General features: G+C 41.3%; 11 protein-coding genes and 1 long non-coding RNA gene across 24 annotated transcripts; 6 read left to right on the top strand and 6 right to left on the bottom strand.

The window, feature by feature from the left end:
* Positions 1 to 764: 764 nt before the first annotated feature.
* On the top strand, positions 765 to 5,653 carry adcyap1a (adenylate cyclase activating polypeptide 1a). 4 transcript variants are annotated; one of them, XM_034108303.2, is made up of 7 exons: positions 765 to 994; positions 1,198 to 1,302; positions 1,815 to 1,949; positions 2,442 to 2,546; positions 3,234 to 3,368; positions 3,885 to 4,005; positions 5,205 to 5,653. In XM_034108303.2, exons 2-7 carry the CDS (start codon positions 1,205 to 1,207, stop codon positions 5,211 to 5,213), a joined length of 603 nt encoding a protein of 200 aa, XP_033964194.1. In that variant the 5' UTR covers positions 765 to 994; positions 1,198 to 1,204; the 3' UTR covers positions 5,214 to 5,653. The 4 variants fall into 4 exon arrangements, with proteins under 4 accessions (XP_033964194.1, XP_033964195.1, XP_033964196.1 ...); XM_034108304.2 differs by lacking the exons at positions 2,442 to 2,546; positions 5,205 to 5,653 and having other exon boundaries at positions 3,885 to 4,164; XM_034108306.2 differs by lacking the exons at positions 765 to 994; positions 3,885 to 4,005; positions 5,205 to 5,653 and adding an exon at positions 1,004 to 1,095 and having other exon boundaries at positions 3,234 to 3,577.
* A 39,063-nt stretch (positions 5,654 to 44,716) lies between these two features.
* On the bottom strand, positions 44,717 to 45,997 carry LOC139435880 (transcriptional regulatory protein AlgP-like). Its single transcript, XM_071206915.1, has one exon. It carries the CDS (start codon positions 45,995 to 45,997, stop codon positions 44,717 to 44,719), a length of 1,281 nt encoding a protein of 426 aa, XP_071063016.1.
* A 24,390-nt stretch (positions 45,998 to 70,387) lies between these two features.
* On the top strand, positions 70,388 to 80,807 carry LOC117465529 (uncharacterized). Its single transcript, XR_004554194.2, has 3 exons — positions 70,388 to 70,573; positions 72,810 to 73,066; positions 80,231 to 80,807. It is a non-coding gene; the product is annotated as an uncharacterized lncRNA (long non-coding RNA).
* Positions 80,808 to 89,193: 8,386 nt separating this feature from the next.
* mettl4 (methyltransferase 4, N6-adenosine) lies at positions 89,194 to 96,582 on the bottom strand. The gene is made up of 8 exons (XM_034108400.2): positions 96,163 to 96,582; positions 95,735 to 95,800; positions 95,204 to 95,573; positions 94,966 to 95,035; positions 94,439 to 94,613; positions 94,249 to 94,355; positions 94,075 to 94,166; positions 89,194 to 90,240 (listed from the first exon to the last, which is right to left on the bottom strand). The coding sequence occupies exons 1-8, from the start codon at positions 96,421 to 96,423 to the stop codon at positions 89,999 to 90,001; spliced, it is 1,383 nt and encodes a 460-aa protein (XP_033964291.1). The 5' UTR covers positions 96,424 to 96,582; the 3' UTR covers positions 89,194 to 89,998.
* A 96-nt stretch (positions 96,583 to 96,678) lies between these two features.
* On the top strand, positions 96,679 to 124,162 carry smchd1 (structural maintenance of chromosomes flexible hinge domain containing 1). Its single transcript, XM_034108399.2, has 47 exons — positions 96,679 to 96,981; positions 97,683 to 97,758; positions 97,973 to 98,131; positions 98,222 to 98,304; positions 98,445 to 98,578; positions 98,706 to 98,820; positions 99,181 to 99,300; positions 99,435 to 99,601; positions 99,703 to 99,796; positions 99,870 to 100,077; positions 100,157 to 100,277; positions 105,703 to 105,883; positions 110,909 to 111,106; positions 111,184 to 111,297; positions 111,402 to 111,508; positions 111,678 to 111,760; positions 111,846 to 111,971; positions 112,470 to 112,538; positions 112,654 to 112,773; positions 112,865 to 113,009; positions 113,267 to 113,372; positions 113,588 to 113,660; positions 113,955 to 114,094; positions 114,223 to 114,351; positions 114,453 to 114,677; positions 114,815 to 114,957; positions 115,256 to 115,341; positions 115,433 to 115,551; positions 117,617 to 117,778; positions 118,344 to 118,472; positions 118,594 to 118,673; positions 118,814 to 118,971; positions 119,055 to 119,167; positions 119,260 to 119,321; positions 119,507 to 119,594; positions 119,775 to 119,906; positions 120,023 to 120,178; positions 120,268 to 120,394; positions 120,531 to 120,650; positions 120,924 to 121,003; positions 121,123 to 121,245; positions 121,409 to 121,590; positions 122,610 to 122,716; positions 123,179 to 123,249; positions 123,334 to 123,502; positions 123,592 to 123,750; positions 123,855 to 124,162. The coding sequence occupies exons 1-47, from the start codon at positions 96,850 to 96,852 to the stop codon at positions 123,968 to 123,970; spliced, it is 5,907 nt and encodes a 1,968-aa protein (XP_033964290.1). The 5' UTR covers positions 96,679 to 96,849; the 3' UTR covers positions 123,971 to 124,162.
* Positions 124,163 to 124,718: 556 nt separating this feature from the next.
* Positions 124,719 to 134,429, top strand: emilin2b (elastin microfibril interfacer 2b). The gene is made up of 9 exons (XM_034108655.2): positions 124,719 to 125,008; positions 125,162 to 125,287; positions 126,314 to 126,495; positions 126,597 to 128,210; positions 132,674 to 132,859; positions 133,544 to 133,585; positions 133,669 to 133,707; positions 133,785 to 133,901; positions 134,094 to 134,429. Exons 1-9 carry the CDS (start codon positions 124,881 to 124,883, stop codon positions 134,426 to 134,428), a joined length of 2,769 nt encoding a protein of 922 aa, XP_033964546.1. The 5' UTR covers positions 124,719 to 124,880; the 3' UTR covers position 134,429.
* Positions 134,430 to 135,686: 1,257 nt separating this feature from the next.
* LOC117465688 (phosphatidate phosphatase LPIN2-like) lies at positions 135,687 to 150,417 on the bottom strand. 3 transcript variants are annotated; one of them, XM_034108654.2, is made up of 21 exons: positions 150,319 to 150,417; positions 142,373 to 142,573; positions 141,516 to 141,611; positions 141,127 to 141,407; positions 140,937 to 141,053; positions 140,665 to 140,791; positions 139,531 to 139,963; positions 139,080 to 139,185; positions 138,802 to 138,989; positions 138,223 to 138,316; positions 138,077 to 138,146; positions 137,910 to 137,990; positions 137,745 to 137,821; positions 137,485 to 137,544; positions 137,251 to 137,407; positions 136,900 to 137,048; positions 136,680 to 136,766; positions 136,448 to 136,600; positions 136,127 to 136,241; positions 135,925 to 136,028; positions 135,687 to 135,831 (listed from the first exon to the last, which is right to left on the bottom strand). In XM_034108654.2, the coding sequence occupies exons 2-21, from the start codon at positions 142,562 to 142,564 to the stop codon at positions 135,687 to 135,689; spliced, it is 2,832 nt and encodes a 943-aa protein (XP_033964545.1). In that variant the 5' UTR covers positions 142,565 to 142,573; positions 150,319 to 150,417. The 3 variants fall into 3 exon arrangements, with proteins under 3 accessions (XP_033964545.1, XP_033964542.1, XP_033964544.1); XM_034108651.2 differs by lacking the exon at positions 150,319 to 150,417 and adding an exon at positions 146,861 to 146,888; XM_034108653.2 differs by lacking the exon at positions 137,485 to 137,544 and having other exon boundaries at positions 150,319 to 150,393.
* Positions 150,418 to 151,708: 1,291 nt separating this feature from the next.
* On the bottom strand, positions 151,709 to 176,892 carry myom1b (myomesin 1b). 6 transcript variants are annotated; one of them, XM_034108586.2, is made up of 41 exons: positions 176,784 to 176,891; positions 176,138 to 176,351; positions 174,453 to 174,587; positions 174,179 to 174,353; positions 173,032 to 173,189; positions 172,745 to 172,837; positions 170,359 to 170,447; positions 169,951 to 169,992; positions 169,290 to 169,304; positions 168,567 to 168,728; positions 167,853 to 168,014; positions 166,683 to 166,824; positions 165,958 to 166,157; positions 165,552 to 165,605; positions 165,334 to 165,458; positions 165,080 to 165,263; positions 164,825 to 164,999; positions 164,618 to 164,739; positions 162,964 to 162,981; positions 160,812 to 161,008; positions 160,596 to 160,722; positions 160,169 to 160,353; positions 159,966 to 160,080; positions 159,733 to 159,889; positions 159,545 to 159,651; positions 159,408 to 159,452; positions 159,172 to 159,308; positions 158,937 to 159,081; positions 158,411 to 158,470; positions 157,657 to 157,724; positions 157,454 to 157,567; positions 156,532 to 156,619; positions 156,414 to 156,452; positions 156,210 to 156,315; positions 155,823 to 155,986; positions 155,618 to 155,654; positions 155,420 to 155,442; positions 155,083 to 155,138; positions 154,776 to 154,991; positions 152,324 to 152,465; positions 151,709 to 152,239 (listed from the first exon to the last, which is right to left on the bottom strand). In XM_034108586.2, the coding sequence occupies exons 2-41, from the start codon at positions 176,290 to 176,292 to the stop codon at positions 152,208 to 152,210; spliced, it is 4,566 nt and encodes a 1,521-aa protein (XP_033964477.1). In that variant the 5' UTR covers positions 176,293 to 176,351; positions 176,784 to 176,891; the 3' UTR covers positions 151,709 to 152,207. The 6 variants fall into 6 exon arrangements, with proteins under 6 accessions (XP_033964477.1, XP_033964479.1, XP_033964478.1 ...); XM_034108588.2 differs by lacking the exon at positions 162,964 to 162,981; XM_034108587.2 differs by lacking the exon at positions 169,290 to 169,304.
* Positions 176,893 to 176,958: 66 nt separating this feature from the next.
* On the top strand, positions 176,959 to 183,057 carry myl12.1 (myosin, light chain 12, genome duplicate 1). Of its 3 annotated transcripts, XM_034108593.1 has the most exons (5): positions 176,959 to 177,048; positions 177,543 to 177,662; positions 181,632 to 181,836; positions 182,031 to 182,192; positions 182,512 to 183,057. In XM_034108593.1, exons 2-5 carry the CDS (start codon positions 177,618 to 177,620, stop codon positions 182,682 to 182,684), a joined length of 585 nt encoding a protein of 194 aa, XP_033964484.1. In that variant the 5' UTR covers positions 176,959 to 177,048; positions 177,543 to 177,617; the 3' UTR covers positions 182,685 to 183,057. The 3 variants fall into 3 exon arrangements, with proteins under 3 accessions (XP_033964484.1, XP_033964486.1, XP_033964485.1); XM_034108595.2 differs by lacking the exon at positions 176,959 to 177,048 and having other exon boundaries at positions 177,637 to 177,658; XM_034108594.2 differs by lacking the exons at positions 176,959 to 177,048; positions 177,543 to 177,662 and adding an exon at positions 180,080 to 180,183.
* Positions 183,058 to 184,312: 1,255 nt separating this feature from the next.
* Positions 184,313 to 188,025, top strand: fastkd3 (FAST kinase domains 3). The gene is made up of 7 exons (XM_034108767.2): positions 184,313 to 184,414; positions 185,049 to 186,514; positions 186,664 to 186,749; positions 187,046 to 187,220; positions 187,303 to 187,372; positions 187,475 to 187,589; positions 187,782 to 188,025. The coding sequence occupies exons 2-7, from the start codon at positions 185,071 to 185,073 to the stop codon at positions 187,878 to 187,880; spliced, it is 1,989 nt and encodes a 662-aa protein (XP_033964658.1). The 5' UTR covers positions 184,313 to 184,414; positions 185,049 to 185,070; the 3' UTR covers positions 187,881 to 188,025.
* A 5-nt stretch (positions 188,026 to 188,030) lies between these two features.
* Positions 188,031 to 191,481, bottom strand: chmp5b (charged multivesicular body protein 5b). Its single transcript, XM_034108768.2, has 8 exons — positions 191,315 to 191,481; positions 190,591 to 190,695; positions 189,506 to 189,552; positions 189,313 to 189,406; positions 189,144 to 189,215; positions 188,869 to 188,977; positions 188,456 to 188,571; positions 188,031 to 188,370 (listed from the first exon to the last, which is right to left on the bottom strand). The coding sequence occupies exons 1-8, from the start codon at positions 191,381 to 191,383 to the stop codon at positions 188,320 to 188,322; spliced, it is 663 nt and encodes a 220-aa protein (XP_033964659.1). The 5' UTR covers positions 191,384 to 191,481; the 3' UTR covers positions 188,031 to 188,319.
* A 2,012-nt stretch (positions 191,482 to 193,493) lies between these two features.
* On the bottom strand, positions 193,494 to 197,792 carry LOC117465505 (delta-type opioid receptor-like). The gene is made up of 4 exons (XM_034108336.2): positions 197,636 to 197,792; positions 197,232 to 197,484; positions 195,109 to 195,461; positions 193,494 to 194,836 (listed from the first exon to the last, which is right to left on the bottom strand). Exons 2-4 carry the CDS (start codon positions 197,474 to 197,476, stop codon positions 194,307 to 194,309), a joined length of 1,128 nt encoding a protein of 375 aa, XP_033964227.1. The 5' UTR covers positions 197,477 to 197,484; positions 197,636 to 197,792; the 3' UTR covers positions 193,494 to 194,306.
* Between the last annotated feature and the right edge of the window lie 90,566 nt (positions 197,793 to 288,358).

Below are 288,358 nucleotides of genomic sequence, written 5' to 3'. Positions count from 1 at the left end.
ATCATAAAGCTAATACAAACATGTTTTGGAAGTACATGGTCTTCGCATGACTGTGATATGTATTTGATCCCTGGGGATAAATAGGGAATAGAGCCTGGGATAAGACAACCCCAGAATGAATCAGAAGCTCATTAATAAAAGTTGGAACAAGATGACTCAGATTCAAGTATCTGGTTATCATGCTGATTCTGACCTCTGACCTTTACAAATACCAAGAACAATTATAAACAGACCGAGATCTCAAAGCAGCAAGTGTCATATTTCAGCACTGGACAGCTCCACAATGCAAAAGTTACAAATATAATATAAACAGCTTTTTCTATAAAGTCCAATACAAAAAAAGCATGCCGAAATGTTGTGATTTTGAATATTAAAACTGTATTAGATGAATGTATTAACTGATAACCTCTGAACAATACTTTAGTCATTGTTTGTGAAACTGACTTTAACAGAAGTAGAGGTGAAACATGTGAACAATGACCCAAAATGTATCTGTAAATGAAGTGAACTCTTTGATGCCTTGAATTCCCTTTTTAATTAATGATAATGTTTGAATCCAGGATCCATTTCTTTTTTATGACTTGGCTCGGGGTCTTTCATTGACGCCGGAGAAGGATGCACTCCAATGGGACGGGGGTTGGGGGGGGATGGGCGATGACGCATCCGCACACCTCCCCTCTCCATCTCCACCCCACCCAACCCCACCTACGTGACAAGTGAAAAAGGCATGCCTTTCCGATTCATGAATAAAAAACCAAGGGGGAGTTAAGTTTATAGAACGCAGGAAAGTTCTCCGCAGACAAATGTTTGGCGCTCTCCATGACCGAGTACACGTAGAAATTCCCGAGAACTGAGCTGCGGGCTGCACACTCGGAACAAGCACAAGACCGGAGAGACGCTTCACTGGGGGAATAGAGGAAGAGGAGAGGAAGGGGGAGAAAGAGAGAGAGATCTTATCTCACTCTCCAACTTGAGGTTCAGCGGATCGCAACTGGTAAGAGGAGCCATTTTGTGGGCTTTTACGCAGCGTAAAAGCAACGAGTGTGTGTGGAAAAAGTCAGGTGCGGCTGGATTTGTGCTTTTAAAACTAACTAGGTGTGGTTTTAAAGTAGCACTAACCTTAATGCATTCAATAATTGTTCCCATGAGTAGATGATTTTACACTTGTTCATTCACTTTATGTTTTTTCTTTTGCAGCAGGACAATGTCTAGTAAAGCGACTTTAGCCTTACTCATCTATGGAATCATAATGCATTACAGCGTCCACTGCTCACCTGTGGGGCTTAGCTTTCCAAGCGTTAGGTACGTACACCTCTATTTGTCTTTCAAGTGGCACTTTCCAGATGTTTATTACAATTTCTTGGCTTTGAAATGAGGTAATTGTTGCCCTGAGCAGCAGGGCGCTGGCTAAAGACCTGTTAGTTATGGATGCGGCTATAATAGCCTTTTGGATTACTGGATAACATCATCTGACAGCCGATCCATAATGCGTGGAAACATTCACCAGGGAGCCTCGTTGATGTGATTTAGGCTGCTGAGGAAGTGAAGCAGTGTCTCAATTTGTCCTGAAGCATTAATCGACCAATTTATGGGATGAGATAATGAATAGAAAACGATTTTTTGGAGAAGAAAAAAGCTCCTGATTTTAAGAGGAAATGCCTTTTTGAATATAAAAATAGATGTTAATGGAAAGTGTGACATGTCTGGAGGATAATTAAAGAACATATGACATAAAAAAAAGTCTGGGAAAAACAAGTTTAACTATGAATGTTTATTACTGAAGTAGAATTTAATAACATTTCTCGTTTTTTCAGACTTGACAGTGAGGTGTATGATGAGGATGGGAACTCTTTACCGTCCCTGGATTACGACAGAGAGCAGATGGAGGTGAGGAGCCCTCCGTCTGCGGCGGACGACGTCTTCACTTTGTATTTCCCACCAGAGAAAAGGTGACTATTTATCCCCATTTTACACAAAAAGTATTTTTCTTTGTTTCATCCATGTTGAACGTTTCATTACCGTAGTCCTATTTCTGTCCACTTATGTTGTGTTCTATGTGAATCAATGTAACGTATCGTCGAAATGTTGTCAGTAACACAATGATTATTATTTGTTTATCCCTTTGCCAAATTAGGGTTTAAACTAAAATTCCTAATTGGACTAAAATCGACCCGATTCTTTTTTTTTTTGCAGGATTTTTTTTTTAAATGAAATATTTTACCCAAATTGCAGGTTCCTCCAAATGTCAATGCAACTTAATCTGGATACAGAGATAACCTTAAAAAGTAAAATAATATAAACCATACTGATGAGCTCAAGGCCCACTATTCAATTATTATAATAGTGTTAAGATTAGATGTTCTTACAGTACAGCTACTTGAAATTGTTGCCTCTCTCGCTGGGTGTGTGGTGATTTTACTGTGTGGCTATCTATCATCCAGAACGGAAAGGCATGCAGACGGCATGTTTAATAAAGCCTACAGGAAAGCGCTGGGTCAGTTATCAGCCAGGAAATATCTGCATTCTCTGATGGCAAAACGTGTAGGGTAAGAACATCTTTTGTCACCTCTTTTTTTATACTGTTTCATGTCTTGTGTGCGTTTTTTTGCTTTTCTTTGGATTGCCCCTTTAAATCCTCGCTGTTACATGTACTGTATATGTCTGTGGTCCCATTATTTCCCAGCATGCAGCTAAATAATCCTCTGAATCAGACTTAGTAATGCAATTAGAGCTCAAACAGGCTGATTTGGAAAGTGTCGTTTTCTGCTGTGTTGTAAAGGCACAAGAATGAACCCGCACAGGTTTACATTTATTTCCATATGAATCATTTATAGTCCCAGTGGTTCCCGATGGAAGAGGGAGGAGGGTGGGGGGGGGCAATCACTCAAGCCTTATGAGCAGGCCTATCACATCGTATTGCAGGTCGAATATATATTGTCTTGGGACAGTTAAACAAAGTGAGGATATTTCTGATGCTTTGTTGGATGCAAATATTCAAAATGCAAGCACATACATGATACATCCCTGTGTGTCCTCCAAAATCGGATTATTCCTGTAAAAGAAGGACACACATATTTGTTTGCACATCTCCACAAGCTGACAAAATCAGATTATTTCATTATTTGCCCTCTAAAATGGTGACACACGCTCTTCACCTCGGCTCCACATGCAGTGTAGGGGTCGTGGGAGTATAATCAACGTGATGATAGTGAAACCTCTTGTCTCTCACACAGCGGGGGGAAAACGCTGGACGACAGCTCAGAGCCTCTGTCCAAGCGACACTCAGACGGGATCTTCACAGACAGCTACAGCCGCTACCGGAAGCAAATGGCAGTCAAGAAATACCTGGCAGCAGTCCTGGGGAAAAGGTATAGACAGAGAGTTAGAAACAAAGGACGTCGGTCGGTTTATTTGTAGCATCCTCACTCTCCCCTCCTGAAAAAAACAAAGAAAAAACTTAAGTGTGCAGCCCCACATGAAGTCATTTTGAGATCTGAACAATCAGTGGATCGCTTTTGTGTTCTTAAACATGTATTTATGTATGAAGTAAGCCATTAAAATGAATATTTTGATAATATATTGTTTTCTATTATGTACTTACAGCACTAAGGACACACATTACTACTTTGTGGACCAATTTTTTGTTCATTCTAAAACAAAAAAAGAATAGCCTCTATTTATGTATTCATTGATTTAGTTTTTTTAGACCTAATTTTGAGGGGAGACAATTGTTCCCGTGACCATGTGCTCCGAACAGCCCCTGTCTTTTAAACGTTTAGAGATATATGATTGAGGAAAATAAATAGTTTAAAAGACAATCAATGTATTGAATGCTGCTTTTTGTAAAGTGACATTAAGAGTTTAGTTGTCTTTATTCACAACAGCCTTGAAGACATAGGTTTTCACCCAATCCTACAAGACATAGACTTTGATGCCCTCCCGGACGGGGATGAGCTTGAGGCTTTTTTGGGAGACTGGCTGAAACAGTTCTCTCCCGAATTTCCGGTGAGTTTCAGGCTCTTTCCCCGAGGCCGTAATCCTTGCAGGGGCTTCTCATGTCCCTTCCTTTTTCACCTTTAACCCCTCAAACATTCTTCCGCCTCATTTGTGCTCCTGTCTCTCTAGAGTCTCACAGATGTGCAACGCTTAACCATCCCACAATGTGGAGGGACTTTGCTTAGACTGATTGATCAAAAGTTACAGATGTATGGAACAAAGATGAGGATTCTTTCAGTAGACCTGGGTTAAACCAGATGTGAGCCCTGCTGGCACTTTACACTTTTAAGATTTCCCTTTTCTCAATTCAAAATGGGACAATTTCAAATCTGAGATGAGGACCAGAGTACTTTTGAGGTTTTCTTTCTTCCGCACTATTTACAGAGTGAGATCACACCTTTGACTCATGTACATTGCCAATCCTGTGTTTCTGCTGAAGATTCTCTCTCGGTCCATATAATAAGTATCACTAAATCAGGCACATTTAAAAAAAGCATTACAAAAAAGAAGACATGATACTTGTTACATGGTCACTCATTCATCGATTTGCCCTTGAGAGACATACGAGGCAGTTTGAACTTTCTGGGTCTATTGTGCTTCCTTTTCTGTCATGTGAGCCAATGTAAACAAAAGAAGAAAAAAAAGAAACAGTAGATTGCATGATTAAAGTAATTGCACTAGCCACTGCATCTGTGCAGCCGACTCCAACTGGATGGTTTTGCTTGCTTTCTGACTACTGCAAACATACATACCTGTCATTTCTCGATGTCGTTTTGTGTTCCGTTCTCACATTTCTACACAAGCTGTATGTCGAACTTGAAGAATCATCTGAATGTACTTACTGCTGGCAAGAATCACTCAGTCAAATGTCATGATTTATCATTCCGTTACTAAACCAACTGATGTTTGAAATTGTAATATACAATTTGAAGTGGTCTTTTTCTGTAGAACGCCACAAAGGCTGCCGTGATCGACACAATTAGATTCAAAGAAAGGAGAAAGACATCGAGGAAATAAAGAAAGCAACGATCAAGAACATGCTTATTTAGAAAAGTTGAGGGAGAACAGTTTGTAAAATCTGCAGGATAAGACTCACACATCCCCCCCGTCTTTATACTTCTTACCATATTTGTGAGGAAGGGCAGGGTAAAGCTATTAGATCTGTGTTTACTGTATCAATCTTTCTTTAATTTTGCATTCTCCTCTAGGCTTTGTGACGCAGGAAGCAGTTTGAGGCTGTGGTGCCTTGCATCGACTTTAAAATCGCCATTGAATCACAGATGGCTATTTAGTGGCCCTACAATGCTGCACATCATCAGCTTGCATTTCACTCTTTTTTGTTGTTTTTGTGTTGCACAGACGTTTGATAGCATCTTTAGAAGCCTCCAGCTTTAGACAACAAGCGTCCTCGCTTGCACTGCTTTCTTTTGCACTAGATGTAGATTTTTGTGAACATAAAGGGAAGAATCAGTTTCCCGCTCTCCATGAAACGTTATAGTATGATAATGAAAGCGCCAATAGCCTTACAAAAATGAAATAATCTTCAAAGATATATATATATATATTGTTAGAAAGTGAATATTAGATTACTTACTTCAAATGGCGATCTGCAAGGGTCAATAAATGTCTAAAAAAATAAAGTGTTGTAAGATTTGTATGAATAAATTTTTGTAAACAACAAAAAATCCGTCTAATTTTTGAAGCCAATATCACCATCAGTCTGTAAGGTTGGACACATTTGGGAGGTTGAAAATGAGTAATAAAACCCAAACGTATTATATTACAATGATGAACATAGACCCTGCCTCAACAGGTCTGACAGGAAGTTCATAAGAAAGGAAAGATGAACAAAACCAGCTTGTGGAAGTCACAGACGGGGGAAAAAATCAAAAAGACCCCATACCATTAGACAAAGCACATACATGCTCACACACACTTAATTCATGCTGAAATACCCAAAATAAAAAAGTGTCAATCACTTTTTGGTCCTCTTCAGTGTGGGAGTTGAATGTTGTGGCTATGTGGATGATCAATAACTACAAGATGGTGAAAAGAAGACCAAAAGATCCACATTTCTGCCCGAATCTCACGGTGACTCAGTGGCTTTTGGCGGAGGAACGGTGCGACCAGTTGGCTGCGTGTGCACCCCCTTTCGGGACAGCATGAGTAAGGAGACGTGGGAAGGATCACCCGGCTCGCTCCACACTCTGCCTCGCTGCACTTTACACCTCTCCGGGACTTCAGCAGTCACCACCAAAGGCCTGCAGTACTGGTGGAACAGTTGGCCGCTCTCAACACTGGTACATTCACTTTGATGCCAAAAAACAATGTTCACGCGTGAAGCAAACCGAGCTCAACCACGCAGAGACATGAGGGGACTGGATCCCCATGTAATGCCATATCTACCTTTTTATGTGCAGTACATGAAATGATGTAGGGTTGCAGCTACTATGGGAAAAGACATCTCTCCACATCACAAAATACACCTAATGAAGTTTAATTCACTCATGGTTATACAAGAGTTGTATCAGATTTCATTTGAAGGTTTTAAGATGAGCTGTGCAGGCTGTGGTGCAGTGGCTCGACCAATTAGTCCATTTATAGATGACTTAAAGAAAACGGTGTTATGATAAAAGATCATAAATAATCAATTAAGAAGCAAAACATCCTCAATTTTTCTTGAATGAATATAGTTTAGTAGTTTAATCCAATGATAAAGTTTAATATCTTTGAATTTGGGTTCACATTTCCGGGATTAAGATTTTTACATTTTGTTGACCCTTTATTGACATAATTGATAAATACATTGAAAAATATCTCAACATTTAATCGATATTAAGAAATAATTGCTAAATGCAGTCCTACATGATGTTCATACATAAAATACAGCAACAGTAGAAGACGGTGACATAACAACTGCACCCTTTGTCTTCTATGTTTGCACCTCAGTACACCGGAGGGCAGGTCTAATGAAGTCTGAGTGCCTTCCTAAAGCAAGAAGAGGCTTCTTGCACATTGTGGCTTTAGCCTTCAAAGGGTTTCCCTTTACAATCCCTGAGGTGCAGGAGAACACCTAATGAGATGCAAATTAAGTTTTGAAAAACAAACGGGTATTTACAAAAATGAATATTAGATTACTACTTCAAATGGCGATCTGCAAGGGTCAATAAATGTCTAAAAAAATAAGGTGTTGTAAGATTTGTATGAATAACTTTTTGTAAACAACAAAAAATCCGTCTAATTTTTGAAGCCAATATCACCATCAGTCTGTAAGGTTGGACACATTTGGGAGGTTGAAAATGAGTAATAAAACCCAAACGTATTATATTACAATGATGAACATAGCCTCAACAGGTCTGACAGGAAGTTCATAAGAAAGGAAAGATGAACAAAACCAGCTTGTGGAAGTTTTCACTTTCACAAACGTATTATATTACAATTATGAACACACATGAGCTCAGAGAGAACAGGTCTGACACAAACCTAGGTTATCTGCTCATAGAGAGCATCAGCCTCAGAACAAACCTTAAAGCTTATATTGATTTTCAACCTTAGGCAGGAGCAGAATGGTAAATACGCACATTAAGGGGAAAATGCTATATAATCGCTGTTATTTAATAATGAAACATGATGTAACCCATCAGTCTCCCTCCTGTTGAGACCCAAGGGGAGTCCCACCGTGGGTGCAGCAGGTGGCATTTGCACTTGTGTCAATCCAAATTACATCCAATTGCCTCAAATATACCCCTCCTATCTAATATTATCTGATAATAAGTCACCACAGAGGATTGCAGGCGTGTCTGCACCTCCCTGCTCTCAGGACATGCCCTGAAATATCTTTAAAGGGCTTCAATTACATCCTCACTTTGAGTGGGAGCAGTTGCAGCATCACACTGCGTTGTGCGGTCGTCTATATATGGGATGTCAGACTCAGCCATCACAAAGTCTGCCGTGTCTTCCCCCCCGCTCCCCTGCACGCGTAATAGCCCCCTCTCAGACGTGATGACAGGGCTTTGATTTTGTGGCCCTGGTCTCAGAGGAGTGTAGGGAGAACATGATCAATGGGAGTGATCTGATTCCTCCGGCCCGTGCCAGACCCTTTCTTAACCCGGATAACACAATCAGCCAGTGTTGCCTGGCAACTGGTCCCAGGAGGATGCGTTAGGAGCGGACGGGGCGGCGTGGCCTTCCCGGGCACCCAAAGATCACCCTGGATATTTCACTCAAATTGCTTCAGTCTCAGCTATGTTGTCTTTTACTGGCTAGGCTGCTATTTATGCTCAGGAAAACAGAGGGTGAGTAATAGGTAGTGATTCATGAAAGTGCACAGACATAACGAAAGAACACAGACACAAACACTTCAGCCAATGTTTTCATAAAATTAGTCACACAGCACAGCGAGAGCCAAGAAATGTGTGACTGACTAAGAAGTGCTAAAGGTAAAAAGTATTCTACGATTATGGAAGAAACATTAATTGTACATATGAGCAAGACATTGAAAGTGGATCAAGAAAATGTAAAGGAAGACTTTGACAATTGAGATTACGAAATGAAGTTTGGCAAACTGCAGTGCATTAACCCAAAGATGTAGTCAAAACAGACAAACATTTGAAAATGAAATGCTAAAAATGCACTCTTAATAGTTGCGGTTCTGGTTCAGTATCAAGGGACAACCAAACGTTTTAAAAATGGCTGCAGAGGAAGCCACAGCTGTTGTAGTTGCGCCACTAAAATCGCTGTATGGTTCCATCCGGTTACAATTGTCAACAAACGCCCTATAGCAAGATTTTGAGGGCCAAAGAAGTCAAAGTATCCAGTGTTTACAAGAAAAAGCTACAACAATATTAGTCTGCAGCCATGCTAGCAGCTCTGTGTGGCTGTACATAGCCACATGTGCTTTAAGCTAAATGCTAACATCAGCATGCTAACGTGCTTACAGTAGCATTGCTAATATTCTGATGTTTAGCAGCTTTAAGTTTACCATGAACTATCTTAGTTTAGCCTAGCTAAGCAAAGATAAAATAATAAATTATACTAGGAAGATGATATAAAGTGTATGGTGTCATTTTTCACACTGTTTCTATTTCAGTCAAATCTTACTTTGATGTTGTCGAACAGCCTGAAATACTCAGACTGTCTTTCTTACACGATCGACTCGTACTCAACTCCACAATCCAAACCCGGAGCTTCAACCCAGGATCCCCCTGCTCCTCTGGGGGCCGTGTGAGTGACAGCTTTCTGGAGGGGGAATCCACATGAAACCCTTTCATCAGTGCCGCCTCCTGGGCCCAGCTTGACTGACTGCAGCACGGTGCAAAAGTTCAGCCATTATGAAAAGCTTTTGCTGTGGTGAAGTGTGTCATTGTTTTAATGTCAGACCTCTAGCTAAGGATCATTTTTCATGTGAGTGGACAGAATCTGACTTTCGGTCCTTCATCCTCAACCCGTCGAGGGTCTTTTTGTTTTCATGTGTGTAAACAGGATCTGAGGTATTGGGTTTGAGGTTTCAAGAAATGTATTTTTGTATTGGGATTCTAGAATTCATACTCATAAGAGAACAATTAGAACAATCCTACTCATGTTAAGGTGAGTCTGTGAAACATTATTCGCTAAATTAATCATAATTTGCATGATTGCTAAACATTTCTCAACAATTGATTCTTAGCAACTCAATAAAGTATGACTCTTACACTTTAGAAAGTACACCATTACTCCCTCTTCCACCAAATGAATAGCAATAAAGCAACTTACTGTCACAGTGAGGAAAAGAAGGCAGGACCCAAATGCAAGACAAAACAGGGGAGGCAGGCATTGGAGTACAACAAAACGCGAGCTTTAATTTATAAAAAGCTGAGACACAGGGGCGGCAGGTGAAATCAATAAGACAATCAAGCAAGCACATGAGGCAAAACACAGGAAGGAAGACAAGTCAAGACACAAGGAGAACGGAATTTCAAAATAAAACAGGAAACTTTAAACACACATTACTGAAATCATGAAACTTACTTAGAATTTTTGAGAAACATGTTATCTTATTAGTGGTAGTATTAAACTAAACCTATTGTATTAGCCTTTCTTTTCTTTTTTTCTGTATTCATGCCATTAAAAAACTAAGGAATTTAGCAAAACACATGCATTACATTCAATTAAATGAGGATTTCCAGTGAAAACTTCTTATAAATAACTTTTATGTCAGAAACATCTTCAAATGCTAATGATATATTGTAGTTATAGACAATACACTTTGAAGGTTTCAGCCCAAAAACACAAAGATATACAGTTTAACATAAAATAAAAGTCAGTATATCCCCCTATTTCTCCACTTATAATTTATGATAATTATGTATGATTACATTAGCCATATTTTTCTGTCTATTGACTAATCAGTTAGGGGACTAATCATTGCAGCTCGTTACCAATACTATCTTAACTTTAATTTATTTACAGACACGGTGCATATTTAAATAACATCTCTTAGCAGTTTTACATATTGTAAATGGTTTATATCGGTAATAGACCACATGACTTGTGGATATGTGACATTTGATAAAGGCCAAGCAGCTGGCGATTTGTTTGCAGTAGTCTCATGTTTGTGTGTGTGTGTGTGTGTGTGTGTGTGTGTGTGTGTGTGTGGGTGTGTGTGTGTGTGGTGTGCGTGTGCGTGCCCGTTTTGTATCTCTGCTCGGTGAGTCTTCAGGGAGTAGGAGAGCTGACAACATTTCACACATTGTTAAGTGATTAGAATTTCTGCTTTTCCGCCACCTTTGCTAGCTTAAGGCACAACGTTTTTTCATTATCAATATATTTATAAGAAGCTGCCTTAACAAATAAAAAAATCTACCCGCAGCACACACCAATGCCATTTCTTATGTTCCATGTCCACCTTCCTTCTCTCGGTGGACACGTACTTGAGAGCCCAATTAGAATTCTCCCGGCTCAGACGTCATGGCAGTCTGGGTTCAGAGGCCAGAGGTAAGGGAGCATGTACCTGGATTTGGACTGAGCGCTGTACTCATTATTGGGCTGTCAGCTGACCCCTGATGTCATCTTTCTCTCATCATTAGAGATACAAGGTCTCCAAGGCTAAACTGAGCACACACACCGACACACAGGGCACAGCGCCATTAATATGCATCTACTGACATCACACTATCGATCCAGCCATTAGCACACCGTATTACCTCATCAAGTCATCACTGAGAAAGGACACTGGCTGTAACTTTGCAAGCATACAGCATGAAGAAGGTCACAGACACTTTGGGAGATATGGCAGATATGTACAAAATTAAATCGCACACTTCTCTGCACATTACAGGGTGCCCACTCTTTTAGGAGGTCATAGATCTGGAGAACAAGGCTTTGCTTGTTTTGGGAGTTTTCATATGGAGACGTTCATCATTCATCTGACACCAATGAGACGGTGGTGATAAATCAGTTGAGCAGCTTGCTCTCTAAATCATGCTAAAGATAGAGCTAATTCATCTCACTTTTGCTGACGTGGATACACCAGTCTTCTGTTGTTTCGAAAGGCACAACACAAGCAGAGATAAATCAAATGCTACCTACCAGAATAGTGCATTCAGTCATCTCTTAAAAAAAGAGCATCTCACTTCTCCAGACTTTTTCTTTTGTTTTTTTTGCAGCATACTGAAAAACTAATATTTATTTCATTTATTTATGCCAAAGTATTTATTAAGAAAAGGATGTAAGGGAAAGAAAGGTGTGTTACTTTGTGGAAAAGCTTTAGCTTCTAGACAAAATCTATCAGCAGTGATTTTTCCAATCTCAACTGTTCTAACATCATAAATGTCCTAACAATGTGTAAGACAACGATACATTAAAACTAATTGTTTTTGAATGATCTTAGATCAAAGTTAGTCATCCTTCGAAGCAAAACCATTCATTTAGCTTTTTTTTTTAATTTAAACCTGATTTAAAACGTTTTTTGGCCACTTGGGCGCATCGCATCAAGCTGTTAACTCAACGCTGACACCTTGTAAAGATCTTATTATCAACCTGATGTCCGTTTTGACAGTTTCGAGTCCAATTTTAGCTCTGTTTTTGGTCTCCACCTACTCCTGAGGAAAATATCTGACTGTTAAATTGCTGAATGCTCCACAATTTAAACAAACTAGTCTTTAAAATCATCTGCTTGCTTGGCTTCTTTCTTTTCTCAAAACTTGAATTCTGTCATTCTCTTAAGACTAAAGGGTCCATTCATTCCTCATGTTTCACTGACATTTAAAAAAGGCTCCTGTTATTCATCTTCATTGGAGACTTCCTCAATCAGTCTTCACAATGACCAAAGTGAGTGGCGACATAACATGATTTCATGGATTCTTTTAACCCTTATAAGTGGCTAAGTAATAGCCCACAGACAAACATTTGATAAATAAGAAAGGTAATTACATATGACTCAAGATCAAACATATTTCTAAATGAGCTGTATGACCATTACATTCTGCTTTGTGGAAGAAATTAATTTCCTGTCCTACATGATTAGACTGCTTAAGCAAGTCTAATCCTGTTAAGCAAATGAGTCATTCAGACCTCTTTTGATTTGACACCGCTGTGCAGTGATGATTCTGAATATAGTATGCAAATGTTTCATGTTGGTGCGTGCCCCTGAAATACCAGCATGCCCTGGATTTATTTAACAAGTCATTGGGTTAATGATCAAAAATAGCTGCCTGTTAGTTTCTTAGATATTGGGCTAAGTTGCACCTTGACCGCTAATCAGCGAGTAACTAGCTTTTGTCATTAAAGCGTGCATAATTACACTGGTGGATAACCTTTGAATGCTTCATAAAGCAACTTTGTAGTCAGCCACACTTCTGAATGAGTTTTCCATCATTCATCTCCTCCTCTGCCTGTTTCATATGTATCTTTAATATCTCCAGTTACAAAAATAGAGCCTCTATCTTTAGCTGTTCACAGTTCATCTTAGCAGACAGTGACTGCTCCTGAAATAAAGTCTCTTGTCTCCTCAGATTCCTCCTGAGGTAGTGCTGACGGGTAAAAGTGTTGATGAAGCAGCAGGGAGTGAAAGACTGAATAACCTGAACACTGGAAAGCATCATCATTTCCCACTGATAAATAATGGCAAAATAAGACATTACAAATGGGATAGAAACACACACGCACAAGCAACTCAGCAGTTGCAGACTTTAAAGATGTAAGGATGGGAAAAGTTGTATTCCGTTCATAAAATACATTCTTTCCTTGAAGCTTACGGTGTTAAAAAATGCATGATGTTCCTTTATTTGTCCCCTGCATGCGCTGAAAAATCACCACAGAGCAACACACAAGCCTTTATGTCACTATCAGCACCATTACTGTCTGACAGGGAGCTGCAAAAGCTCTGAGCTTATTAAAAAAGACTGAGCACGCCATGTCCGCTGACAGCCCTGAATCCTTTAGTAAATCCTTTTTCTTGAGTGTTTGAGAACACCTTGTGGAGGGCCAACACCCCTGGGTGTCATCCTATGCACTTTCTGTTCTTCCTGCTCCATTTGAACCCTTCTAATGATGTCATATATTTGTTCAATTGCATCATCAAGTGCCACAGTGACTTAGAGAAACTCACCAAAGAGCCGTTTCCAAGACATAGGATCACTATGTGAAAAGGTGAAATAAAATATCACGGGAAGAAAATGTGGTAATCTAACAGTCTCTTGTTGTCACTAGGTCAGGTTCAAGGCTGTTACTTTCATTAAGAAGCCTTCCCTGTTGTCTAGAAACAGGATAGAGTGAACAACAATTTATTAAAATTCTATTCTAATATTGATTTGTCTCTGGAGGAGCTTCTTTTCCCACTAAATAAAATGCTTTTATAACTAAAAGTTGACTGAATTTGCCAGAATGAAGAATATGTATCCTACTACCCAGTTTGAACGACGACACTGGTAACATCTGCTGGTCACACTGTGGCAAATGGCAATGGCTCCTGACCATTAAATCTAATTTAACGCATCAGCTTCACCTCAGTTTATTAACGTGTCAGTTCATGAGACCAGCTAATGGCATCCGTTGCTTATTTTATGTTCAGTTTGTGACACGGATCATCCACTGATTAATACACCTTGTACGTTTATATACACCAACATCACCTTTTTGATTGTCAGCCGTGACAGGATTGGACAGGGAACAAATGGTAGTGCAAATAAAGACTCATGTTATCAGTCAAAAAGGATTGGGAACAAAACAAAGCCTTCCTTGGCTGGATCGCTAACTGGTGTACCGGTTCTTCAGAAACAGACGGGGAACTTCCTGCTCTCAAAGTTGGGTTTTTTCTCCCTTGTTGTGGAGATCATTGGCAGGTGTGTTTCTCTCCACACTTACTTCTGATTGGTAGAGGGTGGAGCCAAAGTGTGGATGTCCCTCAGCCCCTTAATCATTTAAAGAGGACAGAGTATGCTCACATTCAGGTTCATTTTCATGGCCTTTCCAGACCATTTATATGAACATAAACCTATGAAACACACTCCAGGGAAAAGGGAAAACCCCCAAAAGCCCTTAAACTCCTGATGATTGCATTCAGTTATTCAAAATATTATTCACATTGGGTATTGCTAGAATGTAGAGAGAGGGGAAGGGGGGCTGCAGCCTTTTAGAAAAAGAAATATGACAATTTTCTAATAAAAGGAACCCTGTATAAGTTATCTCTTTTCATATTGAAAAGTATTTCACATATGGAGCCGGAAAAAGACTTGCACTGTCAATCATCTGCTACACATTCTGCGTGTTGGTCATCATGTGGTGTACTTCCTCAAATCTCCTCTCGAAACGTACGGTTGTCCATGATCCGAGAAGTGGAGGAGTTATTAAGAGTGCTCGTTATGGTTCTTGGGGAGACATTTTCATTTGTTCACAGTGATGCCCTTCTGGTGACAGTGAGGCATGGCGCGCTCACCTCACCCTGAGTTTCATCAAGGGTATACGGTCAAGCAAACGTCTACCTGCAGGAGGAACCCCCCCCCACCCGCTGTCAGTATGACCCTTAGAGTAAATGACACCGCATTACAAAGGCTCAAAAGGAATGATGGAAAAGACTGCAATGAAAGTCTCAGTAAGCTTATTCAGTCAGGAGCCTTTCTTCATGCTAATTGAGAGGCTGCATCACAAGGATGAGTATTTTCCTCTTTTCTCTCCTCTCTGTTTTGTAGGACTTGCTCATTATTGGTCCATTCAATGCAAAGGGGGTTATAGTGTCAAATGAGATGTGTCTCACCATTACAAGAAGTAATTGGGCTCTCTCTGTAATTTAGTATCAGCCAGCGCTACAAGGCTTTATGGTGAATAATTGCTCCTGTCTGACTCACTACTGTTATGGGTAACATGAGAACGGAGCGCCTGCAGCTGAGAGGACGATTATCCACAATCCATAGGCTCTGCAATGTCTTGTTTGGAACTAAATATCCTTTTTTCTTTCTGTTACAGAAATGCTGTTATTTTGCTGCTTGCAGAAATATATGAAATGATATGAGTAACTTATGAAAGGATTTATGCTTCTCTCTAATTCTGCCTGGATATTATCTCCCAATAAAACTTGATTTAAAAGTTCACTTCTGGCGAGTTTATATTTATGAAACGTTGGTGATAAACAATGACACCGATTGATTCCATAATCTTTTTTACTGCTTATAATTTCTTCATAAAACAAGGTTACAGCACTGTGGATAATACTAGCGCACAGACTTTTTAATAATCCAGTACTGTGGTGCTTTTTCTTCCCACAGAGCCCACTTGAGTAACCTCACTGTATACCGATGAGCAGATGAGAGACGTTCCATTCATTTGAAAATGTGAATCTATCTGTCCATCCATCCAGTTTATATGTGAAAGAAAGGTTATAATCACACTTTTTTTCTTCTCCTAAAGCCTTATTCATGTTTTTTTGGACAGGTATTTAATATATTAGAAATGTTGGCATCAGGAAAATCACTCATTTATTTAGCATAACTTTATATAACTTTACATAACTTTTTTATTCCAACAAAAATGATCCCAAAAGGACCAACATGTGTTATTTGACCAATACATGAGACACTTAAGGATGGTAGGACAGCCTCGTTTGTCCGTGCCATTAGAAGTGATCACTTATTGAGGTAAATCTGTATAAATCACAGCACAAGTGTTTTAAAGCGTGTCAGGATTCTGCACCTCACCTGGCTGCGGGCCACAGAGGGAACGGTGGTTTATAAATGTCTTTGTCTCTGATCAGAGTCCTTCACTGTCTGCTAGAGATTTCCTGGTTTTACATGCCTCACAAATTTTTAGCTGAGGGGTAGAAGTTGAATAAAAATGTCATAACTGAGTTAGCCATAAAAAATGTCCCGTCCTTATAACGCGCGCCCTTCTCTATGCGATATCATTTGGCAGGTTTGTCACAACGAGCTTCACCTCTGGTATGACATTGCTGCATCTCAGAAGCAGAAAACTTGATTTGGGGCAGCAGCTAGATGTGATATTTGGAAAAGTCTAAATTATATTTAGAATTTTAAGTCCGTGATAAGTGTGTTATGTTTGCGTCCTGCTATATTAATCCCCATGCAATACAAATGAAGTGCAAGCATCCTTGCAACTTTGAGACACCAAAACTGTTTCAAATCAGAGGTTAAATGTTAGCACCACACACTGTTTGCATGGCAGCTCATTTTTGTGTTTGACACCTGTGATTGACAGATTTGGCAGGCTCCTCAGTGCTTTTTTTTTTAATGCTAGCCATGGGGCATGAAGCACACACTTGAGACAATCATTTCCTCATTTTTTTCTTCTAATTTGTTATGTTCCAAAACCTGCTTAAAATGTGTGAATCCGAGGGGCTCAAATTATTTGCAAATAACAGATTTGCTAATTGTGTATTTGCAACTTTGAATTAGGCTCCAGTGTGTTCTCGGGGGTAATAAACTGAAATTATGTTAATAGAAGTCTCTCTCTGATTTTCAATATCAGCTAATTGGGCAAAACTATCGCCTTAATAATGTTGAACAACTCCAGTAACCATGAACAAATTAACAGTTTAAACATTTCCTACTTTTGATTAGAAAATGATAATTAAATAAATAACGTGTTATATGTTGAGTGGCATGATTAAATAAACAATGCTTGTGCATTACAAATGCAAATCCAGAGAGGCTGTACATCTTCCCATGTCTGTTCATCTCTGTGACATTTTTGCGAGCAACATATCTGTTCACACGCTTGATGTATTAACGGTTGCCCCTGGCGATGCCTTGATATCACCTGCTGTATGGATCAGGTGCTTGCAGAGCCGGATGTGCTATGGTGAATTTCCCTGATGAAGATGAAGGAGGGAAGAGGGTGAGTGTTTGAGAGGGGCCATGACAATGAGAGGGGCTGGGTAATTTACTCATGTCCATTCATTACCTTCATTCAAGTAAAAGGGGCAGACACATGCTCAATGTCTGATTTATTCCGTCAATCAAGGCATGGATAGGACCGTCAATTACACTCATTCCTCCAATCAGATTCCCCAGTCCATTCTTGCTGCTCTGGAGATAATGTAGGCAGGATTCTGCATTTCATCCGTCTGTTGAATCGATGACAAGATAACTTTAACATGCCAAATAGAAATTATCATAATCTCTATTTCTGACTTCTCGTATGTGTGCTTTAGAAGTGAGCTTTCATCACTTTGGTCAGGCAGTATTATTAAGTAGGCCTATGTCCGGCCCACTTCATACCATAATCAGGTTAAGTACTCGTCTAGACGAGTAACAGCTGATGATGTGTTTCTGGTTCAATCAGACTGCAGCAAAATTGTTTCCTACTTACAAGTTTTGGGATGTTAGAGAGAAATAAAATAGAGTATAGACTAGAGTCATGCTAGCAGGTCTGTAACACTGTATGCAGAGTGGTGATTTTACACGAATGTCAGCATGCAAAATAAATGACAATTGGCTTGTTTGAGACGCGTTGCGGCTCGCCTCGAAAGTAGACGAGAATAGCCGATCGCAGCCGGGGGAGGTCTCAAAAAGCTCGCCTGAAGTCGGACAGCTCGGAGTCGGCTTCGTCTTCTTCTTCTTCTTCTCTCGGTTTTTTGGCAGATTGCAAACAACTTTAAGGTGCATACCGGCCACCTCCGGAGTCGGCTTGACTCGGTTTGCATTTATAAAGAATGCACACATGTGTTTAATCGTTAATGTCAGATATGTACTAAGTAAATACATTTGTTCCTGCTCAAGATTAGATTCAACTTTATTGTTATTGCACATATTACAGGTAGGCTACTGAGACAACAAAATGCAGTTTAGCTTCTAACCAGGTGCAACAAGCAGTGAATTGAAAAGTAATGTACACAATTCACAGAATAAAATATAGAATGAATTGAATGATGAATAAACAGTGAGGGGTATGAATACACTAGATATCAGCATGTGAGCAGTATGAACAGTGTGTATGAATATGCTAATATATATAAAGTATGAAAACGGTAAGCAGTGCAAGTATAGTATAAAATATATATATTAATTTCATGATGATAAACATTGTAGAACAATGATGAAAAATGGGAATGGATGTGGCGACGTAAAACTGACACAAAACAACAATAAACTTTTGCCGAGCCAATTGGAGAGTTTCATCAGCAGCACGGGGTAAAAACCACCAACGAGCGCTCAGCTCGAGATACCAGCGAGTCGTTTCCCATCAAGCATTTCGCTTCCGCAGCCCGTGGAGAGGAACTGCGCCGTCTCGCCGCGCCTCGTTCTCAAGGCTGCGGGCGTCTTTGTCCCGCGAGATCTCAACATCTCATGTAGGCGAGCCTCCAGAGCAAGTCGGACAAAATGACTAACCATCATGCAACGCACTAGCAAGACGTTGATCGCAACTGCGCAGGTCTCGCTTGTCTCAAACAAGCCTCCTATAATGCTGAACTAGCAAATGTTAGCATGCTAACGCACTAAACAATGTATAATGTTCACCCCCTTTTTTAGTGTGTTAGCATGCTAACATTAGCTAGTTAGGACTCAAGACAAATAATTGCGGAGATGTATGAGAATATCATTATCTCTTGACATTTCTGATCATCAAACAAAGTGTTGAAACTTTCAATTCTTTCACACACAGTGACGTCACAAGCTACCCACAATGCAACACGCGCCATCTATATATTATATAAATACGCCATTTTCCTGGAGGTGCAAATATCCTGGAAGTGCAAATATAAACAGCTAGCTAACGTAGCCAGGCAGAGCGCACTAGGTTTTTTTTCTGAATTAACGACCGAAGAAATCGCTGCATGTCTTCGGATTACATCTCTGGACTTGAGGGGTGTGCTCTAGGTCGTTACCAGCGTAAACTAGAGCTGTGTGGGTTGTCGGATTGCCCTTACAGACTGCCTGCAGATGTATGGAAAAACGACCCTCGAAAGTGGCCTTCGTCGATTTTAGCTGCATCTACGTCTAATTTCTGGAAACACCAGGTGAATACCCCACTTGTCACAATAATATTATCATGCCATTGCATATATGTGGTATTTTAGAGTTGACTAGATATTGATTAAGGCAATAGACTATGATATTCAGTACAGGAAGCTTAGCAACACCTAGACGGTGTACGGCTGCCTGCTTGCACCTCGCGTAAAACGGCGGATACCGGAAGTACGGTGTCGCAATCGGCCCAATACCCGTATGTGTGTGTGAAAGAATTAGAATCTGATAGTGGCGAGTACAAGTGAGGGCATCATCTGTTACAATTCACATTGAAGGGGAACATTTATTTCCATCCAATAATAGATTATATTTACCTCAAAACCACAACATTGCTTGTGCTAGAGGTAAAGTATGGAGATAACCAAAGTTATGAGGGTACATCCTCTGGAGACTATGAATATCTGAACAAAATGTAAGTGAAATCAATCCAATCGTTTTTGATGTGTGTTGCTTTCAATGTCCTTTTAATGTAAGTCAACACAATACTAGGAATAATATGTTATTCTTATTTTAAAACATTATTCACACATTATACATAGAGTACAATGGTGCTGCTGAGGTCTGGCCTGGAGGCTGCGCCGGGTGTCAGGCGGGGGAGGGGGAGATTGATTGGAATTAAGGCTCTGTTGGTGGAAGCCCCGGCAGTGACAACCACGGGAGGCTAATTGGTCTCTGCCATTTAGCACATTGTCGGTCGAGGTGAATGGACACATTTCCCCATGTGCTTTGACTTGCAGGTTTGCTTAAAAGATCAGTGAGCAGCGTGAGGGGAGAACATATTTCCATACATTCAAATAAGTGCAGTTACAGCCAACTGAGCCCCACTCACCTCAAACCAATTTAAAAAACAAGGACAAACACAGAAATACAGATTTCTCGTATGTGAAAACCCAGGTTAACCTCACTGTATGCTTGAAAATATGTGAACAAAATATATACAAATATGAACCTGCAAATGTGCATAAGAGGGCCCCTTTAACTTATAAATAAATATTGTGAACAATATTTTTTTTGTATTACACCAAGGACCTTTAACAAAATGTATCCAACTGTGTTATCTGCAAGAATGATGAGGTGTTTTATTCATTTTACTTTAGAAATTCTAATTTTCCATCTTATTTTTTTGCAGCAGGTATTAGTCAATCACCTTTCGAATGTACAATTTGTGCTACTGTAGGATGTTTTATAATCTCTGTAAACCAGCATGAACATTCTTTCATAATGTACATTTGAGAGCTGTTGGGTTTGACCTGCTGGCATTTCTGGAGGCAGAGCATCACAGATCAACAGTCCCCTGCTGGGCGACAAGGGTCTCACTGAATCGTGTGTACTGTGTGTTTGTGTGGACTGTAGTTTCCCTCATTGTCACCATCTTCTACCACCGAGCCTGTCATCCTCAATCAGCTCACTGTGCCTGAGATCATTAAAGGCTTGGAAACTGCGAAAAGCCATATAGAGCCAAAGATCAGGAAACAATCTGTGTGTAATGATGCTGCTGTACATGTCAAGTCAAAGAGTGTAAGAAGAATTGCAGATTTTCTCCACATTCAACTTAGATTTAACAATGCAAAGCCTCTCCTGGTCAATAACCTCAACCCTCTAGTTACTGCTGAGCAGCTAAACACTCGGAATATAAATACATGATATGCTAAAATAAGCTGCCTTTATAATTGTAATATGACCGATATATTCTCTCCTGCACATTTGTTGCTTCTCACACTCAAGACACGTAACGTGATGCCCACTCCTCTTCATGTCCTCAGAAACTTGTTGTAAAACACAGAGAAAGCACGACCTGAACACATAGGGTTAAATAGAGGAGTAAAGGAATACATGGCTATTGGTGCATCGGCAGACTTTTATCATTTTATTTTAGTAAGTTAATTGCTGGCCACCGGAATACTAGTGGGAGCTGCTGCTAAGTGTACAGTGGATAGAGAAATACACAGCAGAGAGAAACAAAGTGTAGAGCAAAGACATTTTTACATAAGGCATGAAGTGAATATATGTTCTTTTTCTTCCCTAACCAGAGTTGGTGATTGACACTTCCTCTGCTAAAGCCCCTCTTACATGTGGGGTTCCCCAAGGCTCGATTCTGGGCCCCCATCCTTTTTCTACTGTACATACTGCCCCTAGGTTCAATTCTCACAAAACACAACCATCCCCTTCCATTGTTACGCCAATGATGTACAGATCGATCTGCCTCTCAATTCAAATGTCAACTCATTACAGCCGTTGATGACTGCTTAACAGAGATAAAATCCTGGCTGAGCAAACATTTCCTCAACCTCAACGAGAGCAAGACCGAGGTAATCTTTTTTGGACCCCACCTCCAGCCTCCCTGGTTGAAAGGCGCTCCCTCATCCTCCCTTCTGTCATGAACCTTGGAGTGACCTTCAATTAGCGCTTTTTAAATTGATAAGCAGGTCAGCACCGTAGTCAAGACCTGCTTTTTTTTTTTTTTAAATATGACTATTGGCCAAGACCAAGTCGTTTTTTAATCTTTTTAAAGACCTAGAAAGGGTTATTAATGCCTTTGTTACCTCGAGGTTAGACTACTGCAAAGCTCTGTATGTGGGTATGGACCAGGCCTCAATTAGACGCCTGCAGCTAGTGCAGAACGCAGCTGCACGTCTTCTCATTGGCCATAACAAGCGTGACCACATCACCCCAATTCTGGCCTCACTACACTGGCTTCCAATTCTGCTCCAAATTGATTTTAAACTCCTTTATTTGTTTTCAAAGCCCTAAATGGGCTGGCTCCGGCTTATTTAGCGAACTCATCCATCGCTACACCCCAGCCAGAGCTTTGAGGTCGGCTGACCAGCTGCTGCTGATAGTGCCCAAGGCCAGGCTCAAAACCCGAGGGCACCGAGCCTTCGCAGCAGCTGGCCCTATGCTCTGGAACTCTCTGCCCCTCCATGTGAGGTCGGCCCAGACCCTAGGGTTTTTTTAAATCTACACTTAAAATTAACTTATTCTCTCTGGCCTTCTAGTCAGAGCAGAGCCCGACTCCTGACATTTCCCTGTGTGTGATTTTTATTTTTGCTGTTGTAATTTGTTGTCTTCTGTTTGCTATTGTAGTAAAGTGTTTTTATTGCATGTACAGCACTTTGGCTCGACCAAAAATCGTTTTTAAAATGTGCTATATAAATAAAACTTGATTTGATTTGATTTGACACTGTCACGTTAAGAGAAAAGCAGGGTGGACCTTAGTTCAGGATATCTTGGCATAAAAATGCTTTTAATAGTACTCAACCCAGCAGAAAAGAACAGGGTAGGGCAATTAAAAACAGAAGGAAAACTCTCCATAGGGCAATAAACAAGGATTTGACCAAAAAAGAAGAAGAAATGAAATACATGCAAGACTAATCACAAGGACAAGACACAGCTGGGGAGGGAAGACAAAGCACAAAGACACCAGGTGAACATAATCAGGTAATCAACAGGAGTGAAAATACAGAGACAGTATACGTAAAAACAGACATCACACAGGGGGAGAACAACTTTCAAAATAAAACAGGAAACAACAAAGATCATGACAGAAACAGTGGAAAGAGGTTTATTGTTCTTCTGTTGTGGTTGAATAAAGTGTGATTTACATTGCATTTTTCAGCAGCTTTGGAGTCTACAATTTTAGTAGCATTTTAATTGAAAAATGCAGTTTATCTCAGGATAAACCCCCACCATTGTTCTGCCATATATCCAATGACGAAACATTTTTTCTTGAGGTACAACTGATTCCATTCATTTTTTTAAATGGCCGGAGGATGCATTCAGTCTCACTTCGTGAAGAGGAATAGATGTCAGGCTTTTCTCTCAGAGACAAAAGTTCAAACGTCACCAGGCCCGCCCCTCCCCTCCCTACACGCAGATCACGCAGACTGCGTGGGGCCTCACCTCGCGGAGGGGGCCCTGGCGCGTGCTCCCTGGCGCGTGCTCCCCGGCGCGTGTTCCCCCCGTCGACGCTCGCGACACCGAGGGACTCATCGCATAACTTTGCGTGGGGCCACAAGTTGGCCAGGGGTGGCCCTGAACGTCACTATGAACGTATTACGTATTTTCTTTGTTCTCTAAAGCCTTGAGAAAAAAAATGCTCATCCACAAGCTTTGCCATGCATCATACTGCTGTACAATTTGAAACCATTTAATTATAAAATTCAGTTTGGTCAAACAGTCATGAACGACAAAAAAAAAAGGTCATGATGTGCATATTGGAATATTTGTATTCTTACAATAAACGCATCTTTCTTTTTATCGTTTGCAATCACATTAAAATATATCAAAAACATTCCACTTGTGACATATTATTTCCTTGGTCAAGCATTTTGTTTCATTGAACCACATTTTCAACTCATTAGCAGCTTGCTAATTCAACCAGCTGCTTATGCTTGCATTAAGCGTAGCACAATGACCTCATGGGAGAATAGGAGACCAGTCCGGCTCTGGAGCTGTTGTTACTTATGGATGAACACCAATTAGTTACATTATTTCCATTTAAGCCAGCTATGTGAAGATGTATGGTAATAAACCACACATCAGACTATAAGACAACACATGCTTTCAATCTTTAAGAAATTCACAATATACTATAATAACGGTTTTGATATCCTTGCCATCTTTCACACTGGCTAACCTCTTCCTCCATTAGTTTCAACACCTTTCAAAGAACACATGACAAGCAACCAATTAGCGAAGTTTGCAATGATTTCCATCCAGTCTAAAAAGAAACGAAGACAGTCAATTAACATGCATTTACCGATGTAATCACTGCATCATCCCGCTAAACCCACACACGTTCATCCATTCAGTCAAGGCCGGCCGCTCTCTATTGATCTGAGCATTGAAGAATGTTGTGCCTTATAGGACAGCACTTTCACTGTTATTCGTCTCCGCTGAATGGATGTATCGGAGCAACAAACTATTGAAAAACCCTGATGTGAAATAAAGTGAAAAGGTGTGTTTAGGAGTTGAAGTATTTGTGTCTTTATCCGTAATTGGATGGCTTGACGACTTCACACGTAACTTGTGTAAAGCAAGTTTTGTCTGGCTTACCATATATATATATAATCTTAATGTGACTTGTTGTGTGTTTGTTCTACCATATAACCAACTGAAAGGGAAAAAAAGTGTCATGTATGTGAGACACACTGAAATCAAGAGAGCTAGTTCTAGTGAAGCTAGCTTGTGAGATAGCCGTGGCAAATGCTAACCAGTTATTGATTCCCAGTGCCACCCCCCTCTAGCTGGTATATGTGCTTAAATCATCTCTGTTTTGGTGAACTGACATCATGTTGAGTCTGTCTGCTAATAGTCACAATGAGAAAGTAATTAAATATTGAATATTTATGCAGTATAAAAACCATACTGCTGCTATGTTAGCTAGTTAGCGCTCCACCTTTGAGTCTATCTTCATGCAGATATATGTTTTCTCTTTTCTCTCTTAATGCAGATGATTTGTTTTTCTTCTGTCCAAAATGTAAGCACAACATAGAAACAAATGAGCACAACAAATGTGGATAAACTAAAGGGAAAAGTGGAAAACAAATACATTTGATACTCCACTTAACTTGAGTCGACTACACACAACACCATGTAGGAGAAAATAGAATTTAAGAGGTAATTGATGTGAGCAGGAGGGAGTGATTACAGAGAAAAATTGGTGGCATCTAGAGTCTTTAAATTAAATTCAGATCAGATCAGAGATGGAGCTCAGGTGTGTTTAATGATGATTAAAAAGCTACACCTGAGCTCTCTGATCAAGGCCTGCAGAGCTGCAGTGAATTACCACACTTAATTTGATCATGCTGGAATCTGATCAACAATAACACCAGGTTAATAAATCCTGTTATTTCCAAAGGGACAGTATTTATAATAAGATATTAAGTATAAATACAAGAGTTGCTGTCGATATCACACCTCAGATTAGTTTAGAAAATTCAAAACTTCTGTTTCTATGGCTACTAATATTCTTCGTGCTCATAATAATACATTCATTGTGAAACGAGGGGTTTGAATACTACAGATATAATGTACCGAGCACAGCTGAATGGAAATCATACAAAGCTGGACAAACATTATTTATCTCAAATCAATAGAAACACAAGGTCAGCCTTTTGTTGGAAGTTGTGAATGAAAAAGTCGATGTGTCTGTAGCGTGGTATTTGGAAACAAGGCTCCCAACAGATTTGAATGGTTGACTGAAGGACATCACACAGGAACAGACCTCCAGGTGCATTGTGATGGACAGGAGGACACAAACTCAGACGTAGACAGGTGATGGTCCATACAGTAAAGTACTGTTTCAGCGAGGGGCCTTTGATGCTTCCTGTGCCACAGCTGACATCACTGTATTTTAGTGACAAGCAGTGCATGAGGTCAAAGGCTTTGATGCAGCATGAACACAGTGCAGTCTGTGAGAGATATCAGGAAATCACAATGTAAACCTAAAATAAATCTGAAAAGAAGAATTCCCAGGGGAGTTAGAAGATGATTTCCTGGAAAGACAATATGTGTTCTCTTTATTTCTTCTAAAGAAAATACATGATGTGAGCTCTACACTTTCACATTTGATAAAATAAGAGGTCACACGTGAAGATAATGTTATCTTTGGAGATTGTAAGCATGTTGTCCATGCCTCAGCACGTATCTTGATTAGAACAACTAGAGATTCTAAAACAGTCAACAAACTTGATTAATTAATTGTGCCACTTTATGCAACATGTGTGGTATGAAAACGCACAAAATGTATGGTTTATGGTTCATTGATAATTCTGCCCTCAAAAATAATTTGTTAGTTTTTTTAAATTAGATTTTTCATTTCATTTTAGAGCTGTTCAATTGGAATTAGGTGCTAATGAACAGGCTGCATGTTAGTGCTGTCACAATGAACCTGTTATGTATGCTACTGAGATGAATGTCTCCAAGAAACACACAAGCCTCCCTCAGCATCACCTGGGAGTATTGACGTGTTTCCATAGAAACCACTTCCCACTGAAATGAAAACATTTCTGAGAAAAGACATTAAGAAAATCCTCACAGATCTAACACAAAGAGAATTTATAACACGAGGACCAAGAAGGTTCAAGGACTCCTACTCTTTTAATTGACTGAAGAGATAAAAACGTTATTGAGACCCTTTGGTCAACATCATCCCCTTTGACACCATCCTCCGCTCATCACCAGCATAATTTCTCTCACATATGTTCTTGTTTTTAATCTATGGTTGTCAAAGTTTACACTTTATCACAGGCTGTTAGAATATGACCACACTATTTTTGGATCACCTGAGTTGGATTTTCATCTTGAGGTGAGGTGCCTGTTAGGAACTAATTTAAAGTTTACCATCTAGTAACATAACAGAAAATAAAAACACAAAGCACTGCAACTCAGCCAATCATTACTTTATGAAATGTTATGCGTCATTCATTTTCATAACTTTCCTTTCCATTACTTTGACATTGTTTAATGAAATCTGCTTGCAGTTTACTTCAGAAGGGTTGAGATTGGCTGAAAGTTAAAAGTGGCGATGACAACACTTCATGCATTAACAGTGAGGTCATGAAATAAAAAGTGGCAGGAAATATAAATATAAAGTCATTACATTTGACCTAAAGTCCCTGGTGTGTATCTGTGAAGTTACCCTAGTGTATTTTATGATAAGGTCACACACCAAATTTGGCATTAGGCGTAGGGTACTTAATAAAGAAAGTGTGCTTTGATATTAAGGAGATGATATAAAGGATGTCCAAAACACCTTTTCTACATAATTTTGTCCCAATTGCATGGATATATTTGAAGTCAGAAGGGGGTCAAAATTATCATTGAAGGTCTTAACAGCTATTACTCTTGACAAAGGCCAAATACACAAAAGGTCTTATATATCTTCACAGATCTTTGAAGCATGTCCTGAACTCCCCAGCCTCGGAAAATACTTCGGGGTTAATATGCCTACATTCAGCAGTAAAACGAGACCCACTCTTTGTTTTTAGAACAAATATGACTCCCACCACTGCATTTGTGGAAGTGTTCCCATTGTGCCATGAGCCATGTTGTTTTACTCTCCTCACCTTTCATGCGGCAGCTTAATTGCAGGAAAACAAAAGGGTTGTCTCTGAACAGGCTGTCATCGAGGTGGTTATTGTACACTGTTCACGGTGTTCTGTGTCCCTGTTTATTTCTCACCTATCATCCTGAAAAGGCTATGCTAATTAAATTCAGGGTTGGTGAGTTGGTCACAATTGACAAAGCAAAACTATCTTCTCTCAAAAAAGCTAAAAATACTTCAAACTTTTCCTTTATTTGTCAAATATAAGAAAGGCCTTATAGTGATAAGTAACATGCACGTCACGTTCAGCCACATCATGTATAACTAACTTAATGTCCTTGTACCAATCTCTTCTCTTACTCCCTGTTCAAACTTGTGATCTAAAGCCAATAATGTGACCCGCACCTGAATATTTTATACTTGTTTGTGCTTCCTCCTCGAGAACGCCCATTGTGCATTATTCATGGGGCGAACTCCCCATTGATTCAGCTGCTGTTTAATCTCAGCGGTGGCGCGATATTTTCCCACGTCAAAGTCACTGTCACCCCTCCCTCGGCATCAGCTGTCACAACAAATTACCTGCTCCACCCTTCGTCAGCTGAGGTGAGTTCAGGGGTACAGATTAGGCACTTTTCTCGCTTGGGGTCCAGAGAAACCTTTGCAACTGAGTGCACCTAATAGTCCGCTCTCTGGTGCGCACCAGACCACAGTTTGTTACATTGTTTCATTTTTCAGAAGGTTCGGTTTGCGTTCACACGGCAAAACTCAAACTGACTATAAACTTTAAACACAAGTCATGTGCACGGAAATGCTGTTCAACAATTGGTCAGACATTCAGGGGGTAAAAACGCAAATCCCGGCAATTTCTACCGGAGCCTCCGCCATGGAGCATCGGCACTTTTGGCAGGTTATTCTCATGCTGCTGTTAATCTGGAGATCAACAGACACTAGCGGCCCGCGTATATGATTATATAAATCAGACAACGTCCGTTAAAAAACATTATAGCACATATAGAGAGACGTTCTGCAGTAAGGAGGGGCGTTTCACCGACGACAGGTGTTCTTACTGACACATGCATTTCCAAACATTTGGATACCTACCTATGTTGCAAATGTATTATATTTTCAATTTTCACACGGCATCTATTGCACGTCTGTCCGTCTTGGGAGATGGATCCCTCCTCTGTTCTCCCTGAGGTTTCTCCCATGATGTTCCCCTTTAAACTGTGGGTTTTCTTCGGAAGTTTTTCCTTGTACGATGTGAGGGTCTAAGGACAGAGGGTGTCGTATTGTCATACTGATATTCTGTACAAACTGTGAAGTCCACTGAGACAAGTGTAAAATTTGTGATATTGGGTTATATAAATAAACATTCATTCATTACTTTTATGTAGGCCTAGTTGACGGAGAATTTTTACTTAACCAAACAACCGCGGATGTCTTGAAAGAGTCTTTCGCTCAAGATTTTGAAGATATCCGCGTTCTTGTGACACGTAAATACTACGCTTCCTATGTTTTGGTGCGGACTGCGTTCACACCAGGGCTGCAGTCGGATAGTTTAAAAATCAGCTCCTAAGTTCTAACCCTATCGTCTATTCCTTGACCTCTGAGTGAAACGTCACGGGGTTAAGGGATAGTGGATAGGAGAATTTAAAAGGACTTAGGAGAAGAGACTGCGGTACTTTAGAGAATCCGAATGCACTTTCACTATCCGACGTGTTTATGATGCGCCAGCGGACGTCATTGTGTGCGTCTGCTGCTGTGGGGAAACTATGGAAACCACAATTTTCTATACAGCGGACGACAACATGGATGTTTAATAAGAACGAGGGACTACTGTAAACTCATCTAGAGACTCTGCACCGTGCTCTGATGCTGCTGCGTTGCTTTATGAACGTGGACAACAGAGAAACATATTCTTCAGGACCAAAGTTGGAATTGAAATAAAAAAGGAAAGTGAAACTGCTCGTCACCCTCTCCCTCCGGTCCACATTAATACAAATGATCCCAATACGTATGATTGTATGAACTAAAGATCTTAAAATCAATACAGATGTATTTATTATAAACGTTAGTCCTTAACATCTATCACTGTGTATATCACCATTCAAACATCTTTTAAAAGTTGAACAAACCCCACACAGCTCAGTGAAGACTGAAATGTTGACTTTATTTGATCATTTCAGTAAAAACTAAGGTTCATATTTCTCTCTTTGATTATAATACTGATGAACGTTCAAAACAAAGCACTTTGGCAACTTACCACCTATGTTTTAAAAAGCTTAATAAGCACCGTAACTTTCATGATATAATTTCTCCGTCATAATCGTTTTTTTCCGTGAACGGCCGACTGTTGAGTGACGGCAAATGCTGCGGCTGCAAGGCATTGTGGGGCAGCATTTTCGCTTCTCCTGCCGGTTAGGGAAGTCCAGTGGTTCCTAAGCTAAAGGAGGTTATACAGGAAGTTTGAAACCTCCTTTCCTATCATTCTCATCATTCTAGAGTATTCGAACGGCACTTATCATGGCTGCCACTGAGGGACTTCCGGGTCATTTCACTCCTTTAGGAAGGTTCCTAAGCTAAATGGACTATTCGACTTCAACCCGGCAATGAACCGCTCCAGAGTTCACTGGCAAGCGCTCCGAGACCACCTATTTTAGCGGACCAGAGTCCGGTTGTTTAGTTCACTTAAGAGGTCTCAGATTGTGTTCACACCGACCCAAATGAACCGCACCAAGCGACTAAACGCACCAGGGTTCGATTCAAACGGACTATACAAGGCAGGTGTGAACGCACCCAGAGTTTGAGTTTGAGAAGGAAATTGACACTTTTTTTTCTGTGACTCATAATGCCTTCAGTCTTTATTGTAAGGGCAACGTTTGGGATAAAAATGTTTTGCACCATTTCTGTGTTGGAAATAGGTTTGTTTTATGTAATATATTTTGAATTTTTTTATCTAAATTCTTACATTTTTAATCCAGGGTTGGATGACAAACAGGTGCTCTGAGGTAAAAGTATTAGGGTCCCTGAAGTCCATGGGTTTTCAGTAATTGTATTGATGACAAAATAATAATGTTTTGATAATATGATATGTGACGACCCCTCCCCCCTTCTGCCTGGCTGTGCTCCCTGCCTTGTAGGGATGTGCATCTCCATCACTGAGGCCGATGCGATGCGCATCTCGATACGTTGCCACGATACGATACATTAACGATACATTTGAAACACCAGGCGATGCGATACGATACGATTCACCCCTGTTGCGATACAGTTCGATACGATTTGATTCAACATTATGCGATTCAGTGCGATACGATGCGATTCAACACTATGCAAAAATAATGATACTTCAATATGGTGCGACAGAGGATTTTTGTTTTATTCCTTATATGCAGCAAATCATACATTAACAAAAAAGTGCTTTACATATTTGGTACTGCACATCCCATCATGCCGTTTATTTTTTTACCTTTAAAAGCTCTCCAGAGTACTGTACAATTGTATAACACCTTACAGTTAAACAATGTAAGGATGCATTGCTCATGATTAACAATGTGCAAATAACAGCTACCATAGTGCAATGCCATACAGCTGCCAGCCTGATGTGCTAACTCACCAGTGAGCAGAAAGCAGTGGGTTCTATAACAATAAAGAATACAAATAACCTTTCTCAAACAGATATTTCGTAACTGCTTACAGTAAGGAAGACATTTAAATTATGATTGGCCTTCACAGGCTGCTGTAAACTAAACACCACTCTCTCTGACAGAACACCTCACTGAGTGATTTAACTCATAGTCTAACTTTCAGGTTTCTGTTTTCAGCCGCAGACCCCATGTCGCCTCTTTATGTGCGTCGCTAAGTTCCTCATACTACTTGTGTACTTTAAAGTGGCTCGGCATCTTTAACAATTTGCGAGCGATTTTTCAAGTTGACCGTCTGTAGTATATAGTGCCGCGCACATATACCATCAGGACGTTACTGATGGGGTGCGGCTGCGGAGTGATACTGTGTGTATGCAAGCCCGCATCTAGGACGGATCTACTGTATGTATCATGGCTGTAGACCTGTTAAGTAATAAAGATACCTCATACAAAGGTCTACGGATACCTTATTACTCTCCATGACCTGCGGTCAACTATATAGCATAAAGGATTATTACACCGTCTTTCTTGAACAATCCGAAATGTTGCCAAACGTTTGATTTGTAGGTATTTTTCGGTGCGCTGTGTTTCTCTTTCTCCTCAACTTCCATGTGTGTTGATAACTGAGACTCTCCGTCGTGGCGAAGCAAATATCAAAGATCGTCTCTGCTGAGCGTTGACAAGATGAGGGGATTTTATATGAATGAATCGTTTTTTTACCGATGCAAAGACGCTACACAATCGATGCATCGCGAGTTCAACCCAAACTGTAGCCGATGTGCACTCTTTCAACCGGTGCACTCGCATCTTGAACGTTTATGCCGGTGCACCGATGCGAATCGGTGAATCTTAACATCTCTACTGCCTTGCTGTCTTCTGGCAGGTACTGGGAGTGTCGTCCTGTTTGTGCCCGCCCATCTAGAGGCGGAGCCACCAGAAGATATAAAGGTTTCCCAGCTGCAAGGATCAATCTCTGATTCAGATCCTGGCATGCTGCAGCAACCTCAGCCTACAGCCTGTGTTAGGTTTGATGCACCCTCCAACATGCTACAACACCCTTCCACACACTCACACACTGCTCACACTACTGACAGTCTGATTCTTACCACATTATACATCAGAGGTGTTCTTCAACAATCTGTATTAACAAATATATATTTGGCATTAAACTCTGTGTGGCCTCCCTGTTTGTTCCAGCCTTTGGAAGGTTGTAACAAGTGGGGGCTCGTCCGAGATCACTTCCGGTGCTGGATAAAGGACATGGTGACCTATTTCAATCAGGGAGTGTTCACACAGCTGGTTGGTTGACTCTGAGTTTTGTAGGGGAAAATAGGTCAGGTTGATCTTACTGTCTAAGTAACTGGTCTTACTCACAGTTGTGTTTCTGTCCAAGGCAAGCTATGTTTTCCGGTATTGCTGTTTTGTGTTAAAGGCTGTCAAATGTTTGGAACCCTTATTCCTGTTAGGTATAAGCAATGAGAGACACAATCTGTCTCCATTGAACCTTTTTTTGTTTTTGTTTGTTATTTTTGTGTAGTAAGTGGCTCGGGTGCACTCAATGACTGCCTAGGTGATTTTCAATTGCTGAGAATTAACCGGGTCACTGGGCTTTTGTGCTTAAAATCCTACCACAATTCTACACGAAGACTAGGGGTGAGTGAGTCAGTAAGCATTTGGTAAGGCAGTTAGCCAGAGGAGTGGGGTCTCCATATGTAAAACTGTCTTTCACTATCAGTTACTGCTGGAAAAACCTTGCCTTGGTCGGTAAACAGTTAAATGGCTTCTATTGAAGATTTTGTTGAGTCCCCAAATGAGGATTTGTTGGGTACTTATAAAAAAGATCAGCTTTTGAGAGTGGCTGACCATTACGGTCTTGAACTTCCCAAAAAGTTGAATAAAGAGGAGTTGTTGGTAGAAATAAAGGCACAGTTAGTGGAAAAAAGTATTTTGTCTGTCTTTCTGGGGCCTACCTCCCAACAGTCAATTGAGTCAGGTAATGTTTCAGGTGTGGCTCCAGTCCTGTCTGGACTTGGGGTTGGACTGTCATTTAAAGAACAGAAGGAGCTTCTCATGCTACACTTGGAACGTGATGTGGAGATAGAAAAGTTGAGACAAAATGCCCGTCTTCAGGAAGCAGAGATCGCTCAAGTTCAGGTTAGACAAAAACTAGACTTGGAGCGCTACAGATTGGAGCTGATGAGTGAAGGTAAGCTTCCAGCTGAGACCAGGAGAGCTGCAGAGACTGCAAATCAAGCATTTGATATTGCTGTTAATTTGAGGATAGTTCCGAGGTTCAACGAAAAGGACCCAGACATTTTCTTTGTGTTATTTGAGCGTCTAGCTGAGGCACGAGACTGGTCTGATGTTGAGCGCACCCTTCTGCTGCAGTGTGTCTTCACTGGAAAGGCCCAGGAGGCTTTCGCTGCCATGACTGCTGAAGACAGTAGCAATTACCAGTTGGTGAAAGCTGCTGTACTTCAGGCATTTGAGTTAGTACCTGAAGCATATCGACAGCGTTTTAGGTTACTCAGAAAAGAGAAGCAGTCACATATGGAGTTTGCTCGTGATTTAACCACTAGTTTCAACCGTTGGTGTGTTTCCTCACAGGTAAAAACTCTGGAAGATCTGCAGGAGCTTATCTTGCTTGAGCAATTCAAAGGTACCTTGCCTGACCGTGTTGTTACCTACATTAATGAGCAGAAAGTAAACTTAGTTTCAGAGGCAGCCAAGCTGGCAGATGAGTTTACTCTGACCCATAAGGTGTTTTTTGGCGACAGCCGTAGTCGTGGAGATGCGGGATACAAAGAGAGTAGTGCGGGGGCTCACTTCAGTAAAGGTGTTTCAGAAGGAAAAGATAAGTTTCCAGCTAGGATTGACCATGGGAATCGGGGTAAGTTTGACCCCAATCGTGTCTGTAATTACTGTTTTAATAAAGGACACTGGAGAAACGATTGTCCTGAGTGGAAGAGAAAGTCCAGGCCTGGGCCTGTGTCGGCAAAAGCGTCTGGGGCTGTAGCATCGTTACGTGCAGTAGAAAGGGAAAATGTCATTGTGGCTGTGCGGAAACACACTCAGTCCTCCTTATCTGAATCGGTAATTCAGGCTCTTGTCAGTGAACATGAGGAGATAGACCTTGGTTATAAAGCTTTTGTGTCTGATGGTTTTGTTTCACTGGTCGGGAGTAAAGAGAAAGTACCGGTAAAGATATTAAGGGACTCAGGGGCGTTGGACTCGTTTATTGTTGGTTCTGTGTTACCTTTCTCTCCTAAAACAGACACCGGTTCCAGTGTTGAGGTCCGGGGGATGGGATTAACCGTCTTCTCTGCTCCACAGCATAAACTAACATTAGTCTCCAGTCTGCTGCAAGGGGAAGTGGTCATGGGAGTGCGTCCTTCTCTGCCTATGGGGGGCATACAGATCATCTTGGGAAATGACCTGGCTGGTGATCGGGTATGGCCTGAGTCTCCAATCTCCCAGGTAGAAGGTGCCAAGTTCCCCAAAACCACTTCTGTGATGCCTGCCAGCGGCGCAGTAACACGTGCTGCCAGCCGTATTGTTTGTGACCTTACAAAAGATAAGAAAAAACAAACTGTATTTCCTGTGCCTACCTTTCCTTTGCCTTTGTCTTGTAGTGACCTTGGGAAAGAGCAAAAGAACGATCCCACCCTGCAGGCTCTGTACAGCCAAGTTCTACCGGATGAGGAGTTCAGAAGTGCAGCCCGTGGTTATTTTCTCCAGGACGGTTTGTTGGTGAGAAAGTGGGTTCCCCAGGGAGATTGTTTTATGGGTGAGGAAGTTGTGCAAGTTGTGTTACCCAGTAAGTTAAGACTCACTGTGCTTCAGACTGCTCATGACGGCATTGCAGGTCATCTCGGTGTGAAGAAAACATATAATCGGGTTGGCCGTTATTTTTACTGGCCACTTCTGAAGAAAGACATTGCTGCTTTCATTAAAACTTGCAACACTTGTCAGTTGACTGGCAAACCGAATCAGGTCATTAAACCTGCACCTCTGTATCCAATTCCAGTTGTTGGTAATCCATTTGAGCATCTGATTGTAGATTGTGTTGGACCATTACCACGCTCCAAAGCAGGGAACAACTTTTTGCTTACAGTCATGTGTCAGGCTACACGTTATCCTGCTGCCTATCCCCTTAGGAATATCACCACCAGGTCAGTTGTAAAAGCGCTGACACAATTTATAACTATTTTTGGTCTCCCGAAGATCATCCAGTCAGATCAGGGGACTAACTTCACTTCAAAGTTGTTTGCCGAGGTGTTACAGCAGTTGAATATCAAACATTCACAGTCAAGTGCCTATCATCCTCAGAGCCAGGGAGCACTTGAGAGGTTCCACCAATCCTTGAAGTCTCTCCTCCGTTCATATTGTACGGAGTTGGAAGGTGACTGGGAAGAAGGGTTACCCTGGTTGATGCTGGCGGCAAGGGAGGTTTCACAGGGGAGTTTGGGCTTTAGCCCTAATGACCTGGTTTTTGGTCACAATGTAAGGGGCCCGTTGGCCACCCTACACGAGGATTGGCAAGCCAAGAAAGCCCCGTCAAGTTTGATAGACTATGTCCATGGTTTCAAACACCGCTTGTATCGGGCTAATCAAATGGCAAGAGAAAAGCTACAGTCTGCTCAAACTAAAATGAAAAGCCTCTATGATCGACGTGCAGAACTTTGTGAGTTGAGTCCTGGGGATCAGGTTTTAGCACTGCTGCCTGTAGTTGGCTCCCCGTTTCAGGCCAAGTTCTCTGGCCCTTATACAGTGTCCAAGAAGTTGTCAGACCTCAACTATTTGATAGCGACCCCTGACCGGAAGAAGTCGGTGCAGTTTTGCCATATAAACTTGCTAAAACCGTATTTTTCCCGTAAACCTGTGCCAGGTGTGGTTTGTTCTGTTTCCTCAGATGCTGCAGTGGGTCACCCGTCACCATCTCTGGATGTGGGGGCAGGGGTTAAGGTTGAAGAGGAGTATTCCCCAGATGATGGTCTGTTGAGAGGACGGCTTAAGAATTCGGAGTCACTGGCTAATCTGGGTGGAATGCTGGGTCATTTAACCGAACCGCGGCGCACAGAGTTGGTCGATCTAGTTAAAAACTACCCCTGCCTGTTTGGAGACACTCCATCTCGCCTTATAGAACACGATATTGAGGTGGGTGATGCTAAACCGGTACGACAGCGTTTTTACCGCATGTCTCCGGACAAACGAGAGCATTTAGAGGCAGAAGTTAAGTATATGCTGGAGAATAACATTGCTGAGCCGTGTGCTTCTAGTTGGTCTTCTCCTTGTTTGCTGGTTACGAAACCAGATGGTACATTTAGACCATGTACTGATCTCCGCAAGGTGAATTTAGTGACCAAACCTGACTCGTTTCCACTCCCTCGCATGGAGGACTGTGTGGACCAGGTCGGTTCTGCTAAGTTTGTCAGTAAATTTGACCTGCTAAAGGGTTACTGGCAGGTCCCGTTAACGGCAAGAGCTAGGGAGATCGCCTCATTTATCACGTCCAGTGGGTTGTACTCATACACCGTAATGCCATTTGGGTTACGAAATGCCCCGGCCACGTTTCAACACCTGATGAACCAGGTGGTGTCAGGTCTTGCTGGCTGTGCTGTGTATCTGGATGATGTTGTGGTATACAGTGACACTTGGGAGGAACATCTCCAACACATTAATGCACTGTTTGAACGTCTTGCCTGGGCTTGTCTGACCGTTAACTTGGCAAAGTGTGAGTTTGCTAAGGCAACGGTCACCTACCTGGGTAAAGTAGTTGGCCAAGGACAGGTTAAGCCAGTGAGGGCAAAGGTGCTGGCAATTGACCGGTTCCCTGTTCCCACAACCAGAAAATAACTCTCTCGTTTTCTGGGCATGGTGGGGTACTATCGTGGGTTCTGTCTATTTCTCTACGGTGGTTGCGCCCCTCACCTCTCTTCTCAGTCCTAAGGTCAAGTTTGAATGGTCTCCTCGATGTCAACAGGCTTTTGAGGCTGCGAAAACTGTGTTGTGCTCGGCTCCTGTCCTAGCAGCACCCCAGATGGACCAGCCCTTCATTCTTCATGTGGATGCTAGTAAGGTTGGAGCTGGGGCTGTACTCGCGCAGGTTGATGAGAGCGGCTCCGAATGCCCGGTAAGTTTCTTCTCTAATAAATGTAACTCTCATCAATTAAACTATTCTATCATTGAAAAGGAGGCACTGGCACTCATCTGGGCGTTAAAGCATTTTGAGGTGTATGTTGGGAGTGGAGTTGGGCCCTTGGTGGTCTATACAGATCATAACCCCCTAACCTTTCTGCACTCGCTCCAGAATCCAAATCAACGCCTTATGCGTTGGTGTCTCCAGCCTTTTCATCTGGACATTAGGCATGTCAAAGGTGTGGATAATACAGTGGCTGATGCCATGTCCAGGGCTATAACCTCCTAGGTTAACTAGTGTTTTTCTCCCTGCAGGGGTGTCTGTTTTTTCTGTTTTGCCCTCTCTTAAAATGCTTCTTAGGTACCAAAGTTGCTGAGGGGTTGAGCAAGAGGCTACAGATGTGCTTGCAGGTTGTACGAACATTTGAAGGTTAACTTTAGTTGTGTCTATTGTGTTTGGTGGTTGTGTTTTTGTGCCTCAGGTTGGAGGATCCTAGTGGGTCCTCCATTTTAAGGGAGGGGGTGTGACGACCCCTCCCCCCTTCTGCCTGGCTGTGCTCCCTGCCTTGCTGTCTTCTGGCAGGTACTGGGAGTGTCGTCCTGTTTGTGCCCGCCCATCTAGAGGTGGAGCCACCAGAAGATATAAAGGTTTCCCAGCTGCAAGGATCAATCTCTGATTCAGATCCTGGCATGCTGCAGCAACCTCAGCCTACAGCCTGTGTTAGGTTTGATGCACCCTCCAACATGCTACAACACCCTTCCACACACTCACACACTGCTCACACTACTGACAGTCTGATTCTTACCACATTATACATCAGAGGTGTTCTTCAACAATCTGTTAAATAAATATATATTTGGCATTAAACTCTGTGTGGCCTCCCTGTTTGTTCCAGCCTTTGGAAGGTTGTAACAGATAATAAAAAAAAAAAACTGAAATGGCGAAAGTTACCTATTTTTTATAGGTTAAACCACCCAGCTGCACATCATAGTTAAACTTGAAAAGACAAACTACACAGTGTGGTTCTCTACTACACCAACAGTTGTGAATATTTTCTCTGAATAAACTGCATGAACAATGCTTTGTCTGAGACTTAAATATGATAACTTGCATGTTTCACTTATCTGACTCATTTATTCTGAAAGGAATCGATAACATTTTCCTTGCTCTAACCGCTATGGTCTGACATTGACCACAGCACCAGGCTGCTGATGGACTTGTGAGCGTCATTAGCTGCGTGAGTACTCCCTTGCTGCCTTGTTGAGCCAACCCTTAACCTTTTGGGGGTCATTATAGTCAAATACAGAGTAATTATGATCTTATAGCTAGTGTCTGGTATGAAATATTCAAGGACCCGAAGCTTTGCCAATTAGCCAAGCTGTAGGCGGTCCATGATGCTGCTATGACTGGATATGTTACCACTACTGTCATGGCCAACAGCTAGGGGGTTGTCAGTGTCCCTGTCGGGGGGGAAAGAGCACTGAGGGCAAACAGTCTCAAGTTTCTCAAAGGTGCTGTGATTTACTTCAATCCTTAAAACAAAATGGAGGATTAGACGTTTAAGGGTCACGAAACAAAAACAAGTTTAAGACAAGCTTCCACACAAGTCTGCAATTTAATCATCAAATACATGTTACATATAATTTTTAATTCTACATTATTAGATGTTTTGGTCAATTGTTTTAGGGGCAGCACAACAAGCTCCTAACACAGAAGGATCCACCTTGAACTAATAAAATAAAAATAATCCATCTTTAAAATGTAGCCTTGGCTATGTATTAGGGCTGTCAGTCGATTAAAATATTTAATCGCGATTAATCGCATGATTGTCCATAGTTAATCGCGATTAATCGCAAATTAATCGCACATTTTTTATCTGTTCTAAATGTACCTTAGAGGAATATTTTTCAAGTTTTTAATACTCTTATCAACATATGAGTGGACAAATATGCTTTATGCTAATGTTTATTATCATTTGAACAATGACAAATATTCTCATGAATATTAAACACAACAACCTGGAACCTCTCTCATACAATACAAATTGTGTGAGAGTGTGATCGTTGGAGCTATGTGCAACTCAAGGCATATGCTCGAACGGGAGCTGCCTGGACGCTGCAATCATGTTCCTGCAATCATGAGTGTGCTGGGTTCTCGTACAATGTCCCGCTGTCTGCTTCCTGCATCAAGTCAAGTGCTTGGCGCAGTTGTGTGGATAGGGCGCTCCTCTGTTTTCATTTAAACAGCTCCTTATATCCGTTAGCGCAGCTAGCTAGCACCCGATGCTAACAACAACAATGGCCGCGTTCACACTGCGGTACGGTAATGCACGTAAGGTCTCTCTCTCGCTCGCTCTGGCCACACACAAACACACACCCTCCCGGTCCTCCCGATGGCCAGTCGGTGCCTGCCGGTGAGCGTGGAAGTGTGGTCTGCCACAAGCGGGCGGCAGGAGCGGGGCTGTCAGCATCAGCTTGTAGACGATATTTTAAACTCGATGCGCTCTGAAACTAAGGGGCGGCCGAGGAAAAAAAAATACACATGCGTTAATCGCGTTAAAATAATTAGTGGCGTTAATTTTTTTTTGCGTTAACTTGACAGCCCTACTATGTATAAAAAAAGGTTTGTATACAAAAAAAGGTTCAGCCATGTGGAAAACAACTACTTTAGAAGACAGCTTTGAGGAGCAAGATCTTGGCTAATGTTTAAAGTGTCCTGTTTTATTTTGTAAAAACACTCGTTTCACTTCCTGTTTTTGTGTTTTCCCGCCTTTTTCTCTTCTCTTTTATTCACCTGTGTCTAATCACCATGCAGCCCTTGTGCATACCTGCTGCAGCTGTGTCTTGTTAATGTGATTAGTTCTGTGTGCATATATACCTGTGAGTTCCCTATTGTTCTCTATCAGTATGGTCAGGTGTCTTTGTTACCTGCTGTGGTCAGTTTATGTGTGGTCATCCCTGTGTAGTTCCCTATATGTTCCCTCAAGGATTTCCTGCCTGTGTCCCTTGTGGTAACCTGGTTAGCTTTCCCTTTGTTTTGCGTTAGCTTATCCTGCTTCACAAGTTTTATACTCCTTTGTTTTGTACACCCGGCTCCCTTTTTTTCTGCGTTTAAGTCCAACAATTGATCGAATATGGCAACATCAAGTCACATTGACGTAAGTAACCTCACAAAATGTTCCTCAAAAGTAAAGATTGCATAGAAAAGCTAAGGTAACAGAAGCTAGTCTGCCCATGACTGTAAGGGTGTTTAGTTTAAAGAGAGATTATTGCATTAGAAAACTGATTCACTAATCAAGATACTTTACAATGTTGGCATGGATTATAGATCATTTTAATAGGGACGAAATGATTTTATGTCTACTTTAGCCGTTATTTATCTCGTTATAAATCTCTAAAGTTGCCTCAATGTTATGGCAGATAGTATAACAATGAATGTATCTAAATTGATATGTTGTTGCTAAAAACTATGTTGATAAGAACAGTGAGATTGAGCAACAGCTGTAAAAGTACCACCACTGGGGTCCCTTGTCACACTTTGACAGTCATTTCAACCATTGCTAATATAAAATATTGTTTTTCCACATCTGATAAAGTTGTATGCTCATCCAGTTGATAAAATAAGCAAACATATCCACAAAGTTTATTGGGTTTTCAATGATACTCAAACAAGCCACACATGCCCCATGTTGATAATTTATGCCAAACAGGAAATTTGAAAGTGTCTCATGTTTGCCTATTATTCTGTTGACCTAAATTAAGCAGGTCAACAGTGTTTGCTTAACAGCTGTAATTTAACTGTAATTGCTGCTATTAGTGTCACAATGAAACGCAGTATGCTGAACCACGAACAAGGGTTAAATACTGCATTAGTGTTTGTCAAAAGGTCAAAGGTGACTTCTGTCTCTTTATTGTAAAGTTGATGTTTCTGATTGGACAACACATTTGTCCTCATGTCTGTTTGCCAGTGCAGTAGGCTCAGAAGACTGAAGAACGGGGTACCGCAGGGGTCTGTTCTCTCGCCGATGCTGTTCAATATTTACATCCACGACCTACCTGATACAACATCCAGAAAGTATGGCTACGCAGACGATCTTGCCATCATGCTGAGCCGACCAACGTGGAAGGCTATGGAAGAGGGTCTTAACGAAGACATGGGCACACTAGTAGCATACCTCCGAAGGTGGCGCCTACAGCTCAGCGTCGGGAAAACAGTCGCAGCGGCATACCACCTTAGCACCAGAGAAGCCAAGAGGGAACTTGAGGTGCGCGTCGACAACAAATGTCTGGAGGTCCAGCAAGCCCCGAAGTATCTTGGAGAGCGTCTGGATCGGACATTGTCCTTTAAAAAACACCTGGAAGAAGTCAAGGCCAAGGTGACATCCAGGGTCGCGCTGATCCGCCGCCTCGCTGGAACAACCTGGGGAGCCTCCGCTAAGACGCTGTGAATATCCACTCAAGCCCTGGTCTTCTCTGTAGCGGAATACTGCGCCCCAGTCTGGAGCAGAAGCCCTCATGCGAAAAAGGTCGACGTGGCTATCAATACCTCCTTCAGAATAATAACTGGATGCTTAAAGCCTACCCCTGTGTCCCTCTTGCCAGTCCTCGCGGGAATAGCACCGGCCGGCCTCCGACGGGAGGCTGCCACCCTCGCCCTGGCCAGGAAGGCACAAAAGTATGACTGGCACATCCTGCACCACACCACAATAACTCCAGCACCTCCAAACAGACTCAAGTCCCGCCACCCCTACAACATAGCAGCTCAAGAGATGCTCAACTCCACCTCTGAGGACATCTCCAGAGATGCATGGTTGGCAGCAGCTTGGAAGCAGGAGTGGGAATCAGCCGGGCCCTCCCGAATCCACCGTTACATCTGGGACCCAGGAGATGGCACCATTGGAGGAGACGACCTACCGCGCCGGCAGTGGACCACTCTGAACCGTCTACGAACTGCGGTCGGTCGCTTTAAAACCTCGATGAAGACGTGGGGCTTGGCGGACAGTGCGGCATGCGAGTGCGGTGACCCTGAGCAGACCGCTGTCCATATAATCACCATCTGCCCCTTATATAGACCACCCTCGGAAGCCAGCCTCTTCGACCTAGGACCAGAGATGCGGGCATGGCTACACGACACCGAGTTGGACATCTAACGTTATACGAAAGAAGAAGATGTCTGTTTATTTTGGATTCAGATGCTTTTTCTGTCCCATCATTACAAGACAATTCCAGAATCTCCATGCGTCATTCACACCCAAATATAGTTTACACAAAATACATCTTATTAAAAAAAGAGTATCCTGTCAATGTAGCCTCCGGTATTTACGCAGATGAAAGAGCTTTATGACAGAAATGTCAATATATACTACATATTTCATCTGTTTGACGTGACCACTGAATAGTCATGTAGTGGGTATAAGCTCTCTGGAGTAAAATGAACGACCAAATTAGCAGTTTGATTTCCATATCAAAAGATTGTAGCTTCACGGTTTAGGATTCGGGCGGGGATGAAAACGGTTGCAAAAAGTACAGGGAAACAGAAAGAAGCATTGCTTGTCTTGTTTCCGGGTGGTTTAGAGTGTGAATATGATGTGATGACATTTATTTAAACTCGTTGTTTTCACTTCAGCATGTGACATCCTGTAATATTGGGCTTATGGCAATGAAACAGGTTTTATATTAAGATGAATACATTAGGGATTCTCTGAATAGACATGCATACAATTATTTCCTCACATCAGTTAGGATGTTTAAGGCATGTTTCATTCTTTATGAAATAAACAGTAGCTGTGCCTACTTGGGGGGGGAAGGTGTTTGTTGTGGCTTTATCCATGATTTTGTAGTTTTACAATGAGTGCCACATCACATTGCCTCTGCCATTGTTGTCTCACTACTACATGTAAAATGAACTCTTTAGATGTCCATTCAATAGAGAATTTAATATCCGTCACTTTAAATGGTTATCAACTGAGCTCAGCTCAATATAATGGCATGTGGTCACTTAGTGAAGGCTTCATAAATGCCTAATAAGTGGGGTCATGAGACAATAGAGTCACAGTATTGATTTATTTAGTCTTTCTGGCTGAGTGATGTTCAGACGCTGTCCAAACAGTAATTTGTTTGTCTAACACTGCTCGCTAAAAATTACTGGGAATTCAATAAGTATTGATTTCATATTCAAGTGTATAATCATTTCCAAAACTGTCATTGAGAGTGGCTACTAATTTACACATTGTCAGTACTTAAAAATCTGCAAATTCTCTCGGCAATGCTTTAATTGGATTTCCTCAACTTGGATTTATTTGGAATAGTTTAAAGATTCAATGTTTAATCTGCTACTTTTAGTGCTTGTGATCTTCTCTCCTTTCATCTCTTCCTCCTTTTGTTTTTTTAGTACCACCCTACGGAGCACTTGGAATCCATTAGTTTGAAACTTTAACCTCAAAATCCAATTGAACTGATAGAAATGTATAGAAGATGCAAGAATTCCCAAATCCTTCGATCTTGCGTTAATTCAAGATAAAATGTTTATTTTAAAGAAATTAATTATGTACAAATTAAATTAAATATTTATAAAAACATAAGAAATTTGCAAAAATGTCACATAATGTTAACAGTTTAATTGTTCGAAATCAAACTTTATTTATTGACACAAATAGCATCACAAAAAATAAAAAGGTAAATTAATTTAAGTGGACCTATTTTTATTTTTAGGGAGAACAGAATATATACGGTACCAGTACTTACGACCACATTGTGGCAACAGCATACACCTAACCCACACAATGTAAGTGTAGAAGTCTTGAGGCGTGGACCGGTAAAATACACGTGAAATTTGGTGACGATTGGGACATTGTCATTGACCATTATCTGAAGTCTGGTGCTCTGAATATGTCAGTTGGAGTTATGACAGCATCGTGTTCCATGACACAGGTGTTTTATATTTGAGCTAACAACGTGTCCAGAGATCAAAGGTTTCCATGGTGATCAGTGAGAGGAGAGCATTTTCATTGTTCTGAATGAGATAAAGCTCTTACTTGTGAACGTTTTGTTGAAGAACCGTAACAGATATCGGTGAAATTTCAGAGCGTGAAGCATGTCAAGGACCTTGAGTATCTGAAGTGTGCTTTTTGTGTACTTTCGGGTTAATAATGTGGCCTTTTTGGCAGATTAACTAAAGGTATGCGGCTGCTGTGGTGGGGAAAGGTGAGGCTGAATTTACAATGGGCATTAATGGAGACATATTTAACGTTTTTGTCACTTCATGCCCTCAAGAGGCATTTTGTTTAATTATTTTGCTTAATTTTTTTTATCTTTCAAACTACGAGATGTTTTCCTACGTTTGTCATGAAAAATATTATCTCAGGAATGTAGGGTTTGGGAATTACAGTGGGGCAAAAAAGTATTTAGTCAGCCACCAATTGTGCAAGTTCTCCCACTTAAAAAGATGAGAGAGGCCTGTAATTTTCATCAGCCCTCTGTGCTCCGGCAGCAGCTTTGAGAATACTGGAAACACCGGTATTCTTTGTGGCAGTGAAAGGAAGGACAGCCTGAGTGGGTTTGGTTCTGCGTTTTGCCTGAGGAGTGCTGCTGTTTGCAGGTCTGTTGGCTGGAGACGCAGGTGGGGATCGTCCAAAAGGCTGTTTGTTTTGGGCCAGGGACAGAACCGAAGCTACAGGTTTCTTGGTGGGAGTAGATTTTGCAGGAACTTTGGTCTGTGACACCTTGGGGTCTGCTGCCTTGGTTGTTGTGGGACATTTGGAGGCAGTGTTGAGCTTTACGGGGGCTGTGGGTCGAGGGTTTTTCTTGGCATCAGCGGCTGTCGTAGCTGCTAGAGGTTTATTTGCGACTGTAGCAGAAGTTGGGCGACTGACATCTTTCTTAGCAGCGACAGTTCTGGGCGGTTGTGCTGCGGTGGTCCTGCCAGTAGGGGGGGCTGTGTTGACTCTAGAGGCAGCGGTTCTGGCAGCTGCAGTGGTGGGGAGCTTCAGTGCAGCTGTTGTGGGCCTGGATGTGGTGGATGCAGGTCGAGATGTTGAGGGAGCTGTAGTCGGCCTTGTTGTCTTTGAAACTACAGAGGCGACTGGTTTTGTTGTTGCACCAACAGCTTTTGACGTGGTTGAAGTGCTGGGTTTTGAGGCAGTGGAGGCCGCCGCTCTGCTGGCAGGAGCTGTGGTCTTGGGTCTCGCTGCAGTCTCAGCTACTGGTCTCTTCTTAGGAACGCCATTCACGGTGGTTGGTTTGGTGCCATTTGTTGCTGTGGACGCAGCAGCGGAGGTAGTCCTAGCTGGTCCTACAGGCTTCTTGTCTGGGGTTCTAGATAGGGTCTTGATCGTGGAGGAAGCTGCTGCCCCCACAGGTCGTTTAGGTCCGCCCCCCGCTGCTGATGCTGCTTTAGTTGTAGTTGCCGTTTTCTTGGCTGCAGCTGCAGAGACATTCGCAGAGGACTTGACTTCGTTCACAGTGCGGTGCGAGGAAGTGCCCGGCCTTGATCCAGAGGGTCCTGCAGATTTGGCTGCGGGCTGTGTTTTGGTTGAAACACATTTTGGTTTGACTTTGGAGTCTGCTGCCACTGGCTTGCCATTGCCCTTGGGGATGGTCTCAGGGGCTACATCAATGGCCGCTTCCTCTGGTTGCGATGGGGCTTCCTCGGTTGTGTTGTCCTGCAATGAGGAGGGCTCTGCTACTGCTGCATCTTCAGTGGGCTCCGTGGGCTCCATGGTATCCCCATCCGGTTTCATTTTCCCCCCTCCTAAAAAAAAAAAGGTGTGGACGCTGGGGTTGCTGCTTACAAAGTCCAGGGGCCCAGACACTTTTTGATTGGTCACTTTCTCTCACACTGAGATATCCTTCCTACCGCCGGCTCTGTCGTTGAAGAAGAAACAAACAGTCCCAGCCTTTCGGTCCAGCTCTGAGGTTGAAATGCACTAAATATATATGTCGACAGAGCCGTACATTTCGCGACTAACAATAACCCCGCGCAGTCAGGAGCCGAGCGTCCCTCTCCGTGTCCTTCTCTCCACGTTTGAGCAGCGGCAGGCTAGGATTGCAATTGTGAAGCTGACCGTTGAGCGGCCCGACCAAGCAAGGAGAAAGAGGCAGATAATTCAAATATAAGCCGGTGTGGGCATTTATTACTCACAAACATGACACAGCCTCAATCTGCTGTTCACATGAGCACAGCCACCAGGATCTCACACACACTACCTTCCCCTAACAGCCAGGGAAACAGAGCCTAAATACCCACACACACTAATCAGCAACTAGACACAGGTGAGGGGGGAGGAGACAACACAGGGCCCCAGGTGCACACAATCCAGCAACAGACATAATGGGAGGGGAAACACTTTTCAAACAGAAACATATAACTGAACAGAAGTACACACCCAACTAAACGCAGTCAGCACTTGTACAATTAATGCCACTTAACGCTATGATGTCTACACCCCCCACATATTATTTGCACCCGGATTATTCTTAACCGCTGTCATTATACACCAGCATAAACACTTTCGGCGCTCTCGCTAACTCCCCTATCTTGTCAGGCGGAGCCGAGGACATTTCAATTAATACGGTTTAATCCTTTAATAAATACTCTCTAAATAATTAGTATAAATTATATAAAATGTGCAAATATGCCATGCCAAACGGTACTGTGCAATCGCGCTCATAAAGTGCAAAACTGTTCACCAAAGTGCTGAGTTACCAGGTCCGAAGCCGTCAGTTCACAGTGACGAAGTTACCTTCGTCACATTTCCTTACCCCTCTCCCCAGGAAGCACAGTGTCTTAAAAGTCTCGGCTTCGGGACAACCAGTCAGCCACCCGCTTTCAATGCCGCCGCCACCTCCAGCGGGGCCGCTGAAGCCAGTGAAGCCGTTGTCAAACATGTCGTGCTGCCACTTATCCGGAAGCTGTTTTGGCCTGTTGTAAGGCGTTGGTCTGCCTCTAGCACGACCCAGGTTCTGTCGACTCTTCGTGGGTCCGGGTCCGCCTCCTCGGCCTGCAAACGCTGCTCCTCCTGCTTGTCTCTCGTCTCCTCCTGCTTGTCTTGCGTCTCCTGCTGCTTCAGCAGCCGTGGCCCCCTGGTCAGTTCCAGGCATAGCCACCCCCAGCCGCGGTTCCTCTCTTTCGTCCCTCTCTTTGGTCCCTCTTCTTTCCTCTCGTAATTTTCACCTCCTCGCTTGGTCAATCCCACTTCTGACACCAATTGTGATATACCTAGCTCTTTGGTCTTGGCCATAGTGGAGTTTGGAGTGTGACTGTTTGAGGTTGTGAACGGGTGTCTTTTATACTGATAACGAGTTCAAACAGGTGCCATTAATACAGTTAACAAGTGGATGACAGAGGAGGCTCTTAAAGAAGAAGTTACAGGTCTGTGAGAGCCAGAAATCTTTGTTTGTAGGTGACCAAATACTTATTTTACCGAGGAATTTACCAATTAATTCATTAAAAAATGTGATTTCCTGGATTCTTTCCCCTCATTCTGTCTCTCATAGTTGAAGTGTACCTATGAAAATTACAGGCCTCGTGTTTTTAAGTGGGAGAACTTGCACAATTGGTGGCTGACTAAATACTTTTTTGCCACACTGTATGGCAGGTTTAAAAGAAAATATGAAGGCAAAATTAAATCTGTCCTCCACTCTATGTATCACGCACTCTAAAATCTGAAGGCCTCTTTACCAAGGTCTGAACAATGTTTAATATCTCTAAAAGTAAGAATCAGATTTAAAAGTTGTTACACGAATAATGTCAGAAAGATGTGTAACATTTTAAAGTTGGAATGAGGTTTCTGAGTGAAAGTATGAAGGAACAGTTAGCAGTTGGAGAAGGAGCAGAACAGTTGAAGTTGCATGAAGATTGTTGAAGTCTGAAGAGCTAATCCATTGACACGTTCAATTCCATTATTTAGTTGTTGTTTTTTATAAATGGACTGTACTTATAAATCTCTATCAGGTATCAGACACCTCAAAGCTCTACACTCACTCAGACACACTCCCTCACAGCCACAGTCAACATTTCATCCAAGCTGCTAAAAAATTGTGGGGCTTAACTCCTCAACATTTTGAGCTGAAGAGAGGAAATATGATTTATTGACAGAAACATGAAGTTCCTCACCTCAATAGAGCAAACCAACAACAGAACATTGAGATATGCCTAGTGTGATGTGCTTTTAAATCAACAACACAAACATTTAAAACCTCACTTTAGTGACATTGGTAAAATCCTGCAAAAATGTTTTCCCTATCAGTGTTTTACTAACACAGACTTTATTTATCTTGAAGTAGGAACATTTCTCAACCCATAAATGGACATTAAACACGTGAATCAAAACTCACATTTTAAAATCACCTAATTTTGGTATGGAAAATCCAAAAAAAAATCACTAAAGCTTATAAAAAGTACAATATTTACCTGTGAGTTAATGTGATTTAGAAAAGTTTAAAGATGCATAAGATGTAAATGCTCGAGTACTTTTATTTTTACACTTAAGTATATCACTCAGTAAACGAAGGAAAAATATAATATCATGATTTATAGTCAGGGCTCTAGATTATAAAATAATTAATGATTGTGTGCTGAAACGGCTGTATGATCACAGATTGTGGGTTTAACGGGTGTCTTAAAGAGCCTGTGACACGAGTTTCCCCCATCATCCAAACCCATCAATTTGAGTAAATATTGTCCCCTTGAAAACCGTTACTGAACTGATTTTGGATATTTGTACTTTGATAACCATTAATCTGCCCTTCAATGTTGACCATATTCTGGATCTTCTCAGGGATTCTTCAAATCCCGCCAAATTATGTGTGACGTCATTGCGGGCACAGCGCTCCAGCTGCACCGTTCAGGATCCCAGCATCTGCATGTAAACGCACGATGGCGCACACAGCAGCAAGCTCAGACAGCTCAGACAGTTTAATTTTGAACGAGAGCTCATATGAGGCTGAAGGATCGGTTTAGGTTTTATCTGTTAGTGTCACAAAGTGAATAAAGTCAGTATGTTAGACAGTGCGTCGGATGGTTAAACCTTTTATATACCTGTTGTGTCACGATTCTCAGGTTATGTCACGTTTGTAGTTTTGTCTGTGTTGGTGTTTTTCTTGTCTTTGGGTTTCCTGTCTTATTGTGTAAAGTGTTCACCCCCGTTTCCTGCCTGTCTGCTTTCTGTCTGTTTCCCTCCCTGATTACCCGATTGTGTTCACCTGTTGTCCTTGTGTTTCTCCTCCCCTGTCCAGCTGTGTCTTGTTCTGTGATTACCCTTCTGTGTATTTAATCTAGTCTTCCCCTGTGTTCCATGTCGGTTCATTGTTTCCCCTCCATGTTATTCCACGGTCTGTGTTCCTTGTGCTGCTTTGGATATTTTGGATTCTGCCTTGTTTTTGCCACAGCTTTATTATTTAATAAAGCTCGCTTTTCGTTATTCTGCATTTGAGTCCTACCTGCTTCACCCATTCGTAACAGAATGAACCGACCAAATTTGGACTCAGCAGATTTTAATGTTTTGGCCCCACAGGCTTGTCTTGGGTACTCTCTGGAGTACATTTTTTACACCTGGAAGAATGCCTCATCTAGACGGGGTAAAGAGGCTGCTTTGAAGGAGGCACGCCGGGAGGTTGCTCGCAAGCCCTGGCTCAGGAGCTTGTTGCCTGAGTGGCTACAAGCCTTTACAAGTAGCCCTGAAGAATTGTCACAAGCTTATAACCCTTTCCTGGGATCCGACTACTGTCCTGTTGAAGGTCCACAGAGTCTCCAAAAAGCCTCTAGGAGACGCAGGGCCAGGATTCCAGCCCGTGCTCCAACAGCCATGATCCCGGCTTCAGTTCCGGTTTCCACAGCCATGGATCCATGCACCAGTACCGGCCCGCAGAGCTATGTTTCCTTGCTCGATTTCCTGGCCCACACAGCCATGGTCCAGGCCTCTGTTCCGGTTCCAGCGGCTCCAGTTCCAACCTCAGACCTTTTCTCAGGAACCTGTCTGGCGTTTGGAGGTCCACGGAGCCTCCAAAAGGTCTCTGGAAGATGCAAGGCCAGGATTCCAGCCCGTACTCCAGCGGCTCCGGCTCCAGTGCCGGTCCCAGCAGCCATGGTTCCGGCCCCAGTTCTGGCCCCAGCGGCCATGGTTCCGGCCCTGGTTCCGGCCTCAGCAACCATAGTTACAGCCCCAGTCCTGGTCCCAGCTGCCATAGTCCCTCCTCAGGTCACTTACCTAGTCCCTTCTCTAGTCCCTTCTCTAGTCCCTTCTCCAGTCACTTCTCTAGTCCCTACTCAAGTCCCTTCCCAAGTCCCTTCCCGAGTCCCTTCTCTAGTCCCTTCTCTAGTCCCTTCTCTAGTCCCATCTCCAGTCCCCTCTCCAGTCACCTCTCTAGTCCCTACTCAAGTCCCGCCTCTAGTCAATTCCCTAGTCCCATCTCTAGTCCCTCCTCTAGTCACTTCTCGAGTCCCCTCTCCAGTCCCCTCTCGAGTTCCCTCTCGAGGTCCCTCCTCTAGTCCCTCCTTTAGTCCCTGCTCTAGTCCCTCCTCTAGTCCCCTCTCTAGTCCCTCCTCGAGTCCCCTCTCTAGTTCCCCTCTCAAGTCCCCTCTCGAGTCCCCTCCTCTAGTTCCTCCTCTAGTCCCTCCTCTTGTTCCTCCTCTATTCTCTCCTCTAGTCCCCTCTGGAGTTCCGTCTCTAGTTCCCCTCTCGAGTCACATCTCAAGCCCCTACCCAATGTCCTGGTCTGTTGGAGGTTCCGCTGGGGGTCCTGCCAATCCTATGTCCTGTGCCGTTGGAGGCCCCGCCGACTACTCTCCTGCCGGGGGTCCTGCCAACCCTTTGTCCCGTCCCGTTGGAGGTCCCTCCGTCTGCTCTCCTGCCGGGGGTCCTGCCAACCCTTTGTCCTGTGCCGTTGGAGGCCCCGCCGACTGCTCTTCTGCCGGGGGTCCTGCCAGCTCCTTGTCCTGTCCCGTTGGAGGCCCCGCCGACTGCTCTTCTGCCGGGGGTCCTGCCAGCTCCTTGTCCTGTCCCGTTGGAGGTCCCGCCGACTGCTCTCCTGCCGGGGGTCCTGCCAATCCTATGTCCTGTTCCTCTGGGGGTCCCGCCGACAACTCTTCTGCCGGGGGTCCTGCCAACCCCTTGTCCTGTTCCGTTGGAGGCCCCACCATCACCTGTCTCACCGGGGGTCCTGCCAACTACTGGTCCTCTTCCGTGGGGGATCCTGCCGAAGCCTGTCCCACCACCGGTTCCTGTTCGGCCGACACCGGGTCCTGCCCGGCCTCCGGAGCTGTCTGGTCTTCGCCCTCGAGCCCGGCCCCCTGAGAGCCGCGGTCTTCTCCCTCGAGCCCGGCCCCCTGAGTGCCGCGGTCTTCGTCCTCGGGCCCGGCCCCCTGACTCTTCCTGCCACTGCTTTTGCCCTCATGCACGGCCCCCTGAGTTTGCCCGCAGTGGCCTTCGCCCCTTTTTGAACTTTGCCTTGCCCCCAGGCCGTCCACCCGAGACCCCCTCCTTGGTCTCTGCCTTGCTCCCGGGCCTTCCGCCCGAGACCCCCTCCTTGGTCTCTGCCTTTCCCCCGGGCCGTCCGCCCGAGACCCGTCCTCCAGACCCCCTCCACCCACCCTTTCTTGGCCCTAGTTATGTGTCCTCCCTCCGGTCCCCCTCCACCCACCCTGCTGGACCTTTTTTTGGGATGTCTGGGATCCGTCCCTTGAGGGGGGGGTTCTGTCACGATTCTCAGGTTATGTCACGTTTGTAGTTTTGTCTGTGTTGGTGTTTTTCTTGTCTTTGGGTTTCCTGTCTTATTGTGTAAAGTGTTCACCCCCATTTCCTGCCTGTCTGCTTTCTGTCTGTTTCCCTCCCTGATTACCCGATTGTGTTCACCTGTTGTCCTTGTGTTTCTCCTCCCCTGTCCAGCTGTGTCTTGTTCTGTGATTACCCTTCTGTGTATTTAATCTAGTCTTCCCCTGTGTTCCATGTCGGTTCATTGTTTCCCCTCCATGTTATTCCACGGTCTGTGTTCCTTGTGCTGCTTTGGATATTTTGGATTCTGCCTTGTTTTTGCCACAGCTTTATTATTTAATAAAGCTCGCTTTTCGTTATTCTGCATTTGAGTCCTACCTGCTTCACCCATTCGTAACATGTTGTATGTTACATATAGTGTTGTGATTTTAATGTTGTGCGGTATATAGCGATGAACTCTTTTTATTTGCATGCTTGTTTAACCTCAAAGAACTGTCACAACAAAGACACAGACATTGCTGATTGACACACCGGCACCCAGTGAAAATCAGCGATCTCATTCGCCAGTTGCCAAATCCACACCCCCATAAATACGCCGACTACCTGCTAGACGGCAGCTATTCTTCTCTTGACAGTTGCTGTCTCACCTCGCCGCAGATCGGACCGGATCGGATCCCTCCTGCTCCCCCTCACCTCACAGCAAATCGGACCGGATCGGATCCCTCCTGCTCCCCCTCACCTCACAGCAAATCGGACCGGATCGGATCCCTCCTGCTCCTCCTCACCTCGCCGCAGATCGGACCGGACCCTTCCTGCTCCTCGCAAAGAACGGACCCCTGCAGTTCCTCTTCCTGTCGGCTGGACCAGACCCTCCTCTAACCATCGGATTCAATGCTCAAACAAACTCCGGATAAAGGGAAGTGGCTATTTCTCCTGCTTTTGGGCGTCTAGTTTTACGTCACGAAAGTTACATTGTTGTCCCCTCCCCTGAGTCTCCTTTTGTTGTTTACCGAAGGCTCCGCGACCAGAGGCTGACGGACAGAGTGCGGCGGGCCGGCAACGTGAACATCCTGGCACTGGATTTCCTGGAAGGGACTTGAACCTTGCACTTCTGCCTGGCAAAAAACCGGAGTGGAGTTCGGTTCCAAGCGGACAGGACTTTCAGAATTTTATAAACCCCTGCTTGAACTGTAATTCTTAAGTAACTGGTTTTATATTTATTGAACATTATTTTAACCTTACGTTATTTTAAGTATTTACCAAAGGAGTGTTTTTAAAGTAACTTTGTATAAATAAACCATTTTACACCTATTGTGCTGTCCTTCTCACTGTATTGGTGTGGCCGGGAATCCGAATCTTTTAATATACATTTGATGTTAACAGGCCTCACTAGGCTGTTACATTAGAAGTTTAGGAATTAGTTGCGTCAATATGGGAGATAATACGGTCATGTAGCCAGTGGTGGAATGGGACTAAAAATCAGCCCGGGACTCTCGACCGGCCCACTTCGGTACCGCTAGTAAATTGTCAAAGGGGGGAGTGGGGGATGTGCTAGTGACTTATCCGACCGGCCCACTTCGTTACCTTCGCAGTGGCAGTCCGCCACTGCACCCAGCCCAGCCCACGTAAACAGTCAACGGGGGAGCCTCGCTGTGGGGAAACGGTGGACCTAGTGTCCCGATCGGAGTGGGAATAATAATAATCATAATCCGTGCATTTTATCCATTCATTTCCCCAACATTGTGGTAAAAAAAACACACGTTTAATCCATGTTGGTGTACTACAACTACAAAAAGTTCGTTTTCTCATCAGGAAATGCAGACCGGCTCAATCAAATGATTTTTAATCATCATCCTCACGATCATTTAATGTATCATATGTTCGCCGAATGGACATGAAAGCACAAATAAATGTAGTTTACAACTTGAGTTTACAACTACAAAAATAATCGATTTGTTTTTATATCACATCCGACGGGAGGAAATTCAGCAGCTCTCACTACCGATTTTTAATCCTAATTTAATCATCATCTTCACCACGATCATTTATGTTTATGTTCGCCGAATTGACATGAAAGCACTGACAAATATGAATATACTGTAGTCAACTTCATTAAAACGTTAACATGCCTAAACTCAGTAATTCACCATTTCTACGCATGACAACACACTTTGTCCGTGTTTGGCTCTCTCGCTGTCGTCGCACAGTGAAGCATTCCCGCATTGACGTCACTTCCGGCTTGAAAAATGATTCGAAGGAATTTCCCCGCGATGTTCGAAATTATTGATATTTATCGGAACGGTATCGCACCTTCTTTTTTAAGCTGACGGTTCTAGATTACTAGTAGCCCAATATTTCATTGCACAACAGCTGTTGGGAGGCTGTCACAGGCTCTTTAAGGGCCGCCTCGTTATCGAACCTGTCAAGTTTTGACCATGTTCACTAGATATGAGAATATCGTGTTTCGTGGCGAGCATTGTGTCACCATTTCTACGGTATATGATGAGACCTCAGATTTGACGTTGAGCTGTTCAGGGTCAGAGCGTTAACAATCATGTGACATTTGGTTCTGTTTGGAGCAGTATTTTCTTCAGTCAGCAGTGAGAATATTATTCATGTTACAGTTGCTCTGTGACTGCTCTTAGTGTTATCAAATCACATAATCAATTATTCTGAGCGTGGAAGGGGGAAGCGTCCATGAATGCACCACAGGCGGTGGAGATAAAAAAAAAACATCCAGAAAAACAAAACAAAAGACAACTGGTCACAACAGTTTTCCTGCCACACAAACAATGCCCTCACATGTGACAAAAAAAGTCCTCTCCTGCTGATGTTCAGGTGCACAGGAAATATTGGTAAGTATTTTTTCCAGAGTAATTACTATTTTGCTCTGAATTAGTGATATTTAATCATTTTGGAGTGTATTTATTACTCATAGCTTCTAGAGTGCGATCAAAAATGCAGAGTCAATTATATTGGAGTCAAACCATGACCACGCTGTAACGGAGGTGATCTCTGGGGCCATAGATCTCGGTCTCAGTTACGGATTATATAGCTTCATTATTGGCGATGTATATTACTGTGTTCCACCCTAAAACATTGCACAGGAAGCATGTGAATCTATGTAATATATGCATCTATTTGTTACGATCTGTCTATGTTTTAGTTTGTCTGTCTCTGTTTCCTGTTTTAGTTTTGAAAAGTGTTCCCGCTCCCGTCTTGTCTGTTGCTGGTGATTGTGTTCACCTGGTGCCCTGTGTTTCTCCTCCCTCCTCACCGGTGTCTTGTTGGTTTGATTAGTCCTGTGTGCATTTAGGTTCTGTTTTCCTGTTAGTGTGTGTGTGTGTGTGTGTGTGTGTGTGTGTGTGTGTGTGTGTGTGTGTGTGTGTGTGTGTGTGTGTGTGTGTGTGTGTGGTGTGTGTGTGTGTGTGTGTGTGTGTGTGTGTGTGTGTGTGTGTGGTGTGTGTGTGTGTGTGTGTGTGTGTGTGTGTGTGTGTGTGTGTGTGAGGTCCTTGTTGCTGGTGGCTGTGTTCACGTGAGACAGTAATATTGAGGCTGTGTATCATGAACCACAGCGATGAATAACTGCCCACACCGGGTTGTATTTGAACTCACTGCCTCCTTGCTTGGTCGGGCCGCTCAATGGTCAGCTTCACACACGCCCACTCATGTTCTTTAAGCACTTTGGTTTATTGACCTTTTTTATTGTAAAGATCATTATGGTTTATTTAATCTATTCTGAGTAAAATGACCTTCTATTGGAGTGAAATGACGTCCAATTGGGAGTAAAATGACCTTCTAGTTGGAGTGAAATGATGTCCAATTGGGAGTAAAATTACCTTCTAGTTGGAGTGAAATGATGTCCAATTGGGAGTAAAATTACCTTCTAGTTGGAGTGAAATGACGTCCAATTGGGAGTAAAATTACCTTCTAGTTGGAGTGAAATGACGTCCAATTGGGAGTAAAATGACCTTCTAGTTGGAGTGAAATGACGTCCAATTGGGAGTAAAATTACCTTCTATTGGAGTGAAATGACGTCCAATTGGGAGTAAAATGACCTTCTAGTTGGAGTGAAATGACGTCCAATTGGGAGTAAAATTACCTTCTAGTTGGAGTGAAATGACGTCCAATTGGGAGTAAAATTACCTTCTAGTTGGAGTGAAATGACGTCCAATTGGGAGTAAAATTACCTTCTAGTTGGAGTGAAATGATGTCCAATTGGGAGTAAAATTACCTTCTAGTTGGAGTGAAATGACGTCCAATTGGGAGTAAAATTACCTTCTAGTTGGAGTGAAATGACGTCCAATTGGGAGTAAAATGACCTTCTAGTTGGAGTGAAATGACGTTCGATTGGGACTAAAATGACCTATGAGTAAAATGGCAGTGGAGTTGTTTTTAATATACACTACATAGAGTAAATAACCATTAAGCAGAGTCAAATCTAAGCACATAATAGAGTAAAATGAACTCTAAAAATACAATTCTGAACAAAGAGTACATTTTACTCTAGGTTGGGACCAAATGTAATATTTTTTAGAGTAACATTTTCTTCAATTTGAGTAAATTTTACTCAGAGAAATGTACTGTGATATCAGTATGTAGTGTCTCTACTTTAAAGAGCCCTCTCCTGCTGATGTTCAGGTGTATATCAGTATGTAGTGTCTGTACTTTAAAGAGTCCTCTCCTGCTGATGCTTCGGTAGCACTTGCAAGACCAAGTGCTACCGAGGTGTCCCTGAGCAAGGCACCGTTCCCCACAATGCTCCCCGGGCGCCGTTCAAAATGGCAGCACACTGCTCCTAACACTAGGATGGGTCAAATGCAGAGAAACAATTTCCCCACGGGGATTAATAAAGTATATCAAATCAAATCAAAATCAAATCAAATATATCAGTATGTAGTGTCTCTACTTTAAAGAGTCCTCTCCTGCTGATGTTCAGGTGTATATCAGTATGTGTCTCTACTTTAAAGAGTCCTCTCCCGCTGATGTTCAGGTGTATATCAGTATGTAGTGTCTCTACTTTAAAGAGTCCTCTCCTGCTGATGTTCAGGTGTATATCAGTATGTAGTGTCTGTACTTTAAAGAGTCCTCTCCTGCTGATGTTCAGGTGTATATCAGTATGTAGTGTCTGTACTTTAAAGAGTCCTCTCCTGCTGATGTTCAGGTGTATATCAGTATGTAGTGTCTGTACTTTAAAGAGTCCTCTCCTGCTGATGTTCAGGTGTATATCAGTATTTAGTGTCTCTACTTTAAAGAGTCCTCTCCCGCTGATGTTCAGGTGTATATCAATATGTAGTGGCTCTACTTTAAAGAGTCCTCTCCTGCTGATGTTCAGGTGTATATCAGTATGTAGTGTCTCTACTGGGACATGTCTCCATGCTTTAATGTTCAAAAAGCTCTTTGTTTTTCTCATACTGCCTGTGCTGCAGCACCTCTTTTCACCCTCTGTCTGAAACCATGCCACTTACATATATGTAAATATCATGATGTAATGTAGTGTATGTGCGTGTTCTTCTCCTTGTGTTTGGTGCTCTTTTGTAACGTATTCTCTTCTCACCCTCATCTCTACAGATCAGTAGAGAACTATTCAAATTCAAATGAATAAAAAATGAAATAAATGAGGGGATGATTTAAAAAAAAAAGAAGCTTGAAAGTTAAATTAAATAATGTAATAATAATTCCTCAATGTGTATCATTATCAGAAATACTGTACTTATCCCGAGGGAAATTAAATGTTCTGACAGATAAAGTTGGGGTAGGTAATTCACTTCAGAAACACCTTTTGTTATATTCCATGGAATGCTCTTAACATCCCGATAGCAATGAATACATTAAATGCTTTGACAATAAATACATTTACAAAAATATAATCTGTGGAAGCCGTGGCACTGTAAAAAGCACTACCAATCATCTGAGCCGGCCCGGCTAAAATAACTGGATGGCCTACCTGCCTGTCAGCCTTCCAACTGTGCACAAACTTATCTCGTGCCCTCATTGGTCATGTTCGTGTGTATTGGAGGAGGAGTAAGGAAGGGGCAGATTTTTTCCAGCTGCATAGTTTCAAATTCTAGCGCACTCGAGCTGGTTTCTCAATTATTACCTACCCTACCTTTTTAAAAGGTGAATAAAAAAAATACATAAGAAAAATACAAGTTAAAGTAAAATATTCAATAATAAGTTGAAATAAGAATACAATTAGGAAATGTATTCAAACCTTGATTTACTGAGAGTACATTTGTTTGCTATAATTTAAGACTGTTGCACCATTAAGGCACTTTAATGTAAATTAAGTCATACTGTTATAATTAATAATTCTGTTAATATTATTTATAATGACATTTATTCCTTTCATAGCCGATCTAATATCTGAGCTACTGCTCATAAACTTTATAGTGCCACACTATACCCATATTTATTATTCTATTAAGAGTTCATTGATTTGAACCATATCCCAAGACACGAGATCATTTAGAGTCTCCATCATCACATCTCACTGTCAAGCTAAACGCATCATAATCACTTCTCACATTAAACATATTGCCTTTGGTGTTTGGCCTCATGGGAGATTTCCTTTCTCCCTGCACGCTGCGGCCGCGAAGCATATTTGTGTGTGTGCAAAGTATCAGACCGGTCATTGATTGGTGACACGTTGTGGATGCAGAGGACACAGTCAGGCCAAAGGATAAGAAGCTGAGCTATAGTCTGAGCACAGGCTGTCAGTGACCTTATAGCAGGAAACCTGCCGAGAAAGTGAAGCAGCCTCTGCAGCGCTTTGTTCAAGACCTTGATAGTGGCTGAGAGGCTGGGGGGGGGGAACTTTAGTTTGTTTTCCATGTCAGGTAGCACCCAGGGACACGCCTGGTTGTTTATAATTGCACTCTCCACCTTGGCTTTAATTACTTTACTGTGTAGCTCATTGTGCTTCTTTGTCGCTTCATCTTTTAGCAAGTTATTGGATTAAAAGATATGCTAATGTTTTCGTGTGGTTTGAAATAAAACCCTGCGTACTTTTCTCAGCCTCATGAATAAAAACACACTAAATGGCCTAGTTGTCCCTCAGATAGGGACAATGGTGATGCTTTTCAAGATGCCGTAGCCATGGGAGTGTATCGGCTTCACTACTTTGCTGTCTTGTAATTGCTCACACCTCATATTTAGATTTCCACACATTGACATATGTTGCAGTCTGTGTATGTCTCTGAACAACCTCTTCACTGTGCTCTTCAAACACGGACCATCTCAAATTTCATAATCCCACTGTCTGCATGTATGAGCATGCCCCGGTCAAACCTGAGAGAGCCAGCGGGCGGCAGATCTCGCTGATTGTTCACACAAGTAAAAAGCAAAAGCAATTTAGTTTTTGATAATGTGGAACGTGATGAATGAAGTGTGTTGAGAAACAAGAAACATTGAGTGTCAGTGAGTATGAAGACATTGTGCTGGGGAGTACACTAGATACAAGACGGTACACTTTTTATTTGTAGTTGATTTCTTTGAGGGAAGCTATTTCATGTAACACTATTTTGTGCTAAACCAAAGTTTGCAATATTGTATTTTGTAGTCTTGTGTATTTATAGAGCATGATTTAATGAGCTGAAATCCATAACTTGCTCCAGGGCGTTGCCCTAAATATACTGAAGTCCTCTCTGATAAGAATCAAAGAGAAATAAAAACAGAGAGAAATCAATGTTGGCCAAGCTTTGAGAACAGCGAGACAGAGCTGTGGTTCATTCAGCATCAATTTGATTTGACAAGAAGAAAAGCAAAACTTGACAGAGCAAATGAAGGTCATTTACAATTCTATTGAAGCGCCGTTCGAATCCTTGCATATTTCTGCTTGTAGCTTTCTGGAGAACGGCTCATCCAAACAACACTCAACATTGAGTTTCCTTCGGTCCTCAGCAATACATCAGCTGCCAAGTATAACGTAAATGGGATGTATTGTTTTGAAAAAATGAAGGAAATGAATACATACAGAAAGAGACTTCTCCAATTTCAGCTATAGCTTGATTACCTGCACATGCACATGACATGCATTATAATTTTGAGGAGTTTGTCGCTTCAGGAAAAAGAGCACCTTTTTAACAAAATCTGCATTTTAAAAATGTTAAAGCATTTACGGTGGCCCTGAAGTGCAAGTCGAAAACAGCATTTCAGGAAACACCACAGCATTTCACAAAACGCCGCAGCATTTCACAAAACACTACAGCATTTCACAAAACGCCGCAGCATTTCAGAAAACGCTACAGTTGAGCCTTCCTCCGTGAGGTGAGGCCCTGTGACGAAGGTAACTTCGCCACGGCTTCGGGCTGGGTAATCTTGCACATGGGGATTTGCACAGTACAGTCAAACATTGCCTATTTGCACATTGTATACTGTTTATTGATGTAGTGAGTATTAAATGATTCAACTGTATTAAATTGTGATGTCGTCTGGCAGACGCTGGTCGGGCTCTCGGCTCCACCTGGAAAGAAAGGGGAGTTATAGCAAGAGCGCCAAAAGTGTTGCTTTGTGTAGATTGACAGCGGTTGAGATTATGTGCAAGGGATATGTTTATTGTGTAAAGGTCACGATATATAAGGTGCATTAATGGTACAGGTTACTCCTATAACAGTCAACATCATAACACTCACCTCCGCCTGCTCTCCCGTCTCCGGTCCCAAGGTCCGTCATCGTAAAAGGTCCCCGGGGAAACAGCGGGTCCTTTTTATCGTTCCGGATGGGATTAAAGGAGCAGGTTGGAGGCGGGGGTGATTTGTTATCAGGTACATTTGGCGTGTTAGTTTATAACGGGTTTTCTTTTCATACCGTAATTAAATATAATGTAAGTAAAGGATGTTTGTCATTCTCCACTAAAGGTGTTTTGTGAATAACTACGGTCCTTATCTGAGCTGACCATCTCTGCACATGCCAGCCCTTTTGGATGGTACGGTCCGATGGGTGAGGCTATAAAGGGTGGCATGTTGGGCTCATTTGGGGAGGAATAGTGTGGGAGACAGTCATTGGGGAATATTGATGTGGGCGACCAGGCACCAAATGATGAATAAATACCTACACCGCTCAAGTGACATCGTTCACAAGTGGTGAACGAAGTCACTTGAGCGGCCCGACCAAGTAAGGAGACAGAGGCAGAACGTCTTGATACAACCCGGTGTAGGTATTTATTCATCATTTGGTGCCTGGTCGCCCACATCAATATTCCCCCAATGACTGTCTCCCACACTATTCCTCCCCAAATGAGCCCAACATGCCACCCTTTATAGCCTCACCCATCGGACCGTACCATCCAAAAGGGGTGGCATGTGCAGAGATGGTCAGCTCAGATAAGGACCGTAGTTATTCACAAAACACCTTTAGTGGAGAATGACAAACATCCTTTACTTACATTATATTTAATTACGGTATGAAAAGAGAACCCGTTATAAACTAACACGCCAAATGTACCTGATAACAAATCACCCCCGCCTCTAACCTGCTCCTTTAACCCCATCCGGAACGATAAAAAGGACCCGCTGTTTCCCCGGGGACCCTTTACGATGACGGACCTTGGGACCGGAGACGGGAGAGCAGGCGGAGGTGAGTGTTATGATGTTGACTGTTATAGGAGTAACCTGTACCATTAATGTACCTTATATATCGTGACCTTTACACACTAAACATATCCCTTGCACATAATCTCAACCGCTGTCAATCTACACAAACCAACACTTTTGGCGCTCTTGCTATAACTCCCCTTTCTTTCCAGGTGGAGCCGAGAGCCCGACCAGCGTCTGCCAGACGACATCACAATTTAATACAGTTGAATCATGTAATACCCACTACATCAATAAACAGTATAAAATGTGCAAATAGGCAATGTTTGACTGTACTGTGCAAATCCTCATGTGCAAGATAGATTACCCAGCCCGAAGCCGTGGCGAAGTTACCTTCGTCACATTTCCTTCCCCCTCTCCCCAGGAAGCACAGTGTCCTAACCGTTTTGGCTTCGGGACAACCAGTCAGCTACCAGGTTTGACTTCCCCGGCCGGTACCTGACCGTAAAGTTATACGGCTGCAAGGCAAGGTACCACCCGGCGATACGCATGTTTGCGTCCTTCATCTTGTGAAGCCATTGAAGTGCACGATGGTCTGTCTCCAGGATGAACTGCCGTCCGAGAAGGTAGTACCTCAGGGAGTCGATGGCCCACTTCATCGCCAGGCACTCCTTTTCAATGGTCGAGTACCTTGTCTCCCTGTCCAACAGCTTCCGACTGAGGAAGACCACCGGTTTCAGCTCCCCATCCACTTCCTGTAGCAATACCGCTCCAAGGCCTACCCCTGAGGCATCTGTCTGAACGGTGAATAGCTGTTCAAAGTCTGGTGAGTGAAGGACTGACTCAGTGGTAATGGCTTGCTTCAGATCCTTGAAAGCTCTGTCACAGTCCTCGTTCCAGCGGACTTTGGCTGGCACCGAGGCCTTGGTGAGGTTGGTCAACACCACTGCTCTTTCTGACAGCTGAGGGATGAACTTCCGGTACCAATTGACTAACCCCAAGAAGGACTTTACCTTCTTCTTTGTGGTTGGCACGGGGTAGGTGGTAATCGCTTCGATCTTACTCAGTTGTGGGCGGATGACACCTCCCCAATGACGTAGCCCAGGTACTCCACCTCTTCCTTGGCAAAGGCGCATTTACGGGGGTTGATGGTCAGTCCAGCAGCTTGGATCGCATGGAGGACCTGTTGTAGGTGTTCCCTGTGTTCTTCCCATGTTTGGCTGAAGATCACGACATCGTCCAAGTAAGCTGCGGAAAATGTTGCAAACTCCCGCAGTACTTGGTCCATGAGCCTCTGGAAGGTCGCAGGGGCACCATGCAGTCCAAAGGGCATTACCCGGAACTGGAACAGTCTAAACGAGGTAGTAAAGGCCGTCAGCAGCTTGGCCTCAGGTGCCAGTGCCACCTGCCAGTACCCCTTGGTGAGGTCCAATGTGGTGATGAACTTTGCTCGTCCCACCCTCTCTAACAACTCGTCGATTCTTGGCATGGGGTATGGGTCAAACTTCGAGATGCTGTTAAGATATCTGAAGTCAATGCAAAATCGTAAGGAGCCATCTTTCTTTGGTACAAGCACCACTGGACTGCACCACTCACTGGTTGACACTTCGATGATCCCCAGCTCTAACATCAGCTTTATCTCCTTCTTCAGGGCCAGCACCAACCGTTCAGGGATACGGTAGCTTTTATTTCGGCTGGGAGCAGTCTCCCTGAGGTAGATGTTGTGCTGGACCAGATTGGTGAAACCAGGCTGCTCGGTGAAAAGCTCTGGATCCAATAGCTCATTGATTTCTTCTTGCTGGACCGATGGGAGATGTGTTACATCCAATAGACCTGGTTCAGGTAGGTCCGTGGGGAAAAACTGCTCCTCCACCTCCTATTCCCCCACTGGCTGTATGAAAAAGTGTTGCGATGCGGTGTCTGGTGGATCTTGGAATCCTTTTAGCAGGTTGATATGAAACGTCTGGTGCTTCTTGGTTCTGTCCGGCATATGGATTTCATAGTTGACTGTTCCGACCTGTCTGGTGACCTCATATGGGCCCTGCCATCTAGCCAGCAGCTTGCTCTCACTGGAAGGTAACAGCAACAGCACCTTCTGACCAGGTTGAAACACTCTTTCTCTGGCCTTCTGGTCATACCAGGTTCTCTGCATCTTTTAGGCATTTATCAGGTTCCCCTTGGCCAGGGCTGCCATTTTCTCCAACCGCTCCCTCATCTTGACCACGTAGGATACAATGTTTTCACCGGCAGGCTTCGGATTCTCCCAGTGGTCTTTAAGCAGATCCAGGGGACCTCTCACCTCACGTCCATACAGCAGTTCAAAAGGTGAGAACCCGGTTGAGGATTGTGGCACCTCCCGGTAGGCGAAGAGGAGGTATGGCAACCACTGGTCCCAGTCGGCACCTGTCTCTGAAACAAACTTGCGCAGCATGCTCTTCAAGGTCTGGTTGTATCGCTCGACAAGGCCGTCCGTTTGGGGATGATAAGGGGTGGTCTTAATGCCCTTTACTCCTAGCAGCTGATACACCTACTTCAGTAACTTGGAGAGGAAGTTTGTGCCGCAGTCAGTAAGTATCTCTCTGGCTATGCCTACCCTAGAGAATAACTGTAGTAGGCAATTCGCCACATACCTGGCTTTAACAGATCTCAGGGGAAACACTTCGGGGTAGCGGGTAGCATAGTCACAAATTACCAGTATGTAGCGGTTACCCGCTGCACTTCTCTCTAAAGGCCCAACTACATCCATACCTATTCTTTCAAATGGAGTTTCAATGAGGGGCAAGGGCTGTAACGGGGCTTTAGCTACCCTTTGCCTAGATGTAATCTGGCAGGTCTCACAGGCCTGGCAAAACTGGGACAGCTGGGTGTACATGCCTGTGAGACCTGCCTTCATACCGTAATTAAATATAATGTAAGTAAAGGATGTTTGTCATTCTCCACTAAAGGTGTTTTGTGAATAACTACGGTCGTTATCTGAGCTGACCATCTCTGCACATGCCACCCCTTTTGGATGGTACGGTCCGATGGGTGAGGCTATAAAGGGTGGCATGTTGGGCTCATTTGGGGAGGAATAGTGTGGGAGACAGTCATTGGGGAATATTGATGTGGGCGACCAGGCACCAAATGATGAATAAATACCTACACCGGGTTGTATCAAGACGTTCTGCCTCTGTCTCCTTACTTGGTCGGGCCGCTCAAGTGACATCGTTCACAGGCCCCCTCCACGAGGTGAGGGCGTGAGACCCCATCCAGTCTGCGTGATCTGCATGTAGGGAGGGGTGGTCCTGTTCTATACTATATCTATATTATGTTAATAGTTACATTTAGGTGCACAATGCTGTCTCTTGCAAGCTCTTTTATCAAACGACGTAAATATGACGCTATATGTATAAAAACAAAACAAAACGTACCTTCTTATATCTTTCTCCACTCTCTCTGAACTTTCTTTCTTCCGATTGCCATCACTCTTGTTCGTTCTCTCTTTGTCTGGTCATACATCAATCTGTTCCACGTAGCGCGCCCCCTAGAGGCCCGGAGCACTTCCGGAATGTTTTTTCTTGTATGTGTTTTGGGAAATGTATGTGCTTTGGGCCGTTGTTCCGCGTTTGCACCTGCCGGCCACCGTACTATTTGCTTACGCTAATGCTTCAATTAAGTTATGTTATACTTTTTAAACTCTAGTTATGGACAATGCATCAAATTGTCTTTGGAATTATTAAGACAAACTGTAATTTAAAATGAAATTATTTGGGTATGAAACAATATATTCAAATATTTTATGTAAGATTTCATATTTCCAGAAACTACCATATATTTCCCCTCGTAAAGAAGATATTGCATAATCCTCACTTTCCTCAAATACTAGTTTGCTCTATGGTCATGTTCAAACAACTATTCTATGAAACATGCACGCTTCCCTCTCATCCTGTTTGATGTAGAGATGCTGCTCTGTTCCTCTGCCTTGTTAGCTTAACATGTGTTTAATTGCTGGTATCACCGTCACACTCCTGCCGTTGTTTGCTCTCTCTCCATGTGCTTGTGAGTAGGTGGAAAACGCAAATGTCACCATCGATGTAAACTGCGCACACACAGAGCCTTATACATATATATGCTGTGAAAGCGCCCACTTACAGCCAATGTTTGGATAGAAAAGACAGACTGGTTATTTTATTTCACGATAACTTGGATAGACGACACACACCTTTCAGCCCTAGACGTGTTTCAAGCACCTTTCACCTTCTGATTTGTTGTGAGGTTTATAGTCCTGGTGTGTCAACACATACAGAGGCAAGGATGCACCTATGGGAGCAGAGAGGATATGGGATTAATAAAACGGGCGTTGACCTGCAGCTAGGGATTTTGAAACATGTGAAATGAGAAAGGACGCAACTTGACTCGTGGGAGAAGCAGGTCTCCACAAGCAGAGAACAAGAACACATTACTCAGTCTTTGTCAGGAGCAATTTAAGTTTATATTTATTATATTCTTTCCTCTACTTTTTAGATTCATACTCAAGCTTTTTCCTATATTACACTAAACTGGCAGCATCTTTTTCTCAGTGTTGGCCTCCTGTCTACAGTATGCTTGAAACTCTATGGATATCTTGAAGTTTCCCATCTTACTTCACACATGTACTCCACCTCCTCTCAAACCTTCTGCTTCGATACGCCCACGTCTCTTTTAGTAGTCATCTTGCCACCTTCTTTATCTCTCTTTCGCAGCTTTGAATCAACATCATCAACAACATTTTTGTCGAAGTGACTTAATTCTTGATGCACACTTTATTCAGTTCACTTCGCTAATGAGTTGTTGTTGATTCACATGATTTGAGCATTGATAATGTTGCTGACAACTGCATTGTGTGTGCTGAGGCTACATTAGAGCGTTAATTAACTAAGCTTTCACTCGTGCTCTGGTTCTCCTTGCAGTTTGATTTGTCTGTCATAGAGTGGTGATTCCTCCCTGCTCTCTGTGCCATTTGTGTGATACAGAGTTATCAATCAGATCTAGTGTGAGTCAGTACAAGTTGCTTTTATTATATTGTATGCTTTTATTGACTGCATCATTGGAATTTAAGACTCCATTTAAGGTAACAACCGCAATGCTACTTTTTTTGTTCTGTTCTTTTCCTCACCCTGGCATGGGGGTGTATTGATTAATTGTTGCTTAGCGACAATTTGTCATAGCCATCTGGGTTGCTAACAACCCAGTCAGTGTCATATGTCCAATCAAAGCCTGGACCAAGTCAATTAATTTAAAATGATTAGATTAAATATCAGGTCCATAGTCTGAGATGTCAAGAAAGTGTAAACCAGAGGCAATTATTACATCACAATTTGCACCAATCAGCAACGACACAGAATCATGACACTCATTATGGTTTGCGATGATCCCTCTCTTTCTGCCAAAGAGTTTTCCACCTGTTTTATTATTTGTCCCAGCCTTATTAGTTTCACCTGTACCCTGTCAGCCCTGCACTCATCTGGACTTTTGTACAAGTATTTTCTGTTGTGTCCTGCATTTGTGTGCAACCCGCTTTGCATGACACCAATGCTGCTACAAACTTATAGCTACAGTAAGAACAATCTCATCTCTGTGAATAAAGATGCACTTTGACACTAAGTACTTGCTTCCTTTCCCAAGGCTTTCAGCAACAGCCTTCTCAAAAGGTAATGCTCATGCAACATTCCAGGAATAAAGTGGAAACTACACAGACTAGACTAGAGCATACCATTGCTATAAAATGAACATTAGTACACCCTTGCCTTGTCCTTTTTTCCCTGTAAATCCCTCTGACAGTGGGTCACTCTTTCTCTCTCCATTCTACTCTTATGATTGCAATCAGTTTCCCTACGTAATCTCTCTCTCCTCCCTAGAGATACCGAGCAGATAGAGCAATATGTATCTCCATCCCTGTGTACATGTTAGCAGCATCTGTTCCATCTCTGCTGGTTTATTAGTTAATGAATAAACAAACAGTCACCTGATTTGTCTTGGCTGTGTAAACTGGAGGACAAATATGGCAACCCATGAGACACTTGTTATCATCGCTCTACAGTGAAGTGTTAAAAGTATCCAAAATACTCAGGAAAGTTGTTTCTCAGAGGAGCTGAAAATAAGTTGGTTTGACAGTGTAGGGCGTTACATTTGGTCAATAGAAGTTTTATATTTTCAGCAACAAAGATGCTGCCTGTAGGGTTACATCCCATTTAAAACATCTGCATATATGCTTATGTAAATATTTCTTATTAACTTCATTTGGTTTTTGGAGAAGTTTCTTTTAAACACATTTTAGGGATTCCACATACATTACAATTATTTAAGTCTGCTTTGTTGCAGCTTCAATTATAGGGTATTCTACCAAAGAAATAATGGCATCATCATGTGTTTTAGAGTGAAGTCAAAGACCCCACAATCTTTTTCATTCTATTGATCTACATTGAGCGACTGATATTCTGGTGTTTGAATATCATCCAAATTGTCTGTAGATTATTTTGTAAATCTAGTTTATTGTTGTCCTGAATTATCTTATATAAGCTTCGTCTTCCACTGAATCCAGGCGGGGGTGTTTCACTGTTCTAGCAGCTTTGTCTAGTTAATAGATGGTCATTAAAATCCAATTGCTATATTACTGTTTTTTTTGTTTTCTGTATGTAACGAGCACAATTCAAATGTATTCTGTGACTGAGTGTGTGATTCAATGCTATTGTCTCTGTGGACCTTTTAAAGTGTTTTGGCCAAAAACTCTAATTAGTGTCAGATTTCCACTGTAGATTAATTTACTCCTTTTTCTTCTCTCCCCACACACAGCAGGCTCTCTCTAATGAGGCCTGTCTAAGTCTGGAGGAGGAGAGAAGAGAAGAAGTACAGGTGGCAGTTCTCTAATTATGTCCCCAGTGGATGACTACATTACCCAGGTACCCCAGGCCTCTGACAGGTGGGTGGGTGGATTGGAGCTGGACCATCACTGGGATAGATGACAATCTTAATGAATCATTTCCTCAGTTATTTCCTTACAGAAGGGAGTGGGCCAATATTTCCATCCATTACATTAGTTTAATACAGTTGGTTTTCTCCAAATAATTAAAATCACAAATCTGTATTACCTTTCAAATTGTCTCAAAAGCAGCATTTTGTTAACTGTGATAGAACCCTCTTCAAAAGAGATCAGCAGGGTTGCTGCTTTTTTCCCACCAAAGAAAAGCACAAGCACTATTCCTATATTGCTTTAGTTCAAACAGGCAACTGAGGGCTAACACTATTAGCTGTTAGCTTAGTCCCAAGTGTTACTAAAGAACCACCTGATACTCTGTAACTAGTTTTTCTAATGTTAAAAAAGTGCAAAAAACCCAAATTAGCTACCTCCTAGAACCTTCTCAGAAATGAAAAAGTGATTACAATATACTTTTCCTGTTTCAAAAAATATAGTTTTCATGTTTCACTTGTTAAATAAAAACTCACTGACTTATGTCAATGTGTATTTTCCACAGCTGGATTGGAAACCCTAAGCATGTCCTCATCCCTGGACTCTCCCCTTGTTTGAATAAACAGTAATGTCACTTAGAAACGGTCACGGGAGCAGGCCGAAGCCTCCTTGGCAGTGATTTGTGTGGAGGGAGTCAGGTCCCATCTGTTCCTGTCCACGGGGGATGTTGGGTTCGCCAGCCAGTCTCCACCACCACACTCCCCCCTCACATCTCCACTCCTCCTTCACACCCAGAGAGAGGATAATTAGAACAGGGAGAGGGTGCACCGCACATCACCGGGCAGCATGCGTGTCTGAGCTCCCGCCTCGTCGCGTCTCGTCCCCTCACCCACCCCTGTCATATAGACTAAGGGCCTCAGCTGGTCACATGATATAAAATCTACCAAGGTATTCTTCAAACGCAGATAGGCTGTTTCGACTTGTGTCCCACTGACTGTTGCTTCAGTGCTTCTTACTTTTCAATCTATTACCATAGCTTTTAAAGGGTCAATCTGCACGTTACAAAAATGCATATGGCTAATGTCATCTTTCACTTTCTACCCGAGGATAATCATATTAGGTTAGGAAATATATTGTATCTCTGCCTTTAATCTTAAATGGAAATTCAAAGTATTATACATTTAAAAGAGGATTTTTATTACAATTTATTTTTACTAAAGCAGGGAATCCTGAAAGATATTGGGTGAACACAATATGAAAATCTTGTCTCATAGGTTGGATGACTTGTTGCATTTGTCAATGTTGTGGGCACCACAAATACAATTGTTGGCTCCTCTATTGTCAACCCTGAGCCTGTTTTTCAGGTCTCAGGCTCGAAAATGACATTCCCAGAACAAATGACCATATCTTCCCTTCTAAAAGGGTTACATTAATAATCTTTGTTCTCAAAGTAATGATAAACCTGTGAGTTGGATGTAGAAAAGTCAAAATCAATATAGATGTTTTTTTTTTTTAAAGAAAATTCAGATTGAACATAGTAAAAAACAGTAAATTATAGTGTCCGTCCAACAATTATTTTTTACTTATAGTGAAAACTACCCTTGGATGATGGGTTAGTAGACTAAAAGCTTTAGGAATATAGTACAACATATAATAAGTACCCTGTATCAAGAATGATGCAAAACAAGTGAAATTTGACCTTTTTTAGAGAGATTTAGCAAAAGAAACTCACTTCTGGGGTCATTTGGGAGGATTTTCCATATCTCTGGCCCCCCTTGGTCGATTTTGACGAATGAAATCTCTTTATAACCGCTAGAGCCAATGGAATCGAGGGAAAGTTCTACACACACAAACACGTTACCAAATAAGGAGTGAGAGTGACGCGTTGCCAAACCCGGAAGCTGCATACACTCTGTTGGATACCATTAGCAGCTAACTTTTTTCTCCGATTTTTACATACAAATGGAATTATGGATTATAAATATCTTTTTCAAAGCGACAGACACATTATTAACCTATGGATTAACCGATTCAGCCGCGTTTTTTCTCGTTTTAATGCCATTGAACACGTATTTTGATCAGATAGACAGCTACAGTGAGACGATCTCCCGTAAAAGCTCCGTAAAGGTACGTGTTGTGATGTCTGTGTTTGCTTCCCCTGACACAAGTTCAGATCGCTCAGTGATGATACTATACCTATATAATCTGTGGCATCTGCATCTCAGCTATAATCGGATATATATTGCATGTGCAGTTACGATAAGTAATAAGGGTATCTTTATCTTGAGTTCTGTGCCAAAGTCAGTTTGCATTTTTTCGCTCGGGTCATTTAGAGGCTTCCTATGAGACTTGTGTTTTGTTTTGGTAAAAATGGTTCATATCTTCAGTTAGCTGAGATTCTTCCCGTTAATCTGGTGCTACACATTAATAGTTTCATAAATGTTAAGAAGCCCTGAGACACAGTCTCGGAAAAAAACGTTGGGGGGCCTCCCTGTAGGGGGGCTTAACAGGATATTATATAAGAGCATATGCATTAGAGATCAAAAAGAGCAAATGTATTAGAGATCAATAATATAATATAGAGATCCCAATAACCTGGTATTATTGGGCCACAACCTGAATAGCTCAATACAGCGTAAAGGTAGGCGAGAAGTCAAGACTCTGGCATTTGAAGAAATGTTGCTGCATCTGTTTTTCATGGTTTCCATTTCAATATGCAAAGTAATCTTGTGCTGCATCTTTTGGGCATTATAAATTGGGTGGTTACGATGCGAAATTTGGTTTGGATGTCAGTATAAACACTTTGCAAAGAAGGAACTTTGTTCTCTGCACTGTATGTATTTTGGAACCCTACTCCTACCCTATTCAGTGGTACAAATGCAATAAGGCCAAAACCCAGCTTGAAATATCTCATTGAGACATTCATAAAAAGGAGAATCTGGCAAAGGATGCAGCTCTTAAGTGTAGTTTTTCTGTTATTTGTATCCTCTGCTCAGAGCAAGATGTCAAATCAACTTCTCTTCAAGTGTCATCAGAATCAATACAAATAAATTCAATCGGTTTCTCCCCTGACAGCAGCTTGGACGAGCCTTTCTGTAAACAGTAACGCTGTGAGTTATGTCTCGCCCCTCCATGATGACGTCTTTCATTACCTCCCTGCACCTCTCGGCCCGCAGAGCTCTGACAAATGTTAATTCTTTATTCTGAGCAAAGTCATTTATTTCTGCTTGTTGAAAACCAACGCATTGTCTGGCACGACTACAGCCTGCATTGATCCAGTCAGAGACCAGGGGCTTAACATTTCACGACTAAACAGTGTGACCAGATGTTCCAGTGAACACCTCACATTTGCAGTGTAACAGATGAGCTCCGGCATCACACTCTCTGCCGGCCATGCTGAGACGCACCCACACAAGCGGAGGAAAAACTCCTAATGGGCTCTCGCTGTCTGAAAATGAAACTCCCAACACTTCGCCTGAAGAACACAATGTACTGAGATTTGCATGTGTTCCCTTCACACGTCTTCTGAATACTCAATAATGGTTTATTGTCATTCTTTTCACCCTCTGCAATATTAGTGTTACAGGAATAAGGCCAATCACCATGCCACATTTTTCAATATCTCTGGCTAGTTCATTTAGGGAAGACTGAAGAGTGTGTGAAAGGAGGGTTTGTTTATTGGAACCAGGTCAGACTTTCATTAGGATATTGATTCAGACAGAGAATGGACTCAGGTCAGCCTGGCAGACTTTTCTCAGGATATTATTTCACAAAAGAAACCCCAGTGAAACAGATCAGAGCAGAATTAGAGTATTCATTTTCACTTTTTTCTCAAATAATAATAAATCAGCGTCATCCACCACCCACACTGATTTATTTCAAAGCCATTTTTCATGGCAAGATATATGTCTATTTGGCCTGTTGTGTACTTTTGTATATGTCCTTAGTCAATTTTTAATACAGTAAATAATTTGCACTGTGTAAATGCTCAGTATTAAATGGTGAGTCATTTTTAAATGGGATTCACATTATACGAACAGAAAAGTCAGTCTTTAAAAAGACATGCAAAAGCCTCCTTGTGAGATGTTATTGTGCTTCCCGCTCCACAATATTAATAAGACCATTCTGTTGAAAGTGTTTATGTAAATGCAGTAATACAGGTGCTGTTGAAAAATATTATTGTTCACTATCCCTTTGTCTTTTTTAAGGTGATGAAGTTCATGAAAACTGAGTCAGTGTGAATGAGGTGTAAATTTGCTTTTTCTGCTAGTGTGATAACTGCTCAGGGTTAATTCATTTACACTCATTCACTCCCCCTGCATCTACCTACACGCCTACTCCCCTACACACACATACAATGAAGGATGGAAAAAAGCCCAGAGGTCAGAGGGGCGTTGGAGACTCAGAGGAAAGGAAGCTTTGAGTCACTCTCCACCTCCAGTCTTTCTACATCCTGCTGCTCATTCCTACCTGATGGGGACACCTGACTGTTTGATGTGTGTGACAGCAGAACAGAGAACATCACACCCTGCCGTTCTGATCTGGACTAATCGTGGAACCACCGCCACGCTCTCCTGCCGGTCTGCATCCTGTCACCTGCTGGGGAAAAGGTCAAACCAGGTAACATCACAGGTCACAAGGCAGGTAACTCACAAGTATTTCTACCATCCCAAACAAACATGGTTGCAGCAACACTCCGCCCACTTTCGTCTCCCTTCTCAGTGCATGTTTCAAATCCACGCCTTCGCATGGAGCTGGATGGTGCAGGCTTGAAGCCAAGATGGCAGTTATACATGTAAAGTGGTGGGCAGTGGTACATTTCAGAAAATTATAAAAAGGATTTTATGTAGGGAGGAAATGCAAGGTAGGACTTTTAAAAGGTAAACTATACTTAGTAGAAAGAAGTATCCAATGCAAAAAAACAATCATTAACTACAACTGAAAAATAGAATAGTATCTAACATGTACAAAATGAGGCACGAAGGAACACAACATAGAAAGATATGAAATACTAGTAAAGTGTAAGACATGCTGTTTTCATACACGGTTCGTAACTGTGCCTGCAAATCAGACAATTGTCCACAAGTAACACCATTCAGGTGCTTATCAAAATAATGCAACCACTTGAAGTACTTTAATCTAACCATAACCCTTTACTAAAAATCAACTTGGTCTGCTTTTATCCTTCTCTCTGAAACGCCGTTAATCATTTACTATTGTACTCCATTGTCTTTGGTGTCGTCATAAATGTTCTCTTATCAGACACTATTGTTACGCTGATCAAGTAGATGCTCTTGTTTTGCATCAACTTTTAAATGCAGGCTCTATTGTTAAATAAAATATGATACCTTTTTTTAACCTCGTTTGTGACAAAGGAAATATAGGTTGAGCTGTCTGATAACACGCTACAAAGTCCTCACCAGCTAGCTCTGATCTACCAGCCAGTCAACAACAATACATTGTTGCTATCTCACGACACAGATAATGAACAGAATAGGATATTAAACAAATATGTGGATAATAATATGTTTTACTTTGAACAAACTTGATATGGCAGCATCCTTTCACTATCTGAAACCACCGAAGTATCTACAGCCATGCTAGCAGCTTTGTGAAGTTGCAACATAGCACAGTGGTCCTTTGAGCTACACGCTAACGTCAGTTTGCTAACATGCTCTTAGCTGGCTAGCCGGTATGTTAACATTGTTTACTATAAAGGTTTAGTGTGTTTGTAGCTGTCAATAAACAAAACTACATTTTCAGCATGGCTTAAAAATAGATGTATTTAAATGTTAACTCAGAGATTGCAATACCTGCATAAATGAGGCTACTTTACCAACAAAGCGCTACAAGAACATCCCAAAACAAAGGCTGCAAAATTACGTTTTAATATAAATCATAAAAGGTCGCTAATCTTTGGATGAAAAGTCATGGCTAAATCTCTGAGCTCTTTGAAAGGGGAGTGTGAAGGCATGTGGTTAAAAGCAAAGGCGGGAGCTGGGTGATGGCAAAGATGAGACTCCAGCATGGTCAAGGCTATGTTCCCAGAGGAAAAGGTACGAGAGGTTTAATTCACAGAGCCTTCTCACGACAGAGAAGGGAATAGGAGCAATATGAGCTGGAGAAAATGTGACGCACACATATTGCCTGACCTCACAGGAGCAGTTTTGCATAGAAATTTACAGGCTTTTGCTGAAGTGTTCATTTGTATTGATCCTGGTTTGTCCGTATGAAATATCACCTATAATTGTTTCGATTCAAGAGGTAAAAAGAGGAAGGGTCTGCTGCATTAATATCAGCCTATTACTCTTTGAAAATAATTATCTCACTCAAGAAAAATCTTAAATGACTAACCACACTTCAGTCATAAAAGTCCATTGTTGGATGAATTCATAACGAACGCAACATAAGCAAACATATTTGCTGTGTAATAAAGTTATATTACATTTTATATTGCTATCAAACAACAAGGCTTATCCATGTCTGTGTGATCATCTCCACTGAAGTCAGTTTAATGATCTCCTCTGCTCTCTTGTTGTTGTGACCCGTCTGTCAAAATTCAATTAATTTGCTAGAGCTTATTCGCCTGTCAGTGCATGGCATTTTAATAAAGCTGAAGGGCTTTGATAAGACCTCGCTTTAATTGACGGGGACCAAGCGATAAAGCTGGCTTTATTTATTTCCTCTTTTAGTTTTTTCTCTTACAGTCGAGAATTCTCCAGTGCAAATTAGTCGGTGAAATGAGGATGTGCTCTTGATGCCCTCCTGATATTGGTTTCAGCAAGTGCTCTTAGTTGAACTACACTCTGGGAATAGGACAGTGGCATCCCAGCGCTGGGACTTGCGTATGTTCCGTCTTTTCCAGGCAGGTATTCTGAGCTGACACGTCTCTTTTCCATCAAAGCAGCACATCTGGCCCTCCTGGAGCTGGACTCAAATGTCACCCACAGCCCCCTACAGAGTGATGCCAGCCCTGCGTCGGGTTACACCACCACATATTGAGGTGTTTGAGTGTCATTCTTGTGTTGCTGCCCACTGTGATGCCAATGGGATACTAACTTCCTCGGTGTCCCTTATAAGACAATATAACATTTACACATTTTGTCATAATTCAAACAGGTTTTCTTGTCCATTTTCTGCCAAGCTTCAGTTTTGATTCCTACTAGTGTCACAAAAGAAAGAACTGCACACATACTACCACCGAAGCCTTGTAATTATGTCGACCAATTACTGTGCCTCATTATTCTGAGAGCTAATCAGACGGCAACACATTTCTTGTGATTTCAATCGCTTTCAAGGCGATGTTGCTTAAAATATGATATGTGACTATATGAAATTATTAGTTTGTGATTAGATGTGTAAGAAAACATTTTAAAGTGGAGCTAGTTTGACCTGCTTTATAATTAAAGGGGCCGTCTACAGGTTTTACAAATGAGGGCTAAGTTTACTACAGACTAAAAGTCAGGATTTCTTAGCCTCTGCTGCTTCAAATCTAATTACTGTTTTTGAAGCCGTCTCTTGAGACCTAGCTTTATTATGGGTTGCATCACTTTGAGTCTATCTTGCCTGAAACTGACAGATAAAGATTTTATATTTCACAGAACTTCTGTCAAAAAAAGGGAATATTCTCAATTCAGAATTGTCTAAAATGTTTCACAACTATTTAATTAACTTTGAACCGTTGTGTTCTCAAGCAAGGTTGGTAATTGCCCCGGGACAAAAATACACACAAGCCGCTTGATCCCCTCAATGTTTCATTCAACTCTGCACTCTGTCTTTCCTCCTGCCCACAGAGGCTTGATTGAGTAGTTCTGAGACTGGCCTTGACAGGTTAAGTAGGGCACGAGACGCGGCTCACTGCAGGTCTCGGCCCGCTGCTAGCTCACATTATTTACCAGATACATCTGTTTGAAGACTTTTTTTAAAGGCCGATAAGTCAAGTTGTCGCTGGCACTTTTCCCCAGGTAGAGACTCATTTTGTACACAGAAGATCAAGGAGGACTTTGGGTTTGGCTGCAGCATTTGCAAATGGTAGCTTGTTCTTTCGTGCCCAAATAGACTCTGGCGTGTCTGCATAATGACTGCCACATTTGAAGATTCATGATAATTCAACATATTATGAAATCCCACACAGGGATGTGGTTTTCCCCCCAGGCTAATCGTCTAATCGTTTGATGCAGAGTGCTCTTGCCTTGTTTAGACATCTATCGAATAGAAAACTGTAATATGCTTTTATTTCCAAAGCAGATAATGCTGCAACCTGTATAATGCATGTGTTCATATCATTTCAATATTTGTGACTTTTTAGACTATGACTAGAGGCAGACTTTTTATTGGCGCCGTTTAATTTGTATAATAAATAGGCACAAGTCAAAAGATATTCAGCAAAGTTTTTTTAGCTCAAGATAATGAGGCATTTTATTCGATCAAGGAAATTCAATTGTTTTCCCATGGAATGAGAATATCTGACGTAGTACACAGTTAAATGTATTTACTCTACATGTCTACATTTTGATCCTGCTGGCTGTTAAACTTATTTAATTGAAAAATAGTAACATTAAAAGTTGACCGTTTTTCTCTTCCGGTAGTAACATAAAAATGCAAACTCTGTACTCAAATACTGTCAGTACATGAGTTAGAACATGTATTAACTAATAAAGGAAGGAGATTAATTTTGAGAGAAATAAAACCACCTGGAGGTGTAGTGGGAATTTAGACCGGAATAAATATCCATGATAAATTCTCAAATAACACAAATATTGCCAATAATCTAACGTAAGTAATGCAAATTCTAAAATCCCTACAAGAGCCAAAGCAGTAATGACTTTCTAACAATCGTGTGAGCTACCAAAGGCTTTCAGTTGGAGGCTCTTTGCCTCCATTTTTATTCCAAGTATCAAACTGAACCGATGACGTTGAATGAAGCTCATGTAGAAACTATTAATATTTGTTAAAGCAGACTTTAGTGCAACATCCCCACCTAAAGCCAATGTTTTACTTGACTGAATGACAGATGTCAGACATATCTCCTGCTTGTCTGTCTCCCTCTAGCTTTCAGGGACGTGGATGTTCATCTAATAATCATGAGCATAGGTCGAAGGTTGAGTCATTTTTTTCTCATTTATCCCTCCTATAAGGACTCTTCAGCTCATTGAAAGACAAGTGGACACATTCTAATGACATTTCTCATCCAATAGATTGATGGAAAAGACAATGGCTTGTGTCTTAATTCCCTCCACATTTTTAAGGATACTTGTTTATTTAAAAAAGAAACCTTGCATGTATTGACTAAATGTTTACCTCAGGGTGTTTCTAACATTACAATCAATATGTTAGGGGTGTCCTATTTTCTTTATCAACTCATTTCTGCTAATGCCCTTATATTTTTTTGCGTGATGTGGTTTCATGCATGAAAATAAATTGGGGAAATTGAACTTTTTCTGTTGCGATGAAAACTGCTGGCAATGAGAAAATTCAGTCCATGTTTATTCAACTGAGTCAACACCAGTCCGACTCATCTGATTATTTCTGTAAACTATTTAGCACAAACCAAGTCATTCAATAATGTGATCGCCACAAGCTTTGATTATTCAGAATTGGTTATTGTTTTTATGTAAATAAGGGATTGTGTTATTCAAAATGTCTATTGGCATCTGGTTGAATTTCATATCCAGTATTAATTTCTTCTGGCAATTCTTAGACAAATCAATGGGTTTATATTTGGTGGTTACATTTATAACTTCATGTCCCTTGACACATGCTTTGGTGCACAAAATCCCCCAAATTAAAGTAAAACATATAAATTAGATATTTGTCCTCCAGATCAACATGGATAAGCATTTTTTTTTTAATGTCAGGGCCCGACCATGGTGAAGAAACAGGATATTAGCTGTGGTCTTCCATGTTAAAGCTGCTGTTGTGTTGACCTGTCCATCCATCCCAACGTCCTTCCTCTGTGCTCTTTGTGGCTCAATAACAATGTCACAATACGTCCTGCTATAATCCCAGTGGACAACTGTACTACGTCACTGGAGGGTTTTCCACTTCACAGTAAATGTATGACGTTTTCAGGCTCTTGCTGAAACGACTGTTGGACCCATCGGTGGGACAGTCGTAGTTGTTTTTTGTTTCTGAGGGTCACTTTTTCAAGAGAAAAAAAGGGGCAGGAATATTTATTTATCCTTTTGCTCTCTCCCTGCCCTTAGCCCTTCTATTGCAGTCAGTTCCCATGTAAGACCCTCCTCCCTAAAATAGAGCAGCAGAGCCCTTGAGAGCGGATGCTGAAGTGACGGCATGTCATCTCTGTCCCATATCAGTGACTCACTGAGGCCTGTGTGCCCCGGCCTGTCACCGGCCTGTCGCTCTCTCTTGCTGGGCCAGTTGGCGGCACGATGTTTCACCACCTCAGTGTTGTTAACGCCAGCTCATAACAATCCTCCCTGTATGCAGATTTTCACAAGAGGAAGCACCTCTAAAACACCATTCTCTCATGACAGCATCTCTTGAACAGAAGTGTTTAACCTCTGCATAAAACAGAAAGACTGCAGCACCTCAAGGAAATGTGTTCATGCTTGTTACAATAGCTGGCCTGAGTCATTTTGACTGCTGGATGATTTGGTTTACAGCCACAGTGTACCCCTTATCCCTGAGGGTAGAGTAATTACAAATGTCCAAGAAATGGATTCCGCTAAACTCCCGGAAACAGTATGTAATTTCATTCGAGGACGCATACTTACTGCCCGATTTGCAAGTCGTCAGGAGCATAGGGAATGAGGAGGAATGTGACATATTTTCGGCTTTGGCATTAAGTAAAACCAAACCGAAGAGCTTTATGTGGCATGACATGTGCTGCGGGGCATCCGGTCCCCAATACAGAGCAAAAATGTATGATTGTAGCTTGTGGGCTAATAAAACCCACAAGTTAGGGTGTGGGTGGCTGTATTTCTTTGTTACTGACTTATAATGATGCAAATGTTTAAAAACACAGAGGGACACTATGTTATAGCCTCCGGGCTTTTGTGCAAAAGAGAACAAGTCAAATAAAGTCCATTGTATGATTAGTCTTCAGTATAGCTGAACCTTAAGACCTTTATTGACAAGAAAGACACAGAGACAGGAAGCACATTTCCATTGTTATGCAGATGATACTCAACTATATTTACCCATCAAGCCTGATGAATCCAATCATCTAAATAAAATGCAAGACTATCTCAAGGACTTCAAAATGTGGATGACCTTAAACTTTTTGATGTTAAACACGACCAAAACTGAAGTTATTGTACTTTGTGTTCGGGCGGCAGACAGCCTATCCGTTTTTAAGAGTTCTTAAGACCTTCCTTTTTGGTAAAGCTTATAGTTGATAAAAAAAATCTAATAAGAGTGCATTGACATAGACACGTTGTGCCTCTTCACCTATACATTTGAGTTCTTACTCTTTTTCCTTACTGATGGTATGCCATTTGGTTGTGTGTGTAGACGGTGGAAGCAGGGAGAGGCATATACGTGCCTTGATCCCTGCCGAGTCGACGCACAACTGTTGATTGGTGTCAGTGCTAAAAAACACTTTTTAGGAGCAATGCGCTCATGGTATAGATGTGGCGCACACATCTTAATTCCTAACCCTTTCCCTCACCCTATCCTAAGAGAGTGCATGTAAGTAGACACGTTAGTTTAGTTGCTATAGGCTTAGACTGTCGGGGGACACCTTACTTCTTCCTTCTCTCTGTCTGTACCTGTGTACTCTCATGTTCCGAATAACCCAGCTTCCCCCAAATGTCTTTTTAGTGTCTATCTACGCCAGGATCCTGAGTCGAGGCTAATCCTGTTGCTGTGGTCCTGCATCCTGGATCCTCGATCCTGAGTCCTGGACTTCGAGTCGTGGCTGGACCTTTATATATACAGTCTATGGGCTGAACCTGTCACTGAGGTCCTGCCTGACTCTCATCAACTACTTCCCTGATCGCTCCCACAGGATTGTTGACATCCTCGTGGATTCATCTTCTTATTACAGACACATGCATTTCCAAACATTTGGTCTACTTGGCTGTAAAATGTATTATCTCTTCGATTTACACACGGCATCTATTGCACGTCTGTCCGTCCTGGGAGAGGGATCCCTCCTCTGTTGCTATCCCTCAGGTTTCTCCCATGTTCCCCTTTAAACTGTGGGGTTTTTCTCTGGAAATGTTTCCTTGTACGATGTGAGGGTGTAAGGACAGAGGGTGTCGTATTCTCATATTGATATTCTGTACAAACTGTGAAGTCCACTGAGACAAATGTAACATTTGTGATATTGGGCTATATAAATAAACATTGATTGATTGATTGATGTAGTTTTGACTTTATTTATTGTAGGGCTAGTAATGTGAGTCAGACTGAGGTCCCTTTGTTGTAATGCCAATTAAGTTAATTAGTTTGCTGTATGTGATATGTTTTAAGCTAAAACATAAAAGACCAGGCACTCAAATTACAGAGGCGTATAACAGAGGAAACAGATTAGTGAGAGTTTGACTTCTCATGATCAATTAAACGTTAGCTATAAGTTAACATTTTGAAAACATGCATGTCTGCCACACTCAGTCTGCCACCACAGGCTAGCTTTTCTGTTGCCTGAACTTTATAATGGGTCAGTTTCCATCACAAGCACTCAGCGTTAAAGGTGAAATTCATTAGTCTTTTGTGAAATACCTTCTAACCTCGTTTGATAAAGGTCGACGACAGGACTGACCAAACTAAAAAGATAAACTCTCCCGAATGTTAAAAGTATATCTGAAAAGGGTGGTGGTTATTATGACAGCAGATGATATAAAATGTTGTGAATATATGTCAGAATTATTCTAAAAGGGGTATATAAATACTTCATGGCTATAATATACTTTTTTCTATTTCAGGCTTCTTTATATTTTTTTCAAGTATACTTTCACTTTTCTAATGTAGGAATAAAGGAGAAAATGTACAATTTACTTAACATTTTAAAGCCCAGAATATGCATTAAGGTTTTTTTAAAAACATCTTTGCTATTGAATATGTAAAAAGTGCTCAAAAGGTAGTCTTTTCTCTCTGTCTGCTACAAATGCATAGTTAACACTTTTAAAAAGAAGTCAAATCAACAGCATGCAATACTTTGTCGAGGGATATTTGCCACACATAACAAGAACAAATACATTCTCAAAATCCCTGGGTTGTTCACAATATTGTACAGTTTGCTTAAAAAAGCCCTTTTGAACAAATACAAAATCCACAGAGCTCTATATTACTTCCTTTTCATCACTTCTCCTGCAGTCAGCTCAATACAAACAATCAGAATACTAAGAGAGTCTCAGTCAATACTCAACAAAGGTTATCCATCGGATGCTTTAATGAAGCCCGATCCATACTGCTGTATGAGCAGCCCTACTGCTGCCTTTGTTTACACAGGAATGTATTGAATTTAAGCTATTTTTATTCCTCTCAAATGTATTTGCATTTGTGATTAAAAAATTACACACCACTTAATAAATGTACATAATGTATATGTCATTGATCTCACCTCTACTTCCCTGAGTCTTTGTATTCCTTAAAGGTCGGGAAACCGGCTCGAGATACACTTTTTGTTATATTCCATGGAATGCTCTTAACATCCGATAGCAATGAATATCTTAAGTGCTTTGACAAAAAATCCATAAAAAAATCTGTGGAAGCCGTAATACTGTAAACAGCACGACCAATAATTTTAGCCGGCCCGGCTAAAATAACTGGATGGCCTGCCTGCCTGTCAGCCTTCCATCTGTGCACACACTTATCTCGTGCCCTCATTGGTCATGTGCGCGTTCGTGTGTGTTGGAGGAGGGGCTCTGTAAGGAAGTGGCAGATTTGTTCTGGCTGTGTATTTTCAAATTTTAGCGCACTCGAGCTGGTTTCTCCAAAATTACCTACCTTACTCACCTAGGTCAAGGTCAAGAAAAATAGAGGTTGTTATTGCTGTACTGCAATTGGTTGGAGTTTAGGCAATGCACCCCACTGGGACTGTGATTGATGGAAAACCCTCTGAATAACTAGGTAGGTGGCTCTAACCGGCAGCGTACTGCTGCACTGCAGCCTCCTTTAAACAAACACACATCTTAAACTCACAGATTTACTCTCTTTCACATTCTTCCAGTGCCACAATGACAGACAGATATCCTGTAAATATGGCATTGCACAAACAGTCTACACAAATGTGTGAAATAATCTAGGTGTAGCTTTACCTGCTGTTTATTAAGCTGTACACATTGTTGCATGTCGAGCATTCACTAGCCAGGTTTCAGTCCAAATGTAGGCACACTTTACTACATTTAAAAATAAATGTACTAAAAACAATGCCAATTAAATGCTCTTAATGTGCTTGAGAGGCGAAGGACCCATTGTCATGTTATACCCTGCGTCATACTACGCTTTGTTTTTAACTCCACTGACCTTTGATAGGTGGACAGATGGAGTGACATTCTCCAGCTCAAATTGCCTTGTTCCAGAAACTAGTGATGATTCATGAACCGCAGAACAATTCACTGAGTATAAGACAATCGTGGCTTTTATGTTATCTGTGGAATTCTTCGCAAAAGCCAAAGCCTAAAGGAGATATCAGTATAGGTGTGACCAAGCAGAGAAAAATCATTTAAATATATATATACAAAAAAAAGATAAAACAGCTATGTAAACCAATAATAGTTGTCAAATTATCAAAATCCCAAAGAAAAAAACACTAGCGGATGCAGATTATTATCATCTGATATTTAAGAAGTGTTACATTTGAAATGGCAGAAAGTCTTGTTGCAATTTCCAGATATTAAAAGAGGTCCCTTGAGTTTCTCTGGTAATTATCATTAGTAGCAGTTAAGTGAATACTGTTCAAACAATACCTGTGTTTGTGTTTTATATTGATTTCTCTGTTTTATCCTTTCAACAATACCTGTGTTTGTGTTTTATATTGATTTCTCTGTTTTATCCTTTCATAAATGTGAGGACTAAAATGGCTATAAACAAGGGCTGGTTGGAGTAAACAGGGTTTTATTGCTCTGTGGGGGAGGTGTAGGTATGCAGACAGGGTGCTGGGTGGATGAGAGTATATTCTGCTTAAGATCTCTAGCATGTCATGTTTCAGGGAAGTCTACATATCTTGAATAGTATATGTGTGGGTTTAATTACTTTGTATTAATAATAAGCAGTCTGTGTAACCAGAAGTTGGAGATATGAGAGATGAAATCTTTGTGTTATCTTTGTGAGCAAGACCCAACTGTGGTCTCTGGAATGTGGGGGGATGTGTGTGTGGAGGCTGCAGAAATATGAGACAGTGAATGCCAGAGGTGTTTGTTTGAGATGACCGGAAAAGACGACCCGTTAAACTCCACCCCTTCCTGTTGGTGTTGGTATGAAAGAAGCTGTTCAGCCTTTTGTTCGCTCTCTCTTCTCGCGCTGCCCAGACCGGAGGGTCTTGCAGCACGTGAACCAGGGCAGGAGTAGGCATATTCCTTACATTACGGATATGATATGATATGGCTTTGTATGGTATGGTAATGTATTATATTGTATTGCATTATTACCTTTTATAATTAAAACAGATTATTGTTTAACCCTTGTCCTGGTTGTTTTGAGTGTTCCTTCTTTTAAAGCAAACTCATAGGAACGGCGCGGAGAAGTGCTATCTACTCCTTCACGGATCACACAAAAATACAGTTTTAGCCTGTAGTTCTAATTGCTCTAATGCCATTTCACAAAGGGATTCTTGGCTGCAGTCTGGATTAAACAGCAGCCTTTGGCATTTGTTTCATTAGCATAGATTCATTTTTCTCCACAAGAATTCAAAACTTCCATAATTATTTTCACTCCTCTGACTATGGAGCACCCATCGGCAGTGCATCTGATGTGATGCAACATGACCCATTGCAGATCATATTTTCCAAAAGCTTTCTGAGCAAAACAATAACACATGTCCACTGCAAAGTAAGCAAAAAGGGGTATTGGTATTTACTGAGGAATAGCAGGGTTTTACCTTTTAAAGGTTTCCCATTCACAAATCCACCTACTATAGCAGCTACTCTACGCCTGTGTTGACGGTTATAAATGCATAAAACAGATACAAATAAAGAAATGAGAGCTGTCATGAATCTCTATGTGTAACAAAGCCAAAAGATTTGTATATCTTGCACTAAGTGATTTCCTGCTGCTGCTATCCACCTGTCAGCCATTCTGACACCTTAGCTACTAACATCCCTCACTGTATCTCCTTCAGTAGCTGTTTTGGACTGGCTGCTCAAGTTTGAATGTTCAAACAGTCCTTTCTCTTTCTCCTTGACACATTTTCACTGACTCACTGACACATGCTGCTTGTTGACAGACAGATCTTTACATGAGAGACATGAGGTATCCTGTGAATGAATATGGATGGAGCCTTCCATCTGTCCATCTTCCATTAGGCCTCAAATGCTGACACTGAAGACATGAAGCAGGGAAAAGGTTGGAAAGAATCAGAAAATGGGCTTGGTGGGAATGAGGCTGTAATATTTCCCAGGAAGGCCAGGGGAAAAGCAGTCAAGGAACAGATGCAGTTGCATTTTCGTAAAGCCGAATGGGGAGGTGCAACATTTATAATAATGGCTTTCTGTCAATATGCGGAGAGCGAGGGTCAAAATAAACAACTTACGGGAAAGGGGTTTTGTTGAGACAGATTTTACAGGTATATGTATATATTTATATTGGAGTGGAAGCATATCCTAGCATGCACTGGGCAGAGGGGAGTTATACTCTGGACAGCAGGTTGTAGGTAAGAAGACAACATGTACTGAAGCTCACATTCAGACCAGAGGGCAATTAGGAGTCTTCATTCCACCTGACATGCACATCTCTGGATGTGTGGCGGGAGGAGAGCAGCATGAAGCCAAACCATCACAGTGACAGAGAGCTCTAATTAACCTAAATCAAATGTAACATGTAAAATAAACATTTCAAAACAGCACACATGGAAAGAAAATACTGAAACAAACTGCTGAGCAACATGTGTTTTGGTTGTATCTGATGCAGTGTTTATGCTTACTGTATTGATTTTGGCTGGCAGTGGTTTGAAGCAGTTTATTGTCCCCTGTGGTAGCCTTACATCTTTATACATTATTTAAACTTGGTGTGACAATCGTCTGCATGAATAGGTTCAGTTGCATCTGAAAGAAGTATAATTGTTTTTTGTTTTATTTATTGTATTCACCACTCAGGGTCATACAACTTGCGTGTCCAATATTTTGTAGCTCTGTTTTGGGCACCACCAGCCCTTCTGCAGCTCATTTTGTATTGCTGCAGTTGGGAGGTGGACACAATGCAAAATAAAAAAGGGGCTGCTTTGATCGGTTAGATGGTTTACTTAACCTTTCCTAACTTGTGAAAAACCGAAGGCGAGGTAAAACGGTAAAAATATTCTAACCACATACTGTAGTCACTCAACTGTATGTAGACTTTTATTTAAGTTGTCTAAAATACTTTTTGCTTACATATTTGTCCAATATTTTGCTTAGCTTTCATGTTGCCCATTCCTGTCTACCAAAACTGAGACGTGCCTTCTATAAAATACTGACTATTGATAAGTATTTCATACAACCCCAATATCAAAAATCCCTGACCCTCTAATAAAGAAAATCTAATATAATTTATTCAAGTGTTTTATTAATCACTTTAATTTTCAATCACTTTACTGGTGAGTTTCCATTGTTTCCCACATAAGTCCCTAACCCTAACCCTAATGTGGCATTTCAGCATAAAAACCCTTTTTAGAGAAAAAGTGTAAGCTGTTCTTGTGAAATCATGCTCTACCGCTTGCCTCGATTTAGCTCTGGAACATATCTCATATCTCTCCTCTCTTCATATGTATTTTTAATGACAGCCAGATATATCGTGTCCCTTGGGTGACTTTGAAACATTTCATAAAGTACATGGTACTACGTTAAATCAGATTATGTTACCAGAGTCTACACCTTCATGAATACATTGAAGACATTCTGGCCAGGATTTGCTTTGATTCATATCAGCTCAAATTTGGAAGTAAATTAATTCTTTCAGGAAATTATCATTTAAATGTGCATCAGAAAGGAAACCAAAGCTCTCCACGCTGACTGTGAAAGGGATTGTGTCTAATATTTAATAATATTAGGATTTCTGCAGATGAATAATGAAGTGCAAGTCAGAGTCTTATTTTGCTGCACCTTGAAGAAGGGAAAGTAATAAGAGACCAGTGACTTAGAAATATCCCCTGGTGATGTTTCTTTTAACCACAAAAAGCTCTTCGTTAGAAATGTAAGAGCATACTGGAGCTGCTATCGTAAACATCAGAGTTGGTGGTTATGAATGTACACCTTGGGAATCGTTTCTACGTCAGCAGCACGCTCAACTTCAGATTTCACATTCTCTCTGAAGAGGCTCACTGATCAAACTACTAAGTGTTCTTCGTTGTAGTTTTATCGTATGCGTTTCTTGCAAAGGCGGCAAAGAGGACAGGGCCAAGGAACGGAGACAGACGATGACAAGCAGCACCTCTTAGGAAATAATTATCTCTGTCTTCCCACCACAGCCTCCTGTGGGAGATCGAGCCATGATGGCTGCCAGTTTGCTGCACGGCTGTTTCCAAACCAAAGGCTTTGTTTGTCCCTCTGCGAGTGGAGTTGTTGACAAAGCTTCTGAGTGTTTACAGCAAGATTTTCACCAACAATCTCATACTCACAATGACATGGGAAATATGTCTGGCAGTTTACCATTGGCAATATGAGATAATCTCTTGTGACGGCTTATACACTGGAGGGACAAAATCATTCATTATGCCTCTTAAGTGCAACAGAAAGAATGTCTGATCTGATCAAAGCAAGAAGATATGACATATCATTTCCCTCAGTCATCTTGAAAAATGTATTTAAATATATTACTTAGTACCCAACCATAAAATGAGATCGTAAAAATGAATAGTCTACTACTTAACCTATGAAAATAGTTATATGCAGCGGTAGAAAATAAGGTAGTATATTTAACGTATACCGTAACGTAATTGGCACTATAAATGGTTTATACATTTATTATAGAGTTATACATTTCAGAGGGAGGTTTTGAACTTTTACTCAACTGCATATTTTATTCGACATGTTTACTTTTGAAAATTGAATGAATATGTCATGAAAAACATTCGAGTGTACAACATGCAATGCATTAAAGATTAAACCAGTAGTTTAACTTTAACATGTCAAACTTTTTGACATGTGGCCTTTTGTAAAAAATGGTGGTTCATACCTCCTAAAGTGACATTTCCCCTCTTAATTCCACAAATGCAACCAAAAAAGGAAACTATTAGAGACCAAATACTTAATTTTCTTACAGCCTATTCAGATATATCTAGTAATTATCTACTATTTATAATGATTGATTTGACTTGTGTCTATTATCATCCTTCAGGAGGGGTGAGGTGTGGGCTGACCTGGTGATGTTCTTAGTGGTTCCCGTTGAGAATAATTGTACAGCACATAAATGAAACTGATGATTGAAGGAAATCTGACCTATGAATGCTCTTAGTCATCCAGCAGCAATATGACAATTGAGGTGCCCCTGCTCCTGGTGAACAACCTCATTTAGCAGAGTGGGAGGGGGAGCTGGAGGAAGGCGGGGTGACTACGTCTTCGCTCATGGTGCTTCTTCGTTTGACAGGACGCTCTCCATCTGCTGGCGCCTGGAAGAGGGATGATGACCGGCCGCAGTGACATCACTCTGTAATACGCTGTAGGCTTTTAGGGAGAGTTGCGTAGTTGGAGATGATGCTTATTGAGGAAAAAACAGCAAGCAAGGAGACGAAAGCGTTGAATATTTGGGACGGTGACAGTGTGATAGGGTAGAGTTGAGGTGACTTTGATTTTGTTCCATCATTTAGATGTCTCAAGAGGAGAGCGGCCATATTGACTTCTTCATGACACAACTGACAGCAATAGTGTTTAATATTAGCAGATGAAGTGTTGCAGAAGTTTGTAGGCAATACAGAGCAACACAACGCATGCAGGCAACTTTCTGTGCGTCAAATGCCAAGGTTGATAATTAATTCATGGTATGTTCAATAAATGGACTGTTTCTGAGAAATGTTCAAGGGTGAGCGATGCCAGTTGTTTTCATTTGCCTCTCGTTTCCGTGGGAACACAGACAATGACAAGAAATCCTTGGTGACCTGATTGGCAATGTTGAGTACCTTTTGCCTCCATCAGCGCCTCGCAAAACACCTCTCATCTCATTTCTTTCTTCTCTTTTTTACGCATTGTACGCTTTAACGTGCAAATTAAGCACAGGGGATCTACTTTGCTGCTGCGTACAGAGGATAGCACTGCACATTAGGATTAAGGCTAATTTAAATGATAACATGTTACATGATAACATGTTGCATGGAGAAGACCACAAGCATATTAAATGATAAATACAAACAAAATGTGGATTCAAAAAGACATCCTTAAACCGAGACAGTGCTTACGTGGTAACAATACAGCTTCTATGACAACTGATAAATGAACCCTCTGCAGACCAAGGCCATCAGGTGTGGCTGAAAGCTAGTGGACCTTTTGATATCCGTTTTTTTTAATAAATAGAACATAAATATAGCTAGGCACAATAAACAGTATTTTAGGAATTAAAGCATTATAAAAGCTGATTTCATCCAATCCATCTTTAATCACTCATTATTTTATCATAACATCTATTTCTTCCACTGTAATCTTTTCTAAAAACCTTATTACTACAGGTTGAAAACAACTGGACCACCCTCACCTTTTGCACTTAACCAGCTGTTGTTTTTAGTTTAAATGTATGTTTTGTTTAAGACAGAGTGTATGACAAGTCAATGTGTAGATCATTCACTATAGCTATGATATGTACTATGCAGCAGTGGCCGTACAGTAAATCATTCTCATCTGCTTTAAAGAAAGACATGCTTGTCACAAAACAACACCATCATCTCTTCGGGGAGCAGACTCATTAAAGATTCCTCAGAAGACGGTACGTTAATGGCTGATGGTTAGAAATGTGAAACAAGGAGAGTGTCTTTCATTGGAAGTAGAGCAAATTCATGGATATAAATCCTTACGGATACAGCACTTCTTTTAAGTAAACACTTTGAATTAAAGTTCTGTTTAGAGACAGTTGCATACAAAATGAATTCAGTATGCATTCAGGGTGGGAAAACATTCTGAAATACAGTTCATAAAGCATACAATGTGTACAAATATAAATACTTTGATCATCCTTAAGACACATATTGTATGAAGGATTACTCAAAAGGAAAAACAACAAGCTTGAGTGTCAATTCAGTGTTGGAAGTTCTAAACATAGCTGCATGGAAATGCACTTTCATCTCCAAATGCATCATCAGCCCTGGGATCACTACCTTCAAAAATGTACCAAGAGCCCCCATAAAAAGAAATCAAAGGTCCGACATGCATGAGAAGTACAGATCAAAGAAACTGGTAAAGAAGTGTTTTGGCATTGAATCTTTATTTAAAAACCCACTAAAATACTGATGGTACACGTGCTGAGGGTCGGTCATTTGTCCACAGATTCTGCAGATGAGCTTAACCGTTGTGTGACTGTCGGATTGTCCGTACAGTCTTCTGCTGCTTCCTCTTCTAGGACGCCTGCGCCGTCATCTGTCGGCGTCAGAGTGAAATAGCTTGTGTGTTGAAATTTGAGCACTTCGTTACCCCAGCTGGTCCATCCAGGTAGAAGACTTCTGGCAAACAACTCCAAGCACTTGGCTTCAGCTCCAAGGTAGGGCTTCAACACCTCTACAGAGAGAAATGAGGAAGAGGAATTAATGTGGCATGTTTGAATAAACTCGGGTGCAAACATAAGTCGATTTTTAGTATTTATAAAACAGTAAGCAACCCCCCCCAAAAAGAGTTATGCCTTTGGTTTGCTAAGTCATGGCTAAAAACAAGATTTAAGTAGCTCTTAAAAGAATAGATATTTGTTCACTACTGTCAAATTAAACTTTAAATAAAACACAGTTTTCATTAAGGTAAGGCATGTGATCAACAGAAGATGCTGAAGATAGCCAAGCCCTAATCTTTCCAAAAAGAAATTCACATTGTGTGTGTATCCGGAGGATCAAAAAGGGTAAGGCAGATGCTATTTACACCCAGGTGTCAGTAGCTAACAGTGCTATTTACACCAGGGTGTCCGTAGCTAACAGTGCTATTTGCACCCGGGTGTCCGTAGCTAACAGTGCTATTTACACCAGGGTGTCCGTAGCTAACAGTGCTATTTACACCCGGGTGTCCATAGCTAACAGTGCTATTTGCACCCGGGTGTCCGTAGCTAACAGTGCTATTTACACCAGGGTGTCCGTAGCTAACAGTGCTATTTACACCTGGGCTACACATTAGATACTGTTTTGGATGTATAGGTATTTATGGAAATGTTTCTTTGGGGAAAAAGGGCTAAATAATAACCAGCCTGAGAACACATTTGAAATTCAATTATTTATCAATTTATCGACAAGTAGCTAACATTGTGGCTTTCAGGGCCATGGGACCTGAGGCAGTTATCTTGAGATGAAACATTCAGATAAGTTTACTGCACTGCATTCATTTCTTAAGGAGACACTTTGCTCCATAATCGGCAGAGGACAACACTGTCAACAGCCCAGCTCCTTCACACACCTTTATATGTGGAGAAAGGCAGAGACCTTGAGTCTATAACAGATGATATTATAGGGCCAGCACACCTGACAGATACTTTTCACATCCTCTGCCTCGGTGCTACTCTGTCTGCTCTTGTGCATGCTCAAACCACCCTACCCTGACACTCGCCTCAGCCAACACTCAGTGAGTTAATGACCTCAAAAGCCTGATACCCAAACCCATCCAGCCTGCACAATGTGGTGTCCTGCCTCCCGTTTCCTTTGCACGTCAGAGAGACAGAGTCACAGAGGAAAGGCCAAACATGCAGCTCTCCAACTAACTCAACCTTAACCGGTGACTCAGCTCTCAAAGTTGAACAGGGAATAAACGGTCTAATTATCATCTTAACTCTGAAATGGAACAATGTATAACACTTCTGCAGAGAGGCCTAAGGCAAAGGAAGATGTAACTTAACTACACTTGACAAGAACCCTGCCTTACAGGGTCTTCGTATTCCCCCTAAATGTAATTCAACCCTGACAAACTAAGAGCAAACTAATGTCGCACAGGACACCAGTTCAATTACAGTATCGTTATTTATTCCACACTTTCAAATATCAATTTTCTCGAAACACTGCTAATCTGAGTTGTTTAATAATCTTATAAATATGGCAATACATTATAAACATAGTTGGAATATTTTAGTCTATCTTTCTTATGAACTGTTTTCAAGATATCATCTATGAATTCGACTCGCATCACAGATGTGGAGTCCCACAGGGTCTTGTGTTTTGCCCCATCTTAATCTTCTTTAAATTATTTCTAATTGTACAGTTTATATCCCAAAATAACATACAATCCCACTTTTGCACTGTTGCCTCCAGTCCACACTTGTACACCATATTATACATCCATGGTATACACCCAATAAAATAACACATGTTTCTCTCTTTATCATTCACTGCCAAAAAAAACTGATTACAAGTATTTTACTTATTGGTCGGTTTTATGAATATAAAACTGTACGAACAAACCCAAAACACGATGCCGCTCCTTAACGAACCAAAGTGATTCCAACCAAAATAAAAAAATAAACCTGCAATATGACCTCTGCTTAAAAGTGAAGATGTAAAGTGGTAGAGCTGACCAAGGAAATAACTATTACAGCTGCCAATGAAACACATTGATACATAGCTCAATATGATGGATCGTATTCTAGTCAACACTGATGCAGCCCTAACAAATGGCGAAGTGCCTCTTCCTGACAGCCAATTAACCACTAATTATATTACGTTGGGGAGGGAGCTTTTTTCACAATTGCTATGGGGTCCTAATTAATAGGGGCTTGTTGTACAGAGAAATGCAAGCACATTTCTTTCCTGCCGCTTGACCATCTGGCTTGGATGTGTTGTATCAGTAATAGTGTTCCATATCTCTCCATAGCAACCAAATATGTCAGTGATCTGAGCCCTATATGAGAGGGGAGGGGTTTCTCAACGCTGCAGACTCCAGGGTTGTGGCTTCACACCAGAGGCTGCCCACTGGCTCTAGCACACAGGACATGCTCAACAAAATTGCAGAATAATTACAAGGACGGTAGCTTGAGATGAGAGTAAGAAAGTAAAGGCTGATTAATGCCAAAGGTCTTGGAACATATTTTTGAAATTTCAACCAGTTGCATAATTCATTGCATGAGTAAACAAAATTAAAAAAACTTCAAGCCCTGAGGTGTTTAATGATCAAGTGAAATAGTTAAATAAATAAACAGCTTTATTAGCAGCTCTGCAAGAGTTGGGTCAGGCCCTTCTAATATTTCTGACAACCTGCAATTACAATTGTTTTCACTCACAGCATTGAGCCACGCCCAACAACAACAACAACAACAACAACAACAACAACAACAACAACAACAACAGAGCTTTCAGATTTAAAACCGATTCAAATGAGGTGCACCACAGTAACAGATGCTGCTTTTTCTTTCTGGGAATGTAATAGTACACATTTGTTTAAAATGTTTACTTTTGTATTTAATTGTTAGTGCCATTACATTTGCAGCTGTGCACATCTAAATAAAGATGTCTGGATTACAACTCAAAAAACGAAAACAGCAAATAAAGAAAATAATTAAACCTGTTCTGATTAAACCTGCTGTGAGTGTTAGGCATGAACTAAGAATCACAGGAGATAGAACAGAATGTGTGTGCTAATCCACTTAATCTCTATGCTATCACAGCTCCACTATGGCATGATTATGATTGAAATAAAAATGTTTAGCAATATCGAGCCACTTCCATGAGGTGGAGGCTTTCTGAGTGTCTGAAAGGACGCCGGTGAACACAAGCTGTGTTTTGCACTCCATACTACACAATAAATCGCATTCCCCTGAGAGGGAGGGACATGACGTCAAGCCTCTTATTCATAGATCCTGCATATTCATTGTCAAGGTTTTACATTGATGCAAAGTAGCAAGGGTCCGTGTTGGAAGTCAAGTCTTCTTCCAGAACACATTTGATTAAAACGTGCTTATCTGACAAATCAAACCGGTCACGAGTTACCTTATTGTGAGAGGATTCATGCATGTTATTTTTGAGAGGTTATCTCTCAACATAATTCATAAAGAAATTGCCTATGTTGGAAAAGCAACTTATACATTTAAAAGTGTGATTTTCCACTTATAAAATGACAATACTTATGAACACATTACTTTAGTGGTTTGGTTTCTCGTATAACAAAACAGTGTAGAAGTGTCGTGTTCCAACATGGAAACAAATGAAGTTTGCGTACATTTCAACCATGCAAACCTAAACAACTGACTCCGTTTTAGTGCCTTAGCTTTTTCTTATGTTATAGGAGACTCTTATCATTGGATTTATCAAGAAAGATAACAATCTCTGATGTTGCAGCATTGCCCTCTAGTGGCACAGTAAAACACATACATGTAACAGTGCTGTATTTCTTGGACATGCCAAGCATTCAGAAACATGCTGGAATATTTACCTGAGAGTGAGGGCTTCTGGGAATGGAGAGCTGATGGGATGCTGACAATCAATCGCTGATCCTCCACAGGAACCTCTGATGCCTCTGAAGAGCTGAAAAAACAACATTTTATCATTGAATTGTTATAGCATAAATGGTATGTAAAGTGACACAGACAAGTCACACATATTTTACCGTGTTTCGTTATCTGAAGAGGCACGAAATCGTCCCAGCACCAGCACTTCATATGGCTTCTTATGATGAGAATCCAGTGGAAACACAAACTCTCCAGATGTGGTCACCTAAGGAAAAAAAACAACTGAAAACATCTGGAATCTCTCCAATAGCTCAGATGTTTATGATTGAGACATACAAGTTTCTGTACCTTGATCCAGAGCCATTCAGCCACAACTTCTACCCCCCAGTGTGGAAACAGCTCATCACGGACAAACCGCAGGTGGCTGGGCCTGTTTGTGACCCAGGTGACCACTAAACAGTTTGGGGAGGCCAGTAAGGGTATAGGCATCCGTTTTAGCTGGGATGAGGGCAAACAACTGTATCTTTATTGAGAAAATAAGGTAAAAACAATTATAATGTTATTATATGTAATGCAAACCCTTCTCTACTTTATTCTTAAAAAGGTCCTGACTGTCACATTATATACTGTAATATCACTTTTTAAATGGATACAACTCAGGGATCTTCAGTAAACATTTCTTCATTTGAAGGGGTTATAAGCAAGGATACTGGGAGCAACATTACTAGGGGTAATGTATATAGCTTTTGAATATACTGTCTTATTTTAATTGTATACAGTTAATTTTTCCGACATTTTCCCGAACCCTTTAGCCTGTTTTTGTGCTGTTGTAATCACTAGAAAAACTTATTTTCACACTTCAAATGTCAAATTACCTGCGACTTCTTTTGACAGACTTGTTTTCCCACGGTGGATCCATCACTATTAAGTCAAACCTTCTTCCATCTGTGTGAGAAACAATGTAAAAAAACATGTATCTCTTTTTTTGTATCTATAAGGAAAGCAGTTACCACAATCCTGCAGTGATGACACCTGTAATACATTTTGTCAAAGCTTTTCCAGATGGTCTGACTAATATTTACAAAATGTTTTACTTCCTTAGATTGTACTCACAGTGGACTAGGGGTTGTATTTTTGTGAAATCAGAAAGCAGAAAGGCTGTGTGTGGTGGTATTACATACTCCTCTCCCATCAGTGTGACCACTGTTGCCCAGTCTTCCCTATTCTCTGTGACCCGAGAGAACAAATCCACATGTGACGTACTGCCATCTGCAGTAACAAGTGGCTGAGCACACTCCTCCTGCTGCTGCTCGTCGTCCACTAGAGGAAGCTCTTTGGCCATTTCACAGAGAGCGGCAAGGCTGCACTCCTGAGAGGGAAGAGGCTCCTTCACCGTGTCTGTTGTTGAAGTGCCATTAAGATATCCCAGAGATCGGGCAGAATCCACCAAGGACTTGGTTCCCTCCAGAACGACAGACCTGATCTGCATCAGCAAACTTTATATTATTGTGTATGAAATACAACTTTTAATTCTCAGTGATGAAAAGATATTTAATACAATTTTGAGGTACTTTTGTTTTTGTCATTTCATTTTCTTTCACAGGTGCAGCCAAGACTTAAGTTAGAAAAAGAGATTCAACCTACCTTCTTATGGAAAGCCTGTGAATCAATTTCCCCCTGGTTGAGTTCACTGTGTTTTCTTTTCCTCTTCTGAAAGTTAAATAAATTACAATTTATGTATTTTTCTTCACACAAAGCAGATACACTTTTTTTTTCAGGGAGAATGTTAGATTTAAAAAAAAAAAAAACACACACACTTACATATAACAGTAGCCTATGTGTCTCTGATTGCTTTACTACGTTTAAAAAAAGTTTAATGGGAGTTATTACAACTCTGATTCCTGAAGAGACCTCATACACTAATTTCTCAGTTTGTAATACAGTGTAATACAACAGCCATGCATCAAATACAAATTCAAAAAACCTATTTTATAGTCTGCTCATGTTGGTGATTGTAAATCGGTGGGTAACCAGCAGTTGTCGCTGTATAGATGTTTGAGCCCCTGATTTACCTTCGTTGGTTTGTCTGTTTTCTGCAACGTTTCTATGTTTCCTCCATCAGCAGCAACACTAGCAATCGCATCCAAATGGCCTTTTAAGATCTGAAAACACTGCCCTTTGAAACGGCAATTCACATGTGACTTCTGATTATTTTCTCTTACACGGATGCATTGCAAATATCCCTTATCAATGAGGGAGCGTGCATCCAAAACACAGCCCTGCGTGTTTACCAGCACCACGGACATCATCAAATCTGTGGCTTTATCTGGCATCAACGCATCACAAATGTTACAAGTAGCTCGCTGTGTCGCGGTGCAGCAGCCATGTCCCGCCCAACAAAAAAAACACAAACCGTATCCACACAACGGGGTTTCTCTGAAAATGATACCGAAGGCAGAGCGCCTTTTACAACTTAGCGCTGTGTTTCTGTTTCCATTTCGCGGAAGTAGATGCTGTGTCCAATGAGCTTCCGTACAAGCGAACGTGCGTGAACTGCACGCGAACTAACTACGAAGAGAGGGCATAGTGTGTTTGAAGCTGAAGGCTGGGAGAGCTGCATAACATGCAGTTCAATCGCCGAGGGTATTTGTAAAAAGTCTGGGACGACTGCAAACTGCATGGCACATGTAGCTTAGCTAGCTAGTGAACGTGAGCTCCTATACATTGAGGTTAAGAAGGTGTTTCTCTCTCCAGCCTTCATGGAAGGAGGAAAAGTACGCAGAAGGATTCGTATTTACGACTGCCGCTCCAAAAATGGGGAGAAAGTTAACCAGGAAATACTGGAAACGAGTGGTTTGGACTTCAAAGGCTTTATTAAACTTCTGCACCGGGTAACGTACATTTTATTTACCTGTGTTAGAGCTCACACGTGACTTCAACAGGATACCTAATATTCATGGTCAGTTGGTGTTGATCTCCTACCACCAGTGGCCTAAGGGTGGCCACTGGGGCTAACGAAAATCTTGGGGTGGCACACCAAAACCAGCAATTGAATTGTTCTAAAAGTATAGACTGAAAACAATGGCAAAGAGAATCATCTACCGATATACTTTGGTTTCTTATTTTACATTTTCTGATACTATTCATCTGAAGTGAATATAATATGGATAGTTAACATTTAACTTCAAACAACATTTAAAATAACCTTTTTTTGTGTTATGTATACGGGTCATTCTACTGAATTGATGCAAAGTTAGGTTGGAACAGTTTTGAAATGTTGTATGTTTTTTCCCCAAAACTTTGTCAAACATTTTTTATGAAAAGTAGATAAACTATCATTCATCATTATAGAGGAGACAATTAAACAAATATTTTTGAAATGTTGTGGAAAATTGTTAATAGTTTTGAAATGTTTTTTCCCCAAAACTTTGTCCATATATATGTTTTACCATATCTAAATTACACATATCTAGTTAAATAACCGTACATTTTTATATCGTATTTTCAGACTGTATTGGAATGTTCTTCCTCTAATAAATCAGTGACGCAACAAAGAAACAAATTAACACTCACTTTTGATATTCCTTAACAGACATTTGGGATCCGTTCAAATGAAACATTTGTGTTGGCCACAACAGACAGAGCAGTCCTGGATTCTAAAATATTTGGTGAGTAAAAAAAACATTTTTTATGAAAAGTAGATAAACTATCATTCATCATTATAGAGGAGACAATTAAACAAATATTTTCGAAATGTTGTGGAAAATTGTTAATATTTTTCTGACTTTGTTCTGAATTTGTTTTCAGTTTTGAAACTTGACCGTTCATGTAAGAATTTATATATCAGTCTACATAGTACAGATACATTATCTTTTATTGCAGACGAGCTTCAGGATGACAGCACCCTCCACTTGTTGAAACAGAAGCACCAAGCTCTGGCTGCGGCGACAGAAGAGAACATCAACTTTACTCCTCACTATGATACGCTGATACAGAGTGGCACCTATGAGTACTGGGCTAGCAGGGGACAGAACCCATTGCGTAAGTTCTTAAATAATCAAAGTAGAATGCATGAAAGGGACATAATCTGCATATACTTATTGCCTGCTACTTCTTCTTGCATTTTCCCAGCATACTCACTTGCTGAGCTGATCGACAACGCTCTTTCAGCCACAGCTAAAAACCAAGGAGTGAGGAAGATAGAAATACGCATGGTTGGTTCTGAATTTGCAAATCCTTAAATGACCAAATACTTCGCCTTATTCTTTTGCATCTTGGTTAACCATTCATGTCATTTCCATAAAGAGTTCAAAGTCGTTGTCTTTCTTTACTGATGTCGGACCTCTCTCTACAGATGTTTGATGACACTCTCGGGAAACCTGCAGTGATTGTTTTCGATAACGGATGCGGGATGACCTCTAAACAGCTCAAAAACTGGGCTGTGTACAGACTCTCTAAGTTTACCAGGGATGTCGGCTCCTATGGAAGGTTTGTTTGCTCTACCTTCTTCACTTTCTAGCTTTAAATCAGTCATGTAATTTCAACGTAAGCTTTCAATATTGTACCTTTTTAGTTTAACATGCCCAGAGTTTGATTATAATTATTTTTTTCACAGTGAGGGTGAAGGATATGTTCGGCCTGATCCTGTCCCTCGCAGTCTCAACAGTGATATATCCTTCTTTGGAGTTGGAGGAAAACAGGCTGTTTTCCACATTGGAGACTCAGTCAGGGTTAGTCTTCAGTGAATATAGTTTCAAATGAAGCAATACCAGACACTTAAACAAACACTACCATAAGAAGGAACACTAATGTATCACTCACACTCTTTTTCTTTACTTTTTGGTTTCTAAAACCTTTACAACACTGAGGAATGATCATTTGTGTCTTCTGCCTAGACACTAGAGATATTGCTATATTTATACATGTAATGTGCATTGACATCTAAATAAACAGTGAAATAAAATAGATAATAAATAAATACGGCATTCAAGTTTTCTACCAGGAATGTGTGCCAGCATGTATTTGTAACGGGTCTCACTGTTGTGAGTGAGCAGAAACTAATGATAGATTGGTTTTGTTCGGTGTTTTAGATGATCAGTAAACCATATGGCTCCCCGGATGTTCATGAGATGGTTATTTCCAAACAAGACTTTGAGAAAAAGGTGAAGAACAAAGAGGATGTTTACAGTGGGATCATTCGAAACAGGAAGGTAAGTACTCTGATTGAATGAAGTCGGTGCTCGCTTGTAACTTCAATAACAATGTTATCGAGCTTTTTTGAAGCTCTTTGTGTTAAAGTCTCTGCTATTTATCCTCTGTTTGATATCTCAACCCCCTCATGCAGCCCGGCGACTTTTCACATGTGAAAACAAATGATGAGCGCTTCCTTCATAACCTCATCCTAGAGGAATCCGGCAAGGAAAAGTTCACGGCTGTGGTCATTACAGGAGTCTTTCCTGATCACATCGCTTTTCTAAAACAGGATATCAAAGTGTGGACGAGACAGCTGGCGTAAGTTCATTTACCCGCAACATTTGATATTAACTTAAAACTCTTAACAGGTCCAATGTTTTCAGCTTTAACTCATAAAAAATGTTTTGACCATGTTTCAGTGAAGTATACCACTACTACATTCATGGAGTCAATGGAAAGGAAATGAGAGACAGCTCCGCAGACTCGGATTGTCACCCTGAAATAAAAATCATGGTGAGGTTCCACATTCTGCTGATGCTTTTAATTGAGTCTTTCTCTGCTAATATTCATTATCTCTTTCGAACAGATCAGTTTACGTGACAAGCCTCCCGTTGTGATGGATCTTAGAGAGGTGGAAAACGACATTCAGACTATGTACATAAAATCAGCTGTGGACACGTTTGAGTTTAAGGCCACCACTGCACAAGATGGCGGCACAGTGGATGGACTCATTCGGTATCATCCCTTCCTGTATGACAGGGAGACTTACCCTGAGGACCCTAATGCTGTGCAAGGTATTCAAACTCTTGAATATGACAATTTAGAGCTTTGGATCAAAACTGTGAATTTCAATGTTTGTCTTTTGTCCATCAGCCCCTGATGATGAAGATGATGGTGATAATGAGCCTGGAGTCCTGCATCAGGAAAGAAGGAAAAGGCCGATATTTGACTGTTTCTGGAACGGACGGCTCATACCTTACACCACAGTGTCTGAGTAAGTACTTCAACTATTTTAGCTTATGTTAGTGCAAGAAAATGTACACAGTCTATGGAATGGGCTCATTTGTTTTTTTGCAAAATTCCGATGAGGACATTTATAATAATGAGACCGGAACTTTGGTCAGAATGTACATAATATAAGCCGGTTAATTGTTTTTCAAAGTAAAAGAAGATTAAAGGATACCCAAATTCTAATTAGGGATGCTCAGATCAGGGTTTTTGGCCCGATACCGATCATAGGGTGGGTGGGGGCAAGTTTTATTGATAGAGCACATTTAAATACGATTTTTGGTCGAGCCAAAGTGCTGTACATGTAATAAAAGCCCACTACTAAAATATAAGAAAGAAATATAAAAACAAAGCATAGGGAAATGTCAGGTGTCATACTCAGCTCTGACTAAAAGGCCAGAGAGAAGAAGTGTGTCTTCAGTGGAGATTCAAAAACCCCTAGGGTCTGGGCAGACTGTTCCAGAGCCTGGGGCCAGCTGCTGCGAAGGCTCGGTCCCCTCTGGTTTTGAGCCTGGTCTTGGGCACTATCAGCAGCAGCTGGTCAGCAGACCTTGAAGCTCTGGCAGGGGTGTGGCGATGGAGGAATTCAGCTATATAAGCCGGAGCCAGCCCATTTAGGGCTTTGAAAACAAATAAAAGGAGTTTAAAATCTATTTGAAACCGAATTGGAAGCCAGTGTAGTGTGGCCAGAATTGGGGTGATATGGTCACGCTTTTTATGGCCAGTCAGAAGACGTGCAGCTGCGTTCTGGACTAGCTGCAGGCGTCTAATTGAGGCCTGGTCCATACCCACATACAGAGCTTTGTAGTAGTCCAGTCTCGAGGTAACAAAGGCATTAATAACCCTTTCTAGGTCTTTAAAAGATAAAAACGACTTGGTCTTGCCCAATAGTCTTATTTTAAAAAGCAGGTTTTGACTACGGAGCTGACCTGCTCATCAAATTTAAAAGCGCTATCGAAGGTCACTCCAAGGTTCATAACAGAGGGGAGGATGTTTTTATTGAGAGAGTATCAACCGGAGAGGCTGGGGTCCATAAAAGATGACCTCTGTCTTGCTCTCGTTGAGGTTGTCCAGGATTTGATCTCTGTCAAGCAGCCCATCAACGGCTGTAGTGAGTTATTGACGTTTGATTTGAGAGGCTTTGGGGATCTTCCATTTAAAGTGTTCTATTGTGAATTGTGTAGCAGTTTCCGTTTGCCGGTAATTACCGGACTATGACCGGTAATATATGCTGATGTGTAAGACTAATTTAATGGAGCTCATTTTTATTTTGCTTCAGTTTATAATTGTAACAGATCGAAAAGTTCAGATTCATTTTTCAATAAATGATGCACTTCCACAAACAACATCATTATTACATTCAAACAAACTACTTATACTAGATGAAGTATATTATTCAAAAGTTTACATTAACTTTGGTTAATAACACGGGAGAAATAAACGGAGCCTCTCTTGTTGCATATAGCTTAGGGGTGTAACGGTATCCGTATTCGTCCCGTACCGTCACGGTTCGGCACATGCAGTCACACGGCAATACGTCTTTTTTTACGAGTGGGAAAAAAGTCCGTCACTCAGGGTAGTATTACACTATATATAATCCAGGGGGCGGTATTGCGCCTAAAAGCCAGCCGCCCGTAAATAACAAATGAAGAACAAGAACAAAACAAACACAATACATGAAGAAGAAAAGTTAGTAGCTACGGCGAGTTCACACAACACACAGGAGCTAGAAGACCCACCTGCTTCTTTTAAATCAGCTGTGTGGGAACATTTCGGGTTCCCTTTGGACTACAACAATGATGGGGTGCGAGTTGTGGATTGGACGAGGACGGTGTGTCGGCGTTGTTCGACAGCGGTGCGGTATGCTAGTGGTAACACGTCAAACATGCTCAATCACATCCGAGTCAGTCTCAGTCCCCAGCGAGGGTTTCCTCGACGGCAGGTGACATAGTTACCGCCAACAGATCTGCCCTCACTACTGACAACGTAGACAAACTCATCTTTTTGAAGAAAAACTTGAAAATAGAGTAAACCTTGAGTACCTTTATTTAGGCATAATGGCCTCACACACTCACAAGTTAATTACACATGTTAGACATTGCTCCTAAAGGTACAGATTTTATTTTGTTTTATATTTATTTTATATTTTGACATCAGAAGATGTTATACAGTTCTGTATTGCCTTTTATTGATTGTGATTGAAACACTTTCTTATTATTTATTTTAATATTTTCAAGACATTCTTTTTAGTTGTACAGCTTATTTAACCTTTTTGTTTGACATCAGCCATTATAAATAATATGGCCATCTGAGTGTGTGTGTTACTGTTTGTGGTTTGTTTTTAACTGTGTAATATAGTTAATGATTCCAAAAGTTAGAGTTCCTTATTTTCATACCAAAAGTTGTAATACTGTTAAAAATAAATAACAGCAAAAAAAATTATGCATTTGGGACTTTTCTTTGCTTTTCCTTGTTGTGCCGAACCCGTACCGAACCGTGACCCCCAAACCGAGGTACGAACCGAACCGTGACTTCTGTGAACCGTTACACCCCTAATATAGCTATTTTATTGTCTTTTTCGGACACCTTGAAAAACTGCCAGACCGCTGAAGCCATTTTGCCCTACGTTTTTAAGACCTTTGACCAACAATGTCACCTGTTACAGGTGACATTGTTGGTCAAAGGTCTTAAAAAGTTCATTAAAAATTATTTTTGTATTGTTCCACTGTCTGGCAGTAAATACCCTCCAAGTGCTAATACCACAACTTATGAAGATTAATGTTTTGCATATACAACAGGTGAGCAGAATTCATCAGGTTGCCATGGTCAAAGTTTAGTTCTCTAGAAAGAAAATCCCGAGTACCTTTCATTTCATTAAGGCCAATTAAATATATAATTGGATTTATTGTAAAGAGGCATGTTTTACTAAACTACAGTCATTATGAGTGAAACAGAATGATTAAGTAAAATATGAAATGAAAACTGTAATTATGTAGTTAAATATTTACCTTGATTAAAAGTGATGTATAGATTCTGTGTAGGTGTAAGGTGAAGCAGAGTACCAGAGGCTAATGAATCATCAATTGGAATGCAGTTAATGGCTTTGGGAGAAGCAAGGGTGAAACATGCATCCATAAATTCTCTAAGAGCAGGACACTTTCAGCATGGCGATCACTTAGAGGTGTTTTGAAGTCGAAGGAAAACAGAGTAAGAAGCCCCTCAGATGTCATCTTATAATAATGCATTCTATTTTTTATTAGAGCGCTTTGAGCACCTGCAAAAGCACTTAAATCCCCTTAGCTATCATCTAAACATCCCCACCATAAAACCATAAAATCCCTTTGTCCTTGTACCATTTTCATATCCCCCTTTTACACTTCCTTTGGCCCTCCTGCAATGTAAATCCTTAACATACACTGAACAAAAATATAAATGCAACACTTTTGTTTTTGCTCCCATTTTTCACGAGATGAACTCAAAGATCTAAAACATTTTCTATATACACAAAATAACCATTTCTCTCAAATATTGTTCACAAATCTGAAAAGATCTGTGATAGTGAGCACTTCTCTTTTGCCGAGATAATCCATCCCACCTCACAGGTGTGGCATATCAAGATGCTCATTAGACAGCATGATTATTGCACAGGTGTGCCTTAGGCTGGCCACAATAAAAGGCCACTCTAAAATGTTCAGTTTTATCACACAGCACAATGCCACAGATGTCGCAAGTTTTGAGGGAGCGTGCAATTGGCATGCTGACAGCAGTAATGTCCACCAGAGCTGTTGTCCGTGAATTGAATGTTCATTTCTCTACCATAACCCGTCTCCAAAGGCGTTTCAGAGACTTTGGCAGTACATCCAACCGGCCTCACAACCGCAGACCACGTGTAATCACACCAGCCCAGGACCTCCACATCCAGCATGTTCACCTCCAAGATCGTCTGAGACCAGCCACTCGGACAGCTGCTGCAACAATCGGTTTGCATAACCAAAGAATTTCTGCACAAACTGTCAGAAACCGTCTCAGGGAAGCTCATCTGCATGCTCGTCGTCCTCATCGGGGTCTCGACCTGACTCCGGTTCGTCGTTGTAACCGACTTGAGTGGGCAAATGCTCACATTCGATGTCGTCTGGCACGTTGGAGAGGTGTTCTCTTCACGGCTGAATCCCGGTTTTCACTGTTCAGGGCAGATGGCAGACAGCGTGTGTGGCGTCGTGTGGGTGAGCGGTTTTCTTATGTCAATGTTGTGAATCGAGTGGCCCGTGGTGGTGGTGGGGTAATGGTATGGGCAGGCGTATGTTATGGACGACGAACACAGGTGCATTTTATTGATGGCATTGTGAATGCACAGAGATACCGTGACGAGATCCTGAGGCCCATTGTTGTGCCATTCATCCACAACCATCACCTCATGTTGCAGCATGATAATGCACGGCCCCATGTTGCAAGGATCTGTACACAATTCCTGGAGGCTGAAAACATCCCAGTTCTTGCATGGCCAGCATACTCACCAGACATGTCACCCATTGAGCATGTTTGGGATGCTCTGGATGGATATACAACAGCGTGTTCCAGTTCCTGCCAATATCCAGCAACTTGGCACAGCCATTGAAGAGGAGTGGACCAACATTCCACAGGCCACAATCAACAACCTGATCAACTCTATGCGAAGGAGATGTGTTGCACTGCGTGAGGCAAATGGTGGTCACACCAGATACTGACTGGTTTTCAGACCCCCCCAATAAAGCAAAACTGCACGTTTCAGAGTGGCCTTTTATTGTGGCCAGCCTAAGGCACACCTGTGCAATAATTATGCTGTCTAATCAGCATCTTGATATATCCACCTGTGAGGTGGGATGGATTATCTCGGCAAAGGAGAAGTGCTCACTATCACAGATTTTTTCAGATTTGTGAACAATATTTGAGAGAAATGGTTATTTTGTGTATATAGAAAATGTTTTAGATCTTTGAGTTCATCTCATGAAAAATGGGAGCAAAAACAAAAGTGTTGCATTTATATTTTTGTTCAGTGTATGTCTCTGTTAAACACATACAAGACTAAAAATACAATGTTAACAGTGTAAAAGGCAATCAGAGTATAAGACAATATGTTTTAAATTATTGTATGATCATTTGACACAACGGGACACTGTTCTGGAAACTAGCTGTACCATATGCTCTGTATGTGATGACTTCTTTCATTCTTTCAAGCATAATAAATACACGTATCCTGATATTGAAGCTCAAGCCGGTGACTATATTTTTCTAACAGTCATATCAAACTCTAAAATCTTTCACACAATGAAGCTCTTTAATTGACTGTCAGTTATAAATCTGAAACAATCTGAAGACTTATTTATTTGACACTGCTGGTCTGCTTACATTGGTGCTATCCATGTGTTTTACAGGTTTGACTGGTGTGCTCAGAGTAAAGGAGTAAAGGAGCTTGCAGAGTGTTACAGTCGGATTTCAGGGGTGCTCTTCTCTGACGACAGATTCCCAGTCAGCACCAACAAGCTCACCTTCATGGAACTGGAGCTGAAACTGAAGCACAGGGACACTTTCTTCACACGCATTGTTAAGGGACAGGTAGTCATTAGAAACTTTATTTTTTTGTTACAAAACTTTACAGCCCTACATTCAACATTTGTACTTTTTTAGCACCAGTTTAAGATGTGGATATATATTATTATATGTTAGTGCATAATAGTTAGTAGGGGTGCAACAACTAATCGACTTAATCGATAGACATTTAAAAAATATATGTCATGTATTATTGCTACATAAACATTATATCGCAGTCTGAGTGTCCAACTCGTTTCTAATATGCAAAAAGACGCGCAGAGGCGCGGGAAGGTATTTTGAGTGGAGGTGCTGGACTCCAGTGAACACTATTACGGGCACTATAGAGCACGCACAAAAGCAATCCCCACATGCAAACACACAGTGCACCCACGACTGTTACAATGAAGGCTCGATAATCAGCTCACGGCATATAGGCAAGGGTAAATTGCTATTATTTACGAGTGGGGAGCGGACCTCAAGTCCTCTAGGGGGGTCCGGGGGGATGCTCCCCCGGGAAGATTTGTTTTAAATATTGAAACTGCATCAATCTGGTGCACTTTAAGAGCAACATTAAGAGATCTATGGATACATCTCTCAACACCCAGATGAAAAACAACTGTAAGCAGATGTTCTTTTTCTTTATGGATATTTTACAAATCACTCCCCTTTCAAACTGTATTCTTGTTTTACTGCCATATAGTATTTCATAACTGTTTTTCCTTTATTCTCTCATTTGTTTAATAACTATAATGATCATATGAAGGTGTGCCGTGGAAATAATCTTTTGAATAATTTGTGACCAAACCGTTTGAGACCCACTGAGATAACTTAGACTAAAGTTAACTATTCTAAACACTCAGAGTCCTTTAGCTCACCTGAGTCTCTCAGTCTGACAGGAGAGGACTCTCCTCCAGCTGGTTGTGGAACCAACAGCAACAGCTCCGTATGTCCGTTAGTGCAGCTAGCTAACCAGATGCTAACAACACGGTCCCTGCTGCTGTCATCGGTCCCTCTCTCTCTCCCCCTCTCCCACACACACTAAATGCGCTATGTCCGCGCACACACACACACACACACACACGAACAGAGCCGAGTTTGAATGACACAAGCACCCTTTTATTTCCATGCAACTCTCTGATTGGTCTGGTGTCGTGGCTCTGTTGCATTCACTGAACACGGGAAATTACAGTCCTGCCGTCCTCTCGAGTGTCATGATGAGGCTCACGTAAAACACGGTTAATGTATCATATTATTGAGGTAGAAGTCTCCGGTACTACAGCTGCAGCGCCCTCAGCACCCCCCTTCCCGTGCCCATGAATGCGTCTATGATATATTTTCCATCTTTCCAATCCAGAAGAGAGATCTCTCTCCGTCTGTGTGCGAGGGGGCGGGGCGGTTTACACACACGCGGCTGCTACATGCAATAGAGTCTGGCTGCAGACCGCAGCAAGGAGGCGGATCCTATAGGGGCGGATCCTATAGTGAACGACGGGAGCCGGCTCTCGCCCGCGAACGAGCCGTTTTTGTTTTTGCTGAGGGATCTAGATCGGCATGAAGGCACATTATGCAATGTGCAATGTGGACATTATCCTGCTTATTACACATGGCCACATTCTCAACAAAGTAACGACATGACTCCCAATAATAATTGAAATGCTTTTATGGATTTAGAAAAGATTTTATTGATTTTAGTCCGTTGTTACTGTTTGAACTAACGTAACAACGGCAGGAACTGCTTCTATAGTGTTTTTGAGGAGCTTTTTGATTACAGATTTGAAAACATCGTTGCTTGCTTTAAAAGTAGCACAATTCATTATGTCAAACCTTGGAAAGTATCTAGATATACCTGCCCTAATGCCAAAAGTAACTGGCAACTGAATATGTGTCGCCGTTTGATGTCTATGTCTGGACCGCTGCTTAAAAAGGAGGGTTTCTGCCCCATTACTTCTCTTCTTACTTCTATAAGAATAAAACACGGAGGACGGAGATCTCTTTTTGTCCCCCTCTTCTCCCCGCTGCAGCCTAGCAGCTGATCTCAAAGCACGCTCCCCTCTCCTGCAGGGAGAAAAACTATATTTATATACTTTATATAGGTTCATACAGTAGCCCCTTTTTTAAAATAGTTTTTATAGGTGTTGCTATCTGTTTTGTGTAGCGTGGTTCTATAAGCAAGTCAATGCATTCATTGGGTGGTATCAGAGAGTTACACGGGTCTGTAAATGCAATGAAAACAATTGGCCACAGCAAATAATTGATATTAAACATGTAATTTTTACTTTTGAATACTTCAGTACAAAGGATGTATTGAATAATTTAAGTGATGTGTACACATATAAATCATTAGTCAAAACAGGGCTACATTTGATTTAATTAAAAGGTATAATATGTGGTAAACTGAAGAGCCCTTTGGGGACCGAAAGAGCCGGCTCTTCTTGGTGAGCCGAGCCAAATGATCCGGCTCACCAAGAAGAGCCGGAATTCCCATCACTAGAACGAATGACTTCTTCTGCAAGGATTTATAAAAGCAGCTGGAATCCCTTAAATTGCATTACTGCCACCGACAGTATGTATTTCTGCTGAGTGTCATTATTCTATTGGATAAAAAAAGTTAGGAAACGCCCCTATACGATCCGCCCCTATACGATCCGCCTCCTTGCTGCGGTCTGCAGCCAGACCCATCTCGCTACACGCAGCAACACATGGCGGGGAGAACGCGATCCGAGGTGTGGTTAAACTTTACCCGTCTCGATGTGGAAAATGCTCGTAACCAAAAGCACAAGAAGAGTTTAGCATGTAAGGGCGGTAACACGAGCAATTTGTCTAAACATTTAGCAAAAGCGCACCACATTCAGACGGAGGAATGCACCGGGTTCCACTGTCTTTCTAGTAGCTCTGTAGCCCCATCCACGAGTAACGTTTCCACGTCAGGTGTTATGTATGCTAGCAGCAACACACAGAGTTAACTACATTATACAAACACGGGTTAATGATGAGAGGTAACTGAGTTATTTAGTTTGTTACAGTTTCAGCTATTCTGTTTACAGTTCTGTCATCAGATTATTTAATACGATTTGTTAAAACACTGTTGTTTCTTTTGATGTGAAATATTATTTATAAGCAATGTTAATTTTGTGTTTAGTTAATTTAATAATATATGCATTTTTGAATCAAATATTCATCTTTATTGTCTTCATTGTTAGTTTCCACATGCCTAAAACAACCTTAAGCTACATCTAAAAGTTAATGGCGTTTGAGAAATTGTGCAAGGCATAATAGTCCGAATAGTCGATTAATCGTTTCATTAATCGATAGATTAATCGATTATCAAATTAATCGTTTGTTGCAGCCCTACTAGCAATAGATATCATATTAACCCTCTATGGCATACTGTTGTCCTCAGGCAACAAACCACTTTTTTCGACCTCACACTGGCCCTCTAAATATATATTTTTTTTTTTAAATATACACTATGTCACCTGACATGCTGGTGACCAATAAAATGAGGGAATTATATGGGTGTGGAGCAGTCCTTTCTGCAAGCAAAGCTGCAGGGGACTCAGGGCCACCACTTGGTAAGATACATTTCACTTTTTAACATATTAGAAATGTACACAACTTAAAATAAAAAATACATGCATGTGTGAATACGTAAAGAAGTATATTTGATTGTTTAAAGACTTATTATGTATGTATTTATTAATTAGCTAAAACTATGTTTTTTTTTCCGTTGCCTCAGGGTAACACTGTGCCACTTGGACCACTTTTTTCCAGGCAATATCATACAAGTGTGCAAATGTGCTCAGCTGTAAAATGATAAACCTAATCAATGTTTTTACTTTACCATCTACTGATATGGACAGGAAATGGACACCAACGCATGTTATGGGCAGAAGGGACACGATCAGGCTGTTAGGGCTATTCCGTCTGACAATGAGGACAGTGAAGGTCAAGATAGGGTTAGGCACACAGACAAACACACACACAGACACACACATAGACACACACAGAAACACACACACGCACAGACATACATACACACACACAGACACACACACACACACACACACACACACACACACACGCACAGACACACACAGACACACACACACACACAGACAGACAGACAGACAGACAGACAGACAGAGACACACACACACACACATACAAACACACACAGAGACATACAAACACATACACACAGAGACACACACACAGATATACACACACACATACAACCACATACACACAGATACAAACACATACACACACACACACACACACACACACACACAGAGAAATACACACACACAGCCACATACACACACACAGATATACACACACATACAGACACACACACACACACACACACACACACACACACACACACACACACACACACACACAGAGACACACACATACAAACACACACAAACACAGAGACATACACAACACACACACACACACACACACACACATGCAGACACACACACACACACACAGAAACACACACACAGACACACACACACACAACCACATACACACAGATACATACACACAGACACACACAGATATACACACACACATGCATACAACCACATACACACACACACACACACACATACAAACACATACACACAGACACACACACACAATAGAGATACAAACAACACACCACCCACATACAGACGCGCACACATACACCACACACACACACACACACACAAAGAAAACCTTTTGAATTCATATGAGTTTTTTTTCATTTCTTCTGAATTGTATAAATCCTTGGTGCTTCAATTCACTCGTAGCACATTGTTGCCCTGAGGCAACAAACCAACCCCTGTTTGAGCGGTGAGGGGTGGTCACATTTTATAATTGATATAATATCAGGGACCCCTAAGCTCCTAAAACACATGGTGAAATATCTTTTTCCTCCCAAAATAAAAAGTCATGCCATAGAGGGTTAACATTGATCAGGTTACTTGTCAATACAGAATGGAGAATAACCCGAAAGTACAACAACCGGGTATTGCTTTATTTCCATGTCCACAGAAACAAAGAGGTAACATTCAGAAGGACTTCACGCAGTGGCTAAAGAACTGCCACGAGAAGTGGGACAAGCAAGTGAAGTTCCTTAACTTCAAGAAGACCATCACACGAACTGAATTGCCTGTTAAGAGAATGCAGTATCCCTGGGCGACATTCACCTCCATCGAATGGGACGGCAAAATATACTCAAAAGGCCAACTTGTAAGCTTTTGCTTTTACATGTGTACTTTTGGGTTATTCTCCATTCTGTATTGATGCCCACGTACTTCTTCATACAGGTGAAGTCTCAGAAAACGCAGCCCATTCTCTATGGCAGCGTGGTGCGTTTCTTGCTGTATGGACAACATGAAGAAGATGTCTTTGCCACAGGGGGAGAGGTGGAAATTTGTATGGTAAGAAGACAATTATTACTAATCTTTATCTCAGTCTTAGTACTTTAAGGATTCAATAAAGGACAAATCTGAGGCTGATATCAACCAACAAATATGTTTCCTAGGAACCCAAAGCATTTCACGACAAGATCAAGACCATACCCATTTCCAAGATTGACAAGAACACCACTTCCGAAGCCATCCAGAGAAACATTGACAATGACCTAGCCAAGTGAGTACGCAGATAGGGGAAATGCTCTTATACTGCTAGCATAGTCAATATTTACACCCTTTACAGAGCTCAATCCTCTCTAATATCCCACTTTCTAACATCTCCTGACTAGTTGTGGTACTTAATTCTTGAGGACATTTTATCAGCTAATGGTATTTGTTTGTGCCAGGCTTCCAGAGTGTCTGAGCGTGAGCTGGCCTGAAGGAGACCCCTGGCTAGAGGGTGGCGCTCGCCCAGCTGGGACTCCATTAGGTAAACTGTTGCATTTTCTGTGTACAACACCAGGTCAAATAATACAATTGTCCTTTTTTCTAAACGTTGTTTTGCATAATTTCAGGGCCACTCAGCATCAACATAATGAACAAGAAAGGAGAGTCTATATCCCAGATGCCAGCAGTTGGCCAGGGAGCCGGGAAAAGACTCATTATTGATCTCAAAGTCTTTCAGCATGGTAATAAGCCTGGTAAGCAGTAATGAAGTAAGAGAAAACCAAACAGTGATCAAACTATTAAAGAGTAGATCATTATGGGTGTAAACGGAAGGAATCTGTTATTTTATGATATTTAAAAACTATATTATAAAACTTTCATTCAAAGAGATACACGCTTGATGTGGAATCATCATAACTACAGGAGTTTTGTTTTTATGTTTACCTGATTCCTTACAGAGCTGCTACAAATAGTAATTATGATTACATTATGGATTATCCTGTCATTTGTACATACTTGATTATATTATCTTTTTAAAATGTTCTCAAAGCTAAAGTTGGTACATTGAAATTTGATACATTGAAATTAAAAGTCTGCTAACCAAAAGTATTCCATCTACCGCCCGAAAAAAGCAGCTATTTGAAAATGCAATACTAGCCAGCTGTACTTTGTTCTAGTTGTTTCTAATTCTTTGCTGTTTAGATTTTTGGTGCACAGCTTAAACTAAACTCTATTTATCTTTTCATTTGCAGGTCAAAAAAAAGAAGTCTTAAGTCATGCTACCCCTACTTCAGCAAAGTTTTTCTGGTTCAAAAAGATTGGTACGTTCCATTTTATTTGTCAGTTACATAATTATTGGTTTGAATTTTGAATGTCCAGAAGTATTTGTCTCCGGAAAGATCATGTATCAAGTTGCAAACATTTCACCCTTGGCAGAGATGCTGACCGGCCTGGGGGAGTATACTCTGATACTGAGGACTCTTATCAACGAGAACAAGGCCGACAGCTTTGGGGGCACAGAGCTCCCAAGCTACAAACTCAACTTCACCATCAAAGGTTTGAAACACAAGGAAACTTTAGCTTCTCATAATCATTAACCATTCTGAATGCCATAATCACGCATGTCCATTGTCTCCACCCTTCTCAGAGGGAAAGGCTGAGAGTTTTGTTATTGGTACAATGAGCTCCAGTCTTCGCGTGGGAATGCCCTTCGACATTCCACTGCAGATAAAGGACGGTTACGACCACCCCACAGTGCCTCCTCCGGATCTCAAACCTATACTCAAATGCAGGTGGGTCCCTTCACCCTAGTTTTGATTTGTTTCCTTTGTCTTTTGCCGTGGACAGCTTCCTTAGAAGACCCCCTTTTATTCTAATTGAATGAAACGCTGCTTAGACATGGCTTTACTTATTTAACTGATTTAAATTTGTATATATTTCAGTGTCATAGGTTTATCTTAAATGTGATCATGTCTTTAATTTGCAAGATGTTGGATGTGCTGGCCCCTTTAACAACATTTTACTTATTATTATTATTATTATTACTTAGTGGCCTGACTTCACTCAATTTCGACAAAACGGAAAGCAGTGGGACGACGTTGTACATCAGACGTGTCAAAGCAAGTGGAAGTGTCTTGAACTACCTACAACCAAAGGTTAGAAAAACAAGATGTTCTTAACTCAGAAGAAATTGGTTTGCTGGAACTAAAGGTTGTTTCAAGGGAAAAGCAAACTCGTAAAATATATCACTTTTCAGCCCTGTAGACAAAACTACAATATTTGACACAAAGTGCTACTGCTTGATACCCAAGAAAAGATCCCACTGCTTCTTAACCTCTGTTATTTCATTTCCATCCTGTTTATGCCGCAGACATATGATCTGAGAGTGACCCTGCCGGGCTTGACGCAAAACACAGAGACTATCAAGTTCAGTCTTCTTCCTGGTAAGACGGTTTGTGCTGCGAGAAATTATGATCGATAATCATTTTCTATTCGTAGCTTTTTCGTTGCTGGTGTCATTACATTTCAAACAATCAACTTATTGCCTTCTGAATATTACCGGGGGGGTTGGTAGAGATTTCAGACGTAAATCAGGTGCGGTTTAACTGGTTTGCTACGAACATTTAGATAATAATCAAACCACCATGTTGTCAGCAGTCCTCCTCGTCTTTTTCTCCTTGTCAATGAAATATTCCTCGTGATAGTTGATAAAAAAAAAAAACTGGGCTTTTTTTCAGGTACTGCACACTCCATCCACGTGACACCAGAAGACAAACCAATCAAAGTAGATAATGGAAAACCTATCTTGTTTAATATTGAGATCCACGATGAGGCAGGAAACATCACAGCTAACTCCAAACAGATCGTTCGATGCGAGGTATGGGGGTGTGAATGCCAGGAATGAATCTCTATAAAAACGGTCATGTTTTCTTATTTGTGGGCCTGCTCTATTTACTTCCCCTAATATAATCTGAACATAAATAAACAGTTGTATCTGGCCCTTAGGTTCAGGGGTATCCGGGAGTGGCTACTGACTGCAGCAGCTCAGGAGCCGGACAGCTCATGATAAAGCCCGTAAACTTGAAAATAATTAAGGGACAACCAGAAAAGCTCCATGTTCAATTTGAGATGCCCGTAAGTTTAAAAACTCCACAACAAAGATTTCTGCTTTGTAGAAAAATCCATAATGTAATCTTTATCACGATGTCTCAATCCCTTCTCGGTTTTCCAACAAGAGTCAGAAGAAAATCAAGCCGGTGGTGAGGGAGCTGGAGGTGGTGCCGAGCAAAAGAGTCTGCCGCATGGAGATCTGCAGCAAGGACGATGAGAACTTGGTTCTCACGGACAACGAAAAGATACTCTGGCTGGCTGGAGGCCTGATGGAAAACCTCTTCTACAAACTGTACGATGAGGCTGATAGAGACGTTCCCCTTACGGCTGAAATAGCCTCCAAGATAAAGGTGTGTTCCTCTCCTGTTGGTTTTGTAAATGGTGTGGGGATAAATAAATAAAAAGCAACCATGCTCACTCGTTGTTTTTCTGAACATTTCCTAGCTTGTTACTGACTTTTTCTTTGTTCATTATGACTGTGTTTAAGGTTAACTGGACAGGCGATGTAAATCTGAGAGATTTGGTCCAGGGGAAGCTGCCGGACCTAAAGGTGCCCTATCAGGTGCAGGAGGAGCGCTTCTTCCAGGTGTCCTACCAAGACCAGAATGTGTCAGTCTCCTTCCACATCAAGTAAGGCACATCTTCTCTCTACACTGTGATTATGTGATGCAAACTGAGAAGCATAGTTTGTTTTTAGAAATATGCTTGATTGCTTTCTTGTCAGGAGTTAGCTGAGAAGACTGATACCTTCATGTCTGTGTAATAAGTATGAATGGCGTTTATTAGCTTAGCTTAAAGACTGATTTTTTCATCCAACTCTCCTGCATTAAGCATATTTGCCCTAATTGTCTAACATTTATTTTGATATCTAGACGTGTATGTATAGACGTATGTTTCAAATCCACATCCCTGCTTGTTTTGTTTGTAGACCGCAGCCTGATGAACCAAACCGGCTGAAAGCAACTCTACTGAAAAGCACAGTGAAGCTCGGGGAAGTCATACCAGGAAACATCAGTTAGTGTGAACATTATCAACAATACATCTGATTTATTAGGATATGTTTGACAGCTTCATGATACACATCTTTTTTTCTTTTCTTTTACAGGCTTGGAGCTTGTGGACCAGTATGATAATGTAACAAAGACGCTTTCCTCCGACTCTAAGAACCACATGGCAGTGAAAGCTGAGGGTCTGGACGAATCGGCCATCACCTTCAAATGGCAGGTAGGAAAAAAAGACTCTCAACCTTACGGAGGACTTGGGCGACAGAAATGAAGCCCTGAATTGAAACATTGTCTTTCACCCATGCTGTCTTCACTATCTTAGCTTTCCCCAACATTTATCAGGCTAAGGCTGCGGCCACACGAAAACGGCTAAACGCATAGGATTAACGCAATCGCAAAAAAGCTTCCGTCCACACGCAATAGTTATCCGGATAGTGTCTGCCCACACGAGACCGCTCCGTTTAGCTCCAACCGCTGGAGAAGCTGCAGTACATATTCCGAGCCTGTACGTGGCGCTGTAACTTCCTCCACAAAAGCAGCGAAGAAGCATGGTTGTCATGGTTGCCCTTCTGTTTATTCTCCGCGGTGAATAAACCGGGCAGAGTTTTTCGCCAGTCAACGTGTATTAAAGTTTAAATCTTCCGACAAAATGATAAAAGTGCCGGTCAAAGGTCTTCTTTGTTATTTATTGAGCTTTAAAACAAATGAATAACGACTCTATATAATATAATAATAAAATACACGGAGCCTCTCTTTTTCCTCCCTCTCTTCGGACAGCGCCAGTGTCTGTCTCATGCAGCATCTGATCCAGTAATGAGTGACCCGGCCGACAGTAAAAATAAACATATTTATAACTAGTTTAGGTAGTTTGAGAGGTAATTAAAATGATGCTAAGGGTGATGATCTGACTTGAAGTGTGTGTTTTGCTGCAGCGGAAGGAGCTGCAGGTGAGCAGAGCTGCGTGTCTCCGTCCTGTCAGATTAGACTTCACTCGCGTTTAGGTCCATATCGAGAGAAAGATAAATAATCTGAATTCAGTGTGCAGTTTACTTTGACACGGGGGTGAGCAGCAGAGGTGGGGAGAGGCGGGGCTATTGCCTCATCATTATCAGAAAATGATCGTATAGGGCGTACACACGGAGTCGTTGGACCCCCCAGAGCGTTGCGTATGCCGTTCTATCCACCTTGGGACCCGTTATCGTTTCCTCAGTCGTTTAGTGCCGTATTCGGTCGTCCTTGTGTGGCCGAACGGTCTATATGACACTAAACAGTAACGCAAACGACCGTTTTCGTCCTGGCCGCAGCCTAAGCTCTTCCTCCTACATCCTGTGACTCACCATGGGGGGAAGCCCTATCTCTCCATGGGGGGGGAAGCCCTATCTCTCCATCCATGACACCATAACAAAACTAAACAGAGGCTATACTGTATGCATGAGCAAGCAAGGTTATCAACTTGGCACTGATAAGGAGCACCTCCTAAACCAGCAGCATTCCTGACGCATTGAGGTGTCCTTATTATTATTATTATACTACAATACTGCCTATCTTTGATTTATTGCCATGACATCTCCATACCTTGTGAATTTATGGGCGGTGCAAGGGCTGTGTTGTTAAATGCCACCTGATGAGTATTTCCTTCTTATATATATACACTATGGCATGCACTCATTCAAAAGCATGTTCTTTTCTTGTAAGAGATACAGCAACTCATTTGATAATGAGTTGTTGGGCAGCTATAAATAACTGGAATGGTTATGCTGATGTATTACTACCACAGGGCAATAGTGTGCATTGTATCCCACTACATTTGTCCTTTGGCTACTTTTCTTTGATTTAGATTGAATGATCTATACAAGATGTAAAACAAAGAAAAGCAGTAACTTCAAGACACCATTGTTGCCCATTTGCTTTGAAAATTATTTAAAGCGATTCATTCTTTATTACAGTAGTGATATTAATGAATTAATTTAGTTAGATATTGATACATTTTCTGTCAATTTCAATTAATCTTAATTCAACTCCTTGAACGAATAAATACTCTGTAACAATGCTATCGTGACGAAGGCCATTCGACCTAATGGGTACATTTACTTTTGATCCAACTTTATTGTATTTTTTTCTAAGTTACAGTTCATATAATCCAAAAAATGTATTACTCTTTATTTCTAGATTGTGTTTCCAATACTTTCACTCAAGTAAATGATCTGGATACTTCCATAACTGTGTAGATATACTGATAATAACTGATGAATTAACCCTCACTCTCTCATGTGTGTTGAAATCAGGAGAGCAGCAGTTCTGTTCTGGTGATGGGGGTGCAGTTCAGGTCGGGGACTCTTGGCCCCAGAGAGATCTGCTTCACCTACGAGAAATATGAGGAGCGCGTCATCGTAAAAGTGACCGCTGGAGTCCCGGCACAGCTTAAACTAGTCAGTGGGCCAGTGCAGGTAAGACAGGAAGTTACTGGAGAGAGGCATTCAGATCCTTATCACCACTTCCCTGGTTACAGCTCAATAGATTGGTGCAGTCATGACGCGTTGTTGTTCTGAGTATAGTATAGTATTGTAGAAAATAAGATCTGTGGCGGACAGGTTTATGCTACTAAATTCCTTTTTTTAATTTAGTAGGATAGTCTCCACATATTAAATAATATAAAAGTTGAATCGTAAATACATTTGCCAAAAGAAAATGCTACAAACGAACTAAATCACAGTTGCATGATTTTGCGTCGCCACCGCTAAGCAAGTGTTTTTGATGTATTAGAAATAAACATAACACTCTCCTGAGCTTGATTTTAAGACCTAATTTGGGAATCTAAACAAAAACACAATCAAAACATTTTTGACTTTGAGACAAGGGAGCCCCGAAGTGCTAACAATGCTAGCTGGTTAACGACTCATTCCTGCACCACTCTATAATAACGTTTAAAAGAGAACCCCTTTGACCCGGTTACCTCAGTGTTATATTTACAGCACCAACTATCTGTCTGAGCTCCTCTTTTGTGCCCATCAGCCTCTGCAGGTGTTGAATGACCAAGGCATCGACGCACCGTTTGTTGTCCAGCTGTGTGACGAGTGGGGGAACCCCTGCTCGGACCAGAGGGTGGTGGTTCAATTGAAGTCGTCACCACAGGCACTGAAGGTTAGCTTTACAAGCAAATACCAACACGTAATATTGGCTTTGTTCCATTTCAACTTTCCAGCAATGGCCAGGAACTTACTTCTGATTTGTACAGACATTTAATGAGATCTTGTTTCTTTAGGTGAAGTCATCTGTTGTTTCACAACCTGTGAACGTGGAAGGGAAAGCCTCTTTCACTGTTACCAGTTTGAGCGGACCAAAGTGAGCGCCATTGTTTTTTTTATTATCATAATGCAAAAAATGTCCCAAATCAAAGGTTGTCATCCACATTTCCAGTAGTGTAAACATGACGTATTCCACAAGTTACTAGTTTAAGTGTTGTTACTCTGTTGGTCCACTAGGGGGTACTATCAGCTGGATTTTAAAGGGTCCCTCGACCGCAAACCCATCCCTGGTCCCTCAGTGAATATCACCATCACTCCTGATCCCAACAAACCTGTGAGCCTGTCCGTGGTGTACGACAACAATGCAACGTTTCCTGCAGGAGGCGTCTTCCCAGGTCTGCATCCCTATTGTTTCTCTATTTTCTCTCCATCTTGTTTAGCATCTCTTAGCAAACTAAGCAGCTGTGTGTCTCTTTAGTCTTCTCTGTGACGGTGGTGTCTGATGAAGGAAGCCCCATTACCACCAATCCTGCTGCTGCGTCCATGCTGCTGTGGAAGGGAGTGCAATCAGGAAGAATTCCACCAAAAACGGTAAGTGGCCGACTAATCATGGGGAATGTCTCTGACTTTCATTTGCTTAAAGTACATCCTGAACTGTTGCGTTATATTCTTCTCTTGTCCAGGCCACTGAGCTGAAATGCAGTAAACCCATGGAGAACCAGAAGAACGACCGTTTTTACTTTAGGTAAAATGCTTTTATCTGCTTATGTATTTCTCTGAGTTGTTGCAATATTTTAAAAGGAAAAGTTAGATGATGACTGAGATAGCACTCTTGTTTTTATACGATTTAAAAGCATCCAGTTAACTTAGCACAAACCGCTAGCCAGGATCCGTCCAAGAAAGTTAACCTTTGTATTTCTTTCGCTACAGAGATAAAGAGATCCCAGAACAAGTTGGAAAACACACGGTCCAGTTTTCTCTACGACTGGAAGGAGCTAAATTCCTGTGCAGTGAACAGGTTGGTGGAGCCTAGAATCTGGATACATCACAGCACTTTTCACACACCCAGCATTAATCTGAAATACACGACATAATGTTATCTCTCATGTCTGTTTAACAGGAGAGTGTTTGTTCAGGTGAGTAGATCATAATCCTGACTCATTGAAAATAATGACTCGGCACTGTTTCCTCTCTGTAGATCACTATAAATGTGGTGGCCAATCAACCTGTCAAACTGGGACCCGCCTCTCAGCCACCCACCCCAGTTGTTTCCTACAGTAAGGCTTTAGCCAACCGAACCTTGGTGGAGAATATGACTCTGAGGATAATGGTGAGATTTCATCCTCAGAAGGATGTCTACTTTATTGCGAAAGAACAAACACATTTCCCTTTAGATACATTAAGATAAGTGACTGTTTATCAGATGGTTTCTTTGTCTGATTCCAGGATTCTTCTGGAAACCCAACGGGGGAAGACCTTAACGGGAAGGTGGTCATTTCTATAAAGAACTGCAGCGGAGACGGCAACAAAACCATCCCTCTGTTTGAAGGCAAAACCACATTTTTGGAAATTAGCTTGGAAGAAGGAAAGGCACATGTCGGCGTGAGTAACCATTTGCCATAGTGCACACCACAACCTTTATTTTGGATCGGCGCCATGATGCACATTGTTGTTTGATTTATTCTGCGCAGAGGCTGGCTCTCACGGAGAACAGCCCCGGGGAGAATGGAAGTGCATACACCCTCCTCTTCACACCTGAAGGGCCGATGGTTCCCCCCACCCTGGCCCCCTTTGAGCTGCCCTTCCACTTCTACAATGGTATGATCCGGGGCTAATATTGGTGCATGAGATATGACTCAGATTTCACAAATAATGTTTTAGTTATGTCCAACTTTAGTCTGAATTCTTTCTGTGATTTTAACCACAATCATCTTCCTTTATCTCTCTGTTTCAGATGCAGACAACCAACGGAAAATGTCTGAGCTGTCCAAGAAGAAAGATGATCTCACCACTGCTGTTCATGCAGATAAAGAGTTATTTAACACTTATGGACAACTCCTTAGTGTGCTGACCTGTAAGGCTATATTACATATTTTGTATTTGTTCCATCTATGTTTTGTTCTACACAGACACGTGTTTAGAGTTGGGTTTAAATCACATTTCAGTCAGACAACTCACGTGTTTATTTGAAATGTTTATGAGAAGCAGCTTTTTTAACGTTTGGTATTACGGACACACTATAACTGGTACCAAGAGAGTATAGAGTTAAACATTCCGCGCCTTTTCTTTTGTGTCTACCCATTTATATTTGAAATTGTCCATAATTGCAAGTGCTTCTTCCTCACAGCTCATCACATCGCTGCAAGTCACAAAGAGACTTCGATTAGAAAGGAGCTTCACAGGAGGAACATGGAAACAGCACAAACCGTATGTGTACCATTTGAACTCGAGACACACGTCTTTTCTGTACATGTTGAAATTAGGATCTCATCTATACACATAATAAAGAACTGACATTAACATATCTTCCGTTTGTTTTGTTGTAGATTCCACATTTTGACAGACTCATAACTGAGAAGCGTGCTGAACTTGAAAAGATAATGAAAACACGCAGAAGAGTTTGCTCCCTCCAGGATCACTACAAGGGGCAGCAGGATGTTTTGGGAATGGTAATATCATCGGGAAGAAGGAATTCTGTTGGATTAGCAGCTTTTGAACCCCAGTTTAATTTCCCTCGATGCACATATGTCCAATCAATGCTTCTGCTAAATATGTGTACCAGAGAAAACGTGTCAGCGCTGTGTGTTCAACCCTCTCCCTCTCTGAATGCAGGTCGGCCACCTGGCCTTCGTGCAGGACGATCATGCTGCGTGGGTTATCTCCTGGCACATCCAGGGGGACATGGACTGTGTCATCACCAAAACCACTGAAGCAGCGAAGAGGATCTATGACGACACCAGGGGCCGGCAGCAGGTCATGGCCCTCGACAGTGTTTTTGTGCACCCTGGCAACAGGTAAACAATCTGGGTCCATGATAGATTCCTTTTTAAATAGTGTTTTGTGAGCGCAAGCTGTATTTGTGCCCACACACTTCAATGCGATTCATTTCATTATTGCGTGAATTTCCTGGTGAGATTACTGTTCGTCCTTGATTATAGTCTTTCATTGTTAAGCTTTCTCCTTCCCCCAAGCCTTACAAAAACAGTCATTTAAAGATCTTGTGGCACCTCTTTCTTGAACAAATAGCCAATAAGGACAGCTTCTGTGAAGTTTAGGCAATTATATTTATACACTTCAATATTAGGAAACCACAAATTAGCCTTAAGGGCCTTAACAATTGGATAAGGAAAATGTCCTCCAGGAAGAACCACAGGAAGGACTTCCCTCCCAAGACGAACATTCATGCGGCATAGTAACCAAACAAGAAACATTACAGGATGAAAAAAACCAATTATAAATAAATTGTAAACACATATGAGGTCCTGCTTTCGTTCATCAGATAACATACTGCACAGTTAAATGTAAAGAAATCCAGCATATCAAAACTCTGAAACTAGGGGCAATTAAAGTAAGAAAATTAGAAAATACATCTGCCTCCAGTTTTGATTGTCCGAAACGAGAATTTATTATGTTTTTTTTCATTTTGGTTAAATGATAATGGTGACTAATTATTATAAATAAGACAGCTACTTAAAGAATCACACCAGTGGTGTTGCATAGTTTGAAAAAGCTATTTTCAGAAAACCATACTCCATATGTATCGTATTGTCTAACCGGGAATCTCAAACCCAAAAATATTTAATACATGTTTTGATTATTTTGGGGGAAAAGCAGCAACTGCAACTATTCCAGTCCTCTTTGTTTGAGTCATTACACCAATCATGTATCATAATAAACTGAATATCTTTGAGTTTTGGAAATGTTTCCACCTCAGGGATTCTTCGGGAAATCAATCAAAAAACACTTGTATGGTCCTTTTATAACAATTCTTAGAACCTCTCGGTCTCTTTACTAAGTTATGAATTTCTTACAGACCGTTGCCGCACATGGGGAGTGGCTGCATGCTCTTTGATCCCCCTGGAAACCCGGTCTACGCCAGAGACCTGCTGCTGTACACCGAAGACCGGGACCGTGACATGGGTGAGCGGCCTCCAATGGATGCTCACTGTGACTCTGCCTAGTTATTGCAGATCCAGCCCAGGTTTTCTGTGGGTTTCCGGAGACTTCCCAGGTCTTTTTGGTTTGCTGTTGTTGGGGTATTTCCTTCATGCCCCCATTACTCCTGCTGGGTAAATGGTTCCACCTGGGACCTCACAGGAGTGGAGGTGTTTCCTCACCGTCACTGGAGCAGAAAGTGGGCCTCTTGTGCCACATTAAAAAAACAATTTAGGGATTTTCTGCATTTAAAAAAAAAAAAAGTTGCTTCGAATATTTATGGGACATATTTACGTTGATTGCAAAATACATGTATCAGTAGCAATTTCAAATAATGTATTCTGCTTTAATGTCTCTGATTGTGAAAGTTTTACTCGGAAAGCAGGAAAACAGGAATGTTTTAGATTTGTCGGTTTTGACGGTTTCCTGTTTGCCTTTCCTTTGCAGCTTTTAAAAACATCCTCGGAGAGACAATTCTGATTGATGACCTGGACTCTGCTAACAACTACAGAAAGGCGGTGAGTGATGCTGAGGGTGAAGCCGTGCCACTACATCCAGCGGCCTGTGTTTTATTTCCCCCACTTAACTGCCTTTACTTACAGGTGGTGCAGAAAAAGAAGCCATGTCCCACCATCCTGACCAGGCAGGGGGACAGGGTCAGCTCCAGGGGCAAGTTTGGAGGAAGAAATAACAAAGCCCCACCAATCGACACATTAAAAGTGTTTGGAGCCCCCCTCCCACAGCATTACTTTTTACTTAAGGACCACATAGGTGACATCTCTCAGAATCATATTTCATAGTTCCTTTTTGGTGTTCTTATAAGTGCAATTGTGCCTAAATTCTCTCGTTTTGTTCTGTAGACCTGCTCACTCAACAACGCTCAGCTCTGGAGAAGGTGGATCAGGCAGCGAAGGATCGTGACCTTCACTTAAATGACATGAAGTCTCCTGAAATGCTGAGAAAGGCGCAAGAAATGGAGGAGAGAAAGAAGCAGCTGGAAGAGATTGAGAGACAACTCGGTATGTTTGTTGATCTGGGAGTAAGGGCAGCGAATACATCGATACAAATATGTTCATTTTTCATTTTCAAGTTCATTTTTAACGAGTCTGTTTTCTACGTCTAGTGTCGACCCCAGGCAGACCATTGAAACGGGCTCTTGATAACGCTGGAGAGCCGTCCGGCATCAATCCCAAGAGATCGAGCAGAGATCCACGCCTGAAGTCCACAATTCCAACCTGATATTTTGAAAGCAAACCTCTTTGGCGTAATGTTGTGTTCTTGTGAAGTTGTTTTTATGTTCCCTTTGTACAGATTTGTTCTTTTTGTACACTGTTTTATTTAAAGACTTATGATGGTATGTCAAGCCATGACGTTTCGCTCAAAGATCGTTTATATTCTTTCTATTAAAAAAGAAAAGAAAGTAAGATATCACTTTCCTTGTCATTATTACTACTCAATAACCTCAGTGAAACTTAAAATATGTTCTTAGTTTTAGGGATATGTGCTGACAGATGCGCACATTTTACGCACGGGATAATTACGGTGACTTTTTATAAGGAAGACAATCATTATCTGAATGTAGTCCTCCGGAAAGTATGCAGTCCTATGACATTGTGTTTTTAGATGCCGAAAGGTGTGTGTGTGTGTGTGTGTGTGTGTGTGTGTGTGTGTGTGTGTGTGTGTGTGTGTGTGTGTGTGTGTGTGTGTGTGTGTGTGTGTGTGTGTGTGTGTGTGTGTGTGTGTGTGTGTGTGTGTGTGTGTGTGTGTGTGTGTGTGTGTGTGTGTGTGTGTGTGTGTGTGTGTGTGTGTGTGTGTGTGTGTGTGTGTGTGTGTGTGTGTGTGTGTGTGTGTGTGTGTGTGTGTGTGTGTGTGTGTGTGTGTGTGTGTGTGTGTGTGTGTGTGTGTGTGTGTGTGTGTGTGTGTGTGTGGAAGGGTGGGTGGAAGGAAGGAAACGGAAAAAGTGTTCGGTCTGTATTGGAGGGGGTCCTGAAACGTCACATCCAAGGACGCTGGAAGGAGGTTGTAAACTGCACAATGCAGAAAGGGAACAGCCGGCGGTGCCTTCACTGGTCATTGGAACACAGACCTTCACTGCTGATTACAATCTCAAATACTACTTTTGAGTCTCCCGAAGGGAAACATTTTAACAATGAAGCGCGGAATCTGTGGACTTTTTCACTTTTTAATAACGTTTCCTCTCGTCGGTGGAACACCATTCCAACATAACATGTTCCAGGGGAAATCATATTCTGGCTCTGGAACGCGCCAAAGAAATAAGTAAGTAATTCATGTGTGTGTGTTTAAAATATAAACGTCTACTCATTGATTGGGTCATGTATCATCAAGTAACTCTTATTGGAAAGTAAGCAATGCCGTGAATACGCACCGCAGTTTTTACGCATTGAACGTTAACTGGTGCATTTTCTGCAGAAACTGGTGCGCCTACGTTGTGCACAAGAACGTGAGCTGTTCCGTCGTGGGAGGCACGGAGAGTTTCGTGCAGCCCGAACTTTTGCCGTGTCCTCCGGAGCTGCCAAACTGTGAGCAACAAGTGATGTAAGTTCCCAGAATTGCACTGGGTAGAGGGCGAATATTATGTTCTACTGTTAGTATTTTATCAATGTGTGGTTTCTATTATCAACAGCGTGGAGTGAAGCACTGACAACATGACTGCGATGTAAATAACCATTTCAGAGATGAATCTGATCTTAAAGTAAAAGTGTTACTACAGATATTCCAAGTATCCAAATATTCTTAGAGTACAACACGTGAATGTACTCTTGAAAACAAGTAGGCCTACTTATGGAGCAAATGGCTGTGATTAAAAATATATATCTACCAGATTTGAATGAGCAAGACATTAATGTGTAAGCATCACCAGTGCAGCAGCAGGATCTATTTCAGCTACTTTATGTAATTCTAGTTTGCTTTTTTATGAAGTTATTTCAAGACTTAATGTGCTATTTAACCAAATGCATGTAACGGAGTAGAAGTACAGCATAACATGGACATTTCAAGTAATTTACAAGTAACTCAAAATGATACTTAAATACCAATAATGAGTAAATGTAGCCTACTTATATTGTTCTACTCGATTACACTGCACTTGTTTTCTATTGTTGCTTCATTGAAATGGCTCTCTAATATAAATGACAATCATCCTTAGAAGTATCTTTAAAACATGATTAAGAAACCAAAAGGTAATTCAGGCATCCGTGTTGAATCTTCATGAATGGCAAAGATGGGCAGACATTCCTCTGACTTTGTTTTGCTTCAGTGTTTACTAAGCAACAAACACACTTGTGAAATAGTTAATCACCCAGTGGCAGGACTGTGTGGTTAACAGTGAAAAGGCTAAGCCGCTTCCTGCCATATGCTTGTTTAATTATTGTTTTTATGTGACTGGTGTTTATCTACTGTTAATTTGTCAACAAACAGTGCTGTGATTCCAAGTTTCCATTGTGTTCCTGAAAAGAGTTGCGCAAAGTCGGACCATCTGGACTGAATTGTGTCTATTCATTATTAGAACAGACCAATGTTCAGCAGGAATTGTGAATTGTTGGATGTTTTTAATGCTTTCAGATATCGGACACAGTTCAGGCCCATGTATAAGATTGCATACAAGACTTTAACAGAGCTGGAGTGGAGGTGCTGCCCGGGTTACCAGGGCCATGACTGCATGGAGGTGAAGGATCTGAAGCGGCTCCAAGTAGAGCGTATGCCTCCTTCCCCCTTTGCCTCTGGACATATTCCAGTCCCAGAAGGTGAGAAATCTACCATGAATATATGTGAAACAAATGTATACAGCTTGAAAAATGTTAAAAAAAAGCATTAATATACCTGTTTCCCATCCCTCCGTCTGAAGCTCCAGATCAGCGGACAGAGAATCAGGGGAACCATCCATGGGGAGGGGAGGGGCAGTTTGGAGGTCAGACAGGTCAAAGGCCACAGTCGGGTCATGGAGGATCTCAAAGCGAGCAACACCTGGAGGAGGAGGTGCAGCGGCTATCCCAGATGGTCCTCGACATGCAGGCAAGAATGACTGACATGTCTTCCAATCTGAGACTGGATTTTCAAGAGGACGCCAGTAAAATGCTGGCTACGCTGCTGAATAACTTCAGACAGCCCTCCAGCGCGAGAGGGGCAGAGAGCCACATCGCTCAGGTGCAGGACTTCTCTTTTGGGAGTGAGACAACGCAGATGGACGAGGTCATGAACAAGATCAGCCAGGTCACAGACGATCTGGAGTCCAAGAGCAATGCCCTGGACAACCTGCTGGGTCGCGTCAACAGCCATGACGGACAGATTCATCTGTTAATGGAGGCTGCCCAGAACCAGCTGCCCACACCCGCTCCTGCTCGTCCAACCAGTGGTGCTGACCTGCGGGCCTACCTGGACGAGAAGATCAGCGCTCTGAGAGAGGAGTTAATGGAAGGCATGGACATCAAAATAGCAGACATGAAGAACGCCTGCGACTATAAAATCACATCGGTTCAGGAGCAGTGTGAGGGAACGGAAACAAACTATCTCAGCCTGGCCGAGCTCATGGAGTCAAAGGAAGCTGACCTCCGGAAGGAGATCCAGGACCTTAAGACCCAGCTTATTGGTCCAGGAAATGCAGACACCGGTCTTGTGGACATCCATCTGAACTCATCTGAGAAAACTTCAGCGTCCCAATGTCTTTCCGTTGAGGTGAAGCTGAAGCAAGAACAGGCAGAGGCCATCAAAGACCTGAGGGACACTCTGGAGGATAAGCTTTTCTCCATGGAAGAAAGACTCGCCACCATGTTGGCAAATACCAGCACAAACTCTCCATCTGGGGGTCTTTTAAATGTTGTAGAAAACATTCAACAAGACTTCCAGAGCTGCAGAACTGCTGTAGATGCTGTGGAATCAAGTCTAAAGGCTCACATCGATGGAGCCATGGAGGGCCAACTCCCCAACATTGAGCACGTCCACAGCGAGTTAAGCTATCTTAAAGGACGTGTAGGGATTTTGGAGGACTCTCTATCAGATGTAGTCAACCAGCAGTTTCAAGCGTCTCTGATCCTCAACTCCACCTGGGGTCAAGTAAAAACAGGGGCTGAGCAGGAGGCCAAGGACCTCCTGGAGCAGCATCAAGAGCTGAGAACCCATCTGGACGAGCTTCGCAGGGAGGTGAACGCTGGGGCCGACCGCTGCAAGGGACAAACTGAAGATGTCGGGCAGGAGATTGCACGCATTGACAGCCGCATAGTTAGTGTGGAGAGTTTATGTGGCAAGCTGGATCCCATGTCCTCTAGCCTCCAGAGGATCAAAGAGGCCCTGAATAAACACGTCACTGGGTTGTGGACTTGTGTCAAACATCTGAATGGTACGGTCAGCGCTCATGCCCGAGATATTGGAGGACTGAGGGGAACCTGTGAGAACATCCAGAACCAAATCTCTAATGCAGCCACGGACCTACAGGTGCTAACCAACAGCAATACTGGGAAGACAGGTAAGCGGCTATGCTAACACAAACATAATTGCCTTCGGGTTTGGATGATTATCTGAATCCCTCAGAAATTAAACACACTATTCCTCAGGTTCATATATTCAAGGGATTTTCTTCAACAGTCGTCATCGTCTGTATTCTACTAGCTTATGTTGGCTAATGCTAGCTAGCCAGCTTTCCATTTCTTGTTGCTTTTTTATATTGTTACAATACAGAACTGATACCGTTAATAACTTTTCCCTGGTTGTGCTACTGTATTTTCCATTATACTGTAAATGTTTTGGCTCGGCAAAAGTTTCATAATCCCGCTTTCACAAATTGTTTTTCTTGTTTCATTTAAGTCGAATTTGTTACCCACAGGAGTTTAAACAGCAGAAGCTTGAGATCAATCAGATAGCTGTCATATTTCCCCGACCTATTGGATCATTGCTTGGACTGTAGTCCATTTGTTCTGTCCTTTTATTGGAGAGGCTTGGTGTGTGAGTGGGAGGAAGTTGGATTTTCCTTAAACCATGTTCTCAGTTGAAACTGCCAGGATTGATTGGAGACACATGGTTGATTTAATAGACCCCGCGTGTGTTGAGCAATGCCTTGGCATAAAGAAATATTGCTTGCTTGGCTTTTTTTTGTGTGCATCAAAGTGTTCTTTTATGTGTCCATAAACGCTATTAAGCTCTTAAGCTATGTAGCTTATCAGTTTACTGGATACTATTGTAAGACTTTGGTTGGTGTAAGCATATTTTGAGAGTATGTTCATATTGCTGCATATGCTGCATATTTGTGATATGAGTGTGCTCATTAATGGTGCCGATGAGACCCAGCTGGACTCCTCGGACTCTCACAGTTGTAAAGTGAACTAGAAGCACGGCCTTAATATTTACGAGCCAACTCTCTTGCTCTGGGACCGGCTAGTTTTTCAGTCCCTGGTTTATGGCGCAGGTGATGCAGCACACGATCCCCTCCAGGTTCTCCCGCGATGTGGGCTGGAATAAAATAGTCCTGGTTCTTGTTCTTGTTCCAGTCCAAGCCAGACCAGAGGATTTGCATCATGATATTTTTTGTATGTCTTGAATCATCTCTATGGCTGCCAGTTTTCTCATTTGTGCCAATGTGATTATTGCCACTCCACCCCGTGCTTGTTGTCATAATATGGCGTTTGATTCATCATGCTGTCATTGGGAAGTTTTGCAAGTGGGAGCACAGTTATTCACGATTTCCACTGATGCTCAGCGGGGTCACCGGGGCCATTCTGAACACTGGCTCTGTGAAAAAATGTTGGCTCCTTGTTTGTCTTTGCCCTGCTAGCTGCCTCATCCTAGTGCCCTCCACCCCAGCTTATCTGCAGAGTGGAAAAAGCTGCTTGGAGGAGACCATAATAGAGAGCCCTCTGCTCAGCTTATCACAGGGAGCCTTTATATCAGAGCCAAGAGCTTCTGAGTGCTACTGGTTCCACATTATATCACCCATATCCTCTTTTTACTCTGTCTCTTCAGTGTGCAGTTTTTTAAAACTTGTTTAGCTTACATGGCTGAGTTCCTTTTCTGTTGAAATAAACAGTGGAAACCCTAAAAGCTGCACCGGGGGTCCCAGGGGCCATTTGTCAATGTGAGGGCCATGATCTCATAGCAGTTGTTAACTCTAAATGAGAGGGTCAGGAAGGGGAAGAAGACAGATGCCAGGGATTTTGTCATTCCTAAAATGATTTTTGTAGCTTTCTGCGCCAATTATGAAGCTGTAGCTTAAATTTATAATAGCTCGTTGACACAAAATGACAGAAATACATACGGTTTTTCCAAAAATCCCATTTCTTTATTCAACAATTGGGCGTCCAGTGTATGTGCATAACAGTTACTGCATTCTGTGGAAATCTAAACTATCAATAATTGTGCTGACATGAGATCAATCAATCCATCCATCCATCTTCTCCCGCTTATCCGTGGTCGGGTCGCGGGGGTAGCAGTTCCAGCAGAGAGCCCCAAACTTTCTTTTCCCTGGCGACATCAACCAGCTCTGACTGGGGGATCCCAAGGCGCTCCCAGGCCAGCGAAGAGATATAATCCCTCCACCTGGTCCTAGGTCTACCCCTTGGTCTCTTCCCAGCTGGACGTGCCTGGAACACCTCCCTAGGGAGGCGCCCAGGTGGCATCCTAACTAGGTGCCCGAACCACCTCATCTGGCTCCTTTCGACGCGAAGGAGGAGCGGCTCAACTCCGAGTCCCTCCCTGATGACCGAACTTCTCACCTTATCCCTAAGGGAGACACCAGCCACCCTGCGGAGAAAACCCATCTCGGCCGCTTGTATCCGCGATCTCGTTCTTTCGGTCATGACCCATCCTTCATGACCATAGGTGAGGGTAGGAACGAAAATGGCCCGGTAGACAGAGAGCTTTGCCTTCTGGCTCAGCTCCCTTTTCGTCACAACGGTGCGGGAAAGCGAGCAGTACCGCTCCCGCTGGTCCGATTCTCCGGCCCATCTCACGCTCCATTGTTCCCTCACTCGAGAACAAGACCCCGAGATACTTGAACTCCTTCACTTGGGGTAAGGACTCATTCCCTACTTGGAGTGGACAGTCCATCGGTTTCCTGCTGAGAACCATGGCCTCAGATTTGGAGGTGCTGATCCTCATCCCAGCCGCTTCACACTCGGTTGCGAACCGATCCAGTGAGTGCTGAAGGTCGCAGACCGATGAAGCCATTAGAACCACATCATCTGCAAAAAGCAGTGGTGCAGTTCGGTGGACTAAGGATTGCACCACTGCTTTTTGCAGAGATCAATCCATGGCATGGTAAAAATGCTGTAATAGAAACTGATACCACCTTCAACAAGGCACCCTTTATACTCTTTAAAGTTGTAGCTAATAGTTTTTTTTAATAATAAATACATTGGTTATAATCCATTAATTAATTTCACCTGAATATTTTGCAATGTTTCCCCCCTTAAAGGTAAATGGTCCTTTAGTGTCCACCAAAACGTATAAGCTATTTAAATGGATAATTTAGGTATCCTAGTGAAGGAGAATAAACAAAGGGATTTTTCACAACCTGGTAACCCAACATAGTTTTTTCAATCTTTAGATTTTTTGAAATATGACTTAAACCATGTCTTATTATTAGAAAGTTGTACCAGATTTTTTTTAAACAAGGTCCACTTAAAAGCTTTTTTGGCTTTAGCCACATTTCCATGATAACTCCCCTTATGTCTTTAGCTGTATATTGTATACTTTATAAATAAATGATGTGTCACTTCACCAGTTCATTATATGTGAAATGTCTATCTTTCCTTCCGTAGAGCACATCCCTCTCTGTTTATCAAGGCGTCCTGTAGTCACCCAAAGCATCGTAGCGCTGCATGCTTTCCTGTGAGAGATTGGGGGGGGGGGCTCTGGTCGGCGTTGTGACATGATAACCCCATGAACCCAAAACAAGATGGGGCTCGACTAAGCCCTCCAGAAGTTCAATAAAGCTTTGTTGTTGCAATCTCCTCTGTGACTTCTGGATGCCGATCTAGATTTATTGATTCTTAAACCTGAGTCTTGAGGGTGTTTTGGTGACTCATAAAGTCAACACCCACAAATTGCCTTGCAGTCATAATTAGGTGGTATGTAATGTGGAAAGTGGCCATTCTTGGGACACAAGGGGGTTGGAACTATTGATGGGGGGGGGGTTAAGTGACTAACAGAGCGAGGTTTTCCCATGCCTCTTTGCTGGGAGTGTGTGTCTTTTCAGACGAGCCAGCTGCTTGTGTTTATAGCCCACCTCTTTCATCATGACAAACACTCTGGCGTACGGACATACATCCTGTGTGCCTGTTTTATCCTCCTGCTCTGAAATCGGTTTTCAATCCTGACATTAAAAGACTCCATGGTTATCAAACCATGCACATGTGCGGACACGCAGACTTACCCCCCCCACACACACCGGTCCCTCTCCACATGCTGTGTTATACAGGCTAAGACCCTTCTTCTCCCCGGGCCGAGGGGGCAGGCTGTCTGGGGATTGAACATGTGGCCGTGTCTTGGTATGCCTTTTATTGGAGTCTGTTGTCTGGTGGTGGCCCAGAGTGCGTGCCCCCCAGCCAGTGTTGTGATGTGTTGATAAACTGCAGTATATACTATATATATATATTGACAGTGCCACCCAAAATAAACAAGAGAAGTCCTCAAGTAAATGCCGTTATTTAAAAAAAGTAGGGTTGTGTTAAAGGTGGACATTTATTCTCCAACCTTTTTGACCTCCTTGGCACAAATGAATGTGTAATATAACCTAAAAAACCTGCACCGACCATTAGTCAGCCCGAAATAAGACTGACACTTTTATGTCTCAGGTCAGCAGGCTTAAAACAGCAAACTGTTGTTTTCTTTGCCATTTGCCTCTCTGGCTCTTCATTTAAATGTGAATGGCCTCCACCTTTGGCCTGCGTCTCTCTGACCTGCAGCCTCATCAATCTCTGCATCTGTCTCCTTCAGGTATTCATGTTTCAGTGGAGGACCCAGGGCTTCCCCAGGGTGCAGGTAAGAGCCTCACGGGGCCGCTGGAGCCCCCTGTGATGGAGACCGGGGAGGCGGGACCTCCAGGGAAGATGACCTCGTCCAAGCTGCCCAAGGGAACGGACGGCAGCATGATGCCTGTCCTGGGCTTCGCTGGCGCTCCAGGTCAGACACTCACACTGATTCTTTACATTACATTGCATTTAGCTGAGGCTTTTATCCAAAGCGACTTACAATAAGTGCATTCGACCAGGAAGACACAACCTTGAAGAAAACAGAATCATATAAGTACATCAGGTTTCATAGAGCCAAGTATTTCAAGTGCTACTCAACAGGCTATAGATAAGCCAGCCCTTTATTAGTATATAAGTGCTTTGTTAATAATTCTATCGCTCGAGGTGGAGTCGAAAGAGATGAGTTTTCAGTCTGCGCCGGAAGGTGTGTAAGCTTTCTGCTGTCCTGATTTCAATGGGGAGCTCATTCCACCATTTTGAAGCCAGGATAGCAAACCCACGTGTTTTTGCTGATGGGAACTTGAGTCCCCCTCGCAGCGAGGGTGCAGCTAGCTGTTTGGCTGATGCAGAGCGGAGTGCACGCGCTGGGGTGTACGGTTTAACCATGTCCTGGATGTAGGAAGGGCCAGCTCCATTCGCAGCATGGTACGCAAGTACCAGTGTCTTAAAGTGGATTCTAGCAGTTACTGGAAGCCAGTGGAGGGAGCGGAGGAGCGGCGTGGTGTGGGAACATTTAGGAAGGTTGAAGACCAGACGAGCCGCTGCATTCTGGATGAGCTTCTGCATGTTTCCAAGGATTATTCCACGTGTCTCATCTTTGTGTTTTATTTCACAGCCCCCCCTGACCCCATTAAGACAAGAAAGCCACTCATCTTAGGTAAATACCTGTTAGACTTTTTTCTGTGCTGCATAATTACTCAACAGTTTCGAGTGGATGACATGTTTTCTCTTTCTCCACAGATGTTAACATGCCACGCCAGAAACCTGCCTCTTCTTCAGGTCAGAATTGATTAAATATTCAGGTTACACCCGCTGTGAGGGTAACGGCTGTTAGTTCATGTTCTTCCTGTGTTCAGATGAGAGGGCGTCGTTCTCCGCCGGGCTGACTCTGCAGCCGTTCCAGGGAGAGAAGGGGATCATTAGATTCGACAAGGTGCTGCTCAACGATGGTGGACACTATGACGCTCACACAGGTAACAGTGACTACACTCTCACAACCCAAACAAAGACACACAAAGCTACATTTGACACAAGTTTATAATTTAAAATGTCTGATTATTGGTTAATTAGTTTGGACTACATTTTTCATGGGAATCCATCAAACTGTTGGTGAAATATTTGTATCTGAAGTGGTGGACATAAAAATGATCGTGTGTTGTTCTCAGGAATCTTCACAGCGCCCACTGACGGCCGCTACCTGGTGACGGCCGTGCTGGCGGCGCAGCGAGGGGAGAGGGTGGAGGCGGTCCTCTCCGTGTCCAACCGCAGCGTCCAGAAGTTAGACTCCACCGGCTTCCTGTCCGGAGCGGCTTCACCTCTGTCACATGACCAGTGTCCCTGCAGCAGCTCCACCTCCCTGAGCCTGGTGCTGCCGCTGAGGAGAGGAGACCGAGCGGGAGTCGTCATGACGGCGGGGAAACTCGCCATCTCCGCCTCCTCTGAGATCCTGTCATCTTTCAGCGCCACGCTCCTTTACCCCAGCAGCCCCCCCAAACGGTAGCCATGCCTTCTTTAAAGACACCTCATCATATCATGGACGTATTAATGGTGATTTTCTATTATCAGGGACACTCTAAAAGAGGTTACAAATAGTCTCAATAAAGGAGATTATTTCTATCCTAAGTACTAATATATAGAGCATTTACACTGCATTTTTTTGTTATATTTGTTTCTTTCTAACACATTTTATTCCCGTCCACCTCAGTTTCTTAATCTTTAAAAACATGTAAAAATGAAATTCCCGTTGATCAGATTTGTTCATACTTACTTAGGAAATCTATTAAAGTGTTTGTTGTCAGAAACAACCTGTAACTTCCTAAACCGGCTAAGATTGTCAAAAATGTGCACAAAGGCTTTTTTCTTCAAATATAGCTTGTGCTTTTATTAGAGCACTGTCATTTGATTTAACATTTAATACAGCGTTCACAATATACACTACTTTAACTAACTGTCAAAGCAAACGGTTGAATGTATTTGTCCACTTGTTTTTCTTCAGTCATTTAAAACATTCTTTGTGCTCTCATTGCCGCATCATCTGCAGAAAACACATCAGCACGTGCGCTACGTCTCCAGTATAGTGTGTGTTCTCTTCACACAGAGTTCTGCACTTTCATAGAAAGAAAACGTCCCCTTTCAGCTGTTACTGAGCGTGAAAAGAGGCATAACATTAATATACTGCAGTTTTACCATGGCAACAGCACCAGCAGCAGATTAGCAAATATACCTCATACCAATATATCAGCGTCTACAGTTCATAAAGACTTCCTTTTTTTAATTACAGCAATGCAATTATTAACTAAATAATTTCACAGTTTTCTTTAAAGCGTTGTGCAAAGTTAGTAAGCAGAGATATAAGGACACTAAAGAGTGAGTAAGGCCTTACAAGGGATGCAAATATAGCTGCTATAAATATAACCTTGGATGTTTTATGATCGCCCTCAAGTCATGGAAAGAGAGAAGTATTTGTTTCATACTGAACAGTGGCCAGTTTAAACACCTCCACTGCCAGAATCAGTGCTTAGGTCATATCTACCGACACTAACAAAAAACGATTTGAACGGCGAGACTCATGTTTTGGCTTTTGTATGCGCCAAAAGCCTCAAATACACCTCTTAATTTAGATGTGATGTATGAACACGGAGTACATTCATATCCCAAACTCTTTCACTAAAGTGGAATGTGACAATATCAAGCTATTCCAGAATGTCTTATATTCGAAGCCATTCCTCCTTCATTTCAAACATGAACCCCAGATTGAGTCAAAGCAGCTCCTCTACACACACCTCGGGGACGGGCTGCCTCCAGAAGCAGAAGGAGCTGAACTCGGGGCAGCTGAAGGTGGCGCTATGCTGGGAGCTGCGGAGAGGGAACACGTGCTCCACCAGCTCGCTCAGACGGCTGTATCTGGGAAATGAAAAGCGGCGATGGGAACAGTAAGCGTTGTCCGAGGGAATGTGCCGAGACACAAACAAACTCCATTGATGCCTCCGTACTCACGATGTTTTATTGCCTTTGGCTTGCTCCAGGATTAGCTCTCCTTTGGGATTCACTGTGAATATCCGACACACGGGCACGCCCACTTGCTTGTAGGCAAACACGTCCTTCGATACAGGAGGAAGAGACAATAAGTCTAACTGAACTGAAGAAGTGAAGATAAAACCCCGAACTTGAAATGATACAACAAACATGTTACACTTACGCTTTCTCTGTTTCCAAAGGCTGCGTAGAAGGGATGTGTGCTTGGGAGGAACAGGTTCTTGATGTCTGTGAGGCATTGGATCTTGAACTTTTCCGGCTTTTTTTCTATGACCTCTCTATCAAAAGAATACCAAATAAATAAAGATGAAATGTCACGGCTGACGTTACAGAAACACAGAAAACTCATTTATCACAATTCATAGTCTACACGTTTTCAAAATGAACATAAAAACGGTGTAAATACATTAAATTCACTCTTTAGCTGCTCAAATTCATTTCTTGGTCGATGAAATGCTGTTGAATAAACGCTGAGGTCTCTCACCTGTGGAAGGCAGAGAAGAGGCTGCTGGGGGAGAGCATGAGGGGCCCCTGAGGCAGGAGGGTCCCTCTGTCGTTCACCCAGTGCAGATACCCTCTCGTCATGTCAGCCATGCCGATCGCTCGGGCCGAACAGTACAGGAACTTGTATCCGTTCCTGTAGCACGAGGATATTTATTAGCCCATCTACTTATTGACATATTTGAACAGTAAGTATTAATCCATGTATATCTTACTCGTGCACGGAGTTGTAGAGCTTAGCGATGCCTTGATGAGTCCAGTCTTTCCCGAGCTGAGGCAGAATGTGACCAAACACGTCTGATCTGAGGGGAGATGGGGAGCAGTGGAGTAAATACACCAGGAAGAACTCTCTTTTGAATATTGCGAATGAGGAGGAATAAGCCTGAGAATAAACTATCAAATGACGAAGAGATGGATATTTGGACGTTCTCGTACTTGGTGATGGTGCCGTCGATGTCAGAGATGATGACCTTGTCGTCCCAGTTCCACAGGTAGATGGTGCCCTCGCAGCGACATGTCCCCTGGTACTGAGTGGTTATGCTGAAGGTGACATCATTAGGGCCCTCCCTTAGCTTCAGGCTGGCCTGCGGGAAATAGAAAACCACATAAAGGAAGATTATACACCTGGAAGAATTGGGGTTTACTACTGATCGTACACCAACGATATAAAAGATGTCCTCATCCCTCTTTTGTTCACTGAGCTTTAATACACACACTCGGATAAATAGCAGACTGATGACTGTCTTTGTCTAAATTGAGCCTCGCGACCAGTATCAGTGATCTTACTATCTGGTCAGAGGACAGGCGGAGGGACTTCTTGTAGGAGTGACAAGGCGCCGGGGTCGGGCCTTCTGTCTGCACATGCTCAGTAGGTGTCGGAGCGGTTGTCATAGCGCTCAGCTCTTCAGTCTCATCGTCGCTGGACCTCTCTGCTGCTTTCTGCCTGCAGACGCAAACACAATTTCATGGACAAAAAGCCACATTTATGATTCTGTGGTTAACAAGAAATCCCTGCAGTACCGTTTCCAGTCACCAGAGGGCAGTAGAACTCTTCTGCCTCTATCTCTGCTTTGTTGTCCACTAAATATGCAGAATCATGCACAAAACAACATAACAATGTGAATTACAGCTGCCCAATTCAAAACAGCATTTAAGTTCTTCCTCCTGAATGCATGTTTATGAGTCAGAAAATGACTAACAGGCTAATTCTGCCTTTGTGGTGCATGTTTACCCAACAGTGCTGTGTTGGTGTGTGACTGCACTGCTTGATGCTGACTCACTGTGTTGCTGGGGCCTGGAGAGGGGCAGTCTCTCCCGGTAGGGACTCTTGTGTCTCTAGCTTGGTCTCTGATGATGACTGAAGAAAGAAGACACATTATTACATTTGTTCCTCATTTGACAGGAGTAATTCCTAAGTTACAAAACAGTGAGGGATTCCCCCTGACCTTCACGCTGCTCTTTCTCCAGAACCACCACCGTCCAGACTTTTTGGGCATTTTCTCCTTCACCCAGGCCTCCTCTGTAGCCTGCCATTCAGAGAAACGGTTCATGTGTAAATACATGTCTTATGTGCAGATACTATTCACAGTAAGAGGACACTAAAACAGGATACCTTAGGCAAGCTCTTCTGAAAAGCCTGCATGCTGAGTATCAACGGTGCTGCCAGGGTCCAGTTGTAGTACCTGAGGGAAAAAGGGTTTCATTAACTGTGATGTTATTAGGTATTAATGAGTTATTAAATTACCCTTAACAACTCACCTGTTTCCAATTTTAACCACCAAATTGGGATTGTCAATTATCGCTGGATCCTCTGCAAACTCATTATAGGTGATGATGTGCTCCATGAATTTCTCTGCAATAAATGGAACGTATAAGCCTCATTATAAATGATAGTTCCTATTTCGATATGCATGCACCAAAATATGTAGTGCACCATACTCATCTAACACTTTAAAATGTTTTAACGGTTCATTTGTCACAAAATTAGGATTAGTGGTGTTCTCCTAACGCGCAAAACAAACTAATGTGGTAAATAAGGATTTGAGAAAATAAATGTCTAAATACAGGTAAAAGAATTAAGTGTATACACGTCACATGTACACCTATGCAATCCCAGGGAAGTATTTCAAGGCTAGCAGTTAATAAATGTTTATTTCTTCCATTTGCAAATTACAAAAATAGCCTTTAACTTTCTGGGATATAGTTCAATCAGCTGCTGCTTCCAAAATCTACTTTCCACTCTGTAAATAGGACCTCCTGTTCCCACTGGAATTCTAACCAAGATGAAGTAGTTAACATGTGTTATCAGTTTGGATTTGATAATTGATTACAAGGTACCTTTAGGGATCTCAGAGTTCTCTGCGACGCCTCCACACAGCGACAGCGTGACGTCGGGCAGGTCGGCAGCGGAGTCGGACAGACACTCGGTGCCGCTGTCTGCCGCGCCGCTGCCCACAGACTGGGGGGACTGGGACCCAGAGCGCCGGCCCCTCTCCACCCAGAGCTTAGGAACCTGCTCAGAGTCACTGCAAAGACACACATGGTCCAATTGATTTCACACCGTAAGAAACTCTGAGTGGGATAAATAGCTGCTTCCGTTTTATGCTTCTGTGTACCTTTTTGGGAAGTAGCGGGCTACGACATCAGGTTCAAGTGCAATCAGGTCGTCCAGGTAAATATCTTCAGGGCCCTGGTGTTGGCTCCTCTTGCTCACACCTTTTTCTAGAAAGCAAAGACGAGACATTTCAGATTAGTTTTCCCTTTCACTTCCTTTTCTTTAACTTGTGCGTGTGAATGTAAACTCCACGCAACTACAAACCACTTCCTTCCTGTCAACATCCACTCAAGTGCATGTAGAGAACCTTCATGTTGTCTGGAGAGCTCAAGATTTTCCCACAGCATTTAAGACACATAATGCAAATATATATGTTTAAATGTCTATTAAGAATAATAAAGACCTATTTGAAATACCCTTAAAACGTCCTTGCTGCAGAATGAAGACATTCTGTAATTGCCTTAGATTAGGAGCATAGTGTACAGAAATAGAGTTATAAAAGTGTGTGCTACCTCTCCTCTTGGCCGGGGAGTCGCTGGGTTTAGATCTTGAATCGGGACAAACAGCTGCTGAGTCTGCAGCCACGCTGCCCCGGCAGCTCGGCGGCGAAGACTTCCACCTTATTGCGTGGGCTGCCTTTGGGCTGAGGTCAGATTTGGGGGGACACGCCCCCGAGGTAAAACTGCTGGACATTAAATCTGAAAGGTCTGTTTTGTGGCTGGTCATGTTTGTGTTTCCCGACAGAGCTTCGTGGCGCTGAGCGGAGCAGCTGCACTGATCAGGTTTGATGGTGCGGGGCTCTGGCTTCACGATACTGCAAATGGGATCTGTTCTCTCTTCTTCCCTTTCCTCCATGGCTTCAGTGCTCAAGATAACCCTGAAGTGTGTGTTCTCAGAGGGAGTGATGGTCAGCATCCTTGGCTCTGATTTGTCCTTTTTGTTGACCTAGAAAAGAAAGCACAAGATAAAGCTTAAATATACACAAATGCATTTCCAAAAATCCTTTCTGATTAGCCAAATATGTGTAAATGAAGACATGATGTATTATTGTCTCCCAAAGTTTAGTCGTCCTAGGCTCGGGTTGCAGTGGAATAGTCCATTTAGCTTAGGAACCTTCCTGACGGAGTGAAATGACCCGGAAGTCCCTCAGTGGCAGCCATGATATGTGCCGTTCGAATTCTCTGGATGAAAGGAAAGGAGGTTTCAAACTTCCTTTATAACCTCCTTTAGCTTAGGAACCACTGGACCTCCCTTTGCGAAAGGAGAGGAGAAAGTGCTGTCCCACAATGCCTTGCAGCCGCAGCGTTTGCCGTCACTCAACAGTCGGCCGTTCACGGAAACAACCGATTATGACCGAGAAATGATATCATGAAAGTTACGGTGCTTATTAAGCATTTTAAAACGTATGTGGTAAGTTGCCAAAGTGCTTTGTTCTGAACGTTCATCAGTATTATAATCAAAAAGAGAAATATGAACGTTAGTTTTTACTGAAATGATCAAATAAAGTCAACATCTCACAGTCTTTACTGAGCTGGGTGGGGTTTGTTCAACTTTTAAAAGATGTTTGAACTTTGGTCATGAAGAATATGTTTCTCTGTTGTCCACGTTCATAACGCATAAAACAGCAACCCAGGTCTTTGCCTTACCCTGGTGGATTCTGGGAACTCTCCCCATGTCCACTGCATGTGGGACTCGGCCCTGAGAATGCTCTCTTCCGGCTTCAGCATCAGCTCCGAGTCACTCTTGTGCGATACGGGCTCCGACATCTCCCCGCTGTAAGCAAACAACATTTCCACCGAGTCAGCTGCAAAGGCTTTGTGGGAGAGATGTGTTTTCACTCGGCATGTTATGATAAAGTGGATTGTGTCTTTATGCTTGTATGAACAATGTAAATATGGGCAGAGTGGGGGGTGCGTACGTAGTGCGAGGGGACCAGTCGGCGTCAGAGAAGGGGTAGCTGTCCCATTCCAGGGCGGTGAGGGGGGAAGGCTGCCGGTGGTCCATGTTCTCCTTCATCACGGAGAGGGAAGATGGCCTGAAGGCAGGAAACGATGACGTCAACAAAGGTTTACATAACATCACAAAGTGATATTAAACTGTCTGCTTACCATCCGCTGTGTGTGTGCTCCTCCTCATCTGAACTGAGCTCGCACAGCTCCGGCTCCCCTCCTGCAGGTGGGCTTTGCTCCTCCCTACGTGGCTCCGCTTTGTGCTTCCTCCTGCGCTTCCTCTTCTTCTTCCCGGTTGTGTTGGTGCAGGGTTGGAGGTTTCCAGAGGTGGAGTCTTCTGGACTCGGAGGCGGAATGTTCTCACATCTGGGCTCTCTGCTCCTCAACAGATGCTCTTCTGAGGGGATGGGTGAGGTCACCAGGTGAGCTGGAACTATCTCCTAAAAAAGAAGTGTGTTCTTACACAACCATGCTTTGAGCTAATGCTAACATGAAGGAATGATTTACTTTAACGTCATTTTTTGTATCATGATCTGTTCAGAACTCACGTTGTGCTGCTCTGTTTCTCGGACAAAAAAAGCCTCTCCGTTGTCTCCCAGCTTCATGTGCAGCTCGACAGGTTCCCCATTGATTTCTATATCAATCTGCAGAATCAGACACATTTGTGTAAGTGAATGTGTAGCTCACCGCGTTGTCCTCATCTGGCCTCAGCAGAGAAGGTTTGCTTTCAGCTCCAAATGCATGGGAAACACAGCTTATGCATATAAAAACAAACTGCCACAAGGAAGAATTAGAGCTAAGCCAGAGAGAAAACAACAGCTTGTAAGAAGGCCACAAGCTGTAATCCATGTATGGACTGAGTGTAACTCAGACTTGGCCTGGCTGAGTTGAACAGAAAAGCAAAAATGCGGACATTTCATGAAGCTAATCCCTAACCTCCTTTTTTCTCCGTCAACAAAAGTGTACTTCCTGCACTCAGTGTCCTGCAGCAAGAAAAGACCCCTCTGTAAGACCCTTATCTTGAATGGGATGATTCTCTAGGTGCTGGGAATAAGAGTCTGTCTATCCCACCGTAGCCCTTCGCTGACACAGAGTCTGAGAATAAAGAGTGAGGAACATCTCTTGTTGTGAGGAGTGGAATGGATGTTATGAGCTTCAGAGGGAAGGAGAGAAACATACAATGAACATATACAACATGTTGCTGGATGTGTCAAAGGATGAGTATGTATTCTCTAGTTGTGGCTGAAAATATTTGTGGTAAACTTGAAAAAAATGGCCTTAATGCTTGCTGAGATGTTGCATTAACAAACGGTATCGTAACAGTTTTTTTTTTAATCCGAGGGGATGTTTGGCCACGTTTTTAGAAATGACCTTACTGTTGTGACATACAAATTGGAGCACTCACTACTTTCTCCCTGGAGCGCAAGACCCCCAGTTTTCCGAAGCGAACGTGGAAAGGGGAGCACTGGAAGGTCCCATCGGGCTGTCGGACCACCACCACGTCGATGCAGCCCGACAGCGTGGCCTGATTGATCCCCTTATACAGCTCCTTCACTGTGACCAGCACCTGCCCCGCCAGCTGCCCCACGTAGTTCATGGTGTCCACCTGTCAGCAAACACACTCATTATCATTCATCATTCAATTAGTATCAGAAAGAAAACACTCGCTGCTTCCTTGTTGCATCTTACTAGGTCAGTGTCCCAGAAGTAAGTCTCCTGTTGATCAGAGACGTCTTCAAAGGAAATGCTGGTCTCTAAACACAGCGGCTCTGTCCCATTTTCCTCAGAAGAGTCCTGAGCTGAAGGAGACTTAATCATGGAGGATACAGGAGAGTGTGTGTTTCTGTCTCTCCAACACAGTCACACTACAATCCCAATTTCTTCCTGTTTTAACTTACATGTGACTAGTATTACTATTTTAGCACTTTACTGTTTAGTGTTCCCCGTTTTGAATGCGCCTGCTTTATCGTGAATGTCACTGTGTCATTATGTGTGTTTATGTTCGTTTCAACCTATTTTACAATGTGAGCCGAACAGCAACGGTGCCGCAGTGTGTTTCAGTATTTAGGACAATTGTTTACACCGACAAAATCAGAGCTGCATACCAGCTAGATCAGGGATGGGCAACTTTGATGGTGGTGGGGGCCACATCATTGATATACTGGCCACCAGGGGGCCGCAGATTCACTTGGAACACACACACACAGAAATGCCATGTGTTGTAATTATTAACACATATACTAAGTCTGACATCTTCATTGACATTTTACAATCAAAGGGAACATCCCCAAAAACTGGGAACATCCTCTAAGCTCACTAAACAAATATCAGTTCACAGAAATGTTATTTCATTTTTACAAGTGGCATGTTTGTATTGAACAGGTTATTAAACAGTGGAATAAAACTATTTTAAACTATTGGAAAGCACGGAAAATGTGTGTGTATTGAGATTAACCATTAGATGACATACACATGAAGTCATGAAGACTAACCCAGACATTAGTTGTCTAACTTGAACCTAAAACACTTGTAGCCAGTCTCTGCATTCCCCTTATTCCACAATAAGGGGAATGTCAACACAGACACCTGTCAGCCCGCACTCTGCTGTTCCTCAGCACCACTCCCCCTCCCTCCCGCTGAAATTATGAATGAAAAGCGTAGTAATCGATAACACGGCAGGGTCCGTGACAGTTTGTTTTCATCTGATTTCAAATAAACAAAGTCTTGGTTTTAAGAATATTAAACTTGTTTCGCCAAATTCAGATGATAAAAACAACTGTTAAGCTTGTAAAGGCATAATTACAAGAGGCAACTTAACGTCAGAGCAGGAATAACAACAGCCGGTGTTTCTTGTGAGGGTTTCCCCGGGAAACAAACACAATACACACAAATGCGTCACAGATTATTTCGCGGTATTTGAAATCATCTACGCAGCTCGCGACGTAACTAGGAGTCTAGTGGACGGTATCAGTACTACAAGTAAAAAAAGAAAATATATATTTTTTTAAATTTTTTTTTATTAATTACATTGTTTATAAATTAATCTGAGGGCCGCAAAAAGAGCAGGTGGGGGCCGCATGCGGCCCGCGGGCCGCCATTTGCCCATCCCTGAGCTAGATGGACTTGACCACAAGTGAACCAACTCAACTCTATTGCTCCTAAGATATAGTCGTTAAAAATATGCTCTGCTCAGAAATAGCTATGAAATACTGCATCTCGTCTTATCCTGATAATCACTTCACAATCCGGTGACAGCTACATCTGTCGGGTTGGGCAACATGGTGATAAATACCATCATAGTGAGATCAGTGTAATCAATTCATCTTCATTTGAAATGCACTTAATTCAATGGATAAGCCTACATCAAGAATTCCCATGCTATTCAATGAGATTTTGAAAAAATGTCATTTATAGCATGAGATAAGGTCAAAAAATAAATATATTTTGTTATTTAGCCATGTGAATATTCATTATATTATTTAACCATTATCGGCATCCCCAATGGAATGGTAGGGTTGAAATGTGGGTCCAGATTAAGGCAGTTGCAGATGTAAGGATGGTCTCAGGGTCAGGTTTACCAGAGAGGTGCTTCTTATGAACACAAACAAGCTCTCAATGACGACGCTGAAGTTGGCTTCCGATTCAGAGCATCCGATTCGGCAGTTAAGGGGAAAGTTAAGGGACATTTAATTTACAGCGCTGAGCGAACAATCCTCCGTGTTTGAACCTCTTAAATCGCTGCATAGCCGATTTATTTGGACTGGATTATCCCAGAGAGTCTAAAGATTCTTTATAACCCAGTTTGAGATTTGTGAAACCTTTATTCTATTTGTGAAAATACAAACAAGGGAGACTTTAGTGCTTTTTTTTCACATGTAGACCACATTAGACCAGGTCCTGATCTGAAACCACTAGACCTACACTCATGAAATCTGGACTGGATTATCCCAGAGAGTCTAAAGATTCTTTATAACAGTTTCAGATTTGTGAAACCTTTATTCTATTTGTGAAAATACAAACACAGGTGGAAGGCTGAGGTTGCTGCAGCAGGCCAGGATCAGGATCAGAAAGTGAACCTCCCAGCTGGGCAAGCCTTTATGCCTTCTTGAGGCTCCGCCTCTAGATGGGCGGGCACACACAGGACGACACTCCTAAGAGGCTTCTCAATACTCAAATTTCCCCTCCTCGACTCCTCGACTCCTCGGTCCTCCGGTAGTGACCCGGAAATGAATTTCAGCGCGCCATTTTGAAGGACGTCTCATTTCTCTAAATGCACACCGAGGACCGAGGATCGAGCGTCGAGGAGGCTCTCTGGAGGAGCTATAACCGAGGATACACTGATGGTTCCTCCACGGCTCCTCCGCGGATGCATTTCCGGGAACGGTGGAGGCGTGACGCACGGCCGGACTTATCTCAGCCAATGACAGCTCTGCATGCATCCCCTGGATATTATTTTAGAAACTGCTCTCATCGCAACGCGATGTTTACAGTGAGAACAGCTGTGAGGCCCTGCAGAAAGCAGAGCAGTGTGTAAAATAAATATCACTCAGTATAACAGACCTACTCTCTTTATTTGCTTTAGTTTAGTAGATATATACAAACAAAGAGTCGATATTTTTCTAAAACCATTTAGTGCTTCACATAATAAAATACACAACGGCTGTAGCCTGATTATGCTTTAGGAGCTGTAGGTGTGTGTGGTACAGTGTGTGTGTGTGTGTGTGTGTGTGTGTGTGTGTGTGTGTGTGTGTGTGTGTGTGTGTGTGTGTGTGTGTGTGTGTGTGTGTGTGTGTGTGTGTGTGTGTGTGTGTGTGTGTGTGTGTGTGTGTGTGTGTGTGGTACAGTGTGTAGGTGTGTGTGTGTGGTACAGTGTGTGCGCAGATGCGGCGGACAGACAGGTCTTAGTTGGTTTGGTGTCCTCTGCTTACTTTTAATACTTGCAAATACAACTTTTGGCCCGTAATTTCAATTCCCCATTTCAGCGACCAGAGAGAGGGGGGGGATATATCCAGTCTCTGATTGTGTTACGTTATTATGAGAGTGCTCTCATACTTTAAATTGCATATATTTATATAAATATATTTGTGTGTGTGTGTCCGCATCTGTAGCCTGTTATTGTCTCATTATACCGCACTCTCAATTAATTCAAGGTAAATATGTGGGGGAACAATGTTCAGCTGATCTAACAGAGATTATAAAATATGACAAAACACTCGACAGCTGATGCAGCTGTTGCCACGTAATAATGAACGGACGTCGCTTTAATATGACCGCTCAGAGGAGAGGAGTTCTCATTTCTTTAAACGTCTGCTGCTTCCCCTCCTCTCTCCTCGGTTCCCCTCCTCGGTCCTCCGCTCGCATCTCCTGTGGGCGGGACTAAGTCTCGAGGAGGGGAGTCGAGGAGGGGAGTCGAGGAGGGGAAATGTGAGTATTGAGAAGCCTCTCTAGTACCTGCCAGAGGACAGCAAGGCAGGGAGCACAGACAGGCAGAAGGGGGGAGGGGTCGTCACAACATGTTCTTTTGTTTTGTTTTATTGTTCTGTCTTTTTATTTATTTAAGTATTCCAGTAATGTATGTTGCATGTTTTAATTTGATTGTATTTACTTGTTTAAATGAAATTAGTTTTAGGTTCACTTATCAAATCTGTCCAGGGACAACAGATGAAAAATAGCCTCTTGGCTAACTCTGGCAAATGTACAGGAATGTTAATTAATGTGCACTGTCCCTGTTAAACAAATGAATACATTTTTTAAAATAAGTGTATGCTCCTCATTTAAGTGATAATTCTTTATCTACAAAGTTTTCGTATCTTAAATGCTGTTTCATAGCAAACAAAAAAATGAAAGAGATGTTAAAGGAATTCAGGTTCATGAGATAAATAAAAAGGCTAACCTTCAGTCTTTCATCCACTTTGAACAGCTTCTGCTGCTTTGTCCTAAAGCAAAATATGAATAGCAATTCTTTTTCTGAGAGAGAAGACAGTGAACCAACTTTCTCATACCATTGTTACCAAAGTGTTATTTTCTAATCTTGTAATGTTTTTCACATTCCAAGCAATCCTAGTACTCAAGATGACATACTGTAATTAGGCAAACAAAGCTTGTTGCTTAAAGTAAACTTGAACAATGCTAGTTATAGACTATATTTAATTTCCTGTTGAAATGTTTTGCCTGCAACTGTAAATATATTACTGTAAGTTTATATAAGTATACCTACTTATCTGTTGAATTTTTATTTGCAAAAAAAAATGATAATACATTTGAGAAGTAAATACTTTATTCTTCCTTAATTAGCTGTCCATACTTACCTGATTTGAGGAGTGTAGGTATAGTGGTTTCAGATCAGGACCTGGTCTAATTTGGTCTACATGTAAAAAAAAAAAGCACTGAAATCTCCCTTGTTTGTATTTTCACAAATAGAATAAAGGTTTCACAAATCTGAAACTGTGTTATAAAGAATCTTTAGCCTCTCTGGGATAATCCAGTCCAGATTTGATGAGTGTAGGTCTAGTGGTTTTAGATCAGGACCTGGTCTAATGTGGTCAGGATGCGAAAAAAGCACTGAAATCTCCCTTGTTTGTATTTTCACAAATAGAATAAAGGTTTCACAAATCTGAAACTGTGTTATAAAGAATCTTTAGCCTCTCTAGGATAATCCAGTCCAAATAAATCGGCTATGCAGCGATTTAAGAGGTTCAAACACGGAAGATTGTTCGCTCAGCGCTGTAAATTAAATGTCCCTTAACTTTCCCCTTAACTGCCGAATCAGATGCTCTGAATTGGAAGCCAACTTCAGCGTCGTCTCTCAATGGCTATGCTAACATCTATACAGCATTCAAAATATGTTCTAAATAGTCATTAATTGTGTAAGCATGCTAACATTTGTTAATTGGAACAATAGGTGAGGCTGGTGGGAGTTTTTAAGAGAATAAAAAACATTATTAAATGTTTATCTCAAATCTATCCAATAGTTGCCAAGACATTTCACTCAAAACCATCATTGGCTCGAATAGAAAAGTCATAGGATCTCCAGAGTTAGGGTACATCTTCTGGAGGTCATGAATGTCTGAGCAAAATGTCCAATCTATCTGCTGAGATATGGGATCATCAAGGTCAGTAGGCTTTATCCTCTGGGGACCATGCATATCTGGTAATCCATCCAGTCTTGACCAAATAACTATACAATATTGACATTTTCATCAATTAAATATGATTCAGAGCTGTAACTGAATGACTTTATAACTAAGCAAGGTTACAGCCAGCATCCGGAGTGTTATGCCCCGAGTTGATAATAGTGTCAGAGTGTACACTGTGTTCCTGCAGTGGCTATCCCCTCGGTGAACCACAGCACATTGTACAGTGAAAGTGCTCATTTATTGGACAAAGCAGAAGAGTCTAGATGAGAGTCATCGGCCGTGATAGCAACGTTGCACAACTGATCTCTCTGGTGAGCTGACTACAAACCGTCTGCATGATGTACACACAACACATTTAGTTAGACTCCCACAGCTCGTCATGTACAGTAGAACCCTCTACTGAGGCACTTCAAGCCTGAAGATGTAGATGAGTCTGCCATTTGTCTGTCTGGTTTACATTTGCTAAAATTAGACGTACTTACCAAACTTTCCATGATTCAGTTTTATACATTATTGATCAATTCATTGCTTGGTCTCTAAAATGTAAAAGACTAAAATAGTTTGAAATTGGATCTTCTGTATAACCCACCTTGATATGATGAAATTGCTTGTGTGTCCAACATAAATAAGTAATTCAGTTTATTATTAGAGGGGGAAAAACTACGATAAACCAGTAAAAAAACATTAGTACAAATATTGAAATATTTTTAAGCAAAGGTGATGGTAACAGACTTTTCTGTTAATCAACTTGTTTAATTCCAAAACCGCTGATGAAAACTGGTAAAAATATATATCCTGTGTCTTAGTTTCATTCCCAGGAATCAAATGTACTAAACTTCTCACTAAGACAATAATCAAGTCATCTTCATGCATACATCACAATTAGAATAACAATGACCAAACCCCTAAAGCAGGGGTGTCAAACTCAAGGCCCGGGGGCCAAATCCGGCCCGCGAATTCTACTTTTTTTCAAAATGTCACTTCTTTTTTTTCGGCTTTTCTTTTTAAATCATTTTGTGACATTCTCACTGAAGAGACTTGCAATTATTTGCCGTAGACTTCTGCTTTCAGGCGTAGTTAATTATGTAGTTATTATCCTATCCGATAGGGTAATATAATACATTATTTTATATATATTAAATATTTATGTATGTATTTTTTATATAGTCTTAAAGTTACAACCGGCCCTTTGAGTGCAACCATAATGCTGATGTGGCCCGTGATGAAATTGAGTTTGACACCCCTGCCCTAAAGGTTTGTTTTGTGCTTCAATACAAAATGCCCTGTACTCGATGAGGACAGATCCAGCACAACCAGATCTCTCTCTGGGCACTCTGGGAAGACCTTAAGACGTGTTAATCCTGTTTACAAGATTAGGACCAATGTAGATATCCCTGTCAGAGCATGTTTGTCCTGCTCACTGTGTCCCAAGTGTCCGTAACTCTGAGTCAGCCAGTGCTGTTTGGACCAGCATTGTGTCACATTGTTTTGACTCATACACTGTAACTGTTAATAATGAAACTAAAGCTGTAAACTATTATAATTGTTTCGATTTGATGTGCACTTCAAGGAAGAAAAGGCATCGGTTAAAATAGCCTTAACCTCAGTTTACAATGACTTTCACCTCTCGATTGAGATAGTCTATAGGCTAATACAATGCACTGATATAAAGGCCTATTATACAAATCAGGATCCTTATCTCTTTATCACCTTTTTAGAGAATGCTCTTAAAAGCAATCACATGATAACTCCTTAATACCATCAGCCATGCATTGAATGTAAAACCTATGATAAAAAGTTAGCAACCTCATAATGTGAATGATATTTCCAAAAATATAGTCCCATTTGTTCACCTGGACAGATGTTCAGTCTTCAGGTAGGCTATACAAAATATGCTTATGTTTAGGGACAGCTAGGAATGGTACATTTAACAAAACATCTATAGACAACATGTTACACAGTAGTAGTTTTATTTTTTACTAAGCACAAAGGGTGTCGTTGTCAGTTGTTATCGCTACTATCCGCTATCATAACATTTTATTCCGGATACTCAGTATTACACCGGCTCATTGGTTACATAAATGCTGCTTAAAAATCGGTTTCAAGGACTGCGCTGCAACATTAACCAACATTTATTCACTTCCTGTCTCGTTTTATTTTTTAAAGCTGTTAAATTCGGTTATACGAGAAAGAGTTGCTATATAAATTATCCTACCTTCGCGGAGACAGTTCCTCCGCCGGTGAGTTTCTGATGCTGCAGCTGCTGTGTGAAGAGGCTGACCACAGCACGTGACCCTTCAATTTCCAGGCTGCACGTGACACCAACGCAAGAGGACGTTTGATTAGTTTAAATACTGAGGTAAATTATGAGATTATTTTTTATTAAAATGTAATTAAATGTAAGTGTGTCTTAACACCCAATAAAATAACTACACCATGGACTAAAGCTATATTGTGTTTACAGTTTATAGTTGCTTTGCTGCTCTTAAGGGCAGTGTAGTGTAGGCTACGTCTGTAAAATACGTTTCTTGGTTTCTGTTTCCTTTTTACGTTACCTCTGATAAACTTTTGTTGATGTAATCTCATGTATTTCCAAGGTTTCACTTCCTGTTAAAATGTCAAAGACAAACTGGTGTCTTCAATTTGTATTAAGATTGGGTTTAGCTTGCATATCGTGAAGCATGTGCTTCATATTTCCATGTAAGGCAATGCATTCAAAATGTCAGCACATTTAATAATACAACTTGATTGAGTACAAAAACATGAGTCCTCATTTGGTGCAGATGAGGTAGAATCTAAAAAGACCTCAACCAAATTGTTAAATTAAAAAAAGGATACATCTACTACAAGAACATATTTAACCTGTTTAAACTGATTGAAGAGTTGATGCAGATTCACTATGCTACAATTTATTCATGCAGGTGAATGAAGTGCTGCATAGTATTGGGACCTAAAGAAAGGGCAGTGTGAAATCAGCTGTCTTATTATTATAAGTTCAGAGGAACAATGAAGTACCATCTAATAGTTCTGGAGGGGAAGTAGAATGTTTCAGTTCCCCATATACATGTCTGCTGAGTCAGATAACTGGATGGTTACACAGGAATTTCCTAAATTGGGGACCTTGCCACATAAAAGTTAGGATACTTTTGCATACAATACAGGTCTTGACTCTTGTCAAGTTTAAGCAACTATAAAGTTAGATCTTTTAGAACTTTTTGATTTATCTATGCTTTTTTTGTTGCAATTTCTCTCAATTGTGTCAGTTAGCAATATGTATTGCTATTATCTGCTTTTTTCTAATCTCAATAATAATCAATAACAAAGTACTCTGGCAAGAAAATTATTTTTGAATAAATATCAGAATGTTGTATTTAATAACCGATGCAAGTTCCCCTCACTGCACCATTGTCTTCACGAGACCTCTTTAGCACATGTTGATTTGAATTATTTCTGCCCTGTTTAACCCCAAGAATTTCCCATGTTGGCTTTGTTCTTACTCCCTACTAGAGGGCCTCACGTTTGCATAAGCCTCCACACTGCCTGTATATTGTATATCTACAAGTCTTCCGGCACGGTATACTAATAAGGATGATCATTTAAACTAATACATGTGTGAATGGAATCTTTATTCAAGCTAAAATTAAGAAACAGAAACAGAAGACATATATCGAAATCTAAAGCAGACAATCCATAAAAACATTGTTCTGTTGAGTGTTATTATTAGTGCATCATAAAAAAGCAATATTCTAAAAGATACTTAATTTTTTAAACTATTGTGTAATTATTATTCATATTTTAAAAGAGAAAATGTAATGTCTAAGTGAGGATAACTGCACATCAATAAAGCACAAAATCCCACATCAAACTTGTAATATATATATGTATATGAGAGTATAATAAATACTTTCTTCACTGCTCAGTGTTTTCTGGCTGTTTTTCAGACACTGGTCCGGGCTCCTCCACTTTGCCTGCAGGCTTCACGGAGGCTTCTGATTGGTCAGAAGTCAAAGGCTGGTCAGCAACTTTTTCCTTTGCATCTATTGTTTGTTTTGAATCTGTAGCTTTGGGTTTAACTGCAACCTTCTCCTCGTCTGTGTCTCCAACCTATTCCATTGGAACTTTCCTAGCTACAGATTCTGCAAAAGAACATTCATTCATTCATTATTGACAAAATTATGCCATCCTGTAATGTTTCAGCCATATTTCTTTTAAGCTCTCACCCTTCCGCTTTGGGGTTTTCGTTCCAGTGACTGTGGTGTTCATCTTCTCCTTTGGGGTGTTTGGGCCAAACACTACATTTCCGTCTGCATCAGTCCAGTATGACGTCACCCCCAGGTCAGGTGTTCCATCTGTGGTCTCCACCTGAGAGGAGAGAACTGGAGTCAGACGTCGCCATGTATTAAAAAGACCTGCTCTAACCAGAAATAACCATCACAGCAGCCGAAGAATGAAGTCCTCTACTCACCCAGGACGCTCAGTGAGGTCAGACCTATACATGACTGCCTGTGACCTGGATACTCTTGACTCCAAACATTCATAATCTATCCAAATGTATATTCACCTGATGAAAAAATGATATCTAAAAACACATGGAATGATATTGCTTCATGTCGAGTGCATTCCGATTCTTCAGATAATTTTGGCCCACTTTCTAATAAGAACCTTCATCAGTATTATTTCTTCTTCAATGTTTAAAATGATGTCTAAATAAGACAACACTTAGTACTTGGCATACAATAGTCCTGTTTGACATTTTGAGATATATAGTTTCTTGATGAGAAGATCGATATCAATATCAAATAAATTACAGGAGAAGTTAAACTTAGAATAAGGACTACTAAGTAGTGGGAATAACGTTAGGTTACTTGTGTAACCCCGGTCGTTAGAGTAGCACGAGTGAGATGTCTCACTACGAGATGCGCCTTCCTGCGTATACCATAGTAAGACATCGAAAAGAATGCTATGAATGAGAACTAGATTTGTTTTGTAAAAAAAAAAAGATTGTCCCACCAGCATCTCAAAAGCTCACTGAATATCATGTTAGGTGGTTTGAATAATCCATTTCTTGCTAAATGAATGTACATATAATATCCTGCATTATATTTTGTTATTGGAAATTTCCACATGTATATTTTTTTACTTTTAAAAGCTATTTTATTTCTACTTCAGAAATATTTTGGATTGTTTATTTTGTGTCTTTTCTCTTACCTTGCCTTGTTTTTTATGCTGCTGCAATGCAAACATTTTCCCAAATTGGGATCAATAAAGTACGTATCCATCTTATCTATCTAGTCCATACATACACTTTTACAGGGTTACGTCCTCATGTGAAAAACCTGAATACTGTATCAAGTATAAAAAGTCTTCTGTATGAGGGTACTGATGCTGGTGACCAGACAACGCGTTGAAACAACATTAGTTTTCTCTCAATTACTTTCAGAACAGCTTGATTTTTTCCTGCTCCCTAAAAGTGTTTTTGATTTTTGTTTCAGGGCATCATTAATGGAGCACACATTGATTTCAGTAGAGGGATGGGTTTTTCTCCATGCTGGTGGTATATCGTCGAGGAGTCCAAGTCTACAGATATCGTGACTGGGAGTGAAAAATGTAAGAGTGAACTGAAATGAGAGAGTGAAGGGTGAAGGGTGTAGGCTTCAAACCAAAGTGAGACAACTCAAAGAGGAAGTGGGGAAGTACATGCTCATTTTTATTAGTCTAATCAGGAAAGGAAGAAGTTATGCAATATCCATTGTTAATGAACAGTGATCCAACAGTCTTCATTATAGTGGCATCGTTATCATCACAATAAAGGAGGCATCAAAATCATTAATGTGAAGGGATATCATAACAATGGTGAATTACATAAATAACAATATGAGAGTGGGCAAACATACAGTGTTCACTACTAACAGGGAGACAATGGACGTGATGTCATGAGCACAACATTCAAATGATTGTGTATTATTTCAAAACAGCGCTAAATGTGATTAAATGACACGATGCATGTTTAAACCCATTTGCAACAAATTAGTTTACTACTGTTTAATTTGACCAATCATTTGAGTCTCAGAATCCTTTCTACATTGTCATACAATTAAACTAAATTCTAATATGATATAATGCATTGCTTCCTGAAAGACAAGCTGTTAAAACTGTTGCTTGGCAGTAAAATAAGACCTAATTTGTAGCAAATGGGATAAAACATGTAATAATATTTAGCTTTTTAACACATGATTTAATTTCCTTGACTTTACGTTGCATCCCATCAGCACAACATCTCTTAAACTTAAATATTTGGCATTATTTTGTCAAGTAATGTTTCATAAGTAATATGAATGCAAACATTTGGCTCCCTGCATGCCACAACTTTACACAAAGAAAAACTAAAATTGCACCAGTAACATTTTTGAGTGGACATGATGTTAGATTTGTTATTGTTGACCAAATGTGTATTTTTATGATTTTAACTCATCACCGCACTCTTTCTTAACTTCTGTTGACATTTCATTTCAGACTCAGCACCTTTAAATGCTATATTCTACAACACATCCACTTTTGTTTCTCTTTTTTAACTGTTTCCAGTGTTTTTTTCATTTATACATATTTACGACAATATTTGGACCGCCTTTATTTTTTCTTGCTGGTCGCCTCTTCAGAGATGAAGACACTTACGGTGAAGTCCCCGCTCTCCGTGCCGTACTTGTTCTTCACCAGGATGCTGTACTTGCCAGAGTCCGAGATGTTGACGCCGGTGATGGTGAAGCTGGCGAACTTGCCTGACTCGAACTTGAGAATGCAGTGTTCGTCGGACGTGATCTCCCTGTCGTTCTTCAGCCAGGTGACCTCTGGCACGGGGTCGCCCGAAATGTTGCAGGTGAGATTGAGGGCCTGGATGGAGGATAGCAAGCACACGTACAATTATGCAGTAATACTAAAATGGTCTAATTTCTTGCTCATATTATTAGTTTAAACAGATTACCTTGCCCTCCTGTATAGTGACCACATCAGGCAGGCCTCCTGCTACTCGAGCACGACCTGAAAGAAACAATGTTAACCTCAATAAGGTAGTAGTCAACCACCATGTTGCACATTACATATATTAATATTTATCCTAATATACAGTGTGGATGTTACATTGCTTAAAACATTATCAGTGGAAGCTTAATAATGCAATTCAAAGGACTCAGAGTTGTATGATCTGTCAGAATTCGATCTCCACTTCCCAGTATTCTAAACAATAGACAGGTCTTCTTGATATTCAATCACTACCTCATCCAGGCTTAACACGTTACACAAACAAGGCCAAACACACTTACTTCTCTCTGCAATAGCAGCAGCTCTGATGAGGTAATAAAAAGAAAGAGGAAACAACAAATTAGATGAGAGAATCAGAACTGAAAGTGAGAGCTTAATCTGGTTTCTAAAAACACTGTAGGTTTAAATATACAAAATGTGGTTTTCATGCATGTTGTGATTACAAAAATATGATAGCTATTTAGGAAAACGTAACTTACTTGAGTCTCTGGAATTCTGCAAAAGCATCGTCAAATGCTGCAAAACAAAACATATGGATTATAGTCAAGGATACACGAAATACAAAACAAGAATAATAGAAAGAACGACACAAAGGCTATTATACTTCCCAAATGTAAAACATTGGTATTAAAAACAAGTGTATAATCATGTGACTTGGAGTTTTAAATATGTTGGTGGTCTTACCTTGACCAGACAGCTCCACGGTCCTCCTCAAGCCACCTTTCCCATCGTTAAACTCAATGGCATATTTGCCCATGTCTTTCTCTGAGGGCTCTGAGATCTGCAGCCACAGCTGCTCCCCCACCACTCCACTCTTAATGCGGTCAGAGAAGGAGATGGCCGAATCCCTGTCAGACAGAGGTGCAGACACATGAGGTGGGCTAACCACTGACACATTTGACCATGGTTAAAAGGGCACAAGGCTTTAGAAAGTATTAGGACTAGCCATTTTACTGCCAGGTGTAATTATTAATCATTCTTAAATAAATAAGCATCATTGAATATCTTATAGTGTGTACATTTTATGAAATGTGTACATGCTTATATAGTTGTTTTAGAGTCATGACCTACTTGTAGTGCCATGTCACTTGGAGTAAATCGTTATAGTAGCTGACAAAGGTGTAGAGTCGGATGCCATTTTCTGTGCTTGTGATCTTCAGCGGAGTGGAGGAATTGGCTGCAATTAGAATATTATTTTTGGGGGTGAAATTTAAAATCGAAAATGAATAAGGAACCAAAAGGTTGAATTTCTGTAAAATAAATGTATCTTCTTACCGATGAAACTGAAAACTTCATTCATCAGGTCTTTGAAACCTTAAAGAGAACAACATTTGATCATGCTAAGTTTTGCTACAGTCAGATTGCTTAGGTCAGTTTGTGACTTAAAAGTTACCTTTATCGGTCAAATTCAACGTGGAAGTGTCCTTCCCTCTGTCGTCCTTCAGAACAACCTCATACACACCAGAGTCTTTCTTGGAAATCTGATAAAAAGAGGAGGAGCGTTAAATTCAGTTATAACAACGCTGAACAAAGAATTTCATTTGTATTCATCTGAAAAGGCAAGCTTTTCTCTTCTGCTAGGGGTGCTGCAGAAACAGATATATGACGCAAAAGCAAAAAAGCGGACGAACAAACAAACAAACAAACAAACAAACATGTATAAATAAATTAAGCATTCTCAGGCAGAACGGCAAAACCAGAAGTGGCCGTTGGCCCGTGACGACAATAGATAACTGTTCCCAACTTTAAGTCTTCTCCAGATTATGTCTGCTTTGTCTGCAGGGGAGTCCCGCTGAAATGGGACACATGTGACAACACGTTTAAATGTTAGACCACCAGGAGGGATGTTGATAATAGGACAGGCGTTTAGAGACAAGACAGTTGGATGGGAATGAGTTCTGAGATGGAAAAGAGGATTTGATGACATTTGAGAGAAATGAGAATGGAAGAAGAAGAAGACAAAACAGTTAGAGGAAGAGAGTGATAACAGACATTGTGTGAAATGGCATTAAAATATATTTTTCAGATTCATTTTAAATGCTGGTTATTTATATCCAAACGTTTTAGTGTAATTAGTAAATGAAATGTCCCTTAATTGTTCATTGTATTTATTTCCAACCTGTTCTTGTGGACCAACATTGGGGAGAATCCATATATCTTTGAGGCATGACATAAACAGAGCTGTGCAATGATTTCACGATTAACATTCATATATGCAAATGAATTCAGTGACAAATATACAGTACAGAAATACACATAAATACACAGAAAATGTCACATGTCTTCATACAGGTTTCCTTCCTCATATTCTCTACCTGAGCAATTTCCAGTTTCAGAACTCCCTCTGTGAATCCCAGATTCTCGTCTGCTTTAATCTCGTGTCCATCTTTGTACCACAGCGCAGAGGTGTCCTTCTTCATGTTTCCAACCTGAAATACAAAAATAGGATTTGATTAAATTAAACTAGTAGCTTTTTAAACGAGTAAGCATGAAAAAGAAGTTTAAAGTTCTTTATTACCTTGCATTTCAGAACAACGCAGCACTCTGGTGTCACCTCATAACCCAAATACTCGATGAAGTGAGGACCTGGAAGAAAGAGGTCAGTTAAAAATGAACAGTGATTACCATAGAGCTGAAACGTTTAACTGAAAGATCGATTAGTTGACCAACAGGAAATCAACTTTTAAGGCTAAAATTAAAAAAATTAGCTTGTTCCAATGTTGAAGGCAAGTGAGTTTTTTGCATAATAAATGCATAACCTAAATCTGTTTTATATCCTGTGTTGTTATCAATGTATAAGGAATACATTAGCAAAGACTTACTATTAAAAAGAAGGTAGAATTATCCAACTGAACTGTAGATAACAGGCCATTTGAGTTACTATGCTTGCCCATTAAAGAAGAAACTACTAAGTGTGTGTGAGGGTGGAGAAATTAGCAATGATAAGGGGGTTGTAAAATGTGAATACAGGAAACCAATTTATAAAAGATCCTAGTCTAAAAAGGAGGTTGAGGTGACCTCTTCCTGTTTGATGATTATAAAACTTTGCAGGCGAGGGATGAAAGAAGATAGGAAATGACCTTGGGTGAAAGTGCCCTGTTGTTGGCTACATCAAGTGTGTGTTATTTCAAAGCTTTCTTGTGTAATAGCACCTCCATGTGAGTGAAATTGCAATTACACATGATACCATTTAAATCAATAACCAATCAGAAACATCTCTTTTCATTACTAAAAAATCAGCAATATCCCATTATTTTCAATCGTGAGTGTACCTTGCTTTCTGACCCATTCTTTCATCTGGAACTCTGATTCCTTCTGCAGCTCCTTGAACACTGCAAATAAAAAGGGTTTACAATATTAACATTCAGCTTGAAACACTTAATCTAACCATAGTATCGAACCAGGTGATATACATGTTAGGTTGCTGTTAGTTTATAGGATTACAAAATCAATGTTGCCAGATTGAACTGACACAATTATTTTCATTTATATAGATTTTGGTGTCAACATTTGAAAATATCAGTTTTATCATGGCAGATCTTCTGTTGTAAATGTTATAATAATGGAAAATATATAATAGAAATTAGAAAATAATAGTATTTTACACAATACCACATTAGAAATAAAAGTTCACTCACATACTGTAAGCAGAATCTTGTATTTCAATGCCAAAAACCACTTGATTGCCATGAATATTAGCCTCTAATGTCATCTGAACTATACAAAAATCTCACGACCCCTAGATTATTGGATATGCGATAGAATCATCTCAATATTTTTTTGATTAACTGGTCATACCGTCTCCTATCAGTACCAAACTGGACTGGTTGGTAGCCTTTCCATCCTGCAATTTGAAGGTGAAGGTGCCCTCATCAGCTGGAGTCAGAGAGTCCATGATCATCTCAATCACGCCGGTGTTCTTGTCAAAGTTGACCTTGTATTTCTATAATAAGAAACACCTATTAACCTTTATCATCTAAATAAATAACACAAAAAGCATAATTGTTATCATGAATACAAACTGTTTACTGACATCCCCCTGAGAGATAAGGTTATCATTGAAGATGTAATCGACTTTGCCGTTAGCTGACATCTTGTCCGCCTGCAGCCAAAAGCGAACTTTGCCCTTCTCCAACAGCTCCACAGCCAACTCTGACTTCAGGGGAATAACTATTTTGGAGAAAGAGTGAGGGCCAGCTCAACATTTAAAAAAAGTCTGGTTCATGACATACTTAGAAAACATCTGTGATTATATGCTGATACACTCACCGGGGAATTTGTGGTCATGACTGACCTCCAGCAGCCTCTTCAACTCTGACAAATATATGAAAAAGAGATCCATTAGTAGAGGAAACAGAGCAGAAAGCTAATTGTATTTCATATATTCTGTGTTATTTTTAACTCACCTTCCTCAGAGAGAGTGTAGCTGGATGAAGCACCATCAGTGTGGGTGACAATACATGAGTAAATACCAATGTCCTCCTCCGCAGGAGTATTGAAAATAGTTTTGGATCTACAAAACAACAAAAGGGTAAGAAATACTGAGTGATGTTCTGTTTATCAAAGAGTCTCTTCTTAAAATAAGTCAGCTTACTTGTTTCCCTTGGTCTCTATTGTCAGGCGGGATGTGTCTGCTATTTCCTCGTAATTCTTGGACCACACAAATTTGGAGTCTTGGGTTGTGTCACAGCATTCGAAATTCATGGATATGATACCGTCATCGTCAACATCCACTACGATCTCCTTAGTGCCTGAAAACCCAAAGACGCTGGTGTTACAGCTTGAAATGATGACCTCATCACCAGCATCACAAAAAGTTTCCCCTACCTGGTTTAGTGACAGCTATGACCGGCTCTGTTTCCTCTGAGGTTTGTCCAACACCAGCTTTATTCTGAGCGCGTACACGGAACACAAAATTCCCCCCTTCCTTCAGATTCTTAATCTGCAAAATGAAAGAAAGAAATCAGATTACACAACAGCTGCTGCCACACATGTAACTGGAGAAAATAACTCAGCCGGACAATGGGGACCTTGAAGAACGTCTTCTCTGTGGCCTTAGTGTTGACTCCTTTCCACGCCTCCACTGGTGCGTCTGCTTCCTTGATGTCGATGTAAAACCCGTTGACCGGATCACGGCCCTGGTATACAGGTGGTTTCCAAAGCAACACCAGAGAGTCGCTACGCACCTCTCTTACCTGCAGGTCATGAGGAGGCCCTAAGGTCCAAAACAGGAAGTAAGAAACACACCAAAGCTTCAAAATCTGAAGGTCAGTTGGTCTGATTACATGTGTACACAGAAAAAGGAATACTACTTTTTGCTCCATGTTCTTCCTTGATTTTATATGAACATGTTAACAACCGATTGTCATCCTCAAGTAAAAGTGAGGATAAGAACACATTTATCAAGTATAGTGACAGAGATTAGATAACTTTTTACAAACAGTAGGTCAAACCAACCTGGCACGGCGATGGTCCACTCCTCGCACAGGAAGGTGTCACTGGGCAGTGAAGGGATGCCGACACCTGCCATGTTGGCTGCCCGCACCTGGAACTGATACTTCCTCTTCTCCTTCAGATCAGACACCTTTAGACAAAGAGACATGAAGACAGACCCTTAGTTATAAGAGCCTTTTCAAATTGGAACCTATTGGTTTTATGAATTTAATAACTCACCCTGTAGGCTCTCTCGCTGATCGACCTGATGTTGGCCTCGTGCCACTTCCCTGTCACGCCATCGATGACCTCACGGTAATCCACGAAGTATCCGGTGATGTCAGCACCGCCGATGAATGTTGGCTGTTTCCAGGACAGCACCATGGAGTCAAATACACACTCCAGGACAGTGATGCCATAGGGTGGAGTAGGGGAGGCTGAGATGATAGAAAACATAAATTCACACCATAACGCCTCCCAAGGGGGAACTGGGTGAAGTAATGGGAAACTGAAACAATGAGGTGATACTTTTAATTTTCAAATGTATTTTTACACCTCCGTCCAGCTGCATTCAAATTAATTGGAATTCATTAATAATCCTTTGAAATGCTTGTAGCCTAAAAATGCATTTCATGAGTTTATTGTAGCTTTGTCAATGCTGATAAGCTTCAGTGTCCCATGACTGAAAACTGTTCCATTTACAGCACGTATTGACTACATTTAAATTATCTTTATTCCATCGCCAAAATTCTACTGAAGTCATTGAAGTGTTTATTACTTAGTTTAAATACAATAGTATGAGTACCTGCTGTAACAGAATATTTTCCAACCCACAACACAATTGCACCTTTAACCTTTTTGAAAAGGCTTCTGTATTAAGGTGTGCTTAGAAGAACTGTGTCAGATTTTAGAAAATACACTTCTTTGCTTTGGAAGTTAGATTGAAAGGTCTACATGCTAACCAGGATAGCTAGCTTACCTTAGCATGACAACTGGAACATTTAAAACGTTAAACCTTGCTAAAGCTCACTATAATGTTGTAACTTGTTTGTTAAATTTAAATTAAATAAAAATGTGACAACCAGACATCCAGGAAGTCACAACACCGGGCTAATGAGACGCCCGTATCCTGTCTTGCTAATGCTATGCTAACCGAACCATGTTTAGCATCATATTTTACAGACAGATGTGTAATTCTTCTTCTTGTCTACCTCTTGTCAAAAAGAACTATATATAATGGGTTGGATAGTTATACAGTACAATTTGTGGTATGAAAATTCCGACATTTGACACAGTGATTTCTGGGACTGTGAGCTAAGGGTCTGCCCAAAATCAATAATTTGTAACTTGGGGATAACAAGATGGCTTTTCGACACAAATAGTCACTTTAACTTGATACTCTTTCCTATTAAGGGATGTTTAGTAAAATGTCTGAGACGTGGACTTCAAAAGGAAAGGAGAACAGTTATACCAAAAAGGTCTTAAGTCACAAGTGTGGTGCTCTTGTGTTGGTTGGATGACCCACTTTTCAAGTACAGGGTGTGATTAGTCGGCTCCTGCCATGACATAGTGCTCTGAGTACTGAATGTGATGGCAGGTCCCGAGGTGCCGGGTGACCGATGTTGAGCCTCCCAGTGAGGAGGTTGTGGGAAAGTGGTGGACTTAAAACTATTGACAAGCGGGACTGTGTTGAGTTAAAGTTGGGTGTGTTATACAGCAACTTACCTTAAAAAGAAGAATACCAGTAGAGAACTTTACCAACTGTTTAGTGATTCATATATATCAAAATCAGATACATTTAGAACATTGCAAAACTGTTTTCATAAGGGGAAATCTTACTTTTATACAATACATGATGAAGTCATATTTCTAAGAATGCTAAGAGGGGGGATTTGCATTTTGTGTTTTTCTTTTGGATTTGAAAGAAAGATGTCCATCTGTGACCAGTGCTCACCTTCCAACTCTCTCCGGGGCCTTGCAGTCTCCAGATTAGCAGAAGCATCTACAGGGAACTTACGTGCTTGTTTGGCCTCAGGCTCATTGACTGTCTTTACAGCCTGATCCTGAACCTCAGCAGTGACAGGTTCTAATTGTGCAGTTAGTGAGTCAGAAACTGAGTCTGACACAGACTCTGAGACCAGGTCTTTTGCCAGGTCAGGGGCCCAGGACACACTGCCTTTCTTGCCCCCCTTGTGTTTATTTTCGACGGGGTCAGGCTGTGTGAGTGCTGAGCTATCTGGCCCAGCCCCCTGCCTGGCCTTCGTGTCAGCCTGAGCTTTATTGCACTTAGTGTAAAGGGGGGACTGGACATTTTCATGCGTGCCCGTCCAGCGTGGCCTGTGCTCAGTTAGTTGGCCAGCGTTACCCCCCGGACCCATCTCCGACAACACACCATGAGGGATGCCGCCCCCTACAGGAGTTAGCAGAGAAAAGCAAAAGAGGCTTTTTAAAGAAACAGGCACAAGATCTGTTCACAAGTCAAGTCGAGAAGACTAGCAGAAACATAAACAGTTCTCTCTATCAGCCTAAAAATACAGTGAAATGTCTTCATCTGACTGGGAGTGAAAAATGAAGACAAGATGGCCAACAAGTGACATCCATGTGAGGAGGTGACAAGACTTTATTTTTGGATTATGAGAGCATGCAGGTGTTTGAAAAAGACCAGGCAATGACTGTTTGCGTGCAGGCTTTATAGCAACCCTCTATGAAAAACACTGTAGACTTCCATTAAAAAGTTGATATGAAGTATTGTATTTGTTTTTAGCTTTGAGCTGTTCCTTATCTATGTATAACATGTACTTTAATTGTACTGTGAGTTACGTTTTTAAGAAGTAGTAAAGGGGGCAGTAGTTTAACAGCCCATTCAATTCTTTGTATTTAAACAAAGTAGAAATCATTGTGTTTCCTAAAAACATTACCAATATGTCTGCCTGAAGAGAAACACACTTTGTGTACTAAGTGAGTGTGTTTCATGAGGGAAAACAGTTGCTCAGTTAAAAGTTTGCCAGTGAATGAGCAACATCCAAAGGCTGGAAGTTATTTTGGTTGAAATGCCAAGAGTTTTTAGGGACCACATGCAGGAGATAAGGACGATTATAACAGCAGCAGAATTGGTATGTTATCCTATTCCATGTTATTGTTTATCTTGTCTTTACAAAATTATTGCTTTAAAGAATGATGGTGTCCAAGTTGAGGATATTTTTGGGGGGATTTATAGATTATTGTATACGGTGTTATTACTATATATATGATTTTGCAGAAATGTGCTGTACGTAACTTATAAATGAAAAAATACTGTTATTTTAGCCATAGCGTTTTTGTTTGGCGTTCAAATTCAGGCACCAATTGATCAGAGCAATTCCACTGCCAGTTTAGTTGCGATATGAGAGGTTTAAACATACACAGACACACATTAAGGGGCTCGATGGAGCGGGGAGGTGTGTGTGACGGTACCTTTAGCACCATGTGGGGTTGCCGACACGCCTTGTGCCCAGGAAAAGTGAGGGAAATGGTGGGTGGTGGTGGTGTGTGACGTTGGGCTGGTTTGTAACAACCACTGAGTTGGATCAGAATGACCCAAAATAGAGGAAGTCTACAAGTCCTGACCCGCCTCAGGCTGTGCAGGGAGGAGGAGGAAGAGGAGGAGGAGGAGGAGGGAGGGTGTATGTGACTGGACATGGTGGTGGGTAGGTGGGGCACATACCAGTGCAGAACAACGTGATAGGTTGACAGGGTGGAACCATGGTGGAGAAAGTGTGGGAGTGTAGATGCTGATGGTATAACAAACTGAAGACATCATGTACAAATGCAAACTCTTGCATCTTTTATAACTTTAAGAAATGTCCTAATATAATATATCCTAACATAATTTTTTTTACAACCAATACAATTTAAAAAACATACTTCAAACCGCAATACCAAAGGCTGACTTTTAAACAATATTAAAACGCTTTTCTATAGGTGGATTTTTCCTAAAACCACACATCTAAAAAACAGGATGACCTATATTTTGTACTTTGTTCTTACTCCTGTAAAGTTGTACTTACCAATAGCAGCCTTCACCTCCACAGGCTCAGACTCTGGGGAGAACTGGCTGAGCCCTGCTGCGTTCACTGCCCTCACCCTGAACACGTATTTCTCTCCCGTCGTCAGACCATGGCAGATGAACCTGTGAATGTGTTTTAAATATGATAATGGCATTGTTTTTATATACAAACTGCTCTATATGATTAACAGGAAAGGAGTTGTTTTACCTGGTAACATTAACAGGCTTGTTGTTGCATGGCGCCCACTCATTGCTGTCCAAAACGCTCGCCTCAATGTAGTATCCAACCAACTCCTTAGCTTCACAGGATGCTTGCCAAGACACAACAACGGATGTGTCTGTGTTTCTGATAGGGACAACTTTGCTTGGGGCAGATGGGATATCTGTGGGCCAGAATGCATGGTGTAATTAACTGTAAATGGGACATAATGCTATGATGATGCCTGCATTTGTGTTTTCTAACCAAGCTTGTCTCCAACAGTTGAGGCCTCCGTTGGATCAGATGGCTCGCCGACACCAGCAGCGTTGCAGCAGCGGACGCGGAAGCTGTAGGAATTCCCCTCAGCAAGATCAAACAGGGCAAAGCGAGGAGACTTGACGGGGATCTCAGTGTTCACCCTCTGCCAGGTGTCTGAGCCCGCAACACACTGAAGCAAAGATACGAAGTGTGAGTTTTTCCTTAATAAGTCACAAATAGGAAAATGGTCAATAACTTACTTTTTCCACATAGTACATGACACCCTCAAGGCCTTTGTCTCCAGGGGGCTTCCAGCTCAGCACCACATAGTTCTTGGTGGCCTCTGTCACCTGCAGCTCAAGAGGTCTGCCAGGAACAATGCCCTCTGAAGGTCAAGAGATAAAGTATGAGTCCCTGAAGACACCATTTAAATGAGCAAACTTGATTTAATCAGCAATTGTCAAAATAAGTGTCCTACCTGCAGGCTCCTCCTCTGTGACAATGATTTGGCCAGTCCAAGGAGCAGAGGCACCTGATCAAAATCATGAAAAGTTATGAAATTATTATATTTTTTATGAAAAAATAAAAAAGGTTCCAATTTGAAATCATAAGGTGTTTCTGAGCAGAATGTGATCATACTGTAGGTAGTGGCAGTGGAAAAAGCTTTTTAACATAAAAAAAAAAAAAACATTTGGAAAAAGAAACAAAATGTCTAAATAATATTCTGGAACAATAGGAAAACATAAAATAGAGTCTATATCGGCCAATAGCATTGTACCTGACTCATGTTGTACTATCTTACTTGAATGACTTTGTAAAGCTCTTTAAATATGGATAAGAGATAGGCTGTATTCTAGCTGACAGACATTAAAAGGCCGCAGTACCTCTAATGCGGGCGCGGTCAGAGGGGTCCATGGCAGCCACCGGCTCAGAGACCCTGGACGGGTGGCTCATGCCATTCTGGTTGACGGCACGCACACGGAACATGTAGGAGCGGCCCTCCACCAGACCGGTGACGGGGAAACGGGCAAACTTAACCGGAGTGTCATTGCATTGGACCCAGTGGGTGGTTCCAACCTCACATCTAAACACAAATTACAATAGGTTATAATAAACATCCGTTTTTAACAAAATGTTCCTAAGTAATTACTGACTCCCAGATTTTTGGAGAATGTGTGCAAAGGATTGAGTGCAGCTGTTTGATTTTAAAATACCAGTCAGTGACATTCTTGCTATTGTATTTATATAAAGGTTATTTTCAGTAATAAGTAGTGCATCTGGGATTGGTATCTGTTGGTTTCATACCAGACTTTTCAAATAGTACTTAAATACATTATTATTATCTTTTCCCTCAGATTTTCATTTAAAAATGTTTTTTAAATGTTTTCAATATACATTATGTTTTGTAATTTGCAAAGCAAGCCACTGAAGCTGCTTCATTAAAACGAAGACGAATTAAGACGAATCACAAACAGAAAAAAGTGTAATGTCACAGACAATTATGTTCAAACTGTTGTTCTCCCATTCTCTTAAATCTTTGAGGTTTGTTTTCCAGATTACCACTCCTGTGAGACACTTTACTGAAATGTCTAGCACCATATTGACCTACCTGTCCACAAAGTAGCCCAAAATAGAGTCTCCCCCATCGACAGCTGGCTGCTTCCAGGTGACGATGATGTAATCCTTGTTGGCATCCAGGCAGCGCACATCCAGAGGGGCTCCAGGAGCTCTTTCAACCTCAGCTTCAGAATCTAACACATCCAGAAACACCAACAATAAAATAACGGTATGCGTACTTTCTTTTGTTTTACACACTATTCTTTTTCATATTTCTTTATCTTTCATTTCAAGTGTTGTCTATAATTGATTGCTTCTACTGGTGGGTTTAAAATGAGCTGTGTGACGTATGTTGAACGGTTTGGGCTCAGCCCTTGATGCCAGGAATGTTTCTGGTCCTCACTTTAAACACAAGCCAAGAGCAATCAGCGAGAGGAGGACAGAATTAGCTGTACCCCCCCCCCCCCCCCCCCCCCCCCCCCCGGAATGAAAGGGGATAAGAGTGATGACTCTTAAAGAAACATATGGGCTAATGCCAGGCCACCCAAGAGTTGCATCATTAAGTGGGAGCAAATATCAATTCAGTAAGTGTGTATCCATGCAGCTTAAAAGACAAAGTTTGTTCGCTCACAAAGAGAAACACAGATCAATAAGGACACTGGGCAGCCTATTGTTTCTCGTCTAGCAGATATTTACAGTATCTTTTTGCGCCAGGGTCATTCCATAGCTCTCTGAGAATAGCCCAACGGCAGCCAGGCTCATATAGCGTTTTGTTATGGAGACTGTACCTGGTCTCCTTTTTCCCCCTGGGCAACTCTGAGTCAACAACAGGGTCTATTTTCTAGCTTGTTCACACTCAGCGTGTAGGAGCTGAAGCTGTAAAGGTCAGATTGTCTCTGAAGGCACCAAAGATAAGCTTCCCTGACCACCTTCCACAGTATTCAAACCCATGCCAAAGAGTTTCCACTGTGTGTTGTCGCTATAAAGATATCCTTTAAAACCAGTCACTCAAATTTGACTATTAAATGTAGTGTTTTTATCAGCTGCCAGAGGACAAGCTGTTGCTTTGACCTTGACCTGATGACATAATAACGCAATAACAAGCTGCATTTAGCTTTGGTTGACTATAATGGTGGTGAAAATGTCTGTGCAAAGACATGTTATGCACTCATTATTTTGGGATATTTATTTCTTACGGATAAGTTACGGATGGCATACCCACCTCTGACAAAGACGTAGGCGGAGTAGGTTTCATATCCAGACTTGGTGATGACACGCAGGGTGTAGAGCCCCTCGTCCTCTTTGTTCAGGTGTGTGAGGGTCATTGTGGCGTGATCTCCACTCCAGTGCATGTTGTACCATTTAGAAGGAGACAGAAGGACATCTGGGAAAATACAATAGAAGGTGGTTGAGTAACATGTGATAAAAATATAATCCTCTTCAAAAAATAATATACAAACCAGGGACATTCACCAAAATCTTAATTTATTCAAAATCACTACTCATTCCATAGTGTAAGGTAAGGAGTAGTGCTGAAAAGTATATTTACCCAGGTACTTTACTTTAGTACTATAATTTCCTATATTCTGCTATTCTATACTTCAAGATATCTTCAATTCATAGAGAAATAATTCACTATTTTCTGCCCTCAGTTAATAAAAAAAACCTTAGTTACTCTGTTGATTCCGATCCCTAATAAAAATTATAATCAATAAACAAATGATGATGCGATATTAAATGCTAAGATAAGAAACACAATCATTCAAATGATCTTCATATTTTCATTCTGAAATAATTCTGCCAAATGCTTGTACTTTTGGTAAAATAAGTATTTATTGATGCCAATACTTTTGTACTTTTTTTCAAAGAAAATTATATGAGTGATCAATGGTTTGGGGCGGCTAAGTAAATCCATATTTTGAATTCATCTTCTTACCGTCTCTGTACCACTGGATCTCTGGCTGGTAGCGGTGCAGGGCAGGGGAAATGATGACTGTACATCCAAGACTAATGGTCTCACCCTCTCTTCCAAACGTCACACCAAATGTATCAACAATGTGAGTCTTGAAGTTTACGCCGTACTCACACACGGGGCCATCTGCAAACAGAGCAAGATACAGCAGCTTTAGTCAGAGCTTAAACTGGCATTAATGTGCAAACACTTTGCACACGTCACTCATTGTACAAAGAGTTGAACTAGCGTTCAATTCAAGTGGAAGAACAAAACATTCACTACGGAAGAACATTATCACATCAAAAATCATATCCAAATAACAAACAATAAGCTAGATCGACATTTTTCAGCCAGACAGGTAGGGAAGAGAACACGTGACATATGTGTAGGGATAAAGAACAACATCAAATACGAGCTAAAAGAGTGACTATGAAACAGAACAGTGCTCCCAAAAAGTGGATGTTTTCGTCATTATCATGCATTAAACAGTGAAGCACATCAAACTTGTGAAAACCCTGGTTGAAAACCCTTTTTAAAATAATGGACGCATAAGCTTGCAAGGTTGCATACTTTAACTAGGTGTCAACTCTGAAATGCTGAAAAATCTGTAGATTTTTCCATACATGGAGTACTGTGAGCACCATGTACACAGACAAGTGGTCATGCAGAGACCAAACAGTGACAGTGATCACATGACCCTGTTACCTTCAGTACTGCCCCCTGTATTATTGCCGCAGCATCAAGGAAACAGAACAGTTGTTAGTGCAGTAGTGCACAGCCCCCAACCCCCACACTCTTCACTGTATATCATTGTGTACAGTATAAGCAGATAACCAGAAAGAGTAAAGTCAATAATATAAAAAAAAAATCAAATGACAAATAAATGCATAATTACCATTATTACTATCGTTTTCATTATTACACTATTGTTTTCTTTGTTCACTCTCATTCACTTTTCTTACATCAGCATTGGGCAGATATTTTCAGCATCTTAAAGTAAGCAGCTGTACGGTACATGCGCACAGCAGACAGACACAGTTAGCAAATAGCTGGTGAAAATAATCAAACATCTTTCTCAAGAACTGTTGAAGACAAAAACAGAGCTAAAAGGAGAGTACATTTTATGACATATATTCATCAGGTTGGCAGAAAAGCAAATGCTAACGTAGCTCAGAGTCTGCTAGAGGTATAAATTAACGCAATATGCTAACAAATGAGCTAAAAACAGCTGAACAAGACAAAGTATGTTTATGCTGTGTTTTTATCTTGTTCTTCTACTCCGTAGTGGTCGTACATCAATGAATGCAACATGAATTCCACAATTTAACATACAATATATACAAATACACAGTAAATTCACACTTACGTCTAGGGGATGGCAGGGACTCATCCATATCACCTTTGAACCCTATGGAGAAAAGCAGTTGTTACCATTAAAGCGAACACATAGTGTGCACAGTATTATACTGTCAAGATATCAACATATGAGATTATACACCATGACATTTGCCACGTTTCACTGGCTTAGGCCTCTCATTAATAGAAACTTACAAGTCAAAGTATATTTGGTTCCTACTTTTAAGAGATGTTGCAGTTAATACATCGGTATATGCAGAAGAAGCCTTTACATTTGGCAACTTTACTTATTTACTGATTAACTGATGTACAATGAGCAATAATTACTGGCTTTTCTTGTTCTTTTAACACATTTTGTGGAGCTTGTTCATGATAGGTGAATTGGGGTGTGATGATTGTCTGACTTTCTGAAACCTACTCTTAACAACGACAGAGGCAAATGAAGACAGCTCTCCCTTGGAGTTCATGGCAGAGACACGATACTGGGCCGTGTCATCGAAATCACATCTGAAAGAGGAGAGCATCAGGTAATCAATTCCCATCATAAGCAGAATCTACTGTACTGTGCCCTTCCCCCGTGTCAACCTCAGCCCTCCCAAACATGTAAATAATACCAAGTATGTGAGCCCTGGCTGTAAGCGTTCCATATCTCCTGAATACTTTGGTTATAAATAGGCACCACTGCTGATGTCATGTGCACCAGGTGGTGAGGGTCTCACATGAAAGTATCTGCAGCCGACATATTCTACTAAAATGGAAAAAATATCATCTCATTTGTTTCTCCTTGTGATTTTGAATGTGTTAAAATGGTCTTTGATCTTAGAGTATGGTGAAGTACATGTAAAAGAAAAGTACTTTGACTGGATACATTTAACAAGTCCAAACTCAATCCTATCCTTAATTCATGTTGACAGTGTAGATTGGCATTACAGTTACATACATTGATCCAATTACATGTCAAATATATGAATCAAACCCCACTTGATTGTTAGCTAGTTGGTAGCTAAGCTAAGTGCTTAAGATGGCAGACAGCAGTAAATATGAATCTAAACATCTAATTGTCCCTCACATAATAGGAGGAACTGCTTACATTCCATGTTTTTCTATAGTCTATGGTATATTGCTAGATAATTGTACTGGCAGGAAAGTGAAAGGGCCCAGGATGCAATTTTTCCCTTAGTCTGCGGAAAAGTACGGTGGCCCTGAAGTGCAAGACACCACAGCATTTCACAAAACACCACAGCATTTCACATTGGACGGAAAGGGTATTCCTTAGGGAGAACACTTCTTGTTTGTGATTGGACGGAGCCAGCCAGAGAAGCACTGCTGTGATTGGTTGTTTTTTGCTGCCAGTCAAGAAATGACGTTTCGTGATTGGCCCAACGCATCAGCCGTTAGCTGTTAGCACACACTCAGAGCTCACAGCTCCTCATATCTGTTCAGAAACTGGACAAAAGTTAAACATATACAAAACACAGACTGTCTATGTCATGGCGAATACAGTCGCTGCTTTATTTATGTCTGTATGACGTTGTTGTGAGTGTGGACGGAGCAGCTACAGGTTAGTTTAGCCTGATCGATCTGATTCCGATTTACATGGAGATATGCCCCGCCCCCTCTCCAGCGTCTTGTTTGAATGACAGGAGTAAACACAGAATTAATGCTTTATTAATTCATGGTTTTTAAGGGGCGTATCTCCATGTACATTCTATGGTAGATACCAACTACAACTAAATGAACATATTTGACCGTGATTTAATTGTAATACACGTTTCAAAGTGATGCCGAAGTAACTACATACTGATAACGGTTAGTAAAAACCATGAATTAACGCTTTGACAAGACGGCAGGCGAAAAGCTTTTAAAATGCGTGTTTTCTGAATGGAATCGGATCCATCAGGCTAAACTAACCTGTAGCTGCTCCGTCCACACTCACAACAACATCATACAGACATAATTAAAGCAGCGACTGTATTCGCCATGACACAGACAGTCTGTGGTTTGTACATGTTTAACTTTTGACCAGTTTCTGAACAGATATGAGGAGCTCTGAGTGTGTGCTAACAGCTAACGGCTGATGTGTTGTTGGCAATCACGAAGCGTCATTTCTTGACTGGCAGCAAAAACAACCAATCACAGCAGTGCTTCTCTGTCTGGCTCTGTCCAATCACAAACAAGAAGTGTTCTCCCTAGGAATACCCTTTCCGTCCAATGTGAAATGCTGTGGCGTTTTGTTATGCTGTAGCGTTTTGTGAAATGCTGTGGCGTTCTCTGAAATGCTGCGGCGTTTTCTGAAATGCTGTGGCGTTTTCTTAAATGCTGCGGCGTTTTCTGAAATGCTGTGGCGTTTTTTTAAATGCTGCGCCATTTTCTTAAATGCTGCGGCGTTTTCTGAAATGCTGTGGCGTTTTCTTAAATGCTGCGGCGTTTTCTTAAATGCTGCGGCGTTTGTTTTCTTAAATGCTGCGGCGTTTTCTGAAATGCTGCGGTGTTTTCTTAAATGCTGTGGCGTTTTCTTAAATGCTGCGGCGTTTTCTTAAATGCTGCGGCGTTTTCTGAAATGCTGTGGCGTTTTCTTAAATGCTGCGGCGTTTCAGGGCCAACGTAGAAAAGCATAGCTAATACTGTAGCTAGCTAATTACAAGTCAAAATAACATAAAAGTCTATAAGTCTACACAAGCTAAGATGTATGCAAAGTCTAACACATTTGGCAATGTTTCATTTATATTTACAAAACCTGTTACAGTGTTGAATGTTTTTGGGAAGATTTTATTTGTAGTAGTTGTAGGGGAAGCTACACCTACCTGTTGATCTCCAGTGAGTGCATGTTGTATTTGCTCTCAAGTTTGTACTTGTCACCATGGCCAACAGAGTCGATGGCAACATTGTTTTTGTACCTTTTAGTAGGAGGCAGCAAACATGAAAGAAAACAGGCCAGAGGAAAAAGAAAGAACTTGAAAATGACACATATAATAGATAAAGCCATCTAAATTAGATGAGTACAAGCACAGATGAATAGGCAGGCGAGAAGGGGACAGAAAGGATAGATTTAAAGATATAATATTGGTTATTATGTATGTCTGTGACCTACCAGACGACCCGGGGGTCCGGCCAGCCTCTGACAGTGCAGTACAGCCGCACACACTGCTTCTCCCACACAGTGTGGGAGCGCGGTTTAATCACAAACTCCGGGGTATGCATCAGGCTGTCTTCGTTCATACGCTTAAAGTGTACCCCGTGTTCATGGATCTATAAACAGAAAAAATCACTCAGGACAATTGAACTTTAAACTTAAAAAATATATAGTATATTTCACCAGGTATTCACAATCCACAGTTGAAGCAAAAACAAAGGAAATTAATTCAGCAACATCCCTTTTTTTCCCCATGCAAGACGTTTGTACTTTTAAACTTGAAACGTGTTGTGAGTGTGTGTCGTTCATTACGTTCTGAGAATAGCTAGGGTTCTTGAGGCATCGTCTAGTTGAGCGTCCAGTAACCAGTCAACACATAAAATGACAACACCACTGGGACACTGCCTCCCTATGTCTCAAGAAACAGGATCCCCTAAAGAATGTGTCACCTATAGTAACGCTATCTGGCAGTGAAGACAGATTAATACAGTGAAGCGGTCACTGTGGATTTGATGATGCTTAATGAATGGTTGGATCCCACTTCACATGATAATCACCCTGGGACAATAATAACTTCCTTGTGTAAGGAGTAGTAACAAACACCAAAGGCACTTAGGTGTCACTAAGTAGTACTGAAATGATTTCTGCTCAGTGATGCAACCATGCAGCTAACCTCATTTTGTAATGTAGCCTGATATTATTCTATGATTGGAGAACATATATTTGTAATATTATGAAGGAGGATAGTCTAATCTGAAGATGTCAGATGGTAGAAAAGCTTTCTGTATTTCAGCAATCATATATTGAAACGTTTAAAAATGGACCTGTCCACATTAGGTTTCAAAAAACCCAATACTGCTGTTGGACAGCAGAGTGACAAAATGCAAGAAAGAAACATGTAACTGCGACAAAGGGTTGAAAGAACACAATGATCAAGATCTACTAAATGATTTACATTAAGTGACAGGAAGAGTAGCCTTCACAATCATGTCGCTCATATTTTGTGATATAAAAATGATAAGCAGTTAGTTATTTCTATTGTTGAAAGAGTATATCACCTCCTGTACAAGCTCTAAAAAGCTACATTTAGAATTCCCCCACTGACCCTTTTATTTAGAGAGATGCGCTCGGCCGTCTCTCGAATGGCCTCCCTCCTGGAGGTCTGCTCTGACCTCTCCATCTCCATGCCACTGGTGAACAAATCCCTGCGCGCCATGTACTCAGAAGAGTCCCGCACCCTTGCTTCCTCTCTACTCGAAAACCCAGTCCCAAACTCTTGACTAGGAGTTTGTAGAGAAGGTCCAGGAATGGGGAGTTAGGCATAACTGTAAAAAATTGTCTCCAAACACTCTTGTAGTATACTTTGAAGAGATTATTACCTGCCCCTGAAGATAGGCACTACGTAGCCGATGATTTGGTGGTCCTTATCCACAGCCAAGTAAGTTGGCTTGGCCCTCTTGAGTATAGGGCTCAGTCTGCTCGCTTCCAGCCCATAATGCGTAGACACGTTAAGTCTGTGACATTTAGAAAACCGTCAGCCTGGCCAGACAATGCAACTAATAAGATTACATCAAAATGTGGGGATGAAGCCATGAGGGGGGTCAATTAGTGGTAGATGAAGGTTCAGTGGGTAGTGAAAAGGTTTAGTTGTATTATTTGTATGTGTCCAGAATAATTACATTTTTAGAATCAACAAATGGCATCTGATGCAAAGGACAACATGAGTACCACTGTTGTATTTATTATAATAACTAAAAGACGCCAAATCGAATAATCATGTATCATACTATTTGCTTTCTAAGGCTACAGTTCGGGAAGGAATGACAAGTGGAGCGATGAAAGAAAAGACGGTTTAGATTTGAGGTCAGACGCCACACAGTTTGTCTGTGGAAACAGTATCTGCAGCACTCAGAGTTGGGGGTGGGGGCTAAGGGAATGAGATAACAAGAGCTTGATAAGCAGGGGGACCAGATTGGTGACAGGGCTACTGCTCTCTTTTTCCATCTGGGACACTTTTCCTTCAGCTCTGTACACTTTCTAAATGCAGTATCTTTGCCAGGACGACATTGGACAGTGGACAACCACTCGGACTGTTAAATCATCACCACATCATAATCCTCCTCTCATCAGCACAGATTTGGTGGCTGGTGTAAAGGCAAATATCTGATGGTGTAAATCAAGCCTAAGCCCCCTGACCTGTTCACACTCTCCAGGCCAGTGTATTTAAACATAAGCCACTGTAAAAAATGGGACCCCCATAAGCAGGGTGTTTTGTAAATCCTTAAATATGAAAGAAGAGCCCCTTCCCAGGTACAGAGAATCCATCTCATAAAACAGCTTTAAATCAGTGACTTGACACCGCCATCATTCTTTTTCAGTACATTTGACCCAGCATATTCACCGCAATAACACCAATGCATTCTACAATGTCCACTAAAGAACAACTTTACTCGTGTCTTTTGGTAAGTCACTTCGTTTTTAATATATAATGCATGTAAATTATATGAGATTTTAAAGATAGACTGACAATCTGTCATTTGTTACTTTCCCTCCCGCATGGTATGTACAGGTCAAGATTCTATTTCAGTCTATGCCATATACCATAACTCAACCTTTGCACAACATACATAGCATTTCCGTCCAGTTTCTCTAACCAACAGTCTGTCCCTGATTGGAGCAAAAATGTAATAAACCACATATCCAAAAATCATTTGAGTTATTTAGGAATAGATGTGTTACAGATAAGAGTTCATGAGCAGGCAGAAAAGCAAACAGGTCCTTTATTAGTCATCATGCAAGGAGCTTCATGCTGGATTCAAAGATGCTTTTAGGGAGCAAAGATCCTTTGGTGTGTGTGTGAAGGTTGATCAAGGAGAATCAGAAGAGGGAAGGATGGTTACTTTGGTGTCAATATGGGAGTGAAGCGGGACATATGATCTCATAGCTGTGACCGGGAAGTGATCCAACAAGGTTGATGGAGATGAACTTTAGGTTGGGTGTTAAGGGGAGCTTTCTGTGACAAGAAGTGGATTGATGAAGGTATGATCCTCTTCCTCCTTCTTACCCACTGCTCCTGCTGGTGGCAGCGGAGGTGCTGCTGCCAGCCGTGTACCTGTTGCTGGCCTGGTACTGGCTCAGTTTGGACACTGTCTCCTTGCTCCTGTAGTCACGGTCATAGTGGAGGTGGTGCTTCTGGTAGAACGGTAAAGATCCAGACATGTTGCAGGCCGCTCCTGGTGTTAGCCGCGAGCTTCCGAGTTTCTTGCTGCCTACTTTGTCTGTTTGGTTAGTTAGTATTCAAGAGCAGGTGGATTTACCATCATTATAAACTGTAGGTCAATGACTTTCATTTAGCGTTACATACTTTGGTCGAAATCAGTAATTGGCTTTACTGTGCTTATGGAAAACAAATTACTTTGCCAAACTAAATAATAATAATATGGAGAAGTTGGCAATCCCAATGATGCCATTTCATATTTCTAACAATATTGTTGCTAAAAAAAGCATAATATTGTCTTGACCAAAAACAGGAAGAACTAAAGGGGTTATACTTTTAAACATCCTTAAAATTGCAAATGTAAACCTAATCAGCTAGCTAGACAACATATAAGGTTCAGGCTTCAGGCATTTTCTCAGCATGCTATGACAAACATGCATCAATTACAACCTCACTTATCAGGCCTCCTCCCTGCATATCTGTTGCCACTTACCCTCGAAAAAATCCCTTAAACTCCAAGTTATAGAGGAAAAGATGGTCAAAATCCAAAGCTCGATATCCCAGCAAAACTACAGGTAGGTGCGTTCAGGGCTGCGGTCTACACAACAAAAATAATGTTGTCCCTTTCCAGAATGTCCAAGCAGCAGTCACAACCTTTTATGGTGAGGGTGGAGATAAATATAGCTGAGAGCAGAGTGTTGGGGGACACATTTATGGCTGCAGGTCTCTGCTGATGAACATTACTGTCTGATTTGCAGGTAAACAGGCTTACTCTTGTATTTTGTCTAATCTTTTGATATGAATGTTTGCCTCTTATCCTGTCTATGTATACAATACTATCCTAACTCCTGTATTTATGAGTTAATGTACAGATTTGATATGCCTTACTGTATACTTTGTTTGTTTCTATGTCACAGCCTTATGCAGAAGTAAGCAAATAAATGTGATGGAGTCAACCGGGTGTTAATATGACAAAGCCTACTTTAAATTAAAGTTAGGATACAAAAGCACCTCACGATGCAGATTTCCCAAAGGCGCAGTGACCCCCAGATTTCAAAAGTGACCATTTTAAATGTATGAACTAATATTTATTATTATTTGTTTACATTTGAAGATCTTGCTTGCTCTCAGCCCACAGTATGCCATCACTGCTTAATCTCCAGTATCTTTTGTCTTGACTTGTTACCACAGCAGTCTAACTTTAGCTGCTGCATGCTATTGTTAAAGTCTCTTTTGTCACTCTCACTTTCAGACCCACTCTCCTTTGTGGAAGCTCACAAGCGTCCCCTCCTGTTCCCTCGTCTCATCAGAGCCTCCTTAAGGAGAGATGGATAACTCAATGATTGTTGATGGAAACACTCTCCTGGTGCAAGTATGACTCATTCAGGACTCTTTTGTTGAAAGTCAGTTTATTAGAGGCCATTTGGCAGGCAGATTCAATTTAGCTGCCAGCCACAGATGTTTGGACATTGTTCTTGGAATTGACCACAACACTATAGGTTTCCATGGCAAAAATATCATGTCAGTGAACACCTCTGAGACCTTTGAGTTGAACACGCAAGCTTTTTGGCCGTTACCCACCACTATCCCACATGATAAAACAGTGAGCATTCCAACATGCCTACAATGTTTTGGCAACAATCTAAAGTGTAAACCCAAAAAAGAGATTAACACTGAGAAGAACAATACTCTTGAGAATATATCAAAATTCATTCAAATTCATTTTGATATATTCTACAATTGTATTATACTGTATGTCAGAAGCCGTTAATAATTTGCCAACATGAATGATTTGAATCGAACTTTATGATAAGCTAAGCTAGCCATCTGCTGACTATGGCCCTCATTTTTAAAATACTAACAGTGGTATTGTTTTTTGATCAAACTATTTGCACTGAAATGCAATTTTCTATTATACATGTTTGTGTTATATATGTTATTATCTTCCTAGGAACGTAACCAGTGTGATGATCATACCTTAAGCAAACAAAAGTCACACTGAGCATATTACAGTATGTGTGTAACAATAATGTTCACTTGATTTTATTACATATATTTATATCATAAAGTCTGTGTAGAACCCTGACATACTGTACCTACCTATTAGTGAATATTATTGATATCAAAGAATAGAACACATTCTTTCTGTAGGTTCTATCATAAGCAGCATGACCTTTAGTGTAATCTGGTTGATACTGCTTGACTAAGAATGCACAAGAATAAAAACGTTTACTAATTATTAAAATGATTAATTGTATCACATTTTAACTACCATGGTTAATAACATTGAGTTCATCTGTATACTTGAATGCAATACATAATACAACCACCCTGTAGACTTTAAGCCTATCATGTTCAGTTTGTTGAGATATCAGAAATGTGATGAATTTAAAAAATGACAGCAGATTGTGGTTAAGTTGTATTATGTGACATTTTATTGATAGATGCTCATATATGTGAACTGTGTACTGTATGTGAAGTACATTAATGTTAGCACCATGCCACTTGGTTCAGCTGTCAGGAAATTCCAACCCTGTGGACATCTCATGGGATCTATTAAGGGTATTTGTATGCTCTGCTTAGTATGGCCCCCACACATTAAAAGCTACTTGAATGTCTGAGATAACAGTTGTAGGCATAAACAAATTCAATTGAATAGCTAACACAATATTAGGTAACCAACTCAAGAAACTGTTTATAATATCAGTGAGCGAAGGAATGGTTTTCTATAAAGCTAGCACACTCTAGTGGTTGGTGGTGACACGACATATACAGTATACAGTGTTTAGACTGCTCCTTTGAAAGAGAAGGGATCCAACAGTGAGGTCAAGTTTTTAAATAAATGAACTACAATTGTAACCATCATTACGAATAGTCGTATTTTTAATGCACATGATCAGTGATTTTGTTATTAACTTTGAAAGTGATATGTCAACGGGATAAAAGGCTGGCATGGCTTGTTTTAACCAGTGAGTCAACAGATTAACATATTTCCTTTGAGTCCCTGCAGTACTAAGCCTCCCTTTTTGCAGCTATGACCGGGGGTACCAACTGTTGTCTGGCACAAGCTGGGAGTCAGAATCTATTATTATCCATCCTGTCAAAAATGTTTCTCTTCATTGTTTTGGTTTGAGCATATGAACTTCTTCTCATTTTTACTTGCTTTCACATTACTTCCTCAGGTTAAAGTTCAATTGAGGTTAACATTGTTTTTATCCAAGAAAAACTTGGCTGAGAAGGCTACAAAAAGATAATGCAGCACCTTGTAACATATGCAGGTATTTTAGTTTTCCAAATGACCATAAAAGAGCAAAAGCAACACAAAAAAGCCTACTATGTATCTTGAAAACAGTGTCAACTAAATAGGGAAAAATGAACTATATATATGTTTTTAATCTGATACATCTAATAACACAGACATTTAATTTGATGCTAAATAATCATTTACTGTTATGTTTGCCTTTTTTCCTTGTGGGAATCCTTCAAGTTGTCCCTTGCCTTAAATTGCAGGAAGGACGATGTATTCGTTCTTCCCTTAAAAGGGCATATCCAGGAATGTCAAGGCAGGCAAGGGAGTGTTTGTGGAAGTTACACAAACACTCTGTCGGGGGGTGTGATGTCATACTTTGTATTTTATTACCACTAAGAATTAAACATTATCATCTGCTTTCTGATCAAGTTAAGCATTATCTATCCATTTATTATGTATACACCGAAACAATCTATTAATTGGTTTTCAAGATAATAATAATATTAGTAACATCATTTACAAGTCCCCCTATTTTATACAGTTGGTTTGCTCTAAATACCCAACAATATTATCAGGAAGTGAAGAGGGCGGTGGTTGAGAAAAGAGCAGCATCGGGCTAGCAGAAGTTTCGGATTGTTGTCAGGTAAGTTTGTGTTCTAGCCTTTTTTTCAGCTGACAATAGTTACTTTATGAATAATTTGATATTAAGATACCACACACCTGGTAGAAATATAAAAAGCGTATATCTGAATAACGTGCTATCGTGTCCCGTTTGATTGCATCAAAAAATACGGCTAACTGTTAGCTGCTCGGATACTGAGTGACTAGACAGCGACTGTTTAGATCCCGAATTAGTATTGTTAAGTATTGTATTGTTAAGTGAATTGTTAACCTGGAAAATGTTATGCATCTTCCATGTGAACATAGGTAACTTCCGCAACTGAATGATGAGTGTTTGTAGTGTGCTATCGTTCACAGCCTTGTGCACAGTATAGTTCGTTTATCGTTTATCATTTTATGTGACCCAAGCTAGGCCGCAAGCCATTAAGACTGTACACGTAATTCCCCAGGAGTAGTGATTAGGTCCGGTATTAAAAACGAATTAAGGATCAAGTTAGTTTTGTTGAAGTTAAACGTTGTAATGTACGGTTTGTCAAGTGCGCAGTACAAACTAAAACCGATGTCACCATAACGTTAGCTCATTTTTCAAGCCAGTCCGTATTTTTACGGTGTTCATAACCTGATGAGTGCTTTGAAATAAATATAAACATTTACATTTGGACTTTCTTTACTCGGAAAGGCTTTTTTTTAAAGCCTAATTGACGCTTATTTCCTGTCGTCATCCTCCCGGTCTTTGAATGTTCTGCTTTCTTTGCTAACGTGTCGCTTTCTGAACTTGTAATGGGAGATGTATACACAAAATAAAGTGTTTTTTGGCAGGTCAATTGATAACTTCCAGAGAACATTTTTATGACATTTAGAACTATAACTGAACGTTACTGGAGCCATATATTTAAAACGTACTAGTTTCATAGAGAAGTTGTAGCCATTTAACTATATTGCCAATATCCAATTATAATGCCAAGCAAGGCTTTATACAACTCCTGTTCAAGCTGGTCGATCCACTTTCCTTATGTCAACATAAAGATGTAAATGTAGGACAGTTTCAGTGTTCATCTCAGACATGTCCTGATAAGGGCATTTGTCCTCACATCACTAATTATCCTGCCCTCAGTGAAGCCAGTGAGCTGATCAACATAGAAAGATAAGTGAACATTTCCATTTATAGCTCCACGAAGGACACCGCACTGGGGAATTGCTGCCAGAGAATTAAACACCTTGCCAAATCGTTGTAAAGGCAAACTCATATAGTAACAGGACAAAACATTTCATGAACTTGTCTTCCAACGAGTCATCTTTTCTCTGACTGTGCTAGAGAAAAGATGACTCGATGGAACAGCTACATTTTCCTATGTACATTGCTCTGTCCATAGTGTTTTTAAATGATACTGATATTTATGGTTGCCTCCTTAAATAATAAAGTCCAATTGCTGAATGCATAATCTAATATGTATATATTTATTCTCACAGGTAAACAAAAAAACAGTCAACATGTCTAGCAAAAGAGCAAAGGGAAAGACCACGAAGAAGCGCCCTCAGCGCGCGACTTCCAATGTCTTCGCCATGTTTGACCAGTCTCAGATTCAGGAGTTCAAGGAGGCCTTCAACATGATCGACCAGAACCGTGATGGGTTTGTGGACAAAGAGGACCTCCACGACATGCTGGCATCACTGGGTGAGTAGTAGATTACTAACATCCTAATAGCGTGCGGGTGTGCACCTACATGGGTGCACACCCTAAATGGCACCTAAACTAGTTCTACAGGCTGACATTTTTTATTTCGCAGTTGTTATTGTCACTTGTACTTAAAACACATTCTGTATTAAAACCCTTTAGCCTAAGTGCAATATACCTGTGTATTTCTACAGGGAAAAATCCAACTGATGAGTACCTGGAGGCCATGATGATGGAAGCTCCTGGACCCATTAACTTCACCATGTTCCTCACCATGTTTGGGGAGAAGCTCAATGGCACAGACCCTGAGGATGTGATCAGAAATGCCTTTGCTTGTTTCGATGAGGAGGGAGCAGGTACATTCTTCTGACAGTAATTTTTTTTTTGAACGACAGAAAATAATCCTGGTTTGACCTAGTGAAAGTGTAGCTGGTTTTCTATCTGCATTTTAAAGACAAACGTGGCTCTAAAGAACCTTTTTTTTTGTTATGATCTTTTTGGAAGTTTAGTTTTGTTCCAATTCTCCCCTACACCTTTTTTAAATGTCAAGTGTGTTTTTGAAAAACCCTGCCCAAAGCAATCCAGTTTTGTTAAGATAATGGTTTCTTAAAGATGGTAATGCTTTAATTGCAAGTTTATTCATGTCCTTATCTGATCCGACTGTTTTCCCCTCAGGTTCCATCTCGGAAGATTACCTCAGAGATCTGCTCACAACAATGGGTGACCGATTTACAGACGAGGAGGTGGACGAGCTCTTCAGGGAGGCCCCCATCGACAAGAAGAGCAACTTCAACTACGTGGAGTTCACACGCATCCTAAAGCACGGCGCCAAGGATAAGGACGATTAAAGAGCCAGCAGATTCCTCTTCACCCTTTTTGCCTCTTTCTCCAGCTAGATCACCGTGCTGCATGTCTCAACTCTCCAGTATAAACCCTATTTACCACCAAAGCAATAAATATCCAATCTTGTTTGTTGTGAACTTCCAGTTTTGCCAAATGTACACATCTCTAATGAGAAGATAAATCTAAGAGGCTGTAAAATGTTTTTCCTGTCATGTAAAGATGTGAAGTGGCAGCGCCTTGGAAGCTCTAAGGGAAATGTCTTTGCAGTTCATATGATCAGGTTTAGATGAATTTTTACATTTTATAATATAAACTTTTTAAATAAAGCCCTCTATCAAGTTGTACTGTTTCCCTTCTATAAATGACAACTGAATTACATATTGCATTATTCTGTCTTTATTTTTCCTGTGGCATAATTAAAATGCCTTTCAAGTCTTGACAGGTCGACTTTCTTCTCACTAAATTCATTCAACATGTTCCGACTAGCATTGGCTGAATTCTTTCTGAAAAATGCCAAATGATCACAACACACACTCGAAAAACCTTGGGTTCATTTGGGTTAATTAATAACAATGGAGAGAGATGTTGCCCACATAAAATACCATGTATTTATTTTTGCATTTTTTCAACATGCTGTACTATGTATGTCAACGACATAACACGCCTGGTTTCTAAACACTAACGTGCCTTATTCCCACATAAAATACCATGTTTTTTGTGTGCATTTTTTCCTTTTATTCGACATAAGATAAGCTGGACCAACGGCAACAGGGTAAAGATGAAAACCAGGACAGCACAGATTCACACAGATTAATACAATTTAAAAAAAAAAAAAAAAAACCTGAAATAAGAAAATAATTCAAATTAACATATATAGTGGATATGTGTTTTTTGTTATATAATCGACAAACTATGCAATGTCGTTTTTTTTAAAGCAAGTATGACTTTTTCATTTTTTTCGAAATGCCAAAATGTTTTCATTATCATTTTTTTAAAAAACATACTAGCCATTATATTTCAACAAACTAAACTGGGACTTTTTTAATGATATTCTTTCCTATTACCATTTTATATATTTTTCCATGCTACAAAATGGCTTTTTTCAAAATGTAGGACTTGCTATACTGTGACTTTTTTTTTAAATTCCTTGATACACTATTCTATGATCAATTATAGATCTTGAAAATATACTGTGAGGTTTTTTTAAATACTATACTATGCCTTTTCTTAATCCTCTTCGGTATCTCTTCAAATTGATATTTTTACAAATGTATTGGCACCATGATTGGCACACTTTACTTTTACAATCTGTTTTTGTGTTTTGTCCTCCGGTTAATCATACAGTATATATCTGAGTCATAGACTGTATATCTGAATGAACATTTCCAGCATGATTTTACGTGTCATGGTGCTGCCTTCTAATGCTGTCGGTTCAGACAGGATTTACAAGACAAATAATAATGTCCATCAAAATTGGAAAGGTTTATAAAATGTTCATGTTGTGGCACCTGCCTCACCCTTTGTTCTGCTACAGAAACACTACCTAACTTTTTTTAGCAATATTTCTGGTAACTTTACATTACCGCATGAAATGCGTTCAGCCCGAGTCATAACAATCATCAAAGGCAGAAAAACGAGGTGCCCTGAACGCCTCATAGCTCTTACGGAACCACGTTACGACAGCATCTTGGCTGACACTGGTGCTGTGAGCCTGTACCTTCGTATGAATGTCCAGGTATACTTTTTGGCGTTTTCACCTCTTCATGTAGTGTTTTATTTAATACCGTAAGCTAAAGTGTCAACCTTCGTACAGGGCAACTCATAAACTCTAGTTAGGAAGCTAGCAGCTAAGTAGCTAACGTTAGCTAACAGATACGTCAAGGTTGATCTTTTGTAAGTTGACAGCAGAGTAACGACGAAGGGATCTAAGTTCTGCCTGCAGAATGTTCTCTGAATTACTTACATATTGTGTGTGTGTGTGTGTGTGTGTGTGTGTGTGTGTGTGTGTGTGTGTGTGTGTGTGTGTGTGTGTGTGTGTGTGTGTGTGTGTGTGTGTGTGTGTGTGTGTGTGTGTGTGTGTGTGTGTGTGTGTGTGTGTGTGTGTGTGTGTGTGTGTGTGTGTGTGTGTGTGTGTGTGTGTGTGTGTGTGTGTGTGTGTGTGTGTGTGTGTGTGTGTGTGTGTGTGTGTGTGTGTGTGTGTGTGTGTGTGTGTGTGTGTGTGTGTGTGTGTGTGTGTGTGTGTGTGTGTGTGTGTGTGTGTGTGTGTGTGTGTGTGTGTGTGTGTGTGTGTGTGTGTGTGTGTGTGTGTGTGTGTGTGTGAGAGACCAATGCAATCCTGGAAAAAAGATTTCTTGTGTTTCTTTTTTCAGTTGGGTCTGAAGATTCCTGATCATGGCCCTGAAGCTGATCCAGAGATTTCCGCTGCTCGGGCAGTTCGGGATTCTCCGTTACCCTCCGGTTGGACCTGTGCTCAGCTCCAGGCTGCTGAGGACCAGGAGTGAAGGCCAGTCCTCATGTGTAGGCTACGTGTTCACCTCATCCAGCAGCAAGAAGCTCCAATCGGACTATGGGATAAGAAACCTGACCACCATCGTCAAGGAGCCACCCTTCTTCGCCAGCAGCTCTGTGGGTCTCCACAAAGACTCATTCCCTCAGTTCCGTCTGACCCGGCTGCACCAACCCACCGCTGCAGAGAATCAGGCCTTCCAGCAGCGCCTCACAAACTGCTCCTCATCCCGGCAGGTTTTCAAACTGCTGCGCTCCGTGGAGATCATGTCTGACACCATGGCTGCTGAAGCACTTCACCGTGTGGCCGACCTGGAGCAGGAAGGTGCCTCCCTGAAGGACCCCACGGTGCTGGAGAACGACACCATCCGAGCCCTGTGCTTCCAGCTGGAGCAGGACTCTGGGTGGCTGACGGATGCTGGGATAGTATCCACACTCTTGGCTGGCACTCGCCTCTTCTTGGACCCTTGGAGCACGCTGATGGTGCGGCTGGTGTCTGAAAGCCAGGAGAGGCTGGACAGAGGGCAGATGAGCGTGAGGCAGCTGTGTAGCCTGGGCCAGGCCATGCTGGCTATAGGGGGGTCCAGCTGTGTGATGCTGGAGCAGGTGATGAAGCAAATCCAGAAGCAGAAGCCTGCCGATTGGAGCCTTGAAGATCTCATCGCTGCTTATATGTTGATGCAAGGTGGCGTGGGTCAGGATGGGAAATACCATCACCTGCTGAACGCAATGCACACCCACGCCATGAAAGTGACCTATTGCATGGACCCTTCTGCTGTCAGCGGGCTGCTTGGTGCTCTGGTGTCCCTGAACCAGATGCAGGCCATGCCTCTTGTCATCAGTCTATGCAAGCAGTCCGTCCGCCATGTCCCCCACTTCACAGACGATGAACTCACCGCTGTGCTCGGGGCCCTAATGCACTTTGGTCACAGCGATCATTACTTTGTGGAGGCAATGGAGAGGTATGTTCCCCGAATGGCCTTCACCTCCCACCCTGAGACAGTAACCAAGGTGATGCAGTTCTTTGGCCGGAGGAACATCCTGTCAGTGACTGTGGTTGACGCCATTGCAGAGAGCTTTGTGTACCGAGCGGACGACTACAGCACCAGCCAGGTGACGAGGCAGATCATGGCTCTCGGGAAACTCGGCTACCTTCCTCCCAACGCAGGAGATGTGTTCAGGAAAGTTGAGACCATCCTGCGTACACGCTTGTCGCACTTTCAGCCCCGAACGCTGCTCAACCTGCTCCACTCCTGCACCCTGGTGGAGAGGTTCCCTGTTAATTTTGTCCCCAAAGTTTTCAACAATTTCTTTCTACAGGAACTGCAAGGTAAAACATCCTGTCAAAGACCAGCAACCCAACCTCTATGTTATTCAACCTATCTCATGTTGCAGGTTTTATGTTTGTCCCGTAATCAATCTATAATTTGGCCATTATCGTTCAAACAATAGACTAACATAGATTGTACTGTGTTTCAGAGCAGAGCACGGGACTGGATCAGATCGCCATGGCACAGCTGACCCAGCTCTACATGACTTTGAAGCTGGAGTGTCCTAACTACAAGGTAAACATGTTTCAACAGTTAGATAAGTTAAAGATGAGGCCAGTTCAAAAGAATGCCCCAAACCTGAATACACACCCTCTTACTTAACATGCCATCAGTATGTAAGGCTCAGTGCACATCAGTTATCCGTGACTAAACCCTGAACATGTGACTTTTCCAGGGACGAAAACAAAAAGAATACAACCTCTAATTCAGAACAAAATCTACTACAAATGGACATGGGGTGGATTTAGTTGTAAAGTAATAACAAAATGGTTTCCATCTGTGAAACAAGACACTTTCTGTCCTCTTCTCAGGGTCCCAGGCTCCACCCCAACTACTGGGTCAAGTCTTTCCTCACATCCGGACGCTCTCTGGAAACGCCAGTGGACGTACAGCTGTACAACTCTGTGACAAATGGACTGGTGGATTTGCTCGGCGCTCGGTCATACTTTGGATCCAAAGTTCTGACACCGTACTGCTACACACTGGGTAACACAACATCTGTTAGATCCTACGTCCCTCATAAGATTCGTTCCAGGGGCTAACATCAACTACTTCTTTGTTTTTGAAGATGTGGAGATAAAACTTGATGAAGAGGGGTATGTGCTGCCTGCCAGTCATAATGATGACGTCCACAAAAGGTCAGTCGTTTATTATTGAGAGGTTGCTACGCTAAATAGAAAATGATTCTGATGTTCATCGTTTAAAACACATTGCACTGTTTCTTTTCATGGATGTTACAGGATAGCTCTTTGTATCGACGGACAAAAGAGGTTTGCTACAAACAAGAGGCAACTACTTGGAAAAGAGGCTATCAAGCAGAGACACCTGAGGCTTCTGGGATATGAAGTTGTTCAGGTTAGACCTTCATCTTACATATTCTTAAGTGATTCAGCAGTTTTTTTTCTCTGCCTGATTTTCATCCCTTTAATGAATTATTCCAACATCGGTCAAACAATACAAGTATCTCAGGACTTATCACTGTTCAACCATGTCATTTTGTTTCTCTTGTCCGAATGAAATGACTGAAAACGTTTATTTTCTTCCTAGGTTCCTTACTATGAGTTTGAACAACTGCAAACTAAGAGCAGTGCCATGGAGTATCTGCACCAAAAAGTCTTCCCTCACACGTACAGGATGAGCTGGTGATGATGTCACTCAGTATGCTGTGGTTGTCTTTTATTTTTTAGTCCTTTCTTCTATAAAGGAATTTGTATTTATTTTTTCAAATGTATAGTGTTTTTATTATGCACTTTCACAAAATGTATTTAACAATTAAATGACTTTTAAATGACTTGGTTGTAGTCTTTGAAAAATATAATTTATTTTGTTCTTGGCAACAAACGCTGCAGAAACTGTACAAAGTTAAGAGAATCCAATTTCACTTCAGATACATACGATATGAGCTCACTCAAAATAATAATCACAACTTTTAATTAAAGATGCCTGACTTGACATTAGTTTCCAAAATGCATTCAACAGAAGATGCTTGGGTTTATGATTATGCATTATAAGGCTAGGAGTGTCAGTTGGATACATACAAAAGGCTATGATACATGTAAAAGTAGCACGAGCATCCTGAATGCTCTTATGTAGCAGGAATCTGAGGAAGGCCGAACTCGTCCACCAGGACACCATCCTGAAACAGAAGAAGAAAGCCTATTAATGAAAAGTCAGACAGTAGACGCATCAGAAGACCTGTTCATATTATCAAACTGAAGTACCCTGTTGACAGACTTGTCGCCGGGCATGCCCTCTGGGATGGAAGGAGCCGTGGAAGCCTCGTCCAGGTAGGAGCTGTCCTCGTCCATCAGGAGCTCATCTCCCAACGCGTCCAGCTCTGTGGACACACACAGTTCAACATTACAAAACAGCAGCCACCTTCACCTCATAGAAAGGAAGGGCGACAAACATTTATTAAAAAAAAATCTATGGGTAATGAGCTATTAATCATTATGGACAAAGTACAATCCCCAATGTTGGGTCTAGACTAGACGCCCTGGATATGATAGAGAGGCATAGATGACTTAAAGTACTACTGGATATTATCACAAATGCTTACATCTTCATAATCTGTACACTACAAGTTATTTCATATATTTAAATGAAATCAGGGATAAAGAACTGTTTTACTGACCTGCTTCCAAGTCGTCCTCATCGATGTCAGGTGTGCCGTAGCTTCTGCCCATCGCCTCCTGGATTTCATTGGCGTCCTCCATCATGTCTCCGAGTTCATCTTGCAGATCCTGAATAAATCAATAAAAAGTGTTGTCGTCAGCACTGACAGATTCTATTGGACGTAATGTATGACACCCTATTATATGCTGATATCACTTGTGCTGGTTATAGCTGACACTTGATGGCAAATATGGCTCTCACTTTACATTTAATATATATTTTAGAAACAAATACCTCAATCTGATCAATTTTCACATGCTTGTAGGCTTTCTTCATGTCTTTGAGGCCGACTTTCATGGCATCAACCTGAAAGGAAAAAGCACATGTTAACACAAAGAGCCATTTCCATCTGTAATTATGATTCTATGTGTGAAGACGTCCAGTCGAAAATGAACTCGCTTACTGTGGTTTTAGTGTCTTTAAGGGTCTGGATTGAGTAGTTTGTCTGCTCCATGTTGAACGACTGCTGCATGAGGTTATCTCTCTGGCCCTCGTACCTGGAAGACAACATAATTACATAAATTAGACTTTCACATCAGTTGATGTTAAGAATAACTCTGGTTGATAAGGAAAATATTGGAAATTAGAGCACTTACATTCGCTTCTGCTTCAGAACTCTCAGAGCCTTTTGCTTGACCATGTTCTGTTCAATGAGAAAATGAGTGAGTATATTTCACAAAGGATATCAACACCAAACATTAACTGGACAACAGTCAGAGTAAGTTGTATTGATTCAATTATTGATCATATAGTTTCTGATTTAAATAAACATCTGCAACACAACAACAACGTTCTGATACAGCCAGATTTTACATTTAAGAAGTGTGAATTCCTTATTAAAAAAAACAGACTTTTGTAGAAAATATGTTTACATTTCTTGTAGTACGGTAATGGAAACAGACATTCTGTCACAATCTGAAAACGCATCTGTTCCGAGTGTACTTTGGCAATTCAATTATTGTAAAAATAATAATAATAATAATAATAATAATAAAGAAAATACATTTATATATATATATATATATATGCCGGCAGTGGCACAGTCAGTCGGGGCTTGGACTGTGAGCCGTAGTTCAAGTCCCCGAACAGACCTAAATATGGAGTGTGGACTGCTCGCCAGTTCACCTCCTGGGCCCTGCCGTGGTGCCCTTGAGCAAGGCACCGGACAACCCCCTTCCTCCCACTCCCATTGCTCCCCGGGCGCTGTACAATAGCTGCCCACTGCTCCTACAACTAGACTCCTGGTACTAGGATGGGTTAAATGCAGAGGCCACATTTCACTGTGTGCTCTGCATGTGTGACCATGAACCACTTGGTTGAAGATAATATATATGCACTTTGCTTGTTGTTCGGAGTTTGAATCTCTTTGGTTTTTCCACTTATTGTAAGTCGCTTTGGATAAAAGCGTCGGCTAAATGTAATGTTATAGAAATACAAGATCTGTATTCAGTGATCCAGTACAGCATCGAAATAGTGTCTTTTATAATAGCCAACTGTCCATGTACACACACGTTTTGAGCTCTGCCTTTCATAGCATATGTCTGTTATAAGAAAAACACAAATATAGGAATACATGTGTGTGAATGCTCACTTTATACAAACATTAGAATATAATTTGGTCCTAGCTGTCAGCATCCTAAATACTTTTTGTGTTACAGCATCGTTGGAAAATGAATCTCACCTTTGAGGGCCCGTCTCTCATCTTCTTCATCTGGTCCTTGTACTTCACTAACTCAGCATCTAGTCTGGCAATCTTCTTGTCAGTGGACTCCGTCCGAGAATCAACCTTCAAATAATAAAACACATGATAAGTACATCCACTTTTAATGAATTACAGGATGCTAATCTTAAAAGCCAATAGCCAGGTCTAACTAACTGTTACATTGGAAAGAGGGCTTTTACATTAAGTGCACTCCACACAAGCTGAATTGAGGCTGACAGAGTGATAACCAGCAAATCCATTTACCTGCTATTGGCTAAAAATAGCTCTGCCCAGACATATAACCTGTACAACTGGTTGATGTCAGCCATTTCATTCAGAGAGATACATGGTTTCGGTTGAATGCCACTTAAATGGCTCAAATTCCTGCTCAGAATACAATATGCTGATACATTGCGTTAACAGATACATCGATTGTTTCGTTAAAAACCCTTGATTATCGACCACACATTGTGTGTGGGTATACACACCAAGTGGGATTATACTTACTTTCATCAGTAAAGCCACAACTATTAACCATTAGGCTCGTTTATAATGACATAATGACAGTACATATGGCACACTTAGGCCTGTTTACTGCTCATAAAAGTGAGCTAGCCGTTAGCTTAGCCAGCCGAGAGGGGAACCATCTTTGTTTACTTTGTTCGAGACAGCGTCTATAAAGTTATTTATGGATTATACTTACACTCCCTATGCAGTCCGTAAGGTTCGGTGGTGGACCCTTGGGCGTTCCTCTTCCAAAAAGTCGGTTCATTTTGGCAACAAATTAAGGCTTTTATCTTCGTTAGCTCGCTGTCACCGTCCGCCGTCCAGCTGAGGGAAAACACCAAAACACCCGGAAGAGACTGTGGGATGACGTCAGAGAAGTCACATGATCATTGCTCACTCAGTCCATAGATGTATAAATCTCAGTCACACCCTACAAACAGCAGATTGTCTTTTGTTCGTGTTTAGATTATTTGTTATGTATGTTTGTCCCTAAACAATATTGTGTAACTTATATATTTTTTGGCATTTAGAACATAATGTGATATTTAAATCACATATCTAAACACTCAATCGTAAATACAATAACACATAGGGATGGGGTTTCAATGACTTTCCCCCTTCCACTGCACCTGAATGAAGTATGTAACAAAAAGAAAGGTGACAATTTAAATAAAGAACAATATAGAAACTCCAAATAAGGTTTTTAAGGAAAAACATTCAACATTTCAGGTTTTGTTGTGCTTGAATGTTGCATATGTCTAAAAATGTGATCACAAAACAGCACCTCTGGAGTCATCAATAATGTACACATTGCAAAGAGAAGCTGGTTTGTTAATAGCACTTATGTAAAATTATAATGTCAAGTAGTGTGTATGAAACTATCAATCAGAGCAGAATTGGTTTCTATTGATTACTCTACATACATTTTAGTAATGGCATGTTGTATCCTCTGGAGGGAACTGTGGTCATACAGTAACACCCAGAATATACACCTGCAGGAGGATCGTCGACCTCACACTGAAACTCTGCGAGGGGAAAAAAAGGGAAAAACTGCTCTTCATGTTCGTTTTTATATAAGGTATTCAAATAAATGATGCAATGCAAACATAGAAGGACGTTCCAGCAGCCTCTAAGGCAGGGGTCTCAAACTGAAGGCCCGGGGGCCAAATCCGGCCCGCGACTATGTGGCCCCGCAAGAGGTTGCAAAGAATATAATACGTTTATTATACGGTTACATGCCACTTTACAGAAGCAGGTTGCCCATAAACTACATGTCCTACAATGCATCTCGTTTTGTGACATGCGCACTGAAGAGACTTGCAATTATTTGCCCTGGACTTCTGCTTTCAGACGTAGTTAATTACTAAGTTATTATCCTATCCTATAATAATCCAATTCACAGGCAATAATGTAACATAATACATTATTTTATATATATATATTTATATAGTTACAACCGGCCCTTTGAGTGCAACCTTTATGCGAATGTGGCCCGCGATGAAATTGAGTTTGACACCCCTGCTCTAAGGAGAGCGTCACCCACTACCAAGACTTCACATATGAAAACTGACAAGAAAAAAGAATCAATGTGTTTTTTTTTTTTTAAACTTAATTTACTATTGAGCAAGTCACACACAGAACGATTTGATCGATATGTCTTCTGATGGATGACAGATGACAATGACAATATACAGCAGCAGCTAATTTAAACAGTAAGCACAGAGAATGAAAAGAAAACAAATGTTTTGGTCACAGTGGAGTTTCTTATAATAATGTCTCTTATTAAGTTGTCAAAAAACACAACTTCTGTGCTTTATCTATTGTAATGCCGTCATACATAAACATGTGTTAACAAACCAATAAAGTTCTGGATTATGGAAATAAGAATGACTCAGAATGGGAGTGAAGTGTATCACTGAAATCCATTAATACTTACTGACCTAATGAGATAGATGACTTAATACCATGAGTAATCATATGTTTATATAATACAGAGTATATTTGCAGTACATTCAAAAGGACATCATTGCACAGGCGTCAAGCACAGGCTGCAGATGTTGCTTTACTATCTTAGCAATGATCATTGACATGCCACATATACAGTATTTCTTAATTGAGTCAAAGCTCTTTTGTTATCCATACAGAATAATGTATACATATGTACAGCTCATAAGAGAAAAACGTGTTTGAACAGCTATGTTGTTAGATTGCCCAGATGAGAACATTACTAGATTGTGGTTGTCATGGTAAAAGCCACACAAAACACACATGACTTAATATATACCATAAATCAAACAGCTTATCAATCTGGAAACAACACCAGAGTGAAAGCTGATAGAGAGCCCTCTGTCAAATTGTAAAAGCACATTCAAGTCCAGGATTTCAAACTTTATTCGTCGATAAAACCTCTGCTGCTTTGATGCGGCAGAGGTTTTTGTTTAACTCCCAGTGACTTCAAAGTCCAACATGAATCAATTATTTCACATTGTGGTCATTCAGAACATTTCACAGAGGTGAAAAGGTTTTTGACACATATCTGCTGTCAGTGATTCATGAAGCTAACATGTTAACTGCATTTCTTTAAAAGCAGTGGCTGTTTGACCCCATTCAGTTATCATTACTAAAATAATTTATCGCCGCTACAACCGTGTTATCCTGGACTATTAAAGGCACATTTGGCTATAGAAATACAGGAGGGAATGATAGAAATAGATTGAATTTGAGAAACGCATAAACAAAATGCGACTTAATGATCATAAAACATTAAAACACTGATGTCAAGGAGCCAATGTTGTTACAGTCTTTTTTCTGATTCGTCCATTGAATGAGTAATGAATGCTGGCTACATGCAATATTTTTCAGGATGTGCCATATGGTTTAGGGATGCCCATTCACAGCAATATTTAAAGTATATATTATTAATGAGTTTCTGATACTGTGTGATACTAAGTGAACAATCTATGTAACAACTCCCATGAGGGTAAAGCAAATCAAAATGGAGTACAATTTATCATGTAAAACCTTCCACTGCTTTCTGAAGTTATATCATGTGAATATTGGCACTGGTCAATGTCCAAGTGATGATGAAAAAAAAGTCAAAACTACATGGCTGATGTGACATGGGTTATGCCAAGGTCATGTGAGTCTTCTTTTCCAATGTGGGAAATTGAAGACAGTTCCACGGCTAGTCATGCCGGCTTTCTAGTCCCATCGGTGTTCTCCAACGGAACAGCGGCCTCCCGCACGCTGCTTGCAATCTTCTTGCTCCCCGACACCTTCTCCCCCTTCAGTTTGGCCGAGAGGCAGAAGTCTTTGAAGCAGCGTTTAAAGTTCTCATCTAGAAAGGCATACAGGACAGGGTTCAGGCTACTGTTAGTGTAGCCCAGAGCCACACAGAAGAAGTAGGCGGCCATGATGGCGGTGGTCTCAGGTACGCCCACCAGCGCCTTAACCAGGACGAAAATGTGAATGGGCGTCCAGCAGACCACGAACACAGCCACCACGACCACCACCAGACGCGTGATCCTCCGCAGGTTGCGATCTTTATCCCTGGAGCCGGACAACATTCGGACGCTCTTCAGCCTCAGGACCATGAGGGAGTAGCACACAGTGATGATGAGCACAGGCACCACGAAGGCAAAGACAAACACACAGATCTTCATCAGTGTGTCCCAGTACATGTACGGCTCTGGGAACTGCAAGGAACACTCCGTTATTCCTGCAAGAAAAAGGGAAAGAGAAGATATGAATTAAGCAATGAAGTGACACTTCACCATAAATACAATTCCACTCTGCTGTCAGCGGTTATGCTAATCTTCACCCATATGGGAACATCTTGCACTCAGCCCTGCTTTTTTCTTTTCAGGAAGTGCGAGGCATGATGTGTGGCTAATGGAAAACTCTTCACTGCCAAATGGATAGAATATATTATATTATATATTTTAATTAAGTCAGTAATGTTATTCAGTGTGCGTGAAAGCACTTCCTCACCACTCTTGGTCTGGGTGCCACCGAGGATAAAAGCAGGTATCCCCGCAGCCGAGGACAGGATCCAGATGCACACGTTGATCATCTTGGCTTTGATTGGAGTGCGGAAATCCAGAGCTTTCACAGGGTGGCACACAGCCACGTAGCGATCCACACTCATCATGGTGAGGGTGAAGATACTGGTGAACATGTTGTAGTAGTCGATGGAGATGAACACTTTGCAAACCACCTCACCAAAGGGCCAGGTGTTCAACAGGTAGTCCGTGCTCTGGAAGGGCATGGTGGTGGTGATGAGGGCATCAGCCAGAGCTAGATTGAAAATGTAAATGTTGGTCGCTGTCTTCATCTTCGTGTACCTGTTAAAAATGCAGAGCACAAGGTTGTCCTATGATGACCAGAGCGTACCTCCCACTGAATACTATATAAATATGGTTGGCCCTGAAGACCTTCCTTCTTGGCTTGTTATGAATCCGTAATGTAATATTTCTGACTCACACTTTATTGTTATGTATAGTATGCTGCTCGCAGGTCATTTATGGTCAACTTGTTTTCAGTTCATTTAATAATTATAGCATTAAAGCAGTATGTGATGACTGTTTAAACTTTAATTTTGTAATCGTGGTTGCGCCTATGGATACAATGACTCATTGAGATTAAAATAAGGTCCTTCACAATTGCATTTTCTAATGCATGGTGATTTTGAATGGCCTACATACACGTTTTGTTTATATTAATTGCGTTATTACATACAGCATGTTTACTGAAAATCAAACTTAAAGTATTTGTATCCATTGGTAAAGTGAAGTCCTTGAATGAAGCCATTAATGGTGATTTTTCAGGGTAGACGATGTACTTTAAAACAAAAAAACGAAATACTGGGAAAGTTGAATTATATGGTTTTTTTCAGCAAATCAACTTCTCAATGCGAATACTTATATTCTGTGACTGGAAACAACACTGAATAGAGCTGTGAGGGTGAAACACAACATAAACCAAAACAATGAGCTGAAAGGCACTACAACGTAACCCCTTTAATTTGAAGGCTAGTTGTTTTAAACATTTTCTTGCAAACGTATTGATCAGATGCTTTAACACTACCATTTAAAGCCATAAAAGGGTGCACTGACTTGTCAAGTACTTCTACTTATGGCTTATTGCTCAACGTTTCCGTAACATTCGGCCTGTTGGCCTTGTGAGTGTTTAAATGAGGGCAATTCCAGATGTTGTTTACACTAAATCAACATAAAACCTTTTTACTGCCTCTTCATCGTCCTCCACGGAGCAACTCAACCGTAGAATCGTACAGTCCTTTCTGTAACTGAAGTGATAAACTTGGCATGCGTTGCAATCAATCTGATTTGAGGTAATTGTTGTCTAGCATTCTGGGTGCCACTACTGCATTTCACATTTCATCAGTGGAGATTGGTTGGCTCCCATAGACAATAAATAACAACCAATGAGGTGCGAGCAAGCTATCGGCCTGATAAAGCACCACAGGTTTCAACTATGGTTAGTATCATATCCACAAGACTGGGAACATTTTACAGAATATTGTTGTATTTTACAGCTTGAGGGTTGATACTGCATATTCAGAATATGGGTCGGTTGGAAGGAGGCACAATCATTTATATTGCGTTCCACATTTGAATGAGAGAATGTCTTAATCTTTCTTTGACAACATACAGCTTCTGTTTTTACCTTATGCATATGTATATTTAAATGTGTTAGATCATAGCCATTTAACTTGCCCTTTGGATGAGCTGTATAAATGGGCTTTTAGCAGAGTACCTTTAGAATCATGGCACTTAATAGAACGATGACAAAGACCAGATGTCCTTGAGGTCACTGTGAAAGCCCAAGGGTTGGTGCCATGCCTTCTCCACAAGTAATAACATTTACAGTGACTGCAGAGGAACACATTCTTTAGCATGGACCTCTGTTGTTTTCAGTATTTTCCAAAAATACATGGCATAATTAAGCTTCATGTATGTGCCAGAATAAAAGTCCCTGTCAAATATCATGTAGGTATAACATACAGCTCTAACCTTAATATTCCTAATGTAATCTTCTATAAACGTATTGTGAGATATATTTATTGTATGGATTTTATTTTAAAACGTTCTTACCTGATGATCACATACATGACCAGGCAGTTGCCCAACAAGCTGACCACAAACACCACGGAGTAGACCGCAGTGATGATGGGGATTATGGGGGACATGTGTTCCGCCTCCCAGCTATCATTGCGGGTCAAATTGCGGCTCTCGGAGTATCCGGACACCCAGGCTGAAGAATTCACCGGACAGTCGTCCAGCAGCGTGGAGAGGCACTTATTCTCTTCTTTGAATATTTCAACAGGAGTGCTTTCCATCTCGACACCTTTTTTGTTTTAGAAAAAAGCTTCAAAATAAGACTTTCGATTGGAAAACATGCTCATATGGGCAGTACAATGATATTGCGCTCAACAACGGGGTTACACTAGCTGCACATATATAAAATCACTGGAGTTCAAAGCTCGCAGGTTACTCACCTTGGTCGTCCCGGATTGTCGGACACAGAATATAAAATAATTCAAAAACGTATTCAGCCTAGGTTGTTTTGTTGCCTTGGTGGAGGATACGGCTCATCAAAGTTTGTGGATGGTTATGCGCTATGCGCGCCTGGAGAGGAACAGCAGCGGCTTTGCGGACACTCATGCACACACGCACTGAATGAGAGGCGGCGCGCAGTCAGTCAGACACACACACAAAATATGAGATGACAGAGCGATGACAATAACCTGCAGGCAGCCACACAGCCTCCTACAATCTTATGTCCAAAACTGTTAATCATTAACACATCCTTGTCAAGAAATAAAAAATGCATCAATTGTATTGGTTTGTTTTTCATATTTTAAGGGAATTTGGCCAATTAGCTAAATGTCACTCAGTGTAAACAGACATTGGAGCAGCTGAGGGGGAAACAGAGGGGAGGGGATGCAGGAGGAAGGACATGATGTTACATTCAGCTGGGGTTATTCACTGTGCACCATACTGCACATTTCAGTACAGAGAGGGTCAGGAGAGGAAGAGGATGACTAAGGTGCCCGAAGTTTTCAAACAACCAACTAAATGACAAAAAGGTGGGACGCAGCTCTCAGAATGCTGCTGTTCTTTTTTTTACATTGCTTCACTTGATAACAGCTTTTATTGAACACATACATTTTGTTAGATAGAAAATAGCTTTAATTACCTGTGAACAATGCTGCTTTACACGATAGCCCCACAGTCTGATTTATAGATCTCCTTCCCAAAGAATCCCCTGCAGTATGGCTGCTAGGAAAGAAGAAGCTCTTCTTTATCCCACAATACTGGCATCACAGGCTGTTAAGACTGAGTGTTATTTTAGTCAGTGAAGTGTGTTGGACGACAGATTGCACAACTGTGTGAGGTGCATCTGTCTCACTGTGATGCTGTGTCTAACCCTCGAAAACATACCGCTTTATTCGCTTGAAGTCTACAGACAACAACATACTTCTGCTAAAGGTTTAAGCTTCCTCTATAAGCAATGGTATCCATAGGCTTAATATATATAGGCTGTTGGCACTAAAATAAATAAAGACAAGATACAAATACTGTAGATCAACATATACAACCAATATTGTTATTGCATAACCAACATTTCATGCTTTTTTGCTGTAATAACATGCTTTATCGCCACATTTGGTTGCAAGTCAGTTTGTGTCAAAATCAGGATTTACTCATACATTTTCATGTGGGCTTTTGTCATCAGAAAAAAACCCACATCTATATATTTTAGACATACAGCAGTGGTTTTGTCGGACCCAAAGAAGTACAGCAAATGTACAAAAAATACAAGGGTTACATCGTTTACTGTATACTTTATTTGTAAGTGGAAATCTCTGTGTAAAGGTGATTGATTTCAACTGAAAGCCAGGATTGTTTTTATTACTTTTGTCCGGTTTATATCTTGTCCTATTTAAGAAGACGATAGATTTTTTTTATATTACTGTAGATCATTTTCTCCGGTTGTTTCAAAGATAGCAAACGTCAGGGCTTCAGGGGTTATATGAAACAATCAGATTAAAATAAGAAACGTACGCACATTTACATTCGATGCATGATTAGGGCAATGCTTTGTGTCAATGTTATGCAACAGTCATTTACATTGGATCTCAATGTGACTCATCCTCAGCATGTCAAAGGCAAAGTAATCAATCTGCTACTGAGGATGTGAAAATGTCTCATTTCCTGATTCCTCAAGGCCCCTCTGGAGAGATGGATCTGTGAGCTTTTGTTAGCAATTATGGTGAACATATGGAGAAAAACACTGAAAAGTCAAAAGTTATTACTGCAGACTCAGAGAGAATATCATTTAAACAGTTTCGCTGTAGTAATGAATGAGCTCAATTCTGCTCCGAGTGTTAGCTTTTATTACATAACTGTAGTCAGAAATCTCTGCAATGAGGTCGATTAGTGGGAGTTATTCCTAGGGAAATGGAAAAGAATCCACAGATATATATTTTCTTATCTACTCACACTAAGAGTTCTTCAATTTGTGAAATGGCACCTTTCATTTTAAAACCAGTGAACATTACACATTTTGAATTAAAGTGTCAATATTTTTTTGTGAAGCTTGTGAAAGTTCAGTTGTACGTGTCTCGAACCTAACTCTAACAAAATCAATTTATTTTGCTGTTTCCTAAAGCTAAGAAACTAGAACTAATATTTGAAAGTGATGGATGTTAATTAGACACCTTCATTATGTGGCAGCTCAATATTTGCTTCCTCTTGCTAATTACTAGCCATTTTAGTGAGTACTTCATTTTTCTTCTATTAACTGGCTATTATATCCCTAGCGGTCTCACCGACTCTAAGGAATCGAAACCATGAGTCATGAATACATTTTATTGCAATTAAATCACCAGAGTGCAGGAACCTCTCTTGACTCCGGACTTTTCCTCCTGTTCACCTGCACGAACCTGAAGGTGACCAGTCTTCACTCAAGTTTTATATCTCTCCTGGTTGGAGATTCACTGACTGTAGCTACAGTTCAGTTATAGACGTGTAAGTTCGAAAAACACTGACTGAACTGTCTTGGGGCTCTGAAGAAAAAGGTGAATTCTTGAAAAAGGAGGGAAAAAATCTTCCCCAGCACTTGGTCAAAGCAGAGCTACAGCATCCCCCGTGTTCTGTGAGGAGGAAAACATAATCTGGGATACTTACCATGTGCCTGCTGGGCAAGGGTGATAGAAATAACTTGGTCGAAAAATCGAAAAACATGCCAGAAGAGAAGTCAGATGAAAACAGCCCCTGTCGAGAGAGAATACATAAAAAGGGATAATATTAGGTGTTACAGAATTATGTTTAGCATGCTCAGTGTCTTAGTTTTGCTTGCATGCTAGCGTAATCTGATTATCGCTTAACTCAGAATACAACTGGATGATAACACTGTTATTGCACATTTTACTTACATTTCTCATGTATATGTATTTATTTATGATGTTGTAAAATGGCCAAATATGAAAAAAAGACCCTTATTTCCCTCTGGGATAAATAAAGTATTCTGATTTCCGATTTGTTAATCAGGGGATCACTGACATATGCCATCCCTATCTGCTCAACTAGCATGGCAATACAAACATATACACATGTGAATTTCATTTGTAAGACTTAGTCAATGTTGCTGTAGAAGTACTTCTTTGCTTAGGCTCTTGATCTCTGCTGTAATAATCCAAACAAATCCAGTTCAAGCTCTGCATTGGCAAACATCTCTGGACTCAAATTGGCCCTGACCTCTGACCCCTGTTGCAGAGAAGCAAGCTCAAGAACATCTTACTTCAGAAATCAATACACCATCACATTAATACTCAAACTAGATCCCATCTTTCCTTCACAATTGAGTTTAGAGACAATTCTGTCCTTGTAAGTATTTCATCGGCAGTGAGGGATTAAACAAATACAGAGGGTTACTTGTAATGCCTGTGTCTGTGATCACCAACAAACAGCATCAGAAATTATTATTTGTGTTATTTTGATCAAATCAAATCAAGTTTTATTTATATAGCACATTTATAAGCGATTTTTGGTCGAGCCAAAGTGCTGTACATATAATAAAAATAGCCTACAGTAGAGACACTTTACAGCAAATACAACAGCACAGATTGTGCAGAATATCAGTATGAGAAAAACGACACCCTCTGTCCTTAGACCCTCACATCGTACAAGGAAAAACTTCCAGAGAAAAAACCTTGGATTTGTAACTCCTCCTTTCACAAATGTTTTGATGCGTTGGTCGGTAAACATTTTCACATATCCCTCAATGATTCCAATCTGAAATAAACACACAGATAAGTAAATTATGACCATCTTTATCTCTTTCCTTGTTTCTTCCAAAACTTTATTGAACCAATGTCGAGATTTAGGACTTTACTGAGGGTCATTTCTGCCCAGTGAGGTGTTAAGCAAATGAATCTATGAAAAAGGTGATGGTTTACAGATTATCAGAAGTGTGATGACAGTGGTATTGACTTAATTAAGATGGACTTTTATTAATCCCTTGTGGGGAAATTGTTTCTCTGCATTTGACCCATCCTAGTGTTAGGAGCAGTGTGCTGCCATTTTAAACGGTGCCCAGGGAGCAGTGTGGGGAACGGTGCCTTGCTCAGGGACACCTCGGTAGCACTTGGTCTTGCCGGGACTTGAACTGGTGACCTTCCAGTCCAAGCCAAGTCCCTATCGACTTCGCCACCACCGCCCCAGTACCCAATGAACCATTAGGTGCTTATTCTATGGATTTAAATGCAATCTTTAAAGGTTATCTGGTCAGAACAGTAGAAGTGATGATGGGTCAATGAATCCACTTCAGTCATTGACATTTCACTCGTATATTATTAGTGTTTTTTTAATATATCCTTATGTGCATGTAGTTACTGCGTCAATATAGAACTTGTATAGATATGCTTCAGTCTTTCCTTGTAAAGAAAGGGCAACTGATTGGTTGAATAACAAGTGTCAAAATAGCCAAAAGAATGTTATATGAGCTAATCTAGGATATAATGAATGCTTTTGAGGTTTCCCTGTCAGAAAAAGGGAATTGTTTTCTTTTCCAGGAAGAGACCAACTGCGTCAAAAAGATATGTACCCATCTCTATCCAAATAGCTAATTTGCAGCAAAACAGCTCAAAATTATAGATATTTATAGCCTGAGTACAGAGCCTCCATTATGTAGAAATTGCATTAATCTAGTTTTGACGTGCGGGATTATTGAGCTAAGTGTTTACTTATTTGCAACACAGATGATGACATTCAGTTTGCTCATAATTTGCTGTTTTTGGGGTGAAAACGTGTAGGGGGCCAGCTCTCACAGCTTTTGTCTGAACTCACAAAGCATGAAAGGACAGATGGAAGCCATAAATTGTTTTGTTCGCCCGCGCAGAGATGGGAGCGGGTCAAAGAGTAATTACTGTATGTAAGAAAAGTGTGTATTATTTTGGCCCTGATGCTCACTCTTAATGTTTAGTCTAAAAGGATTTCTCAGACAGACAAATACAAGTCTGAAGCCCATTTCCACAAAGAGAGAAAAGTGCAAAGGAGAATGGAAAGTCTGGTTCTTTTCTGATCTCTTGGAGCCATTACTGTGCACTCAGGCCCCAAATCAACGTCATTTTGGTTTAAACATAAAATCCTATCGTAAAAATGAAGAAAAAAGAGGACATAATGAATTCATTTAGAATTTACCTTGTTTAGTCCTTGGGTTCCTTTTTTTCTAAATCTTCTCAGCTTTAAATAGCTAATTGTTTTTGATGCCTCGTAAACAAACCAGCTCTCCATGTGTATTGTACTGTGTGGTATGAGTTAGCACTATGCTTCCCTTGATACTGAGAGGCAGAGATGGAACATGTGTAGGTTCAGAGGAGAGAGCAGCTATTTCAGGCTGGAGGTTTTCCCTCAGGATTCACACGGTGAGGGAAATTGAGCGTGTTGTTATGCTGTTCAGTAGTTCCTCTCTGCATGGAATAGGTAGTAAAGCATTTTTGTGTTATTTACTTACTTCGGGGAATGGAAGATTACTTTTTTCCAATAACACACACATGCTCACCAAGAAGAGCCCTGATGTTATGAAATGTATCTTGCAAGCTTTGTCCTTCAATCAGAGCTATTCATTTAATGCTTCCACCACATGGATGTATGGAGGGGATAGGAAAGCAATTTGCTGCCACAAACCTTGTTTTATTATGGCTTATTTTTTATGTCCAAACTCCTTTTTACTTTAGAATGGACAAAGAAATCTGTCAAAGTCAGATTTTTTATTGTGTTGTCAGGGATGTAGCTAGACTTTTTGAAATACTGAGTCCTACTTACAAAACAAAAAATGTTTCACATTCCAAAATAATCATCGATATTAATAACAAAACCACACATGCTTTAACAAGGTTGTGGGGAAAGAAATGATCCCTCTCTTACCTTTCACAATAAAACCCCTGGACATAATTACTACATAACTGCTTAGCAAAACACTTCTTCTAAGTGGAAACTCAACAGAATAGCTTGCTTTCCCATGGTAACAGTAATTGTGAAAGTTATTATTGGAAAAATCTTGAGTTGCAGTCTTAAAATACTGAGGATGTGACTTTAGTGTTGTCCGTAAAATCCATATCCCTTAAGAAATAAATAGACTAGATGCTCCTCATTTCACAATCAAAGCCAGTTGTGATTAATGAAGCCTCTATAACTAAGGAATACGTTATAATATTGTATATTAAAGGTCACTTATTATGCAAAATACACTTTTTCATGTTTTTTATTTGGAGATTTGGAAAGTTTGGAAAGTTTCACAAAAATGTATTCTCTCTCTTTTTGTCCTGATCCATTTATATAAAAACCTGTCTGAAATGAGCTGATCAGATTTTCGCCACTTTGTGATATCAATGTTTTTGGGGTATAGTGCCACCATTAGCCAAGAACTAACCAAGGTAACACCCGCCCACCTTATCACCTGAATCTCCTCCTAGAGCACCATTGTGTGTTTGTAAACCAATCATCTTGCAGAGGGGCGTGGCCAGCAGCAGCCCATTTGCATTTAAAGCTCCAGACACAGATTCAGTACTTTTGGAACAGGGCTAAAACAGAGGGGTTTATGGGATGCTACAATGCATGATCTGTTTGGTATTTCGAACCAAACACTTCAGAGACATGTTTTGTATATATCTGAGACCTATAATATATTGTTGAAAAGAGTATAATAGGGGACCTTTAACATTAGAATATACATTTATCATTAGACAGAGAGATAGATCAAAACGTTATTGGTGTGAAAAAGCCCCTTAGGGAATTTTGCAATATTGGGATAAATAAAGTTAATTTGACATCACAATGTTATTGATTGCTTTCCAAAAGGGATATGAATGCAACAAAAGTGCCCCCAAGCTCATCCATACTGTAGTTGTTTATGAGCTCCATTTTGAGTGTGGAGCCAGCGGGGCACACCGTGTTTGATCTACCACCCGAGGAGCAGCCGATCATTTCTAAAAATGCTGACCGGGCGCAGTGAGCGAGCGGGACGTTTACAATCAATGGCCGAGTGAGTGGACCGCACACAGAGGGTCCTCTACATCAAACACATGGGAGGGAGAAAGTTGGAGAATTTAGAGGTTGATGTGGAGAAAAAGTTGGAGGAAGAGGCAGGAGTGATGGAGAGCATGGAAAACAACCAGATGAGGAAAGTAAGGGCACAAAATAATCATTACTCACAATCTACTGTATGTGTCCTTTTGTAAACTCATCATTTGTCAGTAAATTCATCACATACTGTCATTAATAAGCTGTTTCTCATGGAAAAACTGTTTGAAAAACACACTCTCACTCCCTAAGCGTCGAGGAGCGACGCTTGGTCAGGGTCCCGTGGCGTCCAGTTGTGACGCTCCTAGGCTCCTTCAGCTTCATAATCGGACGCAAAGAGCTTTCAACTGATTGCAATGTATTCCCATCGGCGGTGGTATTTGACGCTCAGGGAAGCACCGCATTCATTTATGTCGGCAGCTCTTAAAGGCAATGTGAGCGTCCATTCCCATTGGATAACGGAGAATTTTACACCCGGAAGTAAGTATTCTCCTTACTGTCGAATGTGTCGATTGATTTGACAGTGATATCTCCAGTACTCATCAACTCAAAATCACCAGATTACCTTTGTTAATTAAATGACATTGATATAAATATGCAGTTCGTTATGTCAACAAACATACAGAGATATTGAGAGCGGACTCTATGGCTGAAAAGCTCCTTCATAATGATGTGACTGGCTTCTGGAAGGAGGTGAGAGCTCTGAACAGGGCCAGTACATCGTTACCATGTACCATAGAGGGAGTATGGCTTCTGGAAGGAGGTGAGAGCTCTGAACAGGGCCAGTACGTCGTTACCGTGTACCATAGAGGGAGTATCTGGAGCCGATAACATAGCTGAGTTGTGGAGGCAGCATTACTCTACTATACTTAATTGTGTTAAAAGTGACCCCTACAAAGTCGGTAATGTTGTGAAAAGTGACACAGTGGGAATCACAGCTAAAGAGGTTTATCGAGCAATTGCACAGCGAGCTGATAACAAAGCATGCGGCTCTGACCGAATCACTGCAGAGCACCTTAAACTGGCAAGCCCGAAGGTTGCAGTTCTTCTTGCCATTTGTTTTACCGGCCTCATGACTCATGGTATGTTGCCAGACTCCATGTTGACTGTTACTTTGGTCCCTGTCATTAAGGACAAAGCGGGCAAGGTAGGGAGCTTGGATAACGATAGACCAATTGCTCTAGCCAGTGTGTTATCCAAAGTCCTGGAAAGAATTTTGGTAGATTGACTATGTTCTTATTTATGTACCTCAGATAACCAGTTTGGCTTCAAGGCTAAGCATGGTACTGAGCTATGCATCTATGCTTTGAAGGAAATGGTAGAAACATATAGAAGACAGAATTCCACTGTTCTGATTGGTTTCATTGATGCCTCTAAGGCTTTTGACCGAGTTAACCATCATAAACTGTTTTTAAAATTGAGACAAAGAGGTGTGCCTAACAGTATAATTAAGATCCTGGCTTATTGGTATGCCAACCAGAGCATGCGGATCAAATGCGGAATGCAGTCTCAGCGCCATTTGGTGTTGGTAATGGAGTCCGCCAGGGGGGGCTCCTCTCACCGAGCCTTTTTAATATCTATATGAATGATCTATCAGATGATTTAAGTGTCTGTAAAACAGGGTGTGTGATTGGTAATGTGATTGTAAACCATCTTTATGTATGCTGATGATCTGGCAATTGTTTCTCCTAGCAGTGCTGGTTTTCAACAGTTGCTAAATGTTTGTTCTGATTACGGAGTCAAATTTGACGTTAAATACAATGCTAAGAAGAGCGCTGTAATGATCTGCAGAGCAAAAGGAGATAAGAACCTTTGTTTTCCAAAATTCTACCTGTCAGGACAGGTGCTGTCTGTTTGCTGTAACACTAAGTATCTGCTGTCTGTTTGCTGTAACACGAAGTATCTGGGACACATCATCACAGATGAAATGGCTGATGATGATGACATGTATAGACAGCGGCGTGTCTTATATACGCAAGCCAACATGTTGGCTAGAAAATTCTCTTGGTGTTCAGATAAGGTTAAGGTGAACCTCTTTAGAGCTTATTGCACTCCTCTCTATACTGCCCCCTTGTGGGTCAAGTATAAGAAGGCGAGCCTCCGGAAGCTCCAGGTTGCATATAATGACTTAAAAAACCAAGGTGGTACAGTGCAAGTGAAATGTTCTGTAATGCACGAGTCAACACGTTCCATGCTCTTTTGAGAAATCTGATGTACAAATTCATCTGTCGATTGAATGTTTCTCATAACTCTGTCATTATGCTGCTGTCAAATCCGTGTTTCAGTGCATGCTGTACGATACCAGTCACCTCTGTGGAAACATTGGTATAACTGCCTTTTTTAATTTATATTTGAGTGTTGTATGTTTTGTAATAATGGACCAAGAGTCTCTTTAAATAAAGATGATGATGATGATGATGATGATGATGATGATGATGATGATGATGATGATGATGATGATGATGATGATGATGATGATGATGATGATGATGATGATGATGATGATAGGTTTGAATTGTGTACAATGCTTTTGTGTGTTTCCCCTTCAATTCTGAGAAACAACTTGTTTTCTCTGAAATGTGGAGCGCCAAAGAGACTACACTACCCACAATCCCCAGCTATTGTTGTTAGGAAGTGAGAGTGTGTTGTTTGACAAGCATAATATTCATTATTTCTCTGTATACTTTTATATGATGTCACATCATACTCAACATTCATTTATTTAATTTGTCCTTATCTTAACCATAGTTATCCCTAAACATAAAGGACATTTCAGATTTCTTTCAAAATGCTGATTTTTGTTGTAGAAGTTAAATAAAACAAATGTGCCTATATTCTTGAGGAGGCAAACCCTAACCCACGTATATTCCGATATATTGCAGACATACTTTTTGATTTACTTTGGGAGTTTGTTTGCATCAAGTTTACCCATGCTGTCCTAATGCCAACTTTGTTTTTATTTAATAAAAATCAGGAGATGGATGACAAACCCACTGGAGCCTGATATTACACAGAGATAACACACTGTGGAAATCTCACAGCATTGGACGTGCGCTCAGTACAGAATGATTTGTCCCTTGGTCTAAAAACTTGTTTAGCTCCAGCGGGCAGTGTGGAATCTCCCTGCAGTGCAGTCACAGCTATGTTTACTATGTGTTTCACAAATAAAAAAACACATATACTCACAGAACCTGTATGCATTATTCAAAAAGTAATCCTCACATATTCCACATAAGCTCCACCAACAGTCAGCAGGGGAACCGGGGACTTTTTGATGGATGCGACTTAATGAGGAGTGAGAGCTGTCAATAGACACGATCAATAGGTATGTTTCTCAGCAGTATTTTCCACCTTGATTTAGAACCATGCAGTGCTACCCCCCCAGGAATACATACATTCATACCCAGCAAGCAGCCTTGAGTTCTATGAAACGGAATACATAAGTGGACGTACAGTATGTAATTCATACCAAAGCCAATGCAACATAGTGAAAGCTAAAATACCCAGCTGATATTCCCAGTTACTCCAATTCATATTTGAGGTATTAGGTGAGGAAGTGTTAGCGTAGCGCTCCAACCTTCTTGGTAACTGATAACTGACAATGGGCAATGGCAACAGGTTCCCATCATGGCACCAAAGTGAGAGTCACACTCAAATGTAACATGTCGCTATACGGCACTGTGATCTAAGACTTCCCCCACACAGTTATTGAGTCATAGATGTACGTTTGCATTGGGATAGATTCAGAGTTTGGTTTCTCATAGCATAAACACAAACATCTGAGGAATGGATTCACCAGTTTGTTTATCTGCTCTATCCTAATGTGAAATTGATGGCATTTCCAGGTGCCATCCTTACTAGCTTTACAGAGCGTTAATGCCAAGTGGCAACCTGGGGTATTAGGAGTGAAGTGCGTTAAATGGACATTCCTTCTAATGGCCTCTGCACTGGTTGTAAAAAGAAGTCAGATTATAAGTAACTCTATAATAAAAGGACCCAACCTCTCACTTGATTTAAAACCTCAGTAACAATTTTAAACATGGTCTCGATTGCTAGTTTCAACTCTTCTATTTTACTGTATTTCACTGAGAAGGAAAAACTAGCTGGCATCTACGCTTATAGCTCCTGTTGCCAATAGACTCGACTTTTTCGGAATGTTATTTCAACAGATGATGAGCGGTATTGCAAGTTTCTGCACAATCATCGTTATAAATGTAGAAATCTCACCAGATTTGTCTTTCTTTCATGGCTACAGATGCAATTACGATTACAATACGATGTCAAGTGTCTAGATTATCAACATGCACAGCAAGCATAGGAGAGTCAAAAACCTTCCTAAAGATAACATTATTTCTTGAACAAATGCCTGCCAACAGTTTTGAGCTAGCTCTATGTGAATTAGTGGAACACATGGTGTTGTTCTGCGCTTGGCATCAGGTGTATCCGCTCCATGTTTGTGACTTTGATGACAATGTCAGTTATGGGAACAGTTAAAAGCAGTGAAAACAACATTCAGCTATTATAGGATGCTTCCCCCACACTACAGATAAATAAACCATCGCTTTTTTCCGAGAAAGAGAGACACTATCAGGTTCTCTGGAACGGATCAATATTTTATCAGCAGATTATTAGGCTCTTTATATGTTAGCACCCTCAGCTGACTCTCCTTTTGTAAATCAATTATCATCATTATTATTATTGCGCACAGTATCGAGAAAAGAAAGGCATAGGATTACTCAAAATGGCCGCAAAACGTACTCTTTTCAATCTTGCTTTCCAAGCTTATTTTGTAATTACTTTAGTTGAATGAAATAATCAAAAACATTTGTGTAATTCTGAATTGGTTTACAGTATTTAAAATGTTTGAACATGCAACATTCATACGTACAATAAGCCTTTAAAAGACAGATGACAAATGGCTACAAGGAACAATCTGCTCGATTGTTTTAGCTCATAGAGAAAATGTAAAAATTATAATAAAAAAAGCTTTTATTAAAATATGTTTTATTACTCGGAGCAGACTAAAGACACATCACTGCCGTCTATATTATACTTGTTCGACAAATTATAAATAATGCATGGTGCTTTCAGATAAGGCTTGTAAAATAGTAGTAGGTATGAAAAGACATACAACTGTTTATTGTAGCTCCCCTGATGACACTCATTGGACTTTTAATGAAAACACTCAAGAAGTGCATCCTTGACCTCAAATACTGGATGTCCCAGATTCTGAACCACCTGCAGCTAAACACTGATAAGATTGAGGTAATTATTATAATTGGACCTGGCACACATAACGCAAATACATGCAAGTGCATACAGTTGTTGTGCCATTTTTCAGTAGAGCTGTTGGTTAAAAACTACACTGCCACAGATGTTCTAAAGTCTGATATGAAGAGCTTTTGGCCGCATCAGCTGACACTCCGCGGATATCAAACAAAATACTATAGGGCGTGATTCAGAAGACTAATACAATAGGAACTGTGGTGCACTATTTCTTTTAGAGCTGTCGAACACATTGAAATTGCTTCACTAACTTTCATTTTGGTTTATAATGTGAAGGGGTCACAAAACGTCTTCATACACCTTTAGGGAAATACTGCCCAAATTCCCTACTTTTGCAACCCTTTTCGTTTCCACTGTTCCAATACACATGAGTTACAGTTCACACGTGCATGCCACTCAGATGTATATTGTAGTATATTTAGAATGCATGCTTCATCAGAGCCCCCCCCCCCCCTCGTCTGCAGGGGGGTGCACACAGTCACTTTCACCAGACAGATGGAGGTATGTGGTGTGCTGGGTGTGGAGTGAATCACTTTCTCAGTTTCCATGACTTCCATAGGCAGCACTCGGAGTGCGGGGTGAACTTTAGAAATGATTGAAATAATTCCTAATTCAAAATAACTTTTAGGGAGCACATGAAGAAAAGTATGAACCCTGTATGAATAAATAATCCACTAGCTGTCATATGTCTGAGCTAAATAAGAGTCATAAATCAATTTTAAACAAATATTAAAATGAGATTAGCAGGGATTATTATGGCTGCACTCACTAATTACTGCTTTAAAATGCGCCTGCTTAATAATGAAAGCTTTATTACACATGCCTTAAAACCTCTTAAGCCCCACGGACCCTTCGGCGGGTCCGAAACCACAACATCTGCAAGCAACAGTGTCTGAGGGCTTCTTAAGATTTAATAAACTATGAATGTTTCATATCCATGTAACGGGAAGAAACTCAGCTAACTGATGAAACACAAGGCTAACGCTGAGTCTCTGAATTAGCCCCGAGCGAAAAAATGCTAGCACAGAAAACACGGTATAACACCCTTATTACTAGGGATGCACGATAATTATCGGCCCGATAATTATCGGTCCGATATTAGGAATTATGACGTCATCCCGATAAACCGATAACAGTATTAATAGCCCCGATAATATACAATATATTTTTTGGGTAAAAAAAAAGAAAAAAATCCTGCGGTGTGGGTGGATTGGGATGAGGGGCGCTTGTTTTTCACTCGGCTCCTCCCGTTTTGCCAGTACTGTGGTGTTAGTGGTTTAGGAAGAGGGGAGTTCTTCACAAATCCAGCACTCCCTAATACTTCGAACCTGATCAGTCACCTGAAACATCGCCATCGCTACGATGGTGTGTTAAAAGCGTACGAAGACAATAATACTGTGTGTGTGTGTGTGTGTGTGTGTGTGTGTGTGTGTGTGTGTGTGTGTGTGTGTGTGTGTGTGTGTGTGTCTGCGCGCGCGCTGGAGCTATGTGCAACTCAAGGCATATGCTCGAACCGGAGCTGCCTGGACGCTGCAATCATGTTGCTGAGTGTGCTGACTTTTCGTACAATGTCCCGCTGTCTGGCTTCCTGCATAAAGTCAAGTGCTCGGCGCAGTTGTGTGGATAGAGCGCTCCTCTGTTTTCATTTAAACAGCTCCTTATATCCGTTAGCGCAGCTAGCTAGCACCAGATGCTAACAACAACAATGCACGTAAGGTCTCTCTCTTGCTCGCTCGGACCACACGTACACACACCCTCCCGGTCCTCCAGATGGCCAGTCGGTGCCTGCCGGTGAGCGTGGAAGTGTGGTCTGCCACAAGCGGGCGGCAGGAGCGGGGCTGTCAGCATCAGCTTCTAGATGGTATTTTTTTTTTTTTTTTTTTTTTTTTAGAAATCTTTTTATTGGCTTTTTGACAGACATCACAATGGCAATACAGTAGGTATGCATGTATAGAAGACGGTCTGTAGGAAAATTAAATAGTTACCTCAATGGTCAATGTATTAGGGAGATAAGGAAAAGGGGAAGTGAAGGTCTCTCCCCCCCCCCACCGGGTTCACTCACACCTCATCAGCATCAGGGTTGATTGTAAGGTCATTGATTAGCAGTAGTAAGGGAGTCCAGGTCTTATGAAAGAGTGTCAGGGATCCTTGTAGTGAAAATCGTATCTTTTCAAGATTAATACACTGTAATAGTTCCTGTATCCACCTGTCATGTGTGGGTGGGGAGACGTGCTTCCACTTAAGAAGAATGGAACGCCTGGCCAGCAGGGTTGTGAAGGCGATGACCCGCTGAGTCGTGGTGGGCATGTTCTGTGTTGGGGGGACGCCGAACAAGGCAGTTAGAGGATTACGGGGTATGGGTGTGTTAAGGGCCTGCTCAAGGGTTTTGAAAATACTAGACCAGAAGGCATTCAGGCTGGGGCATGACCAAAACATATGTGTGTGATTGGCAGGAGATTGCTTGCATCTGTTACAGGCATCGCTTCTAAGAGGAAATATTTTGGCTAGTTTAGCATTGGTAAAGTGAGCCCTGTGGAGCACCTTACACTGCATTAGACCATGCCTAGCACAGATAGATGAGGTTTGCACCAAACGAAGAATGTCCCTCCACTTACTGTCAGATATGTCTAAACCCAACTCACCCTCCCAGGACTCTTTTATAGATGTAGTAGAGGCTAGGTGAAAGGAGGCAAGTTTTCCATAAATAGTAGATACCAGCCTTTTTTGGTCACAATCAAGGGTGAGAAACTGGTCAATTCCTGACTCAGGGGGGCGGTTGGGAAAATGGGGAAATTGCTTTTGAGCAAAATGCCTAATTTGGAAGAAGCGGAAAAGATGACTGTTTGGCAGGTGATATTTGGCTGACAAGGATGCAAAGTCAGAGAAAACCCCATCCTTGTAAAGATTACTGATTGTGACAAGCCCGTTGGCAGCCCACATTCGGAAGGTGGGGTCCGAGCAGGATGGAGAGAATGAGTGATTATTTAAAATCGGAGCTTGGATTGAGGCTCTGTGTAAGCCATGTTGCCTTCTGAATTGAAGCCAAATCTTAATAGTACTGGTAACAATTGGGTTGACTGAGATTTTGTGCGTCATTACGGGAAGTTGGGAGCAAATCACAGAGTGTAAGGAGCTAGAGGAGGAGGAGATCTCCATGTGAACCCATGGTGGGCTGGAGTTAGGAGTCTTGGGGCCAGTCCAGTAAAGGAGTCGGTTAATATTAGAGGCCCAGTAGTAGTGACGGAAGTTCGGGAGTGCCAAGCCGCCCTCCGACTTGGGGAGCTGAAGAATTGATTTTTTAAGACGGGCGGGTTTGTCATCCCAAATGAACGCATTTAGTTGACTATCAAGACTGGTGAAAAAAGCTTTATTGATGCAAATTGGGATATGCTGGAAGAGATATAAGAACTTCGGCAGAATTACCATTTTAATAAGATTGACACGGCCAACAAGGGATAAGGGAAGGGAAGACCACCTAGATAGATCCGATTTGCATTTAGCTAAGAGTGGTTGAAATTTTTTGGGAAACAGATCTTTAAAGGAGCTGGTGATGGATATCCCCAAGTATCTGAAGCTGTCTGATGCAATATTAAAGGGAAAAGCGGTTGGGGGGAATGTCTTCGCCAGTTGGTTTACAAAAAATAGTTCGCTCTTTTGGAGATTTAATTTGTAGCCTGATAAACGACCAAACTGCTCAAGGATTGACAATATAGGAGGGAGAGAGGACACAGGATTGGAGACGTATAGGAGAAGGTCATCCGCGTAAAGGGAAAGTTTATGAACTATACCATGGCGAGTGATGCCCTCAAACCCATTGTGGCCTCTGAGCCATATAGCTAGAGGCTCGATGGCTAAATTAAACAATAGGGGAGAAAGCGGGCAGCCCTGGCGTGTCCCACGTTGGAGAGGGAAGGCAGATGATTGAATGCCATTTGTGTTTACCGATGCAGAAGGGGAGGCGTATAAAAGTTTAATCCAAGAAATACATTTGGAGTCAAAGCCACATTTTTCTAAAATGAAGAACAAGTAGCTCCACTCAACCCTATCAAAAGCTTTTTCCGCATCGAGTGAAACTATGACTTCGGGGACATTGGACGGGGGCGAGAAAATAACATTAAGTAGCCTCCTGGTATTGAAGAAAGAGTGTCTCCCTATCATAAAGCCTGTTTGGTCAAGCGGAACTATAGAAGGTATCACGAGTTGGAGGCGGACGGACAAAATCTTAGCCAGTATTTTACAATCAACATTTAGGAGGGAAATTGGTCTGTAGCTGCCACAAAGTGTAGGATCTTTATCCTTCTTCAATAGTAGAGAGATGGATGCCATGGATAGGGTTTGAGGTAATCTGCCTTCTTTAAGGGAATCATTATACATCCTTGGTAGAATTGGGGCCAAAAGAAACGAATACGCTTTGTAGAATTCGACTGTGAAGCCGTCCGGACCAGGGGATTTCCCATTTTGCATAGATTTGATGGCTTCCTGTATCTCTAAAGTGGAAATGGGGTGTTAACTACGTCAATTTGGGGGAAAGTTAAGGAGTCAAGAGGATTTGGGTTTATTGTGCCAATTATGGGGCATTCAGAAGTGTACAAATTATTATAAAATTCAAAGAAAGACTTGTTTATTTCAATCGGGTCAGAGACTAAATTGCCTTCGGGCGACTTTACTTTGGGGATTAATCTGGAGGCGTTAACTGCCCGAGCCTGTTGAGCCAGGAGCCGCCCAGCCTTGTCCCCCTGTTCAAAAAAGCGCTGCTTAGTTTGCCTCAGTTGTCTCTCCGCTACGCTCGTCATTAAAAGGTCATGTTCCGAATGTAATAATATGCGCTTTTTATATAAGGTCGGTGAGGGGGAGGAGGAATACGTTTCATCAATTCGGAGAAGTTCTTCCAAAATTGCAGACAGCCGAACCCTTTCATCCTTTCTTAGTTTGGAAACATACGAAATAACCTGCCCACGAACATAGGCTTTGAGAGCCTCCCACACTGTTCCACAACTTACATCAGCAGTGTCATTAATTTCGATATATAAACGAATCTGTGAATTAACAAAGTCCTTAAACTTGTCATCTGACAGCAGGTGGGAACTAAACCTCCACAACTTAGCGGGAGTAACACTAAGAGGGAAGTGGATGTCAATTGATACAGGGGCGTGATCTGAGGTGGCTATAGGATGGTATTGACACGCGCTGGCAAGGTGTAGCAAGCTGTCATCGAGCAGAAAAAAATCTATTCGCGAGAATGTGTGGTGGACGTGTGAGAAAAAAGAGAAAGCCTTACTTTGAGGGTTTTTAAATCTCCAAGGGTCTGAGATTCCTAATTGTGCTGCATAATTTGAGACTACATTAGCGGATTTTGAGAGAGTGCCAAGCTTAAGGGATGACCTGTCGAAGTGCACATCTTGAATCAAGTTAAAATCTCCACCCATGATTATGCGGTGATTGTCTGCGTTCGGGATTTTAGCAAAAAGGTTCATAAAGAATTGGTCATCATCCCAGTTGGGTGCGTAAACGGAAACCAAAATTACAGGCATGCCCTGCAAGACACCTGAAACTATGACGTAGCGGCCATTATTGTCGAGAATAGTATTTGTTGGTACGAACATCACACTCTTGTGAATAATAATGGCAGCACCTCTGGCTCTACTAGAAAATCTTGAGTGGAAGTAATGGCCCATCCACGCCCGCTTGATGCAAAGGGTGTCAGACGTTTTAAGGTGTGTTTCTTTTAAAAATATAATGTCCCCTTTAAGATGTTGCAGTCGAGTCAAGACCTTACCAATTTTAATAGCTTTGTTCATTCCTCTGGTGTTCCAGGAGATCAGACGCACACTTCTGCCAGCAGTCGTCATACTGTTAGTCATATGGGGAGTCTAATGAAGGTGGTCTGAAACCGTTGTGCTTCCCGAGGACTGAGGGGAGAGGAGTGGTGGGGGGGAAGAAGAAGACCGGGGAAGGGGAGAAAAAACAAAAAACATACAACAAAAACAAGCGAAGGCAAAAAATAGACAAACCATAAACAAAACACAACCCATAAACCCAAATGTGACCATACCTGGAGCATCCCAAATACAAACCTTGTCTGAGCGCTATAGCTCAAAGCTCAACAGCTGAACTTATCTTCCGGGGTCCCATTCCCTATACTAAAAGCGGGAAGCCCATTGTAACACGGAATAGTATTAAAGTGAACAAATGAAAAAAACAAAAACTCAAGTGTATATCTATATGCATAGAATAGTACAACATCCATATATAGGTAAACAGCCAGCCAATATAAGCATAGCAGAGGGCAATAAGGCACTGACATAGATCTCAAGTAACATACATACAAAAAAAAATAAGGCCCAGAGATAAAGTAAAACAGAATAAAATTGCACTTTAAGGGTTAAAACCCATAGAAGGAATCAGTTCAAACAGCATTCAGAACAGTCCAAGTACTTGGGTCCCATGTAGTGTAAACAGTAGCAGGTGCATTCATGTTCATTGCAATATAGGCTTAAACTATCAGTACAAATACCAGAGTGGCTAAGGTGCATGTACAAAAAGTGTCCATGAAAGCAGAATCCGAAAAAAAAGAAGTAATAGTCTCTTACTAAACGTCCCATCAGACGTAATAGTTATCGGCACCGTTAGTGCTAGTCAGCGTCAGGACGAATGGATGCTATGTAGCCTTTAGCCTCTGCCACCGAGGAGAATCTCTTCTTACCTCCCTCCTTCGATACGATGGAAAGCCTCGCAGGGAACAGCAGGGCTGGCTTGAGCCCTAGGTTGTAAAGCTCCGCCATCACCTCTCGGTATTTGTAGCGCTGTTCCATCACTTCAGGTGTGTAGTCCTCGTAGATGGCGATGGGCGTACCTTTGTACTGTAGCTTGCCTCTCCTGGCCCGGGCCTCGCGGATAATTTTCTCCTTCTGCTGGTACCTGTGGACGCGGATGATGACCGGCCGTGGCCTTTGCCCCGGCTTGGGCTTGTCGGTGAGTGAGGGGTGGGCCCTGTCGCACTCCGGCGGCGAATCAAGGACGCCCTCACCAAAGACCTCCATCAGCAGCTTCGGGAAGAATGTCGAGGGATGAGGGCCCTCAATGGATTCTGGCAAACCGACGATTCTTATATTGTTGCGCCGGCTGCGGGACTCGAGATCAGTGACTTTGGCCAGCAGTTTAACATTGCTGTCCGTTAGCGTAGCACAAGTAGCCTCCAGGGCTAACATGCGTTCGTCCTGCAAATTAGCATTGGACTCGAGCGAAGCAATTTTCTGTGGTCTGACACAGTCGCTTGGATTCGGTCTAGTTTTGCTTCGAGAGTTGAGATGGCAGACTTAAAGTCGGCAGAGAGAGCTCTACGGTGATCTTCAAGGAGGGCAGCTATGCCCTCCATGCTGAGATTGTTGCTAGCTAGCTCGGGGCTATTGGTCCTGGCGCTTTGTTCTTTTTTGTTGCTTTTCGCCGGTTTGGACGGCATACTACGGTGGCGTTGTGAGTGAAATAATATTATTGTTCACTTAAATGTAAGTTAGAGAAGAGTTACGGGCTTCAGAAAATGTACAACACAAAAGTTTGCGGGAGCAGAACTACGCACGTCTCTACTCCGTCATGCCCAACCGGAAGTCCCTAGATGGTATTTTAAACTCGATGCGCGCTGAAGCTACGGGGCGGCCGAGGAAAAAAAATACACATGCGTTAATCGCGTTAAAATAATTAGTGGCGTAATTTTTATTTTTATTATCGGTATCGGTCTTGAGAAGCAGGAAGTTATCGGTATCGGTTTCAAAAAACCAATATCGTGCATCCCTACTTATTACGTATCGTAACTGCACATCCAACATACCGATTATCATCGTGAGAATACACAGAATCGATAGGTATCTATATCATTACTCCATGATCATAACTCGCAACATTATAAACAAAAACAGACATCACAACGCGTGGCATTATAGGTAGCAAACACGGCAATATCTCTTACCTTTGTCGTTACCTGATCAAAAGTTGTCTTCAACTTCAACAACGCCGCTGAAGGTTAATCCATAGGTTAATCCAATGTGTCTGTGTCACTTTGATTCAAAGTGACACATCAAAGTCTTATAATTTCTGACCATCCATCAGCAATAAAACTAGTTTTCAGATTTCAGAGCGTAAGACAGCTTTCGATTTGGGCAAACTGTGTGCGCATAGCCCCCACTTCTCAATGGTAACGTTGGTGTGTATGTGGAAATTCCCCTTTGATTTTATTGGCTCTAACGGTTAAAAAGAGATCAAAATCGACCAATGGGTTCCAGAGAAACGGCAAAAACGCCCATTTCCACCCAAATCACCCCAGAGGTGGAGTTTTTTTTCTAAACCTCTCTAAAAAGGTCAAATGTCACTTGTTTTGCATCAATCTTGATACAGGGTACTTATTATATGTACTTTGGATTCCTAAAGCTTTTAGTCTACCTTACCATCATCCAAGGGTGGTTTTCACTATAAGTAAAACATTATTTTTGTTCTGGAAATGTCATTTTCGAGCCTGAGAGCTGAAAAACAGGCTTGGGGCTTAACAGGTTAAAAGCATGTGTGTTTCGTTGCGGTGAATCATAGATCATCGCCAAATGAATCGCCCCCGTCAGATAAATGAACGGCATAAATCCCCCTGATGCTGAGCTGGGAGGCTGTTTTTCCAATCTGCACTCAATAACGGAGGCCACAGCTGGAGTGGCACTGATTTGACTTTACATTTTATTATGAAGGCACAGAGGCTAATGCTGCTGTGTATTACAGCCTAGAGAACAAGCTATCAGCCTGAAAAGCTTTTGTGTTTCCATGGTATTAATACGGTTTCATTGACTCACCTGCTGATGCTCTGAAGCTTTGCCAGCATTACCAGGAACACTGAAAAAAGAATAATAACAGCTTGAGCCATTGTGCTGCTGATGATGGTAATGGACTAATTTTATTACATCAGTTACCATGGAGGAAATTAATCACATTGTTCACAATATATCCTCAAACCAGAGGGAAAGACATTTCTGGAATATATACGAAAAAAAGATCAATTGTTGCGAGGATAAAATACATTCTTTAATAATTCGCCCTAGTTATTTGTTTAAAATAAATTTTTATAGTTCTAAGTAACATTTTTCAACAGTTTTCATAATCTCAAAATGATAGCCATTTTACAGCTTGGACATCAGCATCTCCTATTTCAATCCTCAGTGCAAAGAGATCGATACGTTATTTTGGAATTAAAAAAGGCATGACACTTTAGGTAAGAAGTTAACCTCTAAAATACAGTAAAAAACATTCAAATGTACAGTAATTTGCAGTTTTAACCCTTTTAGGTTCTGGGTTAGTCTTAACCACCAGTAACCCAATATGAATAATATAATGTGAATGTTTCTGTACTATAGAGCTTCAGGGATCTTTTTTACATACAAACTATATGTCCTCCGGGTGTGCTACCATCAATACAGCAATTTAAAAGCACGTAATGAAGCAAACCTAATGAGCCTTTTCCCCATATGGATCATTTAGGTTTACTCCAGAACATTGCCAAGTGTGACTCCAGTCATTTTCTCTCATTCGTTAGCTGCTTCTGGGAAACTGGAAAGGCAAATATGAATACATATATCAGGCAGAGGGGGGTGCATTTATATTAAGTCTTGTCAGCAGCACCTAAATTATCAGAACATAAAGACAGGGAGTTTTCATTAAGTATGTAGCTATGGCTTCATGCTCCGTTTTATAAACACTAAAACCAGAGCAAAGTTCATTTATTGCCATATGGAAAGAAGTGTGCAATATATCTAGTTTAAAATGCATTGCAAATTATAATTTTTAAAGGGGCCCTATTGTGTTTTTTTGGTTTTCCCTTTCACTCTTGCTGCTATTGGCTAGCAATCCAACACATTTAGCATAATAGGCTAAGGGACGGGACATCTCTAAGTGGTTGACCAATCACAGCAGAGCCGGCCAGCTAACCAATCAGAGCAGACTGGGCTCTGGTTTCAGACAGAGGGGGAAAAGAGGTGCTGCAGCACAGGCAGTATGAGAAAAACAAAGAGCTTTTTGAACATTAAAGCATGTAAACACAGGGCCGGTTGTAGCCAATGTGTTATGGCCTATAGAATCTTGGACCCCAAAGCAAAAGACTGGAGAGAGATGGTAAAAAACAAAAAGCTTTATTGAAGCAGAAAACAGAAAAAAGACAGCAGTGGAGTCAGGAAGTTGGCTGGTACTGAGTCGTCAGGGACAGGAGGCAAAAATCCAAACAAAGAATCCAAAAGACGAGGAGAGCAGCGAGACACACCGGAGGGTTGAAACACAGAGGAATTATCTGGCAGGGAAGTGGCATGAGGACCGGGCTTTTATATCTACAGGTGAAGAGGTGAGTGGAAACAGGTGTGCCTCGTCTGCTCCTGGGAGGAGCCAGCCAACTCCCTGTCACACACCAGCCCTGCAGAGGAAAACAGAGAAGGGAGGGGTGAGACAGGAAAAAGCACACAACAAAAACAAAACTAAACAGAATCATAACACAATGTATGCCCCATAGGCGAGATTTTAGCTGGCGATGAAAAATCTCTACAAAAGACAAATACACTACGAAAACAGAAACGTATTGACATTGGTTATATACATCAAAAAGGCTTCAAATGTATTCAGTATTGTATGAACATGTTTGATTTGGGGGGTGGACATCACATCCTCTAGGGGGGTCCGGGGGACATTTTTGAACATTTTAAAGTAAAATTCTTCATTCTGGTACACTTTGAGCACACACTTACTAGAGACTAGATCTAGGGGGTACAACTCTAAAATACCCATATGAAAAAGATCGGTTTACATTTTAATAATCAAATAAGTATGTGAACATAACCAATAACCTACTATAGTCAATACAAAATAAATGTAACTTATTTTATTTTTGTTGTTCATTCATATCTTATTTTACCTAGTTAACATTTATTTATTTATGCACATTTTTTTTATCTCTCCAGTTTTAAACAATATGTTTGGTTTACTGTCCTATCCTATACATTGAAATTATTTCAAACCTGTTTATCCCAATAATTATAAAGGAGTGCCTTGGAAATATGTGTTTACATAAATTGTGATCAAAACGTTTGAGACCCACTGAGATAACTTAGACTAAAGTGAACTATCTAAACACTCAAGAGTCCTTACCTCACTGAGCTGTAGTTATCAGCCTCTCAGTCTGACAGGAGAGCTCTCCTCCACCTTGTTGTAGAAACATCTTCTTTTTATATCTGTTAGAGCAGCTAGCACGAGATGCTAATAACAACAGCGCCGGTACCGGTGCCGCCAACTCCCTGTCACACACCAGCCCTGCAGAGGAAAACAGAGAAGGGAGGGGTGAGACAGGAAAAAGCACACAACAAAAACAAAACTAAACAGAATCATAACAGTACCCCCCCCCTCAACGGACGCCTCCTGGCCTCCTACCAGGCCTGTCCGGGTACCTCTCATAAAAGTGTACCTGGGTGCCAGTTTGCGGGAGTCAGTCTGGAGTGGCAGATCACGGGAGGACAGCCAGACCTTCTGACCGGGCTGGTAGTCCGGGGCTGGAGTGTGATGGCGGTCTGCAAGCCTCTGGTTGCGAGCAGCAGTGCGAGCGAGAGCTGCCCGAGCTTCATGCCAGACTCTGCGGGCCCGCCGAAGATGCCCCTGTACTGAGGGGACTGCCACATCCCTCTCCTGGGTGGGGAAGAGAGGGGGTTGGAACCCAACAGAAGCCATGAATGGAGACATTCCTGTGGCGGAGCAAACCAGGGAGTTGTGGGCATATTCAACCCAAGGCAGGTGGGAGGCCCAGGAGACTGGATGGTGAGAAGAGACACAGCGAAGGGCTGCCTCCAGGTCCTGATTCGCACGCTCAGTCTGGCCGTTGGTCTGCGGGTGGTAACCTGATGACAGACTGGCCGACGCCCCCAACGCCTGGCAAAAGGCTTTCCAGACTCGAGAGGCAAATTGCGGACCCCTGTCAGAAACAATGTCCAGAGGAATGCCATGCAATCTAAAAACATGCTGGGTGATTAGTGTAGCAATCTCCAGAGCAGGTAATTTAGGTAGGGGAACGAAGTGTACGGCCTTGGAAAAGTGGTCAACAATAGTCAGGATAACTGTATTTTCTTCCGATGGGGGAAGACCCGTCACGAAGTCCATGGCGATGTGAGACCAAGGCCGATGAGGAATGGGAAGAGGGCGGAGAAGACCAGCAGGGGCGCGGTGGGATGCCTTACTGCGGGCGCAGATGGAGCAGGCGGCGACATACTTCTTGGCGTCAGAGGACATGGAGGGCCACCAGAAGCGTTGTTGGAGGAGGCCTAGAGTTCGAAGTGCTCCTGGATGGCAAGCTACCTTAGAATCATGTCCCCACTGGAGCACTGAAGATCTGGCGTGCGGTGGAACGAACAGCCGACCCGGTGGACAATCCTCAGGAGCTGGATGGTCCTCTTGTGCCTCCTGAACCACCCTCTCAACCTCCCACCTGGCTACTCCCACCACACAGGAGGATGGAAGAATGGTTCCCGCGGATGGCTCCTCAACCGGAGGAGCGAACTGACGTGACAGGGCGTCTGCCTTGATGTTCCGTGAGCCTAGCCGATAGGTGAGGGTGAAGCTGAACCGGCCCAGAAAAAGCGCCCACCGAGCCTGGCGAGAGTTGAGCCTGCGAGCAGAACGGAGATAAGATAAGTTTCTGTGGTCTGTCCATACCACAAACGGATGAGTCGTGCCTTCAAGCCAGTGCCTCCACTCCTGCAGGGCTAAGACTACTGCCAGAAGCTCCCGATTTCCCACATCATAGTTTCTTTCTGCCGGGGAGAGCCGGCCGGAAAAGAAGGCGCAGGGATCCAACTTCTGGTCGGAGGCTGAGCGCTGGGAGAGGACTGCCCCTACACCAGTGTCGGAGGCATCCACTTCGACCACGAAAGGGGCTGAAGAATCAGGGTGAGATAACACAGGAGCAGAGGAAAACAAACACTTCAACATAGCAAAAGCAGCCTCAGCTTCAGATGACCACACAAGGGAACTTTAACTGAGGTGAGCTTGGTGAGTGGGGCGGCTGCTCGACTATAGTCACGAATAAACCTGCGGTAAAAGTTGGCAAAACCAAGGAACCTTTGAAGTTGCTTTCTCGTTATAGGAGTGGGCCATTCGGCCATGACTTTGGCAGGGTGGGCTCTGACCTGCCCCTTCTCTACCACAAAACTCAGGAATGAAACAGAGGAAACAAGAAAGGCACACTTCTCAGCCTTAACATAAAGTCTGTTCTCCAGAATTCTCTGCAGCACCAACCTCATGTGTTGGACATGTTCTTGGGGGTCACGAGAGAAAATGAGGATATCATCAAGATACACAAAGACAAATCTGTTAAGCATATCACGAAGGACATCGTTAATGAGTGCCTAAAACACAGCAGGGGCGTTAGTTAACCCAAAAGGCATAACTAAATATTCAAAATGTCCCAGGGGCGTCTTAAACGCAGTCTTCCACTCCTCTCCCTTCTTTATCCTAACTAGGTGGTAGGCATTTTGGAGGTCCAACTTAGAGAAGATGGTGGCTTGATGGAGGAAACCAAAAGCTGAGTCTATGAGCGGGAGAGGATACTTATTCTTCACAGTAATGTCATTGAAGCCCCTGAATTCAATACAGGGGCGTAGAGTCTTATCCTTCTTGTCAAAAAAAATAAACCCTGCCCCCAATGGAGAGCGAGAATGGCGAATGAGACCAGCAGCAACAGAGTCAGTGATATAAGTCTCCATGGCCTCCCTCTCCGGCTTGGAGATATTATAAAGTCTGCTCGAAGGCAAGGGAGCACCGGGGAGCAAGTCAATGCCACAGTCATAAGGTCGATGAGGTGGTAGAGGAGGTCATGATACTCAGAGGGAACTGACGTGAGGTCAACAGGTATGGGGGAACAGGTTTGGAAGTAACAGTGGTGGGTATGGCAGAGTGTAAACTCTATATGATTAGCGTGGGAAGGGGAGACAGAAGTATGGCTCACCTGCGCCCCTCCCCCGGCTGCTGAGCCTGCTCTTTTGGCCGAGCGGAACAGTTGGCTCGAATGTGGCCAGCCTGACCACAGTATATGCAGAGCCTCTGGAGGAAACGGCGTTCCCGTTCAGCAGGAGAAAGCCTCATTCTCCCCAGCTGCATAGGCTCCTCTGGGCTTAGGGATGAGGAGACGGTGGGTGGGTCCCGGTAGGAGAAAGGCTCCAGGCGTTGGTGAGGAGGTGCAGACTGTCCAGGCGGACGTGGTGACTTGGGTTGGGAAAAGGGGAGAGGGAATCTCTGCCTGTCTGTTCTCCCTACGCCTCTCACGGGGGCAATTATCTAAGCGAATGGCCAATGAAATTAACTCCTCAAGGGAGGAAGTCTCATCTCGAGCAGCTAGCTCGTCCTTTAACTCCTTGTTTAATCCACGGGAAAAAGCTATCTGTAGAGCCGTCTCATCCCACCCGCTCTCTGCTGCGAGAATGCGGAAATCAATTGAGTAAGTGGAGACTGACTCAGAACCCTGGCGTAAAGAAAGGAGCCGATTACCGGCCTCCTTACCCTGAAGCGGGTGGTCAAAAACTCGATACATCTCGGTCTCAAACACAGGAAAGGAGTTATAGATAGCTGGGTTACTCTTGGCTATGGCCACCGCCCATGCAGCTGCTTTACCCAATAACAAACTCATAACGAAAGCTACCCTAGTTCTGTCAGAGGAGTAAGTTAAAGGCTGCTGATCAAAAACTAGGGAGCACTGGTTAAGAAACTGACTGCATGTCCCTGAATCACCTGAATACCTCACAGGGGTGGGGATGAATGGTTCACAGGGTTGGCCGGGATGAATGACTGGAATCTCAGGAGCTGGAGGCGGTGGTGCAGGAGCTGGAGCCATCAGAGTGTTGAGCTGGATGAAAGACTGGTCCAAGCGGCCGCTGAGTTGAGTGAAACCGGCAGTAAGGTTGTGGAGGGATTTTGGGCCCCATGAAAATATATCACATTGGGCCCCACCACCAGGCACAGGCCACTTTGTTTATAAATTACCTCGAGGGCCGTACCAAATGGTCTAGCGGTCCGTATGCGGCCCGGGGGCCGGAGGTTCCCCACCCCTGCTTTAATATAATAACATTAGTATTAATATCATAACCAAAATGTCCGTGATTAACATTTTGTTTACAGACTGATCACTCAATGCTTCAAACTGTTCATCATCCTAAACAGACTAAAAGCAGTTTTTTGTTTTATATAGATCATTGGCTATGTGGGAAAATACTGTTTGAAATGTATAATTTAAATTAGATTTAAATTATACATTATACAGCTAGATTAGTTAGCTTTTTTGTTATATATATATATATTGTATTGCAGTCTCCCTTCAGATATGTTAAGTGGCATGTCATTCAACACAATGCTGCTCACCTCCTTCAGTTGGGAGAAAAGCTGGTTCAGGTTCAGCCTTATGGGGGGACAGGGCTGCTGAGCCTAAAGATGGATCTGTTGGATCTGGCCCCAGGGGGAGGGACAACTGATTTAGTATGAATAGGCGCTAAAAATGTGCCTGCATTTATTAAAGGTAGGTAGGTAAGAATGGAGAAACCAGCTCAAGTGCGCTAGAATTTGAAAGTACACAACCGAAAAAAATCTGCCCCTTCCTTCAGAGTTCCTTACAGAGCCCCTCCTCCAACACACACGAACGCGCACATGACCAATGAGGGCACGAGATAAGCTTGTGCACAGATGGAAGGCTGACAGGCAGATGGAAGTCATTTTTCCAAAAGTCCAGTCATTTTTGCCGGGCCAGCTCAGATGATTGGTCGTGCTTTTTACAGCACCACGGCTTCCACAGATGACATTTTTGTATGTATTTATTGTCAAAGCATTTAATATATTCATTGCTATCAGGATGCTTAGAGCATTCCATGGAATATAACAAAAAGTGTTTCTGAAGTGAATTACCTACCATACCTTTAAATATCAGCTAAAAGAGCAGTGAAATTAAAGACCTCTGCATTTTCTGTAAAGATATTAACAGTACTTAATGTCAGCTTAGTAAACAAAAAAAACTTTAGCTAACAGACTAATTTCCACCACTCATGGACCACACCCACCTTTTCTTGTGAAGAACTGGGTGACATACTGTCGCCCTTTAGTCCCTCTCTCTTGTCTTTCTCTTCTTTTCTTAGAGCCTGACTTTGTTGGTCGTTGAAACATGGTACAACACACGTATGTAGGCTAAGTACTAGTATCCCTCCTCACATGCTTTCACTCTCTGCAAGTGCCGGTGCCGCACCGCGTTTGGAGGCAGGACCAAACCATTACATGTAAATAGGAGGTGTACAGAGGCTTTGGGTAATTAACTTTTGGAAGAAAATAAGTTAAAAGAATCGTAAGTTTAGTGAGTAATTTATCAATTAATCTATTAATGTTAATTATTGAGGATTGATGAAAGGTTACTTACATTTTTTTCCTTAATGTTCTGAACATTTTGGGGCCCCTGTCAGTCACGGGCCTTAGAATCGTCCTAACTTTTCACCCCCTTACGGCGCCCCTGTCCATGATACCTTGTAGAGCTTGTTCGTGCTGCCCCACACGAGCTCCCTGTGTCGAAATAGCTTGCTTCAATTTCTCAGTCTCTGCAGGGCCCATGCTTTGGCCAGATAATTCTGTTACGGCCTATAGAATCTTGGACCCCAAAGCAAAAGACTGGAGAGAGATGGTAAAAAACAAAAAGCTTTATTCAAGCAGAAAACGGCAGTGGAGTCAGGAAGTTGGCTGGTACTGAGTCGTCAGGGACAGGAGGCAAAAATCCAAACAAAGAATCCAAAAGACGAGGAGAGCAGCGAGACACACCGGAGGGTCGAAACACAGAGGAATTATCTGGCAGGGAAGTGGCATGAGGACCGGGCTTTTATATCTACAGGTGAAGAGGTGAGTGGAAAACAGGTGTGCCTCGTCTGCTCCTGGGAGGAGCCAGCCAACTCCCTGTCACACACCAGCCCTGCAGAGGAAAACAGAGAAGGGAGGGGTGAGACAGGAAAAAGCACACAACAAAAACAAAACTAAACAGAATCATAACACAATGTATGCCCCATAGGCGAGATTTTAGCTGGCGATGAAAAATCTCTACAAAAGACAAATACACTACGAAAACAGAAACGTATTGACATTGGTTATATACATCAAAAAGGCTTCAAATGTATTCAGTATTGTATGAACATGTTTGATTTGGGGGGTGGACATCACATCCTCTAGGGGGGTCCGGGGGACATTTTTGAACATTTTAAAGTAAAATTCTTCAATCTGGTGCACTTTGAGCACACACTTACTAGAGACTAGATCTAGGGGGTACAACTCTAAAATACCCATATGAAAAAGATCGGTTTACATTTTAATAATCAAATAAATATGTGAACATAACCAATAACCTACCATAGCCAATACAAAATAAATGTAACTTATTTTATTTTTGTTGTTCATTCATATCTTATTTTACCTAGTTAACATTTATTTATTTATGCACATTTTTTTTATCTCTCCAGTTTTAAACTATATGTCAGGTTTACTGTCCTATAGTATACATTGAAATTATTTCAAACCTGTTTATCCCAATAATTATAAAGGAGTGCCTTGGAAATATGTGTTTACATAAATTGTGATCAAAACGTTTGAGACCCACTGAGATAACTTAGACTAAAGTGAACTATCTAAACACTCAGAGTCCTTTACCTCACTGAGCCTCTCAGTCTGACAGGAGAGCTCCACCCTTGTTGTAGAAACATCTTCTTTTTATATCTGTTAGAGCAGCTAGCACCAGATGCTAATAACAACAGCGCCAGTACCGGTGCACCCTCTCTCTCCCTCTCCCTCGCTCCCACACTCACTCGCACTTTGGCTGTGAGCTGCAGGCGCCTGATAAGCCAACATCCCCCACTTTCATCACTTACAGCGCCCATCGTACAGGGCAAATGAAACGTGTAACCGGGGTGAAAAGGGTGTTACATTTACTTAATTATGAATATTGTTTCATCTAGGCCGAAATTAGGATGAACACCAAGGGTCAAAAATGTTGTTTTCCCTCCCAGAGCTACCAGCGCAGATCAGATCTGGCACCCTAGGCGACCGCCAAAAACCGGCCCTGTGTAAACATGTCAACTCTAGTCACAAAATACAAATATGAACCTGAAAATTAGCATATTAGGGCCCATTAAACTGGTCAGAAGTCAGAAACAGCTCCCACCCTGCTCTTACCAATTAAAAAGTACCTCCAGCTACAGCTTAATGAAGTTGTACAAACAGCCCGCACAGTGTGGTGCTGTCATGAAGTCTGACCATGAATCCCCAAATGCTTTGATCCTTAAAGCTGTGCAAATGGCAGGCTCATTAATACACTGCCAAAATGTATGCAGCTGCTCAGCAGGAACAATACTCACAATTAAAAAGTTGTTTTATGATCATTCATCACCAACAAATATTTAGAATGTTTTTAAGTCAACCTCTTTATCAAGCAGTTTTAGTGTGTTCTGTAAACAATTTAATGTATTTAAAAGTTTTCTATATGCATGTGTTCCAAAATTATCCCTGAAGCAACTTCCGTCCCTCATTAGCTTTAGGATGAGTTTGCACTGTGACACATCAGCAGGGTGTGAACAAGGGCTGTACAACCTGCTGTCCTTTTAAACACTCCCCCCAGGGGCTGTCAGACCAAAACCCAATTTGAGGCCCATTTCTGTCATGTGTAAACCTCCTACATCCTCATAATCCTGTATCTGTGCTCTGTATATGATATTGATAAATCAGACCGAACTACTCCACACAGTGAGATATATAAAGAACAGTGTGAATTTCTCCCGACCTCAAGGCTTTTCCGTCCAGGTCAAAACACTTAAAGGTGGGGTAGATAAGTTTGAGAAACCGGCTCGAGATCGCTAGAATTTGAAAATACACAACCGGAGAAAATCTGCCACTTCCTTATAGAGCCCCTCCTCCAACACACACGAACGCGCACATGACCAATGAGGGCACGAGATAAGTTTGTGCCCGATGGAAGGCTGACAGGCAGGTAGGCCATCGGTTGTACTTTTTACAGTACAAGGCTTCGACAGATGAATTTTTTTTATGGATTTGTTGTCAAAGCACTTCAGATATTCATTGCTATCGGGATGTTAAGAGCATTCCATGGAATATAACAAAAAGTGTATCTCGAGCCGGTTTCTGAAACTTACCTACCCCACCTTTAACATAAAATCAGGAATAAATGTTCCGAGCATCTGTACATGTCCAACCATGAGCTCTATGAGCCCTTCCAATCCGGCTTCAGACAGCAACACAGCACTGAGACCGCCCTCATCAAGATCACCAACGACCTCCTCATTGCTGCTGACTCTGGCCGCCTCAGCATCCTCATCCTCCTGGACCTCTCTGCAGCGTTTGACACCATCTCTCATAACATCCTCCTCACCCGCCTCTCAGACCTCCTGGGTGTCACTGGCACAGCGCTGTCCTGGTTTACATCCTACCTCCACAACAGGAAACAGGTTTGTCTCCATCAGTGGCTCAAACTCACCCCCGGCCCCAGTCCACCACGGTGTACCCCAGGGCTCTGTACTTGGCCCCCTCCTGTTCACCATTTACATGCTCCCCCTCGACCAGATCATCCGACATCATGGACTCAACTTCCACTGCTACGCTGATGATACCCAACTTTATCTCAGCACCACTCCATCCTCCCAGCTCCCCCCTCAGTCTCTCATCAACTGCCTGCATGACATCAAGACATGGATGTCCTCAAACTATCTGAAGCTGAACAGCGGTAAAACAGAGCTCATGGTTGTGGCACCCAAGGCACTGCTCCAGAAGGTTGGTGACTTCGTCCTTGAGGTCGACGGCTGCTCCATCTCCCCATCTCCTGAAGCCCGCAACCTGGGTGTGATCCTCGACTCCACCCTTTCCTTCCATTCCCACGTCAAGTCTGTAACCAAATCGGCTTTCTACCACCTGCGGAACATTTCCAGACTCCGACCGTCACTCTCGGAGTCGGTTGCCGAGACCCTGGTGCATGCATTTGTCACCACCCGCTTGGACTACTGCAATGGTGTCCTGTTCGGGGTTCCCAACAAAACCCTGGACAGGCTCCAGTATGTCCAAAATTGTGCAGCTCGGGTCCTCACACACACAAAGCCCCTGGCAGCACATCACTCCCACCCTCATCCACCTCCACTGGTTGCCGGTCAAGTTCCGCATAACTTATAAAGTCCTCCTCCTGACCTACAAGGCCCTCCATGCCCTTGCCCCCCAGTACCTATCGGACATCCTTCACCCGCATGCCCCACCCCGGAACCTGCGGTCTTCAGATTCTGGCCTGCTCACCACCCCCCGCACCAAACTGAGAACCTTCGGGGACAGAGCCTTCAGTGTGGCAGCCCCCACCCTCTGGAACGCTCTCCCTGCGGAGATTCGCAACATCCCCACACTGGACGCCTTCAAAAGGGCCCTCAAGTCCCATCTGTCCATCAAGGCTTTCGGCCCTTAAATCTATCTGTTGTTTTGTCTGTCTGACCTTTGTTTTGTTTTGTTTTGTTTTGTTTGTGCTTGCCCTATTCCTGTAAAGCGACCTTGGGTCCCTTGAAAGGCGCTATAGAAATCCCAGCTATTATTATTATTATTATTAAAAGTCACATATGTGCTGTTTTACTAAAAAATAACTGACAAGTAAAGCTGGATATTTCTATTTCCATTGTTCCCTTGGGTCTGCTTTGTGCAGTACATGATGGTTTATATCGACATTGCATTTGAATTAGCATGAGATTACACAACAGGTATTGGAGAGAGAATAGAAAAACTGTGTTTTAAATGGATGCCATGGGGGATAATGGTTTTAAGGATCCTTGCAGAAACCAGAGAAACAGCATTGTCCTGTTAAATTATTCATGCCGCGTACTGGATACCGCGAATGTATGCTCCATCGGACAAGCCGTGCAGTGGGAAAGAAAGATGGATATGTCGGAATGGCAAGATCCAATATTTACCTGCCATGGATATTCGATACATGCATTGAAATAAGGTGGAAGGGATTTAATTGAATTTAAGATGTTGTTCTACTTTTGATGCTAAGCTCAAAACACATTCAGCACTACTCAGACTAAGCTTTCACAGCATATACTGGGTCACTGAAGAGGAATCAGTGTATACAGAAATGTTTTAATTAATGTTTAAACTGAGTCAAACGTCACAATCTAACCCCTATATACAACCACCTATATTTATAAGGTGTAAATGTAAATCAAACTGCTGAGAAAAACGGCAAGATTTGGTTTAAAGAAAAAGAGTAAGACCTTGAGTTGGGATTCTTTTTTTGTCAAACAACGCCTCAGCTGTGATTCTGAGAACATAAAAGCCTTTTTAAATGCTTAAAGAAAGTGTTTTTTTATTCATATATTGCACAAAGTAGAGCAAGACTTATTTTACATGATATTTGTGGTATTAAAGACAATGCACTTTTCTGCCTTTTCACCCTGATCAAGTGCATTTAAATTGTAAACCAAAGTGAATGAATAACAAAATAATTAGATCTAAGTTTAATAGACTTTCAGGGCGCTGCATAAAGTTAAATATATAACAATTCACAACTTTGAACAGTCATTTGTAATTTAACAATCATTCTAATTCCACTACCTGATTATCCTTCTGTTCTGGATTTAAACCCCCGTGATTATCAGATGGATTCAGGGGCAGCAGCAGCAGCAGCAGCAGAACAATGTGACTGCTACAGAGAATAAAAGCAGCTCACGACAGCCCCCCAATAACTGATCTCAGGAGGGGAGGAGGAGTATGAAAGTTCCTTCCCCTGTGAAATCTTCTTTGAAGTAAAAGCAAAAGGAAGAGTTGGAAGCCTGCGGGGATTGCCCGCACAGTCCTACACATTCTTTTATTCTACTTTTATCTGAGAATACTGAGAAGGTTGAGACCCTGACTTTTTTTTCCACAGAATGATAACCTGGTCATTGTGTGACTTCATGTCCCCTGTAACTTTTTTTAAACTTTTTTTTTGCTTAAATGTCGCCTAGTAGGCTAATATATTATAGGTCTCAGATATATACAGAACATGTTTCTGAAGTGTTTGGCTCTAAATCCTAAACAGATCATGCATAGCATGGCGTAAACCCCTCTGTTTCAGCCCTGTTGCTGAGTCCTTTACCTCACTGAGCCTCTCAGTCTGACAGGAGAGCTCCACCCTTGTTGTAGAAACATCTTCTTTTTATATCTGTTAGAGCAGCTAGCACCAGATGCTAATAACAACAGCGCCAGTACCGGTGCACCCTCTCTCTCCCTCTCCCTCGCTCCCACACTCACTCGCACTTTGGCTGTGAGCTGCAGGCGCCTGATAAGCCAACATCCCCCACTTTCATCACTTACAGCGCCCATCGTACAGGGCAAATGAAACGTGTAACCGGGGTGAAAAGGGTGTTACATTTACTTAATTATGAATATTGTTTCATCTAGGCCGAAATTAGGATGAACACCAAGGGTCAAAAATGTTGTTTTCCCTCCCAGAGCTACCAGCGCAGATCAGATCTGGCACCCTAGGCGACCGCCAAAAACCGGCCCTGTGTAAACATGTCAACTCTAGTCACAAAATACAAATATGAACCTGAAAATTAGCATATTAGGGCCCATTAAACTGGTCAGAAGTCAGAAACAGCTCCCACCCTGCTCTTACCAATTAAAAAGTACCTCCAGCTACAGCTTAATGAAGTTGTACAAACAGCCCGCACAGTGTGGTGCTGTCATGAAGTCTGACCATGAATCCCCAAATGCTTTGATCCTTAAAGCTGTGCAAATGGCAGGCTCATTAATACACTGCCAAAATGTATGCAGCTGCTCAGCAGGAACAATACTCACAATTAAAAAGTTGTTTTATGATCATTCATCACCAACAAATATTTAGAATGTTTTTAAGTCAACCTCTTTATCAAAGCAGTTTTAGTGTGTTCTGTAAACAATTTAATGTATTTAAAAGTTTCTATATGCATGTGTTCCAAAATTATCCCTGAAGCAACTTCCGTCCTCATTAGCTTTAGGATGAGTTTGCACTGTGACACATCAGCAGGGTGTGAACAAGGGCTGTACAACCTGCTGTCCTTTTAAACACTCCCCCCAGGGGCTGTCAGACCAAAACCCAATTTGAGGCCCATTTCTGTCATGTGTAAACCTCCTACATCCTCATAATCCTGTATCTGTGCTCTGTATATGATATTGATAAATCAGACCGAACTACTCCACACAGTGAGATATATAAAGAACAGTGTGAATTTCTCCCGACCTCAAGGCTTTTCCGTCCAGGTCAAAACACTTAAAGGTGGGGTAGATAAGTTTGAGAAACCGGCTCGAGATCGCTAGAATTTGAAAATACACAACCGGAGAAAATCTGCCACTTCCTTATAGAGCCCCTCCTCCAACACACACGAACGCGCACATGACCAATGAGGGCACGAGATAAGTTTGTGCCCCGATGGAAGGCTGACAGGCAGGTAGGCCATCGGTTGTACTTTTTACAGTACAAGGCTTCGACAGATGAATTTTTTTTATGGATTTGTTGTCAAAGCACTTCAGATATTCATTGCTATCGGGATGTTAAGAGCATTCCATGGAATATAACAAAAAGTGTATCTCGAGCCGGTTTCTGAAACTTACCTACCCCACCTTTAACATAAAATCAGGAATAAATGTTCCGAGCATCTGTACATGTCCAACCATGAGCTCTATGAGCCCTTCCAATCCGGCTTCAGACAGCAACACAGCACTGAGACCGCCCTCATCAAGATCACCAACGACCTCCTCATTGCTGCTGACTCTGGCCGCCTCAGCATCCTCATCCTCCTGGACCTCTCTGCAGCGTTTGACACCATCTCTCATAACATCCTCCTCACCCGCCTCTCAGACCTCCTGGGTGTCACTGGCACAGCGCTGTCCTGGTTTACATCCTACCTCCACAACAGGAAACAGTTTGTCTCCATCAGTGGCTCAAACTCACCCCCGGCCCCAGTCCACCACGGTGTACCCCAGGGCTCTGTACTTGGCCCCCTCCTGTTCACCATTTACATGCTCCCCCTCGACCAGATCATCCGACATCATGGACTCAACTTCCAATGCTACGCTGATGATACCCAACTTTATCTCAGCACCACTCCATCCTCCCAGCTCCCCCCTCAGTCTCTCATCAACTGCCTGCATGACATCAAGACATGGATGTCCTCAAACTATCTGAAGCTGAACAGCGGTAAAACAGAGCTCATGATTGTGGCACCCAAGGCACTGCTCCAGAAGGTTGGTGACTTCGTCCTTGAGGTCGACGGCTGCTCCATCTCCCCATCTCCTGAAGCCCGCAACCTGGGTGTGATCCTCGACTCCACCCTTTCCTTCCATTCCCACGTCAAGTCTGTAACCAAATCGGCTTTCTACCACCTGCGGAACATTTCCAGACTCCGACCGTCACTCTCGGAGTCGGTTGCCGAGACCCTGGTGCATGCATTTGTCACCACCCGCTTGGACTACTGCAATGGTGTCCTGTTCGGGGTTCCCAACAAAACCCTGGACAGGCTCCAGTATGTCCAAAATTGTGCAGCTCGGGTCCTCACACACACAAAGCCCTGGCAGCACATCACTCCCACCCTCATCCACCTCCACTGGTTGCCGGTCAAGTTCCGCATAACTTATAAAGTCCTCCTCCTGACCTACAAGGCCCTCCATGCCCTTGCCCCCCAGTACCTATCGGACATCCTTCACCCGCATGCCCCACCCCGGAACCTGCGGTCTTCAGATTCTGGCCTGCTCACCACCCCCCGCACCAAACTGAGAACCTTCGGGGACAGAGCCTTCAGTGTGGCAGCCCCCACCCTCTGGAACGCTCTCCCTGCGGAGATTCGCAACATCCCCACACTGGACGCCTTCAAAAGGGCCCTCAAGTCCCATCTGTTCATCAAGGCTTTCGGCCCTTAAATCTATCTGTTGTTTTGTCTGTCTGACCTTTGTTTTGTTTTGTTTTGTTTGTGCTTGCCCTATTCCTGTAAAGCGACCTTGGGTCCCTTGAAAGGCGCTATAGAAATCCCAGCTATTATTATTATTATTATTAAAAGTCACATATGTGCTGTTTTACTAAAAAATAACTGACAAGTAAAGCTGGATATTTCTATTTCCATTGTTCCCTTGGGTCTGCTTTGTGCAGTACATGATGGTTTATATCGACATTGCATTTGAATTAGCATGAGATTACACAACAGGTATTGGAGAGAGAATAGAAAAACTGTGTTTTAAATGGATGCCATGGGGGATAATGGTTTTAAGGATCCTTGCAGAAACCAGAGAAACAGCATTGTCCTGTTAAATTATTCATGCCGCGTACTGGATACCGCGAATGTATGCTCCATCGGACAAGCCGTGCAGTGGGAAAGAAAGATGGATATGTCGGAATGGCAAGATCCAATATTTACCTGCCATGGATATTCGATACATGCATTGAAATAAGGTGGAAGGGATTTAATTGAATTTAAGATGTTGTTCTACTTTTGATGCTAAGCTCAAAACACATTCAGCACTACTCAGACTAAGCTTTCACAGCATATACTGGGTCACTGAAGAGGAATCAGTGTATACAGAAATGTTTTAATTAATGTTTAAACTGAGTCAAACGTCACAATCTAACCCCTATATACAACCACCTATATTTATAAGGTGTAAATGTAAATCAAACTGCTGAGAAAAACGGCAAGATTTGGTTTAAAGAAAAAGAGTAAGACCTTGAGTTGGGATTCTTTTTTTGTCAAACAACGCCTCAGCTGTGATTCTGAGAACATAAAAGCCTTTTTTAAATGCTTAAAGAAAGTGTTTTTTTATTCATATATTGCACAAAGTAGAGCAAGACTTATTTTACATGATATTTGTGGTATTAAGACAATGCACTTTTCTGCCTTTTCACCCTGATCAAGTGCATTTAAATTGTAAACCAAAGTGAATGAATAACAAAATAATTAGATCTAAGTTTAATAGACTTTCAGGGCGCTGCATAAAGTTAAATATATAACAATTCACAACTTTGAACAGTCATTTGTAATTTAACAATCATTCTAATTCCACTACCTGATTATCCTTCTGTTCTGGATTTAAACCCCCGTGATTATCAGATGGATTCAAGAGCAGCAGCAGCAGCAGCAGCAGAACAATGTGACTGCTACAGAGAATAAAAGCAGCTCACGACAGCCCCCCAATAACTGATCTCAGGAGGGGAGGAGGAGTATGAAAGTTCCTTCCCCTGTGAAATCTTCTTTGAAGTAAAAGCAAAAGGAAGAGTTGGAAGCCTGCGGGTTGGATTGCCCGCACAGTCCTACACATTCTTTTATTCTACTTTTATCTGAGAATACTGAGAAGGTTGAGACCCTGACTTTTTTTTCCACAGAATGATAACCTGGTCATTGTGTGACTTCATGTCCCCTGTAACTTTTTTTAAACTTTTTTTTTGCTTAAATGTCGCCTAGTAGGCTAATATATTATAGGTCTCAGATATATACAGAACATGTTTCTGAAGTGTTTGGCTCTAAATCCTAAACAGATCATGCATAGCATGGCGTAAACCCCTCTGTTTCAGCCCTGTTGCTGTGTCTGTACTAGCTTTAAATGCTAATGAGCTGCTTCTGCTGGCCACACCCCTTTGGTTTATAAAAACACAATGGTGCACTAGGAGGAGATTCAGGTGATCAGGTGGGCGGGTGTTACCTTGGTTGGTTATTGGCTAATGGTTGAACAACCCAAAAAAATGGTGGCCAAAATCTGATAAGCTCATTTTCTGACAGAAAAAAAATGGATCAGGACAAAAAGAGAATCTCTTCACAGAAGGGACATATCTATGTATAAAATACATGAAAAAGTGGATTTAGCATAATAGTGGACCTTTAATTTGTGACGTTAAATGTCATAATCTTGACTTTAAAGGTCCCCTATTATACTGTTTTTCATCAATATATTATAGGTCTCCGATATATACAAAACATGTCTCTGAAGTGTTTGGGTTTCAAAAGTGCTGATTCTGGGTCTGTTACTTTAGATGAAAAATAAGGAGCCACTCCCCACGCCCCTCTGCAAATCGTGCTCTAGGAGGAGATTCAGGTGATAAGGTGGGCGGGGGTTACCTTGGTTGGTGATTGGCTAATGGTTACACAAGCCAAAAAATCATTATGACATCATAAAGTGGCCAAAATCTGATCAGCTCATTTTCAGACAGGTTTTTATATAAATGGATCAGGACAAAAAGTGAGCCAATATTTTTTCCTGAAACTTTCAGAGTCTCTTTCCACAGAGGGGACACATGTTTATATAAACGACATGAAAAAGTACATTTTGCATGATTGGTCCCCTTTAAAATACAACAGAGAGATTCCTTAGAAAAACGTTGAGCTTGTTTGGAGGCTTGTTCTGCCCACTCTCTTTCTAAGGGCCCAGCTGCTCCGACAATTCCATCTAAACATGGATTGGACACATCAGCTGCATCTGCTGCAGAGCAGTGAGGAGTTTGGCTCCAATAGTCCTGGCTCTCATCCGCTATGGTGCAGATGAGAGCCAGAGAGTGCTTCTGGGAGAATAATGATAGCATAGTGTGCTACTGTGAACAAGAGACTGAATGCATGTGAGAATCTGAATACAGTGGCTCATGATTAAAAGACGTCAAAGGGGGGGGGGGGGGGGGTCAAATGAGTTCAGTGGATTGATGAAGGACATTGAGACTTACGCATTTAGATTTCATTGATGATGAAAGTCTGATTCTGGGCATGATTAAATACATATTTTGAAGGTTACTGTCAATAGTGCATAAATGCTTGAATTGATGTCCAGTTACTGAAGGTTGAAAAGTATTGAAATAGACATTTCATTTGAAAGTGTTTTTGGATAGTTTGAAATGGAGATCAGTTTTGTCACGTGTTAGCTTTAGAGCTCATTCCCATTTGGTCACAAACAGCACATTTGTTGGGGTTAATCCATCATTACGAACAAGCCGTAAATCACATTTTTCAAAGCTGCATCATCCCAATGGTGTAATTAACCTGTTTCTAAATGAGCTGAACTGCTAAGAGGCAAGACAAGACACTCTTTACTTACTGCTGTCTCTGAATTATACATCTGTGTCTTAAAAATAACCTAAAAGCAAATAATCCGATTAAAGCAATAGAAAATTATCTACAGCAGTCTAATACAAATTATATTTTCTTAAACATCCAACAGAGGCATGCAAGTGTGGGAGATACATTAAATCAGGTAAATGCATGTTGTTAATTTGCACTTGGAAAAATTGTTTTAAAAAAGTTTGCACCCTTGGCTCAGTCAGAAAAGTCAATGTATCAATAAAAAGTGCCTTTCCAGAAATGTAAACCAATAGTTCATATTTTTATCCCTCTCATGTTTTGATCAACTTAAATATCTGACTTCAATGCCCAGAAATAAAATCAGTAAATATTGATGATTGAGCAACAATGTTTGCGTTAATGTCTTGAATGTTCAATAACTTAACATGGGTCTTAAGTTATTATTACATGCGCATTGGGGAAAAGCAGGAAATTCCAGTTAATGTCATGTTTCTTTCAACTCTTGATGAATCTATTCCACTGGGCTTTCTGTTAACAGCCATGTATATAAAATATGTATGTACCTATATACAGTGTGGTATGTCAGGAAGTGCCAGTACACTAGTAAAGAGGACCAGCATCAATCATTGAGCTATGAATATTGTACAGCACCGACATTTTGATGGTGCATCCAGGCCCTCAGTAACTCAGATGGGAAGTGAGAGGAGACTGAGCAGAGTGCCAGGTGCAGCCCGATGCATACGCAGCCAATTTAGCTCCTTTATTATATTTGTTGATGAAGGAACCTGAGCACTAAAGGCAGGAAGACGTATAATAACACCTGAAAGCATAAGACGTGGCTACAAAGTCGACTAAACTGTTGCACTGACAGCGCAGATTTGGTGATGGCATGTTCATTTATGTATGTGTTGAGTAAACAGTCCCAGGTGTTCACCAAAGGCCTGATTTCAGGTGGATTTCCTTAATAGAGCTTACTGGCAATTCCTCTTTATTTAACACAAGATTGAATGACTTGATCAAGTAAATTATAGCTTTACAATGTCAGCCTGATTAATGTTTCAGTTTCAACATTGGAATTAATGGTAACAATTTTTTTTTTCGTAAAGCATGACCTCACACAAATGTCCATTTCGTTCTTCTTCAAAATGGGGTTGATGTAACTGTAAATTGAAAGAAAAGTTCCTAAAATATGAAATATCCTTCGGTACAGTCCCATTGATTCACTTCCAATTAATTCATTCCAATACATTTCTACCTAGAGGGCCAGTTAGTTAACAAAAATGTCAAAGTTAAAATATGTCTACATGCAAGCGTACAATTCAATATATGAAAATAAAGTTTTTCCTATATTAAATTACTAATCTAAAATTATTTAAATTAGAGCTTTTCTTCTTTCCTGAACAACTGCTTTGGAACACAACAAGCTCACAAACTCAGTACTTTGTCTCCATGTCCCTATAATTAGCTCTAAATTATAGGTGTTTTTGGTCTATTGCATTTTAAACCTCAGCCGCCTCGTTGAGTTTTCAGAAAATAAAATAACGCTCGTTCATTTTAAATGGTGTAGACACGAAAGTTAGTTTTGTTAGATTATAATTACAGATTACATTGCATTTAGCTGTCGCTTTTATCCAAAGTGACTTACAATTATACTGTAAGTGCATTCGACCAAGAAGATACAAACTTGAAGAAAACAGCATCATGTGCATTAGGTTTCATAGAGCCAAAACATTTCAAGTGCTACTCAACTAGCTTTGGATAAGCCAGTCCTTTATATAAGTGCTTTTTTAGTATATAAATCATACTTGCCAACCCTACCGATTTTCGCGGGAGACTCCCGATTTCATTGCCCTCTCCCGGTTTCCTCTCGGGGTTATATTTCTCCCGATTTCTGACAAAATCAGATTTACTCAGGACTGTTTCCACTCGGACTTTAATGCAGCTACACCATTGTTTTGTTTCCATGGTAGCACGTCTCTTTAGTAGCGCGCGCAACTGAAAGTCTGAGAGGGTGAGGAAGATATATCACAGAAAACAGAACAAGAATCGACAACTCTACCCTCTGCTCACTCCTTTCCAGCCCACACATATGCTCCATCAAGGATGGTGCTTCAGGCCGCAAGGCAGTGCACTGACAACTACAATAAGCATGTTAATCTAATACAGCTCCGGCGATCCACTAGCACAGCCCCCCCACATGTGTGAGGGTAAGGATCAAAGAAAATCACCGGGATTTTCATTCGGCAGAGAAGGCCAGATGGGCAGGCTTATTCTAAGATCTATGATGATTTTATCTGACTTTCAACACTCTGAAAAGATTATTTTCCAAGTAAAAGTGATGGGATTTTGAGATTATGTACATAAAGACTATGTCCTGCTGTTTACTTCTTGGAAAACGTTGCTGTGGTGTAATGAATGTAAGTTGTCTCCTTCAGTAACATGTGCTTCAGCTGAACGGAGACAACAGATGTTCCTCTGATTTCTCGCTGAGGTGTTCACACATCCACCAGCAGGTGCGACACACTTGAACCTATTCATAACTCTGACGAACAAACCCAAAGAGCACTTCCCACACAGCAACACATGCGATTAAATGCGGGCCAGAGGTGGCCTACAGATAGCAGGCATTACTCTCACTAATAAGCCCTGTCAAAGAGGGGACAGCACACATCCGTCAGCGATAACAGAGCCGTCTGCCGTAACCGTCTAAAACACGCAGGGCTAACCTGTTAACACTAAGGGGGAAATAAATGGGATTTCAAACTAAAAGTTTCTCACAGTTACTGCTGGTTAAAAGGCTGTTGATTTGAGTCAAATGTTCTACACTCAAACTCTTTAGATTGTGAGTACAGAAACATTGAGTTTTATTCACACTCCAAATGCTCAATATTCACTTATATTTCAGAAAATGGAGATGCTAGTCTGTATGCAGTGAAAACACGTTTCATTACAGAATGTATTACGGAATGTAATGAAACGTGTTTGAACCATCATCATTAAATGATTTCCCAAATTTAAATCATTTCCAAGATTGGGTTAAATAAAGTATCTATCTATCTATCTATCTATCTATCTATCTATCTATCTATCTATCTATCTATCTATCTATCTATCATTATTACAGTGATTTTAAGACCTTAAATCCTTAGGCGATTTCTTAATGAGGATAAAAGATTGTGACAGATCAAATGTAAATATTAATAATTATAAATAACCTGTCCAAAAGTGTAATGTGTTTATAAGCCAGGAAAATGTGTCCTTTTGTATGATTACAAATATGTTATAATCATTTATTAATACTATCTATACGTCAGTTATGGATACTTTATAAGTTAAATTACACTTAAAACAGTCTTTGTAAATGTGTACAACTATGTATTGTGTGTAGTATGTTATTAGGAAAGTGAATGTATAAAGTGTTACACATAAGATCTAATGATGCTCAGATACACATGCACAAGAAACAGGCTATGAAGAGGGAAATAATCATCCGAAACGAAATATAAAACAATGTAAGAATACAAAATCAAAGCAATATACTAAACCTTGTCTATACATGATTTGTGCATTATGCAAACACATGTATAGAAAAGAATGCTACATTTACATGTGAATCCTTAAACCTCCCTTTCATCAACCATTCTGTATTTAAATGCCCTGTTTACATGATCCAAAATAAAGAAACTGTGAGTAGCATGGTTGAGGATCACAAGAGATGTCAGTGTTTGTTTTATTTTATTATGGAGATGGAATACATGAGAGCTTGTTCGATATACTCTTCTGTATTTACTTAAATCTGTAATCATCAAAGGACATTTCCAACACGCCGTCGCTTAAGACTTCAAAACAAAAAAGCCGAAAGAAACTTTTCTGAGGTAAACATTATCAGAATCACGGTTATACTAAGCTTCATCAAGCTCCTCCCCCAAACTCCACCTCTACCATTTCTCCCCCCATCTCCCTAGACCTCCTGACTCCTCCTCCCCAGCGCCGCCTCTCCCAGTTCAACCTGGTTACCCCACTTGAAATACTCCATCTGATCGGTTCCTCAAATCCCACAACCTGCTCCCTTGACCCTCTACCCACTCCTCTCCTGGAGTCCTGCCTCCCTGTCCTCTGCCCCTATCTTGCTAACCTTTTAAACTCCTCGCTGTCCCATGGAACCGTCCCCTCTGCCTTCAAAAAAAACAACAACATCCTGCTCACCCGACTCAGGGACATTGGTATTGAAGGTATTGCACTCAGATGGCTCCAGTCCTACCTCACTGAACGATCCCACTTCATCTCCCTCCCCAACCACTCCTCTGCCACAGCTTCAGTCACCCAAGGCGTTCCCAAGGATCAGTACTTGGCCCCCTCCTCTTCATCATTTACATCCTCCCCCTCGGTCAGATACACCATCACTTCAATCTCGACGTCCACTGCTATGCTGATGACACTCAGATCTACCTCAGTACCAAATCCCTCCATAACCCACCCCATTCCTGTCTGACAGCTATTAAAACTTGGATGCAACATAACCTCCTGAAACTGAACAGCAACAAAACAGAACTCCTCCTAATCGGCTCCAAATCCACCCTCAGCAAGGTCACTAACATAACTCTCACCATCGATGGCACCATTGTTTCCCCCTCCAATCAGGCACGCAACCTTGGCGTAATCTTTGACCCCACCCTCTCCCTCGAACCTCACATCCACCAAACAGTCAAAACCTCATTTTTCCACCTCCGCAATATTGCAAAAATCCTACCCTCTCTCACCTGCCCCGCAGCCGAACGACTAATCCATGCCTTCATTTCCTCCCGCCTTGACTACTGCAACTCACTTCTTTACGGCATCAGTACTATCCATTCCCACATCCACACTCTGCAGCTTTGGGGACAGAGCCTTCTCAGTGGCAGCTCCTAGGCTCTAGAATTCCCTCCCCCAAGATATCCGTGACTCTGAGTCCCTCACAGTTTTTCAGTCCCGCCTCAAAACACATATTTTCAGCCCCCCCCCTCTCAATCAACTTCCTCTTGACTGCCTTTTTAGTTTTTACTTACTTGTTTTCCTGTCCTTGTTTGTCTACCCTCCCTCATACTGTAAAGCATCTTTGAGTTGTGAAAAGCACTATATAAATAAAATGCATTATTATTATTATTATTATCAGCAAATACTACTACACGCATGATGCGGCGATGCGCACGGCTGATATTTTGATGGATATTGAGTTGTAAATATCAGCTTCAGACTGAGACTGTCTTGTTCTGTCAATAATGGTGCTCATATATTTCTTCCTTGGGCATGCTTTAGTGGTTGGATCTATAAAGGCAATCATCAATCATGCTGCTGATATATACGAATCATAATATATGAATCATTTATGAGTATCAGAGCTTTAATTCAGCGTCAATGCGATTTCTTTGGGGCCAGATGCTGATCTTTAGGCTGATAGAGGTGACAAGTGCCATGGTCCTAATGGTCAATATCCTGACAGGCCGTCTGCTAATGGCCGCTGTATCCTTCATCCAGATAACTTACATGCTTTGAACTACACGCCAGAGGCAATTAAAGGACTGTTATTTCATCCTATGTGTCTGCCAGAAATACATCTCAGTGCCTCAGGAGGACACATTATAGGCACGTATGGGTTAGATAAGTGTGAGTCATCATCTCATTTCATGCAATTTCCAGAAGAAGATCATGACAGCAACATGATCCCTTTAACAACAATCGTTATTGTGGCGAAGTGTTTAAGGGAGCAGTCACAATGTTTTCATCCCCTCGGGGAAAGTCAGCTCTGCGAGATTGAAGGTGCAGCATCTCCAGGGTCTTTATTAACCTTCTGGGTCAACTCGAATGGAAAGAACTATCTTAGGGGGATTAAAAACTATTAGAGATTAGGAATCGAATTTCCAGGTTGGGCTGATGTATAGTTCGATTTTTTTGAATGTTTTTGCAACAAACTACACTCTTTTTCCAAGAAAAACAACCAAACAAAAGCACAAAATAAGGTAAAACACTAAACTAAGTAAGTAAAACATTGATATATCGTATAAAAGAGTAACAAAATAAGATAAACTGAAACGTGCGACATATGCGATCAAATTGACGCGGAATAAAAACAATAAAAGTCAGAATAACCTAATAGGGGTTGTGTCCGGTTCCAAATCACAATATTAAAGACTGCAGCTCAAAAATACCATATCTTTGACTCCATTTTCACTTTGGCTATGGTTTTGCTCGCGTCTGCATTCGTGCAGAGGAGGAATTGTTTGTTTTTTATCTAGAACGTTTACTGTAAGTGCATGGTCTTTCATCTGTGCTCAGAGGACTAAAGAAGTGACCCCACAATATAACATTACGTGTGTGAAGCATATATGAAATCTCCAAATGTCATTTACATGTTTTTTTTATCCCCTTTCACTCCCCTTAATGTGTCGCCCACCAAATGTGCCGCAGCCTGCAGCTAAAGTGTCAAAGCTGCATGTTAAAACTGTCGTGTGTGTCAAATAATGTTCCTTGCACCAGCATTGAACTTGGCAAGAAAGAGAAGATTAATGCCTTTCCTTATTGTTGTGGCACTATCTGTCTGTGTATATTATCGTTGTGCCACACAAAGTCACAGTAAAGTATACAAGATAAGTAGCTGAATGTTGATGGATTTTTCATTCCAAGAGTTCTGGCAGGATTTTTTTTTTTTTTTTTTAAACAAATCAATCAGAAACAGAAGCCGAAAAACAGAGAGAGGCTGAGACTGGGAATTTAGAAATGACTTTTGCTTCATTTCACATTGTAGTTCTTTTATAATATTTATAGAAAGTGTGATATTGAAGGTTTATGTGCAGGAACTCTTTATTAAAATGAATCTTTATGAAATGTTGACTTGTAAGCTTTGCGTGCAGACAACTCTTACAACCCACTTTAGGGACACCGCATGAAAGAGAATGGAGAATATTGTTATGAAAATTCCTTTGTTGCTTTACTAAAGGAACATTTCTCTCCTGAATTTGCACAAAAACAAATCAAATAAACTAGAAAAAGCACTCAAATCCAATTAAACGAGATGCCGTCTGTATTTAAAGTCACTGGGTCAGATAACATGAAAAAAGAGACTATTCAAAAAGGAAACTGAGTGTTCATCACAAGTAAAAAGCACACAAATTCAATCAAAAGAGATGTGTGTGTGTGTGTGTGTGTGTGTGTGTGTGTGTGTGTGTGTGTGTGTGTGTGTGGTGTGTGTGTGTGTGTGTGTGTGTGTGTGTGTGTGTGTGTGTGTGTGTGTGTGTGTGTGTGTGTGTGTGTGTGTGTGTGTGTGTGTGTGTGTGTGTGTGTGTGTGTGTGTGTGTTACTTGTCCATACAATGCTGCATTGATTTGGAGTCTTTGGGTCACATGACATGAAAGTTATTGAAAGGTATGAGACTTTAAAAAAAAAAACGACTGCTTCACAGAGAATTAAAAAAAATACACACAAATCCTACGAGGAATGTCCTACTTTTTGAGTGTAGCTAAACAATGCTGCATTGATTTAGAGTCATAAAGTCACATGATATGGACACTATTGAAGATTATCAAAGAGTTTTCAATAAAAAAAACTGCTGGTCTTTTATATACTTACTCATTTAAAATAGAATGTTGAGTAAAATCCATTATTTGTCCTGCTTATACAAGCGTCAACAAGTGCATCTTGAATTAACGTTAATTAACCGTAAAGTTCCTAGGTACAAATATTTAGTATCAATATACAAGTTTGTCTTGAAACATGGTTTAATTTTGTTAAGTTAAATTTGTAAAACTTAAAAACCAATGGTTTTCCATCTGCTTCAATACACTGAAAAAAATAGCTATTTGTGGTCAAAACACGATTTAAAATCAACGAATCTCTCCATGTCGAGACTGACACTCCAATAAAAGTATAATATTCAACAAACTAAAGTTTTGCTCTGAGGGCTGCACCTCAAATCAAGACGTTTTTGTAGGATTGATTTTCTGTCTTTGAAGTGCCAAATAAGAGAAAAAGCCTAATTATTCCATTACACAAATCTGAATCATTCAGAGCGTGGCTGATTTGCCCAGTGATTGTAAATGGTTTCACCAGACAAATAACTCCATCATCAGAGCATTATTTATTAGTTTCCGATGAGAAATTCCTCACATATGGACAGAAGCACAACCTCCAAAGCTGATTTACTAACTACAATTGCTTTGTTGTGTACACTGTGCTTTTATCTTTGCTGCTCAGAGGTGAAGGGCAGCAAACAGAAACATATTATTTACTGTTCTCCATCCCTTAAGGCTCTTCCAGGACATAACAAGGGAAACCCATCACTTGAAAATCCATTTTCAAAGTCAAATAATTTGTTCCACAGCACAAACAGGGAAGATGGCTCATATCAGATCAATAAACGGGCTTTCTCTTTCCACTCTTTTTAATCATCTCCTCACTATCCTGCACTTCCTTAGGCTCGATGGGATCCCAGTCGGCCGCTGTCAGTTATGTCATGTCCGCTCATTTGGAAGTGATTGAAGCTGACATCCTAGGTGTTCTATCTAGACCAATTGCCCTTTCCCTCGCACAGCGGAGAGGAAAAACAAATGGCTGCAGGAGGAAGTTTGATTATCTGATCAAACTGATAAGATAACTGCAATTCTCATCAAGCAACCTGAGGTCCATCCAATGCCTAATTTCCCATGAGGCTTCAGGAGTTATCGAAAGGTTAATCAGAAGCGTTTTTGTCTCAAATGATGAAGAAGAACGGATGCTTTGATGATAATTAATAACCCAATTACACATAATCAGGCAACCTTTGACAGGGGGGCTTTTGAAAGCAATGATGGGCTAATTTCAAATCAACCACACTTGTATACTGATGGTTTATTTTGAATAGCTACAAAAACAAGAGTTTATCAGAGCTTTTTTTGTTTAAAATATCTGTCTGCTTCTCATCAAAAGACGCATGATAGCCATGTGACAATAGAAGTAAAAAACACCTGTAAGCAGTGGTGTCAAGTAACTAGTACATTTACTCAAGAACTGTTAATACTGAAGATGTTAAGGTACTACTTTCCTTGAGTATTATAATTTGTTGCTACTTTGTACTTCTATTCCACAAAAATTCCGAGGTAAAACGTGTACATTTACTCCTCTACATTTATTTATTACATTTAGTTAGCAGATTTAGATTAATGATGTGAAATATACTCAATAATTAAAGGTGGGGTAGGTAAGTTTGAGAAACCGGCTCGAAATACACTTTTTGTTATATTCCATGGAATGCTCTTAACATCCCGATAGCAATGAATATCTTAAGTGCTTTGACAACAAATCCATAAAAAAATGTAATCTGTGGAAGCCGTGGTACTGTAAAAAGCACGACCAATCATTTTTGCCGGCCCGGCTAAAATAACTGGATGGCCTACCTGTCTGTCAGCCTTCCATCTGTGCACAAACTTATCTCGTGCCCTCATTGGTCATGTGCGCGTTCATGTGTGTTGAAGGAGGGGCTCTGTAAGGAAGTGGCAGATTTTTTCCGGTCGTGTATTTTCAAATTCGAGTGTACTCAAGCTGGTTTCTCCAAAATTACCTACCCCACCTTTAAATAAAAGCTACCGAGCAGTACATAAAATAATAAAAATGTGTTCAACCTTTTCGAGCTTGATAAACATATCAATATATCAATATAATGAAAACAGATAATATACAGTATTCTTTTGAAATTGCATAGCGAGTACTTTTGGTACTTTAAGTATATTTTGATGGCAAAATGTTTTTTCTTTTACTTGAGTAACATTTTGATTGCAGGACTTTTTTTCGTACCAGAGTTTTCCTACACTCTGGTTCTTCTACATGGAAGCGTCAGCATGTTTTGTGTGTGTGTGCACTGGGTGAGAAGCTATCACTGGAGTTAATGGTCCAGAATGTTTGGGTTCCTCATTAAACGTGAACCAGCTCCATCCATCCATCCATCTTCTCCCGCTTATCCGTGGTCGGGTCGCGGGGGTAGCAGTTCCAGCAGAGAGCCCCAAACTTCCTTTTCCCTGGCGACATCAACCAGCTCTGACTGGGGGATCCCAAGGCGCTCCCAGGCCAGCGAAGAGATATAATCCCTCCACCTGGTCCTAGGTCTACCCCTTGGTCTCTTCCCAGCTGGACGTGCCTGGAACACCTCCCTAGGGAGGCGCCCAGGTGGCATCCTAACTAGGTGCCCGAACCACCTCAACTGGCTCCTTTCGACGCAAAGGAGGAGCTCCTAAGGAATATAATAATAATAATAATAATAATAATAATAATAATAATAATAATAATAATAATACATTTGATTTATATAGCACACGTTAAAAACGTCATCTCAAGGTGCTTCACAAAGCTAGGAGAAAATAATAAAACAAATCAAATACAAATATATCTAAGGAGCATATTAAATAAAAGATGTTAATATAAAAAAGAAAAAGGTTAAGAGCATAAAAGGTTAATATAAAATAAATAAATAAAGTAAAGGACAGTCAGTAAAATGCGGTGCGGAACAGGTGGGTCTTGATTCATTTCCTAAAAACTGAGAGGTCCGTATGTTCTCTGGCAACCCAGTCTCATGGCATTTCGTGTTCACCAACACGATTTTTAATCTATTGATTCGTGTTCACCAACACGATTTTCCCAGTTGTTTTCGTGTTGCACAGCACGATTTTAAAAGCAATGTATTTCTACTGATAATGTGTTTCATGCCTGCAGCAGGTCGGGTTGTGGAAGACCGGAAGCTGTGTGGTTCATAAAAACATGTTCTTACTCAATATCAAGCCACTATTATTGCTTTTATTTTAAATCGTATCATTTCTGACTTTTGTTCTATGAGGAAAATAAATGGGGCTCAGAGCCTCAGAATACTGAAATCTGTATTTTTTTAATCTTTTTTTCCTTCTAATTTGTTATTCTTTTCAAAATAACACACTGTTATTTACTCACCAATAACACACAATTATCCTTGCTTTTATTTATTGGTTTAATTCCATAATCTCGGGCTTTTTTGTGTTGTGCAACAAGAAAAAAAGGGGAAATTCGTGTTGGTGAACACGAATTAATAGATTAAAAATCGTGTTGGTGAACACGAAATGCCATGAGACTGGGTTGTCTCTGGAAGCTGATTCCACAGACGTGGACCCAGGGAGGAGAAAGCACGGTCTCCCATGCTGACCAGTTTTGTCCGCGGAACAGCCAAGAGATTGGAGCTGGCTGACCTGAGCGTGCTGCAGAAACTCTCCTCTACTCTTTCATCCTCTCTGGACTCTCTCTGTCCTCTCACATCTCGGCAGGCTCGTCAGTCCCCTCCTGCTCCCTGGCTAAATGACGCACTGCGTGCTAATAGAACCATCCTTCGGGCAGCAGAGCGGAAACGGTCGAAATCCAAACACCATGACGACCTCCTAACCTATCAGGCTCTCCTCTGCTCTTTCTCTGCTTCGATCTCTCAGGCAAAAAGCACTTTCTTTCAAGATAAGATCCAATCTTCCTATTCCAATCCCAAAAAACTATTTTCCATCTTTTCCACCCTCTCGGACCCCCCCAAAGCCCCTTCCCCCTCCTCCCTTCTGTCAAGCGACTTTGTTACCTACTTTGAAAAAAAGGTTGATGATATTGGCTCTTCTTTTTCTGACTCACCTTTACTCACCAGACCCTCCCTTCAGTCACACACTAACCTCCTTCTCCCCTCTCTCTCCAATGCCCTTTCACACCAGCGCTTTTTCAGCTCCGGCTCGGAGCTGGAGCCTGAAAAGCGCCGGTTTTTCCTGTTCACACCGCAGCGGCGCTGGCTCTTAGCTCCGGAATCGGGTTCACTTCCAGCTCCAAAAAATTGTCGGTCTAGAGGCAAGAGCTTCGGAGCTAAGAGGTGGCGTCGCTTACGTCTCTCTTACGTCAAGGCGTGCAGGAAACTAAACCCACCTCCCCTGAACATGGGTCGACTGTTATGCCTGCCTACAAGCAGTGTGCTTATAAACACACTTTATAAAGTCAGGCAACACTAACCAGGCTTCGTGTGATTCTGTTTATTTTTACCTTACTTTGACCATCCGTTCACTGTTATCGATCATTGTGGAGAGAGGCAGACGTGTTGTTTTGTATTATTGCAGCTATCGGATGCAAGTAGTCAGTTTAGCTTCGGTTGCTATGCTAACATCACCTGTTTTATACCAGAGAAACTTTCATAACAGCGTTGTGATACCAAACAGCGTCAATTCAGACTGACACACATTCACTTAGGCTAAGGGGAACTGGGGATATGCATCAGCTGCTTGTGTGAGTCGGACAGTGAATACTTTAGAGCGGCCGCTGCAGTGTGAGCTAACCGGGAGCTAACGGGAGAATAAACTCCTGTAGAAGAGCAGCCAGCACTGCAGCGGTCGGTAAATGCTGCAGAAACACATTAATAAACAATGAACCACGGCACTCTGGAGCAATGTATAAGGTTGGAGAAGTCGTTATTCAATTTATTCTGGCTTCGTGTGATTAAAAGCAACACGATCATCGACCCGACGCAGTTCCCCGTTGTTGTTGTTGTTGTTGTGAGCGCCGTAATGGCTGCCGTTGGGGAGCAAATCAGCGATGTAAACGGTGATGTCATGACGCAGCAGGGGCAGCTCTGGAGCGACAGTGGGCGGTGTGAACAGAGCGGGAGCAGAAAAGGGAAACCGGAGCTGAATCAGAAAAGCTCCCGCTCGGAGCTAGAAAGGGAAAAGCACTGGTGTGAAAGCCGCACAAGAGAGGTTCTTACCCTCATTACTTAGCCTGTCCTCTGGACCCTATCCCTTCAAACCTCCTTCAGACTATCGCTCCTGATATTCTACCGTTTCTCACCCATTTCATCAACACTTCTGGTCACTTTCCAAAAAGTCTCAAGGAGGCAAGAGTAAACCCTCTCCTAAAGAAACCCACTCTCAACCCGTCTGATGTTATAAACTACAGGCCTGTCTCTCTCCTCCCGTTCCTTTCTAAAACACCTAAAACGCGCTGTCTTTAAACAACTCTCCTGTTATCTCCATCAGAACAACCTTCTGGATCCGCACCAGTCTGGTTTCAAGGCAGGTCACTCCACAGAAACTGCTCTCCTTGCTGTCTCTGAGGAACTTCACACTGCTAAAGCATTCTCCCTCTCCTCTGTCATCATCCTTCTGGACCTGTCTGCTGCATTCGACACGGTGAACCATCAGATCCTCCGTTGCACTCTCCAAAAACTTGGAGTTTCAGGCTCTGCACTTTCCCTCCTCACCTCATACCTCAAAGACCGCACCTACAGGGTAACTTGGAGAGGGTCCGAGTCAGACCCTTGTCAATTAACTACAGGGGTCCCTCAGGGCCCTGTTATTGGTCCCCTCCTCTTCTCCTTGTACACAAACTCGCTCGGATCAGTCATTAGCCCGTATGGTTTTTCATACCACTGCTACGCTGATGACACCCAACTAATTATGTCCTTTCCCCGCTCAGAGACCCAGGTCGTCGCACGCATCTCTGCTTGTCTAGCTGACATCTCTCAGTGGATGTCTTCTCATCACCTCAAGCTCAACCTTGACAAGACTGAACTGCTTTTCCTTCCGGGAAAAGATTGTCCCACTCTTAACCTAACAATCAACATCGGAACCTCTGTTGTTTCCCCGACTCAGACGGCAAGGAATCTGGGTGTGATCCTAGATAACAAACTGTTCTTCACTGCAAACATCGCTGCTACTAACCACTGCTGCAGATACACACTTTACAACATCAGGAGGATACATCCCCAGCTGTCCCAGAAAGCAACGCAGGTTCTGGTCCAGGCTCTCGTAATCTCAGGCCTAGACTACTGCAACTCCCTCCTGGCTAGTCTACCTGCATGTGCCATCCGACCTCTGCAGCTCATCCAGAATGCAGCGGCTCGTCTGGTCTTCAACCTTCCTAAATGTTCCCACACCACTCCGCTCCTCCGCTCCCTTCACTGGCTTCCAGTAATTGCTAGAATCCACTTCAAAACAATGGTACTTGCGTACCATGCTGCGAATGGATCTGGCCCTTCCTACATCCAGGACATGGTTAAACTGTACATCCCAGCGCGTGCACTTCGCTCTGCATCAGCCAAATGGCTCGCTGCACCCTTGTTGCGAGGGGGACCCAAGTTCCCATCAGCAAAAACACGTGGGTTTGCTATCCTGGCTCCAAAATGGTGGAATCAGCTCCCCATTGAAATCAGGACAGCAGATAGCTTACACATCTTCCGGCGCAAACTGAAAACTCATCTCTTTCGACTCCACTTCGAGCGATAGAATGACTAACAAAGAACTGCTAACAGAGCACTTATATACTAATAAAGGACTGGCTTATCTAAAGCCAGTTGAGTAGCACTTGATATGTTTGGCTCTATGAAACCTGATGTACTTATATGATTATGTTTTCTTCAAGGTTGTATCATCCTGGTCGAATGTACTTATTGTAAGTCGCTTTGGATAAAAGTGTCAGCTAAATGCAATGTAATGTAATGTAATGAGTTATGTGAGTGTTTTCTGGTTAGCAGTTCCTGCAGGTAGGTGGGGCCAATGTGGTTAATGGCGTTGAGGACCATTATGAGGACTTTATAGTTAATCCGGTGGGTAACACGGAATGAATACAAAGTCATTGCTTCGTGAAGTAATTAATTACATTTCGAAATGGCTACAGGCTTAATCAATTGGTTATCTTTTTCTTCAAGGTGGTTAATATTTTAGAAGGTCCAACCCCTAAAGGCCCTGACACACCAACCCAATTTTGGGAGTCAGAGGCCGTCAGAGGCTGTCGGGCATTCGCGGCGCCGTAGTCAGGTTGGTGTGTCCCGCACCGTCGACCGTGACACGCCTTATTTGGACTGCCAGACCCGATGCATGGCCGATTCAACATGTTGAATCGGCCATGCATCGGGTCTGGCAGTCGGACCAAATAATCACTCTGATTGGCTGTTCAGCTAGCAAATCAGTGCATGAGAAGCGAAGCGGAAGTGAGGGACGTAAACAAACGATTTAAGAAGGCACACACAGACTGCTATTCATTTTCATCTCATCATGGCGATCTGGAATGATGCAAACGAAGACCTGCTCATCACCTTGATCCAGGAGAGGCCAGCTCTGTATGATATTACGGAGAAAAGATACTCTTCTTCTTCTCTGTCTTCCGGTTGTTGCCTCTTTTGAATGACGAATACACACTACCGCCGCCTGCTGGTAAGGAGAGTTATTGCCACTCACGCACTGAAGTCGGTGCGGTGTGTTCCCGTGCGACACATGGCCAAAACGCAGGAGAACACGGCCAGGCAACAGCCGACTTCAGCGTCGGCTAGTCCTCTGGTGACTGCTTGGTGTGTCAGGGCCTTAATAGCACACTCTGTTCCTCCATCACAGCAGGGAGGCGAGTGAGTGTGAAATCTCTCCTAAAACTCCTCTCTTCTGTCTGTGCCTACTATATAATGAAGTTTTCTCACAAGCTAAAAACATAATTAAACTGGACCCCTGCTGCTTCCTCAATTTGCCGTGAGGGATCATTTGCAAATTAAATTCGTTTTTTAAGCTTTTCATCAAAGGTGGCATTCAATCTGCGAGAAAGACATTACACAACGTAACATTACTAGACATGAACATTTGTCACATTGAAGTTTGTACTGTACTGCATATACCTTGCAATTTCCATCTCTGTTATAGCTTTCCAACATGTAATCCCAACAAGACTGCAATTACAAACTGTGAAGACCACTGAGACAAATGTAACATTTGTGATATTGGGCTATATAACTAAACATTGATTGATTGATTGATTGATTGATTGATTGATTGATTGATTGAATTACGTCTTTCCTTTATGTCAATTGTCCCAGACGAGCCTGCCTGCATGTTCGACTTGATTGAAAGAAAATGCTTTAGGATTGATTTAAATCACAAACAGAGCCTGCATAGATAGAGATTGAAGGATAATATTGATGCGACTCACAAGCCTGGAAATGACTTGGGACAAAACACAACCCATCACAGTCAAGAGACATGCCTGATATAGCACATCAAAGCAAAGCTCATCAAACAGATTCAACTGACAGAAAGGACTCCGAATCACAAAGACAACAGCATATCAAAGATAGTCAGCCTGATTACAGATATCAAAGATGGAATTAGAGTGCCATTAGAGATATTTCCATGCTGATAAAACGTGGGTAGAATAGCAAGTAAAAATCATGGTAAGTCAACTTTGATGAGATGTACTGATGTCAGAAATACTGTTAGAGTTTGATCAATTTCGAAGACGTTTATTATTAAAACATTCCATGACAGAATACTTCAATAGGATTCAACTCTCTCTACCCCATTAAATTCATATTTTAGAATTTGTGAAATATGCTTATTCACATTCTTTTGCGAGTTAGATGAAAAGATCCATACATCTCTTGGCCATTAACACAGTATGAAGCTAAAGATAAGCTATTGTTAGCCTAGCTTAGCATAATGACTAACAAAGAGTCTATGACACAAATCAAATTGTCATTGTGGTACAAGCAATAATCAAAATAGTCATTAGGTTGGTACAAACTCAATTTCCTGATGTGCTAATTTAAATTTGTTGTTGTTGTGCTTCTTTTCGCATTAACTTGATGATCTCTTCATATTGCATTTGCTTTTTTTGTATTATCAGACAGGGTTTAATGGGATTTTGCCTAATACATGATGCAATATAATATAATTTTTTCTCATCTCACTTGTGGTATGGACTCAAATGAAAGGCATTTTTGATTGACACTTTCTCAATGCGAGTTATGAATGCTACTTTATTATTATTATTCTGCTTTGTGTTTCCCTCTAACTTTTTCCAATTTATTTCCGCGCACATACACACACACACAGATTGGATAATGGCCTTAGAATTTCTCCTGGGCTGCTGTATAAAAGCATGGTAGAGTAGCTGTAGCTATGAAGATCTCATTAAAGTTAGGACTATTCTCCTCGTCTTTTTGTATGGCCCATACCGAACAGAGCAGTAAAATTAGTGAGTGGATATAATAATTCCAACAGTCCAACTCTAAGTTCGACAGTGTGCTCAGTAAAACGGACAGTCGTCACATCAGATCTGCTCTGACAGCTTCTCACACTTTCCCAGGTGAGCTGAATTTATTACAGGCTGGATTTGGCTCAACACTCAAATGTGTTACTGTTTGCTCATGATGCCATACTAGCAAAGACAAACAGATTTTTGCAAATAAACAGACATCAGTCATTTTTCAGTGACTGCATGTCGATCCGTTTTCAAGCCAAACGTTTGGAATGGAAAATGGAATGTGCAGTATACTGAACAACACTAGAGCTATGCTAATGGCTATATGAGACCACACTGGTATTTGTATTTTCAGTCACATGCTACAATTAAGATTTTCAGCTTAAAACAAGTGTTTTTTTAAATGATTGTTTATTAGTACCTTGGCAGTACCCTCTCCAGCTACCAGTCGACACGCCATATTTTTGTTCTTTTGGGACTTGAACTAGCAACCCTTCAGTTCCCAAGCCAAGTCCCTATAGCTCCTGCCGCCCATATAGCATAAAATAAATGTCTATCTCCTAGTGGCACTTCAGCAAAAGTCAATCACCAACTCAGCAGATCACTAAATGAACAAGGATACAACCTCTGGGAACATTGAATGTCTGTAGAAAATGTCATGCAATCACAGTTTAGACCAACCAATCAACCAACAGCTATTTCCATCGCTATATGGCTACACATTGAAACACACACAACATAATTCTAGATCAGTTGTTTTCCATTGTCCAGACTACATCTTGGCCGTTACAAAAATTATCAAATTGTTTTCTTTTTGATGATATTATCTTGCTACCATGTCTGTGGAGTGTCAGGTGAAAACTTTAAAAAGGCTTAGCTCATGGAAAAATGCTTTTTTCTCAGCACAGCACTTTTCTCATGGAACAAGGAACAACTCAAGAATATCATCTTTTAACTGTATATAAATTATTTCACCCTGAATAATAAAAGTTTAAGTTGTAGAGGTATAGGCAGAGAAAAGTATATAACAGAGAGGAGAGTGTAGTGATGCTCCAAATCGATGCCTAAATTATGAATATACTTCTAGGGAATTAAGCAATTATATAACGTGTCTGTTTGAGAAGACAAAATACTGCTTATATAACGTATGTGGTAACTGCCTTGAGACAAGTGCACATACTAGCATCCAAGGGGACACTTAATTCCATTATTTTTATATTTTTGTACAAGATTGAGGCGTTTCTTTGGGCAGAATGCATTATATTAGTCACACTTTGCATACCGTCACCACTAGAAACCACTCAGTGGGCAGAAATCTTGGCTGCTTCCCACGTCCTCTGTTTCACAAAGAGCATACTTTACATTTATACAGCTCCTTGAAGTGTTAGCTCATGCTAATTACAAAAATGTGTTGTGTGTCATGCTAGAAACATACTGTATATCTGACCTTTATATCAATGTTCAGAGCTTTGTGTTTGAACATGCAAAACATATCTTGTCTAATAGCATAATTGTGTAAGTGTCTTCTCTTCTCAACACTTCAAATAAGAGATAGATAGGTAGCATCCTATTCTTCTGGGGTTTCTTTATGCATGCACTTCATAGATAAAGGTGGGACCAAGTCATTGTTTTGCAAGTCCGAGTCAAGTCTCAAGTCTTTGCGCTCAAGTCCGAGTCAAGTCTCAAGTCAGGATGGGCAAGTTCAAGTCAAGTCCAAGTCCTAAACTTTGACAAAACGAGTCATAAACAAGTCATTATGTGCTTTTCACCAAATGTAATGACATCGATCAACAGAATAAAACTTAATAATCAAACCGCTCTTTATTAGTCACATTAATAATTTAATAATCAATTTTCTCTCTGCTGACAATAAATCCTGAGTGGTTACCAAAATAAAAAACCCTGCTCTGAAGGTTATTTTAATTTTACAAATCCTGCACTCAGCTTTGCTTTCTCCAATATCATTCAGATGCTGCTTCTTTTTTCGGTTTTCGCTAATTTCTTGACTTTTTCCGACGCGCTTGCATTTAAATCCGTCTCCCCGTCGCTCTGTGCAGCTGGCCTGTACCACTACACCTGCTGTGCCCCCCACCCTTCTTTCACATAATGGTATGATCCTATTGTGTCCTCGCATATGATTGGCCGCATGGTGGCCGAGCTAAATAAAGTCCCGCCCCTGCCTGCAAGGATTCTCAGCAAGAGTAGGAGCGGCTGAAGATTCTGCACACCCCAACGGGAGTCTGCTCTTCTAGCGGCATCTTGCGTTCGGCGTGTTGGAGACCTCTGAATTAAATGATCAAGTCACCTCAAGTCAGAAGGCTCAAGTCCGTCAAGTCCTGAGTCATTGGTGTTCAAGTCTGAGTCGCAAGTGTTTTGTGATTTTGTCAAGTCGAGTCTCAAGTCATCAAATTGGTGACTCGAGTGTGACTCGAGTCCAAGTCTTGTGACTCGAGTCCACACCTCCTGATATTAACCACTTGTTCATAATACATTTCATACTCATTTGGCAGCTATGAATAGAGCTAATTGAAAGGCCCAAGGCCAAGACGAGATTATTAACCACCTCGACTGCCTTCCAAACAAAAAAGAAGAAGGATTGGAGTATTGGACCAAATCATTTGGCTCCACTCTGACTGAGCTAAATGTCATTGATTTTACCTTAAATGACTCCATGGCTGACCAAAAAACAATCCAATTCAAAAGCATCTCAAAGAAAACTTCTTAATGATATTTTCAGGAACATGTTGGATACTTCCTGAATACAAATAGCCACATTCACCAATGTTAATCATCAACTTTTTCTCTGGGGAAGAAGCACAAACTCTAACTCTACAATTGGGATTATTCCGTAAATACAAATATGTAGAATAAAACAGTTAGAAACCGCAACGACAAAGATCTTGTATGACATTTGAGTTCTGTATCCAGCAGAGTAGAATCATGCCTCAAGAAATAAAATAGCCTAATAATATATAAAAATCCAAAAAAACACCTTTTTTTACCTTTTATGAATCACCGTGACTCACTGTGAAGGATACAAACAAATCTAAACAAACAACTCAATAATTATGACTTAAGACTGCTGGATGCAGTGACACTGCAACAACAACTTTTTCCACTCCATCACCTTCACCCAGACTCCCTGCCTGCTGTCTTTAGAATAATGAATTAACCTATTTACCCTCATGAGTAAAATTAAATGGAGGTTAATTGATTCAAACAACAGAGAGAGCATAATCCTCTTCGGGGAACTTTAAAGGTGACAAATAATGTCTCCATTTATGCAATTTTTGGATTAAAACGATTAACTGCTACTTAAAGAGACTTGCTTAGATAGTGAAGAGCTTTGACGTAAAATAAATCATACTTTTATATAGATTATATATTTAAAAACTGCCTTTTAAACCATAGAAGTTTAAAGATATTGTGATATTCAGTTTAATGACCTGTTCCGTGTGTGTGTGGTGTGTGTGTGTGTGTGTGTGTGTGGTGTGTGTGTGTGTGTGTGTGTGTGTGTGTGTGTGGTGTGTGTGTGTGTGTGTGTGGTGTGTGTGTGTGTGTGTGTGTGTGTGTGTGTGTGTGTGTGTGTGTGTGTGTGTGTGTGTGTGTGTGTGTGTGTGTGTGTGTGTGTTTAATGATCTGCAACCCATAGACCTCCTGCTCCTTTTGTCATAGACAAACGGCTGAAAACAAAAGGGAAATGCCAATGGTGCTAGCTGTGAATTACCTTCTGTGCCGTGGGCGCTCAAGATGATGCAATGACTCAGGATGCAGAATAAGGATCATATTGTGTTCGAAGGCGGAAGAACTGTCTTTGCTGCCAGCATCAAGGAAAGGTGCACACTCTAGTTCCCTGAAGCCAAAAAACACAGTGAAAACTTTTGGTAAAATTCAGCTCGAGTCTGACTGACCTTAACAGTATAGTTAGTACAAGAACTTTTAACTGGTTATATAACCGTCTTAATGTGATACTGATGCCTTAATATTGTCTATTTTTATAATTGCTATATAAAGCTTGACATCAGTGCCACCATGTCAGATTTCAGAGAAATGCTACATAATCAGAATCGGTTTTATTACCAAGTACATTTACACATACGAGGAATTTGCTTTGGATTATGTGGTTCATATAGACACAGAAAGAAGTATATATCCTCCTGGGACCCAGCCCATTGAAAATGTCCACTACAGTGGACATTTTGTTAACATGCATTTCCTTTTACTCTTTTGAGCTACTCTATCAATCCCTGATGTACTGTACAGAGGACATCTTGGTCTTTCCAGTGATATGTCATTGCTTAAAATTGCATGCTGGGAATTATTCTTTCTTTCAGCCAAAATGGCTGGCATACCAAAAACAAAATGTTATAGAAGCAGGAGAAGTCAAATAGTGTTGAATAATTGTAATTTTTACCATGAAAATCATATATGTTCTTGTTTATTAATATGTGAGGGTCTATATAATTAGTTCTGAAAGCAATTAAATTAAAGTTTTTTAAAGTTTTCAAATAACAGCTCTTTTATAAATGTCCATCCTAGTGGACGTCAGGATCATCTTCATGGACTTAATTACTCAATATTGTTGCAGGAGACGGAACTGAAGCAGACATTTTCTGGACCAGATAGTTTAAGGGAGATGTTGAGCTCTCAGATGATGAGAGAGATGAGGATTTCACACCTGGGATAGAAGAGGGTCAAGAAGAAGAAGGGTGAAGATGCAGGATGCTCCATGAGCGCACAGATACAGACATAGAGACAGATAGGGACGAGCTGGAAAGACATGGCCCTCTGTGGGCCAAGAGTAGCACGTATGTCTTATTGTTGTTTTTATTTTAAGTGGAGCCATGAAAAATGAGAATTGTCTCAGGAATGCAAGCTTTGTTTCTATGAGCATGGTCAAATGGAGACCACAATCCATAAAACTAGTCCAGATGACGCTACAGCCCCGTGCTGACTGGAGTCCAATGAGGTACTTTCCCACTACATTGACTACAAAGTCTTTGAAGATCTGGAAAGATTCACCAAAAACCAAACTAGTTGTTTAGTGACCAAATAAACAGCAATGTTCAGATCAATTACTTTTTATGTTTAAATAAAGGTGAATGTATTATTGTATTAATATCACTCTATAACCATAATACGTTACATAGTCTATCTGTTAATTTTGGCTGTCTTTTCAAACTAAAATGGTCCCGACATCCTCTACAGTGGACATACTGTAACATTTTAAAATACAATTTAATTAAAAAAAGTCTAAATTGCAAGATGTTTTTTTTTTTAACCCTAAATAGGTAGGAAATTACACAAAAAAGGAAATTGGAAGACACTTCTTTCCTCGGGTCCCAGATATGTAGCAAAATAAAATATAAATAGTACTGTTATATAAGCTATTTAATAAACGATGTTAAGACTATTCTAACTAATAAATAATATTTAGACAAATATAATTATGTGAGACACTGAGTAGAGTCAGCTTAATAAAATATGTCAACTACCTAAAAGAGGCAATGTCTAGTGTGGAGAACGAAATGTGCTCATGCTAAGGCTACATTTGTATATAGAAATGTTAAATGGAGCCAATAAAAAAATGTATCACTTAAAACCTGTACCATACAGTTTAGAGGGGGCTTCACACTCGCAAAGCATATACTATCTTTCCTGAACAGATATATTAATGTTTAAAACATTTAATTAATATTTGTGCTAGCATAGTCAGTACATGTGGCTAGCATTCCTAATCTACTAACATGTTATTCCTGGTAATTTTTTCAGAGTGTGTTAAGTCAATACTTTATTTATAATATGTCCCATTCAATATAATTGTGTGGTTTTATGCTACTTAAATCATCCATGTTGGGTGCATTTTACCTTTTACCTGGTGGTCATGTTTCCCAAACTGCCAACAGGAAGAGGGAGCTTCCAAAGGGCTTCATAGGAGAGGGATCTCAGACTGTACCAAATTGAACAGAAAAGGGGGGTTTCAATGTTTTTCTGAGAATAGTCTATAGCAGCGCCATATAGACTTATCTATCTATATGGCGCTGGTCTTTAGGAACAGTCCCTAAACAATCTATTTTGGTAATATTATAAATTGGTTCAATTTATGCGCAGATCTGCTGGAGGCTTGCTGCTTGATAACCAATAGCCACCAGAGCCTAGCTTAACCTCTGTGTTTTTTTACTGAGAAAATTTGACCACATGTGATGAATAATAAATTGCAAATGACCAATAAACAATAAGTAGACAGACACCTATAACAGTAATACATTTATTTGTATGCAACGTGTAAAAGAGTTGCAATTATCTTGCATCCTCTGCAAAAGTACAGTGTCAGCATCTTAGAGCTGAAGTATTCAGTATGAAGGTAGATGTGGTGCAAAATGCGAGAGCGTGTAAAACACGACGCTGAAGTTGGCTTCCTATTCAAATCATCCGATTCGGTTAAGGGACATTTACAGCGCTGAGCAAACAATCCTCCGTGTTTGAACCTCTTAAATCGCTGCATAGCCGATTTATTTGGACTGGATTATCCTAGAGAGGCTAAAGATTCTTTATAACACAGTTTCAGATTTGTGAAACCTTCATTCTATTTGTGGAAAATACAAAAAGGGAGATTTCAGTGCTTTTTTCACATGTAGACCAATTAGACCAGGTCCTGATCTAAAACCACTAGACCTACACTCAAATCTGGACTGGATTATCCCAGAGGGTCTAAAGATTCTTTATAACACAGTTTCAGATTTGTGAAACCTTTATTCTATTTGTGAAAATACAAACAAGGAGATTTCAGTGCTTTTTTTTACATGTAGACCACATTAGACCAGGTCCTGATCTGAAACCACTAGATACACTCCTCAAATCGGGTAAGTATGGACAGCTAATTAAGGAAGAATAAAGTCTTTACTTCTCAAATTTTATAATTTTTTGTTGCAAATAAAAATTCAACAGATAAGTAGGTATACTTATATAAACTTACAGTAATATATTTACAGTTGCAGGCAAAACATTTCAACAGGAAATTAAATATAGTCTATAACTAGCATTGTTCAAGTTTATTTACAACAAGCTTTGTTTGCCTAATTACAGTATGTCATCTTGAGTACTAGGATTGCTTGGAATGTGAAAAACATTACAAGATTAGAAAATAACACTTTGGTAACAATGGTATGAGAAAGTTGGTTCACTGTCTTCTCTCTCAGAAAAATAATTGCTATTCATATTTTGCTTTAGGACAAAGCAGCAGAAGCTGTTCAAAGTGGATGAAAGACTGAAGGTTAGCCTTTTTCTTTATCTCATGAACCTGAATTCCTTTAACATCTCTTTCATTTTTTTGTTTGCTATGAAACAGTATTTAAGATACGAAAACTTTGTAGATAAAGAATTATCACCTAAATGAGGAGCATACACTTATTTTATTTATTCATTTGTTTAACAGGGACAGTGCACATTAATTAACATTCCTGTAATGTGCCAGAGTTAGCCAAGAGGCTATTTTTCATCTGTTGTCCCTGGACAGATTTGATAAGTGAACCTAAAACAATTTCATTTAAACAAGTAAATACAATCAAATTAAAACATGCAACATACATTACTGGAATACTTAAATAAATAAAAAGACAGAACAATAAAACAAAACAAAAGAACATGTTGTGACGACCCCTCCCCCCTTCTGCCTGTCTGTGCTCCCTGCCTTGCTGTCCTCTGGCAGGTACTGGGAGTGTCGTCCTGTTTGTGCCCGCCCATCTAGAGGCGGAGCCTCAAGAAGGCATAAAGGCTTGCCCAGCTGGGAGGTTCACTTTCTGATCCTGATCCTGGCCTGCTGCAGCAACCTCAGCCTTCCACCTGTGTTTGTATTTTCACAAATAGAATAAAGGTTTCACAAATCTGAAACTGTGTTATAAAGAATCGTTAGACTCTCTGGGATAATCCAGTCCAAATAAATCTGCTATGCAGCGATTTAAGAGGTTCAAACACGGAGGATGGTTCGCTCAGCGCTGTAAATTAAATGTCCCTTAACTTTCCCCTTAACTGCCGAATCGGATGCTCTGAATCAGAAGCCAACTTCAGCGTCGTGTGTAAAACCTGATGTGAGCACTTTCAGAAAAAAAATCTACACTTGTATAAAATATCCACGTAACTGTGAATCAAATGTACACTTGTATAAAAATATCCACGTTAGTAAAGCTAACCATATTGCTGCTGGGGATCTAAAAGTAATTCTTGACACTTCTGATATAGCTGGTTGTTTCATATACAATCTCTCTCCCGTGATCGAATAAGATGGATCCTTGAAAAAAACTAAGATATGAGACCATCTGGATTGAAGGAGGTCTTTTTTTTACTGCCCTAATGCAGCAGTATATCTTCAAGCAATCGCCTCTCTTGGTCCAATAGCTTACGAGGAACATGTTCCATTTATCCCATCCTTCATTTTATTCCTGAGAGATCTCTAATGAGCTGCAGCATTTTCCAAGTTGCTCTCTGTAAGGAGGCGAGTAAAGCCTTGAAACAGATTAATGGACGTAGAGGAACATTAAACCTTTACAGTCTCCCAGGCAGGCTTTACAGTCTTGCATGTGGGCTGAAAACACACCAAATGTATAGAATGCATGGGAGGTGACATATCACTAGTTAAAGTCAGACTTAAGCACTCACTGATTTTAGTTTCCCAGGTAAATCAAGAAAAACCAGCCTGTCCTCCTACAAAAAACGACCATATAGGTCGATTGTTCAGCAGCTAAATACGACCCAGAGACACGTTTTAAAGTGTAGCGCCTCTAGTGGTCGTGTAAGAAACAACATGCTCCTGTCGATTGCAAACGCTCCGGAGGGTCGATAATTCACAAATAACCCTCTCTGGAAAATCCTAAATTGTGGAATAGTTTGGCCATTAAAATGCTTTTTTATTAGATTTCTAGCGAGAAGTGTATATTGTACTTTTATAATCCACGTCCAGTGGATGTGTAGGATCTACAGTTTATAGATATACGAACATGATTTGAGGTCTCGCCAGGAGAACGTGTACTGTATATGGGGCAACTTCCATGTAAAGTTAGCGTGGGTGAAAACAGTATTTCCGGTCTCGAAGTTTTCATAATAAAACCGGAAGTATTCCCCACACTGTCAAATGATTACGCAGTGATATCTCCATTACTCATCCACTAAAAAACATCAGTTTATCCTTGTTAATTACACAATATTGATTGGTTTAAATTGTGTACAATGCTTTTGTGTTTTTAACCTTCGATTCGGAGAAACAAATTGTTTTTTCGGAGTTTAGACACTACAGAGTTTCCGAAGACACTACACTACCCAGAATCCCCAGCTATCGTTTGGGACTACAACATCCGCCTTGCTTTACAAACCCCGTGATTAGCCCTCAAGCTCTGTGATTGGATATTGGAGTGGCAGTGCGACAAGGTTACGCTGAGCGTCAAAGCTCTTTGAAATGGAATGGAACCACGCCAGACTATCCAAAACTGGACTTGGACGGGTCCAGCCCGGCCCTCCCCCCAGAATTACACTTGCTGGCTATTGTGTGTTTCGCAACATGTTCTATGGCACGTCTCTACTGGGAAATGTAGTTTTAAAAGACGTTTTCGTATTTCCCACAATTAGAAGTTGCCAGTATTAAACTGTATACATCCCTGGAGGTTTAGGGGACACGAAACACATTGGTGTTATCAAATTTAAAACATATAATTAATACATGGGTGAACATTGCTTGTGTCCATAATGGGCAGCATTAATACCACATGACAGCTGGTCTTATGTCTGTGTCTTATGGTCTTATGTCTGTTGTTAATTGATAAGCCTGAAACATGCACTTGTCAAGGTTCAGATGCACATTTAGCAAATATGGCAGTAGCCATCGATTATCTTAAGATAAGATACTTTATTGATCCCAAGTTGGGAAATGTTTTTGTTACAGCAGCATGTACTACTTTGTTCTACTCTACAATTCAGAGGTTAACCTGGTATTTTTACTCTACTACATTTATTTGTGTTACTTTGCAGATTCTGATTAATGATGTGAAATATAAACACCTTAAATCAGACTTTAGTTACACCTGAGTAATGCTTCAATACACTGAAAAAAATAGCTATTTGTGGTCAAAACACGATTTAAAATCAACGAATCTCTCCATGTCGAGACTGACACTCCAATAAAAGTATAATATTCAACAAACTAAAGTTTTGCTCTGAGGGCTGCACCTCAAATCAAGACGTTTTTGTAGGATTGATTTTCTGTCTTTGAAGTGCCAAATAAGAGAAAAAGCCTAATTATTCCATTACACAAATCTGAATCATTCAGAGCGTGGCTGATTTGCCCAGTGATTGTAAATGGTTTCACCAGACAAATAACTCCATCATCAGAGCATTATTTATTAGTTTCCGATGAGAAATTCCTCACATATGGACAGAAGCACAACCTCCAAAGCTGATTTACTAACTACAATTGCTTTGTTGTGTACACTGTGCTTTTATCTTTGCTGCTCAGAGGTGAAGGGCAGCAAACAGAAACATATTATTTACTGTTCTCCATCCCTTAAGGCTCTTCCAGGACATAACAAGGGAAACCCATCACTTGAAAATCCATTTTCAAAGTCAAATAATTTGTTCCACAGCACAAACAGGGAAGATGGCTCATATCAGATCAATAAACGGGCTTTCTCTTTCCACTCTTTTTAATCATCTCCTCACTATCCTGCACTTCCTTAGGCTCGATGGGATCCCAGTCGGCCGCTGTCAGTTATGTCATGTCCGCTCATTTGGAAGTGATTGAAGCTGACATCCTAGGTGTTCTATCTAGACCAATTGCCCTTTCCCTCGCACAGCGGAGAGGAAAACAAATGGCTGCAGGAGGAAGTTTGATTATCTGATCAAACTGATAAGATAACTGCAATTCTCATCAAGCAACCTGAGGTCCATCCAATGCCTAATTTCCCATGAGGCTTCAGGAGTTATCGAAAGGTTAATCAGAAGCGTTTTTGTCTCAAATGATGAAGAAGAACGGATGCTTTGATGATAATTAATAACCCAATTACACATAATCAGGCAACCTTTGACAGGGGGGCTTTTGAAAGCAATGATGGGCTAATTTCAAATCAACCACACTTGTATACTGATGGTTTATTTTGAATAGCTACAAAAACAAGAGTTTATCAGAGCTTTTTTTGTTTAAAATATCTGTCTGCTTCTCATCAAAAGACGCATGATAGCCATGTGACAATAGAAGTAAAAAACACCTGTAAGCAGTGGTGTCAAGTAACTAGTACATTTACTCAAGAACTGTTAATACTGAAGATGTTAAGGTACTACTTTCCTTGAGTATTATAATTTGTTGCTACTTTGTACTTCTATTCCACAAAAATTCCGAGGTAAAACGTGTACATTTACTCCTCTACATTTATTTATTACATTTAGTTAGCAGATTTAGATTAATGATGTGAAATATACTCAATAATTAAAGGTGGGGTAGGTAAGTTTGAGAAACCGGCTCGAAATACACTTTTTGTTATATTCCATGGAATGCTCTTAACATCCCGATAGCAATGAATATCTTAAGTGCTTTGACAACAAATCCATAAAAAATGTAATCTGTGGAAGCCGTGGTACTGTAAAAAGCACGACCAATCATTTTTGCCGGCCCGGCTAAAATAACTGGATGGCCTACCTGTCTGTCAGCCTTCCATCTGTGCACAAACTTATCTCGTGCCCTCATTGGTCATGTGCGCGTTCATGTGTTTGAAGGAGGGGCTCTGTAAGGAAGTGGCAGATTTTTTCCGGTCGTGTATTTTCAAATTCGAGTGTACTCAAGCTGGTTTCTCCAAAATTACCTACCCCACCTTTAAATAAAAGCTACCGAGCAGTACATAAAATAATAAAAATGTGTTCAACCTTTTCGAGCTTGATAAACATATCAATATATCAATATAATGAAAACAGATAATATACAGTATTCTTTTGAAATTGCATAGCGAGTACTTTTGGTACTTTAAGTATATTTTGATGGCAAAATGTTTTTTTTTTACTTGAGTAACATTTTGATTGCAGGACTTTTTTTCGTACCAGAGTTTTCCTACACTCTGGTTCTTCTACATGGAAGCGTCAGCATGTTTTGTGTGTGTGTGCACTGGGTGAGAAGCTATCACTGGAGTTAATGGTCCAGAATGTTTGGGTTCCTCATTAAACGTGAACCAGCTCCATCCATCCATCCATCTTCTCCCGCTTATCCGTGGTCGGGTCGCGGGGGTAGCAGTTCCAGCAGAGAGCCCCAAACTTCCTTTTCCCTGGCGACATCAACCAGCTCTGACTGGGGGATCCCAAGGCGCTCCCAGGCCAGCGAAGAGATATAATCCCTCCACCTGGTCCTAGGTCTACCCCTTGGTCTCTTCCCAGCTGGACGTGCCTGGAACACCTCCCTAGGGAGGCGCCCAGGTGGCATCCTAACTAGGTGCCCGAACCACCTCAACTGGCTCCTTTCGACGCAAAGGAGGAGCTCCTAAGGAATATAATAATAATAATAATAATAATAATAATAATAATAATAATTCATTTGATTTATATAGCACACGTTAAAAACGTCATCTCAAGGTGCTTCACAAAGCTAGGAGAAAATAATAAAACAAATCAAATACAAATATATCTAAGGAGCATATTAAATAAAAATGTTAATATAAAAAAGAAAAAGGTTAAGAGCATAAAAGGTTAATATAAAATAAATAAATAAGTAAAGGACAGTCAGTAAAATGCGGTGCGGAACAGGTGGGTCTTGATTCATTTCCTAAAAACTGAGAGGTCCGTATGTTCTCTGGCAACCCAGTCTCATGGCATTTCGTGTTCACCAACACGATTTTTAATCTATTGATTCGTGTTCACCAACACGATTTTCCCAGTTGTTTTCGTGTTGCACAGCACGATTTTAAAAGCAATGTATTTCTACTGATAATGTGTTTCATGCCTGCAGCAGGTCGGGTCGTGGAAGACCGGAAGCTGTGTGGTTCATAAAAACATGTTTTTACTCAATATCAAGCCACTATTATTGCTTTTATTTTAAATCGTATCATTTCTGACTTTTGTTCTATGAGGAAAATAAATGGGGCTCAGAGCCTCAGAATACTGAAATCTGTATTTTTTTAATCTTTTTTTCCTTCTAATTTGTTATTCTTTTCAAAATAACACACTGTTATTTACTCACCAATAACACACAATTATCCTTGCTTTTATTTATTGGTTTAATTCCATAATCTCGGGCTTTTTTGTGTTGTGCAACAAGAAAAAAAGGGGAAATTCGTGTTGGTGAACACGAATTAATAGATTAAAAATCGTGTTGGTGAACACGAAATGCCATGAGACTGGGTTGTCTCTGGAAGCTGATTCCACAGACGTGGACCCAGGGAGGAGAAAGCACGGTCTCCCATGCTGACCAGTTTTGTCCGCGGAACAACCAAGAGATTGGAGCTGGCTGACCTGAGCGTGCTGCAGAAACTCTCCTCTACTCTTTCATCCTCTCTGGACTCTCTCTGTCCTCTCACATCTCGGCAGGCTCGTCAGTCCCCTCCTGCTCCCTGGCTAAATGACGCACTGCGTGCTAATAGAACCATCCTTCGGGCAGCAGAGCGGAAACGGTCGAAATCCAAACACCATGACGACCTCCTAACCTATCAGGCTCTCCTCTGCTCTTTCTCTGCTTCGATCTCTCAGGCAAAAAGCACTTTCTTTCAAGATAAGATCCAATCTTCCTATTCCAATCCCAAAAAACTATTTTCCATCTTTTCCACCCTCTCGGACCCCCCCAAAGCCCCTTCCCCCTCCTCCCTTCTGTCAAGCGACTTTGTTACCTACTTTGAAAAAAAGGTTGATGATATTCGCTCTTCTTTTTCTGACTCACCTTTACTCACCAGACCCTCCCTTCAGTCACACACTAACCTCCTTCTCCCCTCTCTCTCCAATGCCCCTTTCACACCAGCGCTTTTTCAGCTCCGGCTCGGAGCTGGAGCCTGAAAAGCGCCGGTTTTTCCTGTTCACACCGCAGCGGCGCCGGCTCTTAGCTCCGGAATCGGGTTCACTTCCAGCTCCAAAAAATTGTCGGTCTAGAGGCAAGAGCTTCGGAGCTAAGAGGTGGCGTCGCTTACGTCTCTCTTACGTCAAGGCGTGCAGGAAACTAAACCCACCTCCCCTGAACATGGGTCGACTGTTATGCCTGCCTACAAGCAGTGTGCTTATAAACACACTTTATAAAGTCAGGCAACACTAACCAGGCTTCGTGTGATTCTGTTTATTTTTACCTTACTTTGACCATCCGTTCACTGTTATCGATCATTGTGGAGAGAGGCAGACGTGTTGTTTTGTATTATTGCAGCTATCGGATGCAAGTAGTCAGTTTAGCTTCGGTTGCTATGCTAACATCACCCGTTTTATACCAGATAAACTTTCATAACAGCGTTGTGATACCAAACAGCGTCAATTCAGACTGACACACATTCACTTAGGCTAAGGGGAACTGGGGATATGCATCAGCTGCTTGTGTGAGTCGGACAGTGAATACTTTAGAGCGGCCGCTGCAGTGTGAGCTAACCGGGAGCTAACGGGAGAATAAACTCCTGTAGAAGAGCAGCCAGCACTGCAGCGGTCGGTAAATGCTGCAGAAACACATTAATAAACAATGAACCACGGCACTCTGGAGCAATGTATAAGGTTGGAGAAGTCGTTATTCAATTTATTCTGGCTTCGTGTGATTAAAAGCAACACGATCATCGACCCGACGCAGTTCCCCGTTGTTGTTGTTGTGAGCGCCGTAATGGCTGCCGTTGGGGAGCAAATCAGCGATGTAAACGGTGATGTCATGACGCAGCAGGGGCAGCTCTGGAGCGCCAGTGGGCGGTGTGAACAGAGCGGGAGCAGAAAAGGGAAACCGGAGCTGAATCAGAAAAGCTCCCGCTCGGAGCTAGAAAGGGAAAAGCACTGGTGTGAAAGCCGCACAAGAGAGGTTCTTACCCTCATTACTTAGCCTGTCCTCTGGACCCTATCCCTTCAAACCTCCTTCAGACTATCGCTTCTGATATTCTACCGTTTCTCACCCATTTCATCAACACTTCTGGTCACTTTCCAAAAAGTCTCAAGGAGGCAAGAGTAAACCCTCTCCTAAAGAAACCCACTCTCAACCCGTCTGATGTTATAAACTACAGGCCTGTCTCTCTCCTCCCGTTCCTTTCTAAAACACCTAAAACGCGCTGTCTTTAAACAACTCTCCTGTTATCTCCATCAGAACAACCTTCTGGATCCGCACCAGTCTGGTTTCAAGGCAGGTCACTCCACAGAAACTGCTCTCCTTGCTGTCTCTGAGGAACTTCACACTGCTAAAGCATTCTCCCTCTCCTCTGTCATCATCCTTCTGGACCTGTCTGCTGCATTCGACACGGTGAACCATCAGATCCTCCGTTGCACTCTCCAAAAACTTGGAGTTTCAGGCTCTGCACTTTCCCTCCTCACCTCATACCTCAAAGACCGCACCTACAGGGTAACTTGGAGAGGGTCCGAGTCAGACCCTTGTCAATTAACTACAGGGGTCCCTCAGGGCCCTGTTATTGGTCCCCTCCTCTTCTCCTTGTACACAAACTCGCTCGGATCAGTCATTAGCCCGTATGGTTTTTCATACCACTGCTACGCTGATGACACCCAACTAATTATGTCCTTTCCCCGCTCAGAGACCCAGGTCGTCGCACGCATCTCTGCTTGTCTAGCTGACATCTCTCAGTGGATGTCTTCTCATCACCTCAAGCTCAACCTTGACAAGACTGAACTGTTTCCTTCCGGGAAAAGATTGTCCCACTCTTAACCTAACAATCAACATCGGAACCTCTGTTGTTTCCCCGACTCAGACGGCAATGAATCTGGGTGTGATCCTAGATAACAAACTGTTCTTCACTGCAAACATCGCTGCTACTAAACCGCTGCTGCAGATACACACTTTACAACATCAGGAGGATACATCCCCAGCTGTCCCAGAAAGCAACACAGGTTCTGGTCCAGGCTCTCGTAATCTCAGGCCTAGACTACTGCAACTCCCTCCTGGCTAGTCTACCTGCATGTGCCATCCGACCTCTGCAGCTCATCCAGAATGCAGCGGCTCGTCTGGTCTTCAACCTTCCTAAATGTTCCCACACCACTCCGCTACTCCGCTCCCTTCACTGGCTTCCAGTAATTGCTAGAATCCACTTCAAAACAATGGTACTTGCGTACCATGCTGCGAATGGATCTGGCCCTTCCTACATCCAGGACATGGTTAAACTGTACATCCCAGCGCGTGCACTTCGCTCTGCATCAGCCAAATGGCTCGCTGCACCCTTGTTGCGAGGGGGACCCAAGTTCCCATCAGCAAAAACACGTGGGTTTGCTATCCTGGCTCCAAAATGGTGGAATCAGCTCCCCATTGAAATCAGGACAGCAGATAGCTTACACATCTTCCGGCGCAAACTGAAAACTCATCTCTTTCGACTCCACTTCGAGCGATAGAATGACTAACAAAGAACTGCTAACAGAGCACTTATATACTAATAAAGGACTGGCTTATCTAAAGCCAGTTGAGTAGCACTTGATATGTTTGGCTCTATGAAACCTGATGTACTTATATGATTCTGTTTTCTTCAAGGTTGTATCATCCTGGTCGAATGTACTTATTGTAAGTCGCTTTGGATAAAAGTGTCAGCTAAATGCAATGTAATGTAATGTAATGAGTTATGTGAGTGTTTTCTGGTTAGCAGTTCCTGCAGGTAGGTGGGGCCAATGTGGTTAATGGCGTTGAGGACCATTATGAGGACTTTATAGTTAATCCGGTGGGTAACACGGAATGAATACAAAGTCATTGCTTCGTGAAGTAATTAATTACATTTCGAAATGGCTACAGGCTTAATCAATTGGTTATCTTTTTCTTCAAGGTGGTTAATATTTTAGAAGGTCCAACCCCTAAAGGCCCTGACACACCAACCCAATTTTGGGAGTCAGAGGCCGTCAGAGGCTGTCGGGCATTCGCGGCGCCGTAGTCAGGTTGGTGTGTCCCGCACCGTCGACCGTGACACGCCTTATTTGGACTGCCAGACCCGATGCATGGCCGATTCAACATGTTGAATCGGCCATGCATCGGGTCTGGCAGTCAGACCAAATAATCACTCTGATTGGCTGTTCAGCTAGCAAATCAGTGCATGAGAAGCGAAGCGGAAGTGAGGGACGTAAACAAACGATTTAAGAAGGCACACACAGACTGCTATTCATTTTCATCTCATCATGGCGATCTGGAATGATGCAAACGAAGACCTGCTCATCACCTTGATCCAGGAGAGGCCAGCTCTGTATGATATTACGGAGAAAAGATACTCTTCTTCTTCTCTGTCTTCCGGTTGTTGCCTCTTTTGAATGACGAATACACACTACCGCCGCCTGCTGGTAAGGAGAGTTATTGCCACTCACGCACTGAAGTCGGTGCGGTGTGTTCCCGTGCGGACACATGGCCAAAACGCAGGAGAACACGGCCAGGCAACAGCCGACTTCAGCGTCGGCTAGTCCTCTGGTGACTGCTTGGTGTGTCAGGGCCTTAATAGCACACTCTGTTCCTCCATCACAGCAGGGAGGCGAGTGAGTGTGAAATCTCTCCTAAAACTCCTCTCTTCTGTCTGTGCCTACTATATAATGAAGTTTTCTCACAAGCTAAAACATAATTAAACTGGACCCTGCTGCTTCCTCAATTTGCCGTGAGGGATCATTTGCAAATTAAATTCGTTTTTTAAGCTTTTCATCAAAGGTGGCATTCAATCTGCGAGAAAGACATTACACACGTAACATTACTAGACATGAACATTTGTCACATTGAAGTTTTGTACTGTACTGCATATACCTTGCAATTTCCATCTCTGTTATAGCTTTCCAACATGTAATCCCAACAAGACTGCAATTACAAACTGTGAAGACCACTGAGACAAATGTAACATTGTGATATTGGGCTATATAACTAAACATTGATTGATTGATTGATGATTGATTGATTGATTGATTGATTGATTGATTGATTGATTGAATTACGTCTTTCCTTTATGTCAATTGTCCCAGACGAGCCTGCCTGCATGTTCGACTTGATTGAAAGAAAATGCCTTTAGGATTGATTTTAAATCACAAACAGAGCCTGCATAGATAGAGATTGAAGGATAATATTGATGCGACTCACAAGCCTGGAAATGACTTGGGACAAAACACAACCCATCACAGTCAAGAGACATGCCTGATATAGCACATCAAAGCAAAGCTCATCAAACAGATTCAACTGACAGAAAGGACTCCGAATCACAAAGACAACAGCATATCAAAGATAGTCAGCCTGATTACAGATATCAAAGATGGAATTAGAGTGCCATTAGAGATATTTCCATGCTGATAAAACGTGGGTAGAATAGCAAAGTAAAAATCATGGTAAGTCAACTTTGATGAGATGTACTGATGTCAGAAATACTGTTAGAGTTTGATCAATTTCGAAGACGTTTATTATTAAAACATTCCATGACAGAATACTTCAATAGGATTCAACTCTCTCTACCCCATTAAATTCATATTTAGAATTTGTGAAATATGCTTATTCACATTCTTTTGCGAGTTAGATGAAAAGATCCATACATCTCTTGGCCATTAACACAGTAGGAAGCTAAAGATAAGCTATTGTTAGCCTAGCTTAGCATAATGACTAACAAAGAGTCTATGACACAAATCAAATTGTCATTGTGGTACAAGCAATAATCAAAATAGTCATTAGGTTGGTACAAACTCAATTTCCTGATGTGCTAATTTAAATTTGTTGTTGTTGCTTCTTTCGCATTAACTTGATGATCTCTTCATATTGCATTTGCTTTTTTTGTATTATCAGACAGGGTTTAATGGGATTTTGCCTAATACATGATGCAATATAATATAATTTTTTCTCATCTCACTTGTGGTATGGACTCAAATGAAAGGCATTTTTGATTGACACTTTCTCAATGCGAGTTATGAATGCTACTTTATTATTATTATTCTGCTTTGTGTTTCCCTCTAACTTTTTCCAATTTATTTCCGCGCACATACACACACACACAGATTGGATAATGGCCTTAGAATTTCTCCTGGGCTGCTGTATAAAAGCATGGTAGAGTAGCTGTAGCTATGAAGATCTCATTAAAGTTAGGACTATTCTCCTCGTCTTTTTGTATGGCCCATACCGAACAGAGCAGTAAAATTAGTGAGTGGATATAATAATTCCAACAGTCCAACTCTAAGTTCGACAGTGTGCTCAGTAAAACGGACAGTCGTCACATCAGATCTGCTCTGACAGCTTCTCACACTTTCCCAGGTGAGCTGAATTTATTACAGGCTGGATTTGGCTCAACACTCAAATGTGTTACTGTTTGCTCATGATGCCATACTAGCAAAGACAAACAGATTTTTGCAAATAAACAGACATCAGTCATTTTTCAGTGACTGCATGTCGATCCGTTTTCAAGCCAAACGTTTGGAATGGAAAATGGAATGTGCAGTATACTGAACAACACTAGAGCTATGCTAATGGCTATATGAGACCACACTGGTATTTGTATTTTCAGTCACATGCTACAATTAAGATTTTCAGCTTAAAACAAGTGTTTTTTTTAAATGATTGTTTATTAGTACCTTGGCAGTACCCTCTCCAGCTACCAGTCGACACGCCATATTTTTGTTCTTTTGGGACTTGAACTAGCAACCCTTCAGTTCCCAAGCCAAGTCCCTATAGCTCCTGCCGCCCATATAGCATAAAATAAATGTCTATCTCCTAGTGGCACTTCAGCAAAAGTCAATCACCAACTCAGCAGATCACTAAATGAACAAGGATACAACCTCTGGGAACATTGAATGTCTGTAGAAAATGTCATGCAATCACAGTTTAGACCAACCAATCAACCAACAGCTATTTCCATCGCTATATGGCTACACATTGAAACACACACAACATAATTCTAGATCAGTTGTTTTCCATTGTCCAGACTACATCTTGGCCGTTACAAAAATTATCAAATTGTTTTCTTTTTGATGATATTATCTTGCTACCATGTCTGTGGAGTGTCAGGTGAAAACTTTAAAAAGGCTTAGCTCATGGAAAAATGCTTTTTTCTCAGCACAGCACTTTTCTCATGGAACAAGGAACAACTCAAGAATATCATCTTTTAACTGTATATAAATTATTTCACCCTGAATAATAAAAGTTTAAGTTGTAGAGGTATAGGCAGAGAAAAGTATATAACAGAGAGGAGAGTGTAGTGATGCTCCAAATCGATGCCTAAATTATGAATATACTTCTAGGGAATTAAGCAATTATATAACGTGTCTGTTTGAGAAGACAAAATACTGCTTATATAACGTATGTGGTAACTGCCTTGAGACAAGTGCACATACTAGCATCCAAGGGGACACTTAATTCCATATTTTTATATTTTTGTACAAGATTGAGGCGTTTTCTTTGGGCAGAATGCATTATATTAGTCACACTTTGCATACCGTCACCACTAGAAACCACTCAGTGGGCAGAAATCTTGGCTGCTTCCACGTCCTCTGTTTCACAAAGAGCATACTTTACATTTATACAGCTCCTTGAAGTGTTAGCTCATGCTAATTACAAAATGTGTTGTGTGTCATGCTAGAAACATACTGTATATCTGACCTTTATATCAATGTTCAGAGCTTTGTGTTTGAACATGCAAAACATATCTTGTCTAATAGCATAATTGTGTAAGTGTCTTCTCTTCTCAACACTTCAAATAAGAGATAGATAGGTAGCATCCTATTCTTCTGGGGTTTCTTTATGCATGCACTTCATAGATAAAGGTGGGACCAAGTCATTGTTTTGCAAGTCCGAGTCAAGTCTCAAGTCTTTGCGCTCAAGTCCGAGTCAAGTCTCAAGTCAGGATGGGCAAGTTCAAGTCAAGTCCAAGTCCTAAACTTTGACAAAACGAGTCATAAACAAGTCATTATGTGCTTTTCACCAAATGTAATGACATCGATCAACAGAATAAAACTTAATAATCAAACCGCTCTTTATTAGTCACATTAATAATTTAATAATCAATTTTCTCTCTGCTGACAATAAATCCTGAGTGGTTACCAAAATAAAAACCCTGCTCTGAAGGTTATTTTAATTTTACAAATCCTGCACTCAGCTTTGCTTTCTCCAATATCATTCAGATGCTGCTTCTTTTTTTCGGTTTTCGCTAATTTCTTGACTTTTTCCGACGCGCTTGCATTTAAATCCGTCTCCCCGTCGCTCTGTGCAGCTGGCCTGTACCACTACACCTGCTGTGCCCCCCACCCTTCTTTCACATAATGGTATGATCCTATTGTGTCCTCGCATATGATTGGCCGCATGGTGGCCGAGCTAAATAAAGTCCCGCCCCTGCCTGCAAGGATTCTCAGCAAGAGTAGGAGCGGCTGAAGATTCTGCACACCCCAACGGGAGTCTGCTCTTCTAGCGGCATCTTGCGTTCGGCGTGTTGGAGACCTCTGAATTAAATGATCAAGTCACCTCAAGTCAGAAGGCTCAAGTCCGTCAAGTCCTGAGTCATTGGTGTTCAAGTCTGAGTCGCAAGTGTTTTGTGATTTTGTCAAGTCGAGTCTCAAGTCATCAAATTGGTGACTCGAGTGTGACTCGAGTCCAAGTCTTGTGACTCGAGTCCACACCTCCTGATATTAACCACTTGTTCATAATACATTTCATACTCATTTGGCAGCTATGAATAGAGCTAATTGAAAGGCCCAAGGCCAAGACGAGATTATTAACCACCTCGACTGCCTTCCAAACAAAAAAGAAGAAGGATTGGAGTATTGGACCAAATCATTTGGCTCCACTCTGACTGAGCTAAATGTCATTGATTTTACCTTAAATGACTCCATGGCTGACCAAAAAACAATCCAATTCAAAAGCATCTCAAAGAAAACTTCTTAATGATATTTTCAGGAACATGTTGGATACTTCCTGAATACAAATAGCCACATTCACCAATGTTAATCATCACTTTTTCTCTGGGGAAGAAGCACAAACTCTAACTCTACAATTGGGATTATTCCGTAAATACAAATATGTAGAATAAAACAGTTAGAAACCGCAACGACAAAGATCTTGTATGACATTTGAGTTCTGTATCCAGCAGAGTAGAATCATGCCTCAAGAAATAAAATAGCCTAATAATATATAAAAATCCAAAAAACACCTTTTTTTACCTTTTATGAATCACCGTGACTCACTGTGAAGGATACAAACAAATCTAAACAAACAACTCAATAATTATGACTTAAGACTGCTGGATGCAGTGACACTGCAACAACAACTTTTTCCACTCCATCACCTTCACCCAGACTCCCTGCCTGCTGTCTTTAGAATAATGAATTAACCTATTTACCCTCATGAGTAAAATTAATGGAGGTTAATTGATTCAAACAACAGAGAGAGCATAATCCTCTTCGGGGAACTTTAAAGGTGACAAATAATGTCTCCATTTATGCAATTTTTGGATTAAAACTATTAACTGCTACTTAAAGAGACTTGCTTAGATAGTGAAGAGCTTTGACGTAAAATAAATCATACTTTTATATAGATTATATATTTAAAAACTGCCTTTTAACCATAGAAGTTTAAAGATATTGTGATATTCAGTTTAATGACCTGTTCCGTGTGTGTGTGTGTGTGTGTGTGTGTGTGTGTGTGTGTGTGTGTGTGTGTGTGTGTGTGTGTGTGTGTGTGTGTGTGTGTGTGTGTGTGTGTGTGTGTGTGTGTGTGTGTGTGTGTGTGTGTGTGTGTGTGTGTGTGTGTGTGTGTGTGTGTGTGTGTGTGTGTGTGTGTGTTTAATGATCTGCAACCCATAGACCTCCTGCTCCTTTTGTCATAGACAAACGGCTGAAAACAAAAGGGAAATGCCAATGGTGCTAGCTGTGAATTACCTTCTGTGCCGTGGGCGCTCAAGATGATGCAATGACTCAGGATGCAGAATAAAGGATCATATTGTGTTCGAAGGCGGGAAGAACTGTCTTTGCTGCCAGCATCAAGGAAAGGTGCACACTCTAGTTCCCTGAAGCCAAAAAACACAGTGAAAACTTTTGGTAAAATTCAGCTCGAGTCTGACTAACCTTAACAGTATAGTTAGTACAAGAACTTTTAACTGGTTATATAACCGTCTTAATGTGATACTGATGCCTTAATATTGTCTATTTTTATAATTGCTATATAAAGCTTGACATCAGTGCCACCATGTCAGATTTCAGAGAAATGCTACATAATCAGAATCGGTTTTATTACCAAGTACATTTACACATACGAGGAATTTGCTTTGGATTATGTGGTTCATATAGACACAGAAAGAAGTATATATCCTCCTGGGACCCAGCCCATTGAAAATGTCCACTGTAGTGGACATTTTGTTAACATGCATTTCCTTTTACTCTTTTGAGCTACTCTATCAATCCCTGATGTACTGTACAGAGGACATCTTGGTCTTTCCAGTGATATGTCATTGCTTAAAATTGCATGCTGGGAAGTTATTCTTTCTTTTCAACCAAAATGGCTGGCATACCAAAAACAAAATGTTATAGAAGCAGGAGAAGTCAAATAGTGTTGAATAATTGTAATTTTTACCATGAAAATCATATATGTTCTTGTTTATTAATATGTGAGGGTCTATATAATTAGTTCTGAAAGCAATTAAATTAAAGTTTTTTAAAGTTTTCAAATAACAGCTCTTTTATAAATGTCCATCCTAGTGGACGTCAGGATCATCTTCATGGACTTAATTACTCAATATTGTTGCAGGAGACGGAACTGAAGCAGACATTTTCTGGACCAGATAGTTAAGGGAGATGTTGAGCTCTCAGATGATGAGAGAGATGAGGATTTCACACCTGGGATAGAAGAGGGTCAAGAAGAAGAAGGGTGAAGATGCAGGATGCTCCATGAGCGCACAGATACAGACATAGAGACAGATAGGGACGAGCTGGAAAGACATGGCCCTCTGTGGGCCAAGAGTAGCACGTATGTCTTATTGTTGTTTTTATTTTAAGTGGAGCCATGAAAAATGAGAATTGTCTCAGGAATGCAAGCTTTGTTTCTATGAGCATGGTCAAATGGAGACCACATCCATAAAACTAGTCCAGATGACGCTACAGCCCGTGCTGACTGGAGTCCAATGAGGTACTTTCCCACTACATTGACTACAAAGTCTTTGAAGATCTGGAAAGATTCACCAAAAACCAAACTAGTTGTTTAGTGACCAAATAAACAGCAATGTTCAGATCAATTACTTGTTTATGTTTTAAATAAAGGTGAATGTATTATTGTATTAATATCACTCTATAACCATAATACGTTACATAGTCTATCTGTTAATTTTGGCTGTCTTTTCAAACTAAAATGGTCCCGACATCCTCTACAGTGGACATACTGTAACATTTTAAAATACAATTTAATTAAAAAAGTCTAAATTGCAAGATGTTTTTTTTTTAACCCTAAATAGGTAGGAAATTACACAAAAAAGGAAATTGGAAGACACTTTCTTTCCTCGGGTCCCAGATATGTAGCAAAATAAAATATAAATAGTACTGTTATATAAGCTATTTAATAAACGATGTTAAGACTATTCTAACTAATAAATAATATTTAGACAAAATATAATTATGTGAGACACTGAGTAGAGTCAGCTTAAATAAAATATGTCAACTACCTAAAAGAGGCAATGTCTAGTGTGGAGAAGAAATGTGCTCATGCTAAGGCTACATTTGTATATAGAAATGTTAAATGGAGCCAATAAAAAAATGTATCACTTAAAACCTGTACCATACAGTTTAGAGGGGGCTTCACACTCGCAAAGCATATACTATATTTCCTGAACAGATATATTAATGTTTAAAACATTTAATTAATATTTGTGCTAGCATAGTCAGTACATGTGGCTAGCATGCTAATCTACTAACATGTTATTCCTGGTAATTTTTTCAGAGTGTGTTAAGTCAATACTTTATTTATAATATGTCCCATTCAATATAATTGTTGGTTTTATGCTACTTAAATCATCCATGTTGGGTGCATTTTACCTTTTACCTGGTGGTCATGTTTCCAAACTGCCAACAGGAAGAGGGAGCTTCCAAAGGGCTTCATAGGAGAGGGATCTCAGACTGTACCAAATTGAACAGAAAAGGGGGGTTTCAATGTTTTCTGAGAATAGTCTATAGCAGCGCCATATAGACTGTATCTATCTATATGGCGCTGGTCTTTAGGAACAGTCCCTAAACAATCTATTTTGGTAATATTTATAAATTGGTTCAATTTATGCGCAGATCTGCTGGAGGCTTGCTGCTTGATAACCAATAGCCACCAAGAGCCTAGCTTAACCTCTGTGTTTTTTTACTGAGAAATTTGACCAACATGTGATGATAATAAATTGCAAATGACCAAATAAACAATAAGTAGACAGACACCTATAACAGTAATACATTTATTTGTATGCAACGTGTAAAAGAGTTGCAATTATCTTGCATCCTCTGCAAAAGTACAGTGTCAGCATCTTAGAGCTGAAGTATTCAGTATGAAGGTAGATGTGGTGCAAAATGCGAGAGCGTGTAAAACACGACGCTGAAGTTGGCTTCCTATTCAAAGCATCCGATTCGGTTAAGGGACATTTACAGCGCTGAGCAAACAATCCTCCGTGTTTGAACCTCTTAAATCGCTGCATAGCCGATTTATTTGGACTGGATTATCCTAGAGAGGCTAAAGATTCTTTATAACACAGTTTCAGATTTGTGAAACCTTCATTCTATTTGTGGAAAATACAAAAAGGGAGATTTCAGTGCTTTTTTCACATGTAGACCAAATTATACCAGGTCCTGATCTAAAACCACTAGACCTACACTCGTGAAATCTGGACTGGATTATCCCAGAGGGTCTAAAGATTCTTTATAACACAGTTTCAGATTTGTGAAACCTTTATTCTATTTGTGAAAATACAAACAACGGAGATTTCAGTGTTTTTTTTGTTTACATGTAGACCACATTAGACCAGGTCCTGATCTGAAACCACTATATCTACACTCCTCAAATCGGGTAAGTATGGACAGCTAATTAAGGAAGAATAAAGTCTTTACTTCTCAAATTTATTATAATTTTTTGTTGCAAATAAAAATTCAACAGATAAGTAGGTATACTTATATAAACTTACAGTAATATATTTACAGTTGCAGGCAAAACATTTCAACAGGAAATTAAATATAGTCTATAACTAGCATTGTTCAAGTTTACTTTAAGCAACAAGCTTTGTTTGCCTAATTACAGTATGTCATCTTGAGTACTAGGATTACTTGGAATGTGAAAAACATTACAAGATTAGAAAATAACACTTTGGTAACAATGGTATGAGAAAGTTGGTTCACTGTCTTCTCTCTCAGAAAAATAATTGCTATTCATATTTTGCTTTAGGACAAAGCAGCAGAAGCTGTTCAAAGTGGATGAAAGACTGAAGGTTAGCCTTTTTCTTTATCTCATGAACCTGAATTCCTTTAACATCTCTTTCATTTTTTTGTTTGCTATGAAACAGCATTTAAGATACGAAAACTTTGTAGATAAAGAATTATCACCTAAATGAGGAGCATACACTTATTTTAAAAATGTTATTCATTTGTTTAACAGGGACAGTGCACATTAATTAACATTCCTGTACATTTGCCAGAGTTAGCCAAGAGGCTATTTTTCATCTGTTGTCCCTGGACAGATTTGATAAGTGAACCTAAAACTAATTTCATTTAAACAAGTAAATACAATCAAATTAAAACATGCAACATACATTACTGGAATACTTAAATAAATAAAAAGACAGAACAATAAAACAAAACAAAAGAACATGTTGTGACGACCCCTCCCCCCTTCTTCCTGTCTGTGCTCCCTGCCTTGCTGTCCTCTGGCAGGTACTGGGAGTGTCGTCCTGTTTGTGCCCGCCCATCTAAAGGCGGAGCCTCAAGAAGGCATAAAGGCTTGCCCAGCTGGGAGGTTCACTTTCTGATCCTGATCCTGGCCTGCTGCAGCAACCTCAGCCTTCCACCTGTGTTTGTATTTTCACAAATAGAATAAAGGTTTCACAAATCTGAAACTGTGTTATAAAGAATCGTTAGACTCTCTGGGATAATCCAGTCCAAATAAATCTGCTATGCAGCGATTTAAGAGGTTCAAACACGGAGGATGGTTCGCTCAGCGCTGTAAATTAAATGTCCCTTAACTTTCCCCTTAACTGCCGAATCGGATGCTCTGAATCAGAAGCCAACTTCAGCGTCGTGTGTAAAACCTGATGTGAGCACTTTCAGAAAAAAAATCTACACTTGTATAAAATATCCACGTAACTGTGAATCAAATGTACACTTGTATAAAAATATCCACGTTAGTAAAGCTAACCATATTGCTGCTGGGGATCTAAAAGTAATTCTTGACACTTCTGATATAGCTGGTTGTTTCATATACAATCTCTCTCCCGTGATCGAATAAGATGGATCCTTGAAAAAAACTAAGATATGAGACCATCTGGATTGAAGGAGGTCTTTTTTTTACTGCCCTAATGCAGCAGTATATCTTCAAGCAATCGCCTCTCTTGGTCCAATAGCTTACGAGGAACATGTTCCATTTATCCCATCCTTCATTTTATTCCTGAGAGATCTCTAATGAGCTGCAGCATTTTCCAAGTTGCTCTCTGTAAGGAGGCGAGTAAAGCCTTGAAACAGATTAATGGACGTAGAGGAACATTAAACCTTTACAGTCTCCCAGGCAGGCTTTACAGTCTTGCATGTGGGCTGAAAACACACCAAATGTATAGAATGCATGGGAGGTGACATATCACTAGTTAAAGTCAGACTTAAGCACTCACTGATTTTAGTTTCCCAGGTAAATCAAGAAAAACCAGCCTGTCCTCCTACAAAAAACGACCATATAGGTCGATTGTTCAGCAGCTAAATACGACCCAGAGACACGTTTTAAAGTGTAGCGCCTCTAGTGGTCGTGTAAGAAACAACATGCTCCTGTCGATTGCAAACGCTCCGGAGGGTCGATAATTCACAAATAACCCTCTCTGGAAAATCCTAAATTGTGGAATAGTTTGGCCATTAAAATGCTTTTTTATTAGATTTCTAGCGAGAAGTGTATATTGTACTTTTATAATCCACGTCCAGTGGATGTGTAGGATCTACAGTTTCATAGATATACGAACATGATTTGAGGTCTCGCCAGGAGAACGTGTACTGTATATGGGGCAACTTCCATGTAAAGTTAGCGTGGGTGAAAACAGTATTTCCGGTCTCGAAGTTTTCATAATAAAACCGGAAGTATTCCCCACACTGTCAAATGATTACGCAGTGATATCTCCATTACTCATCCACTAAAAAACATCAGTTTATCCTTGTTAATTACACAATATTGATTGGTTTAAATTGTGTACAATGCTTTTGTGTTTTTAACCTTCGATTCGGAGAAACAAATTGTTTTTTCGGAGTTTAGACACTACAGAGTTTCCGAAGACACTACACTACCCAGAATCCCCAGCTATCGTTTGGGACTACAACATCCGCCTTGCTTTACAAACCCCGTGATTAGCCCTCAAGCTCTGTGATTGGATATTGGAGTGGCAGTGCGACAAGGTTACGCTGAGCGTCAAAGCTCTTTGAAATGGAATGGAACCACGCCAGACTATCCAAAACTGGACTTGGACGGGTCCAGCCCGGCCCTCCCCCCCAGAATTACACTTGCTGGCTATTGTGTGTTTCGCAACATGTTCTATGGCACGTCTCTACTGGGAAATGTAGTTTTAAAAGACGTTTTCGTATTTCCCACAATTAGAAGTTTCCAGTATTAAACTGTATACATCCCTGGAGGTTTAGGGGACACGAAACACATTGGTGTTATCAAATTTAAAACATATAATTAATACATGGGTGAACATTGCTTGTGTCCATAATGGGCAGCATTAATACCACATGACAGCTGGTCTTATGTCTGTGTCTTATGGTCTTATGTCTGTTGTTAATTGATAAGCCTGAAACATGCACTTGTCAAGGTTCAGATGCACATTTAGCAAATATGGCAGTAGCCATCGATCATCTTAAGATAAGATACTTTATTGATCCCAAGTTGGGAAATGTTTTTGTTACAGCAGCATGTACTACTTTGTTCTACTCTACAATTCAGAGGTTAACCTGGTATTTTTACTCTACTACATTTATTTGTGTTACTTTGCAGATTCTGATTAATGATGTGAAATATAAACAACCCTTAAATCAGACTTTAGTTACACCTGAGTAAAATTCAGCCTTATCAGTTTGTCTGTTTTGCACATCCTCCTGTTAATATCTTTGGACGTCCTGCACTAAACTGTTTTATTGTAGAGATCACTACAGTATCTTCTAGATATTTTCCATTCTATATTTCTATCATTGACCCCTATTTTGTATGTAGGCTACTCTTAATATTTAAATGTTTTCATCAATAACTAAATAAATATAACTTATTCAACAACTACATTCAATAACGTGCTTTAACCACTAGGAGGTGCGGTTTAGACCAGTGGTCAAGTTAATAAAACATAATAATATCGTACATAATATGATTATTCACTTTATTGTGAGTTTAAAACAGAACGGTAAAGGAAAATACAGTTTCAGTCTCTCGATGTGAAGCTTATGCATTGTACCATGAACCTGTATAGACCTGTAACAGTCAACTGCATGAGGAGTTGGAAAGGTAGTTCAGAAAATCAGTAATATCTTTAAAAACTACAAAAAAGTCCCTTTCTGTCAGCTGTGTAAATACAGACTATCTACTAATTGGATCAAATATAAAAGTCAGCCGAATTAGTGTTGATACTGCAAGGAGACGTATTGTGTGAAAAGAAATGGAAGATGTTGTTTAATTGTTGATATATTTATGGTCCACGTCACGTATTCAGTTTTGGCGGCATCTCTTCCAGTTTGTCCAAAGGTCTTCTGATCTTATTATGAAAACGGCGAGACCGGAAATACTGTTTTCAACCCGTAACTGTACGTGGAAGCTTGCCGCATATACACGTTCTCCTGACGAAATCTCAAATCATCTTCGTAATATCTATCAAACTATAGATCCTACATATCGACTGGACGTGGATTCTAAAAGTACAATATATACTTCTCGCTAGAAATCTAATCATAAAGCGTTTTAATGGCCAAACTATCCTACAATTTAGGATTTTACAGAGAGGGTTATTTGTGAATAAACAACCCTCTGTAACGTTTGCATTCAACGGGAGCACTCGAGGCCGACAATTTTCAAACGTAATTATAGGTCGTATTAAGCGCTTGAACAAACGACATATTTGGTCCTAATATGGGCTTAAACAATCGACCCATTTGGTCGTATGAGTTGGAGGACTTGTTGAGAAAAACACATCATAAGCTAATCTTTTACCTTCAAACCTCCTGTGGATACTGTCTGGCAGTGAATGAGGCGTGAACATGAAGTACCTCCATCGTCAGAACTTCATTATCCACTCTGTGCTTCTCATTCCAGCCTCTTCCCCCGGGACTGCAGAAATCATTAACTGCAGAGCTATTGTATACAATTTGCATAGTTTCAGGTGTTTCTGTTATTCAACCCTGAGTGTATACCATCAGCAAAAAAAGCAGTGAAAAGCAAGAGACAGAGCATTTAAAATCATAATCCACAATGTATATTTACAATGCATTGAATGGAAGAGTGCTCTGGCATCCAGAAAGCTTTATGCAAATACATTGAACAGAATAAAGTAAGGAAATGTACATTTTTAATTCAAGACATACAAGTTGAATGTGAATCCTAGAGAGGTCATATCCGTCATCACGATTCCACCTCCCTGCTACAAAGAATCACACGGATGATGTTGACTCTGACCGCCTGTCACAGCTTGTTGCATTCCACAACAAACCGGAAACAAACAACTCTCTGACAATGACAGCTGGAACAAATACTTGAGACATCCATGGAGGGCCTTAGGGAAAACTAATTATCACATTTCTGAACTTGTCATTTTTTGAAAGCTGAGTGATGACACCCCCCTGTGTGCTTTATGCATTTTCCTGTTCTCTTACTGCCTACTCTCAACAACATGCAAATGACAAGCCATAGAATTATATACATGATCAGCACTGTTCTCTTGTATTTCCATTTCTTTGTCATATTAAGTTAGTAGATTGGAAAGATGTCAGATATCTTTTTAGGTCCTTTGAGATAATGGCATGGCCTGACTAAAATACATGATGAATGCAATTTAATCTGAGATTTGTTTTACTTCTTACAAAAGGAGAAAGGGTCAGTTCAGAGATCAGATTCAAAAAGCAAAAAACAGGAGTGTCGACTTCAAAGTAACGCCTAACGCCTGTTTAGCTGTAAAACTAAAAAGATGTTGCTGTTTTTAACTCTACTATCATAGTGAATTATTTAGCATAGCAGGCAGCTGTTTTCAGTGAAAAATACCAAGGAAACAACAAGGTACACTGGTATGAGAGCTTGGTGTAGAAAAAATGTGACAACAAATATTGCAATTTTAAAAACAATGTTTGCAGTTTTCCATCATCCATATGATTGTTTCCACCAAAGTCTTTTCATTCTCCTCTTCACATGGCCATTCGTCTCAAGGGTCAGCTTGATCAAATTGGTTTGGAATAGAAATCTCGAGTGAAACCTGTCAACAGTTGATCTGATTTACCAGAGGACATATCCAGGTTTTTCTCCTTCCTGAAATGATGTTATACTGCAGAGCCTGTGGTCCTTTCTGTCTCCCCTCTCACCTAGACAGCAACCGGCTTGAAGAGAAGAGAGGCATTTAATAAGCCAGATAAGAAAATAAAAGAGGAGTCAGTGGAAACCTCTGTGGCTCTGAGATAAAACTCTTCAGTGTGTAACTCTACTTCACAGTACAGAGCAACACAAATACACTTAAGGGCCTCAACTTTTAAAAACTCCCAAATTGACTTACTTACTTCTATTAAATCATGCTTTGGACTTTTCAAATGGGAAACATGATAACCAGAGTAAAAGTACTGCACGTTTGAGTAAACTACCTCAAGGGAAATGAGGTTGCTGATTTACTAAATGTGTTTTGGAAGGCTGCATTTTTCTTTTGCACAAGGCTGCAACCATATTGGATTTAAGATTATACACATACAGTAGAGCTAGGATTGCGGACAGGTTATAGGTGCTTACACACGTGTGATAAGAGGAAAACATTCACACGCCTGCCTATATGTTCCAGCAGTAGATCACAGTAAGTCGTCTCATCAGGGAACAGGTCCATTTAAGATGCAATTCCACTTCAGCTACAAGATGTTTGATTTATTGCACGGCTTAGAGACACAGACTTCTGTATATTGAATTTGTTTTATAGCTGTGTCATACATACAAAGTGGACAGGGATGGATATTCCTCCTCCCCTGCAATCACCATCTACCGTATTTCCACTGTCCTATCTTCAACCTCAGCTGCAGTGGATAATCTAACTCCACCTTATGTGCTGTGCAATGGAAAAGGGGAAGTAAGAGAATGTATTGAATTTGATTAGTTTTCCTCTTCCTATGAGTGTTGGAAGATGGTATACAGTGCATGTGACCACACAGCTGTGAGCTATTTACATTTTCTATATAATTTATTCGATATCATTTGTCAGAGTTTGATGAATTGAGGATTTTTATGATTGATAAAAACATGATAAAAACATGGAAAGTTATTTTCTGATATTTTGAGCTCAATATATTTAATGTGTATTGGTTTCTGACGATAAAAGAGATACAATCAATACAAAACAATATTAACTATTCAACCAGTTAAAATTGGTGTAAAGTGCATCTTTTCCCTCTAAAATGTAGAAATATCAAACAGCATAAAATGGAAATACTCAAATAAAGTACATAAGTACAGAACAATATACGTTTGTTTGACACTGTTAATGAGGTTAATTTGCACTAACGCCAGTGATATGTCTGATTTGTTTAAATCATAAACTCTGAATATAACGGTTTAAATGAAACACTGCTGCCCCCTGAGGGATGCAGGCAGTACTGCGCCTCATGTGTGCGTCAGGAAAGGTGAAGTTGCTGATGTGTAAATTGTGGTTTTCCAGATGTTTAATTGAATACTTCAGTACCTTGGCGCACAGAACGTAT

The sequence above is a fragment of the Pseudochaenichthys georgianus genome, chromosome 20, assembly GCF_902827115.2.
Source record: "Pseudochaenichthys georgianus chromosome 20, fPseGeo1.2, whole genome shotgun sequence".
Taxonomy (NCBI): Eukaryota; Metazoa; Chordata; class Actinopteri; order Perciformes; family Channichthyidae; genus Pseudochaenichthys; species Pseudochaenichthys georgianus.
This window is presented reverse-complemented; position numbering and strand designations above follow the sequence as displayed.

Excerpts from the sequence above, each read along its gene's own strand:
- adcyap1a (XM_034108303.2), top strand. The coding sequence starts at position 1,205 with ATGTCTAGTAAAGCGACTTTAGCCTTACTCATCTATGGAATCATAATG. Across the intron at positions 2,547-3,233 it reads CTGATGGCAAAACGTGTAGG|CGGGGGGAAAACGCTGGACG; the intron begins GTAAGAACATCT and ends TCTCTCACACAG. Across the intron at positions 3,369-3,884 it reads GCAGCAGTCCTGGGGAAAAG|CCTTGAAGACATAGGTTTTC; the intron begins GTATAGACAGAG and ends TATTCACAACAG.
- LOC139435880 (XM_071206915.1), bottom strand. The coding sequence starts at position 45,997 with ATGGAGCCCACGGAGCCCACTGAAGATGCAGCAGTAGCAGAGCCCTCC.
- mettl4 (XM_034108400.2), bottom strand. The coding sequence starts at position 96,423 with ATGCCAGATAAAGCCACAGATTTGATGATGTCCGTGGTGCTGGTAAAC. Across the intron at positions 95,801-96,162 it reads AAACAGACAAACCAACGAAG|AAGAGGAAAAGAAAACACAG; the intron begins GTAAATCAGGGG and ends TTTAACTTTCAG. Across the intron at positions 90,241-94,074 it reads CCAGAAGCCCTCACTCTCAG|AGGTGTTGAAGCCCTACCTT; the intron begins GTAAATATTCCA and ends TTCTCTCTGTAG.
- smchd1 (XM_034108399.2), top strand. The coding sequence starts at position 96,850 with ATGGAAGGAGGAAAAGTACGCAGAAGGATTCGTATTTACGACTGCCGC. Across the intron at positions 114,095-114,222 it reads AACAGATCGTTCGATGCGAG|GTTCAGGGGTATCCGGGAGT; the intron begins GTATGGGGGTGT and ends TCTGGCCCTTAG. Across the intron at positions 119,595-119,774 it reads AATTCCTGTGCAGTGAACAG|ATCACTATAAATGTGGTGGC; the intron begins GTTGGTGGAGCC and ends TCCTCTCTGTAG.
- emilin2b (XM_034108655.2), top strand. The coding sequence starts at position 124,881 with ATGAAGCGCGGAATCTGTGGACTTTTTCACTTTTTAATAACGTTTCCT. Across the intron at positions 132,860-133,543 it reads GGGCTTCGCTGGCGCTCCAG|CCCCCCCTGACCCCATTAAG; the intron begins GTCAGACACTCA and ends TTTATTTCACAG. Across the intron at positions 133,902-134,093 it reads ACACTATGACGCTCACACAG|GAATCTTCACAGCGCCCACT; the intron begins GTAACAGTGACT and ends TGTTGTTCTCAG.
- LOC117465688 (XM_034108654.2), bottom strand. The coding sequence starts at position 142,564 with ATGAACTACGTGGGGCAGCTGGCGGGGCAGGTGCTGGTCACAGTGAAG. Across the intron at positions 141,408-141,515 it reads GAGAAACAGAGCAGCACAAC|GAGATAGTTCCAGCTCACCT; the intron begins GTGAGTTCTGAA and ends CTTCTTTTTTAG. Across the intron at positions 136,242-136,447 it reads CTCTTCTCTGCCTTCCACAG|AGAGGTCATAGAAAAAAAGC; the intron begins GTGAGAGACCTC and ends TTCTTTTGATAG.
- myom1b (XM_034108586.2), bottom strand. The coding sequence starts at position 176,292 with ATGTCTGGATCTTTACCGTTCTACCAGAAGCACCACCTCCACTATGAC. Across the intron at positions 159,652-159,732 it reads ATAGAGACCAAGGGAAACAA|ATCCAAAACTATTTTCAATA; the intron begins GTAAGCTGACTT and ends GTTGTTTTGTAG. Across the intron at positions 159,453-159,544 it reads CTACACTCTCTCTGAGGAAG|AGTTGAAGAGGCTGCTGGAG; the intron begins GTGAGTTAAAAA and ends TATATTTGTCAG.
- myl12.1 (XM_034108593.1), top strand. The coding sequence starts at position 177,618 with ATGGATAACTCAATGATTGTTGATGGAAACACTCTCCTGGTGCAA. Across the intron at positions 177,663-181,631 it reads GAAACACTCTCCTGGTGCAA|GTAAACAAAAAAACAGTCAA; the intron begins GTATGACTCATT and ends TTATTCTCACAG. Across the intron at positions 182,193-182,511 it reads TTTCGATGAGGAGGGAGCAG|GTTCCATCTCGGAAGATTAC; the intron begins GTACATTCTTCT and ends TTTTCCCCTCAG.
- fastkd3 (XM_034108767.2), top strand. The coding sequence starts at position 185,071 with ATGGCCCTGAAGCTGATCCAGAGATTTCCGCTGCTCGGGCAGTTCGGG. Across the intron at positions 186,515-186,663 it reads CTTTCTACAGGAACTGCAAG|AGCAGAGCACGGGACTGGAT; the intron begins GTAAAACATCCT and ends ACTGTGTTTCAG. Across the intron at positions 187,373-187,474 it reads AATGATGACGTCCACAAAAG|GATAGCTCTTTGTATCGACG; the intron begins GTCAGTCGTTTA and ends TGGATGTTACAG.
- chmp5b (XM_034108768.2), bottom strand. The coding sequence starts at position 191,383 with ATGAACCGACTTTTTGGAAGAGGAACGCCCAAGGGTCCACCACCGAAC. Across the intron at positions 189,553-190,590 it reads TGAGAGACGGGCCCTCAAAG|AACATGGTCAAGCAAAAGGC; the intron begins GTGAGATTCATT and ends CTCATTGAACAG. Across the intron at positions 189,407-189,505 it reads GTTCTGAAGCAGAAGCGAAT|GTACGAGGGCCAGAGAGATA; the intron begins GTAAGTGCTCTA and ends GTTGTCTTCCAG.
- LOC117465505 (XM_034108336.2), bottom strand. The coding sequence starts at position 197,476 with ATGGAAAGCACTCCTGTTGAAATATTCAAAGAAGAGAATAAGTGCCTC. Across the intron at positions 195,462-197,231 it reads GTCATGTATGTGATCATCAG|GTACACGAAGATGAAGACAG; the intron begins GTAAGAACGTTT and ends CATTTTTAACAG. Across the intron at positions 194,837-195,108 it reads TGGCACCCAGACCAAGAGTG|GAATAACGGAGTGTTCCTTG; the intron begins GTGAGGAAGTGC and ends TTTTTCTTGCAG.